The 288,358-nt window shown below is 41.6% G+C and overlaps 1 long non-coding RNA gene across 2 annotated transcripts; it reads right to left on the bottom strand.

The window, feature by feature from the left end:
• Positions 1-152,810: 152,810 nt before the first annotated feature.
• Positions 152,811-287,038, bottom strand: LOC113912273. Of its 2 annotated transcripts, none has more exons than XR_003516776.1 (8): positions 286,927-287,038; positions 214,442-214,560; positions 207,916-208,027; positions 207,529-207,644; positions 193,343-193,468; positions 162,414-162,675; positions 161,475-161,661; positions 152,811-153,146 (listed from the first exon to the last, which is right to left on the bottom strand). It is a non-coding gene; the product is annotated as an uncharacterized LOC113912273 (long non-coding RNA). The 2 variants fall into 2 exon arrangements; XR_003516777.1 differs by lacking the exon at positions 286,927-287,038 and adding an exon at positions 215,590-215,720.
• Positions 287,039-288,358: the final 1,320 nt, after the last annotated feature.

Raw genomic sequence — 288,358 nt, 5'->3', positions numbered from 1 at the left:
CTGAAGACCAGCAAGATGGGATGATCTTATAATTTATCATCCTTACCAGTACGCTTTTGAGGACGAAAGGAGACACTATCTAATGGCATTCCAGAGCAGTATGTTTAAATGAGAAATGTTCTAGGCAAACCCAACTGTGTGTGTGGTCTTCCCATCCAAGGAGCGAATGAATATAGGCAACCAACCAAGTGCTAACTCAACTCAAAAATCTGAGTTAGTTCTAGAGCTTCAGATGACTTCCTTCATATTGTTGAGATTTACATTGGCTCAAATACTCCCTGAGATAGATAGGTTGTGAAAACTTATTCAAGTTTTGGAGCAACCAAATATTGAGGGCCTTGAACAGAAGGACATGAAGGTGGCAGATAGCAGCTGGAGGGACAGCCCCTGGAGAATGCTAGTGGGCCTCCAGGCTCCATCCCACAGGGTGACAGCACTTTCCCCTGATCACCTCCAGGATTCAGTATTTATCTGTAAGTTCTTGAAATCAGATTCACTAGTGGATCCGAACGTGATCGGCCTCAAGCGCAAAGGATATAAAGTCATGATTCACTGAAGAAACATAAAGGGACAATAAACAATATAAGAAAAATTACCCCCCATTTGTAATCAGGAAAATACACATTAAAGCAACAAGGTGATACCACTTTTTGCTAAGAAGTCCACGACACAAAAAAATATTAGTAATAGCTAACACTGGAAAGAGGTGTGTAATGTCTTAAATCTATATACCCCTGTATTTTTTTTTTTTGAGATTTTATTTATTTATTTGACAGAGAGAGACATAGCGAGAACAGGAACACAGGCAGGGGGAGTGGGAGAGGGAGAAGCAGGCTTCCCGCGGAGCAGGGAGCCCGACGTGGGGCTCGATCCCAGGACCCTGGGATCATGACCTGAGCCGAAGGCAGACGCTTAACGACTGAGCCACCCAGGCGCCCCTATACCCCTGTATTTTTAAACTGATTCTACTCCTGCATTTTGTAATTTTAAGAAACGAAGTTAAAAAAATAAATACAACAAAACAAAAATTAAGACTAGAGGAAAGCAAAAGAGAAAATAAAGGAGGAGGTAGGGAAGAAGAGGGAGAAGGAGACCAGGGCAAGGGGTTAGAGTCTTTGGAAAATGTGAGCAGAGAGAAATTGCCAGTGACACAGTAGTCACAGAATCTTTATGAACATGAACATCTACAATCCAATTCTAAGTGTTTTCATGTCTCTGATATAAACCTCTCTTTCAGTAAAGTCTGATACTCACAAACGTTTCGTGCAGTTGTCTTGGAACCATGGGAGCAGAGGAATGGAGAAGCTCCAGACAGGAGACTCAGGAGGGTGAGATTCAAGAAGGGGCAAAAGCTCAGAGCCAGAGTGATCGTGAGAACCCAGGCTCCTAGGGATTTACAGGAATCTTGAGGAAAGCTTTGCAATTGCCACAGAACATAGGAGAGGAATCTGTGGCAATTTCAAATCTCAAAAACCCAAATGAACCCAACTGATATCTTAGGGACATAGTGATGAAAGAACTTCAGGAAGCCCTGCTTCACTCTGTTTCTGTCAGATGATTTTGTTCATTTCTGCTTTAATCTACTATGTATTGAAGTTCTTTTTAACTCTCAAAGGGTGATTTTATTTCCAAGTCCTTGGGCTACACTTCCCAATTGTCCCAATGTACCAATCACAGGCAGGAAATGCAAACATTTGCCATAATTAATAGCTCTTATTATCTGCTTCCTGTAAGCCCAAAATATGTGACACATTAACAAGGTCACTTAAGGCACATATCTCGCTGGTACCATCCATTATTATTTGGATCTTTAAATTTTGCAAATGGAAACAATAACTGATGTTGACGTAGCATCTCATAGAAGAGTTTGCCATGCACTTCAACATAGTAATCGGACGTATTTCTAAGTTGATATGTGACAAGATTATATTCCAAGTGCAACACAGAATACTAAGAGTATAAAGAGAACGCATTACTGTGCACCTGTGCGAAAGCAGGCAACAATCCACAGTTGGAGAAATAACATCCAACTCCATCAGGGTGTTACAGCACAGTAGATGCTCCAAGCGCCCAAGAATACAGCCTAGAGAGGGCCAACCTTATTTAGGCTGGGCTGGCTGATGTTCCTTGTGTTGGACATTCTCCACTAGCTTCAATCAGCCCCACTCCATTCTCCCGCCTTTACTGCACCCCTATAGGCTGACCCTACAAACCGTATCACCCAAGCTTACATAACCTCTGGTTCCTGGTCGGGTTCCTATGGGAAGCACACTCAGGATACTGGTGAGAAAGGGAAGGAGGGACAGAGACAGGTCTGGGTATTTCTTCTCAGGGGCTAAATCTCTTTTTCTTCATGGCTCACGTTCTCCTTGGGGCTCCAATGACACAGTATCTCCTCCTGTCCCTTCACACCTGGGGGTGGTAAGGGCTTCCAGCCATCTCTAAACTCTGATGTCTCGACCCTTAGTTGGTTCTCTCCACCTGTTCACATCAGTCGGTAGCGTCTACACTAAACCTATTCAATCAACCATCTGAGTAGAAATCCTGATAGACTCTGATGGATCCATGCTAAAACAAAGATCTATTTCTTACCTGCGCTCTCCGACCACCATGGGCTAGCAGGCAGCTCTGATCAGGGTCAAGGCCTGATGGACGCTCTGACTCATCCACATGAGGCCTCCACAACTGAGAGATGATCTAAAAGAAGGTCTAAAACACTCTGACCAGGAAGCGACACATATTGTTTCTTCTTATAGTCCATTGGCCACTGAAAGTCATGTTTCTGGCTCTACCTGACTGCAGTAGCTGGAAAATGTGGGGGAGTACCTGGGTATTTGGTGAACAGTAAATCTCCCCCACCCCAGGGCCAAAGGAAGGTGCGGGCATTCCCATTCTGGGGAGGGAGCAGGAGTGGTTTAAAGCAAATCTCTGGGGATTTGGAGAAATATGGTTCAGAAATCTGCAATATTGTAACAGTGTTCACGAGCACATGTTTCCATGTGCTCATAAGAGCTATAAGATAACTCCAGCTCTGATGTGTCAATATCTGGTAATGATAGCTTCTATGAAACCATTTTCCAGAGCTGTGGGTTCTGTGGATTTTGAATTTTTGAAGATGATACTAGAAACTTGCTTAATATTGCAGGGAGGCTTTCCATCTTGAAAATAAACATCCCTTACTTCATAATTTTGCTTGGGAATAGCCCTGATTATATTCTTCCAGTTATTATTCTCACCAACCTCTACAACTCTTTGGGGGGTGATAATCCTGGGTAGAGACAGGTATAGTAGGCCTGAGATGACTTTATGTAATGGAGAAACTATCCCCATAGACTCATATCCTCTCTCTACCCCAAAGGAACCACCTAAAGGGAAAGAATTGAGTTCACTCTGTTTTCCCCAAAACAAGAGATTTTAGTTCAGCGTAGCAATTACAATTATGGAATCTCAAATATTCACACAGTTGTTCAGTAAATATTTATTGAGCTCCTATTAGATGTCAAATGCCAGGCAAAGCTTCAGATCCTGAAAATACAGCAGGAAACAGGCAAGCACAGTCCTCCCTGACCTGCTCTCCTGGGAAAGACTCGGGCATTAAATAATGAACCACACAGTAACTTTTCTGTGTTACAGATGTGACCAAACCTACAAGAAGAATTGCAAAACTGGGATGAGAAAGTTAAGAAGGCCTACCCAAGACCAGAAGTTTAGAAAGACGTGGTGGAATAGGGTACTTGGTGACTTCTAGCCTGGAATGACCCTTGTCATTCAGAGAGGCTAGGAAGGGAAGGAAGAGGGAGGAGTTGGGGTGGTCTCATCTCTCCCGGGTTTCTAATGTAGAAAACACCCACCTTTGGGGTCTAAAGCCTTAGCCTCACCAGTTAGCTACTAGAGTTTCCCAAACTGGAAAAAAAAAAATCATTCTAGCAATTTCACGGCCAAAGTCTAACCAATAGACCTCCTGACCAGGACACCTGGGAGGGTGTCCTGCTTGAACTGAAGGGGTCCAGTCCCACTCGGGCAGGCCCAGCATGCTGGACTGGCCAGCAGGACAGCCCACGGGAAATTGATTTGCCTGAGAGGCCAGGTTCCCAGCGGCTGAAAAGCCCCTGATGAAAGAGGGGCTCAGACAGACAAGTTCTTCTTCTTCTTCTTCTTCTTTTTTTTTTTTTCGCTCTCTGACAGTAAATTTTCTATTATTGTAAGAGAGCGGTGAGTACTTAGTGGAAAGGAGAGTCAGAAATAAAAAGTGAAATTTTTATTTTCTACCAAAACCTCTCATCAGGGCCCCCGTAGACCCAAGGATGGCAAGGCATTGTACAAAAAGAGAGGGAGGCAGCCTGCCCTTCTGAAGCTGAGAGAGGACACAGCCCAGCCGGGCCATTGTGATGGCCTGCGGTGGCCGTGCCCAGCAGCCATGGCAGAGCCCCCGGCACTGGGGCCCCCTTCAGGGCAACTCACCTGCTGCTCGAGTCATTGACGAGGCAAGTCCTCACTCCTTGGCAGGCAGCAGAAGTCTCAGCAGCCGATATCAACGAAGGGGGCCAGAGCCGATGAGAAAAAAAAATTGATGGACACCACCTGGTAGCTGACAGTAGTTATTCATGAGCACATGAGCGAAACCCCCTGAGAACTCCCAGGAATAATTTGAAGGGACTTTGTGAAGCACTGGATAACCTGCAATAATAAGCAATAGTGAGGGGAGTGAATACCAGCAAAACACGGGTAATTAGTAGATCAGAAAGTGGATGACAATTTCTGTTGGTGACTTCGCAAAGCACCTCTGGGTCAGCACTGCAGAGTGGTAGGGTCTCCGTTTTCCAAATACCTCTTCCAAGGACAAACTGGCAAGCCAATGTGTTCCGATCAGTTTTTGGAGGGTGACAGGGGAATTTTCAACTATAGGAGGCAGAAAAAGCCAAATGACAGAGAAACCAGTCAAGAATCTAAAAAGAGTGGGGACGGGGGTGGGGGGGTCCGTAGAATCAACCATAAAAAAGGTCAGTTGCCAGAATTTACGCAAAGGAGGAAAGACAATGAACTTTAGGAGACCCATTTTTAACTGGCTCCTGGGTTTGGTAGGAAGATGGGAAACGGGGAAGAAAGGCTGAAAGACAAAGGAATTGGGAGGAGCTGGATGCTCTTCAAGCAGACAGACCTGCAGGCACTGGGACAAGCCAGACCAAGGTGTGAGGGGACCGGAAGCCAGCAAGATGCCAAGTTGGCTGAACACAGATCCCTGCAGAGACTTCAGAGGCAAACGGGGCCAGATTGCTACAGAGGAGCTTAAAGAAATAGCAGGATTATATGGAGATGAGAGAGAGAGAGAGACGGAGGGAGAAGGGAAAAGAGAGAGAGAGAGAGAGATTTTAAAGAAAACGTCCCAGAAAAGGAGCTTTCCCTGTTAAAGCTCAGCTGAGACCTTCCAAACATGGACTGACACTGAGACCACATGAGATGGGGATCGCAGGCCCATTCCCACCCATGCCCAACCCCGGTTTCAGCTCCTGCCTTGGGCAGAGCTTACTCACTGTCCTTCCAAGGGTCACAGTTCTTAACTGCAAGCAACAGAAATCGACTCTGGCCCAGTTAACGACAAAGTTGTGTTTTTCAGGCACTGGTTAGTTGACAGAAACACTAAAACACCTGAAGAACCAGATTTGGGGGATGAGGGCCAAAATCCTACCACGGAACGCTTCCGAGGGGAGCTCCGCTGCCTCCATCAGGCCCAGACACTGGGGCCAGTCCCCCCAAGACTCCAGGCTGCTGGCCACAAGCACCACTCCCCAACACCCTGGAACCAAAGAGAGGGTCTTCCAGGCCCCCCTAGCTTCCAGAATGGGCAGAGTCCACGTTCTAGACACAGGGGAAACCGGGAACGCTAGTGTTTGGCACTTTCCCCTTCAGCTGGCTGCTCTGCCTCCCAAGAAGATCCACAAGGTGGTGGCTCCCCAAACAGGGGACCATGGATCCTTCAGACACTGAGGGGCCGAATGAGGAGGGCCCACCCCCGTCAGCACTGCGCCTGATGACGAGCGGCGTCGCTATGACGGGGAAGATCGCATCCATCTTGTCATTCGTGCGCCCCGGCTCTGCACACCTACTCCCCACCTCTTCACCCCCTGGTACTCCTCGCTTCTGCTTCGCTTCCCCGCTGCACGGTTTAGAGGGAGGCCTAGGTAGCAGCTGAGCAGCGCTGCCCGCAGTCGCCAGGAGGATGCAGGAGAGGGGGAGGGAGGGCGGGAGGAAAGAAGCTGTCTCTCCTCTGTGCCCAGGAGGGCCTGTGGCTTCTGCCCTCCCTAGCTTGAAGGGGAGGAAACAGGCTCTGTGAACATTCCCCAAAGTACAACTGTCCATCTGTTACACTTGGATGTAATGGGGGTGTTCTTTTTTTTTTCTTTAATCATTTTGCTACATTTTACTGGTAGCTTCCATGCTGTTTAAGCAGGTAATCATCTATTCCTTAAAAACCCTGGCACGATTTATCAGAGAGCCTGCTTGGCTTTCTAATGAGTGATCATAATAGCTGTGCTTGCTGGTGTCTCCTTTTTTTTTTTTTTTTTCGTTTTCAGATTTATCAAGGTCTGATTTAATTGCCATAAACAAGGAAAAACAAGATCAAATTAACAGATGAAATCATAGGGTTTGGAGCTGATACATATTAATGAGTTCTTACTTTTGTGATCTGGCTAATAATGACCCCACACCTTGATAAAATTAGCCAAAAGGAAAACAAACATATCAGGGCACTGCAGTGCTTGGATGCTTCTAGGCTGGGAAGCCACCAGATACAGAGCGAAGCTTCCTCGGTGAACCAGAGGGAGTGGGAGCAGGGTCTGCAGGACAAACGGCCTCCGTCGCCCCACGCCCGAGCCCAGGCCCCATTTCAGCTGGATGGTACCTGCCTGTCCTGTGAGCGGCCCAGCACTGTCCATTCCCCAGGCCGCCCAAACGGCCCAGCAAACCCCCTTGGCAGTGCCCCAATCTGAGAAATCCGACACAATATAAGCCACTCCTCGGTGGAATTCTCCTCAGTCCTTTTAACGGGCTTGAAGTATTTTACATCCTTAGGAAAACCACCTTTGAATTAGTGGTTTTGTTCTCTGAATTGTGCTTTGTATTTGCTCTAATCAAATTCCCTCTCACCCAGATAAGCATTAAATGTGGATCACATCAGAGGCAAATACTTGCAACTCCCTGCCTGCTCTTCTCAGAGAGGAGAACTTGCCTTTGTTATGGAAATATTTCTCCGGAGTGAGCCGACTCGGGAAGCCGGCACCAGCCACAACACACCCTTTCTGCCCCTGTGTTTCTGCACCCTTTCCAGCCCCACAACTTAACGCGGAGTCTTATTTGGGATGAGAGTTCTGTTTTTATAGAAACACACACACCATCAGATTTTTCAACTGTCGCCTGGGTGGTGGTTTTGTGAAGCGGTTAAGGATGCCAGCTTGGAGTCTGAGAATTGGGTCCACCTCCCTGTCTTACCACCTACAGCTGGGAATCTCAGATAAGTCATTTAACTTTTCTAAGCCTCACTTTCTCCATCTGTACAATGGAGGTAATAAATATGTTTACCTTCAAGGGTTATTGACAACTGAATGAGGTCACATCTATAAAGTACATGGAACGGTTCTTAACACCTAATAGGTACTTAAAATTTTCTTAGTCTTACTGCACATGGTTTTTCTCCACTTTATCATTAAATCTCTAAATAAGCATTCTTAACATAAGCACTCTACGTTCTGGTGATGACATAGAGCAGTGGTTTGTAAATGGGGTCCTCAGACTAGCATCATTAGCATCTTATTAGAGAACTGGCTAGAAAAGCAAATTCCCAGGTCCTACTCCAGGGGTGAGACCCAGAAACTGACATTTTCATAACACTTCCAGGTCATTTGGGCACATACTCCCGTCTGTTTGGGCACGTACTCCATTAGTACGAGGAGAGTATGGTATAGGGAACTTCTCTTGGAGGAAATGTTACCCTATTAATTTCACCTGCCCAAAGCTCTTCTTTTTAACTTGTTGGCTATTTCTATTTCTATTTATTGGGTTGGCATTTACAAAAGTGACTGCAGTTGGCATATAGTGAGAGTGATAGCAAGCATGAAAACGAAATGAGCCATATTCTGCTTCCCTTACTCTGAGCTTTTCCAAAACGAAGTTTCAAAGACAGTTAGAACTGTGTGTTCCATTTCAGTACCAAAGAAAAGAATCACCGAATCACCACTCCAACAGAAGAGGGAAGTCTTTGGATAAATCAAAAAGACAGGAAGCTATCTTCTCTTGACTCTGTTGGGATTTGGGACAGACAAAAGAGAGAAGGCTAAGGAAAATGTTAATCTTTTAATCCTAAATGCTCCACAATACTAATGATAAACATGGGGGCAATTGCAAGGTTTTTAATGATAAAACTACATTCTAAGGTTATAGATCTTTTGTGGGGTTTATGTGCACAAAAGATAGGTATTTATAAATTTGCCAGTCGGGGCTCAAAATGCAAAAGTTCATGGTTTCTACACATACCAGTAATATTTTAGGTTCCATACAGAAAGATTGGCAAGTTATAATCATGAGAACTAGCATTTTTGCCCTAAGCCATGATTTTGATCTAAATATGCTCTAATGTTAAGTCTCCTGTTTTAGAGATTGTGTTATTATTACTGTTAAGATAATAAGTGAATATTTGTCTTAATAATTAGGCAAAATTAATGCTTTCTTCTATTCCCAGAAAGCGCTGTGGGACCCGAGGCAGCGGGTGCCGCTCTGGGGCTATCTGCAGATTTTACATCTTGAATTACTTGTACCCAACACTTGTAGCAAAAGATCCTTTCAAGGAAGTTTGGCAACAATTACATTCCCTCGCCAGGGCCTGACATCTGTCAATTCTATTACACCTTATGAGCTGTGACTGCTTTATGGAGGCGAATTGTGGCTAGCGGAATGCGTCACATTACCGCATGGTCCCATCTCTTGGATTTAGAAGCCTTGAAAGATTAGAATTTCTCTGGCTTGCAGAACAATGGGCATGAAAACTAGGTAAGAATGACATAAAAGTCATTCTTCCCTCCATTTATATGTTAGCTGAAAGCATTTTTTTTCCTGGTAGTTTCAGTCTGTAGCAGGGCTGTTGTTTGAAACTTAATTTCTCTCTACGTATTTTGGAATTTCTTTTAATTGCAATTTTTAGTGTTATAACTATATTAGCATAGTTAGGGTCCCCAAACAATATCCTGAATCATAAATTAGTTCATGGCTAGCCTTTTATTAACTGGGAAATCCTGTTGGTTTGGCTTCAGAGTTATTAAAATAACAATGACAACAAGAGTCAGTGATGGCATAGCCGTGGTTCCCTGGGTACCTAGGGTCTCTCCTGTCCCTGGGATGCAGGGAAATAAAAATTAGGCTCAAGAAGACATGTAAAGAGGTCATTTAGGCCCATTTAGGCCTCAACTAGGGACCCAGTTACTGAAGAGCAGTAGAAAGCAAAGCAAGTGTGAACAGTGATGGGTCATTAATGATAAACACAAGAATCCCAGGCAGGGCTATAAGACTGTGTCCTTCTACAGGGCTGATTTAAGAGACAGGAAAACATGTCAGTGGTCTCACAACCTTCCCTTTCTACCCTGAGATAGCTTTTCCCTTCCCCTTGTTAGACATAAGGGGCAGAAAATGCCACTGTTACGTATGAGGATGGTGGAGTCACGGAGACATGGATCCAAATTTTGGTTTGTTCGGTCATGTAGAGCTGTGTCACGCTGAGCAAGTTACTTAACTTCTCCAGGCTTCCATTTGTCATCAGTCCAGCTGAGAATCTGATGAGTGCCATCTTGGCACAGAGTAGAAACTCACTTAGCACTATGCTTCTTCTTTCACAGGACCCTGCCCTCAGTTAGGTTATGAATAAAGTCGGCAGGGCCGACAGAGATGCTGAGCAGAGATTTCCTGATTGCTTCTTTGTGTCTCCCCCTAATCTTGTTGAATGATTTTCTGGTTATTTTTTTTTTCTCTTCTTTTCTTTCCTGCATGATGATGGTTGTAGTAGGCAACATAAGGGCCCCCCAAAAATGTCCATGTCCTAATGCCCAGAAGCCATGACTGTGTTACCTTATGTGGTGAAAGAACTTTGCAGATGTGATTAAATGGAAGATTCTGAGATGGAGGGATTATCCTGGGTAATCTGGGTGGGCCCCATGAAATCACCAGGGTCCTTATAAAAGGGAAACCTGAGAGTCAAAGTCGGAGAAGGAGATGGGACGGCAGAAGCAGAGCAAGATCTGAAGATGCTATGCTGCTGACTTCGAAAATGCAGGAAGGGACCACCAGCCAAAGAATGCAGGGAGCCTCTGGAAGCAAGAAGAGGCAAGGGAATGGATTCTCCCCCAGAGCCTCCAAAGGGAAAGTGGCCCTGTCAACACCTCAGTTTTAGCCAAATGAAACCCATTTTGGACTTTGGCCTCTAGAACTGTAATTGTAAGGTAATCAACTTGGGTTCTTTTGAACCAGGAGTGTGCCCTAACTTGTTACAGCAGCAGTAGAAAACTAATACAATGTATACTGTTGTGTAATTCAACATTGCAGTAAAGAACTGCAAAGAAAAACAACTCTCTGCCCAGCATAACTGACAGACTAATTTGTCAATTCTAGCAGTTCTATAGACTGCTCTCCATTTTGGCCTTCAAAGGAGATGCAGTGAAAGTAAATTTTTATTTAAAAGTGAGCGTGATTCACTTGGGAGAAGTAATCATATATCAGAGGGGAGAAATAATTGCCTGGGATTTGTTTTAAGTATGGGGGAGGAGGTTTGGGTTGATCTTAAATCTTGGTTTTTATATCATTTTCAACGAGTAGACAGTGGTGTTCATAGAAGAACTTACTAGAACATAGTCAACCCCTATCTGTCATTTAGCCCTCACACCGTATGTTGGAATGGGTTGAAAGACTCCAACAGACCAAGCAAGCTGAGGAAAATCCTCTGGATTTCAGGCTACAACTCAATCCCCAAGGGTGGCATCACAATGCAACTGCCTAGTTGCCCTCTGTGACTGCTCAAGTCTCACTCTCAAGACCTTCTTGCCTCAGTGTGAACCCATCTTTACTCTTCTGCCTGGCTCAGAGTCACCTGACCTCCACATATTTTGATTATTTACTCATGTTTTTCTTTTTCAGTTTTTTTTTTTTTTTTTTTTGGTGGGGGTGCAGAGCTTTGCCAGACAGAATCTAGGACCCTCTCACTAGGTCTAAAATACCAAATCAAAAGATTGAAAATGGAGCCCTGGGTAACAGATTTAATCCCTAAATAACCAGCCAGATTCAGTTCTCACAAAAAAGGGGAAAAAAGTATTAGCCCACAAACCACGGGGTTAGGGATCAATTTTCTCCTTCAGAAACAACCACAAACTACCAATTTATGGCCCATAAACATAAATTGTATAGCTTACAACTGATCCCACCTACCAGGGTGCCCCGTATCTGGTGGGCCCTCAGTCAAAATGTGTCGGTCTTTTTGTAAAATCCTCTGTGAAGTCAGTGACTCACGACTTGGACAAAATAGGCTTAGGTCCACTAGCAAACCTCAAAGAGGGGGGTGATGTTACACTCCTTTCCTTAACAAATAAGTGGTAAGTGCCTATTATGTGTTGTGGGGAGATATTTTGGGGGAACAAGTAACATCTGGAGACTCTGCCTCTTCCTCATTCCTCAAATTCCAAAACAAGCAACCTTCCTCACAGTCAGTCCCTCAGTCCTGTTCTCGACAGCTCTTCCCAGTCATCCCCAGTGATGTTCCAAATCCAGGGAAACCTTACTTACTCCCAGAGAAGAGAGAGCAGAAAGGGCCCCCAGTCACTAAAGGGAGTGTGAGGAGGCTGGGCCCTTCCTCCTGCCCCCGGGGAGGCCATCTCCCCCAGCCTGCCTTCTGCAGCTCTTCGCTGCTCCCCCTCCACACCCAGCCCGCCACAGGATGCCAAGGACAGATCCAGTCGGTGGTCCGTGTGCATTCGCCCAGTCCTGGAAGAGGTTCTGGGCACGTGGAAGACAGCCTGGCCTCAGAAATGTCTTGCAGACTCTAGCTGTTAGGGCTTTCACGTCGAGAAACAAGCGGGGAAGGGAAATTAAAAAAATAGGTTGGGGTAGGTGGGGCCTGGGTGGGATTTGTTCAAGACCAGATTTAAAACATTCTGCTCTTTTTGAAACAACTTACTTTGTAATCATTGCCTTGGCATCTGGCCCTCTCTCATTTAACCTCATCTGCCTGACTTTAAATTCATGGAACAGATTTTCACTGCCTTGGACTCCAAGCAGTTGGCTGGTAGAATGTTCTTGGATGTTACCAAAAAAAGGCATTTGATACCATTAATCATATTGCCATATGTAATAAATTGGCCGCCTATGGTACATCGCCTAAAATTGTCACATGGTTCCAATCAGAGCTCTGCCAACTGAAAGGGGTTACTGGAAATTCTGACTCTCCCTTTCAAGCACGCCTGCTCCGTGTTCCATGGGCCCCTCCTGCTCGCGCCACACATTAATGACCTGCTGGCTCATCATGTGCACAAAGGCCAGTCCTTAGGAGGATGCGCATGTCCAGGGGTGCTGCTCTACGTGGGCAATAACCTGCGTGGTATCAAAGTCACATCATGACAGTCTGTCTTTAACAGCCAGATGACCTGAAGGTGAATCCGAGGCATCACTTAATTTGCGGTTTTGCATCTGCTTCTGCCCTGGTTCTTTGTAAACCTCCTTCCTGGGCCCTCCCCTAACTATACGCATGTATTGAATTTAGGGGAGCAGTGTCCCCCAGCAAGAATGCTGTTGTCCTCATCTCGGCGGCCCACGGGAGTGGTGCCTGCCACGGTGTGCAGTGGGGATGCTCTAAATCCACTTGCGAACAATTGATTTCAGTTTGCGGGAAGAGGAGGTGGACAGAGACAAAAGGTATTGAAAGTATCCTGCGGTATCCCAGCCTTAATGAGTTACATTTACGCATTAGGTTTTCCTTTCTTTGTTTTTGTCCCTCTTTTCTCTCTAACACAACAAGGCTGCTCTACAAAAGATAATAAGGAACTAAACATTTCCCCCAAATCAGATTGTTGTTCTCTTTGGTTTCGAAACTTTGAAAGGCCTTTATGAAATGCTTTGGAATTCAACCCCAATTTTGTTTTTGAAATGGAAAATATTGTATGCATGTTTTCGATAAAATCTGTGTGAGTACAGATGATGCCCCTTTCTAGGTGTTTGCCTGTGTGCGAGCATATGTGCACACGTGCCCCTTCTTTGTCCACATCTGTGTGTGCTGATTCCAGCTGGGGCCAGGTACTGAAATCCTGAAATACAGTTTTTGTCTCATTTCCAGCAGCTCTAAAACAGGAAGTACAGGAAATCTTAGTCACCACCACCCCCACCCCCCAACTCCTGAAAAAAGTTCTGTTCTCATGAAACTTGCAGCCTGATCTTTGCAGACCCCAGAGGTTCAGGCAGTTTGGGTAGGGTTCATATAAACATCCCTGTCACCATCTGAAACCCATAAATAAGGCCATTGCGGGGGGCGGGCGGGGGGCGAACCAAGTTTCCTCCTTTTTCGCACCACATCTACATCTTTTATCTTCAGTAAGACATTGTTCAGCAGAGTAGGAGAGCATTTGGGGAGAGGCTGAGCAAAAAGTTAATAGATGGCCTTAAGAATAAGAGCTCCAAGTGAAACACAGAGCTGGTCGTGTGCTCTGATTCACAGAAACCCAACCCAGGTTCCAAAGGGCCGGTGAGAAAGGGAAGATCTGCCATCCCCGCTGCTTTGACAAGTGCCAGCAAGATCAAGACCAAGGCTCTGTTGATCTTGGTCTTTTCCCATATAGGTGGTACAGTGCACATGTAGCAAGTTTGACCTCTGCTTCAGCGGAAAACAAACAATAAAAGGGAGATAAATAGCAGGTTCTGAAGAGTTAGTGATTACTTACATACCCCCTGAATGGGCAATGCTCTGGGGACACATGAAAATGCAGTAATATACCCAACTGTGCAAAGATCCACCTCCTCACCCCCACCCGCCGTTGGCTATAGTGAAAAGTTCAAATCTAAATATTCATCACTTATATATTCGGGGCCTTTGTTACAAAATTCTGGTTTGAAGATGCAAAATGACTGGCTTTCTTTATTAATTGGTTGTGTTTTGGACTGACAAGCAGATTCTTTTGCAGAGCCCTAGATGCACTTACACGGAATTAATCAGATTTGGCACTTAATGGTGTCACACTTCACAAGAACTCATAGCTCTTGCAGACGCCCTTCCCTTCTCCTCGTGTAATCAATATTTATTGAGCATGTGGTGAAACCAGGGGTGGGGGATAGAGAAGAAATCTTCTCTGCCCTGGAAAATCGTTTAGTTCACACACACACACACACACACACACACACACACACACACACGTAGGGCTGCATACTGTAATCACATGTGTTTTTTGTGTTTTTACTTGTCACAAAATTCATTTGAATTTATGTTTTGTTTTTAAGTTTACAGTATTGCAGGGGCTTTCCCTGACTTACTTTGTGAGCACCTCTCTCGTTGGAGCTGTTGGTATCCATGGCCAGTGAGTCTTTACTGATGGGAACATTCAGATTGAATACTTGATGTCCCTCATGGACATTGGTGTAATATGTGGCAGGCTCTTACCTTTTTCCTCCAACTGTTTGGTGAGGGGGCTTCCGGGAAGCCAAAGACAATGACACAGCCTTTTTGCCGATTCAAGTGTAGGTTAAGCAAGCAAGTTAAGTGGGTCTTGTTAAGTGGCCTATAGCTGAAGCTGGGTGTGCCAACAATTTATTACGGGGTTGGAGCAAAAACTGAAAGCTAAGGAAAGCTTTAGCAAACCTTAATGCCAAAGGACCATATCATGATACAAGAAGAAACCTTACTCCAAGACAAATTTCAGGAGGACCTAGAAGGAGCACCCTAATAAAGCAAGGTTGGGAAATGTTTTCTATAAGAAGCAAGACAGCAAATATTTTAGGCTTTGCAGCCACATATGGTCTCTGTCATATAACGGTGTGTGCGTGTATGTTTTACAGTCCCTTAAAAATAGACAAGCCATCCTTAGCTTGAGAGCCCTCCAAAAATAGGACACACACTGGATAGGGCTGGTAAGCTGAATTTGTCCAGCAGGGAGTGGTTTGCCAACCCTGTAAACTCCCATTTCACAAACATTTCTTGTGCACTTATTATGTGTTAGGCACTGTGCCAAGAGTAGAACTATCTAGATAAATGGTTTGGCCCTGTTGTCAAGAAGGCCTTAATTTAATACGCTGTAATAATTCAGCAAGGAGTGGAGTAAGTTGTAACTAAAATTTTATGAGATACCAACTGGTACCTCCATATAATTGGCTTCTCATCTTAATCATGGCCTAATCATCTTGGTAACCCCATCACCTAGCACATAGAAGGAGCTCAAAAAACGTGTTAAAAGGACACCAAATTTTTACCTAAGACATCATTCTGTTTTAAAGCTTGCTATATAAAGTTTTTAACCACAATGCTTGGCAATATTATTTTAAAAAGTTTTGTTTTGTTTTGTTTTGTCTTTCATTGAAGAGTTTACTGAAGCATTTTCTCTTCTAAGTTGTATCTTCCTTTACTTACCCTTTACTTATCCCACATCTTATGTCACTAGAATCAACATGTATTTACATATGCAACATACCTACACAGATAGAGGTAAGATTCAGAGCTTTCCAAAATTGCAAATTTAATATTTTTTACCAGTTCCAAACTTTTAATTCACTATTTAGAAGCCTACAGGAAATAAATTCAGGGTGCCTGGGTGGCTCAGATGGTTAAGCGTCTGCCTTCGGCTCAGGTCATGATCCCAGGGTCCTGGGATCGAGTCCCGCATCGGGCTCCCTGCTCCTTCGGAGCCTGCTTCTCCCTCTGCTTCTCTCTCTCTCTGTCTCCCTCTCTCTCTCTCCCTCTGTCTCTCATGAATAAATAAGTAAAATCTTTAAAAAAAAGAAATAAATTCATTATGTAATTTTTTATTCAACTACAAGACTGCAAGAATAGACTGTTTCCTTACAAAATACACTCATCATTCACAGATGGAGATGTGAACTTGTTATGCCAAGATGAGACAGATGTGGTTCTATTCACCTGGGGACAGATGCTTCATTTATTCCTTCTCTGACATTCTTCTTTTCTTTATATAGATTCATGTTTCTGACCTATATCATTTTCCTTCTGCTAAAGAACTTTTTAACATTTCTTGCAGGGCAGACCTACTGGTGATAAATTCCTTCAGTTTTTATTTGTCTGAGAAGGTCTTTATTTCTCCTTCAGATTGAAGGACAATTTTGCTGGATGCAGAGTTCTAGGTTGGTAGTCTGTTTCTTTTAACACCTTAAATATTTTATTCCACACTCTTCTTGCATGCTAGTGATGAGAAGTCCGTTGTATTTGCTATCCTTCTTCCTCTATACGTAAGATGCTTTTTCCCCCTCACTTCTTTCAAGATTTTCTGTCTTTGATTTTCTGAAATTGGAATGATACGCCTAGGTGTAGATTTTTTTAAAATACTGTTTGTTGTTCTTTGAACCACCTGGATCTGTGGTTTGGTGTCTATCATTAATTTGGAAAGTTCTCAGCCATCATCACCGTATATTTTTTTTCTACTCTGTTCCCCAATTCTTCTCCTGGGTATTTTATACCTTTGAAACTTGTCTCACAGCGTAGATGGTCCGTTTGGGGTTCCCCACGCCCCTTTTTCCATTTGCATTTCATTATCTTCCTCCTCACTGATTCTTCCCTAGGCTGTGTTGAGTCTCCTGATGAACCCATTGAAGGCATTCTTTATTTCCCTTACATTATTTCTGATTTCTAGCATTTCTTTTTGATTCTGTCTCAGCATGTCCATCTCTTTAGTTATATTACCCATCCTTCTTGTATATTATTTACTTTTTCCATTGGTGCCCTTAACATATTAACCATAGCTATTTAAATTCCCTGCCTGATAATTTCAACATCTGTGTCATATCTAAATCTGGTTCTGAAGACTGCTCTGTCTCTTCAGGCTGTATTTTTCACTTGCTTTTTTGGCATGCCTTGTAAGTTTTTGTTGAAAGCAGAACATGTCATATTAGGTAGTAGGAACTGAGGTTGATAAGCCTTCAGTGTGAGGATCTATCTTAATCTGGCTGGGAATTAGACTGTGTTTAGTGTTTCAGTAGCCATAAGTTCCAGAGATTCAAATTCTTCTGGTGTCCTTGTTTCAGTCTTTCTTCCAGACTTTGGGTTTCCCTAAGTACTCCTTCTCATAGAGTCTGTGTCTTACAGCCTTTTCAGCTACAGGCCACTGTTGTACTGGAGTCCTGTTGTATGGTGTCAAGGAGTGGGAAGAGGGAACATTCTATAATCTTACAACCAAACCTAAGTGCTTGCATTTGGCTCTCAGGGCTGTGACCTTCACTAGTGACTTTCCAGCTTTTTTTCACCTGATCTTTTCTCCTTCCCCTGGATGCGGCATCCCCAATCTATTTCCTTGAAACTCTGACATCTCTTGACTCTATTCCTCACTCTCACCCCTTAGGTGAAACAGGAAGTCTATAGAGTCCTGGAGTGGGAGGAATGCCCTTCCTTGACTGGGGTTAAGTGCTGGTAAAGTCTTTCCTATGGGCCTTTGTCATGGAGAAATCTCTTGGTATATGTCACAATGATTATTCTTCCTCTTCCCATGCCAAAGCCATGAGGGAATCAGATCTTCACCACGAAAACCTGGTGAGGTCCTTAGAGGAAAAGTTTACAAAAGTGTGCAGTCCCCCAAGACTGAAGTCCCTAGGAATTTCTCAGTCTCAGGCTAGTCTATACTCAGCCTCCTCCAATTCGTCAAAATTACTCTGTCAGTGTTCTTGACAGTTCATGGCTCCAGGAACTTAAGGAGCAAGTCAACAGATCTCAGCTGTATCTCCCTGGAGCTGTGTGTCTCTCCAGCTTTCAGGGTAGAGGTTTTCTTGCAACCTCAGCTCTCTTTTGAGCACAAGAAATATCATTGGTTTTCAGTGTGGTCCAGCTTTTTTCTTGTTGTCAGGATGGGAGGATGGGAGTGGCAACTTCCAGGCTCTTTACATGTCAGATCTTAAACCGGAAATAACAAAATGTTTTAATGAAGAGGTGTATGAGCAAATAAATAAAAGTAAAAAATAAGTTTCTCAAATCAGACTCAAGGTTTGACTTTTCTATGACAACTACAGACCAGGACTGAAGTACCAGTGCCAGCAAATTGCAGGAAATTACCTAAGAAGCAAGCAACTATAGAATCAAAATGGCATTGAGAAGTAACAAACTTTTTATACATTTTGTATACCTATGTTTACATAGAAGAGGATTCAGTGGGATGATTACACTGATGTGTGATTTCAAATCCTACATCTACTTAGTTATAAGTTTTATATACCCAGAAAGCACATCATCCTCATCACCAAGAAATTATGAAGTACCTACTATGTTCCAGAATTACTGGATATTCATAAAGGATGTGATTGGTGAGCTCAAGGACTAGAACACCAGCTAGAGATGAAGAAGGTATGAATAAAGAGATTAAATAACAAAACTTTGTATAAAAATAATGAATTTTCATATATTGCTAGAGGATGTACATTGATTCAATGACATGTATAATATTTTAAATACTTATATGGATAATTTATTGAAGTATGACTTTATAATTAAAAATTAATTAAAAATAAATAACTCAAAGCAGTATGTGTTAAGTGCCAAATGAGTGGTAAAGAAATTGTAGCACAAGATCGAAGAAGCTGTGTATACACAGTAGTTGGCTGGGTACTAGTCATCACCCCACAATTGCAAGCACCCAAACATATTTTTGTAACATTAACTGGCACTACTTAATCTCAGTTTCAGCTGAGCTCCTCCCCACCAAATGTATGTCATACTATAAATTGACCAAGCAAGACTTAGAAATTATAAAAACATTGTGTGATCCTTGGCTGAGTGCTATCTTCAGTTAAGAAAAGAAATTAAAGAGACCAAGAAAAAAAATTGAGTGATTTAAAGAACCCCAAACTTCTTTGTCTTTCCACCAAAAGGAAGGTGTAGAACGTATCTGATTTTTACCTCAATCCTAGGAAAAAGAGTTTTAATAGGACCCCCAGCAGCTTAATATGTCCATGCAAAGAGTTCAAGGACCCATTGGGATGATGTCTAACTGATGCTTGGAAAACCTAAAGTCTGGAGACTCACAGGCTAGGGTTCTGCTAACATGAGATCATCACAGACTGCCTGCAAAGTTGTACTGACATCAATCAGGGGTCAACCATGGGATTCCTAGGGCTTAAGGAAAGAATCATAAGCAACTTAGAAAAGATGTGTTCCCCACATCGGAAAACTGGGGATAATTCTTAAGAACACCCTATGAATGTGCTCTGAGAGAAAGGGCCAACTTGAAACATTACCAATTCCAGGTATTGCCTCTGCCACCTTGTAACAAGGTCAAGTCCCACCACAGAGCCTTTACACTTGTTCCTTCCACCTGGGATGCCTCTCCACCAGGTGTCTGTTAGCTAACGTCCTCATCTCTTTTGGGTCTTCAATCAAATGGCATCCTATCAGTGAGGCCTTATCTGGCTACACTGCCTAAAAGTACCAATACATTATGTCCCTTTTCCTTGTTTTATTTTTCCCCTTAGCACTTACTAAACGTTACACTTATATATTTTTTTATTGCTTTTCTCATCCACTAGATTGTAAGCTCCACAAATATAAAAATTTTTGTCTATTTTGTTCACTACTGTATCCCCAGGACCTAGAATATCACCTAACACATAGTAAGCATTCAGTAAATATTTACTTAATGAATAAATTAATAAATAAATGAATAGAGAAGTAAACACATTGACAAGGTCTATGAAAGACAAAAGTAAATGAGTTTCTGATTATTCTCATGAGACTTCTTTATTCAACATGTTGATTATGCTAGTTTCTGATTAACCTTGTGGTGCTTAAAATGGTATATTGCACATGGATCAAAAAGTGCAGATGATCAGAAATGTCAGGAAGACTTCTGGTGGGAGCTGGAATTTAAACTAGGTCTTAAAGAACTGATAGGAACTGAGAGACACCAAAAAGGTCTTTGAACAAGAGTAAAGAACCAAGAATGTCCATGAGGTACTCACTGAACTATAAATAGATTCATTTGCCTAAAGCAAAGGATTGTGTGGAGGAAATAAGCCTTTGGAAGGATGCAGAGGGCATATAGTCACTAATGACAGTAGGCCCTAATGCTATCCTAAACCTATGTGTGGAACCAGCCTTTGCCCACAGCTGTGAGTTGGCTTCCAGTCAACAGAACAAGTCAAAGATAAATGAGTCAAAGCTGAGGGTCAGACTTTAAGGACCAGAGACATTGAGACCTCTTGTAGGAGCCCAGCCAGTGTGGGGTTGTCTGGTGGTGACCAACAAAGGCATCTATGAGGTCCATCATGAGACTGGGTGGGAGTTGGGATAAACGCACTCTATGGTCCCTGCATCTCCATATCATAAAATATGATTCTCAGTCAGAATCTTTCAGGGCTTGGAGAAGGGTGTTGCCCTGGGGACCCTGCTGTATTCCAGCGGCCTTTGAGACTCCCAGCCTCTGACTGGCCAAGGCCAGGGAAGCCAGTCATTGCATTGTTCCTAGGAAGAAAAAGGTAAGAGACCTTACTTTCTTTTCTCCCTTGGGCAGGCTTGCTTCTATGCTCCACATGTTTGCATCTGCTCCTTTTGCTTAGATGTGAATTTCATTGTTGACAATAAGTTCTTCTACACTCTGACTCAAGACAGTTTTCTCAGCTCTAAACTTTTCTGTAGTCTTTGACCAAGATCATCATTACATTCTGCCCATATTAGGGTAGGGCCACTTAGCTTGACATTGTATTTTCTTCTCAATCCTTCCCTGACTCATGCATAAATGGACTTTTTGTCTTCATCTTTAATTGATTGCTGCTTATAGTTAAGCTTACCATCATTTCTGATGAGTCCAAGCCCATGTGAGAATTTTCACTCATTGTCTTGTTTTCTAGTCCTTTTGGCCAAAATCTAAATTGACCAGACCCCCTTTATTTTCTTTTCAACAATTTCCCTTTATAGGCTTTGTCACAATTTATAGATGTTCATTATAATATGTATGTATTTATCTTTATGTTTTTATTTAATAGCTGTGTGCCCCCCTGACTCGTCTATAAGTAACATGAGGTCAGAAGAATGTCTGTTTTGTTCACCACTATGTGCTGAGCCCCTAGAACAGTGTCTAGACCCTCAAATATTCAATAAAAAATGTGTTGTTGAATATATTCCTTAAAGGATGAATGCCCCTTTTACTTGCTTTATCTTAAAATAAACGACCTGTTTATTTTATGGCCCTCTTCTTACCTCTGCCAGCCTATTCCTTCCTGGTCCATGATAAAGCTTATTTACACACCCGCTTTTTTTTTTTTTTAGGTTTTTTTATCAATCTTTTTTTTAATTAATTTATTTTTTTTTTGATGTGGTGTTCCATGATTCATTGTTTGCATATAACACCCAGTGCTCCATTCAGTACGTGCCCTCTTTAATACCCATCACCAGGCTAACCCATCCCCCACCCCCCTCCCCTCTAGAACCCTCAGTTTGTTTCTCAGAGTCCATGGTCTCTCATGGTTTGTCTCCCCCTCCTATTCCCCCCCTTCATTTTTCCCTTCCTACTATCTTTTTTTTTTTTAACATATAATGTATTATTTGTTTCAGAGGTACAGGTCTGTGATTCATCAGTCTTACACACTTCACAGCACTCACCATAGCACATACCCTCCCCAATGTCTATCACCCAGCCACCCCATCCCTCCCACCCCCCAACACTCCAGCAACCCTCAGTTTGTTTCCTGAGATTAAGAATTCCTCATATCAGTGAGATCATATGATACATGTCTTTCTCTGATTGACTTATTTCACTTAGCATAATACCCTCTAGTTCCATCCATGTCTTTGCAAATGGCAAGATTTTGGTGTTTTTTTTTTGATGGCTGCATAATATTCCATTGTATATATACACCACATCTTCTTTATCCATTCGTCTGTTGATGGACATCTTGGCTCTTTCCATAGTTTGGCTATTGTGGACATTGCTGCTATAAACATTGGGGTGCACGTATCCCTTCAGATCACTACATTTGTATCTTTGGGGTAAATTACCCAGTAATGCAATCACTGGGTCGTACGGTAGCTCTATTTTCAACTTTTTGAGGAACCTCCATACTGTTTTCCAGAGTGGCTGCACCAGCTTGCTTTCCCACCAACAGTACACACCCACTTTTTATAAAATCTGGCTACAACACAAAAGGTAAAGAATTACAGCACAAATCATAAAGAAATGCTTTTTTAACAGAAACGAGAAAATTAAAAGGAGAATCATTTTTAACCACCATAGCTCCTTCCCTTCTTCCCAAATATAGCCCATCAAGAGAAGAGCCCAGAACATTCCTCGAATAGTGTTCTGAAGCTCACTGAGCTTGGACTGGGATAGCTGGAAAGATGAGGGAAGCCTCCCAAATCCAGGTCCTCTTAGAAAAAATGTACAGCCCTTGATCTTCAGACCACCAAAAAAAAGGGCTCTCCTCCTCTCTGCCTGGAGTTTTTATGTATTTAAATAATTGTCTTAGGGGTCTGAGGAATTCATAACTCACCTTGAATCACATGTCCTAGCCCATGGTTTGTGTGGAAATTCATTTCTCTTGTGGACACATGAATTACTTCAAGGACCCTGAAGTTGGTGATCTGTCTATAATCTCTTTAAATCCTTTTCCTGCTTTATCAGAAATGGGTAAAAACTGGAGGTCACCTTCTTCCTGATTGAACAGTTCTGAGTTCCTGCAACTAGCAATATTTCTCAGCTGCCTGGGCACTAACATCACATAAACTTGTGCCAAACTAAGACCAGGTCTCCCGGGGTTAAGAGGCAAACTACTTCTCACGCCTTCAGAACGTCTGATTCTGACTGGTGTAGGGACTATGTTCACTCTTCTTAGTTTAAGAGCAACATGCATACCTATGGCACTTAGGTGCCATTGGATTCCTTCTCGTTTCTTCGTTACATGTTTGCCGAAACCTTTATAAATTACTGACTCAAGTTCTCGGGAAGCTTTCTTCCTCACACTGGTGGATGGCAATGAGGATTCTGATAGCCATGCCTCCCAACCAGAGTTTCTGATGTAACTGGTGCATAGTCAAGTCCAGGCATCAGAAAAGTCTCCAGGTGATTCTATTCCTCCAGGTGATTCTCACAGGGGTGAGAACTGTTGATCCAGGGAGGGGCATCTCAAAATTTTACACATATGAGATCCACCTGGAAATCTTATGAAACTGCAGCCCCAGGAGGGGTCTTGGGTAAGGCTTGAGACTCTGCATTTCTAACAAGCTTCCAAGTGATGCCAGGATTTTCCTAATCCGCAGACCACGCTGCAAGTAACACGATTCTTTGAATAAGACATAACTATTTAAATATGCAGTTTTATTACTCTGTGAAGTAAAATGAAACACAAGTAAAAATGCAGGTCCTCAGTTATAGTACCAACTTCTCAAGGGCTCAGCAGCCACATGTGGCTAATGGCTCCTGGCTTGAACAGGGCAGAGTAAAAAAAATTCCGTCACGGTAAGGTCTACTGGGCAGTACCACTCTGAACCCTTCGTTTTCCTGTATTACAGTTTGCAAGAAATGACCCTGGCCAAGCCTACAGCACCCGAGTTCCTGCAGCACCCGGGGGCTTTAACAGCATGTGGGTTTTGTATGCATTTCTGCTTTAGACTTTTAAAGGCAAACTTCCTCCCAGAAGAGAGTGGGAGGCCCTACAGAAACCTTTGATTTCAAGACCAGCTCTTGGCCTCAGTAGCTGATCTGTGGTATGACTGGTTTTGTGGTTGCGGCTGTTTCCAGTAAGGCAAACTTCAGCAAAGGTTTGAGTGAGTTAATTTACCCTCTCCGCTTATTTTTAAACTGCTTTTTAGGAATTTTTTTTGTTGTTTGTTTGTTTTTTTGGCCAGTCTCTCGTGCCAACCTATTTTCCCGACATGGCCTGAAAACCAGCTTGGTCATGGTACTTGTTCAGTGTCTGTGCGCTCAGGTCCAGCCACCTGCCCACCCGGTCTTCAGTCCATTCAGCTTCAGCAGGACAGAGGGCCGGCGGTCCAGGGCTGTCAGAGGCAATGGCAGTTACGGAAGACACAGCCATGGGAAGATGCATCCATGGCGCTTCCCCCTCGCCGAGTTTATAATTGAATAGAGGACCTATGATGAGACAAGTAAAACTCAGAATCTCATTAAGTTGCTAGCAGTGGCTAGCGAGTGGTAACACATTGAAACATTAAAACAGATTAGTTTCTCATATTAGCCAGCTATCACTGAGCAAAAGGCAGTGGCCAATAAAATGGTACACGGGAGAGGTAGAATTAATGGAGGCAGGGGAGGCCACGGTAAGGTCAGGGGCGGGCTGAGATGGGAAAGGGCTGCACACTGAGTAGGGTGCAGCCCCGCTGGGGAAAGGACCTTGGGAAGGCAGGCGGCGTGGGGCGGGGGGTGGGGGGGGGGGGGGGGGGTGGGGGGGTGGGGGGGGTGGGGGGGGTGGGGGGATGGGGCAGGGACAGACGCAGGGAGGAGGGAGGCATGAAAGAAACAATGAGGCAAAAGGGAAGGTCAATGAAAATGATTGACGAACCTCAATTGTTTCACAATTCTTTTTTTTTTAAGATTCTTTTTTAAAGAGAGAGTGATTTATTTATTTATTTTATATATAGTATTTATATTTAAATATATTAAATATATTTAATAAAATAAATAGTAAAAATATTTATTTTAAAGAGAAAGAGAGAACACATGGGGGGGTGGCACAAGGGGCAGAGGTAGAGGGAGTCTCAAAGAGACTCCACCCTGACGGCGGAGCCCGATCTCACCCCTGAGATCACGGCCTGAGCCAAAAACAACGGCTGGACCCTTCACTGACCGAGCCCCCCAGGCGCCCTAATTGTTTCACAATTCTATAGGAAGCCATAGCCTTATGTTTACTGCACCTTCATGGGGCCATCATGCCCTAGGTTGGAGAGGATGTAAGTATGAGGAAGGGGCTAAGGCTGCAGATGGGGCGGCAGAAGGAACGGGCTTTGTCCTGCCACCTCCTGAGCCCACTGTGAGAGCAAGATCGGCCTGAACAAGGAAGGTAAAAGAGAACTTAAATCTCCACAGCACAGGGCCGACAGGACTGGACTGGAAGGACTGGAGAGTCCATTCTATTTCCAGTGTGACCTGGCAATCTTAGGGTGCTCTTGGTGCCGGGGCACCACCCCTGTGCCTGCTTCATACTGAGCAGCTCCGTTTTTGTTTGTTTACATGTCAGCTCCCATAGACCACTGATCAAGACATTGTATTTATTAGAATACTCTCAGCCTTGGCCTCAGAGCCCCTCTTCACCCTTAAACCTTTACATTCATCCTAGAAATTAAAATGTGTGAGAGAGGAGAAGGTGGAGGGAGGAAGGTATGGGGGTGGAGAGAGAGAGCCCGCACACTACGGCCCACCTGGGGCAGAAGAGGAAGAGACTGAAGGTCTCCACTAAACCAAGCCACAGAGAGTCCTTTCCCAGAACTCATACTTGTTAATGAGACGGGGTCATGAAGATCACCCACCCTGCTTTGTACAGGAAGCTTATAAAGAAAGTTGATGGATCAAAACTTGTACGTCCACATTAGCTATCATTCTGGAAAACTGTACACATACTTGAATGACATTGACTTTGTTCAGCCACTTTGGTTCCTTAAAATTCCTTCTTTAGTGCCTCATTAGCTTCCAAGCATACTTGTCCTAAACCTCTGTGAAACTTTGGTTTTCTGAGCAATCAGCGCTTTGTGGCACACCCCTCTGGAGTGAATGCCCTGTTGTGGGAAAGAGGTGAGGCATGTTGATTTCAAAGGCAGGTGGGAGCCAATGCATAAGGCTTCAGCTCATGTATCCAGGGTCATCACCTTCAGGAAAGACTAACCCTCCTGACATATGCCCTTGGCCAAAAGGTCAACACAGAAAACTCTTCACTCTGAAAACAGAGCCCTCCGGCTGAGAGAAATAACCCAACCATGATTTAGAGAAAAGCCTATTTCTCTTTTCAAATTTTCCAACTTGACATGTTGCTGTAGTGCACTTCACATCTGATTACATTAGTCACATCACATTATACCGTATCAGATGTGACATGATGCAAAGGGACTGTGAACTGTGTATAAAGATGTACCAGCAGCCAATAACTTCAACCCATTCCTGATGTGGGAGCTGAGCTGCCTACCTTCCTGGTAGCCCTTTGTTAATTCAGATAAAGCATCTATTCTTTTGTCAAGGGGGATGGGGCGTAAGTTCTTACCTGAGTCATCTGTTAGAATAGAAATGATTCTAGATTTCTTGCTTAAATCAGGGCCGCTCTTCCTATCCTAGGACCAAATCTAGAATTTTGTCTCTTCCAAAACTCCCCAAATGATGCCTTCCATGCATCCTACACATTACAATTTGCAAGGGATTTTCAAAGTCACAATCAGCTTATTGACATTCTGTATTCTTAGAAGCCAAAACTTAGCAGACTTTTCCACATTTGGCTAGGTGATTCAGAATGTTCAACAGTGTCTTTCTCTGACCAGAATCTCAAGGGTGGAGGATGGGGCAGGACATAGCCTGCTCTCTGAGTCTCCCTCTTTGTGGCACAGAAAAATCAGCTGGCCTTTGCCCTGTATGGCCTGTGTCTTCCTGATGGGCTGCTTGCATCTGGCGTTTGAATTGACTCAATTTTATTTTAATCGAAATATTGATTTAAAGGAAACTACTGGAGACATATTACAACACTGGTAAACTAACTTTCAGGAGGAAAATTAAATATTATCCTGGTTTCCCCAGAGGGAAGAGCAAAGAAAATGACACATAAGTCTGGCCAGCCACAGTATGGTAAGAACTAATGTCATCCAAAAGTTGAACTTGACTCTTCCCACAGGTTGTCTTTCTTTCATCATTTTCAAGTAAGAGACAGAAAACTCTCTGTCTCAGAAAGGACGGTTTTGGCTGCAAGTATCAGAATCTGTCATAAATTGCCTTTTTAAAAAAATAAGGAAATGTATCAAAAGAAGAAGTTCCAGAAGTGGAAGAGCTCCAGAATCGATTGCTTCGGTTGGTGAATCTTGTCATGAAGAACCCAGTATTCTGGCTCTGGCTTCAGCCCCAGGCCAAGGAAAGGTTGTTGCTGGAGTTCCAGACTTGATATCCTGATACAATGACTTCCAGAGGAACAATACAGGCTCTGTCTCCCTTTCTTAGAAGAGGGGAAAGTCTTCCGAGAACCACTATCCTTACCCTAAAAGACATCCCCTCTAATGCATAGGCCAGGACCATGCCACATATGTTTGTTTCTAAATCAGTTTTTGGCAAGAGGAATGGGATCACTATAACCAGACAAGGAAAGGAGCCACAACCATCATGATGTTGCAACTGCTGTGGAAGCAAACCCTGAGAAACACCACTGAGACACCAGAAATGGGCAATAGCGGTGGATTGAGGCCAACTGGGGAAATGCTGTGGATGAAATTCAGCCTGGGTTTATACTCTTACTTGTGGTGGGAGGGTCAAGAACCAGGGGTCCACCATGTAATGATCACACGCCACCAACTATGATGGGCTCCCCCCACCACCCTGCCCTGGCCTGCCTCCACGTCTGGAAGAGAGCCAGCGTTCAACTTCCCAGAACAGCATACTCTCTCCCACAGGGCAGGTCATCACACATTTTTATTGTACAATATAGATGTATTCTGTCTTTTACACATCAGGCATGTGTATATATATTTGAAAACAGCTGCTGTGACCCTCCTAGGATGATTCTTCTCCAAGCAAAATATCTCCAGTTTCTAAAAACATCCCTGCTATGCCTAAGGTAGAACTTCCTTACCACTAACTACAACTCAGGCCTATACTGGCTAACTGCCCTGAATTGCTAGTCTTTGGCACTTTGGGGTGCATTAATTTCATCAAATTAAATTTTTTCCCAAAGTTTCTGAGAGAGAACCAGGAGACAATGAAGAGAAAAAAAATACAACTAGAGCAGGCTGACATTTTTAAGAGCCTGCAGAGAAGAACGAAGCATTGAAGGCATATCTTGCTGATGACACCAACCTCCCTCAGATGCATGATATTTTGGTGTTGTGTGCCAGCTCAAGGGAGGGCAAGGCAGCCTAGGGTAGGTAGCTGGGGTGAGCTGAAACAGGTAGTTTCTGGGAAAATGGACTTTGCCAGCAAACACCGGGAAAAAGTTCTGGGTAGCAGATAAAATGGAATCATTCATTCACCAAAGAATTATTGAATGCCTACTATGGTCCAGGTACTCCACTAGATGTTGGATATGTAGTTTACAAAGTGCCCAACAATCAACATCTGTTTGTCTAAGGCTATTAGTCAGCATGAAGTGGGGGGAGGGAAAGGTGGACACCTCAAAGGAGCAAGGGTGTCCTCGCATCCCTTTGAAGGATGACATGAAGAATAGAAACAGGCAATATCCAGTCCTACAGGACTTAAGTTATGGGGAAGGCTATACATCTCTTGACCTTGGGTAGAGGATGGCGATGGAAGACATCAGTTTTAAAAGAACAAAGTAGATTGAGAGCCATAAGCAGCAAGACAAGGACCCAGCTGCCTTGATTAGGACACAAAGGGGACACTGGATCTTCCACACATGAGAGAAGTGCCTTTATGCAAACTGGAGTTCAAAGTCCCAGCTGAGTGGCTGTAGCACAACTGACATAGTGCTGATCCCCAAAGTCAGACCACAAAACCCTCCCAGGCTGAGATCAAAATTGGGCCTGGAGCCTAGGGCCTGGAGCAGAACTGAACCTATATGCAAGGGTCACATATTTCCAGAGGTCAGTATATCCTCGTCACAGGCCACCACCCTCCCTCTCAACTACTCCTCTTCCTTGACATGTCAATCTTCATTTCTTCAATTTGGGAGCTGTTGTGGCCCATTAGATCAAGCAGAATGGAGCAATCTGCTTCCTCAGGGCTGCTTCTAAGTAATACCACACTATGCTTAAACAAGACATTTTGCTTCTCAGCATTACAGGAACTACTAACCAAGAAGAGATAGAATTACTGTAACTTAAAATTTAAGATGCACCCATAATGCATAAATTGACTTCAAACCACTCAAATCCAAGCAGAACTGTGATAGTTGTATAATTTAGCTGGATCTATCTCTAAAAGGTATAAGGCAATATTCACCCCAAGTATAAGATGTTTGATAACAAAATACTTTCTTCCTTCATTACTATATTTTTCTCCCTTGTAAGCACGTCAATAGTTGCAGACTTCAGGCAATTGGTGATTTTCCAGCCCCACAACATTCTAGAGTGCTACATAAATGCTTAATACTCATCAATTTTAATTAACAGCCTTGGCGGATTTGATTATTAGATTCTTGGAATTTCCCATTCAAATACCAGCTCTTCATTTTTAAGATAGACGGATATGGTTTCTCTTCTAACCAGAGCAAATTGCTCCATGGTATACAAATAAATTCTCTGCTTCCCAGAACTGATGGCAAATTCACAAAGCTCCATAAAACTCATGCATGACTTGCTGCTGCAGCTGCATAATTAAAAGAAAACTAATATATTGACTAGTTCTCCTCAGAATAGCATTCATAAGTCACTGCTGCTTGAGAAAAGCTTGCTGCTAAAAGGATTATGGCCAATATCAGTTTTATGATTAAAGAGAAAGCATGGCTGAGGTTTGCCTTGTCCAATCCTCTTCCAGATATCCAAAATGCTCCACTGGCTGATTTTTTATGTAAGGCTTGAACCATCATGACAACCATAAGGAAATAGTTATCCAATGTACAGATTTACCACCAGAGTTATTGCTTTATCCTCGTTACCCAGGCCCTCTGCCTCCCAAACCCAATCCATAGAAGGCTTATTTTTAGCAGTGACTAAAGGACTCCATGCTCTAATTTATGCACACATATAAAATCAATAATTACTTAGTCGACCTTTTCATTCGTCTAAATTTGGCCTGGCGTAATGGAAGCTGCCCACACAGTTCCCATTGAGAATGATAAATGGGAGACAGTAGTGCATCTCTATCTTCTCTCTAAGGGTCAGATGAAATCAGAGGCAGCTCAAACCTCAGCCAGTCCTTGAACGGAGCCACACAAACTTCTCTTTGAGGCAGGTTTCATTCTGATGAGCATCATGCTACCTTCCAAAGAGGAACCCCAACTTCAGCTGTGATCCACTCTGGCCAGATGCAGGACTCATGCCTTAAGTATGTTTGCCTGCCTCATTAATGAGAGCAGTTCTTGCAATGAGTGCAGCGGATAAAGAGTACAGTTCCCAGAAGGGGGCACAAAGCAAAAGGATGGTCCAACGAAAAGTTAGCTACAAGCCCCCCTGTGCAAGGTGTGGAATAAAATGTCCATAAGCCCAGAGAGACTTCTAGAAACACTTCTCCATGCCTAACTCCTTCCACCCCACCCCCTTGCAGTTTTGGAGGTCTTTCTACTATTGTCCAACACTTCTATAAGGCTGATTTCCTACTAAATCAACAGTAGTTGTACCCTTGCTTTGTTTCTAAAGACTGGATTTCTGGCTTAGAGAGTGGCCCTTCTCTTTTTCCTGAACTTGCTCAGAACAAGAAAGTAACTTTCTTCATATTAGCATGACTTTGGGCAGAGACATCAAAGATTTTTCTTTACCTTAGGATTACTCTCACCAGCAAGCCTAGATTCTAGATTGAATTTCCCTGTTATCAGAGCAGAGTGGACACCTCCGTACCTGTGTCTGGAGCTCTATACCATTGTTTCACTGGGTGACATACTTGGGCATGGAAGCCACACAGCTTGACCAGACATGACAAAGAGCCCTCCCACCACGAACTGTGCCCCACTGAGCCTAGAACTTGCACTGGAACTTTCAGTCTGTTCTCTGTGTCTACAAGTTGATGACCTCTTCTAGATCCAGTGAAGTAATTAAGTTCTATCGAGGTCCTGATTAATTGGTATGGTGCCTAATAATTATGATAATAACAATATTGCTCTTTTAACTACCCTTTATTGAACATTTATTATGCACTTATTACTTCCTAGGTGCTTTAAGGTCTTCATATGTATTGATTCCTTGAATCTTTATCACAACCCCAATGAGGGAACAATTAGTGTTTCTATTTTGCTGATGCAACTACTGAGATACAGAGAGGACAGGTGACCTTGCCTACGGTCACAGAGATAGTGAGCGGTAGAACTGGGCTTTAAACCGAAGCAGTCTTATTCCAGGGTCCAAGTTCATCTACGGAGCTCTCATTCTTTTAGAATTCTGCATGCATTATCTGATTTAAGCTTCCTAACAGACTCTGCTCTCCCATCCCTGTTTTCGATCTGATACGCTATAGAGCCTCTTTATGTTTTCTGCCTGGTAATACGGGATTTGTTCAGAAGGTTGGAACAAAGGCTCAGCCAGGAGGGTCTACTAAGTACCAGACATTCTCTGTCACCACTCCCTGTGTTTATCAACCACTTTTTAGGGAAGTTCAGTATTCCTCGGCACGGATGCCTGGCATGGAAAAAGCACAGAGCACATCCAGCAAATGCCGACACAAGGGAGTGGTGGAGAAAAGATCACACAGCCTAGAAGCCAGGAGGGGAGGGAAAAGAAGGCAGAGAAGAGGCTTTGGAACACAAAAGCCCCAGACTCTCAGGGGCTTGGTGGCCAGCTGCTCACATCTTTGCATAAAACATGGGCACAGGGCTGTCAGGGGACACAGTAAGTATGGCTCCCAGGGGCAGCCAGCAAATTGGAGAATGTGCCTTGGTGAAGAGAGGAGTTCAGGAAAAAGGGTAAAAAGAGGCTTTCCTCTTGCTTGTGCCTAAGAAATGCATATTGTGCAGAGCTGAGGGGAAAATCAGAACAATTCAAGTGCTAAGGCACTGCCTGTGTCGCTTTAAATTCTCTTGGCAACATCTAACATCCTCACCAACGCAGAGGGGAATCTAGCCACCTGTCAACCCCAAGACGCACTACCGACTGTTCAGGGAGATATTCTAGACAGGAAGGAGCCTGCTACAATAATTACAGCACATCGTGATGGCCTGAAACAGTACCACACTCAGTGCATTATGTAAGGCCCTTTGTCAGGCCCTCTGAAAGCCATCAGCTAACTGGGCATGCTTTATTGGCCAAAGAAACTGATGTTTGGCTTTGGGTGATTTGTGGAATCTGAATTCTCATTATTCTAAAAGTATTACAGTCCACAATTGAAAACCTCCAAGGAAGGCATGCCAGGTGCCAGAAATGACAGAGAAATCTAGGGACACTAAGATTGTTTAATTACACACACAGGATTTTTAATGGATTCATGCCACTTGAGGACTGTGCAAGTATTTTAAATTTTTAAATAAAAAATAAAACCTTAAATACTTTTATTCAGTGAGAAAAGAAAGCTTAAGAACTTGACAATTATTTACAGTATAATTAAAATAGAACCAATGAGTAAAAAAAAGTCTGCAAGTTTATGAAATGAACATTCCAGATCAGATGACTGACTGGAGAAAATGGAACATAGGTCCTATTCCTCAGGAAAACAAGGCTAAAAGCAAGAGGTCCTGTTATGGCCTTCTTCATTCTTATGCAGAGAGAGGACAAGATATTCCAACCAGTGTGACTGGGGAGTTCAAGAAGTTGATTTATGGGGGTACATTAAAATAATTAAATATGTATAGCCTAGTTAAGTGATGAGTGGCAGGGGATATGAGGTGTCGACTAAATTTTGAAGGTGTGAACATGAAGAATATAGGAATTGTTTACTCCAATTCAGGAGGACAAGTTATTGGAAGTAAGGAAATCCGAGGATTGAAAACAGTCTGGAAATGGAGAAATCCTTCATGATGGGGAGGCCTGGCTAATTCATGATTAATCTCCCAGAGGGAAGTGGTAGAGATCTATCGGTTGAGACTCTTTAAATGAGGCTTGTCAGAATGCTCTCAAGTCATATCAGGGCCCTGATGTGACTGGAGGACATGTGCATCAGTGGGTCCAAACCCTCAAGGCACACCAGAATGAAGGTGGATGCTTTCTAGCAACACCTTGGAGATTGTGAATCAGTAAGTTTTGGAAGAGTGCTGGAATCTATTTTAAAAGATCCTTAGGATTTCAGCAAAGCATGAGTAGCCTACCCATTATAATCAACTATAAAACTAGACAATTCAGACATTTTACAACATACAGAGAATGGGGAAAACAAAAAGGTGAGCTCCACATTCACTTCAGCTTTCTGCCTTGGGGCACTTTTTAAATTAGCAGGAGGAAAATGCAGCCCAATCACAGGTCTTATTGGGAGGAGTGTCATGACAAGTGAGATAATCCATGTAAAGCAGTCAACACTGTGACTAATAAACACTAAGATTTCATCTTCTGGTTGTTTTTAGAATCCATCTCCAAATTAATGATTTTCCCTAAAAGAATATTGACATCTTGCAGACGTCAGAAAAAAACTATTATTAAAGAGGCAGAAATAATATTTGAAGTTTTATAACAATAGAACTATAATTCATTTTGTTTTAATTGTTATATCGTTACTTATTTAGGGTATCTTTTATTTCTAAGTTCAGCTGGAATCTGAGGTGGCAGAAACAGCTGGAATTTGTGGGGTGGACAGCAGAGAGAAGGCAACTGCACAAAGAAGGACCCCTTTCAGATAGACATTCCCTTACGTCTTTGGTCAAACATTAATGTGCACACTGACGGCACTGGATTCTGTGACACCTAGGAGAGAACAGCTACTGGTGAGTTGTGGACGGAATGGACATTTTGAAGGTGCACAGGACTGGGAGATGTTGAAGTTCTGGCCAGTCAGAGTAGAAAGAACTCTCCCCATGCATTCAGTTAAGACTCCAAAAGGCCATACTTAAGTAGCAGGATTACTCTAGACATCTCTAACAGGGCCTGAGGCCAAGCCTCAACAGGATCACACTGCCTGGGAGTACAAAACTAAGCTTTCCTTATAGAAAAGCAAAAAATACATATATTTTTTCAATAATATCATATTCACAATGTCTAACACAATAAAAAATCATTAGACATCAAAAGCATAGGAAAGTGTGACCCATACGCAAAAGAAGAACAACCAATATAAACAGACCCAGAAATAATACAGATATTTATTGGAATCAACAGAGGATTACTTTAACACAGCTATTAGGAATATATATAATAATCTAATGAAAAAGATGGACATATGAGTAAATAGGGATTCTCAGGAGATAAATGGGAACTATTTTAAAAGAACAAAGTGGAAATTCCAGAATTAACACAGTATCTGAAATTTAAAACTTCAGTGGGTGAGCCTGAGAATGCATGAGACACTGAAGAAGAGATGCTCAGCATACTTAAGACGGGCAAATAGAAACTATCCAAACTGAAATACTAGAAGAAAATGACAGGAAAATAATAAACAGAATCTCAGTGACCTAATAAACAATGTCAAATAGGTTAACATATGTGTAGAGTGCCAGAATGAAAGGAGAGAGAGAGATTGGGACATACGGAGGAAACACTGGGCCAGAAAAAAATATATTTCAAGAAATACTAACCAAATATATTCCAAATTTGTTGGAACCCACAGATGCAAACAGTCTTAATAGATTCCAAACAGGATAAATATGAAGAAAACCCTATGTAGGCATAATATAGTAATATTATTGAACACCAAATATAATGAGAAAATCTTAAAAGTAGTCCAGAGAATGAAAGACACATTACATTCGGGGTAACAATGATAAGAATGAAAGGTGATTTCTCCTTAGAAATAACGCAAGGCAGAAAGCAAAGGAGTGACATCTTTAAAACACTAAGAGGAAAATAGCTATTAATCTAGAGTCCTATATCCAGCTAAAAGCAGCCTTCAAAGACATTTTTTGATAAACATAAGCTGACAGAATTCATCAAGAAAAGACCTGCACTACAAAAAAATGGTAGAGAAATTCTTCAGACTGAAGGGAAATGATACCAGAGCTCAGTCTTCTATGAAAAAGTGAAAAGTGCTAGCAACAATAAATACCTGGGTAAACAAAGGATTTCTTTCTGATTTTTATTTCTCTAGTAGACAGTTCATTTTTTTAAAGGCAAAAATATTAACAATGTATTTTAGAATTTATAACACACATAAGAGAAAATATACACTAATAGGGGCAAAAGGAAGTATACCATTGTAAAGTTCTTATATGTGAAATGGTAAAATAGGAATTCAAGGTAGGCTCTGATAAGTTAGGGAACATATTATAATTCAGAACAACCACTTAAAAAATAAACAAAAAGGGCACCTGTGTGGCTCAGTTGGTTAAGCGTCTGCCTTTGCTAAGGTCATGATCGCAGGGTCCTGAGATCAAGTCCTGCATTGGGCTCCCTGCTTGTCCCTCTCCCTCTGCCCATCTCCCTGCTCATGCTCCCTCTCTCTCTCTCTCTCTCTCAAAAAAATAAATAAAATCTTAAAAAAAATAAACAAAAAGATAAAGCGAATAAGCCAATAGTGGAGATAAAAGGAAATTTGAGAAAATTATTAATCCCAAAGAATGCAGAAAAGTAGAGAAAAAATAGCAAAGAACTAATGGGACAAATAGAAAACAAATAGCAAGATGGTAAATTTAAACCTAACCACATTAATAATCACATTATATCAAAATGGACTAAACAATGCTATCAGAAGGCAAAGATTATCAGACTGGGTGAAAAAAAAGACCCAACCACATAAAAAGAGATGAATTTTTTAAATACAAAGACACATTGGTTAAAGGTAGAAGAAAATAGGAAACATATAGTATGCAAACACTAATCATAAGAAAGCTGGAATGGCCATACAGTTATCAAAGTATACTTCAAGACAAAATAGAGATAAAGAAGGACATTTCATAATAATAACAAGATCAATTCATCACACACACACAAAAACATGTGTGCACGTAATAACAGCTCCAAAATACTTGACACAAAATCTGTCAGAAAGAAGAAGAAATAAACAAATCCACAATTATTGCTGGAGATTTTAGCATTCAGTCATTGATCCAAAAAAAGGAGACAAGAAATCAGTAAAGCTAGAGATATGAATAACACTATAAAACCTTCTCGCTTGAATCTAATGATGCCCATTCCTGGACTTACATTCAATAACCACTGATTTACTCCATCTCTTTAACTTTTAGCAGAATCATAGCAAATCCATTCCAATCAGACAATTCACTAGTTTGTTTTTTTAATTGGGAGGATAAATCCAGAACCTCTTCAAAGTATTACATATGGTATCTAACCAGGAAATTCTTTCTTTTTATAATCTAAAGACACAAGATTCTGTTTAAATCCATTCTCTTCCCTGTGGTTTTATAGTAGACTTTTTGAAATGAAGAGAGGATCACATAACTCAAATGCTCCATTTTACAGAAGATATGCCACTGATTCTTTGTGGCCCAGTTTCATTGCTACATCCCCATTTAAAGATAAGAAAGCAGTGTCTCAGAAAGGATAAGTAACCTGACCAGGATCAAGTTGCTAAGTGGGTAGAGTGTGGACTCTGACCTACACAGTCAAATTCTTTTTTTTAATTTTATTTTTTATTTTTTTATTTTTTATTGTTATGTTAATCACCATACATTACATCATTAGTTTTTGATGTAGTGTTCCATGATTCATTGTTTGTGCATAACACCCAGTGCTCCACGCAGAATGTGCCCTCTTTAATACCCATCACGAGGCTAACCCATCCCCCCACCTTCCTCCCCTCTAGAACCCTCAGTTTGTTTTTCAGAGTCCATCATCTCTCATGGTTCGTCTCCCCCTCCGACTTACTCCCCTTCATTCTTCCCCTCCTGCTATCTTCTTCTTTTTCTTTTTTCTTAACATATGTTGCATTATTTGTTTCAGAAGTACAGATTTGTGATTCAACAGTCTTGCACAATTCACAGCGCTCACCATAGCACATACCCTCCCCAATGTCTATCACCCAGCCACCTCATCCCTCCCACCCCCCAACACTCCAGCAACCCTCAGTTTGTTTCCTGAGATTAAGAATTCCTCATATCAGTGAGGTCATATGATACATGTCTTCCTCTGATTGACTTATTTCACTCAGCATAACACCCTCCAGTTCCATCCACGTCGTTGCAAATGGCAAGATCTCATTCCTTTTGATGGCTGCATAATATTCCATTCTACACAGTCAAATTCTAAAGTCCATTTTCCTCATGACAGACTTGGTAAATGCTTACTGAATTAGGGTAGCAACTTAAGAAAATCAAGATACCATAAGTTCCGATGATGTGACTGTTTCAACATAGATTATTATGGATGGAGCCAACAGTAAAACCCGATCATTTGAACCCTAACATCTTCCACTCCACCACATTGTTTGAGAGGAGGGAAATTAAAATGAATTTTATTTATAAAATTATTTTATTTTTATTTATAAAATTTATATTTATTTATAAAATGAAATTCATTTTTAAAATGAAACAAATTAAAATTTGTTTTTAAATATTGTTGATTTTAATCTCATCCCTAGTTTTTCAGCCTAATCTCTTACACCTAAAGTTGTGATTGCTTTGAATCAGATAAATGCACTCTGAAGCACAAGAAAATGTGTGGCATCCCAATTTTCCATTTTAACCTCATTGTACCTAAAATCTAGCCAGTGATTGAAATGACCAAGGGAAGTGTCCTTGCTAAACAATAACACTCACTACAGCTTTTCAATGGCAATCAAATACATTTTATGGTTGAATAGTCTGAATTGTTTTTTAATACAGCAGGTTTTTTTGTTCTCCAATGGCTGCCTTCACCTTGTCAAATCTCCATTTCCAGTCACTAATATCCTAGGAAAACCCATAGCTTTGTAGGCATTTTTAGTTATTAAATATTCATCCCGTTGTGTTTCAACATCGTAATCTCTTCTCTGCTTTAATATTTAACTTTTCCGGGGTGCCTGGGCAGCTCAGTCAGTTAAGCCTCTGCTTTCAGCTCAGGTCATGATCCCAGGGTCTTGGGATCAAGCCCTACATCCGGCTCCCTGCTCAGCAGGGAGTCTGCTTCTCCCTCTCACTCTGCCTGTCATTCCCCCTATTTGTGCTCTCTCTCTATTAAATAAATAAATAAAATCTTTAAAAAAAATTTAACTTTTCCATTTATTTAGGGGCAGCTAGCTAGGCTTTGGCCCAAGGAGAGAGATAAATGATTTTCTCAATTCTCTTCTCCGACGTTAGAGTTGGAGTCGGGCAAAGTCTTCTCTGGGACAACTCAAAATCCTCTTCCTTCTGGGTATCTAGCCCTTTCAGTGTGCTAAAGTAGGGACAAGATTTAAAAAGATGGCAGGTATTACCTCATACAGTTAGCTAACTTCTGGAGTGGTCTTCCTCTGGCTTGGTCTAGTTTCATCTTCTGTGCAATGCTCCCTGATGTGTAGATGGTGTCCATGGTTCTCTTGGAACAGCCCACAATGTACTGAGGACCCCTTCAGAAAGGGATCAGTCACTTCTTTTTTTGGCTTCTGCCACTGCTCAGTGCCCTAAAACCATGTCTGGGCAAGCAGGAGGGACTAAGTCTCGTTAGTTGCCTGAATACTGTATGATTCATGTTTCCTTTTTGATCCCACTGGTTCTTCACTTGTGGTCTTTAAACCAATGAGGATTTTCTATGTCCTTTAAAGTCTTCAGGGAATTTGCACTTGGAGGACACCCCCATCTCCTTAGTACAGTCTCTTTGTGCAATTTACTCCAGCAAGTTTCTTATTTTAGAAGATTAAAGAGATAGCAAAATGAGCATTGGTCATAAGGGTCATGGGTGCCTAGACACTTCAGGAGAAATAGCAGACTCTCTCAAGAAGTTTCTCATCATGCTTGACTCTCCTTCCCTGGGAAGCACCAGGTCAGATTTGGCCAGTATCCAGCCAGTTACTGGCACATCCAATCCTTGCAAGTGATTCTCTTGGCACTTCCCTTATGTGGCTTGGAGGTAGAGAAAGTAAGCATGCCATCCTCCTCCTACCCCTGGGAAGGGAAGAGAAAACCTTTTTGCCACAAATACTGCCCCCCCAGTTGACCACCTCCACATCCCCTCACTCATCTACCCAGTGATTTTCTCATACAGATCTGTGGGGTGGGGTGATTGTGAAGGTAGCAGAGTATGCATAGCCACCTTTTATGAAGGACACAATTGTTAGATCCTGAGACAAGCTGAATTTCATGCTTTCCAAAATTGATATGTTGAAGTCCTAACCTCCAGTACCTTAGCATGTGACTGTATTTGGAGAAAAGTGTTTTGAAGAGGTAATTAAGGTTAAGTAAGATCATCATGGTGGGCTCTAATCCAATGCTACTTGTTTCTTCATTAGAAGTGGGTATTAGAACACAGATATGTACAAAGGGGAGACACAGCGAGAAGGTACCCATCTACAAGCCAAGTAGAAAGACCTCAAAAGAAACCAACCTCACCAAAACCTTGAGTCTCAGACTTCTAGCCTCCAGACTGCGAAAACATATTTCTGTTGTTTAAGCCACACAATCTGTGGTATTTTCTTATGGCAGCCCTAGCAAACAAATACAGAACCCTTGAGAAGATGGAGATAATTAATGCTGATTTATCCTCAGGCTTAGAGTTCTGGGGCCACAAGGAAAGTCCCACTAAATAATCAAGCATAAGAAATAAAAGTTAGCACACATCAATGTTGGGGAAATACAGGAAGGAAGAGGCAGCCAATAGTACAAAAAGGATGGACCAAAAGAAGACTGGGCTGAGTTTTAGAAGAATATATCAGCGAGACAATGGAAACATGATGGTAAACAAACCACACTCACATAATGAAGCCAATGCACGAGGTGAGACCACGGGTGAAGACCCTGGCTGTGTCAGAATAGGAAAGTCCAGTTAATTCCAGGGCTGGTAAATAGGGACAGCTCTAGGAAGTCAAATGTGTTAAACCACACAGAGCATCAGAATCACAGAAAGCAGGTCAGGCAGAGAACAGTGAACACACAAAAGTCACCTAATGAAACAAGAATTCTGGGACTATCAAAGCAACGACATTTTCTTGGTCATGATCTGGTCCTAGTCAAAATAGGATCTATGATTAAAGACCGAAGAGGCAGTCCACCATGTGGCAGGACTGGAGGGACCCCCTCCTGAATCTGAAGTTGGTCTGATGAAAAAAGATCTTCCCTATAAATCTGTCTTGAACTGAAACATAGACTCCAGAGAGTTATATGTGAAAAAGAGAATGTTAACTGAATTTAAGAAATTATGTAAGTTAATAGTGATTACATTAGAGTTAGTTGAGCACGGCCCCTGAAGTCAGACACACCGAAATTTCAATTCTGGCTCTACTTTTTACTTGCTGTGTGCCTTAGGCAAGTCACTTAGTCTATAGGAACCTCAGTCTTTTCATCTGTAAAATGGAGATAACTCACATGCATAACTGTGACTCCAGTGCAATAACATGTATGCCTTTTTTTTTAAAGATTTTTATTTATTTATTTAACAGAGATAGAGAGAGAGCATATGTAGGCAGAGTGGCAGACAGAGGGAGAGGGAGAAGCAGGCTCTCCACCGAGCAGGGAGCCTGACGTGGGGCTCGATCCCTGGACCCTGGGATCATGACCTGAGCTGAAGGCAGATGCTTAACCAACTGAGCCACCCAGGCGCCCCACATGTATGCCTTCCTAAACGGGGACTGATCACTACATATTATTATTCAATCAATATTAGTTCCCTGTTCCCCTTCCATTATCAAGGTGGCAGAAATCAGGACTTTTAAGGTCTGGGACAATGGATAACTAGATTTCGAGGCAAAAGGAAGGAAAGAACCCAGAGAAATGGAGAACTGGCAGGAGAAAGTGATTGGGGGTCCCGGAGAGAGATACCAAAACAGATACTGCCAGTGTAGTCTGTTTCATGATCTCGTTTAGGAAAAGCCCACTTTGAGGAAGAGTGTCTCTTCTCCAGTCATTGGACAAACACTGCCATCAGGTTTGGGGACCCTAAATAATGATCCAAGGACAGACCTGAGAAGACAAAACTGTTTCTGCTGGTCAAGCTGGCTGGACAGGCATCCCCTCCTGCTCAGGATGCCATGGGCAGACCACTCCCAAATCTGCACCTTGCACTGAAGTGTATGACCCTCCCAGATAAAGAAAAGCGTGTTCTCCAGGCAGTCATAGAGAATGGCTGCCCTTGTCAGCTAGAAAACCCTTCAAGTCCATTTGTCTTGACCTTGACCAAAGTTTCCCTGTTGTGGATTGGGATATTGTGGTACAGTGTTTGATAGAAAGAATTTACTCTACAGAGAAAAATTCTAAGAGAGCCACCCAGAGGACACTGATTATAAAGTACTCATGTGACAGAGCCAGCAATCCGCGCATCCAGATGTCAAAAGTTGGTTAATTAAGATTAAGACATATTTTGCTTTAGCAAGTCCAGTCAGTCCAATTGCGGTATGGTTCTTTTCCTATTGTTCATTTCTCCAGAAATTTCTTTGTCTCTTAGAGCAGTCACAGTGGCAGAAATAGCCAGAATTTCACAAGAGCGTGTCTCAAGCAACAGTGAAGAATAGCTCGTTTATTTGAAAAAAGGCAGGGGAAATTTTTAGGAAGGATTTCAGTGGTCTAGCCTTCAAGCTATCAATTTTAAACAGAAAGCACATGCCACAACTTCCAATGGTGAAAAAGGAAAGCTAACTGTTTCAACTGACTATAGACACAATGGCGAAGAATGTGAGCTCAGGGCTGAGTCTCATTCACACTTCACCAGCTCCCTTGGGTAATACGCTCCATCTTGACTCAGAAGGAAAAGTTTCCCCACCGACTCAGTCCTAAATGCTCCTGCTGACATTTCTATTTCTCTATTTGCTTGACGATGGTACTAAGACCCAAAAAACACGGCTTGTACAATTTGCAAATTTAGACGATTTTTCGGCAGCCATAAACTTCACGCTGAAGAGGCTATTCAAAAGGCTGTGGTAAAGGAGGCAGTAAATGTTTTATCTCTTGCCATAAAACTCTAATGCGTTGGAGGGAAAATAAAGAAACCCCAGGTATAAACACTGCTGTTGTAAGTTCAGTACACAACCTGTGTGATCCATCTACAACCACGTTGAAGCTGTTGAATACGGTAATGATCAAATTCTAAACAGAACTCATGAGAGGAACCAAAATGATCTGAAAGAGTTTTTTAATGGGATTTATTAGCAAGACCATCCTTGGGAATTATAGTGACATACATAGAAGAGTTTTGCAAAGGCAAATTACACTATGTTGGGCATTATTCTACCTCAATTTAAAGGTAAAAGACAAAAAACCAAAGGTCATCAGCCCAAGAGTATATTAATTTATATCTAATGTAGGGTTTTTTCCACATATGAAGAAGTCCAAAGGGGAAAAAATTATAGCTCCCACAAGAAACTTTTCGGCAATAATCTTACATAATTTACAACATAAAAGGACATCTCTGTGTCCAGGAATTGTGGCTCATCAGCATTGTAAAAATGGATCCGTGCAACTCATTTGATGCAAAAGTCATATTAAAATCTTCAGGCAGCTGGCTGCCCCGCACAGACCATCCCTCCCATTGCCTGTCACACTCACAACAGGGGATATTTATGGACGCTCTAGTGGAAAGACAAATATGTGACCTTTGGGGAAAAGAGGGCAAACTAAAAGCACAAGCCCAATTCTTCAGAACCCAAAGAAGCATCGCTCAGTTGCCCGATGAGGCCCTTGCCAGCTGGATTCTCTATCTAGCCTAGCACAGGCTCAGGGAAGCCCTGAATGATTTCATTATCTCCTGTCTTCCAAAGGGAGAAGGAGCCTGCTTTCCTATTTCATGATAATTGGATGAAGAAATGTGGGTGGGAGCACAGTTCATTTCAGAGTTTGATGAATTATTTACCAATTAAGGAGACGAGCAGAGGAAGGGGAGGGTTACATAACTTTGATATGAATGTTCCTTTTATTATATTATTTATACACATGAAATTGTTGCTTTTATTAACTAAGAGGTTAATCACTTGAATGGGATGCTTTGCATCCTTTACAATCCCGTACACAGGCAAATTGGCTAATTTTATGTTAGGAAAATAACCTGGCAATTTTTCTAGTACTTATCTGTGTGGTGCAGTTTAATAACATTTTATAGTATGAAAAATGAGTAAACCAGCTGGGCTGCTGGTGTTGCAAAACCACTCTGTCTTAGTGGTAAGGGAAAGCAAAGAGTTCTTGTGATTCTGCTAGAGAATGGACCCCAAGGAAATTACCTTTGCTGCTTATCAGGTGGCAACGGGAAAGTGTATGTTACATGGAACCAAAGCACAAACTCCAGGCTCAGAAGGTGTGATCAGAGACTCAGCCCTTGCTGCTCACTATCCATGTACTTTGGGCAAGTCACATGCTTTCTGAGTCTTGTCTTCATTGGTGAAATAAGGATAATCCATTCATTCATCTGAATACATTTTGAGAGCATTACACAGAGCACTGGGATTGTAGTGATGAACAAGACTGACAAGATTCTTGTCTTCTTGAAGCTTTCATTCTAGTGGGAAGAATAATACACATGTAAAAAAACAAACTAAACATTTGAAAGTTGTGATAAGTGCTGTTAAAGAAACATATAGGGATGATATTGTAATAGTGATGTAATGGGACGGATGGCAGCCGCACTCGCAGTGAACAGAGCATGATGTATAAACTTGTCAAATCACTAAGTTGTACACCTGAAACTAATGTAACACTGTGTGTCAACTAGACTCAAATAAAAAAAAAAAAGAAATATATAGGGATAATTGGAAGATAACAAAGATACCTATTCTTGATAGGAGATTCCGAGAACTCTTTAAAGAGTTAAACGAAGACCTAAGCAATAAGGAGGAATCCACAATTTATAGAGCTAACAGAACATTTGTTTGGCAAACATTTACAAGTTCAGTTTGCACATGATTTTGAGGCATCTTTTGAGACATCCAGGTGGATATGCCAGGTAGGGTAATTCGATATGTATGTGCAAGCTCAGGAAAGAACCATGGGCTGGGAATATAAATTTGGGAGTCTTCAGATTAGCAATGGTATTTGAAAGCTGATAATAATATCTTCCTTACACAACCTACAGGTTTTTTTTATTATCTTGCAAGCTGTCTGTCTCACTCAGTTAGACTAAGTTATGCTACAGTAACAAAAACTTGAACATATCAGTGGCTAAAAACAAGAAAGGTCGATTTTTTGCTTATGCTACCTGCCCGTAACATGTAGTCTGGGGCTTGACTCTGTATCTTTGTTATCGTCAGTAGGACCCAGGCTGGCAGAGCGGCCAGATCTAGAGAATTGTTGGTCATGGTAGCAGAGGGAATATTGAACCCTGAAGGGCCTCAGGGTTCAGTGACATTAATGTTCCAGTGAAGGAGTAACAGAGTTACTTGCGCTTTCAACTCTTGGGCCAAAACTAGTCACATGAACCAATCAGTCACAAAGAAGCCAGGAAATGCAGTCATACCCTGTACCTGGAATCGGGAGAGGGCAACATTTGCTAAATAGCACCAATAACCACCACACTAAGGAAATTCCATCCCCTTTGGGATAGAAGGTGTCAATGGGAGCCGATGGTTTTCAGCTCTTCTAACTTCTGGGTCCCACTTTGTGTTTTCTGAAGCACTTTGCTCATGTGCTATAAAATAATAAATAAGGAGATAACATATGGAAAGTAAATGATAAGTCTTAGGAAAAAAATTTTTTTTAATTATTTTTAAAGGTAAGTTCAAAACTCTACACTGAATGTGATGGGGGAGCTGTTGATACATAACACAAATCATTAAGTATTTAGTAACCATTGGTTATCAGGGCCTTCGCTTGACATCCTCATTTTGGAGACAGCTATACTTGTTTGTATTGACTGAGGTAGTATGCACTAACCAAAGCTGAAACCTTCAGATTTAGTGAAGGCAAAATCCATCCATGAGCAGAAAGCAGCTATCGAGCTGATTACAGTAGACAAGCCCAAAGTTTGACTAATTTCATGGAGAATTGACCCCAAGAAGAAACTCACTATAGTTTATATGAGTCAACTCAATCAGGATCAGAGAAATCTGGTAAATTCCCATTGGCTGGTAGATTAAGTCCAAAGGCAAGCAATTAGACCACAGATAATTCCTAGGTCAGATTACCCTGAACCCCTCCCGGGTAGCAAGGTAAATATTTAAGGAGACCTACTTACTTTCTCAGGTCATTTGGATATTCCTGACACCTTCTCCTCTCCAAATCCCTTTACCTTGCCAGGTAAGGCTCTGAAAAGGCTGGTACTGTCAGAGTCTATTCTGTTCTGAGTCAGATGCTATGCAAAGCTAAAGCTCAAAAGCCACAGTCCTTGCTCTGAGAACTCTACAAGTTTAACATTGCAGACCACATTTTCTTTTTGATTACATGTATTTAACTAGTTTGCTTCTTGATCTTTCATAAATAATCTAAGTTATAACTTGAGGATGCAGGTAGCATAGAGGCAGGTAAGTTGTAGGTCCTAGAAAGCAGGTGGGTAATGCTGTTCCAGGAGGCGAAGTGCATTAGAGAAGTAAGGACTGTTGCCTGCTCAGCACGTAGACCCTGACTCTGGCGAATACTAGCCTGTAGCCCAAGGACAGAGGCCATATGTCATGGTGGGAGTGAGTGAAAGCAAGAGGCTCTGACTCACAAGGATGGAAGTGGTGTGAGAAAGGGAGGGTTGGAGAGGTGGGATGGGGCTGAGAGTAGAAGACTTTGATTGCTACCACAAAGCCTTGAGACTCACTTCTTTGAGCAAAGGGAAGTCATCAAAGATATTTCTGGCTGAAGGGTGACTTGATAGGAGTGGGTTTCTTTTTAAGAATGCAGGAAGAGGATCGGGTTGGGTGGTAGAAGAGAATGAGATCCTCCTTGGACTGAAAGAAAGACCAACCATGGGAAGGACATCAGTTTGAGGCTACTGAGATGATCCACATAATCATCCTTTCAAACTGATTTCTAGCTACAGTCCCCCAAATCACCAGCAACAGATGACCTTCATCCGCACACCATATCCCTCATTTCCTCCAGAGATAAAGTTTCTTTTTCTGAGCCCTAAGAAATTGAAATTGTCATAATGAGTCACTTCCTCCACACTTTGCTCCTCTGTTATAGACCCCTCTTTCTAGAACCAAAAGACTAGGAAACCAAGCTTAGACTTTTGTTATTGTTACCTGATTCTGCTCAACTCTGCCCCCCAAAAAGCAGCTATTTCTTGGACATATGCATCGAGCCCCCATAAAATACCAGGCACTGTGCACAGAGCATACAAAGAAAATCCCTGAGTCATTACCTATAGATGCTCAGAGATAATTGTAAGAACAACAAGCAAACTGTGCCACCAAAGATAATAAGCAGGACTATGCAATGTGGGCTTCCTGGTCCCTTCCTCTGGCTAATGCACAGAACTCCATGAAATAAGGTGGCCACACCAGGAGAAAAGCAGGGCACACTGAGTCCAGGAGAAAGAAAAGAGGAAAAACTTCAAAATATTCCTGAGCTAGAGTAATTGGTCTTTAAGAAAAAAAGAAGCTGCTAAGTGCGAAAGGTTAGACAAGGAGAAGCAAATTCTAACATGACACAGAAAGGTACTGGGTGGGGGAAAGAGATGAAGATTGACGTGTGATATCAAGAGGAGGCTTTCTAGGCTACAAGAAGCAAAGCAAAGGCACATTTCATAAAACTTTGCCTTCTGCCAAGTAGTCCACCTGTCTTATCTCAATCCTCTGAAGGATACCACGAAACAGATCCTATTATTATCCCCCTTTTGCAGTTGAAGAAACTGACACTCGTCCAAGGACACACAACTAATAACAAGTTGGTTAGGAATTTCAACACAGTTGAGTCCTGAAGCCTCTGGGCATCAACACTATACCTAATACTGTATTGTATCCACAGTATTTAGTCTCTAAAGTCTGAGGATTAGATGCAGTGATTCATCTCTCCTTCAGAGTAACTACCTCTAAATCACGTTTCCGTGTACTTCCCGAATATCTACAACATGGATATTCTGTAAGTACTTTATTTTGAAATGTCTAAAGAAATTTCACTCTCTTCTACCACCCAATCCACTCCTCTTCCTGCTTCCTTTAGCTCATAAAAGTAACATTTTTCTCTCAGTTACTCAATTATTCTTGAATGGGGTGTTATCTCTCCAATATACAGCCAGACACTAAATCTTTTTTGCCCTCCTTTTGATATATTTCACATGACTCTGAAGTCATTTCCTAGCTGGCCTTTCTGTCCCCATTCTCTCCCTGCTGCCATCCACTATCCAGCTGTCTCGTCCTGCCAATGGGGCTAGTTTTCTTCAACACCAATGCTGGGAATCATCAGTGATAAGTCAGGTAAGCCCACAGACTCCAGAATCAGACGGCCAGAGTTCAAATCCACTTTTTTCACTTAACCAGCTGTATGACTTGGGCAGTAACTGAAATTCTCTTAGTCTCCGTTTTTAAATCTATTAAATTAGGATAATAATAGCACCTATCTCATAAGGTCATTGGGAAAATTAAAGGAGACACCTCAGCTTTGGTCACAGAGTAAGGACTCTGTGAAATGTTATCAAGATCATTTAAGTTAATGATGGTGTCTCTTCCCCGATCAAAATCCTCTGTTGACTCCATGTTGCTTGCAAAATGAAGTCTGGGGATCTTCTTGGTGTGGTATTACAGTCCCACCAGAAAATTGTCTTATCCTGCCTTTCTGGACTCCTTTCCTTTCACGCAAGCTCTCTCCTTCAGCTTGCTCTAAGCATGGAGTCCTCTCACAACTCACCAGCACTCCTGCATTCTACCATTCCCCCTTCTACACCTTTGCTCAAGGTGTTCCTTGTGCCTGAACAGCCCGCACTCATAGCACCTTATCAAAACCCATCCCCACTTCTCTTAACATCAATTTCTTTGTGAGGTGTTCACACATCTCCTTTTTCCAGATACCCCCAGTGATCTCTCCTAGTGCTTCATCTTACCTGAGCTTATATGTCCAGATTTCAGGTCACCTTACTAATGGCCCTTTCTCCCCTGTGATTTTGTCACAGGTTTTATACTATACTGTCTTTAGGGAAAGCACCCATTCAGCTCCTGTCCATCCTCCACTCTTGTCTGGGAACATCCTACTCTATGGCCAGGATTACACCCACAACTACAGTTTCTTCCATGAACAGGAACACTGAAAGTGACTCTTGAAATCCCTCCTCATGCCAACCATATCAGATACCTGATCAACACTGACCCGTGCTTTAGAGGATGGCACAGCCAGTGTGAGCAAAAGATGGCAATGACCTACACCAGACCTAATCAAAACTAGGGTACATTGTAGAGGTTGATTCCCCCCATTCACACAGCCAGTTCTTAAGAAAAGAGATTAATATATAGAAGTCGTTCTCAAACCTGTCTGTACATCACACTCCCTCTGAAACCTACAGGAGGGAGTCCTTGCTTGCCTCTTCCAGCTTCTGATGGTTTGTTGTTAATCTTTGGTGTTCTTTGGCTTGCAAGTACATGGCTTCAAGCTCATGGCATTCTCTTTATGCGTCTCTGTCTTCCCCAGCCCAACTTCTTCCATCTTCTTTTTTTTTTTTAAGATTTTTTTTATTTATTTATTTGTTTTAAGAGAGAGAGCATGCACATGTGAGGGGAAGGGGGACAGAGGAGAAGAGAGGGAGGGAGAGGAGGGAAAGAACTCTAAGGAGACTCTGCACTGAGCACCGAGCCCAACAGGGCTTAATCTCATGACCTCAGCCAAAAGCAAGAGTCTGAAACTTAACTGACTGAGTAACCCATGCACCCCTAGACCATCTTCTTAGAAGGACACCAGTCATACTGGATTAAGAGCACACCTTATTCCAGTATGACCTCACTTTAACTTAAGTGATTACATACCGAAATGACCCTATTTCCAAATAAGACCACATTCTAAGGTGGCAGGGCGTAGGGCCTCAATATATCTGTTTTGGAAGACACAATTCAACTCATCAAGAGAAATAGAAGAATTTTTAAATACTGTCAGTAATAGCCCATCCCCAGAGTCCATAATCTAATTGGTCTGGGATGTGGTCTGGGATATAGCCTGGGATTCTGAACTTTTAAAAAGTCTTTAAGCAATTCTAAAGGGCAACCTAGTTTAAAATCCAAGTGTCATGGGTTAAGATCAAGGGGCTTTGGAGTCAGGCTATCTGGGGTTCATCTATGCCTATACCACTTATAGCTGAGTGGCTTTCAGAAATTTGCATAACCTCTCTGTGCTTCAGTTTCTCCAACTTAAAGTGGGGATAATAATAGAACCTGCCCCATAGGGAGATTATAAGGATTAAATAAGGTTATCAAGGAAAGCATTTAGAACTCTGCCCCAAACCTTATTATCCTCATTATTATTATAGTTCTAATAGATTTGCATCCTAAGTTTTAAAGCCTTAATTGTAATGTTCAATGAAGAGTATATAGTCTCTATTTTAGAGATGAAACAAAGGGAGCGGCATAGATATTCAATCATTTACTCAAAAGCCAGTGGAAAAATCTAGAAAGAAATTTACATCTCCTGTGTACAGATCACAGCCCAGCACTTCAGGAAACCAGTGGCTTTTAATCTTGGTCTCAGGGGCCAGCGTGATGGGGGTGAGGGGCTGTGAGGGAATGGAGCAGTATACCTCATTTTTATCTGCTTCACATGTTAATTCCCCACAGGATTTCGCCTGAAAACAATAGGGAGTGAGGGCTTCCGTGGTTTAAAAAAATTTGGAAAGCCCTGTGTCAAATTATGTTACCATAAACCTCCTAACCAGCAGAAATTAACCCTAGCCTCTGCTTCCTCACTTTTCGTCCTGGAGCAGAAAAACCCAAGAGAGTTTTCAGGTGGTCGAAGACACTACAAGAAGGGAGAAGAGGGAGTGTCTCCATGGCCGGTAAGAAGAGATATGCAAAGTGGCTTCACTGTAGCATTTCATAATGTCTGCTCTCTGCTGGTTACTAAAATTTGTGTGAGGGAGGCAGAGAATTAAGACCTCCCAAGGCCCCAATCAGAGTCTTTTCCACTGAGAGTTGCAGGGTGAAATGGACGGAGCACTCTCTTACCCTTATGCTTCTAATCACCGGGAAGCTCAGGAAATTGGAAAGGCCCCAGAAACAACATGACATATCAAATGCCAGAGCCTGGGCGATCCATCACCATCTTCATCACTGTGGTCATTACCATTCACTTCCACTCCGTGGACAGCCAGTAAATCAGCCTGTGGAGCTCTTTGGGATCACTGAGTGAAAGGCACTGAATAAATGTCAGCTGGGATCATTAGAGATACCTTTCACTTTAGACAGACAAATGTTAGTGAGTCCATGTTCAAAGAAGCACCAATCGGGACCCTGGATATTTCCAGGGGCCCCAAGATGTTAATAATGATTCACAGAGTCAGAAAATTAAGATAAAAAAGGAGAGGGCTTTCTCATCTCACAATACTAAAAATACTCCACAAGCATAAAAACTCATTTTCTACACTTGGCTTGTGCAGGGACATATTTCTGGCCCCGTGTGCTTTTTCCAAGATCTGAAGACAGGCAGAGAACCAAATAATTTCTGATACTCCAAATCCATCAGGGCAAACCTTTGGAACCCCCACCAAAGACACAAGTACCAAGCCAAAGATGTTTATAGGAAGGGTATGTTCCATTCTGCCCACCCTGAGCCCTCTTGTATCTTTTCCCTGAATTTTCTCTTCACAGGAGATGGCTCTCTACAGTGTGCCCACTCTTTAAAAACAGGCTGGATCTCCTGCAACAGCTCTGGAAACTCAGATTGGGTCTAGAGATGATGGCTGCTCTCATGAAAGATTTTTCCTACACTTCCCAGCCTTGGGACATCATGTTTTCCACACCCAAATCAATCCATCTGTCTTGCTCAGAAAGTGAAAGCTTCATCTCCTGGCATATTCCCTTGTGTGTTTTGCATCTCTGGTGGTTTTCCATTGAATTGAGTACCAGGCCCAGACTCCCACGCACACGGAGGAGGGCAATCAGCCTTTTTAGTAGGTTTTCTATTGTTCATTGTTCCCCAAGTACTGAAAGCATTCTCAGTACTGTATTGGATGGATCCTCAAGGTCCCTTGAGGCAGAAAGTCCAAAATAAAGAGACAGAAGTAAGTGACTCATACAGAAAACTGCTCTGCTGGGAAGAAGAGCCAAGTTGTTCATGGCCTGTACATGAGCCAGGTGGGTGGGAGTATGTTTATATTAGAACTTCCAAAGACCAACTTCCAATGAGGCCCTCTAGGGACAGAGGCTCTAGTCAACTCAGTCTTTGGGGAAAAGACTTCTTCCTGCAAAATAGGAGGCAAGGCCACAGGAGGATTCTGGAATTTCCCGTTTAACAACTACATGGATTATATTTGTCACTGGAACACAAACACCTTTTTTTCAGAGCTATATTTATTTAATGCTTAGAAATGGGGTGAAATTAATAAGCCCAGATTGGAGAAGTCCAGAATTCCAGGAAAAAAATATGAGCATATTGGGTTCATTTCTGCTCTTCGGGGTTCCTCTTCAGCAGGGATTGGGCTTTCAGCTTTCAGATCCTTTCTGCCTTCTAAGCTGCATTCTGAGATTTCCCATACAGCTGCCATGTAGAGCTGATTGGAACCCAAGCATCAGCGATACAGGTGTTTATCTACTGAAATTAGGCTGGGAAAACCTAGTGAATTACTGAAAAGTGTAGGTAATTTCATGACATTCCTATTTGCTCTTGACATGAGCATACTGCACAGTCTCTGAGTGAGAGAGAAGATTGGGTCCCTCTTATTTTTCTTCACCATCACTCACATTATCTATTTGCTATTAATAATCCAGAACATGTTGGAGTATGGGCAGGAAAGAAAGGATAAAAAAGCCATTCCCTTACTTGAACCAGTACTGCCCTAAGATGGTGTCTCAGTCATTTTAGGCTGCTATAACATTATTGTAGACTGAGTGGTTTAAAAAACAGAAATTTATTTCTCATAGTTCTGGAGGCTAGGAAGTCTAAGATCAAGGTACCAGCAAATCTGGTGTCTGACAAGAACTTTCTACCTGGTCTGCAAATAGCCATCTTCACATGGAAGAGAGCAGAGAACAGGGGCAAGCTCTCATGTCTCCTCTTATGAGGGTACTAATCCCATCCATGAGGGCTCCATCCTCATGTCCAATTATCTGCCAAAGCCCCCACCTCCAAATACCATCACTGTAGGGATTAAGATCCCAACTTACAAATTTGGGGAGGACATACACAATCAGTCCACAGCAGATGGCTTCTTGCTCTTTGGGCCAAGCAGGTGTTTGAGCCAATTCTTGGTCTCTCAGGAGCATTTCTGTAGATTTACCTGAACTCCCTTGCTGGGATTCATCTAGCTGCAACTTCTATGATTCTAGGTTTTTTTTCTTCTATTGTCCACTCCTATTCTCACCACCATCCCTGGTTTTCTTGCAGTCTACTCTATACACACTCTTTGATGTGGAAGTCTCATTGTACCTTCCAAGTGTACTTCAGCCATGAAAGACCAAAATGTCAGATAGAAGGAAAATACATAGAGATGAGACTACACTAGTTGCTACTTGTGCCCCTCCAGGCATTTGCCAATTTTCTTTGTGGAACATAGGTGCTGAACAAAGAGCATCAGCTAAGAGTTTATAACAGTCTCATTGACAGGGGAGTTGAAAATTGTTGTACAGGGCTCCCAAGGCTGCTAGAACTTGAGAAGTCATGATCTGAGAGAAAATCAAACTGCAGAAATGTAATGTGGATATTATATGTGCAATTTTTCCTTGAGGCATTTTTCAACTCCTAAGTTGCACATGTGTGAGGCAAACTGCCAAGAAAACTGAGCAGAAAATAGCTGCTAAGATGCTAAAAATCTAAGCAGACATTTCAGTAGTCTCCTGGTCCTTGGAAGGCAAAAATTGAAGTTCATAGCCTGTCAAGAAAGAGAATCTCTAATAATCATACCAGACTTATCCTTGAGATCCTTGAAGAGGTAGGCTCTAGAAATAAAGACAATGCTGAAATAGAACAGATCTCATCAGCCCTCACATTGAGTCTGGACCCAAGTCCAGGGGAGCAAGATGATCTCCCTGTGGTCTATTTGCCTGTCAAAAGAAAATTAAGTCCTCTCTAAAGGAAGATGTTATCTACAGTATCTACAATTTTTCATACATAATTCTTGGCATTAGGTCAGATTTACAAAGTAAGCCACAATATAGGATCATATGACCAAAAATCAAAAGAAAAAAAAAGAAACAGTCTTTAGAAACAAGTTCAAAAGTAAATATTTGAATTATTAGACTTGGAGTTTTAAATAACTATAAATAACATAATCAAAATAAGAAAAAAGAGGGAAATTTTCATCAAAGTACTGGAATCTATTTTTTTTAAAAACCAATTAGAAAATATAGAGTCCAGTATTACAACACTGAAATTAAAAACTTCAATAAATGGGAGTAGTAACAGATCAGACATAGCAGCAGAGAGGGTAAGTGAACTAGAAGACAGATCAGAAGAAAATATTAGAATTTATATTTTTTCTGAGAAACAAAGAGAATTAAAAACACAGGAAGAAAGCTTACAAGACAAATGGGGTATGATGAAAAGAACTTGGAATCTGAAAAGGAAAAGAGAGAGATAATGGAACAGAAGAGATACACTTTTTTTTGTTTTGCTTTCCAAAACAAACAAAAAATAGTAACACATTGAAGAAACACTACAAATTTCAATCAGGATAAGTACAGATAAAACTATATCCATGAAACTGCTTAAAACCAAAGATTAAAAAAAAAAAAAGAGTACCTGATAAACAGAAAATACATACATGATTTTTAGGGTAGCATCAATAGAATTCTGATGGACTTTTTAACACAAACTATGACGCAAAAAGACAATAGCATAATGGTTTTAAAGTGCTAAAAGAAAATTACTGCCAATCTAGAATTGCATACACAAGAAAAAATAGCTTTCAAAAAATTAAGGTTACATAGTGGCATTTTCAAACAAACACAGTGACACTGTAACCATCAGCAGCAAACTTTTAAAAAAATAAACATAAATTTTAAAACTAAGGCAGAAAGAGAATGATCCCAGATGGAAACATGTTACTGCAGGAAGGAGCAAAGAGAACCAGAAAAGCTAAGTATTCAGTAATTACAAATGAATATTGTCTCTTGTAACAATAGTAATAATGTCTTTTATAATTTAAAATATCTGTAGAGTCAAAATACATAATAACAATACCACAAAAGTAAGTAATGGATAAATGGAATTAAGGTATTATAAGACTTTGTCCATAAAATTAAACTTACTGACTTAAGTTAGACAGTCATCAGTCTAGAATGAATATTGGAATCATAAATAAATAAATAAATAAATAAATAAATAAATAAATAAATAAATGGAAAAGATCGTATAACTTCATGTGAATGGTAGAAATGAAGTAATTTTAACAGTTTATATGATTGAAGCAATAAAAGGCCATAAATGGGAAAAAAAAAAACAGGCTAGAAAAAAATGGAAAGCAAATAATAAGGTGATATGTTTAAATCCAGGTATGTCTATAAGTACACTGACTAGAAAGAGAACACTCTAATTAAAAACAGATATGATTGCACGAGATAAAGCAAATAAGATGTCATTGTGCATGCATGTAAGAGACAGATGCATACCTTACAAGTTGAAAGTAAAAGGTTGGAGAATATATACCATGTACTATCTAGCCAAAACATGTCTGCTGTAGCTATAATAATATCAGACAAAATAAAATCCAAGGCAGCAAGTATTACTATAGTTAAAGAGATTCCATGACAATAAAAGTGTCGATCTAAAGAATATGTAATAATTCTAAAACGGTATGCAGCAATTTATATGGCCTCAAAATATTTAAAGTGAAAGCTGACTGAAGTGGAGATACAGATAAATACATATACTTGTAGGTTTATAACTTTTCTAGCAATTAATAGAATAAGGAGACCAAGAAAATTATTAAATATATTATAGGTGATTAGAATAACATAATTAATAAACTTAACCTATTTGCCATAACAAACCACAGCATCCAGCAACTTCAGAATACACATCCTTTTTAAGTACACTTGGGATAGCAACCACAATAGGCCATATGCATGGCCATAAAGCAAATTTCCAACAAGTTTCAAAGTAATTTAAGTTATACAGAATATATTCTCTGACCTCAATGAATTTAAACTAAAAATCTACAAATGCTTGCAAAGTAAGCAAAACAGTTCTAAATAATCCATGGACAAATTTTATATATATGCATATAAAACTGTTATATCTGTATATAATTTTATGTGTGTATATATAAAACTGTATACATTATAAAATTATAAAATTTATATATATATAAAATACACACATATATCACAATAAAAATTAGAAAATGTTTTTAATTCAATGATAAAAACACAACATATGAAACTTGCCTGATGAAAGAAAAGGAGTGCTCACATGAAATGTGTAGTCTTAAATGCATAAGCTAGAAAGGGAAAAAAATGCTTAAAATATACAATGCAAGCATCTATATCAAGAAGTTAGTAAAAGAACTGCAAATCAAGCCAAAAGAAAGCAGAAGGTACATGGGAGAAAAGATAAAGATGAATGCAGAAAAAATTGAAATAGAAAACAAACATACATTAGAGAAAATCATTGAGGCAACAAAATACATCTTTAAAAATATTAATAAAATTAATAAATGCTTAGCAAGACTAATCCAGAAAAAAGAAAATAAAAATCACATTACCAATGTTAAAAACAATAAATGGGCTCTCATTATAGATCCTATATACATTTAAGAAAATAGTAAGAGATTACTATAAACAAAGTTGACTCTAAATTTGAAAATTTAGGTGAAATGGACAAATTCCATGAAAAACACAACATATCAAAACTGACATAAGAATTAGAAAATCTAAATAGTCCTATATTTGCCTACAAAATTGAATCTAATTGTATCAGCTATCTCTCAGCTCCAAATCCACCCTTAATTACTTTGTGATGTTAGAATATTTCTCCTCTGCAGGCTGGCACAATGTTAAACTTTGCCAGTAGAGGGTGCCAGATGTTTGGAGAGGGGAACACACTTTCCTCCTGATTCCAGTGTGCTCATCCCCATTTGTTCCTATGTGCACATGGCCAGCAAACTGCTGACACCTAGAGGCATTCATCCACCAGCCTGCTAGCCCTCACCCATAGTTCCCTGCCGATAAGCCTTCAGTCGGCCAGCATCCCAATAGGAGGTTCCCTCCTCAAGTTTCCTATGTGCCAGCCTAGGCCAGCTAGCACTCCAGCTAGAAGCTTTCAGTCTGCCTTTCCTCACCCATGATTCTGTGCTGTAGCCTCAGCCTATTAGCTGTGGATCCACTCTCCCGCGGGGAAACCCAGAAAATTTCTCCATTATCAGTAGGCTATGATCATGCCTCCTTCCACAATATTTGAGTCCCAAACTGAGAGGGAACACCCCACTTCCAAGTTTGTTTCTGCCTTGGGTACTCTGCTTCAGCCCTAGAGTAACTTTAGAGAGTTCTCTTTTATTCCCTTGTAATAGCTAAAACACTGTAAATAGTTAATAATTCTTATATAAAACTTTTATTCAAATTTCTGTGTGGTATCTGTCTCATCTTTGGACACTGACTGACACACAGTCCAAAAAAAAAAAAAAAAAACTTCCCACAAAATAAAGTCAGGGCCAGATGGTTTCACCAGTGATTTCTTCCAAAAATTGAAAGAATAACATTGACCTTACACAAACTCTTACAGAGAATAAAAATAGTGGTAATCCTTCCCAAGTCATTATATGAGGCCATTATAATATTATCACCATTTAACAAGCACTATACAAGAAAGAAAAATTAAAGGCAATGTCTCTCATAAACATAGACACAAAACACCTAAATATAAACTTGGAAAATATAATCTACCAATATTTAAGAAGGATAATGCATCATGATCAAATTGGATTTATTCCTAAAATTCAAGATTGGCTTACCATTTTAAAAGCAGTCAGCAGAGTTTATATTATAAGAATAAAGGATAAAAAGGTTTCATGTTCATTTTGATAAATTCAGAAGTTTAACACCAATTCAAGATATTAAGAAATACTATCAGAATTTTTAAATGAATCTAGCAAGGTTGTTGTAAATATTTCTATAAGTTAGTAACAGAACTGCATTATTAAAATACCACTTAAATTAACAAAATATCAAATATTGTGACAAATCTGGCAAAAGATGTACAAAGCTATGTACATTATAAAATATTACTAATAGAGATTCAAGAAGAATAAATAAATGGAGGAATGTACATGTTCATGAATTGGAAGACAACATTGTAAAAATATGGATTTTCCCCCAAATTTATGTTTAATTATATTTGATATTTGATTTATAGTTTCAATGCAATTACAATAAAAATTCCAGCAATTTTTATGGAAATTAAATTTATATAGAATGCAAAAGATTAAGAGTAGTAAAGACGATTTTGAAGAACAATGTTGAAGAACTTAACAGGTATCAAGTTTTATTAGAAAGCTACACTGATTAAAACAGAATAGTATTGGTACCAAAATTGACAAAGAGATGAAAGGGACAGAACAGAAAGTCCAGAAACAGATCTGCATTTACACAGTCAGATGATTAATGAAAAAGGCCCCCTGCAATTCAGTGGGGAAAGAATTGTCTTTTCAGTAAATGGTACTGGGGTAATTGAATATCCATATGGGAATAAAATGAACCTTGATCCATGCCTCAAACCAAACACAAAAATTAATTCCAGATGGATGATAGACCTAAACTGCAAAAGGAAAAGCAACAAAACTTCTAGAAAATAACAAAGGAGAATAACTTCCCAATCTGGGGGTGAACAAATGTTCCTTAATCTGGACACACAGAAGAACACTAACCATACAAGAAATAATTGCTGCATTGGACTGCATAAACATGAAAACCTTTGCTTATTAAAAGACACTATCAATAGAGTGCAAACAGGAGTATTCACTTATAATACATATATCTGCCAAAGGATTCATACAAATTGACAAAGAGAAAGACCCTCACAATTTTTTAAATGGGCAAAGGACTTGAACAGGTACTTCACAAAAGAGGGTATCCAAATTGTTGGCAGTGAACATATAAAAAGTACTCAACTTCACTAGCTATCAGGAACCACAAATTAAAAATCACAATGAGACACCATAACACAGCCACCAGAATGACAAAAAAAAAAAGAGAGAAAGAGAGAGAACAGAACAGAAACAAAGAAACTGACAGTACCGTGAATTGGCAAGGATGTAGAGGAAGTGAAACTCCCATTCACTACTGCTAGCAGTGCAAATTGGTACACCCAATTTGGAAACACAGCACTATCTACTAAGGATGAGAATAAGCATATTCTGGGACACCTGGGTGGCTCAGTTGGTTAGGCATCTGCCTTCGGCTCAGGTCATGATCCCGTCCTGGGATCAAGTCCCACACCGGGCTCCCTGCTCAGTGGGGAGCCTGCTTCTCCCTCTGCCTGCCACTCCCCCTGCTTGTGCTCTCTCTCTCTCTATCAAATAAATAAAAACTTAAAAAAAAAGAATAAGCATATTCTATGACCTGGCAATTCCACTATTAAGTAACCCAACAGAAAGGTATACATATATTCACCAAGATGTGTAAAAATATGTTCTAGCAACACTATTTCTAATAGTCCCAAACTGGAAACGACCCAAATTCTTTTTTTTTAATTTAATTTTATATATTAGTCATCATACATTACATCATTAGTTTTCGATGTAGTGTTCCATGATTCATTGTTTGCGCATAACATTCAATATGTGCTCTCCTTAATACGCGTCACCGGGCTGACCCATCCACCCACCCCCTCTTCCCTCTAGAACCCTCAGTTTGTTTCTCAGAGTCCATAGTCTCTCATGGTTCGGCTCCCCCTCTGATTTCCCCCCCTTCATTTTTCCCTTCCTACTATCTTCTTCTTCTTCTTCTTCTTCTTTTAATTTCTTTATTGTTATGTTAATCACCATACATTACATCATTAGTTCTTGATGTAGTATTCCATGATTCATTGTTTGTGCATAACACCCAGTGCTCCACACAGAACGTGCCCTCTTTAATACCCATCACCAGGCTAACCCATCGCCCCACTCCCCTCCCCTTTAGAACCCTCAGTTTCTTTTTCAGAATCCATCCTCTCTCATGGTTGGTCTCCCCCTCCAATTTCCCCCCCTTCATGCTTCCCCTCCTGCTATCTTCTTCTTTTTTTCTTTTTTAACATATATTGAATTATTTGTTTCAGAGGTACAGAACTGTGATTCAACAGTCTTGCACAATTCACAGCATTCGCCATAGCACATACCCTCCCCAATGTCTATCACCCAGCCACCCCATCCCTCCCACCCTCCACCACTCCAGCAACCCTCGGTTTGTTTCCTGAGATTAAGAATTCCTCATATCAGTGAGGTCATATGATACATGTCTTTCTCTGATTGACTTATTTCACTCAGCATAACACCCTCCAGTTCCATCCAGGTCGTTGCAAATGGCAAGATCTCATTCCTTTTGATGGCTGCATAATATTCCATTGTGTATATATACCACTTCTTCTTTATCCATTCATCTGTCGATGGACACCTTGGCTCTTTCCACAGTTTGGCTATTGTGGACATTGCTGCTGTAAACATTGGGGTGCACATACCCCTTCGGATCCCTACATTTGTATCTTTGTGGTAAATACCCAGTAGTGCAATTGCTGGATCATATGGTAGCTCTATTTTCAACTGTTTGAGGAACCTCCATACCGTTTTCCAGAGTGGTTGCACCAACTTGCATTCCCACCAACAGTGTAGGAGGGTTCCCCTTCCTCCACATTCCCGCCAACATCTGTCGTTTCCTGACTTGTTAATTTTAGCCATTCTGACGGGTGTGAGGTGGTATCTTGTCGAGGTTTTGATTTGGATTTCCCTGATGCCGAGCGATGTTGAGCACTTTTTCATGTGTCTGTTGGCCATTTGGATGTCTTCTTTGGAAAAATGTCTGTTCATGTCTTCTGCCCATTTCTTGATTGGATTATTTGTTCTTTGGGTGTTGAGTTTGGTAAGTTCTTTATAGATTTTGGATACTAGCCCTTTATCTGATATGTCATTTGCAAATATCTTCTCCCATTCTGTCGGTTGTCTTTTGGTTTTGTGGACTGTTTCTTTTGCTGTGCAAAAGCTTTTTATCTTGATGAAATCCAATAGTTCATTTTTACCCTTGCTTCCCTTACCTTTGGTGATGTTTCTAGGAAGAAAATGCTGCGGCTGAGGTTGAAGAGGTGGCTGCCTGTGTTCTCCTTTAGGATTTTGATGGACTCCTGTCTCACATTTAGGTCTTTCAACCATCTGGAGTCTATTTTTGTGTGTGGTGTAAGGAAAAGGCCCAGTTTCATTCTTCTGCATGTGGCTGTCCAATTTTCCAACACCATTTGTTGAAGAGACCGTCTTTTTTCCATTGGACATTCCTTCCTGCTTTGTCGAAGATGAGTTGACCATAGAGTTGAGGGTCCATTTCTGGGCTCTCTATTCTGTTCCATTGGTCTATGTGAATGTTTTTGTGCCAGTACCATACTGTCTTGATGATGACAGCTTTGTAATAGAGCTAGAGGTCCGGAATTGTGATGCCGCCAGCTTTGCTTTCCTTTTTCAACATTCCTCTGGCTATTCGGGGTCTCTTCTGGTTCCATACAAATTTTAGGATTATTTGTTCCATTTCTTTGAAAAAAGTGGATGGTATTTTGATGGGGATTGCATTGAATGTGTAGATTGCTCTAGGTAGCTTTGACATCTTCACAATGTTTGTTCTTCCAATCCATGAGCATGGAAAGTTTTTCCATTTCTTTGTGTCTTCCTCAATTTCCTTCATGAGTATTTTATAGGTTTCTGAGTACAGATCCTTTGCCTCTTTGGTTAGATTTATTGCTAGGTATCTTATGGTTTTGGGTGCAATTGTAAATGGGATCGACTCCTTAATTTGTCTCTCTTCTGTCTTGTTGTTGGTGTATAGGAATGCCACTGATTTCTGTGCATTGATTTTATATCCTGCCACTTGACTGAATTCCTGTATGAGTTCTAGCAGTTTTGGGGTGGAGTCTTTTGGGTTTTCCACATACAGTATCTTATCATCTGCAAAGAGTGAGAGTTTGACTTCCTCTTTGCCGATTTGGATGTCTTTGATTTCTTTTTGTTGTCTGATTGCTGTGGCTAGGACTTCTAATATTATGTTGAATAGCCGTGGTGAGAGTGGACATCCCTGCCGCGTTCCTGACCTTAGGGAAAAAGCTCTCAGCTTTTCCCCATTGAGAATGATATTCGCTGTAGGTTTTTCATAGATGGCTTTTATGATATTGAGGTATGTACCCTCTATCCCTATACTCTGAAGAGTTTTGATCAGGAAAGGATGCTGTACTTTGTCAAATGCTTTTTCTGCATCTGTTGAGAGGATCATATGATTCTTGTTCTTTCTTTTGTTAATGTGTTGTATCACGTTGATTGATTTGCAGATGTTGAACCAGCCTTGCAGCCCAGGGATAAATCCCACTTGGCCATGGTGAATAATCCTTTTAATGTACTGTTGGATCCTACTGGCTAGTATTTTGGTGAGAATTTTTGCATCCGTGTTCATCAAGGATATTGGTCTGTAATTCTCCTTTTTGATGGGGTCTTTGGTTTTGGGATCAAGGTAATGCTGGCCTCATAAAATGAGTTTGGAAGTTTTCCTTCCATTTTTATTTTTTGGAACAGTTTCAGGAGAATAGGTATTAATTCTTCTTTAAATGTTTGGTAGAATTCCCCTGGGAAGCCATCTGGCCCTGGGCTTTTGTTTGTTGGGAGATTTTTGATGACTGCTTCAATTTCCTTAGTGGTTACAGGTCTGTTTAGGTTTTTTATTTCTTCCTGGTTCAATTTTGGTAGTTGATACATCTCTAGGAATGCATCCATTTCTTCCAGGTTATCTATTTTGCTGGCATAGAGTTGCTCATAATATGTTCTTATAATTGTTTGTATGTCTTTGGTGTTGGTTGTGATCTCTCCTCTTTCATTCATGATTTTGTTGATTTGGGTCATTTCTCTTTTCTGGCCAGGGGTTTATCCATCTTGTTAATTCTTTCAAAGAATCAGCTCCTAGTTTCGTTGATCTGTTCTACTGTTAATTTGGTTTCTATTTCATTGATTTCTGCTCTGATCTTTATTATTTCTCTTCTCCTGCTGGGGTTAGGCTTTATTTGCTGTTCTTTCTCCAGCTCCTTTCGGTGTAGGGTTAGGTTGTGTATTTGAGACCTTTCTTGTTTCTTGAGAAAGGCTTGTATTGCTATATACTTTCCTCTCAGGACTGCCTTTGCTGTATCCCAAAGATTTTGAACAGTTGTGTTTTCATTTTCATTGATTTCCATGAATTTTTTTAATTCTTCTTTAATTTCCTGGTTGACCCATTCATTCTTTAGGAGGATGCTCTTTAGCTTCTATGTATTTGAGTTCTTTCCAACTTTCCTCTTGTGATTGAGTTCTAGTTTCAAAGCACTGTGGTCTGAAAATATGCAGGGAATAATCCCAATCTTTTGGTACCAGTTGAGACCTGATTTGTGACCTAGGATGTGATCTATTCTGGAGAATGTTCCATGGGCACTAGAGAAGAATGTGTATTCCATTGATTTGGGATGGAATGTTCTGAATATATCTGTGAAGTCCATTTGGTCCAGTGTATCATTTAAAGTCTTTATTTCCGGGCGCCTGGGTGGCTCAGTTGGTTAAGTGACTGCCTTCGGCTCAGGTCATGATCCTGGAGTCCCGGGATCGAGTCCCACATCGGGCTCCCTGCTCAGCGGGGAGTCTGCTTCTCCCTCTGACCCTCTTCCCTCTCGTGCTCTCTATCTCTCATTCTCTCTCTCAAATAAATAAATAAAATCTTTAAAAAAATAAAAAATAAAAATAAAAAAATAAAGTTTTTATTTCCTTGTTGATCTTTTGCTTAGATGATCTGTCCATTTCAGTGAGAGGGTGTGTTAAAGTCCCCCACTATCATTGTATTGTTGTCAATGTGTTTCTTTGCTTTTGTTATTAATTGCCTTATATAATTGGCTGCTCCCACATTAGGGGCATACAATTGTTAGATCTTCTTGGTGCACAGACCCTTTAAGTAGGATATAGTGTCCTTCCTCATCTCTTATTACAGTGTTTGTTTTAAAATCTAATTTGTCTGATATAAGGATTGCCACCCCAGCTTTCTTTTGGTGTCCATTAGCATGGTAAATGGTTTTCCACCCCTCACTTTCAATCTGGGGGTGTCTTTGGGTCTAAAATGAGTCTCTTGCAGACAGCATATTGTTGGGTCTTATTTTTTAATCCATTCTGATACCCCGTGTCTTTTGATTGGGGCATTTAGTCCATTTACACTCAGGGTAACTATTGAAAGATATGAATTTAGTGACATTGTATTGCCTGTAAGGTGACTGTTACTGTATATTGTCTGTGTTCCTTTCTGGTCTATGCTGCTTTTAGGCTCTCTCTTTGCTTAGAGGACCCTTTCAAGATTTCTTGTAGGGCTGGTTTTGTGTTTGCAAATTCCTTTAGTTTTTGTTTGTCCTGGAAGCTTTTTATCTCTCCTTCAATTTTCAATGACAGCCTAGCTGGATATAGTATTCTTGGCTGCATATTTTTCTCGTTTAATGCTCTGAAGATATGCTGCCAGTCCTTTCTGGCCTGCCAGGTCTCTGTGGATAGGTCTGTTGCCAATCTCATATTTCTACCATTGTAGGTTGCATATCTCTTCTCCCGAGCTGCTTTCAAGATTTTCCCTTTGTCTCTGAGACTCATAAGTTTTACTCTCAGATGTCGGCGTGTTGACCTACTTTTATTGATTTTGAGACGGGTTCTCTGTGCCTCCTGGATTTTGATGCCTGTTTCCTTCCCCACATTAGGGAAGTTCTCTGCTATAATTTGCTCCAGTATACCTTCTGCCCCCCTCTCTCTTTCTTCTTCTTCTGGGATCCCAATTATTCTAATGTTGTTTCATCCTATCGTATCATTTATCTCTCAAATTCTGCCCTCGTGATCCAGTAGTTGTTTCTCTCTCTTTTTCTCAGCTTCTTTATTTTCCATCATTTGGTCTTCTATATCGCTGATTCTCTCTTCTGCTTCATTTATCCTAGCAGTTAGTGCCCCCATTTTTGATTGCACTTCATTAATAGCCTTTTTGATTTCGATCTGGTTAGATTTTAGTTGTTTTATTTCTCCAGGAAGAGTTTCTCTAATAACCTCCATGCTTTTTTCAAGCCCAGCTAGTATCTTTAAAATCATGATTCTGAACTCTAGGTCCGATATCGTACTAATGTCCGTATTGAGTGGGTCCCTGGCAGATGGTACTACCTCTTGTTCTTTTTGCTGAGGTGATTTTTTTCGTCTTGTCGTTTTGTCCAGAGGAGAATAGATGAATGAGAGAACAAAATGCTAACAGGTTAACAACGTCCCCAGCAAATATACTCTAAACAAATCAGAAAAGATCTGAAACCAGGGGAAAAGAAAGGGAAAGAAAGAAAAAAGAGAAAAAAAAAAGATAAAGATAAAAACAAACTAAATAGAACAAAACAAAACAAAAAACAGAATATGATCAAATATGATTAGGCTAGTGCATAGATCAGTGCCACACACTAGATTTTGGGTGTATTTTGGTCTGTTAGAAGAAAGTGCCTCCTAAAATTTTAATGAAAGAAAGACTTATATATGTACTAAATAAGGGGTGATACAATGAAAGGATGGAAGATGACTGTAAAGATGAAAATTATAAAAGATTTTATAAAAGGAATTAATAAGATAAGAAGTTTGAAAAAAGAAAGAAGATTTTAAAAAAAAAAAGAAAGAAAAAGGGAGAGAATGTGATCAGGCAGGAGACTAGAAAAAAGCCATACACTAGTGATTTAGGGTAATTTTGATCTGTTAGAAGAAACTGTATCTCAAAATTTTAAAGAGAGTAAAACTTATATATATATATATATATGCCAAAATTAAGGGTATCTACTATGAAGGGATAGAATATGACTCTAAAAATGAAAAATAAAAAAAATTTTTTTTTCAAAAAGGGATTGATAAGATGTTGGTTGAAAAAGGGAAAAAGAAAAATTCAAAAAAAAAAACGGTTAAAAAATTAACTTTGAAAAACTAATGAATCATGGTAAAAAAGCCATGAATTCTACGTGCAGTATTCCCCTAGCGCTGGAGTTCTCCTGTTCTCCTTGATCGGTAAACTTGGTCTTGGCTTGCTGGCTGTTCGTGCTGATAATCTGGGGGAGGGGTCTGTTGCCGTGGTTCCCAAATGTCTTTGCCGGAGGCAGAATTGCCCCGCCCTTGCCGTCCAAGCTAAGCAAGCTGCTCGGGTTTGCTCTCGGGAGCTTTTGTTCCCTGCAAGCTTTCCATATGGCTGTGGGGGACAAGAGTGAAAATGGCGGCCTCCAATCTCCGCCCCAGAGGAGCCGAGAACTTGGGGCCCCGCTCCTCAGTGTGCCCCCAGAGAAAAGGTGTCAGTCACTTCTATGTCCCTGGTCTCCGGCCGCACTCCATGCTCACCCGGCCTGTGACCGAGCATTTCTATCTCTGGCACCCGACTCAGTGTGGAGTCTCCAAACCCAGCAGATCCCTGTGGTGTGCTCCCATGCCGCTCCTCCTTCCAGGAAGTGGTCGCTTTTCTGTTTAGAGAGTTGTTGCTATTCTTCTCTTCGATCTCCTGTTGAGTTCGTAGGTGTTCAGAATGGTTTGATCCCTATTCAGCTGAATTCCTGAGACCAGATGAAATCCAGGTCTCCTACTCCTCCGCCATCTTGCCTACCCAAATCCTTTATTAGAACAGAATAGATATATAAATCAGGGTATGTTATTAAAATTTAATAATATTCACCAATGCAAAAAACAAACTACTGCCACAAGCAATAGCTAATATGAACCTCACATACATACAAGACACATGAGATTCTCTTATATTTTCAGAGTTGGCCAGAGATTCCAGGTGAAATATCCAGGTCTGGAAAAGAAAACTTAGTATCTTAATTTGAGATTTGCATCACCTATGGATTGTTGGTTTAGGAATTATGTGGAAACACATTTTAACAACTTGTGACATATTTATCAACATTACCAAAAATTCAACTTGAAAAAAAAATATTCAGTAATGTTGCCTAACCTCTATCAATTAAAAAAAAAAAAAAAAACAGCAGATGTGTATTCCCTCTGCAGATTTTTCATTTTATTTTATTTTGTTTTTTGTTTCTTTTCTTTCTGTTCATTAGATAGGTACTGTGTAGATCTTTTTTTTTTTTAAATGCACACCACATTGCAATGTAGGAAGCTGGAACATGAAGGCTAGCTAGCCCATAGACAATTCACCACAGAGTAGAATTCACCAAGGTCCAGGATCTGGTTGTCAGAAATGTTTAATGCCTAGAGAATGGATAAATGGCTCAGGGGCACATTCACATTAATAAAGCTTGTAGAGTCCAGATAGAAGGATGGAGAAATAGGTAGATCAGATAAGATATTCATATATAATATAAAAGCACCTTAACCAAACTCACAGAGAGATTTATTTATCACATAAGAAAAACATAACATAATGTCAATTTATAAATCAGATGTTTATTGTGAGCTTCCTGTACCTTCTTGTTTTGTAACCAAAATAGATGGGAAACCAAGTTGGCAGAATGCAAATGGAAACAAGTGGAAAGAGAATAGGAGGTATTGGGTGATTTTTGTTCATCTTTCTCAGACGAGGTTCTTTGCAGCACCATCATCCCAAATAGGTATACACTGAGCAAGGAAATCCCATTTGGGGGGGGGGGGTCTGCTTCACCAAAACATCCTCACCTCTGTATCAGGCCACAGGCAACACTTGCCTCTATGATGCTCTTTTTAACTTTGTCCATGACTGTCCCAATACTCCTTCAGTAAGCAGAATAATGGCTCCCTAAAGATGCCCACATTCTAATCCCCGGAACAATTGAATAAATTATGTTACATGGCAAGGGGGAATTAGGTTGCAGATGGAATTAAGTTGCTAATCAGCTGACCTTAAAATAAGGAAATAAATTATTCTACATCATTTGAGTGGTCCAATGTAATCACCATGGTCCTTAAATGGGGCTACAGATTCAGAATCAGAGTGATGGCATCTTGAGAAAGAATAACTGGCCGTTGCTCGATTTGAAGATGGAAGGGAGCCAGTATCCAAGAAACGGGGGTGGCCTCTGAAAACTGAAAAAGGCAAGAAAACAGACTTTCCCCTAAACCCTCCTAACAGAATGCAACCTTGCCAATATCTTGATTTTAAGCTCGTGAGACCCATTTCAGATTTAAGATCTCCGTAATTATACGACAGAACATTTGCCTTGTTCTACACCACTACATGGTGGTAATTTGTTGCGGCAGCAATAGGAACTAATACCCCACACACCCTCTCTGACCCTTGCAACTTTTCCTTAAATATGTTCTATGAAAATCTCATAACAGTTTATCTTGGCTAGCCTAGAATTCTTGCCCTCTCTACAAACTGACTTTGTATCACTCTTCCCAGAGCCACTGTGTATTGAATTTTTCTGGTTTCACTCACAAAGGATTTGCATATTCCTTTATTGCTAAGTTTGGAAGCAGTACCTTACTGCAGGACCTCTGTACCAACGAGAGATATATTCTCTAGAGTCTATCAAAAGTGATTAACTCTCAGAAGAGAAATTTTTAGGAAAAGAATTCTTGATGAAAAAAGGACTCTGATCATCAAATTACATTAGTTAAAATTTTGCTGCAGACACAGACTCATGGATGAAGAATGTGACATCCGAACTACTCACTCAGAAAAAGACTGAAGTTCCTCTAATAGCGAATGTGACTTTTCAGGGTGATGATCCCAGTAAACACTGTTTGGGGAGCAGGAAAGCAGAACAGAGAAGAAAATGAAGCCCATATAGGTCACCAGTGTGGGTAGCTAGGGCTCAATCCCACTGAGAATCCCTGGGAGCCACTATAGTACAAAAACCTCAGAGTTATCCCATACAAAGGGTGAGGGAGCTGGGATATTTATACCACTGGTCATTGATTGACAGCTGCTCCTGGAAGGTGTTCATTCCTCAGCATTTCCAGCTTACAGAGCAAGAGGCAAAGTAGGCTTTGGAAAGCAGAGCAAGCCCTCAGGCAAAGAAATGCTGGTGCTGGCAGAGGAAAGGCAAGCAAAGCTGGGACAAGTGAAGTGATAAGGGGGTGCGGTAATGAGCGGGGCCCTTATAGCAGCCGCTGCAGTCCCCACACTTAGAGGCACTGTTCAGACCGAGTAAAAATGACTTATGGCCATCAAATAGATAAGGTTTCTAATAATGTTTGCTGGGATAATTTCATCAAAGCCTAACCTTTTAGAATTGATATATGGAAACCACCAAACATGGTATAAAATCTCTAAGCATGCACATTGCTTCTTTTAACTGATGGTTGCCAGAGGGAAGGGGCAGGCAGGATGGGCAAAATGGGTGAAAGGGAATGGGAGGGCTAGGCTTCTAGTTGTGGAATGAATACACCATGGGAATAAAAGTTACAGCACAGCAGAACATATAGAGAGGTTGAATCACTATGTGGTACACCTGAAACTAATGTAGCATTGTGTGTCAACTGTATTCAAAACTTTTTTCTTCTTTTTATTATGTTCGGTTAGCCAACATATAGTACATCATCAACGATTCGTTAGTTGTGCATAACACCCAGTGCTCATCACCACACGTGCCCTCCTTAATACCCATCACTTGGCTACCCCATTCCCCCCACCCCCCTCCCTTCTGTAACCCTCAGTTTGTTTCCTGGAGTCAAGAGTCTCTCATGGTTTGTCTCCCTCTCTTATTTCTTCCCATTCAGTTTTCCCTCCCTTCCCCTGTGGTCCTCCACTCTATTCCTTATGTTCCACATCTGAGTGAAACCACATGATAATTGTGTTTCTCTGTTTGACTTATTTCATTTAGCATAATCCCCTCCAGTTCCAACCATGTCGATGTAAACGGTGGGTATTCATTCTTTCTGATGGCTGAGTAATATCCCATTGTATATATGAACCAACCTTTTTTTTTAAGATTTTTATTTATTTATTGAGAGAGAGAGAGAGAGAATGGTAGAGAGCATGAAAGGGAGGAAGGTCAGAGGGAGAAGCAGACTCCCTGCTGAGCAGGGAGCCCAATGCAGGACTCGATCCCGGGACTCCAGGATCATGACCTGAGCCGAAGGCAGTCGCTTAACCAACTGAGCCACCCAGGCACCCCGAGCCACACCTTCTTTATCCATTCATCTGTTAAAGGACATCTCAACTCCTTCCACAGTTTGGCTATTGTGGACATTACTGCTACGAACACTGGGGTACATGTGCCCCTTCTTTTCACTACATCTGTACCTTGGGGGTAAATACCTAGTAGTGCAATTGCAGGGTCATAGGGTAACTCTATTTTTAACGTCTTGAGGACCCTCCATACTGTTTTCCAGAGTGACTGTACCAGCTTGCATTCCCACCAGTAATGTAAGAGGGTTCCCCTTCCTCCACATTCTCGCCAACATTTATTGTTTCCTGTCCGTTAATTGATTGTTTTTGTGTCCACTATTTGCTCCTTGTCCATTTACCCATTTGTGAATTCAGCAAACATTGGCCTGAGGATCTCCAATGAACTCTGAGCTATTCTACATGCTGGAGGAACAAAACCAAATAGTATGTGGCCTGTGTCCACAGGCCAGTCAGCAATTATAGAACAGATGCTAAAAGCTCTGATAGACATCTCTACAGATGCTGGGGCCACACAGACAAAAAGGAAGAAATCAGACTGGGGGAGAGTTGGAGAAGACTTCCAGGAAGAGGAACTTCTGTTTTTTTAAGATTTATTTATTTATTTGAGAGAGAGAGAGAGAGAGTGGGGGAGGAAGGAGCCGAGAGAGAGGGAGAGAGAATCCTAAGCAGACTCCACACTGAGCATGGAGCGTGATGCAGGCCAATCCCACAACCCTGAGATCATGACCCAAGTCAAACCCAAGAGATGGACGTTGAACTGACTGAGCCACTCAGGTGCCCCAGGAAGAGGAGCTTCTTGAGCTGAGTTTTGAAAGATAACTAGGAGTTAGCAAAATTCATATGGGGATAAAACATTGCAGGTAAATAGAAAAGCATGTGCAAAAACCCAGGGGCATCAGAATGTTAACTAGTCATGTGTACCTTCAGCAAAAGTAACATTTATGACAAAGGAGAAAAGGCGGCCAGACCTAAAAGAGAAAACATTTGTTGTAAGTCTTGTCTATTCTAGATACTAGATGCAAAGATGACTTAGTTATAGCCATGGCCCTGAAGGAATCCACTGCCCATAAGGAGATATGTGCAGTAAAGAAATAAGGCAGAATAAGAAGCTGTAATAGTGAAAGGTACAAAGTGCCATTTGAGCCTGACTTCAACATGATTCCTCAGGCTTTGACTGATCCTTGCTCTCTTACGTCATAGTAACTATGATTTATTATCTCTTTTGGGGGGTTAGGATTTCTCAGGACATGTAAGTTGAGATCAATATAGGAAGAGTGTGCCTTACCTTCTTCTTTACTTAGTTTTTACTCAGCCCAGCTAACAGCACTTAAACAGAAGAAAGCACCATTGTCCCAGTAGGGGCCATTGCCAAGTGAATACAATGAGAATTTCAAGATTACTAAATCTACACCAAAAATCTTTCATATTTGTCTAAAAAGCATGTAATTATAAAGAAAATACATACCTTGGGAATGAGTAATTGGATCATAAAATCCATCAAGTGTCATTTTATTCATTTTGCCCAAATGTCTCTTTGAAACGATTCTAAGCAGTGTGACATCAACATCTATTGAATGCCAACATTATGCAGGGATGCATAAGTTAGCCTCCAAGAGAATTAATGGCACATAAATATATCTCCATTAAATATGTTTCAAATTTACTTGTTCTACGTTCACTAAATGTATAGGCTTTTTAAAGCTCCAGCTTTGGCCATGTCTCTTTTAAAACCACAAGATGTTTCTTCTCTTTGGAAAATGCCACAGAGCCCCACACCAGGTCTGTCATGTACTGTGATGATAGCAGGCAGCTCAGATTACCACAGCTACCACACCCAGACCCAAGCTCAGAGAGACCGGCTGGTTCTAGGCTGCCGTGAATTAGAGGCCTCGTTGTAAGTTCTCCGAGTATTTCTCTGGCAATTCTTTCATGCTGTGCTCTCTGTGGGTTGGTTCATCTGGAGTCAATGAAGGAAGAGCTATTTCAGGACCAGAGTCTACAGTTCTCCACAGCCTTTCAGATACCTGGGTGTCCAGGCCCCATGGTGGGTGGTTTTCCTCCTCAACCTGGAGAAGGCTGGGTTTAATCCCTGTCACCACACTACATCCCATGGTCAGCCTTTCTTCCCTTTTGTTGTTGGGGAAACATATTTTTCCACTTTTACTTGCTAAAATGATAATCATCATTTTTTAAATAGAGGTTTCCAAGAAGTTGGATTTTTTTTTAAATAATTAAGCAACTATAGGAAGAGAAAGAAAGAAAACTGTCCTTGATTAAGCACTTAATTCTTTCAGTCTTCACACAACACCCTGGTGAGGCAGGCATTGTTACTGGGTCTGAAGCAGAGAACAGTACTGAAAACCATTGATACTGGAGTGGATTGCACGGATTCAAATCCTGGTTTCAGTCCTTACTAGCTGTGTGACACTGGGCAAATAAGGTAACATATCCATCACCCCTTTCCTCATTTATGAAATGGGAAAAAAAAAAGTCTCCATTTCCCAAGAGTGTTGTAAGGATTAAATAAATAGAATGTTAAAAGCACTTATAATATTATGTGGCATATAGTACAGACTCAAACAATGTTCTCTCCGAAGTGGTGGGCAAATGGAGAATAATGAATGTTACTGATCATTTAGAGGATGAGCAGAAAGAGGTAGGGTTGAACAATTACCCAAATGGTGCCTTGGTTTTTGAAGGGAGGGAAGAAGAAGGAATGTTAACCACTACAGACAGTAAAGCCCAAGCCTGCAGCCCCAGTCAAAAGGCAATGTGGCTAGACTGCTGAGGAAGGAGTCCCAAAAGCTAAAATGAATGGTGTCAACGATGAGTATATAGAGCTTTAGGTAAACTGAAAACATTAGAAATCTGTTGGTTGATCTGGGAACAAGTAGCCACTAAAGAGTAAAAGTGGATGCCAAGTCTTGTTTATTGACCCTACATGACCCCCATCTCTCCCTCTCTACCCTGACCACAGTTGCTTTAAAGGAAATAGATGATGAACGGTGGGACCTAAGGCCATATGCACCCATCTGAGTATACCAAGGAACTTTGGGAAGGAGAAGAAACCTAACTGTATGACACTGTTGGATACAGGTACTCATGTCACTCTCATACCCAGTCCCACGAGAGAAGGGAGGACCCAAATTCAATGGATGGGATTTAAAGAAGGTTCACAGTAAGCAAGAGAAGCTAAAGTGACCTTGAGTCTCTGTGACTGATGATTTTGCCTATTGGCAAAGGAAGGTAGCTTCCACTCAGAGGTGCCCCTTGGGATTACGGACTTGTCACCTCCCTTATATGAATACATCCTTTTGGGAAAACAGCTATGAGCTTGCTGCATGGCTCTTCTCAACACTGAGTACCCGACTTGTGGAGGCTTTGTGACTCTCTGATATTCTTCTTTTGGTGTAGGTCAACTAGAACTCAACTAACAAGGTGCAAATAATCCAACATATCCCACTAACAAAAAAGAACGGAGGCTGCCTGGGCCCAAGAAGTATCTTGGCTTTATATGAGAAAATGGTAACTATGCCTTGGGGAAATTTTATCCTTCATTTCACCACCTGAAGAAAAGCCATTGGCTTATGGGGGCCCTTGGTTCACAGAGGCTGTCTTGATAGGGTCCACTGGGCTTGCTGGGGCTTTTCAAACCTCCCTGCCACCTATACAGAGCTAGGATAAGGTTGCTCTGCTCAGTGGGCAGAACTCAAAGTCTTTCTCATATTTCTGGCCAATAGTCCCTTTAATGAACCACATTATATTTTTTCTGTCTCTTGGGCTATTGCCAATGGCTTAACTATTTGGTCTGCCATTTGGAAAACTACAGCCTGGCAGATTAAAGACACTCCTCTTAGGGGCCATGAAATGTGGAAATATATCATAGCTGCTAATCAAACCATCTGGGTCACTCCTGTAGATGCCCACAGCAAGAGCCTGTGCTCTGATGAGACTGACTGGAATCAGGCTTTTGACTGGGTCAGTGATGTCCAGATTGCCACTGTTGTTGCCTGAATCCGTCATCTTTCACAAATTGAAAGGGCCAACACATTGAATATAACAACATGTCCACCATCATGGACCGGGCACAAAGGAAAGGACTCTTTGTTTCTGATGCATAAGCTACCTCTGCACACCAAACCTGTGACTCCTGCCAAAAGTTGAATCATTTATCTCCCAGTAAGGAAGGCCACACTGTAGCCCTTAAAGCTAATGTGTCATGTTTTTGGCTTTCTCGACCAATTTCAGTCTGATAATGATGAACCTTTTATCATAAAAGCTACCCAATTATAGGCTAATGGTCAAGATATTCAATAGACCTTCCATGTTTCCTATCATCCACAAGCATGTGGAACTGCTGAGACTTGGAAAGGCCTTCATCACCTCCTCCTAGTCCATATACTTTCATAAGGCAATTTGGTCACTGAATGTGGCTGTCCCCAGAAAAGAATCATTTTCTCTTGGCTACTTCCTAGGTAATAATTAGGATGAAAATGTGGGGAGGGAGGACAATATATAAACCTATTTGGAAAATTCTGGATTCTACCTGAACATTCTTAGGCATGAAGCTCTTTTCTTTCTTCTAGCAGAAACCCCAGACAGTCCAGCTGGTCCACCCTCTGGGTGGTAACACAGCCAAAAGGGAGCCTAGGGACTCAAACTTATTCTACTTTAGCCACCAAGATTCTCCTGTTGGACTGACATAGTCCACAGAGCATAAGGATGATGACCACTTGGTTGAGCGCTATTCACTGAGTCTCCCTAGAGTGGCCCATACACGCCACGAAGGGGGACAGGACAAGTCTCTAAGTTTTGTTAAAATGTCTTTGTGCCTCTCATACTTGACCCTCTGAATGAAACATCTAGGTGTGAACAGGGGATGATCAAGAAAAAGGTGACATTAAAGCTCCTAGAATGGGACACACAACTTCTGTGGCCATGGAAGGACTATAACTATGTTGGCTCTTGAGGAAAGAATATCTCAGAATCCAGGAGAGATGGGGAGCAATTATGGACACTAATGATATTTGTCCTTCACAAACTTCTCTGGACCCCTCTTAATGAAGGAAAACACCTTGGTGCCACCTTTCCAAATTTATGCAAGCACCTTAAATTTGACATCTAAGTCTGCTATCCTCCACCAATGGCTCTAACAAGTCTAGCAAAATAGGTGGCCCCAGTACCTATACCCCCAGACAAACACCTGTCAACACTTCTGGGTGTTTTCTTCACCACTATTTACAATCAGCAGCTGTCAGTCTTTCCATGGGGCATTTGAATACTCTCCTCTGACAGCATGGATAACCAGAACAGGCCGGGCTAACTGTGCTCAGGCCGGAAACAAAGGGTAGACACATTTAAACTGAACTGTGAACTTTAAGGTGAACCAGTCAGTTGGGAGACCAAGTTGGAAGTATTGTCAGCCTGTGCCCTCCAACTGGTACAGGTCTTACCTGAGAGGGACAGGAGGCATCAAATATAAATAATGCTTTCTAGGCAGGGGGACCATAGACACTCCTGGGACTGTACTTCTAGTGTGGAAGCCAGGTACTGCTTTGCACTTCTGAGGTAGTCATAGGAGACTTCAAGTCTGATGTTTAAGGAAATATCCCAGCGTATCACATAGCCCTCAGATGACTGTGGAGCTCTCTCCAAAATGAAGCTACCCTTGGTTATTTGGGAGAACTTCCAGGCTGCCTTGTTATTTAAGCACACCCTATGGACAGCTTTCTCTATGATAGGATTCATCAAATTAGAAAAGGGGGAAAACTCTCCATGGGTCTGTATTGTTTCTGCATCTCTTGTGAGTAACATTCTAAATACCTTCCTCCCAGACTATTTTCCAGAGTGTTTGTGAAGCAAACAGCCTTGGAAGATAGACAGGGTCTCCCCCCAGAACAAAAGGCAGGTCCAAAATGTGTCTCTGACTTTAGCTGAAGAGATTAGTGATGCTACTTTGGATCTCGAAGGCCTTAAAGTCAACCTCAACTTACTGGCTAGGATTGTTACTGATAAGAGAGTTGCCCTTGACCTTCTCCTTGTGGGCCAGGGCAGAGTCTGTCAATTACCAATATAGCCTCCCTGCCTGGATTAATTCCTCAGGCCAAGAGGAAAGTTCAATTCAGAAACTTAAGGAGAGAGTCGCCTGACTTTCCAAGTCAAATGCTGTAGGTTTATGGGATTTGCTTAGCAGGTTGGATGCAAGACACTAGGGCCCTGGTGAGGTCAATACTTCAGGCTGCACTCATCCTGCTGCTTGAAACTGTCCTGTTGATAGTGGACTTAATACTGCATGGGACAAATTGATTGGAGTTGGCCCTAGCCTCTGTCAGTTTAATCAGAACAGCCAAAGCATTGCCAAACTTATAGAAAGTTCACCAGAAGTTAAGATGTGTAAAAATGAAGGATGGATATTGTTAGAGAAAATTCTCCATTGATCTCTAATGTCTCTGCACCTCTTGTGAGCAATGCACTAAATACCTTCCTCCCAGACTACTTTCCAGGGTGTTTGTGAAGCAAACAGCCTTGGAAGATAGAGACAGTGTCTCCCCACAGAACAAAAGGTAGATTTGCTTACAGTCTTAAAAGATAAGGATAGTATCTTCCTCTGGAGGAAGGAACAAGTATGTTTACTGTCCATTATAAAACATTCAAGTTCCCTGTGCTCAGGAATCCTCTCCTGAAACACATCCCTCTGGGCCCATCCCCCTCAACCCTATGGGACATGGGGAGAAGGGGAACAGTTGCTTCTGCACCTTGCCATTCTGTAAGTAATAAAGTCCATTGTCTGTGACTCAGAAGTCTCATGGCTTCTGCCAGAATCCATCAAACTGTGACAAGCTAACTTGTTAGCTTGCAAGTAGGTAAAATCTCAGACTCCTCTCATTCTTGACAGTCATGAAATGTGATTTTGGCTAAACATTCTCCTTTAAAAAAAAAAGAAAAGAAAAAGAAAGATTAAAAAATTGGGGAATTCTGTGAAAATCTAAACATTTCTATGATATATCTACAAAGTCATTTTTAATTTGTCTGCACTTTTCACTTTTCTTATTCATTCATTCATTTTCCGAATGTTTGTTGAATACCGCTTTCAAAGATGATCTAATAAAATACAAAATAGACCAGATTCCTACTAGCCAGAGGCTTGCAGTCTAGTGGGGAAGACAGACATTGGTCACATAGTATAGGGATCATGGAATGTATTGTGTGATAAGTGTTAGAAAAGAAAAGGGAAAGGTGCTAAGAGAAAGAATGTCAAAGGGAAGCTTCATATACATTGAAAGGACCAGAGAAGAAATCACTGAGCAAAGGACAGTGAGCTGAGATGTGAAAGACATGTAGCCTCAAAGTAAGGCAAGTGACAGGGTGGGAAAATCCAACCGCCTGCATGAAGACCCTGAGGAGAGAGGATCTTGACACATCCCAGTGTGGTGAAAGGCAGTGTGGGCTGGAAAGAGAGGTGCAAGAACCTAGGGATTTCGGCAGAAGCCAGATCAGGCATCACTTTGTAATCAATCATTTTAAAGCTTGTGACTTTATCCTAAGAATGGTGGGAGCCATTAAAATGAAAGTCTCATAAGGACAGAGAGTACTGTCTATGTCTGTCTCATTCACCATGATATTCCTAGCACCTGGCTTGGTGCCTGGCACATAGTAGGTGGTCAATAAATATTTGTTCAGTTAATTGAAGGGAAAGACACGGTTTGTATTTTTGAAAAATCACTTTGGCTTCTATGAAGAGAATAGATTGAAGAAGACAAAGTCAAAGCAGAAACACAAGGTAGAAGGCCATTGCCCATCCCAGTGACAAGTTCAGTAGCTTGGACTAGGGTGGTGGCAGAAGAGAAGAAATATATGCTCCCCTGCTGCCTCTCTCTCTCTCTCTCTCTCTCTCACACACACACACACACACACACACACACTTTTTAGAAAAAAATCATTTAGTAGTCTTAAGGATGTATTCAACTTGAAAGATCATGAAAGGCCATCAAGTCCAATGTGAAACAAAGATAATATGTTAAGTGATGGTTGGACTCTTTGGGGGTAATAGCTACGTGTGTGTGGTTACTGATCCAGGCAAAGAGACTGAAAGAGGAAACTTGCTCATGAAGACAGAGAGAGTAATGGTAACTGAAAACATGCACAATAAGACTCCCAGGCTCAGCAAAATAAACCCCAGAGCATTCCTTCCCCCAAGACCTCATCAAACTCTCTCCCCAGCCTGACTTCCCCTTGCTCCCTGTAGGACACAGTGAGTTATTGCCTCATGTGCCATTTTGGGGAGTCTTTTCCCTCCTATGAGGAAGACAGGCATTCCATGTGTGTGTGCTCAGTGTGTGTGTGTGTGTGTGTGTGTGCATACACATATGTGCATGTGCGTGTACTCCAGCCCGCCTCACATCCTGGTAAGGAAGCACTCCTTCCATGGGCTTGGAAGGCAGAATGTTAAGTGAGTGTGGGGGCAGGGCTGGAAGAGAGGGGCACTCCAGGTGAGAGAATAAGACAGTGCCCTTCCAGGTCACGCAGTGTCCGTGCGCGTGGTGTCACATGCCGCGGTGTTGAGCATGGCAATTCCTAAAGCAGAAGTTGCGGAAGAACTGGCCAAGGTTATTCTGGTGCCATGGTGGTCTCCGTCTCCCAGCCCAGATGGCCAGGAATGCTACGAGGCAGAGAACTCAGCTCCCGGTGGAGCGCTGAGCACTTGGCACTGCTTAAATCATGACCACTCACGCCCACTTGGACAGGTTGGCCTCCCCGTCTGAAGGGCAGCGGGTAGGCGAGGGCCCTGGAGAGGGAGTTCTCACGGCTGTGCTAGTTCTTTCTTAGCCCTGCTAGGAATGCCCACAGCCCAGGAGGGGGCTGAACAGGCATGAACACCTGCAAACAGCAAATGGGGCAAGGATTTCAAGATCTGATGCTGATGGAAATCAGCCACCAAGTGGGCATTCATTTTAAATCATCTGTATAAAAGGAAGAAAAAGAAACTGTCTCTAGTTGTATTTAAATAACAGTCAAAAAAGAGAACGAAGCTAACATATGATTCTTCTTATATGTCATGGGATACACAGCATGTTGTACATGGCTAGTTCATTTCGAGGCTTTGGATGAAAAATAACTATTCTAGCTGCCATTCCCAGTCTCAGCTCATCCACAGTGAGTTACCACCTGTGCCCCTCCATTTGCCTTTGAGTGAAAATGGTTTTGCCGTGTTTAAGATATTGGACCAATATTCTGACTATGGTTCTCACTGTTTTTAAGGGCCAGATGCTCTGCTTGGCTTCTTCTCCTCCAGTCTTAAATACCTCCAACACCCGGGGAGCCTTAGCCTTAGAGTATTATAATCTCCATTTCTATTTATTAATGGAGTTAAAGACTCCACAGATGGCACGCCCCATAGAAACATGATAGAAAAACTTGCCCAGTGTCAACTAAATTCCAAACCTCACCTTCCCCCCAAAATATGAACTTCACATGAATCATTCCTGATTCCTTCTATTCTTCCCCACCACACTGCCATTTGGTTTAAAATTCTATAGATGCTGGGTGAGAAACAGACATAAATATTAATTTCAGGAACACCCCCATGGATAGTAGTTTAAAACATTATTTTTTCCATGACTTATTTTTTTCTTTATTATGTTATGTTAATCACCATACACTACATCATTAGTTTTTGATGTAGTGTTCCATGATTCACTGTTTATGTATAACACCCAGTGCTCCCCATGACTTACTTGATCTTTTTTTTTTTTTTCACTTTGGCCATTATGCATTTTTTCTTTTTAAACTAAGTGTTGCTCTTGAAAGATATCTTCCCTGTTCTTCAACCTCCAAAGAATTTCCTCTCCCATTAAGCTGTGCCTCCAGTGCCTCAAGGAGCCGAGCAAGGTAGAAAGGAATACCCAGATGGCTCCGTAGATGTTTATTATAGGGCCCTCCATTGTATTCAAATTAATGGCACCACATTAGCATGGGCTGCCCTTTGGTGCTCATTTGTTCCTGCACTCCAGGGGTTAAAGGAGCCGCCTGCTCTCCAGATGTTCAGTAACTCTTATAAATGAAAGATTAGCGATTTTTTGCTGCCACTGCTACTTCCTCTATTCCCTTTTAAAGCTGATATTTTCTTTAGGAACTTGCTTAGTGTCTGAGTCAGAAGAATCTCCTCCCTGAGGTATATCAATCAATAGCATGCTCAAGAAGAAGGGCAGAAAGTAGAGGAGGTAGACACGGTCTGTATTAATTTGTTGACTGCGACACCCTTCCCATGACTGATGTATGCATCCTGTGGTTGTGCTCCACCCTTTGAAACATGATCAAATGCATGTGACATTTTTCTCAACTCAAAATGCAAACAAAAACAAAAACAAAAAACTGTCTCTCTCTCATTCTCTCACTCGCTCTCTCACTCTCGTGCTCTCTCTCTCTCTCCCTCTCCCCGTCCCTCCCTCCCTCTGTTTCTGTGAGAACATCTTTTGTTAGTGCTATGACAGGAATATCATCTTCATTTTCAAATCTGGCCTATCTTCCCTCTGTGTGAGAGGCTTAAGCGTCTGAAATATGAGTGTATCTAACTCAAAGCTACCCCCAGCAAGGTCTTCCCAGGAGAGAAATGAGGAAAGTACCCAACATGGATTCCAATAAATGAATGCCAGTTTAACATCTACCATGCTTGCCTTTTGTATCCAGAGACACTCCCAGGTTCCTGCTGTTGCAAGAGCTGTTCAAGCATTGAGTAAGTAGCGTTCCAATGAGACGAAAACTTCTGCCCGGCTGGTGTTTAACAAGCTGTTTTCTTGCTGCAACTCAGTCAGGACTTCTCCAACCTTAGCAGAATTACCACATTTCACATCTTCTCTTAACACGTTCCCAATGCTTCTTTCACCAAGTGGGAAAAAAAGAAATGGCCTAAATTGAAGAGAAAGAGAAAGCTTGGTGGAAACCCTCAGTCTTGCTGCCACCTTTCCGACAACGGAGAAGAAAGTAACAGATAGGCTGAGGGGGAGCCATGGGCCCTCAGGCATGGTATCTGTGATGGGATCAGAGCCGAGAAGATTTCACATGCCCCTCGGCCAAGGTGGAAGTTATGGAAGACAGCTAGAGATGGCAGTCATACCTCACGTCTTAATGTAAACACAGCTCCGTCTCCAGGATGGGAGCCTTAGTCACACATGCATGACAGAATGTTCTTGAAAGGAGACTAGAGATAAACTTGTTTATAATACACAGGTAAGCTCAACATCTTCAAGGGTGCCGCCTCGGAATGAATCTCTAGGGCCACTATAGGAAGGAAAATCTTTTTCCTTCTGTCCTCCTACTTTCAACAGCTGGGACCTGAGAACCAAACTGATAAAAGACAGATTCACAAGAGGGAAAAAATGGTTTAATTAGGTAAGACTCAAAGAGGCAGCCAGATGACTGAGATTTATATACCATCCTAGGCTAAACACAGGACAAGGGGGATGGGACCTCTGGTCTGGGCAGGCGGGTCATAGGCAGAGGAGGGGAGGAGATGGGTGGTAAATAAAGGCTGTCGCTTATGAAGATGTGAGCCTCTGGGTGGTGAGAGTTGTCTCCAAGGAAGAGCTCTCTGAGATACCTTTATGAGTGGAAATTTCCTTTATACATGTAAGTTTCCTTCACAAACAGGGAAATTTATACTTTATTTTTTGGTTGTTAGGGGAAGTGAAGAGCTTTTCTTGAATATGCTGTTTTTTAAGTGCCTTTAGCTCCAAATAATCCTCAGGCCATAGTGGCATAAGGTGGGGTGGCATATTCGGGTACCCTTGACCCGCATTGTCACTCACAGGATCATGATGTTGCCCACAGAGACCCTACTGAGGGGGAAGGCGTGTGCTTTCCTCTAAAGCACACTACTACCAGCCAGCAAGAGGCAGAGTTGCCGAGCAGAAATAGCTGGAAAGAAGACCAGGGCAGGGAGAGAAAGTGCTGCAGGGGCAGGAGTCCAGGAGAAAGGACACCAAAACATGGGACAGAAAGGAGGAAACACACAGAGCAAAGTGGGGAGTCTCTGCTTCTCCTTCACCTGAGAGAGTCCTATAGGTAAGGTTCATTACCAAGGACTCTCTCACCAGCCTCTCTGGCATGACTAGGGCTTGGCGCCTGTGCCTGGCTGGTGGGCATTCCGTGGATCGACCCAGTGAAGTGGGTCGTGGAGGTTAAGTGGATGGAGAAGATTTAAAGGAAGCCAAGAGGATGTGATGTGATAGAAGCCAGAGAAGGAAAAGGCAGCAGTCAAGGACAGATAGGAAGGTCAAAAATAAAGTGCCCCCTACAAAGATCTCAGAAGATTGCCTTCAAGAGTTCAACTGAAAAACTCAAAGAAACAGAATCACATCAAGTGAGCACGAGTGATTAACTATATGAATATAGCTCCAGAAAGAGTGTATAAAGCAAAAAGCTGTTGTTGGGCAAGAGAAATCTCAAAAGAGGTAACTCAGCTGAGAAAAGAATACAAGCATTTGTAAGAGAACAAATCAGAATTCCAAGAATCTTCAGAGACCCAAACCTGAATTTGCCTGCTCCAGGAAGGAAGATGAGTGAATGAGTCTTCACCCGTGAGATGTGAGAAGTCTGGCACCCCCCAGGCCCCCTAGCACCCATCACCCCCATAACCTGCCTGCACTGGCACAAGAATCCTGGGGCTCCCAGAGGTTGTCGTGGAGAGGATTTGAGCTTGCTACATGACTGCAAAAGTGTGGTGGCCCCTAGTCTATAGCCAAGGTCTCTCCTTGCTCTCCAGGCAGACAAATGCATGCTGATGTCCTGCTTCTCTCCTCGGTTTTTATTAGTGGAGAAAGTATAAAACGATGGTCAGGACTCAATAGTCTCCAATTCGAATGCTTTCCCTTACTTCCAGGGCATGCTAGAGTATGACAGAGCAGCCGGCAAGGCCTAGTGTTCACCTCTCCATTTGACCGCCAAGCAGTTACCATTGCTAGCCCCTGACAGCGGCATCTCCTTTCCAGCACTTCTAACCCCCTACAACCACCCCACCACCACCCCCTGGCGGTAGTGAGAATTAACCTGACCCTTACCACTTGCTTCATGAGTAACCTAGTATAAATAATCGGATAATGAGAATTTGTATTTTATTTTTGCCTTGGTCCCAGAATTCTTATTAACTATTCTTCCTAGCAGGAAGGAGATGCAGTCGCTGGTTCACTTGCAAGTTTTATAACCAAGCCTGTTTGAGTGTAGGTGTGCCAGTGGATTGATTTCCTTCCCTTCCCCTGTGCAAAAAAATAAAAATAAAATAAAAATAAATAACAGATGGGGAAGGAAAGAGAAACGTGATAAAATATCCAATCAGCCTGTAGAAGCACATTGTCTAAGGAGGCTTTGCTCTGCCAGTGGTCCAGATCCCCAGCAGATACTCCAGAAAAGAAGAAATTCATTTAGTTCAAGCTACCAACACCTGCATATATGGCTTTCTTTACCTCACTCCAAGGAAGCCAGTTCTGTTCCGGGAAGGACCGTAGCTAAGAAACCAAGTGAAGCACCATATTTGTTCCCTCCACAAAATTACTGAGATTCTGCCCACAGAAGGACATCAGAAGTGTCAGGCACAGAACTGCCCTCAATGGGACATGGAGATTCTACAGACACAATTCACATCATCAATAATACTGGTGACAGATTTTATAGAGACAATGTATACCAATTCTAATACTCAGTACATTCCAGACAAATGGATTCTTACATGTGATGATGAAGATGAAACAGAGTTTATAAAAACAGAATAAGAAGGGGTAGAGGAGATCCCCTCCCATGTGACAGCATGTAATTTGAGCTTCTTCTCTACCTGCCCCATGATCCCTCAGGCTCCAGGGGTGGGTTCTTTGGGCATAAAACAATTAGCACCTGACATTTGCTAGGCGTAGCAATTCAGCAATTACTTCAGGACAGGTATAGAACTTAAGTTTATCCAATCAGATGCCTGGGATTTAGTTCCATGGTTTTGACATACACACCCCCAAAAATAAAAGAGAGAGAGAGAGAAGAAAACCCTCACTTGAGTGTACACCCATGGACACTCTCGTCTCCTTCTCTATAGACAGAGAGGTATGTGGCCACTCCAATGGCATTGGGAGCCATTTCATGACCATGAGTGGAGCTGGTCTTAAAATGAAGCAGATAATTTGGTGGGTGGAGCAGAAAGAAGGAAAGACATGGGTCCTGGTTTGGAGGACCCTTGGAGACACCCTGAAGGCACCCAGGGTGCACCTTGTTTCTTCTGTTGTTACAGGTTGTGCAAATTCAATGAATGTTTAAGCCACTAGAACTTGGGGTTTCTGTCCCTTGGGACAAAAACATCCCTACTGATCCTCAGGAGATAAGTTAGAACCCTGGATTTCAGCCTAATATGAGAGGGAAACACTTTGATACCTTCTAACGTTAGCTCCATGTTGGGGGAGGAAGAGAGGCAACAAGAGGGAATGGCAAAGTCCTAGGAGCCGTCCAGCCACCAGCGCCTCTCTGCAGCTTGCTTTCTTCCCATGAAACTGGGGAAACAGGAGTGTCATAATGAGGAGGGGGAGGAGAGCATGGGAGGGAGGACATGGGGAAAGGCGCCAACTGGATTGTGCTAGCATCATCTGTAGGCTGCCCCGGAGCTTTCCATGTGGGCATCGACTGATTACATGAAGCACTTTCTGGAACTGCATTCACACTTCTGGGCCACATACTCGAAAGTGTAAATATTAGTGTATAAAACTGGGTTTAATGTGTTTTCACAAATACATGTGAAGTGTAATTGGCTCTGTTATTTGCATAATCAGAAACTCCAAGCATTCGCTTCCCAAAAGAGACCCCTGAGCTGAGTGTGTCACATGAGCAAACTGGCCCATCTTCATATCTTCCCTGCCCGAGTGTGGAGAAACACGGAGGGGCAGTCAGCTTCGTCAGCACTGCTGGCCCAGGCTTCACACGATCAGGATAAATAAACCTCCGTCCAAGCAAGTAAAAACGTGGCTTGCTTCATTTCTCTGTCTTTTCGTCGCTACAGTCAAATCTTCAAGCCAAGATGCCTTTCTAACACCCTCTAAAGGGTTCAACTTTGTTTTTCCCCTGCGAGTACAAGGGCAGTGATTTCATACTCTGTCTCCAACAGACACTGGGACATTATTTCCCCTTTATTATTATCGACACCTAAGTGAACCTATCTTCAAACAAATTGCTTTTCTTTTACAGGCAGGAAGTCGGAAACCCATCTGTCACTTAGCACAAGACGAAACTAGAGTGAAACAGGGTGGCTGCCCAGAGGCATAAAGAAATTTGCGAGAAAATTGGAAAGCGGAAAAGGTTTTGAGACCAAGTCAGTAAATGCCGTCTGTGTAGGCCAAGAGTTGCCCCCAAAACTGGGAGACGCTGAGAAAGACAGAGAGAGAAAGAGGAGGAGGAGGGGAGAAACGCAAGAAATAGAAATGGAGAGATGGAAAAAAGCATCACTCTGTCCACACAACAGGCTGATAGGCTAGGACAGAGATTCGAATAGCTGCAAGCCATCCCTTTCATGTTCTCAGTGGAGTCACCTCTGGACTAACACACGAGATGTTTGCCCTGGGGGAGGAAACTTTGCCTTGCCCTTTTTTCTGCGCTAGACAGAAAGTCAGTGAAACGTTATTGACACAAGAATTAAGTTATCATGATTTTGGAGAACTTTAAAATGGCCTAGGAGAATACTCAGTGCTGAAAGTCTTACTTTTTATCATCTTCTCGTTTCCTTGCTTTATTGGCATTTTCTTGGCTTCCCTAAACCTTGTCCTTCTCTGTGTTTCTTCTCTCCCTTCCTGAGCGTGGTGATCACCTCCAGCAGCCTACATCTCACTCTACGCGCCAATGCACAGGCTGGATGACGGGCAGTGAAACGTACACCACCACCCACCACAACCACACACCACACACCACACCCCCCAAACCCCACCCCCACCCCCCACCCACCACCACACCCCCAACACACCACACCCACACACCACACACACACCACCAAATACATACACACACACACAACACCACCACACCAAACACACACACACACCACAAACACCACCACACACCACCACCAATACACACACACACACACCACACACACACACCACCACACACCACCACACATACACACACACAACCACCACACACACACACACACACCACCACACACCACATATACACACACACACACCTCACACCACCACACACACACACCACCACCACCACATACACACACACACACACAAACACACACACCACCACCACCACATATACATACACACACACCACACACCACCACCACCACATACACACACACACCACACACACACACACACACACATACACACACACACCACACACACACCACACACAAACACACACACACCACCACCACCACCACATATACATACACACACACCACCACCACACACACACACACACACACACACACACACACACAGCCCACCACCACCACATATACACACACCACATACACACACACATACCGCACACACACACCACATACACACACACCACCACACACACACCACCACATATATACACACCACACACATAGACACACACACCACATACACACACACCACACACATACCATCATATACATACATCATCACATACACACACACATCCTACATGCACACACATATCACATGCATACACACACCATCACATACACACAAATACCACATATGTACACAAACCATCACATATACACACATACATACACACCACCATACATAACACACATATACCACCACATATATAAGCACACCACCACATACACACACACCACACACAAACACACACACACCACCACACACCACATACACCTACACACACACCACACACACAATCACATAAATACACACACACCACACACACACACCACCATATACATGTATCATCACATACACACACATACACCGCATATACACACACCACCACACACATATCACATACACACACACCACACACACACCACCATACATACACACACCATATACACATACCAGCACATATACACACACCACCACACACATATCACATACACACACACCACACACACACACCACACACACACACCACCACATACACACCACTCTGTACCCACCATACACAAAAACCACACACACACACACACACACACACCACACACATACAACATACCCACTCACCCAACTTCCCTTCATATACACACACACCAACACGCTTCTCACTTTTTCCTGCCCTCAACCCAACCTGCTGCAGTAGACAAGGACAGGGATCTTCTGTCAAGCTTGGAGAAGGGGCCCAGGGAGCCCTCCTACCAAGTTGCCTTCAACCCAGGGCCTGTGCCTGTGGACGAAGCAAAACCGGGGCAGCTCCGCTGTGTGGGGCTGGGTCCCAGGCCACACGCACAGACGCTCCCCCTGCCTTGTGCATGTATTCTTCCCCATGCCCCAGGCTGGGGGTGCTTATTATTAACCCCTTCCTGAGGTTGGGAGAAACATGACCCCAAACAGTCAAGGAATTTGCCCAAGGTCACAGAGCTAGTGAGTGGTGAGCTGGGATTGGAACCCAGGCCCGTGTAACTCTAGAGCATAACTTCCTTTCTTAACTTCCACACTTCCTTTGCTTTATTCCCTGAGCAGGGGCCCTGGGGACACCTAGAAAACAGCCCAAGTCAAGAGGTGTCTCAGGGGAGCAGCATCTTTCTGATGGAAACCACAAAATGGTGGCATCCCCATGGAGAATGAATTCCTTCAGCTCACACGCACCACCAGAGCCCTGAGGTGTCACACTCGCTGTTTGATCACACCCAAAGCCAGGTGCCAGAGGGGGCCCACCTGCATTTAACACTATGGGAGGTTAACACATGCAAGACTTGGAACCACACAACTCCCGGGCCCCTCTGAGCACAGCCACACACTTGGCCATGTAGCCTGATTTTGTAAGAATGTGACAATAATTTAAGATCAGAGTTTTCTTCCCCAACCCTCTTCTCTCTTAAGCAAGGTCAAAATAAAGTTGTTGCTTCCAAGACTTCAAAAAAAAAAAAAAATGAAGCTAAATGTCAAGGAATTTAGGCATTTTTAAGTAACAGATTATTCTGCATTAATCCTCTGGGATGTCTTATAAAGAAGCGAAGTGCTTCTCTCTCCCGTCACTATTTTCTCACACTGTTCTCATGGTTATTCTTATGGTTCACTCAACACTCAAATGGTAACATTTAAATTGATCAAGCATAAAAACAGACGTAATTTCTGTCCCAAGAATGTCCCCCACCTAAATCAGAGACAGCTGCGAGATGGAGATGCCAGAGAGCCCGCGGTGGGAATCCTGCCCTTGCCTCTTTTGTGTATGGTCTGAAGAAGGAGCCAACGAAGGCTCACCTTTCAGTGCAGACAAAATGGTCTTCTGTATCTATAAAGGAGCCACTTGGATCAACCAGACTGGCCACAGGATGTCACTGTTACTCCATACACACAATAGCGAGCGAGCCTTTCTGTCAGGGGTTGGATGTGGATGGGACCTGAGCTCTCCTTGGCCTCACCTCTTCTGGAATTGTAATCCCTTCAGGTGGCACTCCACCAGTCAACAGCACGCTCCCTATCAAAGCCGCCGGGAGCCTGTCCCACCGTCTCCGTCTTCCTCTTGTTCTGTATCAAAGGAGGAACGGAAGAGAAAGGGAAGTGAAAGAAGAAAAGGACCAGCAGGGTCTCGCACATCACAGGTCCTTCAAGAGGTGGACTTTGAACATTTGTGACCTTGGATAAAACCAATGTCCTTGTCATATATTTGGTAGTGTTTTATAAGGGTAAGGACGTCTTTGGCTTACTTTTATTTTCTCAGATTTCTGGAAAGGATATGGAATATTTAAGCAATTTTTAAAACCGTCCTAACTTTTTGGAGGGATGCTTTGTATTATCCTGAAATGAGACCAACACTCATGAGATACCTTCCCTTTACCCCCGCCAACCTGCCCCTACTCGCCTCCCACTCCTCAAATGTCTCTTAGATTCCTGAGCAAGCCACAGTCCACAGAACACGGCTGGCATAACAAAACCCTTATCGGGAACACACCAGTAGCTAGTGTTGGAGCTGGAGAAGCACCCATTCCCTGACGCCCTCAGAGGGAGAGTTTGTGCTATTCATGTCTTCTCCAGGTCCAGTTCCCCTGACATCTGCTCTTACCCTCCGAATACATTCTGCTCAGCGGCTGGCCAGTAAAGGTTAGAAATAAAATCTTAGACTAACATAGCCAGTGGGAAGGAATATTTTGGACAGTCAGGGAGATATTTAATAATGCAACATAAAAAGTAATCACAGAAGAAAGGTATTTGAAGTCATAAAGAGAGGGAAGGACGTTCGCCTTTAAAAAGTGATTGCTTCATGATGGAATAACCTGGAAGCAGCTTTGAATAGATGAAAGTCAGGGCAGTCAAAAACCTCTCTGCCACGTGTCAAACCACGTTAGCTGTACCATTGCAGCAGAAAGGATTAAAGCAAGTAAAGCTGGCAGTTTCTGGCAGAGAAAACATTTAAGAAAAGAAACTTGATATATTACTCCTGCATTTACAAGGATCTGTGCAGTAGCTAGGAGCTAGAACTAATAAAGATAGGAGAGGGAGACTTTGTGAATTTCCACACTGCATTAAGTATATCGATCTCAGTGTGAGAGATCCATGACTCTGACTTGAAGTGGTTTGGACGTTGTGAGGGGTGGACTGGCATGAGATACAGGAGAAAATCAGTAGGCTGAAGGGAACCAAGCCAATGCACAAGAAGAACTAGACTGAGACAACTGCCTTAGCTACATGTGCCTTAGGATTTTAACAACTCCCTAATGGTGATGGTTTAGAATTAAAGCCAGAATAAACTCTGCCTAATAATTTCAGTTTGTTGCTCATTCACACGGTAAATATTTTTTGAGTCCCTGTTTTGCATTTACTGCAAAGACAATGATGAAAAAGACAGCATATTCCCTGCTCTCAAGAAGTCAATGAGGGAGACGGGTGAACACGCAGCCAAAAAGACAGTGTCCTGGGGACTGTGTGTAACAAAGAATCTGGCTGGCCTTCATCCCCGGTTCCTGGGAGGTAACCCTTGGGATTTCCCAGTGATTGGAATGTCTTTGTCATTCCTGTTGAGCCCCTCCAAGTACACTTGATAGCTAAAGCAGACAGATGACTCAGGATGAGGATCACCCATGCCAGAAAGACCGACTACAACAAGGATTAGAGGCTTGGGGCTTGAGCCACTTCATCTGAGCCTGACCTCTGGGGATGGGTGAGGGCTGGAGACTGAATCTGACGACACGCCAGTGATCGATCAGGCATGCCTACGTAATGAAGTGTCAATGAAAACTGACACTGAAGCTTGGGTGGGCTTCCTTGGTTGGCAATACTCGGTGTATTGTCACACGTGAATGTGCCAGGAAGATAACACATCTCTGAGGGCGACAGAACCCTCCCAGACTTCCTCTATGCATCTCTTCTTCTGGCTGCTTAAGTATAGTGTTCTCAGTGAGTTCGGCAAGTCTTTCCAGTGAATTATTAAACCCGAGGGAGTCTTTGGGGACGCCCAGCCCAAATTTGTATCCGGTTGGTCTAAAGTGAGGGTGCCTCTGGGGATCCCCAAATTTGCAGCCAGAGTCAGCAATCTTGGGCAGACTTGGCATTTCTGGAGACCTGTACTCAAGCTGCGAAGGCTAGCCTAACTCTGGGTAGGCTGTAGTGCAGGAAAAACAGGGTGTGATAGGCACACAAAAGAGGATCACTTGATCCAGACGGGGTGGGGGGGGGAGATACCAGGGCACACTCCCCAGAGAAGTTACCCCTGGCACTTGAAGGCCAGATAAGCCTTTGAGCTCAAGGTAAATCTTTAGCAAATTAGAGTCAGTTCCATGGAGGATGTCTAGTTCTCAGCAAAACATTGTCCTTTGTTTGTTTGTTTGTTTGTTTGTTTGTTTTAAGTCCCAGGTTACAGAAATACTCTGGTTTTGCTTAGGAAGTGTCCCTGAGCTCGATGTCCCCAGCCAACAACTGAAACACAATTCCAGGCTTTCAGGGAGCACAGAGCCAACAAATGGCCAACCACACTTCAAAGTGGTGCCATCACAGAGCAGGGTGTTGCTAAGATGGGCTGTTGGTTATGTGCATAGATGCAGGTGAAGACTGGGGCCTGTCCCACCCTACTGTGCACAATTCCTTTGATGAAACAAATATCTTATTAACCTCTCTTTGCAGAGAGAAATTACTAGGCACTGAGAGTTCATAAGATTTATCTAAAGTAAACAGTAAATTAGTTCTCAGTAGAGGAGTTGAGGCCATCAAAATATTATTTAGCAATGATTGTCCTCAATTACCTTTTTCTGAAGGCTCTTATTTAGGATGCACTTAGTGAGTAAATGCATATAATTTCTCCCTTCCATCCCTGCCCACCAAAATATACTCTTCTACAGAAATTGGTAAAACAAACAAACAAACAAACAAAACAAATCCCAAGTGAAAATGACTCAGGAGGCCTACATCGTTGACCCCAAATGGCCTGCTTCAGCACTGACTTCCCAACCTGTATTGAAATGATCTATTTATGTGTGAATTTCTCATGTTCGTCCTGCTCTGCACAAGAACATGGACCATACTTGTTCCTTCAGCCCTCAGCACAGTGACACAGCAGTGACTCAATAAGTGAGGGTAAATAATAACTCGAAACAGAAAAATAAATCTCTAATAATAAAATTCCTGGCATCAGAACATAGCCCTGTTTTGAGTCAATGCCTATCACCCAAGTGCTCCACGCCCTGTGTTTTAAACGGCTGGTTGTCTGTTCAAGGTCTCCGACGCTCACACGAGGGCCGCCTGCTCCATCTCCCTCCGCTCCTCATCCCATTCATTTATTCAACAAATATGTTGAATAAAGAGCACTCTGCTCTAATTGCTGGGGATACAGCTGGGAACAAAATCAATGAAATCCCTGCCCTAATGGAGCTTACATTCTCACGGAGGAGACAGTATAAGCAAGCAGCATATGGAGAATATTAAACCGTGGGAGCGCTAAGGATAGGAGGCAGAGACGATGGTGAGGCTGGTGTTGGTGGGGAAGGAGGCCATTTTAGAAGAAGAACCAGAGGGGCTCTCACAATTGAGCAAAGACCTGTGGTAAGAGGTGGGTGGTGAGCCACCTGGAGACATGGTAAGCGCACACGTTCTGAGGTGAGGAGCTGCCTCACGTGTTCAAGGAAAAGCAAAGTCGCCGATGTGACAGGAACCGAACAAGAAGGCCATGAGAGCAGAGAGGACAGGGGCACCGCCGAGAGGCCATGGAAGGTCTTGAGCGGAGTGCCATGGACTGACATACGTTAATAAGATCGTGCGGGCCTCTGGGCTGAGAACAGACTGAAAGGGGCAAGAAGAAGGCAGGAAGACCCATGAGGGGCAAGAGATGAGGGCAGCTGGGACCAGGGCAGTAGCAGTGCAAGTAGGGGAAATGGTATAAACCTGGTTAGGATCTGAAGGTAGAGAAGACAGGATTGGCTGACAGATCTGACAAGGGATACAAACGAGAGGCGAGTCAAAGATGACTCCCACGTTTGGCCCCAGCAACTGAAAAGATGCCACTTACCGAGATGGGGAAGGCCAAGAAAAGGGCTGAAAGCAGCACAGATGGAGGAGGAGAATATCAGGAGCTCGGTCTGGGAGACGCTGAGCTCGGGACACCTGCTGGACATCCACGTGCTTCCTCCTGCTGATGAGGAGGTCGTGAGATTTCTATATAGATCATTGACATATATACCATCAAATAGATAGCTAGATAGACAGACAGACAGACCTGAGTCTGCAGCTTGGAGGAGAGGTTCTGGCTGGAGATACCAATTTTGGAATTATCAGCATGTAGAAGGGATGAGTTCACCAAGGAAAGGAGATAAAAAACAAAGGAGACTCATATTTATCAAGGGGTTAGCGTTGGCATTAACAGCAGCATGCATCATCAATCCTGGTCTCTTCCGGTTCTTCTCTAACCTGTAAATCCACAGCAAAGCCCATCATGACTCTTCCATGGCAGAAAAGGGTGAACTCGGAATGAAGGGAGGGGTGTCTCGGCATAGATGGTGTCCGGCATGTTCGGGGTATCAGGGCCAGGAGGTGTAAGCAATTATTTCAAGGGAAATGACAACCTAAACTGGTGCTAAAATGTCTTACAACTTAGGTGAGGTTCTGGGTCAAGAGCAAGGCTGCAGGGATAACACTGGGAAAGGTCAGATTCCATCCCTTTCCCCATGTCCTTTCCTTGTCTTTTCAGGGCGGAGGCAATGGTCCTGCCACCCTCTTACACTTTCCTCTAGGTGACCGACAGTTACGCCACAGTCCACACGGGCCATTCTTCTCAATAAAGCCGCAGTGATAAATACATAACTAAACGTGATTCAAAGTGAGTAACAGTAGAACAAATTCACGAAACAAAGAAGAAAATAATTTCTCAATGCATGAGCCCCAAATTGGGGCTCAAAAGCAAAAATCTAACATACCAGCAGTCCCCTGCCCATGGGGTATAACAACAAATAAAAAGGGCTGAAGCTGGGGTACCTGGGTGGCTCAGTTGTTAAGCGTCTGCCTTCAGACCAGGTCATGATCCTGTGGTCCTGGGATCGAGCCCCACATCGGGCTCCCTGTTCCGTGGGAAGCCTGCTTCTTCCTCTCCCACTCCCCCTGCTTGTGTTCCCTCTCTCGCTGTGTCTCCCTCTGTCAGATAAATAAATAAAATCTTAAAAAAAAAAAATAAATAAAAGGCTGAAGCCTTGCTCCTAAGTGTGGCAGGGGCAGAGGGGGTAGTCAGGTAAATGCTGCCATGAATGCTGTGAAATGCTTTCAGAATGCTCTGGAAAACAACACAGTCTTTCCCAACAAGGGGAGAGGGAAACAGTGGCTCATTCCAAGTGGATGCAAGGCTTCTTCCCTGCACAAAGATGGGCATCACCTTCTTATAGTACCTGCATGTCGTGGTGTCTTGACCTTAAAATCACAGAAGCCAGGATGGAGAAGCCAAAGCCAAGAGCAGCTGCTCACTCCAAGTTGCAAAGCTGGAAGACGTTAAGCCCAAAATAAAGTCTGTAATTTCTGATCACCAGTCCAGAACATTCTCTACCCCATAGCAAATTGGTTCTGAACTTAACAAACAAAAACAAAAAAACAACCCTATTTGGGTTTGAATCATCTGAAGTTGAACCTCAAATAATCCCAATCCCATCTGCTCTGTATTTAAATAGCAATGAAATACTTTCCTAAAGGTTAGGAGTTTTAGGTGCTCCAACAGAGAGCCCATCAAAGTTCTGAACCAAGAAAGAAGGGAAATGAAAACATCACCTACATCACTGACAGAGTTGAGAGTAGTGGTTGTGGTTTATATCTGTGGGTGAGTGGGCTTTCCTCCCGCTGAACCCCAACACTGAACAGACTTGCTCACCCAGTCAATGGGCAGCACAGGGACAGGCTCAGCCCTGGGAAATGTACAGAATGAGAAACAGACCAGAATTCATGCTCCCTACAGGCAGCCTGTCTCCTGGGGGAGAAAAAAGTGGGTTTGGGGCTAGACAAGCCCTATTCTGCCTCCAAACCACTCCCGGTCAGATTAAAGCACTCCCCTTCTCTTCTGGGAGGAGAAAGAGCGAGTGGTCAGGAGTGTCCTTGCTACTGAAGCCCCCTCCCCATGGTAGAAACATCCAAAGACTGAAAGCAGTGAGGGAGGGAGTAGCCACTCCACTCCCCTGATTGTGCTTCCCTGAAAGCCACCGTCTCCTAACGCATAAAATACACATGGTCGTGTCCCAAATGACAAATTATGTGTGAAGCACCTGTCATGGTGCCTGGAACGTAGTGGGTGCTCCAAAATGATCGTTAACGATGATAGAGCGGAGGGAGGAGAACAAAAGAGAGATGAAGGGAAAGGCAGAGAGGAGAGGGGAAGGAGGGGCAGACCGATGAGGTCGGGCACACCCCAGCCAGAAAGCCTGCAAGCGTAAGAACGGAGCGTGTGTGGCATGTGTGCCAAAGCAGGCGGCGTGGTTGGGACCCACCTGGGACCGTGAAGATGTGATGCTATAGGGAACAATGTGCGTCTGTAATGTGCTCAAGCCGGAGTCACTAACTTAGTGCTGTGCTGAATGAAGTGGAAGAAATGCTATTAAATCTGTGACTCCATGAGGTAATAATATTCCCAGCGAGCCCACGCCTACAGAAATACACCCAGCAAGCAGGCTTTCCAGGAGCCCCCTCTAAGTTCTAACAAGCTGCCTATCTCCTGCTGCCAGGATGCAGAGAAAAAATGAAAACCAGTTACCAACTACATTATAAACTTAGTGACCTGCTTCACCTCCCTTGGTTTAGTGACGAGCTTGGCTGCCTTTTGGGCACAAAGAAAGAAACATAAGGCAAGGATTAAGTTTCTTGGCTTTTGAAAGCATCAAGAATCAAAAATGCTTTCAGCTGGCATTTCTCTCTGTTAGTCAGCTTTGATGGATTTATTTTCTTTGCCCTACTTCATAGAAGTTACTGGGGCCAATAACCGCTCAGTGATCGCCAGGAAGTGTTTTAGACGGACACTAGGTGGCGCTGTCACCCCAGCTGTTTCAGTTCTCTTCAGAAGTGCGAAGACGGTTCATTAAAGTCCTCCTTAGAGCTTTCTAACTTGCAATGAGAGTGAGGAATTCAATGGTCAGAAAGGCACTCACTTACTTTCTCCAATCTGTGGGTCTTGGAGCCCCGAGAGAGTGGTAGAATCCTTTATACACTTCACACTCTCACAATTTTATTTCTCTCTGTTGCAAGTGAAGCAATTAGAAAGTAGCACTATTCAGATATTCATAGTCAGCAATCGGCATTCTTACTCATTTTGGACTCATGCATTCTGATTCATTTTACAGGTCTTTTCTTACTGTGAATTACAGATGGCTCCCCATTTTTTTTTTTAATTCTATAACCCTATTCTCGATTTGAGGACGTTCCTAGTTCTGCTAAAAGACCAGGACCTCTTACATGGACTGGAGTCTAAAATCCTGACCGGGAGGATTGCAGAGCCTGAAATAGGTCTGAAATAGGCTGAGTATCATTTCCCTCTGGGATCTATGGAGACAGAAGCAATGAAAGGGGTGGGGGAGTGCAGTTCTTGCCATGAAGAGAAGGCAGTGCCTCAGCAAAGTCATTTTTGCTAAAGTCACACAGAATCACAAATACCGTTGCACCTAGTCCTCCTGATGCCTGATGCAATGCTTTCTTTTTCTTTACCATACTCCACTGTCTCCCTAAGTCCAAATATCTACATATGCCTGGATTGATAATACATGTTACATGATGTCTGAAAATTATTGCTGGGGTAGCTATAACTCTACAAAGAAACCCAGTGGCTTCTAAGCAGCATGTGTAGATTTAAGAGAAAAGCAATATTCTAACTTCTGGCAACACATCAAGTATCAAGAATATCACTTACCAGAGCTGATTTTACAAGGATGCCCCTTGGGGGCCATCAAGCTGCCTCATTCCAAACATCTGCCATGGACCCTCTCAGGGCCAGGGAGCTGGGTGGCAGAGTCTCAGACTTTTCTCTTGGATCTTTTCTCTGAAGTGCTCCCAATCCTCTCTCTCTCTATCTCCTCTCTCTCTCTCTCTCTCTCTCTCTCTCTCTCGAGCCTTATCTCCTGGATTAGAGTTATCAGAGCATGAGCTCATAATACCAGCTTCTGAACACAAAATATTTAAGCTATGAGCGGAAGAAGAAATCTATTCTTAAAATCTGTGTTTTCCTTGATATTTACAGACCTTATGAACTTGGCTTGTAAACCTGAACGTGTGGTAGTCAGTTTTATACTGGTTTGTATTTTCTCTGCTCTCTTGTCTTGGTTACAGAAGGATTAACCTGCTTCTCAAAGGAAGAGCCCACTCTGGTTTCTGATACTACTCTCCCCAGTTTCATGTAGAAACGGGAAGGCTGCCCAGTCTTCTCTATAATAATAAGCTACCTGATCCCACCAGTTTGGGGTTTTCTGCCTTATGAGAAGTAGACTGCTCAGTCCCAATCACAGGTAAAATGTCTAATATTTCCAGGGGAGGAGGGCCTTCTTTTTGTTTTCATTAACAAGGTATGAAAGTCTTTATTAATACCACTAGATACCAATTTTAAACCAATTAAAATTGAACTTTGAGGGTTGCTAGAAGGGAAGAGAGTGAGGAAATAAGTTATCTCATTTTCCAGGTTAATGAAATAAAATTAATACAATTCATTCACTTGTTCACTTATTTATACAATATGTATGGGACACACATTTTATTACATGTGGAAAATATTATGCTTATTATACATCAGGAACCTCTAGTCCTGGATGAAGACAATAGTGAACCAGACCCACTCAGTCCATAAATACTCTGTGAATCAGTGAGTGAATGAACAAATGAATGACATTTATATCACTTCAATTCAATTGTCATTTATGTCATGTATATATCTTGGCTATAAAATTCTTCCCTACCCTGGGTTCAAATGCCTTCTACTTGACCCAAGTTCTTGTATGATAAATGCATGCAGCTTAATCTTCCAGTGGTTACCAGTATGTCCCCCTGGTAGCAGTCTGGCCTTTGAAACCGCGGTCCCAGAAGTCATGAAATCAAATGTCTACAAGAATAGGGAGGTCATATGGAAAGGGAATTGGGCGGGGCTAGGCCAGGAGCTTCTGTGCCTTCTGAAGGGTCTGGGGCTCATTGTTGCCTTGAGGGAACAAAGCTGGGTTGTGAGATTTTCCAATTAGGAAATCTGTATTGCTACCTAAAAATCTCTGATTTTTAAATGGTGACAAGGGATACTGTTAAAGCACTGTTTAGGCCGAATAAAATATGTCTGTGGGCTGATCCAGGCTGTCAATCTGAGACCTCTAATGGGTAGTCTGAGATTAAATGAACATTCTAAAGAGAGTATAAGCCCCAAATAGTTCAGAAATACCTGGCTCAAGATGGCTTTCTTCAGAGCTAGAATTTTAAATCCCTCAGTGGAAACACTTGATAATTAAACACAGCACCATCCTTTGACACATTCTCTGAGCATCACCCAACCTTCTAACAACCTTGTGCAAAAGTCTGATCTAGAAAGGGGTGGATGCCATGATATGGAACATAAACTGTAGTCTCTCTGCTTCCTTTTTAAAATATTATTTAGATGAAAAACAAGTTGTTTTGAAACTCTGAAAAAGGCTTCTTCAGATGTAGATGAGAAAGGGATTTTTATTATCTTAGTAGAATCTAATACAATGACTCAAGTAAATCAATACATTTATTATCAAAACAAAGGAAAAAATTAACATGTTTAATGTTTAACTAATTAGGTTAGTACTCTCCAATTTCTCTCTCTTATAAAAGCAAGGAAAAACTTGGCCAGTGCTTTAGATCATTTTTTCATTCAACAAACATTTATGGACCTCCCAAAATAAACTGACACCTGAGATGTAGAGTTTATTACTCTCCAAAGGCTCTTCAGCACAGAGCCTGCCTTTCAATAAACCATGCTCCACACATATTTATTGAATGCTAATCTCCAACAAATCTGTTATAAAAATAGTTTTGATCTTCTAATAATAGCTACATGAAGAGACCAAGTGATTCCTTTTCATAGGAAACAAGCATAAAACTGGACAAAATTGTCCTAAAAAATTATATCAGCATATAGAAACCTACAAAGGCAGAAAATAAACTTAGAAACATTTACCTGAAACACAAACTAATGGAGTTTTGGGCAGGAATGGTGGGTGTCTGTGACCTCTTGCCTAGGACTGCTCCTCTACTCCTCTCCCCCAGCTCAGTTGGCAAGAATTATAGCCACACCCACCTAGGCTAGCTGCAATAAAAAAGCAACTTTGCTGCCAAAGAAGGCTGACTTACCTTGGAGCAGTAGTGCAAGAGGGGGAGAGGCACCTAGCTAAAAATGCAGGTTTAATTTGGGATAGACTATAACAACCTGCAGCTTTTCTGGACCAACATTGTGTTTCCCAGTTTAAGGTGAGTAGCCAACAAGCCAAAAATTTAATGGGGAGATGTTGGAATTCAGAGCATCAAAAAGAACTATGATAAGTTCTCCTCCTCACATCCCTGGTTGGCTGCAAAACTACACATGTCGCAGGGGGGCGGTGGTTCTAGGATCTGTGAGAACGTCAAAACCAACAGAGGCTTGAGAACTGGCTGCGACTTTCAATGTGCTCCGCAATCACACACAACTCAGTTGGCACAGGTGGAAGCTTAATGGATTCAAAATGTTGGAACAAAACTTGAGTCCTGATCGTTGTTTGATCACTGAACTATATAGATGGAGGAATGACCTCCCCTCATGAGCCAGGTTAAAACATAAAAATAAGAAAAACTAATAGGCAGAGACATCAGCAGTTACACACTATGAGAAAAACAAATTCTACTGTGTAAGTTCTGGCAAGTAGTTAATTAATTAATCTATAGAACAACACTCTGGAACATAAAGCTGAATCTAGAGTTACTACAATAGCTGAAGGAAAATGTCCAACATTCAACTAAGAATTATTAGATATGTAAAGAAACAAGGAAGTGTGACCTATAGTCCAGGGGTGGGGGTGGGGGGAAACCAGTCCTTAGAAACTGACCCTGAGTGAATCTAGATGTTGGAATTAGCAGATAGGACTTCACATCATCATTATAAATATGTTCAAAGAATCAAAGTCAACTATGCTGAAATCGTTAAAGAAAAATATGCTAACAGTCAACTGATAAGGAGTCTCTACAAGGAAACACAAATTATATAAAAGAACCAAATGAAAATTCTAGAAGATTTTAACCAAAACGAAAAATTTACTAGATAGGATCAACAGCAGATTTGAGATGGCAAAAGAAGAGAAAACTTAAAGATGCAATAGAAATTATTGAAACTGGGGGTGCCTGGGTGGCTTAGTCATTAGGCATCTGCCTTCAGCTCAGGACATGATCCCGGGTCCTGGGATCGACCACATCCCTGAGCCTTTCTCCTTCTCCCACTCCCCCTGCATGTGTTCCTGCTCTCATGTCTCTCTCTCTGTCAAATAAATAAATAAAATATTAAAAAAAAGATTATTGAAACTGAAAAACAAAGAAGGAAAAAATTAACAGATCCTAAGACGTGTCAGGTAATGTCATAAACTCCAACATGAGTGTAATTAGGAGACTCAATAGAGGAGGACAGAGAGGGAAAGGGACAAAAATATTTGAAGAAACTGTAATCTCCTAAAACCTGACCAAAAAAACTTGAACTTACCAGATCCAAGAAGTTCAAGGCATCAAATAAAATAGGCATAAGTAAGACCACACATAGATACATTACTGTCAGATTGTGAAAGCCAAAATAAAGAGAAAATCTTGAAAGTGGCAAAAGAACATGATTCACCAGGTACAAAGCAATAATAATACAGTAAATGGCTAACTTTGCATCAGAAACAATGGAAGCCAGAAGGCAGTGGAATTACAAGTTCAAAGTGCTGAAAGAAAAATGTGACAGGGCACCGTATATTCAAGAAAATTATTCATCAAAAATATGGTGAAATAAAGACACTTTCAGATAAACAAAATCTGAGACAAATCTTTGTTAGCAGACCTGTGCTACATTAAATTCTAAGGTTTCAGGCCTTCAGGCTAAAAGGAAATGACATTAGATGGTAACTGGGATCCATGGGTATCAATGAAGAGCATTGGAAACAGTATTAGGAAAATATAAAAAATTGAAGATTGTGTATATTTTTATTCTCTTTTCTTCTTGTAATCTCCGTATAAAACATAAGGTTGTTAAAGGCAATAGTTACAATACTGTAATTATACCCCTACTGTAATATGATTATACCTATATTATAATATAGGTTTATAACATATATGACAGCAGCACTAAGAAGGGACAGGGATAGGAAGCTGTACTAGTACAAAGTTGCTGTATTTTATTCAAATTAAATCAGTATTAACACGAGGTTGCGATAAAGTAAAGATTCCTAGAAAGACACAAATTACTAAAATTTAGGACTCAAGAAAATAATCTCAACAGCTGTAGAAAAATTTTTTGATAAGACACAGCACATGTTGATAAAAATTCTCACACAATTAGAAACAAAAGGGAACTTCCTCAACTTGATAAAGAGCAACTACAAAAAACTTACAACTAATATCATACTTGATGGTAAAAAACTGAATGCTATGCCCCTAAGACCAGGAGCAAGGCAAGGATGTCTGCTTGTACCATTTCTATTCAACACTGTGGAATGAGGCAAGAGAAATAAATAAAAGGCATATAATTGCAAAAGAAGAGGTAAAACTGTCTCTATCCGCAGACATGATCTGGTATGTAGAAAATCCTAAGGATCTTCAAAAAACTACCAGAATTAATAATCAAGTGTAGTGACGTCATGGGTTATAAGATCAATGTACAAAAATCAATACAGGGCATTTTTATATACTAGCACCAATGAATTAAAAAATAAATTAAGAAAACAATCTCATTCACAAACACATCAACAATAATAAAATACTCAGGAATGAATTGAACAAAGGAAATGCAAAACTTAAAGGAGTCCCAACTAAATGGAGAGATACATCACATTCATGTATTGAAAAACTCATTTGTTAAGGTAGCCTTATCCCCAAACTCATCTTTAGAGTCAACACAATTTCCTTCAACATCCCAGCAAGTGTTATTGTACAAACTGACAAACTGATATAAATTTATATGGAAATAACATAGGATCTAAGATATCCAAAACAATTTTGAGAAACAAATGAAGAACAAACATGTTAGGATTTACATGATTTCAAAACTTACTGCAGAGCTACCGTAACCAAGAAAATGTGGCTGTGGGTGTAAGGATAGACATATAGATAAACAGAGGAGAACAAAGAGTTCCAAAATAGACCAAAACATATATGGCAATTGATTTTCAACATAAGGGCCAAAGAAATTCAGGAGAAAAAGACTAGTCTTTTCTAAAAATTATACTGGATATTCATGTATTTTATTGACATTGAATCAATGTCAATTGGATATTTATATATTTTAGAAACTCAACCTGACCCTTATCTCTCAGCATACACAAAATTAACTCAAAATGGATGTTAGCCCTCCCCCCAAATGTAAGACCAAGCTAAAACTATAAAATTCCTAGGAGAAATCATTGTATGACTTAGGTGAAGCACATATTTTTAAGATAGGACAACAAAAACACCATTTTGAAAAGGAAAAATTGATCATTGCACTTCACCAAATATAAACATTTCTTAAAGACACCATTAGAAAATTAAAGGAGCCACAGACTGGGAGAGTATTTGTAAAGCATGTGTATCTTATAAACTTTTTTTTTAAGATTTATGTCTTTATTTTAGAGAGAGAGAGTATCTCAAGCAAACTCCCCGTTGAGCAATGAGCCCGAGGTGGGACTTGGTGCGGGGTTCAATCCCACTACCTTGAGATCATGACCTGAGCCGAAATCAAGAGTCAGATGCTTAACCAACCAAGCTACCCAGGCGCCCCTCTCATAAACAACTTCTATTCAGAAGATATATACCACCCTTCCAACTCAATAATAAGATAAAAAATTTAAATCACAAAAGATTTGAAAAGATTCTTCTCCCTCCAAAGATATACAAATGGCAAATATGCACATAAAAATACTCACAATCATTAGTCATTAATAAAATGCAAATTAAAAACACACTGAGAAACCTGTACAAAATCACTGAAAAGGCTAACATCAGACAGACCGACAGTACTAAGGGTTGACAGAGAAGTGGAGAAACTGGAAACTGCATACATTTTGGTGAGAATATAAAATGGGACAGTCTCTTTGAAAAGGAGTTTAGCAGTTTATTAAAAAGTTAAAGATGAACTTACTGTATGACTCAATAATCTGACCCCAAGGCATCTATCAAAAAGAAATCAAAACAGATATTTGGGAGCGAGATGGCGGAGGAGTAGGAGACCTGGATTTCGTCTGGTCTCAGGAATTCAGCTGAATAAGGATCAAACCATTCTGAACACCTACGAACTCAACAGGAGATCGAAGAAGAGAGTAGCAACAACTCTCTGAACAGAGAAGCGACCACTTACTGGAAGGTAGGACATGCGGAGAAGTGAATCCGAGATGATATTCCAGAGGATAGACGGCGGGGGAGGGGCCTCCGTGGCCCGCTTCTGGCAAGTCACAGAGCCGGGGAGCACAAAATCGGAACTTTTAGAAGTCGGCTCCGCTGAGGGACGGCGCTCCAGTGGCGAAACGAGGGGTGGAACCCTCCTGGGATAGTGTTGTCTCAGGACCCTCGGGGTCACAGAAAAACCGGGGGTGCCTGAGTGCGGCAGAGCTCCCAAGTATCAGAGCAGGGAAGCCGGCTGCAGAGACAGAGCCGAGGCGCGGACTCTCAGCTCTGGGTTGCCATAAACCATGATCCACGGCACAGTAGGGCCACTGCTCCTCCAGCAGGGACCCAACAAACGGCAGATCCAGGGAGACTCCCCTTTCTCCCCCTGGAGGAGCGGCGCGGGACCGCACTGCAGGTGTCTGCTGGGTTTGGAGACTCCACATGGGGTGGGGTGCCAGAGATAGAAACACTCGGTCACAGGCCGGGTGAGCACGGAGTGCGGCCAGAGACCAGGGAGACGGGAGTGACTGCTTTTCTCTGGGGGCGCACTGAAGAGCGGGGCCCCAAGTTCTCAGCTCCTCCGGGTGGAGATTGGGAGGCCACCATTTTCACCCTGGTCCTCCAAAGCTGTCCTGAGAGCTTATAGGGAACAAAAGCTCCTGAGAGCAAACCCGAGCAGCCTGCTTAGCCCGGACCGACAAGGGCGGGGCAATTCCGCCTCCAGCAAAGACATTTGGGAACCACGGCAACAGGCCCCTCCCCCAGAAGATCAGCACGGACAGCCAGCAAGCCAAGACCAAGTTTACCGATCAAGGAGAACGGGAGAACTCCAGGGCTAGGGGAATACCGCACATAGAATTCATGGCTTTTTTTTACCATGATTCATTAGTTTTTCAAAGTTAATTTTTTTAACTGTTTTTTTTTATTTTTTCTTTTTCCCTTTTTCAACCAACAACTTATCAATCCCTTTTTTTAAAAAAACATTTTTTATTTTCATTTTTAGAGTCATATTTTATCCCTTCACAGTAGTTACCCTTATTTTTGGCGTATATAAGTTGTTTTCTCTTTAAAATTTTGAGATACAATTTCTTCTAACAGATCAAAATATACCCTAAATCACTACTGTATGGCTTTGTTCTAGTCTCCTGCCTGATCACATCCTCTCCCTTTTTTTTCCCTCTTTTCTTTTTTTTTAAATCTTCTTTCTTTTTTCAAACAACTTCTTATCTAATCAATTCCTTTTATAAAATCTTTTATAATTTTCATCTTTACAGTCATCTTCCATCCTTTCATTGTATCAACCCTTATTTTGTACATATATAAGTCTTTCTTCCTTTAAAATTTTAGGAGTCACTTTTTTCTAACAGACCAAATTACGCCCAAAATCTAGTGTGTGGCACTGATCTATGCACTAGCCTGATTATATTTGATCATATTTTGTTTTTTTTGTATTGTTCTGTTTTTGTTTTTATCTTTTTCTTTTGTTTTTTGTTTTTTTCTCTTTCTTTTTTCTTTCTTTCCCTTTCTTTTCCCCTGGTTTCAGGTCTTTTTTGATCTGTATAGAGTATATTTGTGGGGACGTTGTTAACCTGTTAGCATTTTGTTCTCTCATTCATCTATTCTCCTCTGGACAAAATGACAAGACGAAAAAATTCACCTCAGCAAAAAGAACAAGAGGTAGTACCATCAGCCAGGGACCTACTCAATACGGACATTAATATGATGTCAGACCTAGAGTTCAGAATCATGACTTTAAAGATACTAGCTGGGCTTGAAAAAAGCGTGGAAGTTATTAAAGAAACCCTTTCTGGAGAAATAAAACAACTAAAATCCAACCAAATCAAAATCAAAAAGGCTATTAATGAAGTGCAATCAAAAATTGGGGCACTAACTGCTAGGATAAATGAGGCAGAAGAGAGAATCGGCGATATAGAAGACCAAATGATGGAAAATAAAGAGGCTGAGTAAAAGAGAGAGAAACAACTACTGGATCACGAGGGCAGAATTCGAGAGATAAGCAATATGATAAGACAAAACAACATTAGAATAATTGGGATCCCAGAAGAAGAAGAAAGAGACAGGGGGGCAGAAGGTATATTGGAGCAAATAATAGCAGAGAACTTCCCTAATGTGAAGAAGGAAACAGGCATCAAAATCCAGGAGGCACAGAGAACCCCTCTCAAAATCAATAAAAGTAGGTCAACACCCCGACATCTAATACTAAAACTTACGAGTCTCAGAGACAAAGAGAAAATCCTGAAAGCAGCTCGGGAAAGAGATATGTAACCTACAATGGTAGAAATATGAGATTGGCAACAGACCTATCCACAGAGACCTGGCAGGCCAGAAAGGACTGGCATGGTATCTTCAGAGCACTAAACGAGAAAAATATGCAGCCAAGAATACTATATCCAGCTAGGCTGTCATTGAAAATAGAAGGAGAGATAAAAAGCTTCCAGGACAAACAAAAACTAAAGGAATTTGCAAACACAAAACCAGCCCTACAAGAAATCTTGAAAGGGTCCTCTAAGCAAAGAGAGAGCCTAAAAGCAGCATAGATCAAAAGGAACACAGACAATATACAGTAACAGTCACCTTACAGGCAATAGAATGGCACTAAATTCATACCTTTCAATAGTTCCCCTGAATGTAAATGGGCTAAATGCCCCAATCAAAACACACAGGCTATCAAATTGGATTAAAAAACAAGACCCAACAATATGCTGTCTGCAAGAGACTCATTTTAGACCCAAACACACCCCCAGATTGAAAGTGAGGGGGTGGAAAACCATTTACCATGCTAATGGACACCAAAAGAAAGCTGGGTGGCAATCCTTATATCAGACAAATTAGATTTTAAAACAAACACTGCAATAAGAGATGAAGAAGGACACTATATACTATTTAAAGGGTCTATCCAACAAGAAGATCTAACAATTGTAAATATCTATGCCCTTAACATGGGAGCAGCCAATTATATAAGGCAATTAATAACAAAAGCAAAGAAACACATTGACAACAATACAATAAAAGTGGGGACTTTAACACCCCCCTGACTGAAATGGACAGGTCATCTAAGCAAAAGATCAACAAGGAAATAAAGACTTTAAATGACACACTGGACCAGACTTCACAGACATATTCAGAACATTCCATCCCAAAGCAACGGAATACACATTCTTCTCTAGTGCCCATGGAACATTCTCCAGATCTGATCACATCCTAGGTCACAAATCAGGTCTCAACTGATACCAAAAGATTGGGATCATTCCCTGCATATTTTCAGACCACAGTGCTTTGAAACTAGAACTCAATCACAAGAGGAAAGTCGGAAAGAACTCAAATACATGGAGGCTAAAGAGCATCCTACTAAAGAATGAATGGGTCAACCAGGAAATTAAAGAAGAATTAAAAAAATTCATGGAACCAATGAAAATGAAAACACAGCTGTTCAAAATCTTTGGGATGCAGCAAAGGCAGTCCTGAGAGGAAAGTATATAGCAATACAAGCCTTTCTCAAGAAACAAGAAAGGTCTCAAGTACACAACCTAACCCTACACCGAAAGGAGCTGGAGAAAGAACAGCAAATAAAGCCTAACCCCAGCAGGAGAAGAGAAATAATAAAAATCAGAGCAGAAATCAATGAAATGGAAACCAAAAGAACAGTAGAACAGATCAACGAAACTAGGAGCTGGTTCTTTGAAAGAATTAACAAGATTGATAAACCCCTGGCCAGACTTATCAAAAAGAAAAGAGATATGACCCAAATCAACAAATTCATGAATGAAAGAGGAGAGATCACAACCAACACCAAAGAAATACAAACAATTATAAGAACATATTATGAGCAACTCTATGTCAGCAAATTAGATAACCTAGAAGAAATGGGTGCATTCCTAGAGATGTATCAACTACCAAAATTGAACCAGGAAGAAATAGAAACCCTGAACTGACCTATAACCACTAAGGAAATTGAAGCAGTCATCAAAAACCTCCCAACAAACAAGAGCCCAGGGCCAGATGGCTTCCCAGGGGAAATCTACCAAACATTTAAAGAAGAATTAATACCTATTCTCCTGAAACTGTTCCAAAAAATAGAAATGGAAGGAAAACTTCCAAACTCATTTTATGAGGTCACCATTACCTTGATCCCCAAACCAGACAAGACCCCATCAAAAAGGAGAATTACAGACCAATATCCTTGATGAACATGGATGCAAAAATTCTCACCAAGATACTAGCCAATAGGATCCAACAGTACATTAAAAGGATTATTCACCATGGCCAAGTGGGATTTATCCCTGGGCTGCAAGGCTGGTTCAACATCCGCAAATCAATCAACGTGATACAATACATTAACAAAAGAAAGAACAAGAATCATATGATCCTCTCAACAGATGCAGAAAAAGCATTTGACAAAGTACAGCATCCTTTCTTGATCAAAACTCTTCAGAGTATAGGGATAGAGGATACATACCTCAATATCATAAAAGCCATCTATGAAAAACCTACAGCGAATATCATTCTCAATGGGGAAAAGCTGAGAGCTTTTTCCCTAAGGTCAGGAACGCGGCAGGGATGTCCACTCTCACCACGGCTATTCAACATAGTATTAGAAGTCCTAGCCACAGCAATCAGACAACAAAAAGAAATATCAAAGACATCCAAATCGGCAAAGAGGAAGTCAAACTCTCACTCTTTGCAGATGATATGATACTGTATGTGGAAAACCCAAAAGACTGCACCCCAAAACTGCTAGAACTCATACAGGAATTCAGTCAAGTGGCAGGATATAAAATCAATGCACAGAAATCAGTGGCATTCCTATACACCAACAACAAGACAGAAGAGAGACAAATCAAAGAGTCGATCTCATTTACAATTGCACCCAAAACTGTAAGATACCTAGGAATAAATTTAACCAAAGAGGCAAAGGATCTGTACTCAGAAAACTATAAAATAGTCAATGAAAGAAATTGAAGAAGACACAAAGAAATGGAAAAACGTTCCATGCTCATGCATTGGAAGAACAAACATTGTGAAGATGTCAATGCTACCTAGAGCAATCTACACATTCAAAGCAATCCCCATCAAAATACCATCCACTTTTTTCAAAGAAATGGAACAAATAATCCTAAAATTTGTATGGAACCAGAAGAGACCCCGAATAGCCAGAGGAATATCGAAAAAGAAAAGCAAAGCTGGCGGCATCACAATTCCGGACTTCCAGCTCTTTTACAAAGCTGTCGTCATCAAGACAGTATGGTACTGGCACAAAAACCGACGCATAGACCAATGAGACAGAATCGAGAGCCCAGAAATGGCCCCTCAAATCTATGGTCAGCTCATCTTCGACGAAGCAGGAAAGAATGTCCAATGGAAAAAAGACGGTCTCTTCAACAAATGGTGTTGGGAAAATTGGACAGCCACATGCAGAAGAATGAAATTGGACCATTTCCTTACACCACACATAAAAATAGACTCCAGATGGTTGAAAGACCTAAACGTGAGACAGGAGTCCATCAAAATCTTAAAGAAGAACACAGGCAGCAACCTCTTCGACCTCAGATGCAGCAACTTCTTCCTAGATACATCGCCAAAGGCAAGGGAAGCCAGGGCAAAAATGAACTATTGGGATTTCATCAAGATAAAAAGCTTTTGCACAGCAAAAGAAACACTCCACAAAACCAAAAGACAACCGACAGAATGGGAGAAGATATTTTCAAATGACATATCACATAAGGGCTAGTATCCAAAATCTATAAAGAACTTATCAAACTCAACACCCAAAGAACAAATAATCCAATCAAGGAATGGGCAGAAGACATGAACAGACATTTTTCCAAAGAAGACATCTAAATGGCCAACAGACACATGAAAAAGTGCTCAACATCGCTCGGCATCAGGGAAATCCAAATCAAAACCTCAATGAGATACCACCTCACACCCGTCAGAATGGCTAAAATTAACAAGTCAGGGAACGACAGATGTTGGCGGGGATGAGGAGAAAGGGGAACCTTCCTACACTGTTGGTGGGAATGCAAGCTAGTGCAAGCCCTCTGGAAAACAGTATGGAGGTTCCTCAAACAGTTGAAAATAGAGCTACCATACGATCCAGCAGTTGCACTACTGGGTATTCACCACAAAGATGCAAATGTAGGGATCTGAAGGGGTACGTGTACCCCAATGTTTATAGCAGCAATGTCCACAATAGCCAAACTGTGGAAAGAGCCAAGATGTCCATCGACAGATGAATGGATAAAGAAGATGGGGTATATATACACAATGGAATATTATGCAGCCATCAAAAGGAATGAGATCTTGCCATTTGCAACGATCTGGATGGAACTGGAGGGTGTTATGCTGAGTGAAATAAGTCAATCAGAGAAAGACATGTATCATATGACCTCACTGATATGAGGAATTCTTAATCTCAGGAAACAAACTTGAGGGTTGCTGGAATGGTGGGGCATGGGAGGGATGGGGTGGCTGGGTGATAGACATTGGGGAGGGTATGTGCTATGGTGAGCGCTGTGAATTGTGCAAGACTGTTGAATCACAGATCTGTACTTCTGAAACAAATAATGCAACATATGTTAAGAAAAAAGAAAAAGAACAAGAACAAGATAGCAGGAGGGGAAGAAGGAAGGGGAATAAGTCAGAGGGGGAGACAAACCATGAGAGACGATGGACCCTGAAAAACAAACTGAGGGTTCTAGAGGGGAGGGGGGTCGGGGGATGGGTTAGCCTGGTGATGGGTATTAAAGAGGGCACATTCTGCGTGGAGCACTGGGTGTTAGGCACAAACAATGAATCATGGAACACTACATCAAAAACTAATGATGTAATGTATGGTGATTAACTTAACAATAAAAAAAATTTTTTAAAAGTACCTTAGAAAAAAAAAACAGCATATTTACCCACAGTATCAACTGCAAAATGTGTGGTCAACATTGGGATTTTACCTATCTATAAAATAGAAAATACTCTCATGAGTGTGGTTTTAATTTGCATTTCTATTACTATAAATGAGGTTGGGTCTTTTTTAATATATTAGTAAGGCAATTTACATTTCTTTTTCTGTGAATACTGCTCTTATTTCTTACCTGTTTCCATCAAGTTTTCAGGCTTTTTCTCTCAATTTTTAGAAGCTCTTTACATAGTAAGGATTTTATCCTTGGTCTCTAAAAAAACTAACAAATAAAATTTGCTTATGGTACTTTTAGCTATCCAAAAGTCTGCTTGTAAGTGAAATTTATCAATCTTTCTATTGTTGTATCTGGATTTTGCATCATCAATAGGAAAAACTTACCCCACTCTCAACTCAAATTTATCCATGTTTTCTTGTATTAGTTGAATATTTTGTTTTTTTGGATTTAAATATCTGAGTGATTTGGAATTAATTTTCTGTAGATTATGAAAATGTGTTCAAATATATATTTTTCCGATAGTAAACCAGTTATCCTTTTAAAGTTTATTTGAAAGACCATTTTTTCTTACAAATTAAAAAAAAACTAAATTCACTGCATTTTTCACATTTATATATAGAACTTGTTTTGCCTATTATTTGCTCTGTTTATTCTGCTCTCTATTAGCACACCAATATTTTATTCCTTTTCATTATTGAGGTTTTAAATGTGTTTGAACATTTGCTAAGAATAGTACTCTCTTTGCCATTCTTTTTAAATATTTTCCTAGTTATTTTTGATATATTGTTTTTCAAACTGTTTGCCTGACTCAAAATAAACAGACAAATAAATAAAAATAAAAGTAACAGTAACAGTAAAAAAAAAAAAAGAAATCAAAACATGCCCACCCGAAGGTTATTCATACTAATGTTATTCATAGGTGAATTTCATAGTATGTACATCATTCCTCAGTACAGGCTTTTAAAACACATGTTTGATTCTTGCCTCATACAATTTATAATCTATGCAATATTCTTTCTAGATTATCCCATTTCTCAATCATAAGAATATAGAAATTATTCAGGTAAGTGAGTCTCATACAGAATCCCTGATATCCTTTATCTTCTATTAAAAAAAAGAAATCTTCACTATACTCTCTCCATACTAGTTTCCAGTACTACTTTAATAAATGTATGTTGGCTGAATGGAAAAAAAAATAAGTGAAATGATAAATAATGATAATTTTTAAATAAACCTACAGAAATCTTTCTCACTCTTGAAAATATATAGGATTCTGTAGAGCAGTGGTTCTCAACCACAGGCCATTTTGTCCCTCAGGAGATGGTTGGGAATGTCCTGAGACATTTTTGGTGTTCATGACTTGGGGAGAGTGCTACTAGCAACAGTGGGCAGAGGACAGGGGTGTCACTAAACATCCTACAATGCACAGAACAGTTCCTACCCTCTCCCCCACCAACAAAGAGTGATCTGGCCCAAAACATCCACAGTGTCAAGATTTAAAAAACCCTCCTCTAGACTAATGTAATGTTTCTTTCCTATAGTGCTTGCTCCTTAATCTACATATCATATTTCAGTTGTTGGCTTTCTGTTCTCTCCTATAGACTGGGACTCTCCAAAGAGTGATTCATGTCTACTGTGTGTTTCTTTCTTTTGTGTGCTTGGCATAATGCCTAAAACAGGTAGGTGCTCTCTAAGTGTTGGTAGAAGAATGGGTAAAGGAATGAAAAAATGAGTGATTAAATATAATTACTATTTTTAGGATAATTATGCCATTTCCACCACTGAACGCCTACCACGGTTTTATGTTATAATGCTAGCACCAAACACTAATTTTTTTAAAGTAAACATTCTTCTATACCTTTTCCAAGAGATGAAAAGAAATCTTCCAAAAAGCTTATGTCACATCTCTAAAGAGATGTGAAAAAATGGGCTAATTTCTGAATTCACATTCTACAGCCAAAAATATCAATCTTTGGTTTTTACACAGGAAAAACATCCTTTGTAAATCTCCCTTCCCAACTGTGTACTAGCAAGTTAATATTATTGTCATCAATAATAGTCATTCTCATTAACCAGTGTGTGCTGTTCTCATCTTTAGAGCTCTTTGCAGAATCTATTAGTTACCATTAGGATTAAAGTTAAAACATTTAAATATAGGCATTTCATCTTAAAGTTTCCATTTCCCATTCTCATATTATAATAAAAGAAATGAAACTAGCTAATATTGTTACAATTCCTCTTCAACACTCTGCCTCCCACCCCACCACAATCCTGGATAAGTCAGAGGATTCTAAAGAGGATGTAGATGTAGTTATAATTACAGTCGTAGACATAGATAGCTAGATAGAAAGCTAGGTAGGCAGATAGGTAAGTGGGTAAATAAATTATATAGATGATTAGATAGATAGACAGACAGACAGGCAGGCAGAGAGGTTGGTATAGAGATAGAAGATACACTTATGTACAAATATACAATTATACAGAAGTATGTGTACTTTGTCTGTCTCTATCCTTTTCTCATCTTGTTTCCCTGCATAGTACACACATTAGTGGCTATCTAATGTTTATGACATAGTGTCACCTCTTGACACTGGTATTTAAGACCTTCTTCAGTTTGGCCAGTATTTGGTTCCAATGGAATATATCTGTTTCAGAAATTCTCTGCTTAAGACATGTTGATCTACTCGTGTCCCTCAGAGAGGAGAGCTTCCAAGAGGATTTGCCTCCATACCCCATGTCCTCAAGCCACCTCGGGAACAAGAAACTGTGATGGAAAAAACTGGAATGGGGATTGCCTCTCTCTTTGAAATAATTTTCTAAAGGAAGTAGGCACTTAATATGTGCTCTCATAGAGGAAAACAGAGAAAAGAAAGGAGGGAAATTCTTTTCCTTCAGTAATTTTCTTCCACCTCTTCAATGGGATCTTATGATACCTTTTCTACTTTGCTTCTGGTATTGCTGATTTGTCTGTTCATTCATATATAGTGTTAAAGACACACAAAAGAATATAAAGAATGCTAAAACAAACATCATTATCCTGGATTTCTTTATATTTTTACTACATTTATACTTATCCTTGAACAATTTTAAGTATTGATTTGCATGTTTTATAACCTCCATAAATTATATCATAATGCATAGCACATCCTGCAATTTACTTTTTAAAAGTAAAAGTAGCACTATGCTTATAAAATGCATTCAATATACCATATATGCCATGTAGCTATAGTTTATTTATTTTCACTCTTGTATAGTACTCCTTTATAAGAACTTACCACTTGAGGTTATTTCCAATTTTTGCAATTACAAATAATGCTACTATAAAAATACTTACACATGTCTTCTTGGATATGCAAGTGTTATTCTAAGAAATATGTCAAGGTGTGGATTTTTTTAATTATAAGGTATACATATCTTCAGCATTCTTTTGATATTTCCAAATTGTTCTCTAAAATAGCTGTACATCCCTACTACCAAGTATAGAGATTTCCAGATGTTCTTATTCAACACTTGATATTGTCAAACTTATTCCCATACGATAAGGTGAAATCATGAATCATTTTGCTTGTCTCTGTTCTACTCTGTGTTTAATAAAGATATAAGTCACATACAATGATTTTGCATTTAAATTTTTCATAATTAGGAGCTATTCTGGATCACAAGTTGATCTCTTCTTTTTACATAGACTTAACATCTATGGTTAGGCATTAGCAGAAATGTAGACAGTCTACATTTTGGGACATGGCTACAAAGCTATCTGTACATGCCTTGTAGAATCTCCATCATTATTTTTGCTTTTTCTGAGGATAATCAAGCTGGTGATGATAAGGTGATACAGTCACGACTAAATCTGCCCAACTAGAACATGCTGAAGTGCAGCTCTTTTAATCATTGATTGATAGGCGATCATCTCTGCTCCACTATCTGCATGTTACAGCCAAACCATTCAGTCCATGTCAGCGAATTCTAGTGGGAAAAAAACACAGGGTAGAGGGGCAAGAGTTCCACAATGTAACCCCTTATTTTTTTCTAGCCCCTTAACTATTAAGCCCTTAACTATAACCCCTTAACTATTTTCTAGCCAGAATCCAAGATGACTCCATACTTAAGCATACCTCACATTGCACTTCCATTCCCCCTTTCCTCTTTAATACCCACCATAAACAATCAAAAAGACCTTACATCTGGGTTATTAAAAGTAGTCAACTGGCAGGAAGGAATTTTTCTAGTTAAGTCTTTAGTTGCCAACCCAACGATGATGACCATGATGGCAATGGAGAATGTTTATGTAAGAACCAAAGAATACAAGACATAATTCAGAACACATGTGCGGTTGTGTGTATTTGTTTGTGTGTGTCTGAGAGAATGGTGTTGCCCTTTGTGTTTGGAAACTACAGTGCCCCTCCTTCCACAGGTATCTTTTTTGGATAAAGCTAACGTTCAGATAGGTGTCAGTCATCCTTCCTGCCGTGTATTCATAGGAAGGGGACCCTGTACTTTGTGACTATAAACTGAAGCACAATAGTCGCATTCAACAGTCTTAGCTACTGGAAAAACCTGGTGCAAAGGTCGCTGGAGATGTGACTCATCAATGCTTACATGCAGGCTTCTTCTCTAAACCTCCATCTCCTTTGGTTTTAAAGTCATGCCATGACTTTAAAGTTGTTGTCAGTAACCACAAAATAATTCCCAAAGGCTATCATATAATAGAAACCCAATGCCTATCCATTAGACTCTAAACTCCTTGAAGTCAGTAAGCCTGTCTTCATCCCTGCTTCATCACATAGCTCCTAGCCAAGTGTGTTACACATAGCAAAGCAGTCAATAAATATTTGAAAAGGTTGTATGCTGCTTATAGGGCCTGTTGCTATTTACAGGCTTGGTGTAGGTCTGGATTCCTGTCTCTCCCTGAGGCATGCAGGGCTTTTTGCTATAAATGAGCTGCCTCTCCCTGCTTGCTGTGAGCCAGGTTTTTGTCCATCTGCTGCCATTGTTTCCCCACGTTTCACAGCTATGTTGTATTGCATGTGGTTATTCTTTAGTGGGTCATTATGGCATCTGTCTGCCCACCTTGTGAATGCCCTGTCTCAGTTCACCAGACAGCAGCTGCCAGAACATCCTGCTCCCCTCCATCATCTGCACAGATCCAGCCCCATCAAGCCTGCCCTGCAGAAATCATAGTTTCATTGCTCAGGGGTTGGCTGCACTCCAGGACCTGGTTACTGGGATCCTTGCTTGCCACTTAATACTCCTATAGGTAATTTTTTAAACCAGCTGTATTACCCACAAGAAATTTCACTTTCATGGATGTATACAAGGATACATGCAACCGTCACTACATAGATCTTTATAAGCTCTAATTTATTTTCAGGAAGTGAACCTGGAAGCCACATTAATAATGATAGAGGAAAGCTCCCGTTTTAGAAAGACTGGACTTCTGGAACCCCTAATCCCCTTCCAGAACTAATCCGAAAAGAAGAGCAAAAACACAGTCACAAAGGTCATGCACTTCATTCGACCACCCTAAATAGAAGCTTCCTGATGGTTCATAGCCATGAAGATGAAGCTTGGTTACATGCAGTATACAGCTTACGACAGGATGAACCAAAAGTTTGTATATTAAGTTGATCGTTTGGCACTCAGCTTCTGTTCCCTTTGGTAATTTTACTTGTCATCAATTGAAGGCAGTAAAACTCAGGGTTGTCTCGATACTGATACAGCACATCCACAGACTGAAAGGATCCATACCTTTTCTAGGACATAAAGCTCATGGCCTTTGTCACAACTATTTTCCTAACCTTTCTTGCTTACTTTTATATACACTGCATGATAAAAAGATTAAACTTCAGAGCCAATGACAAAAGCATATTTAACATACAATGGGCCCAAATTGTATTATTAGTCTTATAGAAACTCATCAACAGGAATGACACACTGGCTCAGTGAAATTCATTCTAAGACAATATCAAGGAGGCAAGAATAGCACTTCTCATTCCTCATCTTCCCTCCCTCCCTCCCCACCCCCACCCCCCACAACCCTCCCCACCCCATCATTGCAAAGTTTCTCTCGGAGTAAGACAAAACAAGCAAGAGGGCCGGGCAGCCTCTGTGGTGGAAAGAGTAGCAGGTCCTGACAGAGGTAGAAACAGGATCTCCTCACCTCCTAAGAGCCACTTGGGCCAGATATTATGCCAAGCCATTTTGTATATGGCATCTGTCAAAGAGTAACAAAGCTGGACACTAGTTAATGTGGTAAGGACAGATTTTAATCATTAATATACTATCACAATAGGGAAAAGAGTCCAGGGTGAACCAAATTCAACTCAACTGAACTGATTTAGACAGAGATGATCAGGTATTTTAAAGTAAGAATGAGGAAATGGGGAGGGGGTGAGTGGGGGCTCAGTAGAGTTGGGGAAGTGAAAATTACAAAAGTGGAAGAGGGGTTTGGTCTGAACCCATGTGGGTTTATTAACTGGTCCTCATCAAAATTAAGCTCCTACCTTCCTATGGAGGCTGGGACATAGGGGCCCTATTTTCAGATGTTAGCTGGAACACACAAAAATTCTCTGGGCAGCGTTGAGTTTTTCTCAGGCAGGCACTTTTAGAATGTCATCTTAGGGATATGGCATTGAGCTGTTAGAAACTACGTTAGTGTTTGTTCAAGTTTTTATAAGCCAAGGTGGAGGCCTACTTGGGAGGAGTGCTCCGAGGAGCCTGGCTAGAGGTTGGGCAAGGAGAAAATCTTTGTCATATCTCAATAATCACCCAGTATCCCATAAAAGCAATTTTATTGTTTCTGTTTGGCAGATGAAAAACCTGAGACCCAGATAATAAGGGGCCCAAGATCAAGGGAGTCTTAGGTGGCAGAGGTGGGATTGGAGAGTAGATCTGTTCAGTCTCTGCCAGGTGGTAACGTGTGTTGGCTCCTTGGAGCACTGCCTTCCGGAAGCCAGAAGCATGGCTCATGCACATCACCTGCATCTAAATTATAGTTCAATGAAAATGATGCAGAATCATTTCAAGGCAAAGCAAACAATGCAGAGTGACCAACTCCTTTCCTTATAAAGTTTAAATAGTTAAACAAATCCTCGCTAATGTGAAGAAGTAGGGAAGGACCAAGCTGAGTCCGAACTGGAGTTTGAAGCTTTCTATGACCTATTTAAATAAGGTGATGGAATAAATTAGCTTTAAAATCAAACACAGGAAGAAAAAGGGCTTTCTCATGTGCCATTTTTAAACATTTCCAAAAAATATGCTTTTCAATTCTACATTTAGTTTCTCTACAAATATTATGACAACTGGCATTACGCTTTGGAGCTGAGACACTACCCCCCTTTCCTTACTACTTTCCAAAATTTACATGCATTTTCTACTTCTGGGGCCGCCACTCTTGAGTCATTTCTGCCAAGCCAGTCCTTTTCATTCCTCTACATAATGTGCTATTCCTCAGTTTGAACACAGTCATTTCAGTCCAAGAGAAAAAAAAAGGTGCTATATAAATAAATCTTTATTACTGTCACAGCATTGTTAAAGAATTTCCTAGTTTGAGCTGCTCTTCGTTTGAAATCACCACCTTACCAGGGCAGAGAGGATCCTGCTAGGCATTTTAAATTAGGGAAGACAGTTTTATTGTCAAGGCAGGTCAATCAAATTATAATTGGCTCTAATTTGCACTCCCACCAGCTGTTAAATTCTTCACCTGCAGCACTCAAAATGGTGTGAAATTCTTGTCGGCTTTGTGAAAGCTTCAAAGAGAATCACTCTCCATCTGATCCCTAAAACCAAAAGTCCTTGTTACTCTTCATCAGAAGCAAGAAAAATGAGCCATTGGCTCTGACTATGGGAAGCAGGACCTGGTCCAAAGTGGGCTGAGCCTGACAAGGATGGACAAATGCATCTTCCATGTACAGTTATCCTTGACAAGCCAATATTTCTATCACAGACCAATGGCAGGGGGTGGGGGAGGAGGGAGGCCTTTCCTTTGTTTTAGCCATAACACTGTGAAGTTGTATATTCTATTTCCTTGCAAATTAAACTTGCAACTCTCGGGGAAATCACAGCTTCAGCACTTAGAATGGGACAGCAGATGAGGATAGAATTCTGGGATAGGGCATGTCCATGCTGGTTCTGTAGTGAGGACCCACCATACTTTCAGACATCCAGCATTGCAGATTGTCTGGTACTGCCTCAAGATAGTCTGGGACTCTGGATAACTAAAACACCTATGGGGAACTTCTTTCTACCAGTGCCCACAAACACACATGCACATAGGACACATATGTATGCATGCACACATACTCCCGAACAGACACAGCTCCAGGAAAGAATGGAAAGCAACAACCAGTTGGCACATTATGATGAAGTACCATCTTGCTATGACTTTGAGGGCGCCTGCTTCCTACTCCTTTACAATTTTGCTGAAGGCAGTTTTGAGTAATGATGGCAGCAAGAGTTTGGTATGGCCAGATTTGGAAACAACATCAAAACCAAATAATCAACATAACCTTAATTTTGGATGAATTTTGAGGAGTGTTGGTTTGGCTGCAGCTAAGGAAACTTTTTAATTTAAATGACTGAATGGAAGTTTTCCTAATCTTGCTAATGTGCCATTTGGACAGTACTCAACCATCTCGAAATGAGGGTATTTAGGGATGATTGGTGAGGAGAAAATATTACGAAGAAAATAAGGTTCTTTGAAGAAATATTTTTGGATTTCGATGGGTTTAAGAAAATACAAGATAAGCTTTTTAAGAATAAAATGAAATATTGCACTAGAAATGAGAGAAAGAGAACAGGTTCTAGGTAAACTTTCTCAGGAAATGAGTCAGGAACACAAATAATCATTACAACCATATTTAATAGAGCCAAAAACTAAAAACAATCTAACTTTCCAATAATAAAGAATAAGTTAACTCATCTAAAGCACTTCTGAAAAACAGGGTTCATGCAGCATTTAAATGGTCTTTATGGAGAATTTTATATTACATGAGAAAATGCCTAGAACAGTGTTAAATGAAAAATAGGATAAATACTATTCATAGTATAGTGTCACTTCTGTAACTATGTATGTATTATATATACAAATTACAAACTCAGAAAAATATTGTGTAAGAGTGGTTAGTCCCAAGTGGTGAGTTTACAAGCAATATTAATTTGTTTTTCTTTGTGTTTTTCTCTACTTTTCAAATTTTACAACTGAATTTTTGAAATTTTTATGAACAAAGAAAATAAAATCAATAAATACTTGCAAGCAGTACGAATTTGGGGTGCAATTCTCAGGTGCAAGAACTGTCACCTATTTTTATTTCTCTAGATCAGATCAAATCTCTGAGGCCCAGGGAAGTGGCCCAGGGAAGGCAAGATGCTTAAGAGTGGTCATTATTGGGGCTCTCTTGCCCGTCAGTGCCATCGGGAGCTCAAATGGATATAGAGAATTGAGGACGGAACCAGACCTTCAGTGTTTAGTTTCCCATCTTTCCCTTCCTATTTTGAGCATCCAGATATGGCCATGCAGCTGGTGCTGGCACTTGGGTGGGGGTCCTCGATCCCCTCCATGACTACTCCACACAGGACCTCCTCACTTAATGGCTATGGTCCTTCCTGCCCTAAGGGAGGGCATGGCTTATGAGCAGAGCACAATTCTCCAAAACTCATGGACCCCACAACCAAAAAAACACACCTCTTAATCTCCAGGAAGCTGCCCCCAGCCTAGTGAGCACACTTCATCCACCCAAATGCTCACCATAACTTTCCCCTAATTACAGGCCTTCCAAACAAGTTATGCATCAGTCAATATGGACCCCAAAAGCAATACCAAGGAGTGGGATCTAGATATAGATGTAGACACAGATATAGACTTAGACATAGACATAGATAGATATAGATATATCTCATAGACCTTTCCAGATATTACCTTATTTTATCCTCCCAACAAGCCAATGAGATAGCACCATAATTATCCCCATTTTCCAGATAAGAAAACCTGAGGCTTAGAGAGATTAAGGAACTCCCCAAGATCACACAACTTTAATATATAACTTATCTTGGTGGCCCTTACAGAAAGCCTTTAACAACTCCCTAAGTCTAGGACCGAAAAATATGGAAGAAAAATTGACTTCCTTCTTGGGATGGAGGCAGGAGACATGCTAACAATTCCATCAAGCCTCCTCCAGGACTAAAAGTGAGGTATAAATTATTATCTCAACACATTAGGCTGCCATCCATGCTTAAGACCAAGAACAAGGAGAGGATGAAAGAAAAGAATGCAAAGCCATACCCTGTTGGTTGATAGTATCTGCTTTACTCGGTGAAAATAAACAGAGACTGAGCATCCATCAGCCAGGAAGAAAAAACTGGCAGAGACTATGGGGAGAATTTTTGGGAAATTTGGAGAAGATTCTGCTTCTCTGGGGACTTGGGGCCTAAGAAGTTCATCCAGGCCCTATATTATCTTTCTGCCCAGATGGGATCTGCATCCGTTTGCTTGGGTGCCATAATAAAGTACTACAGAATGGGTGGCGTTAACATCAGAAATATATCTCCCAACATGTCAGCAGGGTTGGTTTCTTCTGAGGGCTTCTCTCTTTAGCTTATAGATGGCCATCTCCTCCCTGTATCTGCTGGTCTTTCCTCTGGGTGTGTCGGCATCCTCATCTGCTCTTCTTAACAAAGACACCACTCCTGCCAAATTAGGTCCCACCCTCATGACCTCACTTGCCTCTTTAAAGACCCTACCTCTAAGTATAGCCATATTCCATGGTACAGGGGGGTAGGACTTCAACAAATGAATTTTGGAGGGACCCAATTTAGCCCATAACAGTATTTAATGTTAAAGTCTAGTTTCCCTTTTGATATAGTCTGATGCATTGATATGCCACTTAGAATGGGCTACTTCTCTCTGCCTTCACAAGTAGGCACCTGGATATTTCTGTTTCATGTAGGGAAAGTCAACTCTATTCACTAAACACTTTCTGTTTGTTCAGAACTGCACTGTGGTGTGAGGGCTACATGGAAAGTGGAACACTTGAGTCCTGGACCAAGCACGTTGTACCCTGAGACAAGAGATCAGATAAACATAGCACACACATAGAAATCCGTGCTCATAGCAGTTCATGTAGGTTTGCTTAGAAAGGTAACACAGAGTACCAGGGATGTAATAACCATAGATCATCATCTACTGTGGCCTTATTATGGCTGTGTAGTCTTAGGCAAGTCGCTGGGTCTCACTGTGCCTCTGTTTTCTCATCCATAAAATGACATTAATAGGTACTACAAAGGATTTTTGTGAGAATTAAATAAAATAATACATATAAGGCAACTGGAACAGTACCTGGCACATTGTAAACACTCGGGAAATGTTACCATTTGTATGGTTGTTGCTGTGCCGTCTGGGTCACCCAAGGTGGTTGATGGAAGCCAGAGGAGCCGTATCTCACACCTGTGCTCCATTTCAAGGACCCAGGAGTTTCCAACTCCAGGTCAATTCTATCAACAGAGAGAGAAAACCAGTCTCAGAGCATTTCTTCAAGACAAATAAGTTTGCCGGGAAGAAACTACCACTTAAGACAGTGTTGATGATGGACCGAAAGGAGATATAACTCAGGAAGGTAGGAATATAGGCAGAAGTAAATGCTGACTTTGGAAAACTGGGTTTGAGGCCAGGAGTGATTTGACAAATGCAAGCCAGGGAAGCTCTGTTTCCTCTGCCCAAGACCCTGGTCTGTGTCCCTTGCATCCTTACTCTTCTAGGTATCAGGGAAATCACAGGGACTTGGAAGCCATAACCTGGGATCAAATCTTGCTCCAACTTCTTCTGTGCTTTTCGGCACATTAATGAGCTTTTCTGAATGTCAGTTTCTTCTCTGCACAATGGAGAAATCATGTCAATAATACAGACAGTGCCTATTAAGTGTCTGGTGCAGAGCACGTCCTGACACTCAGTTCCCTTTCCCCTTCTCCTTTCAGTACAACTAGCAGAGATTATTATGAAGTATTTCTGTCCCCTACACACATATCCTGAGTACCATGTACTTCTCCATGCATTTCTTTACTGGTAGCACAAGTATCAGATCCAGTGGAATAAATTAAAACTCTATAACTCCAAAAGGAAGTTTTCAAGAAGTTCCTTTTTTTGAATCATTGTTATTTCCAACACTGCCAAACATCGAAGACATCATGAAGAGTCCATCAGCATCTCTCTGTCAGTGTGATAAACAGTCAGAGGAAGCTTGCCTCTGAAGTAATGGACGACAGCTGATTGATACACTAATAAAAAAGACCAAAGCAACAAAATTTTAAAAGGGAAATATATCAATACAACTCAGTGTGTGTCTTACAGATGTCTTTGAGAAAGAAGAGAATAAAAGAGGTAGAAAAATTAACTACATACTTAATGATGTTTAATCACTTGCAAAATATTTTCACATAGAATCTTCCATTGATTCTTAAAACAACCCAGTGAGATATTTAAATTACTTCAGGAGAATTATTACTAGATCAAGCATTGTTAAAACAAAATGCACATGCGTGCGCCCCTTTAAAAGGGTGGTTCTCAAGTGAGATCTGTGGCTCTTGGGGACCAAGTGACATACCTTCGCTTTCCCTGATTTCTCTGTAAAATTTTTTTTTGTTAATTTGTGATTTTCATTTTGATGATTATCTAAGAAAACATTAAGCTGTGTAAATTCTGGATCGTGCAAATAAACAGGTTATAATCGAGTACATTTGGGACATTCCAGTAGCTTGTTGGCATTGAGGAATTCTTCTTGAAACTCGGGAGCTAATGTGAAAAGAATTGAGGCGCCTCTGATAAGTATATGTGTTCATGCCACATAAAGACCAACAGACATGCAAATAGCATTTGTTCAGGAGTGTGGTGAGGGAAAGGAGTCATTCATACAGCGCTCGGGAGCGAACGCTTGCCAGATGCAAATACCTAAGCTGTAGCACTCAGCACCACGGTTATTTGCAAAGGGGAATTCCTTCCGGAAAAAAACATCACCGGCCCCATTCATCTAAAGATGATATTTTGAATTTCATTTTTGGAAGGATTTTTTTGCAGGGCATAGAGTTTGACATTTTCTATGTGTTTCATGTTTCCTTAAGAGTTCTAAGCCCCCCAAATACACACATTTTAATTTTGCATATTTGTAAATTATTTTATTGTACACTTTTTTCATATTGATTATATTATTATTTTATATTTGTAGTTATTTTAGCGAACTACCACATAGGTAAAAATTGGGGGTCGACAAACTGGAAACACTGCTTTTTGAGATAGAAATGTTTCTCAAACTTGTCTGTAAAATTTCTTTGAATTAGTTCCATCGTTTGTGTTGACCTGGAAGAATTAACTAAAAGAACATAGTGAGTTCTTCTTAAATGAGAAATCTTTTTGCACGTGAACCATCATCGGGTGATTTCATCCTCTTCCTATATACAGACTGTCATAGAGCCAGGTTTTCCCGAAGCACTGTATGTGACATAGTGCAATCGATCAGTGAAAGAAGAGTCGAGAGAGAGAGAGAGAGAGAGAGAGAACCAAACCTGCAGGAACGTGTCCATGACGCACGACTAAAGCTGACTATGCGTTCAGCCTGAAGTTAAGTAACCACAACTGAAATTTTGTGAAACTGAAATTGGATAACTGAAATCCAATATCAAGGCGTGCAAAAAGGGCAAAACAGAAAAATGTTCCCCGGGGGACTGGCTCTGAATCTGGCATTCCTCATATTTCCTCCATGACTCTGAATAATGTTACTATTGCCCTGCCCTGGTCTGCTTAAGTTTTTTTTTTTTTTTTGCTTGGGGAGAGGGGCACAGTTGTGGTCATGTTTGTTTTGTTTTGCTTTTTGCCAGTTACAAAATGGGGGCCAAGAATATTGCTTTGTAAAGTGCTTTGTGAATCACAGACGCCCGGTATTCTCAAGCATGAAAATCTTCAAAATGTGCAATTTAAGGGTCTTCGTGTAGCCCACCTTGCCATCTTCTCTCTTTGTAGTTCATCTCCAATCACTTTACTGTGCTTATTTGAAACAGATGGAATAGAATAAATAATACTCTAGTTATTTGATTTCCTATTAAGAGGACTGATATTGATGTCTTCTCCTTTTGCCCCAAAAGGAGAATGGAAGGGCATTCTAACATCAGTCAAACAGAACAAATTTGCAAAGAAAAAACTTGGTAGGAAACAAGAAGTGAATTCGAGTGACTTTCATAAGCCAAGAACTTCGAAAGGTTTTATTTTGGTTTAATAAAAATTGTGCACACTATTACAATTGCTCTGTGGACTGAGTCCTCTTTGCTTTTTGTTTAGAAACAAATAAAAATAGCTGAATTATTAATGTGAAATAAATTGGTTACTATGCATTTAGAGTTACTTTTTAATTCACACATACATCTGTATTAACATCTTAATGGTGCTTTACTACAGATTATGCCATACTTGTAATGGCAGCCAAGGAACCATTTAAAAGATAATGTTTCTAGCAGAGACATATTTGAAGACGTGGATGGTGTTGAGTATAGGGAAAAAATGGTCTGAATAAAGTAAAAAAATCTGTCTGTGAAGTTAGGGGGTCCAGTCCACAAGACCACTCTCACTTCGGACACCACTGCAAGGTATAGGGGTTCCCTAGACTGCTGTTAGGGTCCATAATTCACTAGAGGAACTCACTGAAAGCTGTAATAATCATGGCTATGGTTTATTACAGTGAAAGAATAAAGGATACAGGCTGAAATCAGCCAAGAGCAGAGTCCCAGAAGGTTCCAAACATGGAGTTTCAGTTGTCCTCTCACATGCAGTCATGGACAATTTTAACTTTCTCAACAATAATATGTGACAATATGCATGGAATATTGCTAGCCAGGAAAGCTCCCCCAAGCTTGGTGTCCAGATTTTTTATTGTGGAGACATGGTTAACTGTACACATGCCTGACTTTGGTCTCCAACCCCTCTGGAGCCCTTCCATAGGTAGAGCAGATATCATGAGGCCCAGAGCCTTCATCATAAATCACATTGTTAGTTGTCTCTTGTGGCCCAAAGCCCCCACGTAAATAGACACTTCTTCTAGAAAGCACCTCCAGCAAAGGTCAGACCTCACTTTGAGTAAGTTTCAATTCCTTATTACACAAGCCACCCCCTGGCCTCTGGACAAGGATCTCTTATACAGAAATGATTGTATTCATCCAAGCATCTACCTTTAGTATAGCATTTATATGATGGAGACAGCAATAGTATATGTATGAATATGCCTAACGTTTGTGGGACAAGGATAGATTTAAGGAAGTTAATGCATCCTATACAGTCATTTCAATCACTTAAACCTTTTGGAGGAGGAGCAAGATGGCGGAGGTGTAGGAGACTTAAATTTCGTCTGGTCCCAGGAATTCAGCTAGATAGGTATCAAACCATTCTGAACACCTACGAACTCCACAGGAGATTGAAGAAGAGAATAGCAGCAACTCTCTGAACAGAAAATCGACCACTTTCTGGAAGAGTCATATTCTATCCCTTCATTGTAGTTAACCTTATTTTTGGTATATATATATATATATATATATATATATATATATATATATATAATAAGTTGTTCTCTCTTTAAAGTTTTGGGATACATGGGTGCCTGGATGGCTCAGTCGTTAAGCGTCTGCTTTTGGCTCAGGTCATTATCCCAGGGTCCTGGGATCAAGTCCCACATCGGGCTCCCTGCTCAGTGGGAAGCCTCCTTCTCCCTCTCCCACTCCCCTGCTTGTGTTCCTGCTCTCGCTATCTCTCTGTCAAATAAATAAATAAATAAAATCTTAAAAAAATAAAATTTTGAGATAGAGGTTCTTCTAACAGACCAAAATATACCCTAAATCTCTAGTGTATGGTTTGTTCTAGTCTCCTGCCTGATCACATTCTCTCCCTTTTTTTCTTTGTTTGTTTGTTTGTTTGTTTTTAATTTCTCTTCTTTCTTTTGTCAACCAACTTCTTATCTTATCAATTCCTTTTATAAAATCTTTTATAATTTTAATCTTTACAGTCATATTCCATCCTTTCATCATATTTACCATTATTTTTGTACATATATGTTTTTCATTCTTTAAAATTTTGGGAGGCAGTTTCTTCTAACAGACAAAAATATGACCAAAATCTAGTGTGTGGCACTGAACTGTTCACCAGCCTGATCATATTTGATCATATTCTTTTTTTTTCTTCCTCTTTCTTTCCCTTTCTTTTCCCCTGGTTTCAGGTCTCTTCTGATTTGCTTAGTTTATATTTTTCTGGGGTTGTTGTTACCCTGTTAGCATTATGTTCTCTCATTGATCTATTCTCCTCTGGACAAAATGACAAGACAGAAAACCTCCCCTCAAAAAAAAAAAAAAAAGAACAAGAGGCAGTAACGACTGCCAGGGACCTAATCAATATGGACATTAGTAAGATGTCGTAACTAGAGTTCAGAATGACGATTATAAAGATACTGATTGAGCTTGAAAAAGGCATGGAAGACACTAGAGAAACCCTTTCTGGAGAAATAAAAAAGCTAAAATCTAACCAAGTTGAAATCAAAAAGGCTATTAATGAGGTGCAATCAAAACTGGAGGCTCTAACTGCTAGGATAAATGAGGCAGAAGAGAGAATTAGTGATATAGAAGACCAAATGATGAAGAATAAAGAAGCTCAGCAAAAGAGAGAGAAAAAAACTACTGGATCACGAGGGCAGAATTCGAGAGATAAGTGATACCATAAGACAAAACAATATTAGAATAATTGGGATCCCAGAAGAAGAAGAAAGAGAGAGATGGGCAGAAGGTATATTGGAGCAAATTATAGCAGAGAACTTCCTCAATTTGGGGAAGGAAACAGGCATCAAAATCCAGGAGGCACAGACAACCTCCCTCAAAATCAATAAAAATAGGTCAACACCCAACATCTAATAATAAAATTTACGTGTCTCAGAGACAAAGAAAAAATCCTGAAAAGAGCTCGGGACAAGAGGTTTATAACCTACAATCATAGAAACATTAGAGTGGCAACAGACCTATCCACAGAGACCTGGCAGGCCAGAAAGGACTGGCAGGATATATTCAGAGCACTAAATGAGAAAAATATGCAGCCAAGAATACTCTATCCAGCTAAGCTGTCATTGAAAATGGAGAGATAAAAACTTCCAGGACAAACAAAAACTAAAAGAATTTGCAAACACTAAACCAGCCCCACAAGAAATATTGAAAGGGGTCCTCTAAGCAAGGAGAGATCCTAAAAGAAACATAGACCAGAAAGGAACAGAGACAATATACAATAACAGTCCTTACAGGCAATACAATGGCACTAAATTCATATCTTTCAATACTTACCCTGAATGTAAATGGGCTCAATGCCCCAATCAAAAGACACAGGGTATCAGATTGGATAAAAAAAACAAGACCCATCGATATGCTACCTGCAAGAGACTCATTTTAGACCCAAAGACACCTCCAGATTGAAAGTGAGTGGTGGAAAACCATTTACCATGCTAATGGACATCAAAAGAAAGCTAGGGTGGCAATCTTTATATCAGACAAATTAGACTTTAAACCAAAGACTGTAATAGGAGATGAGGAAGGGCACTATATCATACTTAAAGGGTCTACCCAACAAGAAGATCTGACAATTGTAAATATATATGCCCCTAACATGGGAACAGCCAATTATACAAGCCAATTAATAAGAAAATCAAAGAAACACATCGACAACAATACAATAATAGTAGGGAACTTTAACACACCCTCTCACTGAAATGGACAGATCATCTAAGCAAAAGATCAACAAGGAAATAAAGACTCTAAATGACACACTGGACCAAATGGACATCACAGATATATTCAGAACATTCCATCCCAAAGCAACAGAATACACATTCTTCTCTAGTGCCCATGGAACATTCTCCAGAACTGATCACATCCTAGGTCACAAATCAGGTCTCAACTGCTACCAAAAGATTGGGATCATTCCCTGCATATTTTCAGACAACAATGCTTTGAAACTAGAACTCAATCACAAAAGGAAAGTCAGAAAGAACTCAAATACATGGAGGCTAAAGAGCAACCTACTAAAGAATGAATGGGTCAACCAGGAAATTAAAGAAGAATTAAAAAAATTCATGGAAACCAATGAAAATGAAAACACAACTATTCAAAATCGTTGGGATGCAGCAAAGGCAGTCCTAAGAGGAAAGTATACAGCAATACTAGCTTTTCTCAAGAAACAAGAAAGGTCTCAAATACACAACCTAACCCTACACCGAAAGGAGCTGGAGAAAGAACAGCAAATAAAGCCTAAACCCCGCAGGAGAAGAGAAATAATAAAGATCAGATCAGAAATCAATGAAATAGAAACCAAAAGAACAGTAGAACAGAGCAAAGAAACTAGGAGGTGGTTCTTTGAAAGAATTAACAAGATTGATAAACCCCTGGCCAGACTGATCAAAAAGAAAAGAGAAAGGACCCAAATACATAAAATCATGAATGAAAGAGGAGAGATCACAACCAACACCAAAGAAATACAAACAATTATAAGAACATATTATGAGCAACTCTATGCCAGCAAATTAGATAATCTGGAAGAAATGGATGCATTCCTAGAGATGTATAAACTACCAAAACTGAACCAGGAAGAAATAGAAAACCTGAACAGACCCAGAACCACTAAGGAAATTGAAGCAGTCATCAAAAATCTCCCAACAAATAAGAGCCCAGGGCCAGATGGCTTCCCAGGGGAAATCTACCAAACATTTAAAGAATTAATACCTATTCTCCTGAAACTGTTCCAAAAAATAGAAATGGAAGGAAAACTTCCAAACTCATTTTATGAGGCCAGCATTACCTTGATCCCAAAACCAGACAAAGACCCCATCAAAAAGGAGAATTACAGACCAATATCCCTGATGAACATGAATGCCAAAATTCTCACCAAAATACTAGCCAATAGGATCCAACAGTACATTGAAAGGATTATTCACCATGACCAAGTGGGATTTATTCCTGGGCTGCAAGGTTGGTTCAACATCCACAATCAATCAATGTGATAAAATACATTAATAAAAGAAAGAACAAGAACCATATGATCCTCTCAATAGGTGCAAAAAAAGCATTTGACAAAGTACAGCATCCTTTCTTGATCAAAACTCTTCAGAGTATAGGGATAGAGGGTACATACCTCAATATCATAAAAGCCATCTATGAAAAACCTACAGCGAATATCATTCTCAATGGGGAAAAGCTGAGAGCTTTCCCCCTAAGGTCAGAAACACGGCAGGGATGTCCACTATCACCACTGCTATTCCACATAGTACTAGAAGTCCTAGCCACACCAATCAGACAACAAAAAGAAATCAAACGCATCCAAAACGGCAGAGAAGAAGTCAAACTCTCACTCTTTGCAGATGATATGATACTTTATGTGAAAAATCTAAAAGACTCCACCCCAAAACAGCTAGAACTCATACAGGAATTCAGTAAGTGGCAGGATATAAAATCAATGCACAGAAATCAGTTGCATTTATACACACCAACAACAAGAGAGAAGAAAGAGAAATTAAGGAGTCGATTCCACTTACAACTGCACCCAAAACCATAAGATACCTAGGAATAAATCTAACCAAAGAGGCAAAGAATCTGTACTCAGAAAACTATAAAATAGTGAATGAAAGAAATTGAAGAAGACACAAAGAAATGGAAAAACGTTCCATGTTCATGGATTGGAAGAACAAACATTGTGAAGATGTCAGTGCTACCTAGAGCAATCTACACACTCAATGCAATCCCCATCAAAATACCATCCACCTTTTTCAAAGAAATGGAACAAATAATCCTAAAATTTGTATGGAACCAGAAAAGACCCTGTATAGCCAGAGGAATGTTGAAAAAGAAAAGCAAAGCTGGCGGCATCACAATTCCGGACTTCCAGCTCTATTACAAAGCTGTCATCATCAAGACAGTATGGTACTGGCACAAAAACGGACACATAGATCAATGGGACAGAATAGAGAGCCCAGAAGTGGACCCTCAACTCTATGGTCAACTCATCTTCGACAAAGCAGGAAAGAATGTCCAATGGAAAAAAGACAGTCTCTTTAACAAATGGTGCTGGGAAAATTGGACAGCCACATGCAGAAGAATGAAACTGGACCATTTCCTTACACCACACACAAAAATAGACTCCAAATGGTTGAAAGACCTAAACGTGAGACAGGAGTCCATCAAAATCCTAGAGAACACAGGCAGCAACCTCTTCGACCTCAGCCGCAGCAACTTCTTCCTAGAAACATCACCAAAGGTAAGGGAAGCAAGGGTAAAAATGAACTATTGGGATTTCATCAAGATAAAAAGCTTTTGCATAGCAAAAGAAACAGTCCACAAAACCAAAAGACAACCGACAGAATGGGAGAAGATATTTGCAAAGGACATATCAGATAAAGGGCTAGTATCCAAAATCTATAAAGAACTTATCAAACTCAACACCCAAAGAATAATCCAATCAAGAAATGGGCAGAAGACATGAACAGACATTTTTCCAAAGAAGACATCCAAATGGCCAACAGACACATGAAAAAGTGCTCAACATCGCTCGGCATCAGGGAAATCCAAATCAAAACCTCAATGAGATACCACCTCACACCAGTCAGAATGGCTAAAATCAACAGGTCAGGAAACGACAGATGTTGGCGAGGATGCGGAGAAAGGGGAACCCTCCTACACTGTTGGTGGGAATGCAAGTTGGTGCAGCCACTTTGGAAAACGGTATGGAGGTTCCTCAAACAGTTGAAAATAGAGCTACTGTACGACCCAGCAATCGCACTATTGGGTATTTACCCCAAAGATACAAATGAAGGGATCCAATGTGCACCCCAATGTTTATAGCAGCAATGTCCACAATAGCCAAACTATGGAAAGAGCCAAGATGTCCATCAACAGATGAATGGATAAAGAAGATGTGATATATATATATATATATATATATATATATATATACACACACACACATACACCATGGAATATTATGCAGCCATCAAAAAAACCAAAATCTCGCCATTTGCAACAACGTAGATGGAACTAGAGGGTATTATACTAAGTGAAATAAGTCAATCAGAGAAGGACATGTATCATATGATCTCACTGATATGAGGAATTCTTAATCTCAGGAAACAAACCGAGGGTTGCTGGAGTGGTAGGGGGTCGGAGGGATGGGGTAGCTGGGTGATGGACATTGGGGAATGTATGTGCTACAGTGAGTGCTGTGAATTGTATAAGACTGATGAATCACAGACTTGTACCTCTGAAACAAATAATACATTATATGTTAAAAAAAGAAAAGAAGATAGTAGGAAGGGAAAAATGACGAGGGGAAAATCGGAGGGGGAGATGAACCATGAGAGACTATGGACTCTGAGAAACAAACCGAGGGTTCTAGAGGGGAGGGGGTGGGGGCATGGGTTAGCCTGGTGATGGGTATTAAAGAGGGCACGTATTGAATGGAGCACTGGGTGTTATATGCAAACAATGAATCATGGAACACTACATCAAAAACTAATGATGTAATGTTTGGTAATTAACATAACATGATAAAATAAAATTTAAAGAAAAACAATCACTTAAACCTTTTGTGCTAATTTGATTATTTCATCTATTGCTATTTGTACCTTATGATAAACTTGTGCAGAACTATTTAGCATAGCAATTATCCGGTGATTGGTCGATCAGTTCTTCTACAGACCAGTCATTTTCTATTGGTATTATATCCTGAGGAGGCTTAACTGAATGTCCCAGTGTTTTGATTATTAATATGAGTATAATCATAAGATTTATTTACATAGGAGGTCAAATCTGACCAACAATGCCAGTGTTACACTATATCACAACATGGTCATGGTACAATTCTGTTTCATTGCAGAACAAAATCAGTAAGAATTACAGAAGTATTTGGTATGCCATCTAACACAACAAACCGTTGCTGATATACCAAATATTACTATGGACAGGCACTATTATAATTGGCCATGCCTGGTTATTTCCAGGGTCAAAGTCAGTTGGGGACAAAGCCATTCAACATGTCTCAATTCATAGGCTTATACTAAAACTGTTATCCATTATGTGCTCTTATATAGCAAGCCCTACCTCCCTTCTATAGGTAAGACGCAGGTGGTGTTTCATCCATCATGCATGTTGTTGCCATTGTGTACTAATGGCCTGAGTGCGGTTAGAATACATGTTTTATACCCAAAAATGTTTGCCCTCCATTCTAGAGTTAGATGAATGGTAGTGTATGCCCTAAGGCCTCCCATAGCCTTCCTCATCTCAAGGTGGCGCTGTTCCCAAGGGAAATCAGACCTGCCATGTAGTGCCTCCTGCTCTAATCCTATCAGGACCCATGGGTTGGTTTTTTTTGTTTTGTTTTGTTTTTGTATTGTGTTTATTTTTTTTTAAAGATTTTATTTATTTATTTGAGAGAGAGAGCACAAGTGGGGGGGGTACAGAGGGAGAAGGAGAATCAGAGTCCCTGCTGAGCAGGGAGCCCTCTGCAGGGCTCAATCCCAGGACCCCGAAATCATGACCTGAGCCAAAGGCAGACGTTTAACCAAACTGAGCCACTCAGGCGCCCCTTTCCTATTGTGTTTAATAACTTCCCACCCACAAAAACAAGGATGATATGTATTTGTGTATAGCATGCTATGGCATATCAGGCATGCCACAGCTGTATTTTGTCCAACATACCCAAGAAGCTTTCTAACCATTCAGTCATTCACGTTTATAGTTACACAGTGGTTAGTCAGCTGAAAGTTGTATACCACATGGTCCAATGACCCAGTAGGGAGCAGTTCCCCAAAACTCCTTCCCAAATGATATATTTTGTGGTAGATATAACCTGAGAAATAAGAGTCTGATATTGGCACATTAATAAAATTCTACTCATTCATTAACCTTCAGTCTAGTTCATCATATTATATAACCAAAAGTTCTCCCAGAGTAATGCCACTCAGGTTTGCAAGCTTCTATCCAACTTGTGAGGTTGCAAAAGCAGAGGTGGCCTTGGCAAACATAGCTTTACCCCTCTGGGCATCTGGTAAAATTGAGCTAAGAGGTATTATTATTCTTCTGCTCTGAGCCTCTCTCAAGTCTCCAGAATTATACTGGGTTTCTCTCATTGAATCACATATTTATTCACTCTTTTACCCTCAGCTACTATTTCTCCTTCTCTTCATTTGTCATTTGTTTTTACCCAAACTTTCCACCTCTTTTATCCAGTCCACCGAGTTATCTGTCCTTTTTGGGAAAAACCTACTCTGTGCTTGGATTCTATATAGCCATCTGTGATTGTTCAATAGTCAGCTGGGTCCTGTGTTAACCCAAACATGCTTTTTTACTCCACAGCATCCAAAACCAAAGACAACGCCCCTAAGCTAGTCACCCACAACTTATTTTAGGCTCTTCAGCAAACTGATGATACCAATGCATAAAATGAGACAGTTTCTTCACACTCTGCCATCTGGTTTCTCTGGTTCCTTGGTTTTGCCCTTCCCCTTCTCCCACTTGGACTACCTTCTTGGTGACCAGCGATCCTAGCAGTGCTATCTGCTGTCCCAGCATAACTGTCCCTTTGGTAGCAGCCCTGTGCCTACCATAGCTGAGACTGGCTGAAACCTGATCTTGGCTCATAGTCAGAATCTGCCCCAACACTCTCTACCTTCATTTTAGCTATTATGGTTAATGATAGCCAAGGGATTATATATTTAGCTTACTTCTTATCATTTTACATTTCCCTGTGTATCCAGTGAGCTAACTCCTTGAGATTTGGATTCATCTCTAAATTCCACTAGTAACCTTTACCTCTAGTAACTGACCCCAGCACAATTGCAGTTCCATACCATGGGTGACCAGGTAGCCATTCTGGAATCAGAGTCATCAACCCCAGGCCCCTCATCCTTCTCTTTCCAAGCCACATGTTTCCATGAGTCAGGATCATCTGAGGAATCCCACTTCTGATGCCAATTGCATGGGGTATAACAACTAATAAAAAGGGCTGAAGCTGGGGCGCCTGGGTGGCTCAGTCATTAAGCGTCTGCCTTCGGCTCGGGTCATGATCTCAGCGTTCTGGGATCGAGCCCCGCGTCGGGCTCCCTGCTCGGCGGGAAGCCTGCTTCTCCCTCTCCCACTCCCCCTGCTTGTGTTCCTGCTCTCGCTGTGTCTCTCTCTCTCTCTGTCAAATAAATTAATAAAATCTTAAAAAAAAAAAAAGAATTCTTGCTTTCCTAGAATTAATCTTGAGTTTATTTGACAGGATAATGACATCACTGACATTATGGCACCGGGACAAGTCTATGGAGAGAAATTTCCTGACAAGAACTTTGCTTAAGCCTTAGCACATTTTCCATGGTAAATGCTTGGACCCAACACAAATAGCTCCCAGTTTTTGTCTCCACTGCTAAGACTGACTGATTGGGTGGTAAGCATGTGGTCTTTGTCAGAATGAAAGACAGAACAATGTTGTGAACGCTTTGGGCATAGCAATGGCAAGATAAGCAAGGAGTTCACCATTGCTAACTGTGGAGAGCTCTCATAAATTTGATGTGTTTTGTCTTAATTAACAAATCATTCCTTCTGTCCCAGACAGGGCAGCCCCATCCTCAATCTCACCTTATACTCTACTCTCCTGGTATTCTCATTTGCTACAATTATTTAGTCCCTTTTTCCCTTACCCACCCCCTCCAGGTCTAGCTGGACAATGGAGCTAAATTTATGACTAAACCTAAACCCAAATTACAAACCATCTTAAAAGGGTTTTTCTGGAGAGCCTGGTGGCTCAGTTGTTAAGCGTCTGCCTTCGGCTCAGGTCATGATCCCAGGGTCCTGGGATCGAGCCCCGAATCGGGCTCCCTGCTCAGCAGGAAGCCTGTTTCTCCCTCTCCCACTCCCCCTGCTTGTGTTCCCTCTCTCGTTGTGTCTCTCTCTGTCAAATAAAATCTAAAAAAAGGAGGGGGGTTTCCTGTGCTCTGGATTTTCCAACCATTTCATAGAGATATTCACTTCAACCTTTCTTGGTGATTCCTACAAAGGCCACATTAAATGTATTAAAACTAATAAATAAAAATATATCTTGGGAATCTCTAAAATAGTTTTATGACCTTCCAACCATATTCGACATTTACAAAAACAGGTATTTCCTGACTCAGAGAAGTTTCCAAAATCAGATGGGGAAATGTACAAATGATCTGTTTCTCATATCTCATATTTATATAAGATATGACATTTGTTAAAATAAACTTGATTTAAAAATCTTTATCTCATTTGCCTCTACAAAAGACACTCCTTGGTCGTCTCCCCAGCACCCACTTTCTCCGCTTTTTTGTAGCCCTGATTTCCATGTGGGTTCCAGGGAATTTCACTCCCCCATTGGCTCCACGAGGAGAGCCTTTGGCCTGGGTTAAGCCAATCCGTTTATTTCATCTGTACAATCAGAACGAATCTTAGGACTTTTGCCGTCAATATTGGGAAAACAGTTTTGTGCTGTCCACAACCAAGGATGTATGAACCAAAGCCCCAGGAACAACAGGCAGTCATCTTGGTACCATGAGGAGAGCCAAGCTCAAGGTGAAGGGGACATTACAGCACACAGGGAAAAGCAAAAGGAAACTAGTACCACCACCATGTCCTTATGCAATAGGCCGCCTATGTTATTACTCCCCTTTAGAGATACAAAAACTGGGGTCAGGGAATTTCCAAGCTACCCAAAGCTCACACATGTTTAAAAGAGGCAGAAGCAGCAGGAGCATCCTGGTTCCAAGCTCCACTGTAATTTCTCTCCTCTGATGTGTTATGGGGACCTATCACCAGTCTCCAAGCACTCTGCAGCCTTCTAGGGCTACCTGTTCAGCAACCTTGCATTAGTCTTTATTTTAAGAGACCATGGATTTTAAAGACATCCTTCCTCCCTGTGTTTGTAATCATGGAAAAACTCCTTAATCTGGGTAATTTATTTAACGAGTAGCTCCAAATATTGGTTCGCAACTACCAGTAGTTTAATACAAAAATTACAGGCTAGTTTAATTGCACTTAACCAAGTAAGGCCTGTGAACAATTTTCTCTCATTATATCTCACTGAGGCATACCCCCTTGGCACAGTTCTCTTTTTATTAATAAAAGCAAGGAATGGGCATTGAAAAATCTTCATGCTCCTTGATGTTTTTAAAATCCATCTGATAAGGAAATATTACTATATAAAACAGAATTATTTCAGAGAAAAGCTTTCCCATGAAAATTTTCCAACTGGTAGGCTAAAATGAGAGAAGACATTTAAAGACACACCTGGTAAATTGCTATGGATCCTGAATATGGATCCTGAATTTATGTGCACAATAGTCCTCAACAAATGCTTGTTGCATACATAACTTTCATTTTTAGATTACTTTACAGTTTGCAAGGGGTCTTACCTATTTTGCTCCTTTTAATCCCATTGACTTATGCCTTTGCAAAAATCCTGGTAGACAGGCGTTATTATTTCCATTCTAAATAAGCCTCAGGAAGATTAAAAACACTTTATTTATTGTACTTATTTGTGATAGGAGTGGGATTCAAATCCTGGTCCTAGGACCACAATCCTAGGTCCTTCTACTACCTTGTGCTGAATCCTTCTTCTAGAAAGACATTCCAATGGGCTTCATACTCAAATTGTTGTTTATAAATGGAACCTCTAGACCATCCTTGAGTGCACACATACCCACAGCCATTTCATGAAAGCCACTCTAGATGCAAGCCTTGGTTTACTACTTGGAGTAATTTGCATTACACTGAATAAGTGATTGTAGACCAGGTAATCTTCCACCGTTTCCATCTTTCTCAAAGTCTATATTGTAAGATTGTTTCTTGTAGGCTAGGGAGACATTCCCACCCTTATGGGTCCCAGTGAGATGCAAACATGGGCGTTTCTTCCAGCTTTGGTTGGTGTCTGTTGCTAGGCTTCAGCTTCTAGTCTGATGAGGCCAAGGTAGTGTGGACAGAGGCCCCGGCACCCCCGAACCTGACACTTCTTGCCTCTGTGCTCAGTCAAAGCCACAAGCTACCCAGAGAATGGCCCAGATGCAGGGCATCAGATGTGGTGATGGAAGATAGAACGTAGGTAAAACTTGTCTACTGGTCAGTTACACACCAATGCACTTCCTGGAGAATATAACCCCAGTGTCTTTGACAACTTTCTGCTAATGTTATGGTAAATGGATTTATGGGACAAGAAGCTGGACAAGAAAATTATGACTATTACTCCCCCTATCCTATCTGGAAACAGATGTATTTTTAATTTGCTTTTCCCCTGAGTCCCACATCATTTGCAAATATGTGTGCAAAGTGGTATCCTTTCTCCCCCACACTCATCATACTGTGGAAACTAAACATGATCTTAGGAATGGTAAAGACATGATTGAGAAAATGCAGGAGAAGTTGATTCCCATCTCATAGCCAAAGGCTTTAGCCATAGCCAAGGACTTCAGTGCTATAAAATAATGTGCCTGGGATGCTCAGCTCTAGCACAGAGGGGCCTCAAGACAGTGTTTGATGGAGATAGTAGAATAGCTCTCTGCCCACTGCCCATCAAGAAGAGGAAGAGAAAGTGCTTGCTATTTCAGGAAGGGCAGAATAAATAAAATTGACAATCCTGTAATTAATTCATTAAAAAATTAGAAGGTATTAAGACGGGTGAAATCAAGAGTGAGACAGAGATCTAACCAATACAGAAGAAATCATTGACAATAGAATACTATGAAGTCTTATTGAAAAAGCTGATTTTTTCCAGAAAATACAAACTCAAAATTCCCTTGGGAAAAAGCAGAAAACCAAACAGACAAATAACCAGGGAAGAAACAAGGGGGAAAGGAGGGATGTTGTCAACAAATTATCTCCAAGAAGCCTATCAGTCCCATAACGTGTTCCCACCAGCTGTGCACACACAGTCAAGAAATGGATCATTCCTAAGTTTAGACAAAATATTCCATGGCATTAAAAAAAAAAAAAGCTTTCCCAATCATTTCACAGAGCTAGACTAATTCTCATATGGAAACCCCAAAATAAATAATACAAAAGGGAAAACTGACACACTTAGCTCGTGAAGAAGTGACAGGTAAAGATGTTGACCTCCATGCCTCCACAACAGCCACGGCTCTCTTCCCTCCTGCACTGTTTGCCCCCCAAGACCGAGGACAGCGGCACTCATTCCTTGCTTTACCCACCTCCCTGCCCAGGGGTCACTCAACAGCTCAGCGACGGAACCCAGATGCTCAGTCTCAGTTTCTGGTTCTTAGCACCTCTCACACAAAACAGCACAAAGTAGCAACCCATTTGTCAATATTCACACCGCAAAAATCTAAATAAGTGCAGCTTACTGAGACCTCAGAGAATTCTCTCAAGAAAAACTCAGGAAAAAGGGGACACTTGCCAAGAAGCAATACTTAATTTGTGATTGGGAGAAAATGTAATTATCCCTGGCACATAGCGTGGATTGAGAGAAACTGACGCTTCCCCCCCATCCCCCCACCTCAACAAAGACCTTTCTGGGCGTTTTGGGAATTATCCCCACTTTGATCTCTGGGATCAGCAAAAACATCTCCCCAGAGTTACATTTTCTTGTTTTCTATGCTACATGCTACACTTTCTAAGAGCTAGGCAGTATTTTGGGGTTCTTTTTTTAAAGATTTATTTATTAAAGATTTAAAGATTTATTTATTTATTTATTTGAGAGAGAGAGAGCATGCACACGCACTCAAGCGCACACATGAGAGGGGGGAGGAGCGGAGGGAGAGAGAGAGAAGGAGTTGGCTAATTAAAGGAAATTTATTCTAAGACAGTTCCAACTCTCATCTTTATTCATTTCAGTAAAGACTATTCCATGAATCTGATACTGAAGATATTCATAAATCTATTATTAAATAAAACTTTATTTTATACATTATAAGCATTTTTACATAAATAAGGTCACAAAGAAGAAAAAAAGTTACTATCAGAATCACCATAGATGTACTAACATTTTTGCTAAAACCCTACCAGTTTGGAATTTTTACAATTGCTGTTGGAAAAACCTGATAAATCAGTGACTTAAAAGTGGCCAAAACATATTCTGAATCAGTCTGAAGTATTTGTTCAGCAGAATCGTAGGTGGTGGTTTTGAGAGAGGTTACTTTGGGAATAACGGATACGAATTGTCATTTAATCTTTGCTTTCTGGCTATATTAAGAGCTAAAGGCCCAATCTGAACTACTAAGGCTTGTGAGCTGCAGAACACATAGTTGATTAACCTAGATAGTATGAGAAAAGGCTAGAGTTTCCAGGTCAATTTTAATTTTCTCAAAAGAACCAACACGATTTTTCCCAGTAACAGGGAGATCTATATGTCTCAATAAATTTTTGTGGAGTGAATTAGTGAGGGAATGCATAAGTAAAGGTATCACTAGCCCTTTTCTTCAACGTGCTCTCAAGAAACCTACAGACACACTGGGAAGCCATTTAAATACACAGGACAGTGGCAGCATGAATAGGAAAGAGGGAACAGATTTCAAAAAATATTTTGGGGAATCAAATCAAGATGTGGTGATCCAGTTAAATGTGACAAGGGAGTAGGAGGAAAGAAGTTCACAGGTTCCAAACTTGGCTGAGTGGGTCAATGGTGCTGATGCCAAGTGGGTTAAGAATAATAGTGAAGCTTCCAGTGCCAAATAGAAAGAATAGCTCAGTGGGAAAGTCTAATACTTGCAGACATCAGGGAAGATGTGCAGCAGGCCATTGGCATATTCAGTTCTGATGGTTGGAGGAGAAGTCAGAGTTTGAACATGCAGGTTTGAAAACCTTCACCTTATGTTGTAGTGGTGCCATGAAAATGTGTGTACTTACCTACAGAGTATGGAGGGAGAGAACAGGGCAGGGATAGACCCCAGGGAAACACCAGCGCTTTCCTGGTAGGAGAAGGAAGGAAGGCTCCTTGGAGACAGGGAATGAATAATCAGAAATATACAAGAAATGTGCAAAGTGATGTACTGCAGGATCCAAAAGATCAGTCTTCAAAGGGGGCGGGGGGGGGGGGCAATGAGCCCAGGATACCTATTAAATCCACCTGTGAAATGAGACTAAGAAGCACCTTGCATTGTAATATGGACTAAGAAAACTCATGGTCCAAGCAGTTAGAAAGATCTGGATACACATCTTTTGATCTGCCAATTAATTAGCTCTATGACCTGAGGAGAGTCTTTAACTTTTCTGTGCCTCAGAACTCTCAACTGAGAACAGATAATAGTAATTAAGCCCATTCTAACCATCTCATAGGATTATTGGAGTTCAATGAGAAAGTGAACACCTGAATGTCAGCCCACTGTGAAGTAAAAAGCACATATTGATATAAAGTTATTTCTTAATTTTGGTAGGCAGAGTAATGATTGTTAATAAATGCTTGAAAGTAACAGTATATGAGAAGAACATAAATAAATCTGCTTTGATGCAGTTTTTTGGTAAAGAGTTTCTTGGATCACTGAAGTGTTATTTTTCTCAAGAACTAGTAATTCCTGCCCCATTATGGGGCAAGGGATGCCACTCTAGCAGCAACAGTGCTGGGCTGGGATTCAGGGTCCTCATCCCGGGCCTTGCCCACCATCTGTGCCTTTCTCCATTATCAATGTGCCACATTCAATTGCGATTACTTGATGCAGGTCTGCCTCCCTTCTAGACTGTGAGATCCTCGAAGACAGACCATGCCTTGTCCATCGCCCTTCTGTTTTTATGACTAGTACCCAGCACAATGCTTGGAACATAGAAGGGGCTCCATAAGTATTCACTGAAAGAAAGAATAAGTGGACAATGACCTCAGACCATCATTCAATTTTAACCTCATTATAAGAGAACAAAATTAGATTATAATTTTTCTCTAAATCCTTTTTCTTTGTTTTGTTTTCTCTAAATCCTTAGAGCATTACTATTTTCTTTAGACACACTAAGCAATACCAAGAAATGCTTGACATGTTATCTGGAATAGATAAATAATTATAAGCTCATATAAAGATGAAGGGTTACAAGTATTTGTAATCATTCAGTCTTAATGAGATCAAACTCTTCAAAGATGCCATTCAATAATGTAATTTCAAGCATCCCTCACCATGGAGTACTTGCCTCATGAACAACCAAAACTGATAACAGGTGGAACAGCATGAAGCTCCAGTCTAGAAAAGACACTTGCCCTTACATCTCCTGCTATTTTGCTGATTGTCTTTGAACTTGCCAGCTTGGGTCAACCTTCACCTCACTCCACTACCAAGTGAAAGATACTTGTTGGGTTTTGCCCCAGAAAAAAAAAAATGTTAAGAACCTTAAAAACAGCAGTGATTAAAGATGCATTTGGCAGCTCAGGATGGTACATCTTTGACCTGGAGCAGCTGCAGCCTACACCTGACAATAGAGTTGCTGGAGGTGTCGCTGAAAGTCTCAGTAAAGCAATTATATACATTGTTTTGTTCAATTGGTTGAGCAGCAGAAACTATAATTAGTCATAGGGGCTTGCAAAATATAATTGTGTTCCTTGATTTCTGTGAGCTTATACTCATTGCTTACCTACACAGAAGTTTGTCTTTGAGGTGTTTTTCCCCAGTATTATCAATATCCTTGGAAACCTGACAGTAAGTGGCCCAAATTCGAGTCAAATGTCATGTAACATCAGGGAGTAGTAGGTATGACTTCCAAATAAGCAGTCATGTCTGGTTTAGTGGCCAAAATCTGATGTTCCTCCCTTTATTTTTTGTAAATCCCCTCCTCATGAGTTAGACATAAGACATACCCCCAGACGTCAACCAAGAAACATCCCTTCTCTGAGAAGCATCTAGACTGCTAGAAAGTTCACATTTCTGCTCATCCATCTCCACAAAGACTGTGATGAATTCAACCAGGGTTCTGGTAGTCATGGCCACTCTCCATCAATCTCTGGCACCAAACTAACTGAGAGTCTTGCTGGTGTCTCGGAAGTGTTTTCATCCTTCAGTCCAGAGTAGTTCTCTGCATTTCATGGCTTGGATTGATCTTGTCAATAATCAACATGTGATGTTTGTCATCCCTGTTCCAGCGATATGATTCAAGTGCTGATAGTGTCATTTTCAACTCTCCAGTCCTGAGGGTCCTGGAGAGAAAAATAGCCCCAAACACAATTTCAGTGATTCACTTAAAGTGCTGTGTTTTCCCAAAACAATCCAGTGTCACAAACAAAGAAAAAAACAGGACAACTAGACAATGCGTGAACTTTTCAGTGCCAGGGAAATAATCATACAAAGAAACACAGTTCCATGGAGCTGCCTTAAACTGAAAAGAAAATTACAAGATCAGCATGGTTTCTGTTGCTGCTTGTAATGAACTGGGCAGACTTGCCTGGAAAGTCTTCCAACTTAACACCTAGAAATGCTTCTCATGTGAAATATTCTCAATGTAAGATTCATCATCAGAGGACACTAACTCTTCAAAAATGTTGCTACTAAATCATAAATGGGGCTTCAAAAAAACATCTTCTTAGGTGCTTAATCAATGAAACTTCCTAATTCAGAGGACATCATGGAGGTAAAAGCTTTGTCTCCTAGTGAGGCAATCAGATCCTTGGGCTGGCTATGACTTGTAATTCATTTTATTATCCAATAGGTTTCAGGTTGCACTGTATCAGAACACAGAACAATATAAAAGGTTGGCAGAGGTGGAGCAAGATGGCGGAGGAGTAGGAGACCTGGATTTCGTCTGGTCTCAGGAATTCAGCTGAATAGAGATCAAACCATTCTGAACACCTACGAACTCAACAGGAGATTGAAGATAAGAATAGTAACAACTCTCTGAACAGAAAACTGACCACTTTCTGGAAGGTAGGACGTGCGGAGAAGTGAATCCCAGGCGATATTCGGGAGGATAGATGGCGGGGGAGGGGGCCTCCGTCGGCCGCTTCTGGCAAGTGCTAGAGCCGCGGAGCACAAAATCGGAACTTTTAGAAGCTGGCTCCGCTGAGATACGTCGCTCCAGTGGCTAAATGGGGGGTGGAACCCTCACGGGACAGTGTGGTCTCAGGACCCTCGGGGTCACAGAAAGACCGGGGGTGCCTGAGTGCGGCAGAGCTCCCAGGTATCGGAGTGGGGAAGCCGGCTGCAGAGACGGAGCCGAGGCGCGGGCTCTCAGCTCGGGGTTTCCATAAACTGTGATCCGCGGCCCAGTCGGGCCACTGCTCCTCCAGCAGGGACCCAACAAGCGGCAGAGCTGGGGAGACTCCCCTTCCTCCCCCGGGAGGAGCGGCGCGGGAGCGCTCCGCAGGGATCTGCTGGGTTTGGGGACACCACACGGGGTCGGGTGCCAGAGATAGCAACGCTCAGTCACAGGCCGGGTGAGCACGGAGTGTGGCCGGAGACTGGGGAGATGGAAGTGACTGCTTTTCTCTGGGGGCGCACTGAGGAGAGGGGCCCCGAGTTCTCAGCTCCTCCAGGTGGAGATTGGGAGGCCACCATTTTCACCCTGGTCCTCCAAAGCTGTACCGAGAGCTTGCAGGGAACGAAAGCTCCTGAGAGGAAACCCGACAAGCTTGCTTAGCCCGGACTCACAAGGGCGGGGCAATTCCGCCTCCAGCAAAGACATTTGGGAACCACGGCAACAGGCCCCGCCCCCAGAAGATCAGCACGAACACCCAGCAAGCCAAGACCAAGTTTACCGATCAAGGAGAATGGGAGAACTCCAGCGCTAGGGGAATACTGCACATAGAATTCATGGCTTTTTTACCATAATTCATTAGTTTTTCAAAGTTAATTTTTTTAACTGTTTTTTTTTTGAATTTTTCTTTTTCCCTTTTTCAAACAACATCTTATCAATCCCTTTTTTAAAAAAACATTTTTTATTTTTCATTTTTAGAGTCATAATTTTATCCCTTCATAGTAGTTACCCTTATTTTTGGCATATATATATATATAAGTTGATCTCTCTTTAAAATTTTGAGATACAATTTCTTCTAACAGATCAAAATATACCCTAAATCACTAGTGTATGGCTTCATTCTATTCTGCCTGATCACACATTCTTTCCCTTTTTTTTTCTTTTCTTTCTTTTTTCTTTTTCATTTTAATCTTCTTTCTTTTTAAAAACAACTACTTATCAATTCCTTTTATAAAATCTTTTATAATTTTCATCTTTACAGTCATCTGCCATCCCTTCATTGTATCAACCCTTATTTTGTACATATACAAGTCTTTCTTCCTTTAAAATTTTAGCAGGCACTTTCTTCTAACAGACCAAAATATGCCCAAAAGCTAGTGTGTGGCACTGATCTATGCACTAGCCTGATCATATTTGATCATATTCTGTTTTTTTTTCTTCTGTTTTTGTTTGTTTTTATCTTTTTCTTTTTCCTTTTTTTTTTTTTTTTCTCTTCTTCTTTCCCTTTCTTGTCCCCTGGTTTCAGGACTTTTCTGATTTGTATAGAGTATATTTGCTGGAGACGTTGTTAACCTGTTAGCATTCTGTTCTTTCAATCATCTCTTCTCCTCTGGACAAAATGACAAGACGAAAAAAATCACCTCAGCAAAAAGAACAAGAGGTAGTACCGTCAGCCAGGGACCTACTCAATACTGACATTAGTACGATGTCGGACCTAGAGTTCAGAATCATGACTTTAAAGATACTAGCTGGGCTTGAAAAAAGTGTGGAAGTTATTAGAGAAACTTTTCTGGAGAAATAAAAAAGCTAAAATCTAACCAAGTCGAAATCAAAAAGGCTATTGATGAGGTGCAATCAAAAATGGGGGCACTAACTGCTAGGATAAATGAGGCAGAAGAGAGAATCAGCGATATAGAAGACCAAATGATGGAAAATAAAGAGGCTGAGAAAAAGAGAGAGAAAAAACTACAGGATCACGAGGGCAGAATACGAGAGATAAGCGACACGATAAGACAAAACAACATTAGAATAATAGGGTTCCCAGAAGAAGAAGAAGGGAGACAGGGGGGCAGAAGGTATATTGGAGCAAATTATAGCAGAGAACTTCCCTAATGTGGGGAAGGAAACAGGCATCAAAATCCAAGAGGCACAAAGAACCCCTCTCAAAATCAATAAAAGTAGGTCAACACCCCGACATCTAATACTAAAACTTACGAGTCTCAGAGACAAAGAGAAAATCCTGAAAGCAGCTCGGGAGAAGAGATATGTAACCTACAATGGTAGAAACATTAGATTGGCAACAGACCTATCCACAGAGACCTGGCAGGCCAGAAAGGACTGGCAGGATATCTTCAGATCACTAAACAAGAAAAATATGCAGCCAAGAATACTATATCCAACTAGGCTATCATTGAAAATAGAAGGAGAGATAAAAAGCTTCCAGGACAAACAAAAACTAAAGGAATTTGCAAACACAAAACCAGCCCTACAAGAAATATTGAAAGAGGTCCTCTAAGCAAAAAGAGAGCCTAAAAGCAGCATAGATCAGAAAGGAACACAGACAATATACAGTAACAGTCACCTTACAAGCAATACAATGGCACTAAATTCATACCTTTCAATCGTTCCCCTGAATGTAAATGGGCTCAATGCCCCAATCAGAAGACACAGGCTATCAGATTGGATTAAAAAACAAGACCCATCAATATGCTGTCTGCAAGAGACTCATTTTAGAACCAACACACCCCCAGATTGAAAGTGAGGGGACGGAAAACCATTTACCATGCTAATGGACACCAAAAGAAAGCTGGGGTGGCAATCCTTATATCAGACAAATTAGATTTTAAAACAAACACTGTAATAAGAGATGAAGAAGGACACTATATCATACGTAAAGGGTCTATCCAACAAGAAGGTCTAACAATTGTAAATATATATGCCCCTAATGTGGGAGCAGCCAATTACATAAGGCAATTAATAACAAAAGCAAAGAAACACATTGACAACAATACAATAATAGTGGGGGACTTTAACAACCCCTAACTGAAATGGACAGATCATCTAAGCAAAAGATCAACAAGGAAATAAAGACTTTAAATGACACACTGGACCAAATGGACTTTACAGACATATTCAGAACATTCCATCCCAAAGCAACGGAATACACATTCTTCTCTAGTGCCCATGGAACATTCTCCAGATCTGATCACATCCTAGGTCACAAATCAGGTCTCAACTGGTACCAAAAGATTGGGATCATTCCCTGCATATTTTCAGACAACAATGCTTTGAAACTAGAACTCAATCACAAAAGGAAAGTCAGAAAGAACTCAAATACATGGAGGCTAAAGAGCATCCTACTAAAGAATGAATGGGTCAACCAGGAAATTAAAGAAGAATTAAAAAAATTCATGGAAACCAATGAAAATGAAAACACAACTGTTCAAAATCTTTGGGATGCAGCAAAGGCAGTCCTGAGAGGAAAGTATATAGCAATACAAGCCTTTCTCAAGAAACAAGAAAGGTCTCAAGTACACGACCTAACCCTACACCGAAAGGAGCTGGAGAAAGAACAGCAAATAAAGCCTAAACCCCGCAGGAGAAGAGAATAATAAAGATCAAGAGAAGTCAATGAAATAGAAACCAAAAGAACAGTAGAACAGATCAACGAAACTAGGAGCTGGTTCTTTGAAAGAATTAACAAGATTGATAAACCCCTGGCCAGACTCATCAAAAAGAAAAGAGAAATGACCCAAATCAACAAATTCATGAATGAAAGAGGAGAGATCACAACCAACACCAAAGACATACAAACAATTATAAGAACATATTATGAGCAACTTTATGCCAGCAAATTAGATAACCTGGAAGAAATGGGTGCATTCCTAGAGATGCATCAACTACCAAAACTGAACCAGGAAGAAATAGAAAACCTAACAGACCTATAACCACTAAGGAAATTGAAGCAGTCATCAAAAATCTCCCAACAAACAAAAGCCCAGGGCCAGATGGCTTCCCAGGGGAATTCTATCAGACATTTCAAGAAGAATTAATACCTATTCTCCTGAAACTGTTCCAAAAAATAGAAATGGAAGGAAAACTTCCATACTCATTTTATGAGGCCACGATTACCTTGATCCCAAAACCAGACAAAGACCCCATCAAAAAGGAGAATTACAGACCAATATCCTTGATGAACATGGATGCAAAAATTCTCACCAAGATACTAGCCCAATAGGATCCGACAGTACATTAAAAGGATTATCCACATGACCAAGTGGGATTTATCCCTGGGCTGCAAGGCTGGTTCAACATCCGCAAATCAATCAACGTGATACAATACATTAACAAAAGAAAGAACAAGAATCATATGATCCTCTCAACAGATGCAGAAAAAGCATTTGACAAAGTACAGCATCCTTTCTTGATCAAAACTCTTCAGAGTATAGGGATAGAGGGTACATACCTCAATATCATAAAAGCCATCTATGAAAAACCTACAGCGAATATCATTCTCAATGGGGAAAAGCTGAGAGCTTTTCCCCTAAGGTCAGGAACGTGGCAGTCATGTCCACTCTCACCACGGCTATTCAACATAGTATTAGAAGTCCTAGCCACAGCAATCAGACAACAAAAAGAAATCAAAGGCATCGAAATCGGCAAAGAGGAAGTCAAACTCTCACTCTTTGCAGATGATATGATACTGTATGTGGAAAACCCAAAAGACTGCACCCCAAAACTGCTAGAACTCATACAGGAATTCAGTATAGTAGCAGGATATAAAATCAATGCACAGAAATCAGTGGCATTCCTATACACCAACAACAAGACAGAAGAGAGACAAATCAAGGAGTCGATCCCATTTACAATTGCACCCAAAACCATAAGATACCTAGGAATAAATCTAACCAAAGAAGCAAAGGATCTGTACTCAGAAAACTATAAAATAGTGAATGAAAGAAATTGAAGAAGACTCAAAGAAATGGAAAAACGTTCCATGCTCATGGATTGGAAGAACAAACATTGTGAAGATGTCAGTGCTACCTAGAGCAATCTACACATTCAATGCAATCCCCATCAAAATACCATCCACCTTTTTCAAAGAAATGGAACAAATAATCCTAAAATTTGTATGGAACCAGAAGAGACCCCAAATAGCCAGAGGAATATTGAAAAAGAAAAGCAAAGCTGGCGGCATCACAATTCCGGACTTCCAGCTCTTTTACACAGCTGTCATCATCAAGACAGTATGGTACTGGCACAAAAACAGACACATAGATCAATGGAACAGAATAGAGAGCCCAGAAATGGACCCTCAACTCTATGGTCAACTCATCTTTGACAAAGCAGGAAAGAATGTCCAATGGAAAAAAGACAGTCTCTTCAACAAATGGTGTTGGGAAAATTGGACAGCCACGTGCGGAAGAATGAAACTGGACCATTTCCTTACACCACACACAAAAATAGACTCCAAATGGTTGAAAGACCTAAACGTGAGACAGGAGTCCATCAGAATCCTAAAGAAGAACACAGGCAGCAACCTCTTCCACCTCAGCCACAGCAACTTCTTCCTAGAAACATCGCCAAAGGCAAGGGAAGCCAGGGCAAAAATGAACTATTGGTATTTCATCAAGATAAAAAGCTTTTGCACAGCAAAAGAAACAGTCCACAAAACCAAAAGACAACCGACAGAATGGGAGGAGATATTTGCAAATGACATATCAGATAAAGGGCTAGTATCCAAAATCTATAAAGAACTTATCAAACTCAACACCCAAAGAATAAATAATCCAATCAAGAAATGGGCAGAAGACACGAACAGACATTTTTCCAAAGAAGACATCCAAATGGCCAACAGACACATGAAAAAGTGCTCAACATCGCTCGGCATCAGGGAAATCCAAATCAAAACCTCAACGAGATACCACCTCACACCCGTCAGAATGGCTAAAATTAACAAGTCAGGAAACGACAGATGTTGGCGGGAATGTGGAGGAAGGGGAACCCTCCTACACTGTTGGTGGGAATGCAAGTTGGTGCAACCACTCTGGAAAACGGTATGGAGGTTCCTCAAACAGTTGAAAATAGAGCTACCCTACGATCCAGCAATTGCACTACTGGGTATTTACCACAAAGACACAAATGTAGGGATCCGAAGGGGTACGTGCACCCCAACGTTTATAGCAGCAATGTCCACAATAGCCAAACTGTGGAAAGAGCCAAGATGTCCATCGACAGATGAATGGATAAAGAAGATGGGGTATATATACACAATGGAATATTATGCAGCCATCAAAAGGAATGAGATCTTGCCATTTGCAACGACCTGGATGGAACTGGAGGGTGTTATGCTGAGTGAAATAAGTCAATCAGAGAAAGACATGTATCATATGACCTCACTGATATGAGGAATTCTTAATCTCAGGAAACAAACCGAGAGTTGCTGGAGTGGTGGGAGGGTGGGAGGGATTGGATGGCTGGGTGATAGACATTGGGGAGGGTATGTGCTATGGTGAGCACTGTGAATTGTACAAGACTGATGAATCACGGATCTGTACTTCTGAAACAAATAATGCAATATATGTTAAGAAAAAAATAAAGAAGAAGAAGATAGCAGGAGGGGAAGAAGGAAGGGGAGTAAGTCGGAGGGGGAGACGAACCATGAGAGGCCATGGACTCTGAAAAACAAACTGAGGGTTCTAGAGGGCGAGGTGGGGGGATGGGTTAGCCTGGTGATGGGTATTAAAGAGGGCACGTTCTGCGTGGAGCACTGGGTGTTATGCACAAACAATGAATCGTGGAACACTACATCAAGAACTAATGATGTAATGTATGGTGATTAACATAACAATAAAAAATTATTAAAAAAAAAAAGTTGGCAGAGCCCAAGTTCCAGGTGGGGAGGAACCAGTGGGAAAGCCAAACTTGTTCTGCATACTTTTCCCAGATGGAGAAGTGAAGGGTAGTATTACTAAGGCGAAAATAGTGGAGAGCGTTTCTAGTGTCCCTAAGGAGAGGTGATCACTGCTGGGAGAGGGGGAAGGCCAGGGAGAAGGTCCCTCTGGCTTGCAGATCCAGGGCCCCTGCTCGGGTCCCCTCCAGCTACCTCTTCCTTCTCCCTGACCCCACACACACTTGAGTACTTGCTGCAGGGTAGAGTTTATGCACATTGTCTCCTCTGACAGACTGCATTTCCCAAGCTAAAAATCAATTCCCATTGGTATTAAAATGGGAGAGAATATTTGAAATTGATATTAACTTGGAAAATCTGGGAATAAGTTCCCTCTATAAATTATAGTCACTTTCTGTGAACTGTTTCTCATTTGTGACCAATATGCCTATAACTTAGTATATAACTGATTTACCTTTCTTAAATTTTATCTTATTACAATAATAAACTCTATTCATATATATTCAGACATCATCATTTTTTCTCCCTTACCAAGACTGTCAACGTTAAAGTAAATTAAAGAAAACATTGCCTGATAAATACATTATAAAGTACATACCTACATTACAAAGTATAGCCTAAGTCTGTCCAGAAAACCCTACTTACTTATTTAGGATCATTAGTCATAAAATTCACACATGATTCCAACTTTATGGCAGATAGTATATACTCATAGCTTGTCTTGAGATGACATTTAGATGAATATTCTTAAATAGGATGTGATAATTCAAAATACATCATTAGAAACAATTTACAGTTCTCTTGTCAATTATAATGATTGGTTTGCTTAAGCAGACTTCTCAATATATCTCACTCCATGCTTTGTAAAGTAAGAATTTCAATCTCTGACTTGCACACAAAGAATATTTCACTCACAATGCCCAAAGTTTGATCAATACTTTAGCCCAAAAGTTCTCATAAACTCTTAGTTTTTTGTAATCACTAATTTATTCCATGACAGAAAGATCCAAGGATTAGAGCATGGCATGTCAGGACCAATTGGGAGCTTAAAGACTATGTCATCCACTCTCCTCATTTTATTTAATTGCATTATTGGAACTGTTTTCTGATTGTGTTGATTATTCAAAGCCAACACTCTTATTATGCACTGTTCCAAATAGTGGTTGTATCAGTGGAGATGCCTTCAGTTGCAAGTTAACAGGAAATCCAGTGAAAAGTGGCTTAAAATCACAAGAAAAATGTGTTACCTTATGTAGCAGAGTCTGAAGGTGGTCAGTTCCCAGGAGCTGGGTGCTCTGCATGTTTCCACTCTGCTGTGCTCAGCAGGTTAACAAAGCCCTCCTTTATATTTGCAAGTTGGCTGTAGCAATTCCAGATGGTACACGCAGACATGAAATCCAGCAAAGAAGAAGGTGTTCCTCTCATGCTTCTCTTTATGTATTTCAAGGGAGACATTTCCCAGAGGCTTCTTGTACACTACCCACAATTGTCTTGTAGTAATAAACATTTGCCTCTGGGGCTGGAGAGGGGTCTTTGGCGCTCCTGTAAACCCAATTGCTAAACAAATGCAGTGCTCTACTAAGAAGGAAGAAATGGGGTGGTCCATTTGGGATAAGTAATCAATAGGTTTTGCCACAGGGTCTTCCAAAAAATAGCTCATCTTGTCCTACTCACCTTAATCTTAGTATGAATTTGCCCATTTATACCTATTCAACCCCCTTAACATTTTTACCTCTACAACTTGCTCATGCTTCTAGATTTCTAGGAAGACTACCAAAATTTTCAACATGCTTCCATTTTCTATCCTGAGCAATTTTTGTCCCAGGGATTGTGAAGAATAACGAGATACAAAATCATATATTATTTGTAGGCCTTTCTAGAGATTGCACCTCTACACTCACACAATTCTGGAAGAAAATCTACCTCATTTTGACCCTTCAGCAAGGAAACACATATATGCACTTACAAACAAAATTCAACTAAGTAAATTTTAAAGATCTTAGTGACTTTACTCAACAATTCATGAATCAGGTAGCATCCAATCTAGCAGATAAAAAGAGCTCCAAGGTGCTATACAAAATGGAAGACTTTTATAGACAGGAGAGAACAGCAACAGGAAGTTATACTACCCAAAAAAAAAAAGAAAAAGAAAAGAGAGAGAGAGATTGGTTATTGCAGGGTTATTTTTCTTTGGGGGATATCTGGAGTGTATCAGGCAGATTCCCTCACTAATGCTGATCAGTCAATTCCTGATTGACAGGTTTGAGATTCCATTTCTGGAGGAACAGAAATGGTAATTAAGTTAAGTCTTGGTTTGGTGGCATGGGTCTTAGCATAAGTGACTCCATTTGGGGCCAACAGTCTTGTTTTTAACAGCACCCACACACTACCCATCCAGGAACAATGGAGCAGCCAGTTGGCCTGAACTTTTCCGGCCACAGCTGTTTTTTTCAGAATAAGCATACTCATAAATTTAGGAAGATGACTTTCTTGCTCTTCACATTGTTTCTGTGCTCACAGATGCCCACCAAATCCAACTACTAGGATTTTACCCAGACTAGTGTCCCTGATTCAGGTGTATCTCCCTCCTCTATACCTGACTTGTGTCACTGGGGCCCTTGGGTCAACAATTCTTCTCCTGGGTAAGATGTGAATCTGTTCTAGGATTTTTCTTTAGTCTTGATCATGGCTAGAAATGCAGGATTTGGCTAGTGCGATCATTATTGATAGCCACGCAGTCATCAAAGGAAAAAACCCGATAGCAGGGAGTGTTGTCATAATCTATCATTTATAAACCCTGTCACCATGTTAATTGCCCTTAGAAATCCATTACTGTCCCCACCAGCAACATTCATTGGTGAGACAGAGGTCAGAGCTCTCTCCAGCTGCTGGGAGAGTGAAACATGCTGAGGCCACAGGGTCAAGAGGTACTCCCAGGTGCAAGGGCTTGAACTTCATTAGCCCTTTCCCTGTGGCTGGTTACACATGTGTGTGTGCCAGGATTGCATAAGCCTCAGGAAATTTCCATCTAAACCTAAACTGAGAGCCCCACAAAAAGAATTGTGAAGACCAGCATAATAAGATTACACAGAGAGCCCCATTCTGGAGGGGACATTTCAAATGGTCTACCTGTGCTCAGTTTCTTTCATGTGGACCCTGTACATAGGAGCCCCATAAAGTGTATGGAATGATGGCTCTGCTTACAGGCATCTGCCTTTTCAAAGCTTCTTTTCTATTTTCCTATTAATCTCAGCCACAGCTACACTAGAGGGCACTTGAACACCACATTCATTGCAAACCAAGTTATTGGCACAGGTACTGGTGGTACTTTTGGGGGGGTGCAGGGGTGGGAAGCACAAGGCGGGTGTTGGGATGGGTATATTTATTTTAACATGTCTTCGATAAACCCATTAGTATTTGAGGAAGTTTCCGAGTCAGACTTTGGGGACCAAAACCTTAATTATACAATATAATTGTTGTTAATGGAACGTGTACATTTCAACACAGCAAGACTGGTGGTATTTAATGCCAGCATGACATATTTCCCAAATCGTTCTCTTTATTTGTATAAATAGGAAAGAAGCAAAAATTGCTTCAGCTCTCGGCATAATGAAGAGGGAGGGAATGTGCAGCCTGTACTATGGTGGCCAGATGCTCTTTTATCTCTTTTCAAATCAACATGCAGAGCTGGTGGTCCTCAAATAGAAAGCATTTTTCCTAAGAGATGGCAGCACTGTACGTTTAGAATGATAACATTCTATAAATAAATAAAAAAGATTATTAAGAACGCTCTGTAAATCTCCTAGTCAAACACCCCTTCAAGCAACCATCATCAGTAATTCAGTTTGGTCCCTTAATCCCACTGTATACAAATACACAGCATAAATACAGTATTTAACAAGCACCAGAGAAAAAGCAGCACTCTTACAATAAAGACTCATTTAGGAAGAACGAACATCCCTTGCCCCGAGTCTTGTTGGCCTCCCCCAGATTTCACTTCTTCATTTAATTCTCCTGCCTGAACAAGACATCCACCTCACATGAATGCATCTCAGGCATAACCATCAATTTAATAAAACCTAAACATATTAACTTGGTTCCCACATTCTTTTTGCTCCACTTCAGTGAATTCACAGGGTGTCCACTAGGAACCACATCACAAGTGCAAACACCCCATGGGCTTCCTTAAGCCATGACACTCCAATGGGGTTTCAACCAGCTCCGAGGTGGAGAAGAGAACAGATCTGACATGGGATCCATGAGAAGCTCATGGAATCTGAGGTCTAGAGCTGGTGGCTTGCTTTCCCCGTGACTGCCTACCTCTCTCTGCTTGTTCTTTGTCTTTGTGTGGTTTCTCTGGGTCTCTTGCTGTGTCTCCCTGAATCTCCATCTCGGCCTCTCTCTTCCCTATCCCCCTCAATTTTCTTCTTCTTTGTTGTTCTCTGTTTGTATCTAGGATCTTGGTCAACATGAGCACTAGGGTAACAGAGAGGGTAACACACTCTGCTGGTGAATACAGCCTAAACATGACGTCTTTCTGATGACTCATGACAGCATGCAACCACCTGGCTGGAGGCTGCAACCAGGCCAATGCCAAGCTCTTTCCTCAGCCCAGTTACTGCCCAAATACAAGCACTTCTAGTATCTAGCTAAATGAATACAGTGCTTTTTTCCTTTCTCCTTCATCCTGAATTATAGAAATCATATTGCCCAGGTGCCACCAGAAGGCTCTGCCAATTAAAGATCTTCTCAGTGAGGGGCCATTTCTCAAGCTGCCCATGGCAGTATTCCAAAAGCCCAAGTTGTGCTTCTCTCTGTGCTGACTGGTGTATGAGACAGGAGGATGGGCCCCTGAATCCACTTCCATCAGTAACACCCACCACCAGGAAACACCCTCAATCTACTCTTCCCTTCTTCTTTAAGACCTTCTGGTTTAGTCCCCACCATGCTGGGACTTTCCAGGTACTCCCATCGCTCCTCTGCCAGGCCTAGAGATGTCTCATTTTCCACTTGAGGACCAGCCCTGAGGGCAACTCCAGGGAGAGTCTGAGGTTCCAAGTTCCTACCCTGAAGCCAAAGCCAAGGCCAACTCAACACCTTAGATCTTCAGCTCACAGGTGACAGAGCCAAAGCGGTTTCATGCATGATACATTTAGGAATTGTGATCTAATGCCTGACTTTTCAGCTACTGGTTAGCAAAAGTTAACTTTTAGAAGTGTCTGATTCTTAGTTTTTCTATGCACTTTATTATATTCAGATTTTAAATCAAATAGGGTAGAAGGTCTAGGAACTGTGTTAGTTTGCTAGAGCTACCCTAACATAATACCACTGACTGGGTGGCTTAAACAACAGATATTTATTTTCTCACGGTTAAGGAGGCCAGAAGCCCAAGGTCAAGGTGTCAGCAGGTTTCATTCCCCTGAGGCATCTCTCCTTGGCTTGCAGATGGCTGCCTTCTCACTGAGTGCATGCATCCCTTGTGTCTTTGTGTATCTAAATTCCCTCTTCTTCTAAGGACACGAGTCAGATTGGATCAGGGCCCACCCATATGACCTATTTAATCTTAATTACCTGTTTTCTAGGTATATATAGTCTATACTGTATTTGGAGATGGGATATATACTAGATGCATACATCTATGCATAGATACTAGATGCATACATACTAGAACATTCTAGTACATTCTACGGTACTAGAAGTTATGGCTTCGATATATGAAACTGGAGGGGCACGTAATTCTGCCCGTCCAAGGAACCTTCATACGTTTCAAGTAGCATCCAAAGGCTTACCAAGCTTTGCCTAGAAAGAAATAGATGTGCATCTAAGCCCTGTTTTTAATTCTCTGTTGATGCATTATATTTTTTGTAACATAACAATGACATTTAATGAATATTATGGAGATAAAAAAAGAAATTGCGGGCACAAATCAATTCATAATAAGTCTCTTCAGAATTTTTGGAAATTCAGCCACTCAAAGCAAAGTTTCCTCCCCTGGTTGAAAACAAAACAAACAAAAGAAAAGAGAGTGGGTTTTATCTCTGAGGTGTTTTGGGTGGGGTAGATTTTTATTATGATTGTTTTGTCCTTATACCATTTTCTGTATGGCTCTTTCTTGATTGCTAAATCTTGACTGTCTTTTGTTGTTTATATTCATTGCATTCTTTTTTTTTTAAAGATTTTTTATTTATTTATTTGACAGAGAGATAGAGAGAGAGCACAGATAGGCAGGCGGCAGGCAGAGGGAGAAGCAGGCTCTCCACCAAGCAGAGAGCCCGATGTGGGCTCAATTCCAGGGCCCTGGGATCATGACCCGAGCTGAAGGCAGATACTTAACCGACTGAGCCACTCAGGCCCCCTATATTCGTTGCATTCTTATAACAAGCAACGCTCCTGTCCAGGCCATGTGGTATGTAGAAATAAGTACCAGTGTTCTGCTGCACTGGTAGCACCCTCGAGCTGAGGGAGGCAGGTAAGAAGAAAAAGCGTATGTAATGCTTTCCTGTTTGACAAGCTTTCCATGAAACATAACCCCAGGTTTGTTTCTTTGTTTATTTCTCCCCTTAATAAATGTGATGGGCAGTTTGAAGTATGAACATTATGAGTAAATAGGAAAATTACTGCTCCAGACCTTAATTAATTACACAAAAGCCGTTCTAGAAGTCCGTCTCCCATGCTCGGACGTCTGATGTTCCAGCAGCTGCTCACAGGGGGACGATTCCCTGAGGTGTCTCTGGCCCTGGCTACATTCAAGCCAGGCACAGTGAAGGATTTCAGAGGCCAGCAGACCCAACCACCAGGCAGGCCGCCACCTGGCAGGGCTGCTCCCCGCGAGGGCCCTCTGAGACACAAAGAAGTTTTTGTTTCCTACAAACCAGACATGAACTACAATCTCTGGTGCCCCCTGTGCCTCCAATCTGCTATGTGTGATCTAAAATTCAGATAAACAGAAGGGAATTTTGGTCAAACATGGTAAGTAGAGTACACACATTTATCTCTTCTCCCATCCCAAACCTGGACAGAATGCCAGTGGAAGAATTAAAAAGATGTAAACCCACAGGTCACTGAGAACTGGACAGGGAACAGCAGTGAATGAGAACTGTCAACACACTTCGGGGGGGGATACAAAGTAATAGAGAAATGGCAAGTAGCTCAGCACCCACCAAACCCAGAGAGGTTGGGCACATGGACTCTTCAGGTTCCTCCATAGTTGGGTGTGAGGCATGGGCCCGGAAAAGAGGTGCTGACTGAAAGTCTGCATATGCAGTGCCTATGTCTCTTCCCCCACCAAGCACCAGCCCTGCTCACTGGCCCCCACCAACCCATCCCTGCTCCATCGCTTTCAGGAAGGCAAGAATGTATTCTTTAGAGAACTTGAACCAGAGAATCTCCAGACTCGGGTAACAACAGGCATAGTAGCTGGGGAGCCAAGCGCTAGGCTGAAGACAAGGCACTTGGGTGAAAGTCTATTTTCCAAGCACCCTTCCTGCCTCTGCTCATGGAACATGAGAGGCATAAAGGAAAATTCTCCAAAGAAACTCACTCGTCCTGGAGAAAATCTCCACAGAGACTCCATCTGAACTGTTCTTCATCAACTAAGCCAGCTCACCTCCTAACAACACTTACCAAGGGACGAGCCACCCCCCTGCGCACAGAGTTTCCTATTGGCTTCTTACTGCAACAGTTCTTAACCAGGAATGAACATTCAAAGATCACCAGACATTTGAAGAAGCTCTCAAAAATGCAAAAAGAGAACTAAACAAATAAACATTTTTAAGGGGCTAAGAAGACAGGGGGGGCAGTAGAGGGAACAAAAGAAAAAGATCCTATAATCATTATCTTCAGAAAGTTTTGAGAAAATATTGCCTCTGCAAAACAAGATAGGATGTAACAAAAAAAGAATAATCAGGGTGCAAAAGAAGAATTTGGGGAATTAAAGATATAATAACCAAAATAGAAAATAGAAAATAGGACACTTGGAAGATAAGGTTGAGTAACTCTCCTCAAAAAGTTAAAAAAATAAATAAATAAAATGGACTAGGGGGAGAAAGGAAAATTAGAGGACCAATCTACTGTGTCCAACATCTGGAATTCCAGAAAGAGAAAATTGAAAAAATAAAAGTGTGGAAATGATCAAACAATTGTTTTAATTTCTCAGAACTGGAAAACATGTTTCTTTTTTTAATATTTTATTTATTTATTTGACAGAGAGAGACACAGCGAGAGAGGGAACACAAGCAGGGGGAGTGGGAGAGGGAGAAGCAGGCTTCCCGCGGAGCAGGGAGCCCGATGCGGGGCTCGATCCCGGGACCCTGGGACCATGACCTGAGCCGAAGGCAGACGCTTTACCGACTGAGCCACCCAGACACCCCTGGAAGACAAGATTCAAGACAGTGTCCAACATAGTGTATTGAGAAACAAAAACAAAACTCCACAAAGACAAACACCATGAAATTTCAGAATACAAGATATAAGATCTTAAATTTGCAGAGAGAAAGCCTATCACAAAGGACAGGAAATAAAAATGTCATTGTGCCTCTAACAAGCTACACTGAGGCCAAATCACAATACAGCAATGCCTCTGATATTTTGAAGTAGAAACAATTCTGGGTCTATGGCTACAGCAGGCCAAGCTCTTAATAAAGCATGAGTGTAGAATAAAAACATTTTCAGAAAAACAAAGACTAAAAAAACACACCTCCCACACACCCTTTCTCAAGATGTCAGTGCTTAACTGGTGTTAACTGGAATTAGTGCTTCACCAAAATTCTTTCTTAGTTATAAGGAAAAACAATTTGGAATACAAAAAAGGAGAGAGGAGAAAATCAATCGCAGGAAAACAGAGAAAAGAAATCCCAAGGCAAGGGTGCAATGAGCCTGAAAAGCAACCAGTGCAGAGTACAGGGGATTGAAAAACTTTAGGAGAAGAGTCTCCAAGATGGGGTAGGGGCAAGTGGGGGGATTCTAGATTATTTGATAAACACAACTTGTGGAAAACTGCATGAGAAGCATTTTACACAACTGTCAGAGAACTTGAAAAAAAATTAGTCATAGGTTCATAGAATACTAAACAAATGGAGGGAAAAGACAATTATTAATTTCTGGGGGAAAAGATATACAATAAACTAAAAGCAAACACAGTAAGCCCCTCTACTCCACTCCCCATCCATCAGTCCTGTTGAATGTTCTAGGTTGGAAAATTGATGCATGTTTATAGAATATGCTTTTTCTGTGGAATTTCAAAATTAGAACTGAGAATACTTGTTTGAGCTTTGGATAAATAACCCCTTTATCCACGGTTTCACTTTGCACAGTTTTTGTTCCCCATGGCCAACCACAGTCTAGAGCAGATGATCCTCTCTCTGACTGGTGGTCAGAAGGTCAGTAGTAGCCTAACACTATGTCACAATATCTACGTCATTCCCCTCACCTCACCTCTTCATGTGGGCATTTTATCAGCTCACAGCATCACGAGAAGAAGGGTGAGTACAGTACAATAAGATATTGTGAGAGAGAGAGAGAGAAACCACATTCACATAACTTTTATTACAGTATATTGTTATAATTATCCTATTTTATTATTAGTTATTGTTGTTCATCTCTTCCTGTGCCTAATTTATAAATTAAGCTTTATCATAGGTGTGTACGTACAGGAAAAAACATAGTATCCATAGGGTAGGGTACTATCTGCCGTTTCAGGCATCCACTGGGGGTTTTGGAGTGTATCCCCCGTAGGTAAGGGGGGGGTACTGTGTAGTACTTATTTGCTCAGTAGTAAAGAATATTTACATAACCACAATAAGGTAAGCCCTGGACAGAAACCAAACAAACGTGGCATAAACATGTTGAGAGGAGGGGGGGGGGGGTGAGTAATTAGAGAAAAGCTCCACTACCATCATATGAAGTAATAGGTAATGTCTAAAAGAGGTAAATCCAGAATTAACAATATTAGCAAATTGTTTAAAAATATGAGTGTACATAAGAGAAGACCTAAAAGACGTAGCAGCGGTTGCCAATGGATACAGAGAGAAGAGGGCCTGGGGAGAATTCGAGATTTGAGACAGGTGCTGCTGGGTTAGATTCTATGACTTCTGGTTGCATTGATTTTTTAAAATTATGCTCATATAGAATACTTTAACAAATACAAAAATTAGGGTGCCTGGGTGGCTCAGTTGGTTAAGCGACTGCCTTCGGCTCAGGTCATGATCCTGGAGTCCTGGGATCGAGTCCCGCATCGGGCTCCCTGCTCGGCAGGGAGTCTGCTTCTCCCTCTGACCCTCCCCCCTCTCATGTGCTCTCTCTCTCATTCTGTCTCAAATAAATAAATAAAATCTTTAAAAAAAAATACAAAAAATAATACTAAGTAGATGAATATACAGGAATAAGTAGATAGAAGAGAGAGGAGAGGAGAATAAATAGGGAAGTCAGACTGTTTGAATAAATAACTGGGAAGACTTCTGTTGAAGCTAGAAACCATGAGAGGAGATCCAGGCAGAGCCAGCACAGGTGCCCTTTTGCCAGAAATGGAAGAGCAGCATTGGACAATCAGGTAGGAAGGAACTGCTTTTTAGATTATGTAGGAAAAAATCTGGCTTGGACTGAAAGAAAAATAACATTGGAACTAAGGAAAATGTACCGACTTCTGGAGAGTCTGCAACCAAAAGAACCTGAGGGGCACCTAGGTGGCTCAGTCAGTTGAGCGTCCAGCTCTTGATTACAGCTCAGGTCATGATCTCATGCTCCTGAGCCCCAAGTTGGGCTCCCTGCTCGGCAGGGAGTCTGCTCCTCCCTCTCCCTCTGCCCCTCCCCCTGCTCGTGCGCCCTCTCTCAAAATAAATAAAGAAATCTTTATAAAAAACTGTACCTCTTGATGGCTGCATGATATTCCATTGTATATATACACCACATCTCCTTTATCCATTCATCTGTCGATGGACATCTTGGCTCTTTCCACAGTTTGGCTATTGTGGACATTGCTGCTATAAACACTGGGGTGCACGTAACCCTTTGGATCCCTACATTTCTATCTTATGCTGAGTGAAATAAGTCAATCAGAGAAAGACATGTATCATATCACCTCACTGATATGAGGAATTCTTAATCTCAGGAAACAAACTGAGGGCTGCTGGAGTGGGGGTGGGGTGGGAGGGATGGGCTGGGTGATGGACATTGGGGAGGGTACGTGCTATGGTGAGCGCTGTGAATTGTGCAAGACTGTTGAATCACAGATCTGTACTTCTGAAACAAATAATGCAATATATGTTAAGAAGAAAAAAAGAAGAAGAAGAAGATAGCAGGAGGGGAAGAATGAAGGGGGGGAATTCGGAGGGGGAGACAAACCATGAAAGACCTTGGACTCTGAAAAACAAACTGAGGGTTCTAGAGGGGAAGGGGGTGGGGGGATGGGTTAGCCTGGTGATGGATATTAAAGAGGGCATGTTCTGCGTGGAGCACTGGGTGTTATGCACAAACAATGAATCATGGAACACTACATCAAAAACTAATGATGTAATGTATGGTGATTAACATAACAATAAAAAAATTTTAAGAAAAAAAAACTGTACCTCAACTGTTTTCAATTATATTTGGTCCTTGTAATCACCTACCCGAGCATAACTGTATCCGATAACTCTTCAGACTGTCAACAGTGACAATATGATATTGTTGCCATAGTCCTGAAAAGATTTGCCTCCTAGAGAGACCATAGACTGCAAGCCCCCAAGAAGGAATTCTTAAGTCTGCACGTAGTAGCAGAAGTGCCTGCAAAGCAGATACCCAGGCTTGGTATTGCACCTCACGGCCATCCCCTAATCAATGTGAGAGATCTCAGGCAGATCACTTAGCCTGCTGGACATCAAGACCTTTCTTGAGATGAGAAACTGGGCTAAATACACTGTATGGCCTACCCCAGCTTTGAAAACTTAGCTGTGTCTAAATTAGACTCTGCTGGAGTCACTGCACCTGCCTCGTGGACAGGAATCTGACATGGTCACCCAGTTTGGTTCCCCCATTTTACAACATTTCAGGTTCTACTCAGAAGGCTGCCTCCTCATGCTGCAGAGTCCACTACTAAATTTTCAACATGTACCTTGAAACAGACCCAGTTGATCTTCCTCTTTTCATGTCTTTTCTTCTGATCTTAATAAATCCATAGTGAAGAGCTAGTTATGAAGTTCTACTGGTCAGTTCTGGAATACGTATTTCTGTGGTGAAGGTTGTCACATGGCATCCTTTGAAGCATCCCTCCTTGTTGTTCTGTTTGAGTTGGCCAGTAGCTAAAGAGATTTTTATCAACCCAGGATCAGTATGTAAGACAATACTCCATGCAGTTGCTAAATGTTCTAAGTTATGAAAAACAAACCACATACACATAGACATTCTAAGTTGCTGTTCAACTCTGGCTCCAATTCTTTTGTGCCCCATAGTCTTGTCTGAGCTCACACAAGCCCACTTATTAAAATCAGTGTCCCAGCTGACAAGCAGTGTGGCCATTCCACCTTCCTGGTCTAGGATAACCAAGACTTTCTGCAATCTGATCCCAGGTTTACTTTGCAGCATTTTCTGCCTTATGCTCTACACAAGATGGCTGCTCTCCAAACATAACATCATGTCTCATCTTCACCCTTTTCTCCAAATTCCAAACTTCTGGAATGCTTCTCCTTTCCTCTATATTTGGAGTTTTTTGCATCTTTCCAAATACAATTCAGATCCCTCCTCTCTCTCCCTGTACACTTTCCCCAAACCCGCATGGCTGAGATGTTGACTCTGCCCACGAGTTTCAGGAAACTTGTACCGTTTAGTGTTCCACCTTGGGTATAAACCTCTATAGCTCTTTTTTGCATGATCTCGAACATTTCTTAATCTTTCCTCTATCTCTGCTAATCTTCTCACCAGGTTATAAATGCCTTAAAGGTAGGACAAACATCTTAGATTTCTCTGTCCCTCCTACAGCAGTTGGTGCACCTCAATAAACCCTCCTTTATCTTTTTATTACTGAATAAGAAGCGTTTCAATAAGAGATGCCCACCGTGGGTCCCAAGGGATGTGAACAACACCCCAACTTTTCTTCCACTCTAAGATCGTTTTTGTTCAACATAACCGGTCACCCGCCTTTGATGACCTCCGCTGCCAGAAGCCTGGAGCTGTGGGGTTAGCCTCATCCCGTGAGGCGCAGGCACAGTAGTGCGCGGTCCAAGACAGGTGGATCATGGAGGTGAAGTGTGTGGGATCCGCAGTTGAACCGCACCGTCAAACTTGGTGATTTCGCCTCCTTGAGTTTCCATTCCCTACTGTGCAAGATTGGATAACATTAGTACCCACCTCAATAACCGTAAACATTGTAAACTGTGAACATTGCCTGGCTCATAGTAAGCACTCAGTAAATACTAGTTAATATTATTACTTTTTTTAAAAAAAGCCTGGGTCTAACTCTGCGTTTATTTCATTCTCTCCTCTAGTTTTTTCTCCCCAAACACCTCTTTGGTGGCGCTTATCCACTTCTGTGGCTCCCTTTGTTTTCTGCGGCTCTCCCCTGATGGCAGCGTACTGCGCAGACTCTGAATGACGACCAGGATGGATGCAAACCTCAGGTGGGCTGAAAAGACAAACTGCTTGGCCTCCTACATTTTCAAGCCCCATATGAAAGGTTTGCCCCTTTGGCATAAGAAACATATTTCTAATAATAAATGTGAGGTTTCTACAAGAAGATAACTATAAAATGGTGGTGGTTAAGTCAGATGAAGCATTTTTATGGATGTGAGTGACTTCAAAGACTAGAAGATACTTTCCACAGTTTTTTAGAAATTCTAAGTCTTAAACCATTATTTGTTTCTCAGGGTGCTTGTTAACATTGAATCTAACCCAGAAGTCCCCAGGTTTCAGCAAATGTGTCTCGCATCGGCTTCCCCTCACTCCATGGTGTGGGGTGGACAGGCTGTTTCTGCAAGAAACCTGTCCCTTGACCATTGTATGTGTTGAGATTTATACAATGAGTAACCTTTTTCTCCTGGGGTTGAGATTTATATATTGAACGATTTTCCCCCTGGGGCCTGTGAGCTGCCCTGCACACTTTGTACTCAATCAGGGAAGCAGGGAGGCTGCTGAGGGCTCTGATCAGTCCATCTGCGGGGTGGAGCCCTGTCACCAGGAGCCATTCTCACTCGACTGTCACAGTAACTGTCAGTGTAAGAGGAGAGCAATGACAGGAGAAAATAGCCAGGTACTCAAAAATCCCAGTATTCATCCAGGAGCCTTATGAACTATTTGCTACAAGAATGATCATCCAGTTATTTGTTCAGCTGCCTGGGGAAAAAAAACTTATAACAGGGAGATTGGGGGAGGAGGAGAGAGACAGAGAGAGACAGAGAGAGAGAGAGGATTGGAAGAACTCGAGGAGAAAGAAAACAGTAGGAGCCCTCCGAAGCCTCATACATCAGTGACAAGCCACGCTGCCGCCGTTGTGGGCAAGGGCTTTGACGACTTCATTCTCGAGCCACACAGCAGACCCAGAGCCCAGGGTCTGGGCGCACAGCAGCGGCACTCTGCCTCTACCTGCCGTAACCCAGATCTGTCCTTAAGGCGCCTGTGAGGCCACATTTTCGTGAACTGCCTGGGCAATTGATAAGTCGTCAGTTGGGAAGCCCAGCCATTCACAGGTTCAGACCTGAAGCCTGGTCCTTAAAATGAATGGAAAGCATCTGGCTGTTTTGCTGTCGGTAGGTAATGATGCAGCCGCGTCACACACCCAGATGTGATTCTACATTTCTGCAGCTGTTCTGGTGGGAGTTTCAACACCCAAAACATCTGCTGCTGGGGCTCTGTGGTACAATTCTCACTCCATCTCTCTGGGTTCTTATTCTTTTCCTAGAAAATGTACTTTCTTTCTACTCGGTATGTTCCCATTTTCCGAAGGTGTTATTCCCAACAAGGGGATACCCGCCAAATTCTGTGTAATGTGGAAGAGAAATCCACAGCATCTTCAAAGTTCACAGCCAAACTGAGGGGGTGTGACGCTAATGCATTTTACGAGGTCTGATGAGATAGAACATTACAGCCAGGCAAAGAATTTCATACTTTATGGCACATGTAGAAGGAATGGCTATAATGAAGTCACTTTTGTATGTTAAACACAATTGGCAGGGGAACACCTTGGAAGTCCAAAATGTTTATCTCCGGGATATTTGTCAGCATCATCAAACTGCACACATGAAGCACACTCGCTACTGCCTATTTAGTAGGAAAAAAGACCCTTTTAAAGCATGAGCCCTCCAACATTTTAGGCGATATTACAAACTGACATAACAGTTTTGAAGAGCAACAGGAAATACCGAGTCCTAAAGTATTCGTGCACTTTGACCGGGTAATTTCTGGGAATTTATCCTAAAGAAATGATCGTATATGTGGCAAAGTCTTATAAAGAAGTTTATCATGGGATTTACTAGAGTGAAAAATGAGTTTGATCTATTGCCCCCAAATATGGGAATAGTTAAATGAATATGGCATCTCCATTTCTATAGGAGACATGGAAAAATCAACTGGAGGGACTAAAAAGTTCCAGCTGCTCAGGTAACAATTAAAAAGATATTTACTGAAGTAATAATACTGAAATGCTTCTGACATGCATTAAGTGGAAAAGCAAAGTACGAAGTTGTTTGTATGTTTTGCTTAAAATCACATCAAAACTTGGCATTTGAAAATGACCCAAAGTAATTGCTCCAAAACAATAATAGCTATTGTGTTTAAGTGGGAGAATTATGGGCAATTTTCTTCTTCTCTCTATTTTCAGAATTATTTATGAAGGGCTTATATTACTTGAGTCAATAAAAAGACCCAGAAAAATGCATCCTTCCACTATGACCAAGAAATGAAACCTGCCAAGGCAAATGAGTCTGAAGAAAAACAACACCGAAGGAGGCTGAGGCATGTCTTGAAAAGGAATGTGGACTAGCCGACTTCACATGGAGGCCAGTTTCTCTGTTGCAATCTCAGCTTTTGGCCAATTCGCTCCAGAGTTTTAAGGAATCCAAAGTGAAACTAACCCAAGATTCTGACTCTCACCTGACAAGAGTTGGCAATGCAGTGACCAGGAGAAAGCCAATCCTGCATCATATGAAAGTTTGCAAATGGGCCCAAATAGAGAGACTTATTTTCCTTCATTTCAGTGACTGAAAATATGTGGAACAAGACTCCTCTCTTTAGTTCCACCAGGTAACTTCTCCAAGCCCGTGAAACTTGGAAAGAGCGAATATAGCACTTCTGTCTCTCTCCACCCACGGCTTTGCCAACCTCATATCAAGCCTGAAGGAGAAAACAGATTCAACTAACACTACTTGGGGCCTACTCCTCTTTTTTTTTAAATACTCCACTCAAATTTTAAATAGTACATTGATTTTTTTAATACCCCAAAATAAATTGCTATTTGTTAGCCTTTAGGGGGACAGCTTTAATTTAGGAGCGAAGAGGGATGATTGAGTGATAATAAACTGATTAGTCTCAGGATTTCTCAAGGAAATGCTGACCCAGCATCATGACCCTCACACACGCCATTATAATTCTTTGATTTCCTGTCATGGCAGACAGTTCAAAAATGGAAAGTAAATAGGAGACATGGAAAATCAATGTGAGGTGCTGAATTGTTCCAGCTGCCGAGGTCTGTTAATTACATCATATTTTTGTGGAGACATTCGGCTCAGACTTGCCAAGTGCCCACATCTGGAGGCCTTCATCTGCCATCCTGTTGGGGCAGCTCTTCTCCCCCGGCATCTTGGTTAACTGCAAAAGGACAAGCTACCCCAGGAAAGCTTGCTTGTACAGACCAACTCTCTGAGGCAAAATCCGGACGATAATCGTGTCTTCCGTTACCATAGAGATAAGAGGTGCTGGAAGCTGAAGAGGGGCCACTGGAGTAGCAGGAAGCGGGTTAGTCAGTATGCACAGTGTGAACCTGAGGAAAATGAAAGTCTGTTCTACTTGGATAGACAGGCCTTGGTGGGCTAAGTGGGAGAGAGCCGAGAAGAGATGAGAGACCACAGGGAGCAGGCAGAGAGAAACAAGGCTAGGGAGAGAAGGGCAGGGCTTAAAGCTGTGTGAAGAGCCAAGCCACTGGAGAGCCACAGTGGATTTCCAAGACAAAGTCCTTTGAGCACCACCTCTCTTGCCAGGGCAATAAAAGCAAGCTCACAGCATGAGCACAAACTTCATGGATTGTTTCAATAAAGGTCCTTCCACGGTTCCTTATAATTTGGACCTTTCCAAAGTCCCTTCTGGTTTCCCTTCCTCCTCTTCATCCTATATCCTTTCTTTTTTTTTTTTTTTCTTTTCTTGCATCCTTCCAGAAGGTTCTGAGCCCCTCCCCTCTTTTTTTCATCTGTATGCATGGTAAGACTGGCTTCTTCATCCAGACATCTCTAATTCATCACAAGCCAGTCTCCTTCCCTCTCTTTGTTTTTCTCTCTATGCTTTCCCTCATTTACTTCTTGCTATTTTTCCTAATTATAGCTTCATACACAAATAGCTGGATGAAAGAAAAATCCAGTGCTTGTCAAAGATGTTGTAAGACGTTTCCTAACGTCCAGTCCCTGCTGTCCGCCCCCAACCCCCGCCTTGGTGACAGGGTCTGTCACAAGCAAAGTCTTGGCCCAGGCCTCTGCTCCTTAGAAAGTCTCCAAGGGTTCTGCACATATTTGATCCATATCACATTATTTAAATATGTATTTCAAATGTGTGACACCTATCTAATACTCTCTCTTTCCATCCCCCTCAAAAAGTTGCACACTTTAATGTAACCTAAATGCGCATTACATTTCAATGCACATGCATGTATGTACGTAGATGTACTACATGTAAATGTGTCTTGCATTACATCTTTATGGAAATTCAATGTAAGTTTAAAAACTTACAGACTTGAACACATTGTGGAATTGTGCCAACCAAGTAAATTATGCAGGTTTGAAAGAGAGATGCTCCTGTTGTTTCTAGCAACTGTGTCACAGAGTCGAACATTGTAGTATTTGGTACTATAAAATACCAAAAAACTCGTATTTTTATCAGTTCAGGCCCTGGCATGACTGTGTAAATTGTGTAAGTCTGCCCTCAGAGCACGAGTGAAGGGCCCGGTTAAATGCCAAGCAAGGGCCCCTGCATCAGCTTGGGGCATCCTCTTCTGGCAAGGCCAGTGCCATAGCAGAGCCAACTTGTCCCATGTCAGAGATGTTCTAGCTCTTGATTGAATGTCCTGGTTGTTTTTTAAGTGGCTTTTCTATGAGAGGAATTTGAGTACACACTAAGCATCATCAGGGATCCAACTTGAAAATATAAATTTCCTGCTACTCCACGTGTAATAATCCAGATCAGTTTGATTAAGCACTCCTAAAATTGCAAAGCCAGCTGTCAACAAGCTCATGATTTGCAAGTATTTATCTGATTCCAGAAGCTGATCTAACACTGGAACTGTTGTCTCTAATTCCCCAATTTCTAATGCTTGTGTTCATTCAAATACTTTCATTTTTGTAATTTACTGAAATTCGAAACAAAACAAATGTGTATTAATAAATCATCATTCAGTTGGCTTTCTGTATTCAGGCTTCCACTTCCATTTCATCTGAAAAGAAATGCTTTGCTACCAAAAAAAAAAAAAAAAAAAGTGAGAACCCCTGGCTTCACCCACTGCCTCCTCATACCCTCCTCCTCCTGGCACCCCCAGCAATCCTTGCTTGTCCAGGTTATTCTGTTCCCCAGTCTCTTCCTTTCAGACTTGATCCTATGACTCTGACTATCCTGCTCTAACCTGACAAATAGACTCACACTGAGGTGGTCTTATCTATGGTTGTAAGGGGTTACTCCTATGTGGGAGGAGAGGGAGGGGAAGGAGATTTGCATTTTACCCTGAACTGCTCAAGTCCTAGGGAACCACGTAAGGAAGCAGATCATCCACAGTGAAATTCTCGGCACTTTTGAGAAGAGTCTGTCAGAAGCAACTCATCATTCTCCTACCTTTCAGTATCTCTCGGACTACCCTCTGAGGATGGCTTGCCTAAGAAAGCCCTTGTGAAGTGCTTAGGGGGAAGGCAGACTCCAGGACCTAACCCCAACTACCTGGAAGTTAGGACCCGAAGCTGCCTTTTTAGCAACCTCCTCAAATAATTCTGCACTTTGAAGTTCAAGGGTGACCACCGTTAATCGTTAGCACACTGGTGCAGGAGGCAAGGGTTGAGTGGGGATGCTGCCTGCCCTCCCTTTGCCTGAATTGAAAGATGCAGACTGAGAGACAGCCCAGGGAGGCATCCAAGCAAAGAGAAATATGCAAGCAAGACGACAAATGCAGAGAAAGGGAGAGAGAGAGAGAGAGAGAGAGAGAGAGAGAGAGAGAAAGTATAAAACCCAGGGAGCAATTTCAAACAGGACAAGAAAAATAATCCCAATTTTCTTTTCTCCAGCTCCAAGTTCATCGGTCAGCAGCGGCACGGCAAAAGTGGACTGGGGACAGTCTACGCGATGGAGGGAGCCCAGCTCCTGGCACATCCTGGAGGAAATGGTAGCAGGGATGTATAGCACCGTGTGGGGCGGTAAATATAGACGCAGCCCAGGGGGCAACTCCATCTGCCCGTGCAGAAAGGGTTCAACCCTTCTCCTGGGCTGGCCCAGAATTCCCAAAAGGCCCAGGGTGGCAAGCACTTGAGCAGAACAAGCCTACTCCCGGCCCTGGCACCAACTCAGGCTGTCATCCGTACCTCCGTTCTTCCTTCATAAAAATCCACCATGCACTCCAAAAGAGTAACTAGGACACTTCGTTCTTATTCCACACGCATCTCATTTGTCTTCAGTAGGTTCTTCCATAATCTCATCATTATTGCTATGGCCCTCAGAGGACAGCTGACTTGCATTAATCAGCCAAGCCCCTCATCGCTCACCAGATTCTTTACACTTTTACCATGCCCTGGGGCACCCTAACTTACTTGAAAAATTAATAAACCTCCCCTTCTTATCTTACCTTATTAATGTGTGTCTTTGTAACCCATTATCCCCGCATATCATCAGAGATCACTGGAGGGCGCCGTGGTCACCGGCTTGCTCCCCTAATTCTTTCCTAACACCAGAACGCCCCCAGCCCTTGAATGGCCAGGAAGAAAATGGGCTTCATGTTCCAGCAGGGTATTTTTTACCAGCTCGATGGCACAGTGGACGGAAAGCGGAAGAATTCTTCGGCTGCAGCTCAAGGCCATTAAAGTCCATTAAGTTGTTCTCTCCTCCCCGTGCCCCCTCCCCCTTCTTTTGTGCACCCTAGTAAATCTGACTCATTAGCTTTAGATGTTTTGAAATACTGGTACATTAATCACTTGTGTTTGCACACTGTTTATGTGGGTTGTTGGTCATGGTCTGTAGTTATACTGGCTGTCTCCCTTGCTTACTTAAAGGTACAATCCAATTGAAAATAAAGATTTTTGCAGGTTTGCTCATTACACACAGTGTCGGCAGCTGGTGAGTGTCTTTTGCAATTCATCAGAGGCCTCCCAGACCACCTGCTCTCGGCATCCTGCAAACAGCTGGCTCTGAGTAAGTACCATAAGCTATTACCTTATACAACAAATAAATAAATAAATGGATGGATGAGCAGACAAATAAATAGATACATTCAATTGTCAGCCTTGAAGCATGGCTTCTTGGAGGGAAAAGTCCACACTGAAAAGGGAAAATACCTCTAGCCCACACCTTCTTGGGGCCATTTAAATGAAAAAAAAAGGGGGAGGGTGGCAATACCCCCAAAACTTCAAATGGGAATATTTTGTCATTTGAGTACCAAGGCAGTCAAGAAAAGGACTCTACAATAGGCTGGCTGTGTGGTTTGGTTTGGTACAAAGAATGAGAGGTGGGGGGGATTTCATTGAATTCACTGTTGGGTTTTTCTTTTCCTGTCCTGAAAAGGTCATAGGGAAGCTTTGCGGAGCCTGAGCTAAGGCGCCAAGTGTCCTGGGATTAAGAAATCAATCCCCATTTCCAAGATTGTCACCACTTTAGATTTTTGTGAACTTGACCTCAGTTTTTGACCCTGAGAATGACCTCGGTGTCCATGGCCTGCTCCTGTCCTGACCCGGCAGCCCAAGGAAAGCCTAAGGGCAGTCAGAGCAGGAGCCCCATGGCCGGGCACCTGCAAGGAGGCAGGGCAGGAAGTCCCTGGCTGCATGTCACAGAGCTTGGCAACACAGAACTAGAACCTGGCTGGGGGTCTGGGGGATGGGCATTCAGCAGGGTGTCATTTTGAGAGACTTCCAAGGTTTATCACAGAGAGCCTGAGACTCCCCTCAAGTCTACTTGGAAATTTTTTATAATTTGGGCTGGGCCTTGCAAACATCACCCAGTACAGTTATGATCCCCCAAATCATTTACTCTGGTTTCCAGGGGTCAAAATGTAGCTGTGTTCTTTGCCTTGTCCTTGCAAAACTGGAGACAGATACTGACAGGCACCTCTCTGGCTCACCGCTTACGAGCTTTACCAATCAAAGGCCTGAATGAAGCTGTTAGAAACCATTATTTTTATCTTATGGTGGGTTGAATTCCAATAATTGAACCTTATAAGATTAACTTTATTTGATCTATTAGCAGCCTTATTTTTTGTTACTTTTTTTTTTTCTGGCAAGAGTATTTACGGGTTGAATTAACGTGAAGAAATATTTTCCATTTTACCAAATTGGAACATGAAGATACATCTATATTCCTAAGTTTTTCTTCCTTGAATCCCCCAAGAACTATTAAGAAAGTAGCTGCTCCGGGTGGTAGAAAACCAAGATTATCAGCATCAGCCAGGGGGCTTATCAGAAATCCAGACTCCATGGAACAGAATAGGGAGTTTAACATTTAAGATCCCCAAGTGACTTGTTTGCACCTGAAAGTTGACAAGCACTGTTCTCGTATGCCCTTGATTCTTTCAGGTCAGGAGGATCTGATAGAGACTGCTCCAAGCCATATCAATACCAGGGTGATCATAAGAATTTGAATAAGAAAATGCAAACCAAACAACTTCCTTGCCTACTACAGGAACTAAAATGTCCCGTTCTTTGGCGAGGCAGTACGATGCCATAGAAAAGAGCAAACTCTGAGTCAGAAAAATCTGTGTTTACTCTCCGACTCTGCCTCTTAGTAGAACCCTGACTTTAGGCCAGTCACTATTCTAAGGCTCCATTTCCTCACTGAGACTGAAGGTAACAGCCACTCCACTGCTCCCCTGCAGGCAATTTCCAAAGTAAAGGAGATCCTCTATGAGCAATCACACGGTAAGCTCCAAAAGTCTTACTATACAGGTAAAATTAAATCATGGTCATCACAGCACTAAGTAGGAGGAATGTTGGAGATGGGACAGCTGGATCGACCAAGGGGATGAGAATGAGGACCCTACCCTACTGGCGGGTCGGTGGGGAGAGAATGACCCAGGCAGGCTCCAGGACAGCAATTGCTAACATTTTCCCTGGGGGAAGCAGGTGCATGGGCTATGGCAGCATCTCTGGTCCTTGAGGAGTATGTTAAATACAAGGCATCGAGTAGTCGTGGCTGAGGGCCTTTGATTTACTGAAGAAAGATTATGACAAGCTCAGGAGGACAATTCAACAATTCAAGCAAGCTTGGGGAAGCCTGTGGGCCTTCTAGGCAACATTTAAGAAAATGCTGACCTCTTACAGCCAGTGCACAGGCAGACAGAATGATCAGAACTTAATCACAAGAGGGACAGAGTTTCAGAGAAAGTTAAGATCTCCTCCTGGAAGGTTTCCTCTCCTGAGATCAGGGCCCTCGTAGGGAAAGTGTCAGACTCTGGGATATCAAATGCGGATCTCTGAGTAATGCAGTTGAGAATTTTCAGCTCTCAGAACCTCATCACCCCCTGGGTCTACAGACAAGGCCACACTCCTTCATTAGAAATGGCACCCCCACTTGCTAGAAGATCCCTCAGAGGTTTCAAATGAAACAGATGTCTCTACTAGTGTGTCAGGGTTCCCCCAAGGCCACCCCCAAGCTTGAAGATTTGCGAGGAGGACTCAAAGACTCAGCATGTCATTGTACTCAGTTACTGTTTGCAAAATGATGCAAAGCACAATCAACAAGGGAAAAGGCACATGAGGTAAATTCCTGAGGAAACCAGGTGCATGCTTGGAAGGGTCCTCTCCCAGAGGGGTCACACAGGATACCCTTGATTTTCCTAGCAAAATGTTGTGACAACATGTGTGAAATGTTACCAACCCAGGAAGCTCATCAGAGACTCAATACCCGGAGTTCTTCTGGGAAGCTGGTCATATAAGCAGCCTCTGCCTGGCACGTACCCAAGTTCCAGATTCCCAAAAGGAAAGCAGGTGTTCAGCATAAACCATGTGTACAAATAATCTACACACAGTGAGCCACTCTTATCTGTTCTAGGAATGGCGGGAAGCCTTCCAGAAGCCAAGACCCCAGATGTCAACCAAGGGCCAACCTTGTAAGCAAGGCTTTCTAAGGCTAGCAGGCGTACTTTGTGAGCCTGGAGCATGACTTTGGAACCACTTCTCCCTTCTCCAATCGTGCAGTATCCCTGTCAATAGAGGGCCCGGGAGTGACACTGCCATAGCCACCGGAAGGGACTTCTCCTTCTGGTTCCTTTGTGCCATTTTTCTTTGGCCCGGCTGTGAGCGGATAGGCATGCCAGAAGCCGTGTGGTACTCACTCCCCAGCCCTCATGATGACCTCCAGCCTCCCCCCTGCACGTGTCGGCAATCTCCTCCCCCACCCAGAGGGCTGTTCCTACAGACCAGCTCCAGCCGTGACACCTCATATGTGTCTTCACCACAGCTGGCTGTGGCAGCCATGCCCTCTCCACAGATGTCCGGGTCCCAGCCTCGTGGGAAGAGAACAGAGGACATGTTTCTTCTAAGTTCTCAGTCTTTCCTCATTCATGCTTCCTCGGCCCGGCAAGTATAGCTGCTTTCCACATGTGCTATTTCTATATTCCTCAGAGTCCGCTTTTATTCCTTTTTGTAGTTAAATATCTTTTACGAATTAATAATTCCTTGGATTAAATTTTCTCTGTTTAAATTACTTGTGTGGTTTCCTTCTCCTGACTGGACCCTGATTGATGCTGTACCTTAAAAGACAATGCTTGTCCCCACTGCCCCTCCTGAGAACTAGACCGACAATGAGGTTAGATCTCAGTACCCCCTAACTGGGACGTGCCAGGCCAGCTAAGGGAGAGTAGGCACGCTACGTCAAAGGAGCTGCAAGACCCGGCCAATATGTGCCGGCAGCAGTGGGAAAGATAAGCGTGGGAATGGACACTGGAAGGTGGGGGAACGGAACATAAAGTTAAATTAAACCTTGTCAGCATGGACCACTCTCCCCTGATATACAAGTCTAGGCAAATGCCCCTGCTAGGATACTAGGATGGCCTTCACAAGCTTAGAAAATGTGATGACCCATGTGAACGGCCCAGCGAATTCAAAATACCAAAACTGATATGTCAAATGGTCCGGAAAGACATCTCAAGGCTCAGAGAAGTGGGTATGCTACAGGGGATATACTAGGTTAGCCTGGAAACTCCTCGCTGGCCAACAACGTGCCATAGGAGCCCCCAGAGGACACCCTTTGACCAAAGAGGGAAGGAATGTGCTCATGAGAGGGCCGACAGCATTGTTCAGAAGCTCAGTGGTGGCTGTCCTCCGTAGCCAAGGCTGAGAGTAGGAAACACAATTACAGAACTGAACTCACTGAAAACAATGGGAATCTTGAAATGATAGAGGACTAGTGGTAGCACCTCACCATCCAAAGCAATTATCACCATAAAATCAAGGTCAGAGTAGCAGCCAGGGAAGCACAGAGAGCTAGGGATATGGTAAATAGAACATGGTGTTGCTATGAGCAGCCAGCAAGGGTATGACACAAATTATCCAACTAAAAGAAATCAAGAATGAGTGATCAAGAGTCTGCAGGCAGGGGTGCCTGGGTGGCTCAGTCAGTTAAGCGTCTGCCTTCAGCTCAGGTCATGGTCCCAGGGTCCTGGGATCGAGCCCCACATCGGACTCCCTGCTCAGCAGGGAGCTTGCTTCTCCCTCTACCCCTTCCCCCTCTCTTCCTTTCACTCTCTCACTCTCAAATAAGTAAATAAAATCTTAAAAAAAAAAATTAAAAGTCTGCAGGCAGCTGCCCGAATAAAAGCTCACGATTGCTTACCAGGCTTCTATACCTGAGCCAGTTTTCGTTTCTAGAACAACTGAAAGAGAAGTCAGGTCCCATGACAAAAGACACTAGAACACCACAGCAAGTATATCCAGTAGTAATTCTCCCAGTTGTTCCCCAAAGTGACCTCTAGCCCTTTACTCACATAACCACCCAGAGGGGAAATAGGATCTTACAAGGATTGTTGGATCCAGAGTCTGGGTTGACTTTGATTCCCAGGGATTCAAAGCACCCTTGTACCTTCTGTTATAATTAAGGAATATGGGATCCAGTTATGAGTCAGGTGCAGCTCACTGTGGGTCCACTGGGTCCATAAACCCACGCAATGATCGTTTCCCTGCACCCAAATATATAACTAGAAGGAGCATACATGGGAAATAGCAGAACTCTTATATCAGACTCTTAATCTGTGGGTTAAGACCTATTGCAGTGGGGAGGGCCAAGTGGAAACCTCTGAAATGTCCCCCGCTGCCCCCCACAACAGCAAATATGAAAATATACCATAGCCCAAGGGGAATGGCAAAAATTAGTGCCACCATTGTAATTTTAAAGAACTCAGGAATGATGATCTCCATGATATCCCCATTAACCCCCCCCCTCCTCCAGCCACTAGAAAAACTGTATTAATCATGGCGGATGACAGTGGACTACCACCAGTGGTGTGCTGGTCAGTGTTCAGCAATTGGCTCGCCAGGGTTTGGGGGAGGCTTGTAGCCTTTGCCAAGTTCCGTGGTATAATGCTTAACAACCAGCTCAGAAGACTCCTGCAAATGTAACAGTGTTCACAGGGCAGTACGGGGCTGCTTCAGCACACAGATTACCGCAGACTTTACTCAGGACAAGTCTCATTCGCAGCCACTGTGCCTCATGTGGTATCCTTAACGTGATCTTCGGTATATCCATAGCTATTAAACAGACTTAACTTTTTTTTCCATCTCTATGGGAAAGAAAGATCAGAAGCAGTTATATTCCCATGGGACAGATGATCATATATAGTTATCGTCTTCCCTTAGGGCCTTGTTAACTCTCTGTTGACACCTCAGCGGCTCTGTCATAATAGGTCCAAAGGGATTAGGATGTTCCGGAGACTTCACAGAACATCACGTGGGTCCACAGTATCAATGATGTCAGGTTAATCAACTGGTTTTGTAGAAAGTGGAAAGTGTTTTGGAGTGTCTTGGTAAGAGACATGAGCTCCAAGAGTGAAGATAAGCTCTAAGGAGATTCAGGAAGCCACTATCTCATTGAAGAGTTTTTAGGGGGCAGGCAGACTGGGGAACGTTGGAGAATAGCCCTTCCACACTAAAAGACAGATTATTGTACCTTAGACCTTCTTAAATTATTATTATGCAGGTGCAATCAGCAGTGCTACGTGGTCAGATGATCCAACTGAGTACATGAGGCAGGAAAGAAAACACCATACACTAAGTTTGTGACATGATATCCTGCTTTGTCCAAGGTTGCCTTCCCCTCTGCTGGGATCAGCCCATAGTCAAAGACTAGCAGATGGAGGGATATAAAGTCTTAGCCCTTGCTTCAACCTGGGACAGTTCCAAAGAGTTCTGTCCCACCCAAATTCCCCGGAGAGCTCCCTGGAGAATCAGCTGAGGCCTCAGAGGCAAATGGCCCACAGGACCAGCCTCTCCCTCTGCCTGCTTCTGCCATTCTCACTTCTTTGCAGATGTGCTTCTCAAAAACCTCGGAAGGGTACACAACTCTCCATTTCAGAGTCTGTTTCTAGGGAACCCAATCTAAAAAAAAGCTTCCAGGGGAATTCTGAATCCCACTCTCTATCTGGAGATGTTCTGCTTTTTAATATTTATTTCTTGTTATATTGTCGTTACTGTTCAATGCATCCTGGTAAGATTTCCTCTGAAGGAAAAAAAAATGGCAAAAGTAGAATCAGTCAATGACTCACATTTGAAGGGACACCTTGGATTGACTGCCTTGTAACAAACCATTGCCTGCTAAAGCTTGATCTGGAGTTTGGGGCTTTGCTACAAAGTCCAAGAGGGAAAATATGTTGTCTTTCCACATGCTCCTGGCAGAGCCTTCCAGCAGAATTTCAAGAAGTGTTCTGAGATCATATTCACAGAAAAAGGAACATAATCAATTAACCCTAATTAATCCATTTAATTAATTAATTAATTACTTTAGTTCATTAAACTTAATGATGTCAACCTTGAGTCAGAGGTAAGGAGTAGTGGCAGCATATTTCTGTTCTAGAAATTGTGTTAGGCTAAGTAGTGGGAACTGACGTGAGCAGAGGAAAACACCAAGGTAGAACCCAGAACTGCCACAGAATCAGATGCTCCAGAAAAAGCTTGGGCTACTTTCCTAGAGCAGAACTCCTGAACTGGAAGCAGGCAGGACAGGTCTTCCCATGAAAGAGCTGCAAGTATCGAACCCATGTGGCCGTCAGAACGGAGGCAGCATGGACCCCCTTGACCTGGAGGGCACTGAACAGGTGGTTCTAGAATCCAGACATAACCAGGGGTACCAAATGTACACTTCATTCTGAGGCCGTGCTGACTTAAGACTCCCCAGAAGCAGGAACGCTCACAGGATGGGCCACAGGAATCACCTTGAGACAAAAATTGGTCCTACTTATGACCCAAAGGAGTCAACTAAAAAATTGAAAGGTTTTAGGACTACTTGAGAACCCAAAACGGTGACTATTCCAAAATAAGTAATTGTATAAAAGTAACATTCCCAAATATACTACAAAATATTATAGGAAAACAGATCTCACACTATATACCTATACGTGTGTGCATGTGTGGGTGTGTAGCTATTTCGTTTGGGATATAACTTAGCAAATATATATACATGCACACAGAATCTCTATGGCACAGAGCCTGTGTCAGTCCTGACTCGCTGCCCTCAAGCCTTTACTTCCCCTGCTCTGGTCTTTGCTATAAAGTTGACAGCTTTGGGCTACATCATCCGGGTCCCCGTGTCAGGGTGCTTTGGCAGGATTTGGCCAATGGGAGACACTGCCGGGAGATTAAAAGGATAGGAGAAGAAAGAACTTGGGATCATTCACCCCCTCCTTCTGGGCCTCAGGAGACAGCTCAGTAGTGATGGTGCTTCTCCATTGCTCTAGCTCCCACTGAACACAGCCTCAAGCAGCTAGCTTCTGCAGGTGACCCTAGCCGCAGGCTCCAGGAATGCTGCGTCCCACCTCTGCCCCTCCAGCCTTTGGGGAGGCCGGCGGCGGTGGTGGGGGGTACTCCCTCTGTTGGCCAACCTCCAGGTTGCCTCCCTATCCTGTTTGCCTTCTGAGCTCTTTCACCATCCATGTAACTAACTCCCAGCGTTCAAGCTCCTGGGTTTAAACACTCAAATGATTTTTGTGACCCCCCCCTTAGACACCAACTATTCAGAAAACTTTAAAATGTACTGAGGGTAAAAAGAAGATTTAATTATTAGAAAGATCGTTCTCTGGCCGCAGCTTCTCACGTCCCAATTTCATCTATGCCCTCCTCAAACAGCTCAGTGGCTAAACAGAATATGTAAACACTGACCATCCGGGCTCCAGATCAGGGTGGACAGGGAGGATTCAAACAATTACTAAGTAAAGACTACAGTGAAACTTTACTGAAACTGTTTAGAATAAATACCCATTCAGGAGAGCAATGTCCCATTCAGAAGAACCAACATGGTACCTGAGCAATAATTCTCCCAACAGCAATGAAAAAGAGGGACTGGAAACTAGTATGTGATGAATAAAGAACAGTTTAGATGATTATTTAATCTGGGAAATCAAAGTTTTTAGACAGCAACTACTTTGCGTTCTCAAGATGATCAAAGAAATGGAATGAAAGATGATGGAACAAGATAAACTCAGATGGAAAGGCAATTAGAAGGGTTAAGTGAATATATCTGAGACCAATAATAGCGTAGAATTCTAAGATGCTATTAGAAGCAGAATTAAATCTATGGAATGATGGTGCTAGCATAGAGCATAGGTTTGAAAATGATCTTTGAAAATCACCCAGAATGGATGGGAAGAGAATTAAAAAGATTAAAGCACTTGGATGGAATATGGTTTATGTGGCAGACCAATAATGGAGAACTAATATATAAATAACTTCTATACCTGGAGGAAATAACAACATCAAAAAAAGCAACACTATTAAAATTCACAATAGAAGAAAATCTTTGTGAAATAAAAGATTTGTATGGGGAGCTCAGAAAGCTCGCTCTATTCCAGCTAAAATAATAATAATAAGCTCACAGCAAACTAAATCTGGCAAGTTGTTGAATTTCAAATATGAAGAAAGCATCCAATAAGCGTTCAGACTGAAGCAATAAGTTATTGGCATAGGAAAGAAATTAGATAACTCTCAAACTTCCCTTGAGAAACATGAATGGCAATAAGTAGTGGAGTGTAGAATATGCAAGGGGAAGACATGGACCTGCCATGTGCCAAGTTATATATATAATATATGCATAATTTGTATATATAATATCTATGTATAATATGTATATATGAATGTATAATGTGTATACATGTATATTATATGCATATGATATATGTATATTTACAGATATACAAATATATACATATATTATGTACATCTGTGTATATACATATACAAATACAATATACATATATTATATACACTTATATACTTATGTATACATACATAATATACATAGTCTACTTATAAAAGTATATATGTATACAAAAGTAAATAATCCATGTTAGTTAAAAGGAAGAAAGAGCTTTAAAGGAAGATGTAATAAATTAAGAAATATAAGTTTAAGTTTAAATACATTATTTACGAAAAGAAAAAACAACTTAGAATATATACACCTTTGCAGTTACTCAGAAGAACAAAAATCAAGGAAGCTAAGAAAGTGGGAAAGCTAAAATTAAATAGATGTTTAATTAGTCACCTTTTTCAAAAATTTACTTTTAATGAGTTTCTAAGTTACAGAAAAGTTGAAAAAATAGCATAGGGAATTCCTACATACCCTTCTCTCAGACATCCACTGAAGCTTCACAATTGTTCCAATAATGCTCTTTATAGCAAAGAATCAAACCCAGGACCACACATTCTACCCAGTCATGTTTAGTCTCTGGTCCTTTTAATCTGGAACAATTCCTATGTGTTCTTAACTTTCATGAACCTGACATTTTTCACAGATTATAGGCCAATCATTTGGTAGAATGTCTCTCAATTTGGATTTGTCCCATGTTTCCTGGTTAGAGCCAGATTTTGCATATTGCCTGGAATTGTACAGGTAACGTGTTCTTTTTATTGCACTCTGCTGAGGGGCACACAATATCCGTTTGTGCTCTTACTGGTGGTGTTAGCTTTGATGACTTCATTAAGGTGGTATCTGCCTGGTATCTCCTGCAAAGATAGTTTTTCCCTCTTGTAACTGATAAGTATTCTTATGGGAGATACTTTGGAGTTACGTAAAATTCTCTTCCTCGGTACACTATCACACACTGATGTTAGCATCCATTGATAGTTCTGGTGCGCATTATTATGATAAAACTGCCATATAGTGATTTCTCTATTACCATCATCCTTTCTACCATAGAGAAGAACTTTCTCTTCTCCAAACTTATTTGTTCGTCTATTTATTTAGTCAGTGTGAACTTAAGAATTTCTATTTAATTCAATGGTTTAGAATCAGTTGCTATTTTATTGATTTTGATGCTTAAACATCTTCACGTGGGCCAGTGGGAGTTATGGCAAGCTGGCTTCTGGGTTCCCCAATATTCATTGAGCACTCCCTACACTCTTGCACAATAAAGTGTTCTGTCCTTTCCCATCTTGTCCTTCTCCTGCCCCAGACCTGGGATAAGCCAGTTCTCCCAGAAGCCCTGGTAAAGGATCCAGGGTTCCTGGGAGCATTTGGAAACCAACATCTGAACACTAAGTATGCTCATGGCCACTACGGTGTCATTGTCCCCAAGCCCTTTGAGTTGACAGAGCTAGAAAATACATGCTTGACTATATCACAAACACATGCATACCATATTTACATCTATATTCATTTCTATATTTATCTCTCTATATTAAAAACCATGAGTTCACATTGCTTCCTCTACATTACAATCCAACACTACAGGGTTTATTCTAGCTACAGTCGCCAGATAAAATACAGGATGCCTAGTTCAATTTGAATTTCAGATAAACAAATAGAATTTCAGAATAAAAATGTCCCAAAAGGGACCCTGTATTTTTATTTGCTAAATCTGGCAACCCTAATTCTAGCTGTCTCCATATCCATATATATATATACGTGTATATATATATATATATATATACACACATATATATATATATGCTCTCCTTTTCCAATAGTAAGATATCTGACTCTCGGTATCCTGAATAGACTGTTCGATCCCCCTCCAGCTGGCTAATCTCTTAGCCCCACACAGCCCCTGTCCACACCTTGCACACAGGCCCTGATCCCTGCTTGGAAGGTCTACTTCATTCTAGTCTCCTAAAGGTTTTTTGATGATGAAAGGAAGGAAGGAAGAAAATAGTTTTCAGGAATGGATGGGGAAAGGGAAAAGCAGTGTAGTAATGAACAACCCAAAATCTCAATGGGTTATCACAATAAGCATGTATTTCTTGCCTGCAGGTTCCGAGGTTGGCAGTGCTCCTGGGCACAACTGGATTCTGTTGGGCTCCCTGTGTCTTTTCACTCTCTGTCCCAAGATGAAGAGGCAGCCACTCTCTGGGGCTTCTTATACAAGGGCACAGAGCTCAAGGGACAGGCCAAACTCAAGGTGCTTCTTAAAAATCCCTGCTCAAAACTGGCTGCCGTCACTTCCATCCACACCACATCGGTGAGAGCAAGTCCACGGTAAAGCCCAAAGTCAAAGAGGCAGGAAGGAGAGTACAGGACACTCTGCCCACTAGGAAGCATGGCTAAGTACAGGGGTGGATGAATGACTAAGAACAAGTACTACCATCCACCACCAATGCAAATTAAGTCAGAATAAACCCAACCAACAGAACAAGCATAAAGGCTAAAACCATCAGTGGGAAAAAAAAAAAAATACCTCTCATACTGAATCAAAACACTAAACTCAACTGCATTCTGAACCTGAGAGATAGATCTGAAATAAAATAACTCACCATGGTTGAAAGGAAACTAATTCTTTTATTGAAAAGGTGAATTAGCATGTTATAATTATCTGAAAATTTGCTCCCAAAACCTTGGGCAAAACTCTCTAATACAATAATGGCAATGACTATAGTTAACATTGCTCTATGGTACATTTGAAAGTGGCTAAGAGAATAGATTCTAAAAGTTATTAAAAGAAAAAAATTTTTGTAACTATCTGAGGTGATGGATGTTTATTAAACATAGCATGGTGAGGAGCAACTTGTGGGGGGTCGGAGCAAGATGGCGGAAGAGTAGGAGACCTGGATTTCGTCTGGTCTCAGGAATTCAGCTGAATAGGGATCAAACCATTCTGAACACCTATGAACTCAACAGGAGATCGAAGAGAAGAATAGTAACAACTCTCTGAACAGAAAAGCGACCACCTTCTGGAAGGTAAGACGTGCGGAGGTGAATCCGAGGCGATATTCGGGAGGATATACGGCGGGGGAGGGGGCCTCCATCGGCCGCTTCTGGCAAGTGACAGAGCCGCGGAGCACAAAATCGGAACTTTTAGAAGTCGGCTCCGCTGAGGGACGTCGCTCCAGTGGCTAAATGGAGGGTGGAACCCTCGTGGGACAGTGTGGTCTCAGGACCTCGGGGTCACAGAAAGACCGGGGGTGCCTGAGTGCGGCAGAGCTCCCAGGTATCGGAGCGGGGAAGCCGGCTGCAGAGACGGAGCCGAGGCGCGGGCTGTCAGCTCGGGGTTGCCATAAACTGTGATCTGCGGCCCAGTCGGGCCACTGCTCCTGCAGCAGGGACCCAACAAGCGGAAGAGCTGGGGAGACTCCCCTTCCTCCCCCGGGAGGAGTGGCGCGGGAGTGCACCGCAGGGATCTGCTGGGTTTGGGGACTCCACACGGGGTCGGGTGCCAGAGATAGAAATGCTCGATCACAGGCCGGGTGAGCACGGAGTGCGGCCGGAGACCAGGGAGACGGGAGTGACTGCTTTTCTCTGGGGGGACACTGAGGAGCGGGGCCCCAAGTTCTTGCCTCCTCTGGGGCGGAGATTGGGAGGCCGCCATTTTCATGGTCGTCCTCCAAAGCTGTCCTGAGAGCTTATAGGGAACAAAAGCTCCTGAGAGCAAACCCGAGTAGCTTGCTTAGCCCGGACCGACAAGGGCGGGGCAATTCCGCCTCCGGCAAAGACATTTGGGAACCACGGCAACAGTCCCCTCCCCCAGAAGATCAGCACGGACAGCCAGCAAGCCAAGACCAAGTTTACCGATCAAGGAGAACGGGAGAACTCCAGCGCTAAGGGAATACTGCACATAGAATTCATGGCTTTTTTACCATAATTCATTAGTTTTCAAAGTTAATTTTTTTAACTTTTTTTTCTGAATTTTTCTTTTTCCCTTTTTCAACCAACATCTTATCAATCCCTTTTTTAAAAAAACATTTTTTATTTTTCATTTTTAGAGTCATATTTTATCCCTTTATAGTAGTTACCCTTATTCTTGGCATAAATATATGTTGTTCTCTCTTTAAAATTTTTAGATACAGTTTCTCCTAACAGATCAAAATATACCCTAAATCACTAGTGTATGGCTTTGTTCTAGTCTCCTGCCTAATCACATTCTCTCCCTTTTTTTCTCTTTTCTTTTTTTTTTAAATCTTCTTCTTTCTTTTTTCAAACAACTTCTTATCTTATCAATTCCTTTTATAACGTCTTTTATAATTTTCATCTTTACAAGCATCTTCCATCCCTTCATTGTATCAACCCTTATTTTGTACATATATGTCTTTCTTCCTTTAAAATTTTAGGAGGCACTTTCTTCTAACAGACAGAAATACGCCCAAAATCTAGTGTGTGGCACTGATCTATGCACTAGCCTGATCATATTTGATCATATTCTGTTTTTTTTTTTTGTTTTGTTCTGTTTTTGTTTGTTTTTCTCTTTTTCTTTTTCTTTTTTTCTCTTTCTTTTTTCTTTCTTTCCTTTTCTTTTCCCCTGGTTTCAGGTCTTTTCTGATTTGTATAGAGTATATTTGCTGGGGATGTTGTTAACCTATTAGCATTTTGTTCTCTCATTCATCTATTCTCCTCTGGACAAAATGACAAGATGAAAAAAATCACCTCAGCAAAAAGAACAAGAGGTAGTAACGTCTGCCAGGGACCTACTCAATACAGACATTAGTACGATGTCGGACCTAGAGTTCAGAATCATGACTTTAAAGATACTAGCTGGGTTTGAAAAAAGCATGGAAGTTATTAGAGAAACCCTTTCTGGAGAAATAAAAGAACTAAAATCTAACCAAGTTGAAATCAAAAAGGCTATTAATGAGGTTCAATAAAAAATGGGTGCACTAAGTGCTAGGATAAATGAGGCAGAAGAGAGAATCAGCGATATAGAAGACCAAATCAATGAGATACCACCTCACACCAGTCAGAATGGCTAAAATTAACAAGTCAGGAAACGACAGATGTTGGCGGGGATGCAGAGAAAGGGGAACCCTCCTACACTGTTGGTGGGAATGCAAGCTGGTGCAACCACTCTGGAAAACAGTATGGAGGTTCCTCAAACAGTTGAAAATAGAGCTACCATACGATCCAGCAATTGCACTACTGGGTATTCACCACAAAGATACAAATGTAGGGATCCGAAGGGGTATGTGCACCCCAATGTTTATAGCAGCAATGTCCACAATAGCCAAACTGTGGAAAGAACCAAGAAGTCCATCGACAGATGAATGGATAAAGAAGAAGTGGTATATATACACAATGGAATATTATGCAGCCATCAAAAGGAATGAGATCTTGCCATTTGCAACGACGTGGATGGAACTGGAGGGTGTTATGCTGAGTGAAATAAGTCAATCAGAGAAAGACATGTATCATATGACCTCACTGATATGAGGAATTCTTAATCTCAGGAAACAAACCGAGGGTTGCTGGAGTGGTGGAGGGTGGGAGGGATGGGGTGGCTGGGTGATAGACATTGGGAAGGGTATGTGCTATGGTGAGCGCTGTGAATTGTGCAAGACTGTTGAATCACAGATCTGTACTTCTGAAACAAATAATGCAATATATGTTAAGAAAAAAAAAAGAAGAAGATAGCAGGAGGGGAAGAATGAAGTGAAGTAAGTCGGAGGGGAAGATGAACCATGAGAGATGATGGACTCTGAAAAACAAACTGAGGGTTCTAGAGGGGAGGGGCATGGGGGATGGGTTAGCCTCGTGATGGGTATTAAAGAGGGCACATTCTGCGTGGAGCACTGGGTGTTATTCACAAACAATGAATCATGGAACACTACATCAAAAACTAATGATGTAATGTATGGTGATTAACATAACAATAAAAAATTTAAAAAATAAAAAATAAAAAAAAACATAGCATGGTGATCATGTCACAATATTTACATGTGTTAAGTCATTCTGCTGTACACCTTAAACTCCTACAGTGTCATGTGTCAGTTGTATCTCAATAAACCTGGAAAAACAGGAATCCTCCAGCAAATCAAGCAATTACTTAATCTGTAGGTCAAAAGGGTCTCCTTCTCCAACAAACCAAGTTCCAAAACTCAAAGCCCTCTTTTTGAAAAAGCATAAACACACACTTAACAATGACAGAAATTACAGATGCGAAGGAGAGCAAGAGGTAGATACTATATAGAGATTGTGTCTTCTTGTCAACATTTACAAAATAGGAGATGTACCAAAACAGAACCATATTATATTACAGAGAAACCCTTAATAAATTCCAACCGGTTAGATCATGTTCACTGACCACAGCAAAGTGAGGCCAGATATAAATAGATGAATATCATAGAAAGAAACAATAAATGAGGCCGACTCCTCAGAGACTTGGCCATTCTCAATTGCACTGGTTAAGGGAAAAAATCAAAACTGCAATTGTAGAATATTTTGGAGAATAACAACAATGGGAACACCCCAAATATATGCTACAGCTGACATTTCTTATTAAGGGGAAAAAGATGTTGGAACAATTAGCTAGCCTTCTGGGGGGAAAAAAGTAAATTTGGATCCTCACTGCATAATTCCTCATGCCAGATGAATTCCAGATGGGTTAAAAACTAAAATACAAAGAGGGAATTTGTACTCAGCCGCCATAGATTTATTTTCTCGTTTAGAGGTGGCCAAGGCCTTTCTTACCTTAAGCCAAAGGCAGAAACTAAAAAGATAATATTGGTATATTAGACTTCATTAAAATGTAAAGTTCTGAAGAGAATAAAATGGCCAAAAGAAATTAAATTCTGGAGGAGATATTGCTAAAATTTTTAAACAAAATAGTTAATGTCCTTAAAAATGTTAAAATGATCATATAAATCCATATGAAATATTGAAACCCAACCAGAAAAAAGTGCAAACTGCATGAACAAACCCTTCAGAAATGAACATTTCAAATGTCTAGAAAGTCTATAAAGGATGTTCAGCCTTCCTGGGAAAATGTGTGTACATAAGTACGTGTGTCTGTGCACAGGAAAATGTCTGAAAAGACATGTTAGCAAGGACTATCCCCGGGCAGTAGGATCTCTTCTCCCTCTTTCCAAATAGCCTTGATTGTTTTAAATTAGCATATGTTAATTGTACATGTTTTATGATGAAATTACTCAGCATCCTAAAAGTATACAAATAAAAACTGATGGTTTCTCTTTTTTTTTTAATAAAAATTCTTAAAATCTGTTTTTAATTACATGGTACAAGAATGCTACTGACAAGTGCCACAGACTGAATCTTCATGTTCCCCCAAAATTCATATGTTGAAACCCCATCCCCAATATGATGGTATGGGAAGGGGGGATTTGGAAGGTGATTAGGTCATGAGGATAGAGCCCACGGGACGGGATTAGTGCCCTGTTGAAAGGGAGCCCAGAGTGCTCCCTTGCCCATTCTGTCAGGGGAGGACACAGTAGGAAAACAGTGGGCTAAGGATCACCAAGCAGACCCTTACCTTGATCCTGAACTTCCCAGCCTCCAGACCCATTGGAAATAAATATTTGCTGTTTAGGCCACCCAGTCTATGGTATCTTGTTATGGCAGCCTGAACACTCCACAATACATGGAACAATGTTCACTTTGTATTAGAAGATAAGGAAATAGGCTACAAAATCATGATTTAAATTTTGTCTTATAAAGGAGATATACTACATAACAGCGATTTTCTCCAAGGATGGACGTGTGGGTCATGTGTGTTCTTCTTGTTTTCCAGTTATCTACAATAAACTATTTAGAAAAAAGTCAACAGTTTTTAAATAAGAAAACTTTATCTGCTGTAGATAGGGATTCCAGACTCTAAGGTCCTTATCATCATTGCAAAGTTTGGGCTTCCGGGTTTTCCTTGTCAGGAATGAAGCAAGGTTTTCAGAGATGTGGGGTATTAAGGGATCCAGTGTCAATTCTTAGGTAGAAATTTCTGCCTAGTCATTCCTGAGACTGCAGTTGGGAGTGAGCTGTTCATCCAGTGGCTAAGCCTTGAGCAGCAATTCAGGCTCAACAAATATTTATGGGGCACCTACCAGGACCAGGCATGAGGGGAGATAAAGCTGAATCAGACAGAAGCCCTCTTTCCATGGAGCCTGCAGATTCACAGAGAAGACCCTGAGCCTGTGGTGTGAAGTGTACGATAACAGGGATGCAGCCTCAGGAAGGAGAGGGTAGTGGGGGAAGGTCACCAAACATCCCAGCTCGCCCGGGACCTGGGGTGGGTTTCTGGAAGATGGGAATTTCAGTGCTTAAAAGAAAAAAAAGGGAAATCCTGGCCACACCAGGACAAGTTGGTCACTCTAGACAGAGGTCAGAGACAGCTTCAAAGCAGAGGTTCAGCCTAAGTAGAGTTCTGAGAAATAATTAGGCATATTTATAGAAGGGAGAGGACATACCCTCCAAGCTCCTCCCCTCCAGGGTCTTTGGCAAGAAGACAAAGGACTGGAGTGAAGAACAGAACTGGAGATGCAGCAGGTCATTTTCTGCTTTGGGGGTTACCAAATCCCTTCCAGAGCTGAGGAGTTAAGAGACTGTAGCCTGACGGAGGCCCCTAATCCTGCTAACGCCTCCCCACAAGGTGAAGATGGACCAGGTCCCATCGTGAGGGGGCCGACCTTTGGCCCTCATGCAGAGCGCAAGTGGCCAGGTTGCCATGCTGCACATTCCCGGGGGCACCATGCACGGAGAGCACAGCAGTCCCTGTTAGGAGGATGCCTGTCAGGCCCTGGAGGATAGTGAGGGCTGACTGCCCGGTCAGCCTGGGGGAATTTTCTGGAAGAGTCCCGTATGACACTACCATTCGATTCCCAGTTACCCATTCATCTTTGCCCAAAGAGGAGTCCTCTATTTGCAGGAAGAATCACAACAAAGCAAGTTCTTCCACTGTATGACCGCAGAGGAGACAAGGACAGAATGACAAGGCAACAAGAGAGCTGTGGGAGCATCACAGGGGGTCACTGGTTCAGGCTGCTGTCTGAGCAGACAACAAGCCACAGAAATGGGCTTCACAGGAGACCCAGGAGAGTAACCAGGTAGCCAGCTCTACAAAAAGGTGGGGGGTGCAGGGGAGAGAGAGAGCCAGTCACAGATCCCGGGGCTTCTGCTGGGCTCTCAGGACTCCGGGGAATCCCCCTGTTCACCGAACCATCACAAGCCCCACCATATGTGCTGTGAACTTTCATCCCGGACAACTTGAAGAGACCACGTGGTCTCGGACCATCACAGGCTGACCTTGGGGTTACCGAAAGAGGAATCTGAGTTCCCATTTTTTCTATTTCTGAAGAACAAGCAAAATTCAGTGATGATAAAAGCTCTCCTTCCCAAGTCATTTCTCCCCACAGCATACCTACCCTACCCCACACTTACCAGAATTAGGATGGGCACTGACATGCCCTTACCTATCTCTGGGACCCGTCCCCCTGAGAACAGGAAGGAGAACATGTCCCCTCGCCTCTGCGTGGGAAAGGTTTATTCCCTGTGACTGCAGGGAAGCAGCAGGTCAGAGTCGTGGCCCTACGGCTCCTCACTGGCCCTTCACACTTGGGCATCTGCCCCTGCATCTCCAAGGAGGAAGCAAGAAACTGGCCGGGACCTTTGCCCTCCTTCCCTGGTCCTCTTCCTTTGCTGGGATGTATTTCAAAAACTATAATATACTCTTCCTCAAGTCAAGCAAAGATTTGCTTAGACATTGTTGAAGACAACAGAAGCCCAGAACAGCTCGTACTGAGGCATACTTGGGGGCTTCTCTAAAATAAACAGGTGGCTCCCACTTGGTCTCCACTGGCTTCCTAAATCTCCACTGTCAGCAAGCCACTGAATGTGCTCTACCACCTCCCCACCTCCATGAAATACACTCTGGCCCGGGGCTTTGCAAGATGGGTTCTGTGGAATCCTAGTCCCCTGAAATGCCCCCCACCAAGAAGGGGTTCTGGGGCCACATAAATTTGGGCAAGCACAGCATGCAGCGCCCGCCTTCCAGAGGCTCTGGGATATCTCCTGTGGTCCTGAGATCTGGGGGCATTCCCTGTCTCCCATGGGAAGTAGGCAGCAAGAGTAAACTGTGACTGCTCTTTGGTATTTTCACATAAAGACAGCAAGGACCTCGGTATCCTTCCTGAAAATATAGTGGATCAGCCAGGGTCCATCAAGAAATAAAACCCAACTCAGATGGTTCAAGAGGTTTTAAAAACTGGCAGGGACTATTTGCGGAGCTGTAGGCGGAGGGAAGGGAAGGCTCAGCAGAGGGAAGGGGAGGAGTGTGTCCCTGGAGGTTAGTGGGGGCTGGAGCCCTGGGGCGGGGCTGCCCATGGGAGGTGGATTTCCGGAGGGACAGAAACACAACACAAAGAGCAGAGCAAGGAGCAGGCGACAAAATGCCCCAAATGGGAAGGGAAGCAAGAGGAGAAGGGGGTACAAGAGGAGGTATCTGTAGGGGTGAGCCTCCTGGGGCACAGAGCAAGATGGGGGCGGGGGTGGGGTGTGCTGGAACATGAAGCTTATAGATCAACAACAAGGGATCAAAACATGAGAAGTTTGTGTTTTCCCTGTGAAAATCCCTCATTGTTTAGAAGTTAGGTTTGCATTTTGAAATGTTTTACTAAGAATAAAGGAGAAGGGACCTGCCTCTAAGTGTCCTAAATGTGGTAAGAAGGTAGAGTTTTGCCGTTTGGGCCGCCATTTCCGTCCTGAGGAAAGCAGTAAGGATTAAGAGCACATTTCCCTTTTTAGAATAACTGCCCTTTTGAGCTGGCAGGGATTTGGCTTGAGGAAGGAGGCGCTTCCTCTGTCATCCTCCCCCAAGGACACAGTGACCTGAGCCACTCCTAGGCCCTGAACTCCTTGGAAACCTGAAGGCTTTCACCTGCAGGCAGAGAATAAGAAATACCTGGGTGGGATTTAGCATGATGTGGTGTGGGGAAATAAAAAGATAATCAAATCTCTTTTTATCAGTCTCTCTCTCTCTCTCTCTCTCTCTCTCTCTCTCTCTCTCTCTCTCGATGTCCTAAAATTTACATCTCATGGCAATAAAAAAGAATCAAAGGAGGGCCGACCCAGAAAGGAGAGCTCTTCCTAATTCTGGCAGATCATAAAACATCCCTTCTTGGAGATCTGTAATGTACATTGATAAAATCTCTTAAGTAGTCCTTCAGAAAGAAACCCATTTAACTCCGCTTAATCCAGGATTTCCGACACTCATGAGAAAATCGAACCTTCCCTTTTTTTTTTTTTTTAATCCAAGTACCTTTGGAAAGTACTGTGGTGTCCCGTAAGCCATGTTTCTAGGATCTATATGTTCAAGCATGGAGGCTAAGAAGGCTAAGCTTAACCATGTAGTCATTATCTCATACAGCAAAAGAGTAGAGTCAAAAACGCAGGAGGAAAAAGCCATCAGAGGTACAGCAAAGAGCGTGCCTTTCCAATCAAATGTAATAAAAGGGATGAGATTTGTCTTACAGCCTACTAAGAAGAAAGTCTGTAGTAACCTCCATTCATGGCGCCTTAGCATGAGTGGCTAAGAAGTAGCTTGCCTGATCCTAACAAGAAAGACCTCCAAAAGAAAAGAAATCTCAGGCATATCTAGGAGAAAGGGAGAGAAATGGCATTTCAGGCAGAAGCTGTGGTGCCCACTACTTCTCTCACGTGGCCCTAAGTAAGTGGCGTGTGAAGTACAGTAGGGCTATTCACCCACAAGAGCAAACGTGAACAGGGCTGCAGCTGGTGATGAGGAAGGACACCAGCTCACCTGAGGAAGTCGATGACCAGCGGAGCCTCCCAGTCCAGGATTAGCATTTTCAGTCTGATTCTAGGAGCAACTGGGAGCCATATAGATTTTGGAGACTCTTAGAAATGAAAATAATGTACAGCGCAATGCACAGGAGAGCTTGCAAGAGAAGAGATTTCAGAGAGCCAAGTAGAAGGTTGTACTCGTCCTTGTTGAAGAAGCCATGGACACCAAGACTGGGACATCAAGTTACACAGGTAGGGATGGATCTGAGAGGTAACAAAGTCCGAAACTTTATGTTTTCCAGGTAAAATTGTTACAAGAGGCTAAGGAGGCAGGGGAGTGGAAAATGAACAAAGTTTATGAGCCCTGTATGGAATTTGAGCTTTCAGACTATAAGCTACCCCAGCTCAAATTTCTTGGCAATTCTTCATCTCCATTGTAGTGATTCTGCTTCCCCGTACTCTGGGCAAGTCAGCTACCGTGCACTCTCCAACACCTTCTGTGCCATCAGCTCAGCTGCCAGAAGCAAAGGCAGCTGGGTGAGGAAAAGACAGCCAGAAATAATAGAGACCCAATGAAAATGGAAGGCTAGGATGCATTTTTTTGGTACTAAACTAAAATTAAAAGGAGGCCTGAAGATAATCTAATAAAATCCAAACTACAGATCAGTTGTATCCTATGATCTTGGGCCCAGAATCTCTCCAGGACCTCAGGACTGAGCTTAACCCAAATGCCTCCACCAAAGAGACAGAAAGCTCAGCTATCATTCTAAATGATCCTGAAATACATCGATGTCCAAATAGATGACGTCTAAATCATCATCTGCACATGCCTGAAGAACATCTTATTCCATGCCCATGTGTCTTATCTCACAAGCACATTCTGATAACACCTAAACCCAATATTACCATAAAAGCTAAGAAGCATTAAGTCAAGTTCAGCCTCAAAGCTCACGACTGAGAAGTACCTCTCCAGGTGCATCGTCTTTGTACCAACACATCATCACTATTTTCCCAACCCTCTTTCATCTACCACTTTGTTGGCGTGTGTGTAGCCGTCCTCCTAATAACCCAAACTCAAAAATTTGTGGTCATCTTTGACCTCCCTCCTTCTTCATTCAAGTTTTAGCTCTGTCTTCACATGTCACTGACAATGGTTCTCTCCTTTCCATTTTCACAAAACACATCCCATACAGTTTGCCCTCCAGCATCTCCACCATGTTCTATTGTTTCAGTGCCCCCAAATGACTTGTTTAAAGATTTTATTTATTTCTTTTGACAGAGAGAGAGAGAGAGAGACACAGCGAGAGAGGGAACACAAGCAGAGGGAGTGGGAGAGGGAGAAGCAGGCTTCCTGCTGAGCAGGGAGCCTGATGCAGGGCTCAATCCCAAGATCCTGGGATCATGACCTGAGCTGAAGGCAAGACGCTTAATGACTGAGCCACCCAGGTGCCCCCCCAAATGATTTTTACAATCCACTTCTTCTCCCCCAAGTCCACCATGCAGCCAGAGTAACTTCATAAGCAGAGTTAGGTCAAACTGCCTGGCTCCAGAATGTCCAAAGTCCCCTTTGTATGAGATATATTTGCATGGCACTGGGGGCTTCCATTTTACATGCCATCTGTCTCTCAACATATCATTGACGAGTACCCCCCTTTACTTACTTTGACTACACTCTTAACCCCCCAAATGCCTCCATTGTTTCCTATTTCCCTTGGTGTATTTACATGCCACGTAGCATTTTTAAAGATTTAAGAACTTGTAAGTAGAAAAGTATTATCTTCACCACCACTGATATCAAAGCCCTTCTCAAATGTCATATATTCTCTGATGCTTTTATTAAATCCCTTTTACTAAAAAGAATTTATCTCTTGACCTCTCATGGAAAGTTTCCAAGACAATCTGCGTTGTATTAGAGTTACTTATACTCAAATCTTCACTCCCCTATTCGAACATAAGCCCCCTGAAGGCAAAAGCAGTGCCTTAATCATCATCACACCCCTCCTATCTCCTAGCAGAGTGCCCTGCTCCATAAATGTTTACTGAGTGATTGGATAAATAAATAGACTTAGTTAGAACCCACACCCTCTCCGCAAACTGGAAATAGATGGAGAATATGGACTATCAATGGGAGGCACTGCTCCAGCTGCTGCCACAACACTGTTAATTACACAATACTTTTATGGAGCAATTCGGTGGTAATTCTTGCAGCTATTCCTCCTTAATAAGATCCATTGTGCACCATAAAATAGTAACTGGGATGCAGTTTGTATTCCACATACATCACATTTCTCTTTAGCAGGTTCTTCCATATCCATAATCTTATCATTATTACTATTACCCTCGGAAGACAGTTGACTTGCATTAATCAGGCTTGCTGCCATTCCCTTGCCAGATTTTCTGCAGTTTTATTGTGCTTTTGGACATTTTAATTAACTTGAAAAATTAATTTTAAAATCTTACCTTATTAATGCTCTGCCCCCCTGGAAATCCCTTCTTCTTGTTTATTATCACTGACCACTTGAAGATGAGGTCATTAGTGATTAAAGCTCCAGAGAACTTTCACACCGTCTTGCCGCAGACTCCATGCTATTTTTAAGTGGGATGAGAATAATAATACAAAAATTGAAGGTGGGGGGAGACTTCTGTTGCTTTGGGAGTTAAAAGACTTATTTCAATCATGCCATAACATTTATTCCTCAACTACCTGCTCTCTACTGAAGCTCGACAATGTTAGTTTATTAATGCCATCTACAGAGCTAAGGGTCTTTTTTTTTTTTTCTTTTACCCACGGGACAAGCTGAAATGAATAAGACACCAGGTTCTGTAACTCAAGAACACTGACACATAGCCAAATACTGGGACACATCAGATAAAACTAACTTCTTGATCCTTATTGCTTTTTCTGGACCTTAGGAAATATAAAGGGAGAGTCACCAAACGTGAGTTCTTCTTTCTCTGAACAAAAAAATGGCAACATCTCACAGCCAACTGCAAAAAGTTGGTGGTGGCTTCCTGGTCCATATTAATGGGGGTGTGAGGCTATATCAGGATCTTCCACAAGGAGTGTCCTTATCAGTAAGAGCTGCCTCCTGTATGCATAGGCTGAATGAGTGACGGACAGCCACATAGCTGCCTTTCCTATTATAAACATTCAGTACTCTTTTGATATAATTTACAATAGTGCTTTTCAACTTTTGATTATGAGGATCTAGTCTTAATTTCACAAATAGGATGGATTTTCATATAATCCCACAATGTCTGTTGGTACAGAAAATATCTGACAAAAAGCTAGTATGAATTCAGTAACTACTTTTTACATGAGTCTCTATTTTATTGATACTAACTACCTGCATACATTTAGAACATGTGGTCCATGCATGTACAGGATGTATTATTTATTGAATTTACAGACATCCCTTGGTGTGCACTGATGTATTTGCGCACTCTTTGTGTGAACTCTGTACCAGCCCACCCCGCTCCTCCTCCTTCGGCCAGAGCTGAGGGGCTCACAAACTGGAAACCCCTCATTTTAGTCACACAACTCAAGAAATGAATATGCAAGCCGAAACACTGACAGGGATGTTTACCTTGGAACAGTTTCTTTTTTTTTTTTTCTTTAGTAGCTTAAAACAAAAATCATTTTATTAGATCGAACATTTTCAAGAGAGGGCTTATTTTGCCCTGATTCCATTTAAAATGCCTGAAGTTTTCTATAACAACAGAAACGTGGAGAACTACTTTTTCCTGCCACCTCCAGTCTGAGCTTCATTAACTAGCTACCTAAGGTATCTGTTGACAGGAAGGAACAGGCACCCAACAAAGCTGGTTTATTACAAGAGTAATATGATGGGACACATTTGCGAAGAGCTCAGCCTACTTCCCTTCCTATCATTTACTAGCTGGTGTTCTGAAGTAACTCACCTCCCATGTAAAGTGGAGATAGTGCAAGTGCTTAGATCGTAAGGCTACTGAGACAATTAACTATATGTCTAGAGATTAGCCCAGTGTTAGGAACATGGTAAGTACTTAATAAAGATCAACCAGTATCAGCAGCAGCAATAGTAATGGGGGTGGTGGTGGACACATAGCTGGGCCCCATGAAAACGATATGAGTCAGAATCTCCAAGTCTCTCGCCAGGGGCTGCAGAATTTCTTGCTGATATGGTTGGTTCCCTTTGCTGCAGACCGTCTTCCCTTCGCCTCTTCTGTAATTCTGCCTGAACATGTCGAAAAGGAAATCCTACCACTAGAAGATCCGTGGGTTGGTTGATTTTGCTCCCTATTGATTGATTTTGCTCCCTATTGCCTCATACAATGCCAGGCACATATTAAGTCCTCTGTCAACCAATATCGGCAGCATGTATGGGCTCTCAAGGCACCCACTCTGAACACCACTCTACATGGTCTTATTAGTGCCAGTAACTCAGCACCATCTGAATGACTCAGTGTCTGTTTTCAACAATATATTCCAGGGAAAAGAATGTGATTGGCCTAACCATGGGTCAAGTACTAACTATAATCAAGACAGCAGGGGCCAGACAGGCAAGATCACATATGGCTGCCCATTCTAGAATAAATTCTCTAAGGAGGAATGGAAATGAATAGAGTGTTATGAGCATCTTTTGTTTATATAGTATAAAAATTCAGAAGAGAGATGATTTAGGGCTGGCAAGATGGATTAACCATGGCTTCATGGACTAAGTGGTATTTCAGGTGGGTTTTGAAGGATAGATAAAGTTTTGATAGGATTGTTTTCATATGTATAATGTTTACTAAATTTGGCTTAATATTTTACAGTGAGCAAAAGCACACTCTACCATTCTGACACAATTTTTGTTTAATTTCTATTATGTACAAAGCAGTATAGTAAATACTGTTAGATATGCAAAGACACATGAGCAGGTCCTGCCTTCAGGATCTTTCCATTGGTTGAGGGGAGACCTAGATGTATGAAGACAGGAGCTCTAGGAGTTAAAAAGGTGAAGAGAGCCTTTTAGGTTAGAACAAGAGTAGAGCTGGCTTCCTGGAGAAGGTGTGACTTGTGCTAACCACTGGCTAAGCACGATTAGGCAGAGAGAATGAAGGAGGAGTCCTCTTTCTTCGTGGTTTACAAAACAAACCCCCATTCCCAACCCCCTTGTCCCTTCCCACCTCCATCATAGAGCCTGGGACACATGCTCACTTTCCCAGCCTCACAGGACTTCCGGCCAATGAGACACAAGTGGAAGATGATGGTTGTACCTTTATTAAGATGATGCTCTGCTTAATCAAGGTACAACCATCACTGGAGCCCTTCTGATTTGAACAAGGATGTGATGCCTAAGACTGCAATAATGTTTCTCCAGCAGTGAGGCTCTTTGGAAGAGAGAAGTGAGCTCCCTCAAACGGACCCAGGCAAGCAAATTTGAGGAAACTCCTCCGTTAGGTCTTTCTTTTGCAAACTGGTCAAAAATATTTTATGGTCCTATGCTGCAGACTAAATGTCCTCCCAAAATTCTTAAGCTAAATCCTAACAGCCAATGTGATAGTATTTGGATGTGGGGCCTTTGGGAGGTAATTAAGCCATGAGGGTGGTGTCCTCATGAACGGGATTAGTGCCCTTATAAAAGAGACCCCAGAGAGCTTCCTCACCCCCTCCTGCCATGTGAAGTTACAGTGACAAGACAGCCATCTATGAACCAGGAAGCAGACCTGCACCTGAGGCTAGATCTGCCAGTGCCTTGACCTTGGACTTCCCAGTCTCCAGAACTGTAAGAAATAAATTTCTGTTGTTTATAAGCCATGCAGTCCATGGCATTTTTTTATAGCAGCCTGAATAGACTAAGCCATCCTAAATGTTTAATTGTTTCCATTCCAAATTTAGATCCAGGCTTTTCTCTGCTTTCCTAAATGAATGAATACAATCTATCAACTGCCACTTGGTATTTCTTTCATGATTTACTAGAAATAGATGATGTCCTCTCAAAGACTCTCCCTCACCACAGCAACATACCTTTTCTAACTAGGCCTGGTCTTAAGCATTCTTTGATAAGCCCTCTGCTCGTGACGCATTACCTTTTTTTCCAAGTATGATTTTTAAGGAAGAAATGAAAAGGCAGAAATACCTTATTAACTTTGAAGAGGGGAGAAAAGAATGACTAAATCTGGCTCAAAATATGGAAAATTGGCCATGCGTTCAGTGTTGGGTGACCTACCCATCACCATGATACACCGACTTCATCTTTCTCTCCAGACTCAATGAGCTGAGGAAGGTGAGAATTTTAATAGAAACTGAAAATAATCTCCACAGTGAGAAGCCCTGTGCTTTTTCAGGATCCTGACTGTCTCCATCATCAAATGTTAAGAGTGTAAGAGCTGCTATCATTGCATGGGATGAAAAAAAGGCAGAGCAGGGGAGAGCTTAGAAAATGAATGAAATTCATCAAGAAATTTTTTCAAAGACAAAGTCAAATCGGCAACTACTTTTGAGTACATAATCAGGACTGGGCCCTAGGGTCTGAGAGCCCCCATCATCCAGAGCAGACAGGAAGAGAGGAAAACCCAACACCTGGCTGTACACCCTCACCCTAGACTTTCACAGGTGACTGGCTGCCAAGGCCAATGGCAAGACCCAGGGGGGCCAGTGTGGAAGGCTTGTTTCAGGCCATGAGCTGGCCCTATCCACATGAGTATGCCAGTGGAACGTAACGGCTCTGGAGTCAGAGACCAGCTCTTCCACATTCCAGCTGTGTTACTCTGAGTCATGTTACTTAATTTCTGTGAGGTAATGGCACTTACCCATCTGTAACATGGGGCTGTTTGGATAAATTGCTGTCATGCATCTAAAATAATTAATGTGGCTTGTGACACATTATAAGAACTCAACAAATGTTGTCTCTTATTATGTTGCTATGGTTGTTGTTGTTATGACCAGTGGGTCCAGAGGTGTCTCTCATATCCAGATGGCACTTTGTAGATACTGAGGGAATGAATGAATGAACAAACAAGTGAGCAAACTAACGTAGGAATAAACAATAGGAGAATTGTCACAGGCAGTACACAGCTAACCGTGGGTTCAGTGAGTTCTGGGGTAAATAATTTTCTTTAAGCCTCATTTCTCTTTTTAAAAAAAAAGTGTGTTCATTTTTAAATCAATATTACACTATGCAGATTTTTCTAATATACTTCTGGAACAAAACTCCCTTTAATATCCAAAATATTACAAGCATAATGTTTGACAAATATAGGGTTACTTAGAAATGGGAAGCAGCCTTTATTAATCCTCAGTGTAGTAGAATTTGTTTAAAATTCTGTTATGATTTGTTGAGGGCTGAGAACTCAGCTTGTCACATTCACCCAGGGAGTGTGGCTCTTAAGGAATAAATTAGAAATTGGATATACATCTTCAAAGGGACTGTGTGTCTTTTTTAAATGTCTGTTGAGATCTACTCACCTAGAAGAGGAAAAAGAAGATCTGCAGAGCTTGACCATTGCATAGCAGGTCAAGAGTAGGAGCGGCTACTTTGAAGAGAGGCTATTTAGAACAGTCTGGTAAGCTCAAAGTGAGTAATTAACATCAGCAGCACTCTAAGCAGAAGTGAAGGTCAAGCTGGTGGTCAGACGGTCTGACCAAACCTCACCCATGCCTACTACCTATGGTTAAACTCCTCAGTATGGCCTCAGGGGCTTCTATCCTTGGACCAAATCTCCCCTTCCAGCCTTACTGCCCGTTCCCTCTTTCTGGGCATTCTGCGCCCTACTCACACAGGGATCCTTGCCATTTATTGAACATGCCACACATTTCGTCTTGGAAGATGGCTCTTGGCAGAAGTGGAGTCCAAGGCTATGGCTAGCTGGGCAGAATGTCTGGGCATTCTGCGCCCTACTCTCAAAAGTTGAGTCAAAATGACCAACAGCTGACAAAAATGACCTGGGACAACCGACAGGAGAAGTATAGATAGTTCAGTCTTGGCCCATCAAAGCAAAAATTAAGTTAGCAGCAAGAAAATAATTGCTCTTAGGTACTTTTCTAAACACATTACCCATGTACTATGCAGGTTATACATAGGAAATGAGATATATGTGCTGTTATCTAAGTTAAAAGTATCTTAAGTTTCAAAGAGGCACACTTGCAGTTTCAGCCTGGCATCATTTCTTGGAACCTAGATCTGCTTATTGGGCAAATTCTGTTTCCCAACTGAACCCACAGTAGGGGGTCAGCTTTAACTTTTTACTTGGACCAATTCAGAGTGTCTTTTCCAGTTGTCTAGCTAACCATAGCCTTGGACTTCACTTCTGCCAAGAGCCATCTTCCAAGACGAAATGCATGGCATGTTCAATAAATGGCAAGGATCCCTGTGTGAGTAGGGCACAGAATGCCCAGAAATAGGGAATGGGTGGTAAGGCTGAAAGGGGAGATTTGGTCCAAGGATAGAAGCCCGTGAGGCCATACTGAGGAGTTTTACCATAGGTGGTAGGCATGGGTGAAGTTTGGTCTTTGTAGTACCAGATGAGACTCCTTTCTAGAATTAGCTTTACAAATCTATTGTTTGTATACAAGACATTATTTAAAGGTTTCTTTAAAGATTTTATTTATTTATTTGACAGAGAGATAGAGAGCACAAATAGGCAGAGAGGTAGGTAGAAGGAGAGGGAGAAGCAGGCTCTCTGCTGAGCAGGCAGCCTGATGAGAGACTTGATCCCAGGACCCTGGGATCATGACCTGAGCCGAAGGCAGCCACTTAACCGACTGAGCCACCCAGACGCCCCTTAAAGTTTTTTTTTTTATTGCAATACCTAATGTCAGAAATAGTCAAATCTCATTTTTACCTTTTTTTAATTAGAGGGGGGAGGAGCAGAAGGAGAGGGAGAGAGAATCTTAAGCAGACTCCATGCCCAGTGCAGAGCCCAACCCAGAGCTCAATCCCACGATCCTGAGATCATGACCTGAGTGGAAATCAAGAGTCAGACACTCAAGCAACTGAGAGCCACCCAGGGTGCCCCTTACCTTTTATTACTATATATTCTATAATAACTTCTTTATCCACATGTTTGCCTCCTAAGAAGAGCATGTTTTTAATTTATACCATATTTGCTCACATACTTGATTCTTGATTTTGTTGCCTCCCCCATGTTGAAAAGAAAATATATTTTTCTGTAAAATTCTACATTGCTCCTCTCTCACCCAGACAGATTCTCCTCTCTCATGAGTGCAGTCTTATGGCTGTTCAGGTCCCTGAACCCCCAAGACCATCCATCCCAGTGTTCACCACTATCTGAAATATTTTGGAGCTTCATGGTTAGTATTATGAGAGAAAGAATCTGACTGAGTCAGTGTGAATCAGGTATTTACCCCTCATCTCATCAGGTTGGGGAAACCAGGTCACCTGGCCTACATATGGCCACAAGACCCCCTCTTCCAGCCACAACCGAAGGATTTGTGTGAAGAACTGAGCACAGGCTGGTCATGAACTGCAAGTATGCCTACCACCTATCTCTTTTTCAAACATGAGTGATGAGTGCTGCAAGGCAGCATTTACTTGTGGGGGCAGTTTTGTGGATGCCAAAGAACTTATAAAGAAAAAGAAACCCATTAACGCAATTTGATTCTGACTAAATTGCTGCTGATTGTGGTTTAATTCTGGATGGGTTGTTATTCTTCAGTTAACCAAAGATAAGAGACATAATAATTCAAGGGTAATTGGCAAGATGGACCATAATTCAAATTATTATCTGACTAAAGTCTCTAGACCTGAATTAAAGTGATAATATCGGGGGGGGGGGGAGTGTGTTTTGAAAAGAAATCGAGTTTACCATATGTAATCAAGACATTAGTGGGGTTTCCATAGCTCTTAAGAGATAGATGAGATGTCCTTATTCCCATTTCACACTTGAAAGAAGTCCAGCGTCTGCCCCAGAGTTCCTGTGGCTTACTATTCACCTCTGCTCCAAGCCCCTGTTTCCATAGGTTAATTCAGTTTATGGATCAACCTACCACCGACATCTTCTGTCCATACCTGTTCCCTTCACGCGGTATTAGTCTCGGCTATGGGCTCTGCCCCTTTCTCTCCTTGCACCAGATTGAAAAATCTCATGCAAGGAATAGTGGACTTTAATGAAGATGTCAGGAGACAGAGGATGGCATCCCTGCTCTGTGCCCCCTCCTTTGGCTGCCCCAGGTGGTAGTTAATCCAGAGAGAGTGGGCTCTGCCTCAGATCAGCAGCACCACCCAGAGAAGAGGAAGCTGGAAATAGAGACAAGAAAGCCTGGGAAATGAACCGATCTGTAGAGGCAGAATGTCAGATGGTGGAGTCCCCAGAGTTCTCACCATCATAAATCTAGAAATCATGAGAACAGCAGCAGAGCAATGGGAAATCTAGACTAGGGTCAGATATAGCTGAAGCTCTTTTAGCCATCCTCCCCCCTGTCCTCCACCCCCTGCCCATGGATGACTTTTCTCTGCAAAGCATTCTCACTGATGCCCATGGAATTCTGAAGCCCAGACACCAAGAGGCTACCCTCCAGTAGCCGAATGCCTGGCAAGAGTCCCTGTGTTTGTTCCTAAGCCCGCTTATACCATGTACGTGTGCATTGCTTGACTGTAAATAAGAAAAGAATTTGAACTGGTGTTTCTAAAAAGAAAAAAAAAAAAAAAAAAGAACTGGTGTTTCTGTGAAAACTAAGCTGAAGTCTTTGGGAAGACTTAAGACAACTTGCCAGCACATGAGCATAAGAAAAGACACTTGCAAAAGACTTGGAGAAAATTATAAAAATCCAAAATGATTCTGAACTCAAATTTCTTCGAAAGTCTCAAGTTTTCTTTCCACTAAGAAGGGGAAAATGTGGAATGTATAAGTGGTGCACTCTAGGTGTGATTTATACACATAGACTCCAAAAATCAGAGCCATAAAGAAGAGGGCTTAGCCCTATTGCAAGGATGGGGATTTACTACTGTGTATGCTTTACATTTTTCAAAGCCTTATTTTAACTGTATTTTTTAAATTAATTCAACACCTTGACTATGTCAAAGAAGAGGGCTTATCCTGGGCTTGGAAGGTATGGGAAACAGAGATTAGTGCAGTTGAGTGTCCCAGGCTTGCTCTGAAAGTCTAAATCCTGAGTCTAGCTGGCAGCAAAGGAGACGTGGGGCTGCAACAGGAGTGATGGGGGAGGGGCAGATGGAGATGCACATGGGGGAGCCCCACAGGCCTGGTTGAGCCACCAGGGACCGGGAGGGTGACCTTTGCTCACATCCTCACTGGACAAGAACGGAGATGATTGGGACATCGTGGTTGCTGATCTATGTCTTGGCTTAGCTAGGAATGCCTTAGCAGCTGGAATGATTCTCAGAGTAGCAGTGAAGGAATAATGGAACCAGTTGGAGAACGTGAAAGAGCAGGAAGAGGATGATCCATCCCGGGCTGCAGAGCTCAGGTATTGGGACACATCTGCGATCCCTCCCCTTGCCGCCTCTTAAGTGTTCTTGGGACTCAGAAATCCCTTGGTGCTCAGAATGGCTCTAGGAGTCAGGGTGCACTCAGGTGGGATCAGGGTGCTGGACCCAGATTCCAACCTCGATGGGCTCAAGGTCTTGGGGAGGGTAACGGTGTGCAGCAGCTTTGTGAGCTTAGAGCAGTTAGCACTATGCAAGGTCTAGGTTTAGCTACAGACACCCATTTCCAGCCTGGGAGCCTAAGAATCATTTAGAAAGTTTTGTTTTTGTTTTTGTTTTTGAGAAAACTGTGTCTCTATTTCCAAATATAACAGGGTATCACCAAATGAAACTGTCCCTCTCCCTCATACACACAACCCCATGCACATCATGGTTTTGTTTTGTTTTGTTTTGTTTTTAACTCATGAGGAGAAAACTGAAAAGAAATGATAATTGAGTTTGGTTTGGCCCCCCCATGGCATCATTTCTCACTGAATAATCCAGGTTTGGGGAAAACTGATGTCAGATTATCATGTTCATACCATAGGGCCAGACAATATCTTTGTGGTTAGGTGTGTGACACTACCTGAATGGAATGAACAATTGTGGGGGGCAATCATTTTAAGAAAAGGTCAACCTGAGACCAAAAAATATGTAGAAACCAGGAGGTCAACCTCATGCAGGGAAAAAGGAAAACACTTACTCTCTGAGTCTGGAAATCCATTAGGATTAATAATCATGCGTGGAGGGGTAGAAACATGTTGGGAGATGAGGACAAGCTATCTCTAGTCATGTGGAAATAGAGAGCCTACGAGGGGTCTGCGTGTGGGTAGCTGCTATAAATGATTCTCTCTATTGTGCCTCCCTTTACTATTAGTCAGGATGACTCTGGGTTTCTCATAATAGAAACGCAATTCAAACTAGCTTCAGCAAAAACATAATTTATGGGCTCATAGGATTTCAGGAATTGCTGAATACCCAAATTGAAAAGGCAGAGATGGAGGTGGAGCTCAGGAACATCTGAACCCAGGGACCCACATGCCTCCAAGACTCCTGTCCCTCATCACCACTTTTATCGACACGACTTTATTCTCTCTCACCAGTTATCTCTTCTTGCAGTGGTAAACATGGCCGCCACGGGCTCTTGAATTTTCACATCTTGAAACTACTGCTCTCAAAGAGACTGCCTGCACCTCTCCCTTTGTCCCAAGGGAGGATTCTTATTGGTCTACTGTGGATCAGGTGTCTTTCACTGGACCAATCAATTGAGGCCAAGGGTGGTGGGCACTGTTCCCATCACCAGCCCTTACAGTCACTCTCACTTTTTTGTGGTTCACGTAGCACTCGTGATGAACTGAACTTACTGATATCCACTACCTGTCTTCCTGACTGGCATGTAAGTTTTTTAAGAATAGACACATTTCTGATTTGTTGACCACCGTATCCTAGCACCAAAACAATACTTCAGCACATGAGAGCTATTCAACAAAGATTTCTGAATTAACACATCATAAACCCAGTAAAAAAATCAAGCCATATGTGAAATTCATGAGCCATTAAAAGCATATTTTGGAGAAAATTGCTATGCCAAGGAAAAATAGAAATGGATATAAAACTCCGTTTCCAATAGAACCCTAATTTATAAATAAGCATAACTTTAAAATGCTATATCTCAAATGGGAGAGGTAAAGTGAGCAGGAACTCATCAGACTATAGAGTTTGCCAACAGACCCTCATTGCATGCAAAGGAGATGAAAAAGGAAACCAAAGGCAGAGGGAGGCTGTGTCCCACTGTCCCCTGGGTTCCTGGTAGGGACCCTGGTAGGGTTGCCAGATAAAGTACAGGATTCCCAGTTATGTTTTGTTTTCAAAGAAACAACAAATAATTTTTAGTAGAAGTATGTCCCAAATACTACCTACTAAATAATACTAAAAAATTATGCATTGTTTATCTGAAATTCTCATTTACCTGGGTGTCTAGTATTTGTATTTGTAAACCCAGCGACCCTAGTCCTTGGGCAGCCCAGTGCCCACCCAGGGGGCCAAAGAAGTACTGTAACAGAAGTGTGGCATGGAGAAGAAGGTCAGGAGAGAGGGCCTGGCGTCTTCCTGGGCTTCAAGTTGACACAGAAGGAATGCTGCAGGTGTTCCGGCATGCTCCAAAGGGAGGATGCAAATGATGGCCAGCATCCACCATGAGGAGCTGCAAGGTGGCCCAGAGTGGAGGCTGAGTAGTGGGATGGAGCAGGCCAGCTGCTGGACGACCTGCGGCCAAGTCTCAGGGGATCTGTGCGCATGGCAGAGCTGAGGTGGGTCTGATCCAGCAGAAGGACCCCGACCCTGACCAAGCCAAAAGGAGTTCCCCTGAGTCACACCAGCTCGTACCTCTTAGCTAACTCTAACAGCATGCCGGCAGAGACAACAGACATCTTTGCAGAGGCCAAAGGAGCTTCTGAGGAAGGCACAAAGACCAGCCCATGGATTTTCCCCAGTCTCCCACAAAGCGACACCGATAGACAGTTCAAAGATTGGTATGCATGCATCCCAAAAACAGTGATTCAGGCTGAGTTTACCATCTTTCTGCCATGAGTGAAAATGTAGACATCAGAGAAAAATGAAAACCAATAAAGAAAATGAAGAACATTACCCCTTTTCTTCATTCTATCTATACATACAAATATGGGAGGGGAGAGAATTTTTCTTCAGGAGGGACCTGATCTTTCAAGATAACACTTTTCTCGGCCTTTCTTTGGTTGTGGAAAGTAAGGTACCCTGAACATAGTGTGAAAAGATAGGATTAAGAGAAGAATTAAAATGTTCCCTGTAACAAAGTAATCAGAATTTTAGAACTTTCTCCTAAGGAGCTAAAGCATTGAGAGACCTGGCTGAGAAGTAGACCATAGCAAAGAAGAAGGTCCTGGGAAAATGATGAGAAGTTAAGGCCTAAGGAAGAAGTAGCCTGTGAGAAATAGTCCCCTGTTCAAGATGCCTGAGGGATATTTAAACACAGTGGTGTCTAATCTTCAGTTGTAACTAATTCTCTGTTCTGGGCAGGGTTATAATCTAACTCCCCTCCTTGAACTGAAAGCCAGGAAAATCCATTAAACACAAAAGCCTATGGTAGGGTCACTAGAGACTTTAAGGATTGACAGTGAAGAGATGAGTTGCCTTGCAGATTCTGCAGTGCACAACCTGCACACCCATGCGCAGTGACCCTAACTGATCCAGGAGTGGAAATGAAGAAATCTTCCTTCTCCCCGAAGTACATGAGAACAAGATGATCCTCAAGAGGGAGGGCAAGGAAGGCTAAATTGCATTATTACCTGGATTAGAGAAGGAATAAAATATATCAAACTGAGAATAGTGATTATCTCTAGGTGCTACAAGGGGTGACTATTATTTCCTGCTTAGTGCTATGCTGTGCAATGACTCTGCTAGGAGGGAAAAATGATTAAGAATCAAAGAAATAATCACACAACAGGCAAACAGTGATGATGGAATGGCTGGCCATGTCCAGCCTCTCATCCCTGGACACCAGCTGGGGTCTGAGTCACCTGATGCTCTACCTGCCTTGGTTGTGCCTAGCTCAGGAATTGGGAGGTCTGAGCCCACACCTGGAAGGTGCCAGTGCCCTAGGAAGAAAGAGAATGCCTGCAGGGCAGTGGTGGGTGGGAGGTAGGACTGGGGCTGGGGAGACAGACTCTGCAGCAGGACTGGGGCAGGATATCTTGTGTTGAGAAGCTGTGCTGAGATGTGCACTTCACCATCCCAGACGCTCACCACATTGCCTCTCAATCTTGAGCAAAATGTCAACAAATGAGGGGGTGTTTTCATATTTTTATCCCAGTGTCTCTCTGGAACGTAGTTTCATTACTCTTTATAAAAATTTTACATTTCAAAATTAGCAGGTTTTTTAATCATGCCATTTTTCTCTCTAGAAGACCTTAGAGGGTACACAGTATCGCTTCCTCTCTTTACAGATTGCACACTTGAGCCTCAGAGAAGAGAAAGGATGAAACCAGGATTACACAGTGCATTAGTCAGGATTCTCCAGAGAGACAGAACCAACAGGATGTGTATAGAGAGAGAAAGAGATGGATTTTAAGGAATTGGCTCGTGTGATTACGGAGGCTGGAAAGTTCGATGTCAGCAGGGTGGGCTGGCAAACTGTTGCTCCAGAGGAGAGCTGATGCTGCAGTTCAAACCTGAAGGCCATCTGCTGGCAGAATTCTCTCTTGCTTTTGGGAGGTTAGTCTTTGGTGCCATTTAGGCCTTCAACTGATTGGATGAGGCCCACCCACATTATGGTGGGCAATCTGTCTTACTCAAAATCTACTGATTTAAATGTTAATCTCAGCCAAAAACAACCTTACTGAAACATTCAGAATAATCTTCGACCACATATCCAGGCACCATAACCCATCCAAGGTGATGCCTAAAATCAACCATCACAAATAGAGAGTTACAAGTAGAAATGGAATTAAAATCCAAACCTCCCGATTTTCAGAATGCTCACTCACTCCATCATGTGACCTCAATAAGACTTAGACTTTTGGGAAAAACAAAACTAAATGCTGGGGTCTTAAAATTTTCAATGCTAGAAGCTAGGGGTGGTGAAATATTATACTTAACAAATGTATTCATTTATATGCTTTAAGTGATTTTCCCTAACAATAAGGCTACTTGGACACATTTCAAAGCAAGAAAGAAACAAAACATAATTTAGAGAAAGCGAATCCAAGACCCCCAGCTCTATAAATCCCACACAGCATCCCAACCCCACCATAAAATAATATTAATAAAATATTTTTGCAGCCCTTTGAGAGCCATAGATATTAGATCCGGAATATCATGAAATATCAGACAGCGAGAGGTACGAGCACCACACGTAAGCTCAGAACAAGTTCCTCAGGTGGCCATTTCTCATCATTAATCCTGAACGGGCGATGTGATTCCTTATTGGAGGAGGAGCACATTAGTGTTCACATTTTCCACTTCCCTTGAATTTCAATTTTAGCGCTTTGAATTGTACCTCCCACAGTCTTCTTTTTCTTCATTAAAGGGAAGAGAGAGGATGTAAGCTTTGAACTTAACACCTCATTGAGAAGGCTGTGTTATAGGAGACTTCCCACCTTCACTGCTCTAATTTACTGGAAGAATGTTTTATTAGCTAAAGAGGTAAAACTACCCCTCTTTAAGATTTCCACCATACTTCTACTACAATAACATCGTTACCATAGCAAACTGTGGATTTCAGTTCAGTATCATCTTTTTTCAGGACTTAGGTAATGAATCCACGTGAACACTCCAAATGCCTCGGGAAATATTTGGAGACCACTGAGAATTCGAATCTAGACAGAAGAATTAACAAGTACTTCAGCTCACAAATGTTATCAAGCAGGAAGCAGTTGCTGAGAGGGACAGACCCGTAACTGAGCAATGAATTATAACGCTGCCATTATACCCTTATAAGAGCCAACATACGAGACCTCGGGATAAAGGGGCAATCCATTCCGCCTTCAGGACTGCGGACTTGGGCAGGCAGTGTCTCAGTCAGCTCAGAGTTCCATAACAAAGTACCAGAGAAGAGGGGCCTTCAACAGCACAAAGGTATTTTCTCACGGTTTTGGAGGCTGGAAGTCCAGGTGCCAGCAGGATTGGTTTCTGATGAGACCTCTCTCCCTGGCTTCAGCCAGCTGTTGACATCTCCCTGTGTCCTTGTGTGGCCTTTTCTCTGTGCACAAGCAGAGAGAGGGAGAGGGGGAGAGAAGGGTCAGTCTGGTTGTCCTAATCGATTAAGGCCCCACTCTTATGACCTCATTTAACCTAAATGGCCTCCTTAAAGGCTCCGTCTCTATTACAGTCGCATTAAATACAGTCACATTAAATACAGTCACATTGGGGGTTAGGGCTTCAACGTACAACTTTTGAGGGGACACAGTTCAGTCCATAATTCAGGCAATATTAACCAACCTAAAAGGTCTTTTTCTACTGTTTCAACTTTACGTGGAGGATTTTTTCTTTCCCTCCTCTCACATTTTCTCCTCCTCCTCCTTCTCGTCTCCCTTCGTTTTCCTGTTAGATGCAGATTAGATAAGCCTCGTGGTAAAGCAGAAAATGTTTTTCTTCTGTTATTTTTTAATGCAGTGAGGATTCAGGAGGCTTTCTTTAATGCAAAGGAAATGATTCACAGTTATCTCAAAAGAACCCAAAACATATTTTTCTAAACGGTCTCAAGGATTTATGCTTGCTCTGACCAGATCCAATTCAACATGGCAATCAAAACACAAGCTGGAACACATACCAGACCTGACTTCAGGAGAGTTCCTTCTCACATGTATTTAACCTATGCAAATTCAACTGTATGCACTTGAAGGATGGGTGGAGGGGAGTGGAGGGGGCGGACATACTCTCTACAATGTGATTCCTAATACTAGTCATTCGGTATACCTGGCATTCGACCAAAGAAAAAGCGAAACATTCTGACTAGCAAGGGAAATTTTACCATAGGTAGATTTGTTACAGCAGAAGATGCCCTAAGACATCGATGCTATATTAGATGGGCAACTTAAAATATTTTCAAGGATACTTTTGACTCTCTCTGATTTTCCTGAATGATCCGTCCTCCAAAACTAACTCCAAAATAAGACTCAATTTTCAAATGTATCATGACAAGGTTTAAAGAAGAAAGTGAAAGCTCAATTGACCAGGACCAAAAAGCTGAAGACGATTTGCCTGAGTGGAAGGAAGAAGGGAAGGCATTTTCAGGCGGAGAGAACTGTGTAAGCCAAGGCAGGGAGGCAGGAATGTGGCCAGAAGGTACTGGTATGGGCTTCTCAAAAGAATGTGCTCAGGAATCACCTGGGAACTCGTTAACATGCAGATTCTCCTGAGAGTCTGTATGCTAATGAGCTCCCAGGTGGCACTGCGGTAGCTGTTGGGGAGGGGGAACCTCACTTTGATGATGAGGCACTTAGAAGATGATAAAAAAGATAAACTGGAAGGGTGTTTGTCGAGAAGGTGGCAAGACAAAAGGCAGGGTCATTTGTTGAGGTCGGGTTAAATAAGGCCTTGAAAACTAGAGCAAGCTGTCGGACTTGTTATAAGCTATTTATTACTCTCCAAATGCTTAGGCAGAGGAGTAACACTAAGTATTAGCAGGAAAGCGTTACCAATGCTGTCTGACAGAACTATGCAGGTACCAAGCTGGGAAAGAACTATTTGAGTTAATTAATACAGAAGACCAGAAGAATTTGCATCTCAAGGAGAAAAATTCCACTAAAGAGGGCAAAAATTTAGAGTGCTAGGAACAGTAAATGCAGCCCACTTAATGAGATGTCACTGCAACTTTAATGTTCAAAGGCCCTAAAATAGGTTGTAATCTATTTTTAATAAATGTCTCTGAACAAACAATTATAATAAGTATGGAAGTTGGAAAAAAGATGCATTTATGTATTAGAAATATTGAATTGCTTTTCCAGAAAGCACTTCCAAGAAACACCATAATGGGCAAATATTTATACACCGGTTGGTTTAAAGCCTTAAAAGTCCTTCCTAAGGAAAGGACAACATTTACAAAATTAACCATGAAGGCAGAGAAAATTCATGTCAAATATGGATTTTTTCAACCTATATTCTATGTCAAGAACAACGTGGGTAGGAAAAAAAAATGCAAGACTGCAATCAGATGGTTGTCATGATTTTGCCACCAATTGCTTGGCAGAGCTGCTTTTTTAAAAAGGTGATTGGTACCTCAAGGTGCATTGTTTGGGCCCAACTCTAGATAAAGATAAACATTCAGGCTTCCGGGGACTGGAATCACAAGAGTGACTAGCAAAGTTCATAGGCACCGAAAGACCCTGGTGCCAATTAAAAACCATACATCCCATCACAGCAAGAAGAGAAGCTATTGAATAATTGAATAATCTCAAGCCATTCCAAAGGAGAATAAACAGATGATGGCCGGATCCCGTGGAGACTGGATGGGGCTGTGTGCATGGGAGTGCTCTATATTCTCTTCATACTTTGATTAATTATCCAGCTGTGCAACTGTCATTATCAAGGATATCTGTGAATCGTGTGGCTCCGACAGTAACCAAATCTGGCTGTTCCTTTCATTTTTTTTTTCACATGGGTAAGCGCCTTGCTGTTTAGAAGAGAGTTACCTAGTATGTCACTTGAAACAAGCAAATGCTCCATTCACCGCAGAAAACAATGGGTCAGTCTTTCGATTGTTTTCCGTGGCACTGCCGATTGGCTTGTACAGAGGTATACCTGGGAGATGAGAGAAGTATACCCTCCTATACATTGGTCTTCCACTGGAAGAGGCTGGAAAACACCAGGCTTAAGATGAGAATGAACGTTGTTTTTAAATCTTATTTGCTTATTTGTTTAATGATTTGTCCTAGAAAACTCCACCCCATCCCATCATTCTAAAGAAGACGTGAACCTGTGGTTCAGGATTAATAGGCCAGTTCTCTAAAGATGACTATAATTTTCCAAAAATCCAAACCAAAGAAAACCATTTGAAATTGTAGAATTTCCACCTCTTTCAACCTACCCCAGGAGGAAAGAAAGACATGGGGGTGGAGAGGGAAGGAGGCTCTTAAAATAATGTATCTCTCATGTCAATAGTGGCTAATTCCACCCTCTCTCGGTAGCTATGGCCAAGGTGACCATGAAATCTTGAGAGAGTCAGTTCATTTTTGTGCCCAAGTCTATCCACTGATTCAACCTGGATAACAATGCAAGTCTTCCCTACTTCCAGGGAGGCAGCACAATAGCAGGAAGGAAACAGAATATTCGCCAATATTCCCTCTGTTCCCTCTCTCATTTCCCAGCCCTCTCGCAGTTAACCAGGACCGTGTGACTAGTTGTGGCCAATGAAAAGTGAGCAGAGTGCTGTGTGGCACATCCAGACAAATGTAAAAAAACCCTCATGAAACATTCTCTTTTCTCCTGCTCATGTTTCAAAGGATGCAGCCATAGATACTGGCCCTTCAGCCTGGGTCCCTGAGTCAACGTGTGGCAACAAGACCCCTTGCCATTTTACCTTGTAAAATACATCATGAGCAAGAACTAAACTTTTCATCAGTTGACAAACCCTTCTCATCTCTCCCAGGGGAAATTTTATTCATCCTTTGAAGGCAATCTCAAATGCCAAGTCTTCCATGGAACCTCTCCAGATAAGAATTCCCATAGCACTTTGAATCTCTGGGTTTTTTTAATATTAACTTATTTTGCCTAATACTACTGAAAGTTTGTAAAGCATAGCTCAGGCTTTGTGGTCAAATGCACCAGGATTCAAATCTCAGCACCAGTATACATAGCTCTTTAGCCTTAGGCAAACTACTGAACTTCTCTAAACCTCAGTTTCCCTGCCTTCAAATGGGGTTAACAAGGAGTGTCCTGAGAGTTTAAATGAGATACAGGTAAAGAACTTGGCACAGGGTCTGATATAAGACATGCATGAACTTTCAGTTTATTATTTTTGTGAATTGGTCCTACAACCTTACAAGATTGTAAGAGCCTTATGTACGGAGGTGCTTTGCTCATCGATCTTCTATCTTCTGCAATACCTGGAACAGACTCTCACTCAAAGCAGGTATGCACTAAATGTTTGAGGAATGGATGAACTTTAAAAAAGAATAAAATAAATCATTGAAATGAGAAAAGAAATGATACAAATTCTCTAAGAAGCAAAATGGAAGAAAAATGAGAGACAAAGTTTAAAAATATCAAGACAATGGAAAATTTTTAAATAAACCCTGTTGATTTGGGAAATGTAGATAGATGTCATCTGTGTTTATAGGTGACCATTTTTAGAAATGACCTCAGGTACAGAAAGCAGAGGTAATTATACTCCTCCATTTCTAGCATTTTCTTCTGGTTTTTATAATGTTTCGAGGAAGTATTTACACTTTAAAACTCTTTGAGGACATATAAGACATTAGACATAAGGGTGCTCTGAATTCTTCTGAGGAAGTCGCTAGGTATGAGATTTGATATTGCTGAGTAAAGTAAAACCAATTATAATAAATAAAAATAAAACAGGGGCCTTGGGGAAGAGCCAGAACACTGTCACGCTTAGAAATGTCTTTTAAGTGTATAAAAGTGTGTCTCTCATTGCAACAGTTTTCCACCTTCCCGAAACGAAACTTCGTAGACTGGTTCTCACCTCACAAAAGATGGACTTCCATTCATCTAAATTTTTTAAGCAACAGCGACATCATGTGGCCACTCTGGTAGCTCACTAATTTTCTCTCCCAACCCTGAATTTCCCCAGGGAGGTATCAATACGCGTGCTGCCTTCCCTTAAGAATAAATTCATTCAAAACACACTCAGTGAGTTGAGTGTAGATTCCCATGCTTAGGAAAGGCACAATGATATGCATCTCTACACAGTCTTATCTAGAGGATCATCCCATTGCTAAACTCTAAACCAGACGCAGCCTACTCAGAGACTAAACTAGTCACACAGCCATCAAATCAAGTTTTTGTGACAGAACATCTTTCGAACATTCCTGGGATGGATGCATTCTCTAAGCCAGGTTCAAAAACAATGGCACATAGTGTGTGGGTGGTCTTTTCCCACTATTGTGAGAAGCCTCCCAGACCAAGCTGAAACCCTTAGCTTGGCACACTTGAGGCCCCTGTAATGCCTTTGCAGAATGATTACTAAGGTCAAGTTCTTCCTCCACTCAGTGAATGCCCTATGAGGGCAGAGCAGATGCTTCCTGCTCATTCTTGTTTCTGCACCGTCTGCCTCCCACTGGCAGGTGTTCATCAATTGCTTCAACAGATATTTATCCAGTTCTCACTGGGTAGCGGGCACTGTTGCAGGTGCTATAGGTTTTGCAGTGAACACACAAAGTCCTTTCTCTCCTGAAGCTTCCAGTCTGTTTGGAGAAGTCAGACAATATGCAAGTAAGGTGGGAGAAAGTGCCGTGGGGGCAGGGAGCCCAGTCCACGGGGGTGGTGCTCTGTGCTGGGTGCTCAGGGGAGGCTTGACTAATAAGGTGACCGCTGAGCAGAGACCTGAAGACAGCGAGGGGACGAGTTGTGTGGCTAGTAGGAGAACAGTTCTAGAAAATTGAATTTGAACTTGCAGGGGAGGGAAGGAAGGAGGGAGGGGTTGAAGGGAGGAAAGAAGAACTCATGCGGGCCACTGGGCAAGGCGTGACACCCGGGCTCTTGCCCTGACCTTTCGTAACTGGCTGGGCAAACTCGGGCTTTCCTTCTCTTTGAACCTCAGTTTCTGCACTATAAACTGAAGAATTTAGATTAGAAATCATGAAAATCACATCAGTTTTAAGATTCTCTATCCTGAAAAGTCAGAGATTGCAACCTCTCAGACATTTCGTGTACGTGAGCCTGCGTGTGTTTCATTTCCCAAAGCAATTCCAGACACTTGTGTTCTTTCAAGAATGATCTCACCACACACACACACACACACACACACACACACACACACACACTGTTTGCTCACTATTTAGAAGAAATTTATCTGAAGTCTATGAGTCTAAAGACTGGTTGGTCTCACACTAAGGTGTATACCTCTTGTATAGATTTGTCATTACGTGCCCAAACCCAGGAATTGCTCAAGGATCATGCACCGCAATTTGACCTTAATAACATTCTGACGGGGTTAAAGTGAGCAGTTAGCTACAAGATATCAACACCTGTTACGTACATGACATTTTACCGAAAAATGAACCCCCGATTTGGCAATCCCCTAATTGGATGGTCTGAGCTGTATTAATGTCTGAGGCTCTCTGTAATGCAATGACAGCTATATACTATATGATACATACACACCAGGCAAGAGATACAAGAACGGAGGAGGGGGGGGGCCGCCTGAGTGGCTCAGTCGTTAAGCGTCTGCCTTTGGCTCAGGTCATGATCCCAGGGTCGTGGGATCAAGCCCCGCATCGGGCTCCCTGCTCAGCGGGAAGCCTGGTTCTCCCTCTCCCAGTCCCCCTGCCTGCGATCCTGCTTTCACTGTGTCTATCTCTGTCAAATAAATAAATAAAAATCTTAAAAAAAAAAAAAAAAAGAACAGAGAGAGGATAAGAGCAGATTAAATGGGCTCCGGGTTTCAAATGGTGCCTTGGTAATATGCTTCTCCAACTTTCATCAACATACTCACATGTGGAGCCAGGCTAGAGTCTGTGTTGGATCAGCATCAAAGGGCTCATCATCAAGATTTCAGGAATCAGAAAGGTCCATCTGCCCAAACATGTCTTCTTCACTGGACCATCATTTTGCCTTAAATGACATTATTAGAAGTTTATTCTTTGGGCTGTTATTATTTCTAGAAAATTCCTGTTACAATGCAATGATGTGCCTACAGGGAGATACCCATTCCACTTTGGTGGAACTGTCCCCAGTGTCACACATGGCTTAGGAAGAATGAGCAAGGTCAGGGGAGAGGCATGAGGAGGAAGGCTCAGACATGGTGCTGATACGGGCAGGGAGGGAAAAGATCATGAAGCAGTGCAAGACGGGGATCAAAGTAGAGTCAGTCCCATGTGGCGAGTTTCTATCTGTGCCAGGCTCCGCAGCCAGGATCTCTACCTCTCCCGTGTGGCAGACCGTGTTGATACCATTTCTGCAGAGGAGGACTCGGAGGCTTGCCTGGAATCTCACAGGTGGTTACAGAACTGGGGCGCTGTCTCAGGTTCAAGACTCCCCATGGCGCCAGAGGCACTGGACATCTCAACGAAAAGGAAATATCGATAGGGGAAAGGAGAGTGAAGGGGGGAATAGGAAAATGAAAAACTGCTAGGAAAATGACCAACCTGTCATCTGCCATGAATTAGCCCTGCTCCCAGCACGAAGCTGGGAGCAGGGTTTGATCCCCTTAGGTTAAAGATTTATTCTTTTATTCATTAGCCACTCCAGGGACAGCAGGCACCTGTGAGGCAGCTGTGCATTATGTCACACAGACTTGTCATGGCCCATTCTGGAACAGTGCTGTCAAGTCCTGTCCACCCCTAAAAGAGAGGCTGAATGCTGTTATGAAAGAAGACTGGGTTCAAAGATTAGCCTCATCACTTCTGGGCTGTGAAGGCTTGGACATGACACTTAACTTCTCAGAGCCTCAGTTTTCTCGTCTGTAAAATGGGAAGAATAGTGACCTGGGGGGGGGGGTTCTGAAGATGTGCTGACATACAACACACATATCAGTACATGTGATCCCATCCTTTTTCCCCTCAAAGGAGAACCAGTACACTAGGAAAAACTGAGCTCATTATAGCCAACCCACTTCCACTCCTCTTGCCCCATAAGCTGTACCTGATTCCACCCCCAGCTTCCAGGGGACAGATCTGTAGCGGGCCATCTCATTCCCCTGTCACTTCTCAGAGTAGCATGTGTTCATACAGTTCCCTGACCAGGCTCAGGGGAAGGGGAGCTCCTCCCCACCTGCAGCATATTTGTGCCACCCTCAGAGACAGCACCAGGATGCATCGGGGCACACGATAGGTTAAGGTCCTTTGTGAGGTTATACTACACTGAGGAACACGGGAGCGGGGGGAGGTTGAAGAGCCAAGAATCTAAGAGGACAAAACTTCCCTCATTGGTTAGAGCCCAGAAGTGAGATAGCTGACCTTGTACTAGGACACTTACAATCTGCCCACCAGAACAAGGTCATAATTTCTCATGCTCACGAGAAGTTCAAGGATCCTTGACTGGGGAAGGAAACAAGCTGTAAGATAGCTCTCTGCTCCCGGCCCTATGTCCCATCATCATCCCACTCCAATTGGGTCTGCTTATGACTGCCTAGTACATAGTAAGCACATAATCAAATTTGATTAATGAATTACAAATAAATTAAACATTGGGCGGATGGAGGGATGAATGGCTAGATGGATGGATCTTAATCTACATAGTTCTGGTCCTACCGACTTTGAAACAGAGATTTTTCTTTAATTGGGCCACATGCATCATGCAGCTAACAAAGATTTGCTATTTGCAGTGCTATGCCTTTGTTCACTGGTGTTTGGTACACCAGGGGGAGGACATATCCCAACATCCAAGCTAATTATTCTCGTACCCTAATATCCTCTGAGCCTCAGAGCTTGACTGGATAACACAGCCATGTCAAAAGAGAATATTCCAAAGAGAAATACGATACCACTAACCGTTACTACAGAACCCTTGAAAGAAGAAAGCATTCATTCTTGAACTTAGAGATGGATGCATGGGTGTCAGTTGCTTTATTGCTCTTTAAGTTGTCCCTATATGATTTATAGGTTCTTTTGTATCTGTATCTCCAAAACACATTAATAAAAAAAATAATAAATGAAAGAAAGGTAAGGAGAGGGTTAACAACTGGCTCGAGCCTCCGCAGAAAAGAATAAATCTTTAACCTAAGGCCTCATGCCTTCACTGTGGTGGGCAGCTCCCGTTGATGGCAGAAGCACAGTGTGGTGCCCAGACGAACAAGTAGACAATGAAAGAAAGAGATCCTGTGATCTTTACATCCTTGGATAGTCTTGAATTCCACACAGCTGTTTCTGGACAAAAGGACATTCTGGAACTGGAGTCTTCTCCCTCAGGATTGATCTTCGTGTCCTTTATTACCTAAGAGTGGCGGGTCTTTGGCACCAATGATGAAAGCCGATTCACAAGCCGCAGTGGACAGAAAGGCTTTTTGTGATTTCCAAGTGTGCAAGGAGGCAGGCAAGGGCAGGCGCCCCGGCACTCCTGAGACCCCACTCAGATCTCGAGGGCACTATGGAGTTCAGCTCCTCCCCGCTGACCTCAGAAGCCCTGACAAGCCACTTCAAGGAGATTACCTCGTTTCTATTTTGCAGCTTTTCTGGGTTTCCACGAGGTGGTTGTCTGGACATAACACATACTGGCAGTTCATCTTAATAGAAAGCAGGACGGAAACAACCCGACCAAATCCCCACCCGGAGGAATTCACGGTGGCTGCTTTCAGAGGGCCTGGGGCTCCCTTCAGCCAGACATCCCCAGGAGAGGACACGGGGGGGGGGGGGGCAGGGCCCCCTGAAGAAACATCTTTTCTTTTGGCATCTCTACCCATGCTTTTGTGGAACTGCAATATTCCAACCGGAAAAAAAAAATTTAAGGAATGAGAAGTGCTCATTTTAGAATTATTTTTAAATCTGATTTGATTGTTGTTATTTTTATATATTTGAAATAAACTGAATACTCGGGGCAGTGACTCACAGGGGACGTGTCCTCAATTACCTCTCCTCCCCTCCCAAGGTGAGCCACAGTCACACCCACACAAAGTGGGAGGAGACAATCCACTGTCCCAAACTAATCTCCTTCGCCCTTTTCCCCTCTTACTTGATTTCTGAATGGGTGCATTCATTTGTTAGAGCTACTATAACAAAGTATCAAAAGGGGGGCAGCTACAAAACAGAAATTCATTGTGTCACAGTTCTGGAGGCTGGAAGTCTGAAATCTAGGGGTCGGCAGGGCCGCCTCCCCACCCCCGGGCCGGGGGTGGGAGTGAAGCAAGGCTCTGCTCCATGCCCCTCTCCTTGGCGTGTAGAGGGTCATCTCCCAGGGCGTTTACAACCTCTTCCTGCTGTGTGAGTCTGTGTCCTATTTTCTTATAAGGACACCAGTCATATCGAATTAAGGCCCAACCTAATGACCTCATTTTCACTTCATCCCTTTAAAGAACCTATCTCCAAATAAGGTCACATTCTGAAATTCTGGGGGTTAGGACTTCAACATGTGAATTGAGGTGGACACACAATTTGACCGATAGCAGGGGGCTTTGTCAAAATCCCCTTCCCAAGGGACTGACAGACGCGTTTGGGACCAAAGGCACTCCTTCAAGGGGGGGTGTAGGTGTAGTAAATACAGAGAGGTGTGTACTCCAAGCAGTCACATGCTCAGGATGATGGGCCCTACAAAGCACCAAGGAAAGGTGTGGGTTTGGTTGAAACCCCAAGAGAAATGGGAAAGGCTTTTCCCAAAACAAAACAAGATATTATTTTATCGTGCCTATCAAGCCTCGGAGATTATTTGTTTGTGTGAAGGAGCAAGTCCATGTTTGTACTGCACGTCCCTGAGCATCCTATTTTTATTTTTTTCAACTGTCTTTGTGTTCTATATTTTCCATATCGATCCATAGTGAGTTGTACATTTAATCCACACCATGACTGTTTAGCAGTGTAAACAGCATAGTCTATATTCTTGAGCTATCCAGGGACTAACTGGTTATGATCTCTTATCACATCCTCACCAGGTGGCAAGGGAATAAGGTGTGAGGAATTCCATCACTTCCAGTCCTCCCTAAGCTCATCCTCTCTTCTTTAAGTGGAGTAATAAATGTCCAGCTAATAAAGAACCATAGAGAAGCAAGTGATAGCAAACTCTATGGCTTCAACTCTGTTGAGCATCCCAACCAGTGCTAGAGTTCAACAGCTCAAGGACACAGTGCAGGCCTGCCCCATGGGAGACTTCCATGCAGCATAATGGACAAGGGGCTGTCTACATTTCCAAGATAGCATCCAAACCAGAACGTCACTTGCCTTTATCTTGGTAGTACCAAGATAAAGCAAGGTGGGCTTGTCTCCATTTCTGAGGATTCTCCTCGTTTTTAGTTCCTTGCTCCCTAAGAAAAGCTAATTATTCAAAGTGAATGCCACGTCATCTGGAAAGGAGTTGAAGGAACTAGCCTGGAGAAGACTAAGGAGGAAATTCAAAGAACTGTCAGAGCTGAGAGATGGCTAATTAGTACTGGTGGAAGTTATAAAAGTCAATACAAGATCACGGTTACAAACATGAGCTATCTATACAATCTGCCCTACCAAGCAGTGAGTTTCCAGTCACTGAAGTGTGGAAAGAAACATCATTACACACAAGTACAGTGCCATTCCTAAGAGCACAGGCTATTTAAATTTGAATCCTGCTCACCTCTTTCTAACCATGAGACCTTAGATAAATTGCTTTACCTCTCTGACCCACAGTCTCTAGCCCATGGTAAATCCTCAAGTATGAAAATATACCCCATGCTGCCCCTTCCCTTAATCCTTTCCACAGAGTCACAAGTACTAGAAACTCTAATTTCTATTCCTCTCCTTGAACAAACTGAGAGAATCCAACATCTCACCATGAGTGTTTGGCTTTGCTCATTAGGACAGAATCCACCCTAAAATTCCTCTGGGTCACTGAGGCATAAACAGAGGGCACAGGCTTACTGCCTCTGTTCTCTCCTTCCTACCTGAAGGGAACCAAGACTTGAGCACCAGTTATCACATAAAACATTCAACTCCATCTTGCCGGTAGTTTTAACCACGTTTAAATATTTCATAGAGAACATTTTTCTTTGAAACACTCTCTTGTCTCGTTTTTTACCGGTGAGTGACCTGAATTAATGTGGAGAGGCCAAAATAAAGAGCAGAAGAAATTAATACGAGGCAAGCTCTAGTACTAGAGCAGTTGAACACTATTCCAGATTCTGTTTGTTTGCTTGTCCATATATATTAAATGTCCAAGCATTAAAGCCTTTCAGCACTTCAGAGCTATCACTGACTGCATCAGTGTTTATGTGTTTAAGGAAGCAGGATATATATACACACATTATTCAGTGTACCTCCTGGGGTAGATCAGATGGCTGTTCAAAGATATTTACTCCCTGCCTTCCTCCTCCAAGATAGGAGGATACTTCCCCACTCCTCTTGTCTGGGATTCAGTCATGTGACTTGCTTTATCCAATGAAATGTGGGCAGATACAGCAGCGTGCCATAGGACAGCGTATTCTCTCTTGTCCTTCTGCCACTCCCCTGAGAAGAGCATCCCATCAGACCTCTGTGGCCCCTCTGCCTGGGCCCAGAATGAATCCTCAGGAAGCAAATCTGAGCCCAAATGGCAGCCAAGAGCCAAACCCAGCTGGGCCATAACCAGAAGTGGAGCCACCCAATGCAGCACAGCCCTGCTCGACAGACAGGCAGACACCTGAGCAAAAAAAATATGCTTCCTCCCTCCTTGACAAATATCACATTCTTCTCATTAGTACTTTTACCATATGAGGGAGATTTAACTACATAATCAAGAGTCCCTAGCTGTCATTACTCCTGATAAGTATAATCTGTATACATATGCAGAGTGTGTGTGTGTGTGTATAATAGGATCTGTTTCTACCAATGTAGATCGGTGTACTTCTGACACCAAATGTGTGAGTTTTCCATACCAAGGAATTCTCTAATTCTCTGTAGACACCAACTGGGTGTCTTACGATGTAGTTTAATTTCATGTGCTTGACGATGAGGGCAGCCATGGGGCAGGGAAGTGGCCGTGGGGCAGGGATAGTGGCCATGGGGCAGGGATGGCACACCAGAGCCAAGAGCTCTGTGCTGATAGCCCGCAGGAAAATGGGCACCTCGCTTCCTGCAGCCACAGGACCTGAATTCTGCCAACACCAAGCATGAGCTTGAAGGTGGATTCTTCCCTAGAGCCTTCAGATGAGCACTCCACCTGGCAAACACCTTGACTGCAGCCTTGGGAGACCCTGAGCCGTGCACTCGGCCACATCCCGCTGCACTTCTGACCTACAGAACTGTGAGTCCATAAACGGGTGTTGTTTTAAGCTACCAAGTTTGCAGTAATTTGTTAAGCAGCAATAGAAAATGACTCTATGTTGCTGTTGTCACAACTTTTCTGCATATTCACACTGCTATTTTATTATTTTCTGCCTTTTCAGACCGGTCAGTCAGTGAGTAACATTCAGATAAGGTTCTTGTATTCTGTGGCTGGGGAAACAGAGTCGTGGGGTGTTCTTTTTTTCCTGTCCCTTTCCTTCACAACAGCTATACACAGGATATGATATCATAAAATATGAGGCAGGCTTTTTTTGTCCCATTTTGTTTTTCCAGCACACCTCCTTATTACAACAAAAGTGAAATACCATCACGAAATAGCACATTTTGAAGTCCCTGACTGCCATTTTCTCAAAGTATTGCTCTGTTTCCAAACATCACATGGCTCCTCATTCCACCTCTCTTGCTCTGGATTTAAAGTCAAGCATTTTCACCCTGAGAAAGCACCGCCCCTCCTCCCCCCACCATAAGGACACATCTCCACAGTGTGGGTGCAAGGTCCCTGCTCTGCACAGCTGTGTGGTCTGCTTTCCATCCCCTTTATGGCCCTTGAGACACCACTCTGTCCCCTGGGGGCCTCTCACCAGCCTCTTGAACCCTCATGTTCTCTAGCAGCAACAACAGAGAGGCAGTGGTTCACTTTTCTTCTTAGTGGGAGAGATCCATAGGCCTGGTGGCATAAGGGTCATCACATCAAAGCATTTGCTTAGGTCGGGGACCCGAAGTCCTGAGACCCAGGGATTAAGCAACTGCTCAAGATCATCCCAGGGACTCAACCCCTGAGTCCTATAGTGAGCTCTGCCTGGACATTCAGTTCCTGTTAATGATGATGACAGATCTGATATTTAACTCCCCCAAACTGTGGATCCCAGTGTGAAGGAACTGCAAAATCCATGTATTGAGGTTGACACACAAGTTATCCATCAATAGGGCCATTAAGGTCACTGAAAAAAAAAATGGAATTTTAGAAATTAGTTGATTCAACAGCTCCTTTGGATCATGGCTCAGTCTTGGGCTCTCACACACATACACATTACTTTTTTATTTTTATTTTTTAAAGATTTTATTTATCCATTTGAGAGAGAGAATGAGCAGGGGGAGAGGCAGAGGGAGAGGGAGAAGCAGGCTCCCCACTAAGCCAGGTGCCCGATGTGGGGCTGGATCCCAGGATCCTGGGATCATGACCTGAGCCGAAGGCAGATGTTTAACCATCTGAGCCACCCAGGTGCCCCACATACACATCACTCTTTTAGGAAATGTAAGAATGGGCCAGATTAAATCTTTCACTGTAATCACCATTATCCTTAACCCGTGAAGGTGGCTGTTTTCTTTCTGTGGCTCTTCTTCCAGGCTACTCTCCTTCACCTGATGGTTTCTTCATCCTATTGTTAAAAAGATTTATATCTATATCTAACTAATATTGTAATACAATAATAAATGTATATTTGGTCTTCACCCTGGTTCCTGGCACAAAACTTCTAAAACTCATAATTTCATGAGTGGCAGGGATTCTAGGAGCATCTTTTGTTATGCATAAGCCCCATTTAGCCATGCCTGGGTTAATGCTAATGAGGTTGACTCTTGGTGGTCCCCTAGATAGCTTCAGAATGGGGGCTGGTGACCAGACACCAAACATGTGATTAGAGGGTTGGAACATTCAGCCCCACCCCTTGACCTCTAAGGAGAAGAGGGGGGGCTGGAGATTGAGTTAATTGCCAATAACCCATGATTTAGTCAACCATGCTTATGTAACGGATCCTCTCTGGAAACCCTAAATGATGGGGTTCAGAGTTTCTGGGTTGGTGAATGCATCCATGTGCTGGGAGGATGGTGTACCCCAAACTCCAAGGGACAGAAGTTTCTGCTCTTGGGACCCTTCTGGACCTTGCCCCGTGTACCTCTTCCTCCTGGCTGTTCATTTGTATTTATAATGTCCTTTTATAATAAACCAGTAACAAGTAAAGTGTTTCTCTGAGTTCTGTGAGCAGTTATAGCAAACTATTGAACCTGAGGAGTGGGTTGTGGAAACCTTGATCTGTAGCCAAGTTGGACAGAAGTGGGGTTACCTGGGGAGCCACTACTTTAGATTGGTGTCTGAAACGGGAAGCCGTCTTGAGGGACTGGGCCCTTAACCTGTGGGGTCTGTGCTAGCTCTGGGTACTTAGTGTCAGAATTAAACTACATCGTAAGACACCCAGTTGGTGTCTGCAGAGAATTAGAGAATTCCTTGGTATGGAAAACTCACACATTTGGTGTCAGAAGTATCGGATAATCTCCTTCTCAAGGTCAACTGATTTGGAACCTTAATTACATCTGCAAAATCCATTTTATCATATAATGTAACATCATCATGGGAGTGATAGCTCATCTTATTCACAGATTTCACACCCACTCAAGGAGATGAGATGATACAGGGTGAGGGTCACTGGAGTTCATCTTAGAATTCTGCTCCTCAGGGCACCTGGGTGGCTCAGTCATTAAGCATCTGACTCTTAGTTTCAGCTCAGGTCATGATCTCAAGGTGGTGGGACCGAGCCCCACATCAGACTCCTCGCTCAGCATAGAGTCTGCTTGAGATTCTCTCCCTCTGCCCCTCCCCTTGTTCGTGCCATCTCTCTCTCTCAAATAAATAAATAAAATCTTTTTTAAAAAATGAATTCTGCTTCTCAAACAGATGCTTCTTCTTTCCCCAAAGTTCCAGAGCCCTCCATCTGCCCTTAGCTTCCTAGAGCCCTGGAGACTCTGATTCCATTTGGGTCCCTTCAAACTTAGCAACCTGTCCAATTCCAGTAGGTCTTTCCGAGGTCAGCTACCTGGTAAACCAACAACACCAACATGTTACAGCGTTCAGGTATCCTCTCCCTTCGACCATCACCTCTGACTTCTAATAAAAACTAACATACAGGGGAGCTGAAAGACAGACTGGACCCCAGACTGGCTCTATGACACCTATTTTGGCAAACCGACACCCCTCCATTGTGGGTGGGCCTACCCCGCCTCTATCAGACCACCGTCAGGAAATTAAGTCTACGAGGACTCAAGTTTCATTCATGTCATCTACCATCTACCCAGCCTGGGCAACCCAAGGAGCAAAGGCTTTCTGTACAATATTGTCCTCCTCTGCTTCATTCACATTCACACAGAGCAGAGAATGTTCTGGCCACTCCTCAGGCTTTTGGTTTGACTGCTCAAAAACTAGGATAGGTGTTGTACTAGCAGATGGTTTAATCTGCAAGTCAGCCTAAGGAACTTGTTTTGGGGGATAGAAGTTTCAGGCAGCATTCCACAAACGGTCGTTGAGCACCTGCTTCTTGCTAAAATCTGTGCAGCAGGCTTGAAAGGGCAGCACTTGGCATTCGTGATCCACCCACAGGCCAGCTACGTCCCCAAATAAGCCAACTCCCTAAATAAGGTGACCTCCCAGTTTCTCACAAAAAGATCTAAAAGAGAAGGCTTGGGCAAACTTAAATGTATAGATTTTCAGGGTGGTAGTTGACATAGAAAATGTGTATTCCTAATGTATCATTTATAAATTTACGTTCCCACACAGCTTCAAGATCACACTATATGAAATATTTTATTTTGGGAAGCTGACTTGTTTCCATTCCCACATACTATCTTGGGCAGCTTGGGCAGCTGTTAACAAAGTACTATTGACTGGGTGGCTTAAACAGAAGCATATATTTCTCACTGTTCTAGAGGTTGGGAAGTCCAAGATCAAGGCGCCAGCAGAATAGATGTCTGGAAAGAGCCCAATTCCTGGTTTGCAGATGCCCACCTTCTTGCTGTGTCCTCACATGACAGAGAGCAGAGAGAGGGGCAAGCTCTCATCTCTCTCTTTGCAGGGCACTCACTAATCCCCTCCTAAGGCTCCATCACCATGACCTGATCACCTCCCAAAGGCCCCACCTCCTAATTCCAGCACATTGGGGGTTAGGACTTCAACATATGAATTTGGGAAGAACACAGGCATTTATTCTAGAACACATACCATGAAATAATTTTATCAGGCTCTTCACATGCTTCTACATCAATGTAATCTCTACCCTAACGCTCTTTGTGTCGTCTAACCTGGCTGAGTACCTCTGATTTCATGTTTCATGCTGACTCAGGACATTTTAAGTCACAAGGACCCTTTAGTATAAAAATAAGCATTGCATTTGGTGGAACTTCTCGTTTATATTGTTGGTATACATTGGTGATCTCCATGACATAACCATTGACTGCACGGCTTTTTAAGTGGTCTTCTTTTATTTCTATTTATTTATTGGGGGGAGAGGGGCAGAGGGAGCGGGGAGAGAGAGAATCTCAAGCAGACTCTCTGCTGACCATAAAGCCCGACATGGGGCTTAATCCCACAACCTGATCATGACCTGAGCCAAAATTGAGAGTCGGACGCTTAACCGACTGAGCCACCCAGGTGGCCCTTAAGTGGTTTTATAAAGGCTTTTTATAATATCATCCAAAACTTGCAATTGTGAAGTCACTTCATTCAGGTCTCTGTTCAAAGATCTCTTCTCAGAGGGAACTTCCTTGACCACCCTTTCTAAACAACACCCTCTGCCATCAGCTACCCACTTCACCTGCGGTATTTTTCTCCATAGAACTCATCTTCTGTGACCTTGTGTTGCCCCCAGGGCAGAAATCTTGTCTCTTTTGTTACCACCTACCCCCACTTTCTTACAACAGTGTCTGGTCCATAGAGGGGCCAATACTTCCTGGTAGTTCCAGGAATGATCACTCAATTATGCTAAATTACATTAAATTATTTGATATATATTCAATTTTGTTATTTATATGAAAAACTTCATATAGCTATGTAAAACTATCATTGATTAAGGTCATTTTTAGGCTAATGTGTGTTCTCTAAATAATATTTATATTTTCATGGAAAAAATTACATTTGAAGCAGTCACTGAGAGAGCACCCTGTACTATAAGAGAAGAGTAAGGGGTCACCTTTTGGAAGGGGCATCTCTTCTTGTATGAGGCCCATAGGCAGGTCCAGAGCAGTCATTTCCAACCCTGGAAAATCCCTTCCCCCGCCCATCCTCTGTTTCATCCAAGTTCTGCTCCCTCAGCTTTCGGGACAACAGCTCTGTAAACAAGCTTTTCGTGATTGTTTTATACATCTGTTCCCTAAACACAAATGCTCTCTGCTGGCCTTTGTCCAGTCCGTCTTGTGCTGTTTTTTTATTTATTTTGTGTACAGATCCACCTTCGTAACCTCCTCACAGACTTCCATCCTCCTCAAGTCAGGTTCCTGGTTTCCATGCTGCTCCCAGGCATTGTCCCTACCCCCTGCCCACCTGGGAACATGTTCCTTGACTTGTTTTCAGCATTCCCATCATTGACCCCATCCTTCCCCCACGTCTGGGTGACATTATTATTTTGGCGCGTTGCCGGATTCTACCAGCCGGCATGAATTCAGATGCCTTGATAAAGTATGCACAGCAGTCCACAGACATGAAAAGATGATGTCTCTCATCCACACTGAGTGACAAATGCTGTCACATGACGCCGGGATCACATCTCAAGAACCAGTAAGAAGGGACTGTCGCCATCAATACAGACATTTGGAAGAAGAAGAAGAAAAAAAACAAAAGCCCAGACTTTGGAAAGAGTCTGTGGAACGTGCAAAGTTACTCTACGGACTCCTGTGAAGAAAGTGTGAGCACAGTGACAGCCAAGGTAATCCATTGTGTGTTGTATATTCTCTTAAGTGGTAGGGAGGTGGGAAGAAGCAGCCCTCGGAGGTCCCCACAAGGCAGCATGGCGTCCCGAACCCTATGGAAGTTGAGAGTAGGGGGCAAAGGGAGGATTAAGCAACACATAGCCTCAAAAAGCCATAGCCCTAATTATCCACTTCCCACAGTTCTGTGGTTTCTCACAGACACTCCATAAAGTTAATCCAACGGACTCTTGCATATAGAATACAAATTCCTCCCTGGACCCTCAAAAACAATCGCTGAGAGGGTTAGGAGGAGTAGATGTCCCTCTCTCCTGCACTTTGGAGGGGGGTACATATCCCTGCCTATGGAGAAGAATCCAGCGGTGCCAAGAAAGAGCAGGGCATCAAAACACACAGCCCTGCTTCCCCTGAGAAGCTTTTGTTTCCCGATTTGCAAATGCATGAAAAACATCCTGAAGCACCCTTTGTGCGGTTTCCCCTCTGCTCCCTTTCTGTTCTGTAATACAAGAAGACAGCTGTGGTTATAGGGCGTGAAAATAGTCTTGGTCAGTTTTTTCTCCATCTCAAGTTTTTGTGTGATGAATTGCCTGAGCGATTTGTGTGCACGACTTTTTTCTTGAAAAACTTGAGAAAAATCCCCATTTGCACACTTCTACCACACCCAAAAGAGCATCTGTGTGTATTCAGCAACCACAGCTATTTTAATAAAGATATTGCCATTTTTAGGCATTTTTACCATTACATACAGATATTAATCTCTTCATCTTCACATCTCTTTTTTTCTTTTTGTAAGATTTTTAAGGAAGAAATCTGTTCAGAGATCGTTTCCCTGATTCAGGCACACGAGTGACTTGGTGATGAAGCCAGTGCCACAGTTTATATGTGGAGTTAGAAATATGTTACAGGCGATGATTTACAGTCTCATGACAACATAATTTATACAAGGAGAGATGCTAATTTCCACGCATCCTGATTTATTTCATTAATAATTCTTACAGGCAGGATATTCTGTTATTACTGAACTTATTTTAGATCAGTAAGTTTTCAAATTGGCTTATGACCAATTCATAAAAATACTGGAAGTAATCAGATATGTAATAAATTGTTCCACAGAGCCAGATATAACTACTATGTAACAGTATATTGAGATGATATTGGTTTTAATCAGCTACCCAAAAAAGGGAAAATTTATACCATTCTCTGTTTCATTTAGATTATAAAAATCACTAGGGAAATCAAGGAATCCGATAGCTGATAGGAGTTCTTAATAGCAATTGCAGTAAAACACATTTCACTGCTTGAAATTTGTGAGCCTCAATTAATCATGGGCTCAAATAGTTTTTAAAAGTGTTTTATAATCCAAATATTACTATCTCAGTAAGACACTCCAGTGTGTTTATTAATCCATATCTACTTGCATACCCTCCTTGACCTTCAGTCACATGCCTTACAGCTCAGCAGGCTTCAAGCAAGATGCCAAAACTCCTGCTCTGTCTAATTGCGTGGTTTTCAGTGACTCTACACTATTTCTTCCCGGAGAAGCTTTACAAAAAATAATCCCTTGCCAGTTTAGTCTCCCTTGCTAATGACAATAGGCTATACATTCATTACCTTCTTGGTCTATTAGAGCCTTTTCTCTTAACCTTCCTCTTAAAAAAAAAAAAAAATTACCTTCCCACTCCCGGCTCCTTTTCTGTTTTCTAAAATAAGACAACCTCTTTATTAAACCCCTCAAGAGAGACAGGAGTCTGGACTCCAGAGAAGAAGCAAAATTCTCTCCTGTGAGCTATTTTGCTGACAAACCCCCACTTTCCCCATATCCCTACAACCTCCCTCTAAGAGGCCAGGTCTCCACCGACCCTGTCGATCACGTACACCGCCTCGCACGCAGAACGTGCGCGGTTCTTAGTAGGTGAGCGAATATGTCACCTAAACCCCTTATTCTGCCGTTTGGGACCATTTTGTCTTGTTTATCTCTAATAGAAGGGGAGAGAAATTCTCCAGCGATTCGATAAATACAAACTGGGATGTGGTATGACACACTGATTAAAACACATCAGTCGAGACATTCCAAATTCCTCCCCCTAGCAGGCGAGACGCTCCAGCCTCACCTCCCACCACTTCTGGCCCCTCTGGCCCCTCTGGCCTTTCCTTCCATCCGACTTCAGCTTATCTAATCAACTGTTTCCAAAATACATCAAACACATTTCCTGCCCTGACTTCTTGGCCTACACTGCTCTCTCAACCCGCAACACCTCCTCGGAAACCTCCGCCCATCAGGGCACCCGCCCGCTCCTACGCTGCCGCAGCGGAAGGGCACCGGCACACACTTTCGAGCCAGAAGAACGAAGTGGCAGGAGACAAATTACGTAAATTTCCTGCACACTTGTATCCACAGCAGAATAATGCAGATAACCTGGATACTAAACATTCCTACCATGTGTGTAGAAAAGGAAAGAACCAGAACCATTTGGTGAAACATTAATGACCATCATGCCTAATAAATCAGAAACTCCTGAAGCAGAAAAGGTATCTTAAGTATCTGTTACTCTTGACAGTTCCAGAGGGTTTTGTACACCGTAGTCACAGAAAAATGAAAAATGAATGAATGAGTGAATGAGAAAATGCAGAGGGGAAAAGAGAAAAGAGGCAGAAGCAGCATTGGAAAATACAGAGAGGCAAAATAGGAAAGCATTCAGGATTTGGGGTCCCTAATTTTATTTCTGTAGGTATCTAGGAGGCAGATTTTCTCTGTTGGGGAAACAGCAGTGCTGTTCAGCTACAATATTCTTAAAGATGTGATATGGAGCCGGACGGTGGGGCCAAGGTTAACCTTGGATGCAGCAGGGAAACGCCTCTGGGTGCAAGCCAGGGAGCAAGACGGGGGCGGGGGGCGGATTTTGTCTTTCCAACTGTGGAGGGAGTTAACATTCCCAACCCCAGGGTCATTCACAGAAACAAAATTAGTTGGTTCCTTGCTAAGTGTGTCCTGGACTCCAACAAGAAGACATCTTCTCTTCCTCCCTGCCCCCCCATTTCCCAAGACATCTTCCTCCAACCAAGGACTATCTGGCCTCAAATTCTTGCATTAACTTTCATTTGCTAAACTTTTGAGTAAAACACTGTCCTCCCCTAGCATACTTTTTCAACATGCAAAGATAAAGCGTTGTGTCTTTGACACTTCCATGAAAATAAGTTAAGAAATCTATGACCTCAGCACCAGAAGAATCTGAGAGTAGTAAGAGAACAAGGGTGCCAGGATCTAGAGAAAAGGAGGAGGAAGAAAATACTGCAAGGTGGAAAAGCGTAAGACAGTCCCCTTCTCCGTTCTCATCAGCCCTCATCCCTGAGCTGCTACTCGTAAGGAGGTGACACCCACAACTTACATTTGCCCTCTGTTCTCTCAGAAGTGCCTGGCTCCTCATGGCCCCTCTACTTGGATGTCCCCCAGGCACTTCCAATTCAACAAGTTCAGAGGTGACCCGGCCATGCCCCTTCCTGACACAGCCTATCCCACCTCTACATAGACCAGTCCTGTTCTCCATTAAAGACCAGCATGCATGCCATCTTTTCGATAAGACTCTTCATTTGGAAATAATCTCTGTCTTTTGAGATACCCTTGCCTTTCATTTGTGCCTTGGCAATACGTGTCACTCTCTACCTTGTACTCTTGTGATGAAGTTTCTTTCTCCCCATTGTGACTGTAAGATCTTTTTTTACATGCATAAATTCTCTGATGAAGTTTATGCAGTGTTTTCTACACGGGAAATGTTAGTTGCATTAATCAATGAATCAATCAGTCGAATGGAGAGAGAGAAATATTGGACAAGAACAGCCTATCTCACAGTCCTGATTAAGATTTATAAACAAAATGCCTCAGACCTATTTTTGAAAACTTTTGTCTATATAAGAACCCACAGAATTTTGCTGCATGCAGGGAAAGATCAAACAATTGACCTGAAGGATATTTTTAAAAATCATATAGTCCAGAAGTTTTGTAAAGCTTTTAAAGTCACAAGAGATTTATATATAAAAATTGAATTGCACAAACTTAATCAAGAGATAAAGTTTTAAATAAAATCACACATAATACACACACAACAAATAATAAGGAATTGATATCAGCTTAAAGTCAATAATGATTATTAACGGGAATTGAATTTTTAGATTCATTTATTGTTTATTTAATGAACACTTCTACAATATTCAGTGCATGCAAGGCACTGTTCTAAACACATTATAAATATTAAATTATTTTTGTCACAACAGTGCTAAGAGGTAAATATTGTTTTGTGTGTGTGGGTTTTTTTCTTTGTTTTTATTTTTTTATTTTTTTAATTTTATTTTATTATGTTATGTTAGTCACCATACATTATATCATTAGTATTTGATGTAGTGTTCCATGATTCATTGTTTGCATATAACACCCAGTGTTCCATTCAATACGTGCCCTCCTTAATACCCATCACCAGGCTAACCCATCCCCCCACCCCCCTCCCCTCTAGAACCCTCAGTTTGTTTCTCTAGAGTCCATAGTCTCTCATGGTTCGTCTCCCCCTCCGATTTCTCCCCCTTCATTTTTCCCTTCCTACTATCTTCTTTTTTTTTTAACATATAATGTATTATTTGTTTCAGAGGTACAGATCTGTGATTCAACAGTCTTACACAATTCACAGCACTCACCATAGCACATACCCTCCCCAATGTCCATCACCCAGCCACCCCATCCCTCTCACACCCCCACCACTCCAGCAATTCTCAGTTTGTTTCCTGAGTTTAAGAATTCTAAGAGGTAAATATCATAAACACCATTTTACAGATAAGAAAATTGAGGCACAGAGAGTTTATGTGACTTCCCCCAGGCCATGTGAATAGTGACTCATAGGCTTGAGATTCAAACTCAGACAATCTGGCTCCAGAGTCCATGCTCAAACTCAACAAAAAAGCTGTCATGTTTACTATCATGAATGTCATTACTAGAAAAATAATAAAATGATACTGTAAATGTTCTTTCCTTTTTCCTCTGGATGATAAACAAAGAGTTGAGTTAAAAATTTATGACTACAGATGACAACATTTATACTCAGTTTCTCTACTGTAATACTCAATCATTCTTGATTAAAGTTTTATAAGCCAGAAGAGTAGAAAGGAATTAGGTTAAGCAATTATTTCATTATCATCCTTATAATTTAGAAGAACATTCACAAATTCATAAGCCTGTTTAAAGTAACTCATGGATCCTTGTCAAGTTTTTCTGGAAATCAAGAGTTCCACAAAACACTGGAAAATGTTACTGGTCAATTCGGCTGTTTCAAGGCCGGCAATCTCTACACTATCATGGAAAGCTGTGTGAGCAACTGTAGGGCCGGAACGATGTCTTGTTTGTCTCTCTATCTCAATATATCTAGAATAGTGCATGGCATCGTATGTGTTCCTTGTGTTTCTCGAATTGCATTTAACAACTTGTTTTCTATGTATTCTGTCTCAGGCTCTACAAAAATCCCAATTTAGCACTAGTCAGTGTCTGAAAAAGAATCCCTAAGAATGGGAAAGAACGCAGAATCCAATGCCAGTGAAATCTCCTAGCCAGGGAAGTTTACTGCCAAGTATAGGGGATTCTCCTTCCCTGTGGGAAGCCACGCAGCAAGCTTACCTTAGCCAACCGCACTATCACGAGCCTCTCATTGCTGACCTGCAAAAGGCAAATGGTCATACACCTGCCAAGAGGAGAACAAATCTCTGGGACAAGGATAGAGACCGTAACATATCAGCAGTTACAGGAACTATCTTAGAGGGCTATCTCTCAGATACCACATTGGCGGTGAGGGGCAGGCAAAGAGGAGTGGGCCGGGTACGTGTGTTAGCAGGCATAAATTCTGCAAAGCAAAGCCCATCTCACCAGTGTGTGTGTATGTGTGTGTGTGTGTGTGTGTGTGTGTGTGTGTGTGAAAGAGAGAGAGAGAGAGAGAGAGAGAGAGAGATACAGGCAGAAAGATAGAGACAGGTGGGAGAAGGGAAGGGAGGGGAGAAGAGAAAGAGTACAACCCTCCCAAATGACAACCATCTGAGGTCCTGGGACACCCATACCTCGACTCCATTCAAAAGTGTTCTCTGTTATAAGTTGTTGGGGGTGACGCTCTACAATGAGTTATTCATAGACACTTGACACGATGAAAGGGGTCTCCACACTCATCCAATGCCTCCTTTTTTACAGATTATGCTACACGAGGAAATTATGATCTACCCAAAATCAAAATTAGAGCAGCGGCAAGACAAGAACACGCAGCCCAGGGAAGACAGGAAGACAAGGGCCATGTGGTCTGATCCAAGTGGAGCCCCCTTTCTCTGGCACACTTCATCTTTTGTTTAAAAGCAAACACTCTGGACAGAAGGAAGACCTTAAGCTTTATCCATCATTCATGTGCGATGTTTCTTAAGCCTCAGTCATTCCCCTACCGCCTTTCCAGTTTTTGCTCCATCTGTATACAAAGACATACATTTGTCCTATTTATTACCTAGTAGTTTTTTTCTAAATTCATGTTTAAACTTTTGATCTTCAGCAGAGATTGCCAACTATCCCCTCTTTTCCGTTCTGCCCTTTGCCTTAAGGCAACAAGCACCTCTCTACCACTGAGTTCTGGCTTGCAGAAGGTAGAGCCATGTGACAACAGAATGTGAGCAGAAGTGATATATGCAACTTCCACTTAGGTAGAAGAATAAAGTTCCTTGCCGTGAAGTCCTTTTTCCCCTTCTAACAGGCTAGAAACGGCAAGGTCATGCAGCATCTTGGATCCCTCAGAGGAGAACAATGCCGTAGAGGATGGCAATGTCAAGAATCCAGGACCCTAAACAGGTTTGTGGACCCAAGTTCAAGACAGCTACATTGGCGATAACTTCTCTTGTATTTAAAATACTGTATTTTGGGGATCCCTTTGTGTGATATTGAAACTTACAATGAGGAATATCTATTTGGTGTTCATTTCTGTTCTTGGCACAGAAATCCTAAAACCTCGACGACAAAGGTGTCTTGTGTTATGCTAATGAGCCACCTTTTGCAAAGCCCCTGAGTGGGTGGAGGGGCCGCTTGTTGCCAGGAGAACCAATCAGGTAATTAGAGGATGGAACCTGTCAGAGGTGGGGGTGGGTCGCATGGGGGCAGGGCCTGGAGATTGAGCTCATCACTGGTGGCCAATGACCTAATCAGTCTTGCCTTTTGTAATGAAGCCTCCATAAAAACCCAAAGGGACAGGGTTCAGAGAGCTTTTGGGTTGGTAAGCACATGCAGATTCAAGAAGAATGGCGCATCCAGAGAGCATGGAATCTCCCCATCCCTTTCTCTGTATGTTGCCCTATACATCTCTTGCAGCTGGCAGATTCTGAGTCAGATCATTTTATAACAAACCAATAATGTCGTAGGTGAACACTTTCCCGAGTTCTGTGAGCTATTCTAGCAAATTAATTGAACCCATCGAGGGTGGCATGCGAACCTCAGTTCTATAGCCAGCTGATCGGAAGCACAGGTGACAACCTGGACTTGCAATTGGTGTCTGAGGGTGGTGGTGTGCGGTCTTGTAGGACCAAGCTCTTTATCTGTGAGATCTGACGGTATCTCCAGGTACATAGTGTGAGGAGTGAGTTAATTGTTTAATGGTGTTGAGAAAACACACACTGGACATTGGACTCTGTTCCAGCAGCTTAGCATTTACCCTACCTAAAACAACATCCTATGACATCCACGACAAATCAGGACTTTATTTAATCTTTTTGGTAACTACATTAAATTATATAACTATTTCAATAAAAAAATAGTTCAAATACTAGGTGAACATCATTCCTATACCACAGAAGCATGAACACCTCACTTGAGGAAAGACTGACATAAGGGAAGCAAACACGTTTTGATTAGAGTAAGTGGCAAGAGCATGGAGGCATTGAGAGAGGGAAAGGAAGACTAGAAACATGAAGGCTACGTTTCCCGGAAGTAACCTTTGCCTTCTTCATCATCTCTAGCCTTGGGCAGGCCTGGGTTCTACCACACCATCCAGGGAAGAGGGGAAGGCTAAGGACTGACAGGCCACCCAGGTCTTACCTCCATCTATGAGATGTAAGATCACTAGCATCCCCAGGAACCCCCCCAAGATGGGGCTTGAGAGCAGGCGCCATTTTAGGAAGCTGTCATTGCACAAGAGTTTGGCCAGCATCAGCTACTCCTCCTGCCCTGATTCCCCTTCCCCATACAAACCAACAGAAAAAAACACAGCATTCAAGAAACCAAGTGAGAAAGGCATTACCATCTGTATTTGCAAAGAAAGGCAACTCTTTTGTATGTTTTTCATGTTGCGCTTCCCCCCTCCCCTTGTTCCTACTCCCCAGGTAGCCTCTTTCTCCCAGGGCGCGAGCATGAGAGGATACAGGTTGGAAACACATGTGCCCAGCTCCCCTTGACCTACAGTGTGCCCACTGCCACTACTCTGCATGGCCTCTCCCCTAACTTCACTGTGTTTTTGAAACATAAAAATGCCGTTTTGCCCGAGGCCAACTTGGAAGCAGAAGAAAATGAGTTTTTAAACTAATTTTCGGAAAACAATATTCATCATGTTAGCTTCCCATCTGGAATTATTTTTTTAAAAAAACATACAATGGCAGGTTTTGCCTTCATCTCTATCGTTACATTTGACCCCTGCACTGAGGCAGAACAGAATGGAGTCAAATAACTCTGTATCCTTTTTCTTAGAAGGTGGTTGTACAGGCTTACCCCCCACCCCCGCCAAAACCCCACTAAGGAACACTTCAAGGCACTGTCAGAACACAGGCCCTGGATTTCCCTGCTCAGACCACATTCGCTCATTAGAGTAAACACATCAAAGTGAAATTGTTGAGTAATACTTCCACGTGTATGGGCAGGAAAATCTCGTAATTTTGCACCCAAGCTAAGCAAAGTGGACCAGAAAACAAATCACCGTGATTAGCAGAAAGCGTCCTAGATTTTAAAGTTGGGCAGACCTAGCTCTGCACCCTGAGAGCTGGTTCAGCCCGAGGAAGTTAATGCACATCTCTCAGCTCAAATTTCATACTCTGAACAACAGAAATGATTGCATCTTTCACATAAGGTCTGTGGGAAAATTAAATGGGATCACATATATAAACCTGAATGACACAATGCCTGGCAGGTACTCTATAAAGGCAAGTTATCTTCCGTCTTTCCCCTTTCCTCTAAAACAAGTTTGTATGTTAAATACCTTCCATTGGAAGTATCGGGGGCAATTTTGATTTTGTTCTTTATATTTTCTATATTTTCCCAAAACCCAACAGTGAACGTGTATTACTTTCCCAAAGAAGAAAAAAAGTTATTTACAGGGGCGCCTGGGTGGCTCAGTCGTTAAGCGTGTGCCTTCAGCTCAGGTCATGATCCCAGGGTCCTGGGATCGGGCCCCGCATCGGGCTCCCTGCTCTGCGGGAAGCCTGCTTCTCCCTCTCCCGCTCCCTCTGCTTGTGTTCCCTCTCTCGCTGTGTCTCTCTGTCAAATAAATAAATAAAATCTTTAAAAAAAAAGTTATTTACAAAGGTAGCAACACGTAATCTCTATAAAGAAACTTGTCTCCACAGCCTAAATTCATGTATTTTGTGTTTATGTTTTCCTCCCCAAACCAAATTTCAAATCCCTAACCTAGAGTAAGTTATTTTTTCAATTGACAATAAAGATAAAGACATTCATCATAACAATGATGAAAGCAAGCTCTTCTATTTGTTCTTACCCCATTATAGAAAATAAATATAAACAACAGATAAACTGTTACAATGAACTATAAATGCAGTATGTTTTTCACTAGAGGAGGGAATGATGGTTTGGGGTATAGAATAGAACAAGCAGTTTGGAATTATTGATTATTCAATTATATCTAAGTGTGTTAATGATATTTAAACATTTCACCATCTTAAAAAATTTTTTTTAATATTCTGACAAATAGTAGTAGTAAAGTCTATAAACTACAAACAGATTCAGAAGTACTCTTTCCTGGAAGTCCAACAACGTTAATACATATAAACTAACATCCAGCATGAAAAGCAGGATTTCAGTAGAGCACTGGGGGACAAAAAGTATTTACCGGCATCATTGCCTGTGGTCTTACTACATTATAATGGGAACAGGATGAATTTAGTCAGAGTCTGATTCTGTTCTGCTATCACCTACAGAACCTGTTTTCATAGATGCTGATTGTAAATAATCTATATACTATGTCATGAGTATTGGTATATTTCTGAGTTTTGTCATAATTAACTATAATTATTATCTCCCAGATATTACACTTCGTTGTCTTCTACTTTGAGAGAACTCCATTATATTTCAATTTAATTTCTTTTAGATATAGCTTAGGAAATTAAAATAAAAATGCACCAAAGCCAAACGGGATTTATACCAGTAATGCAAGGACAGTTCAATATAGGAAATAATTAATGTAATGAACAATTTCAATAGAACAAAAAGGAAAATGATACAATTATATCATGAATTCTGAAAATACATTTGATAACATTCAACATCCATCACTGGTAAAAACTTCTAATAATCATAGGACCGGAAGATCACTTCCTTAAAGTGATTTTTAACATATGCTGTGTGTTCAGTACTACCCTGGCCCTGAGCTCCATGCTTTAGGGTCCACCCCCACCCTTCCACTGCTGGACCACCCTCAGGGTACCCAGAACCAAGGAATTCCCTGTCCAAATGTCCCCAAGCCTGGGGACATCTGGGGTAGCCTAATCTCTTTCCTAGGTTCATCCTCCAATAGGCAGACCATCCCCACACACAGTGTACACACCCCAGGCCTGATGAAGACCAAAGAGTGGCTGTTTACAAGAGGGTGCAAACAGAGCTCAGAAGTTTGGCTGGGGTGACCCAACACATGAGTTGAACATTAGGCCTCTCCATCTGGGTCAAAGCTAGGAGGGAGAGCAAGCTGAATGTACTGACTTTCCCCAGACTGCTACATTTCAGCACAAACTCTGAAGAGTCCTGACATTCCATATTTGAATCTGGCTTCCAGATCTTTATAAAGGATGTTTTTCATGATAAGTAATTATTTTACTTAACAGGCTTTAGCTTGATTGCTAACCATAAAATATTTATAGATTTGTTACATGGGTGAGCTTCCATTTGGTCTCCTGTCCCAGTTCTCAGATAAATCAGGGCAGATCAGCATAGCATAGTGTAGTATAATAGAGGATGGCTTTATTTTGAGCCAAAAACCAAGATCGAGCCCCACATCAGGCTCCCCATGCAGGGAGCCTGCTTCTCATTCTCCCTTTGCCCCTCCCCCTCCCCCAGCTCATGCTCTCTCTCTTGCTTGCTCTCTCTCTCTCTCTCTCAAGTAAATAAATAAAATCTTAAAAAAAAAACAGGATCATGCACAATGAGGAAAAACAAAAAAACAATCATTTTAAAAGAAGAAGCAAAGTGAGAATGCCCATTATCACCACTCCTTAACATTGTTCTACAGGGATTAGCTAAAAATTTGATAAGAGAAGGAAATTACAGACCTAGACAATTGATAAGGAAAAGCAAAATATCACTATTTGTAGGTGATACTGGAAAACCTAAAGGAATCAAATAGAAAAAAAAGATTAGAAATATTTTTTAAAGTCGGTTTAAATTGACTTGTAACAAAATCAATATACAATTGGCTTCAGCCAATTAATGAATATAAGAAAAAATATTCGTAACTGCAGCAAAATGTAAAACATATAGACATGGGGGTAAATTTTAAATTTTCAACATCTCAAAATTTTGCTTTCAGGTAAATAAATAAACTTCCAAGAATGGTTATGACAATCCTGAAAAAGAATAATAATTAAGGAAACTGGCTCACTAGATACTAAATCTCTTATAAAGCCACAGTAATTAAAATAGCATGGTGTTTTCTCCATGAAGAGAAATGAAGGGCAATGAAACAAAAGAGGGTATCCGGAAATGGACCAAAATGGATAAAGAAATTTAATACATGATAAAGGAGTCATTTCAAATCAATGGAGAAATAAGAGTTTTCAAACAATGATTTTGGAATATCTTGTTGCAACAGCTATCTGGGAGTACGGGGGTAAATGTCGTGCCTCTTAGAGACTCCTAACTTTCAAGTAAATCCCAGAGAAATGAAATATGTTGATGTCTAAAATTAAGCCATAATAATAAAAAAAAAAAGAATACTGGAGAAAACATGGGGATTCTTGTATCAGCTTGAAGTAGAAAGGTCTTTCTTTTCTTTTAAGTAGGCTCCATGCCCAGCATGGAGCCCAATGCGGGGCTCGAACTCACGACCATGAGATCAAGACCTGAGCTGAGATCAAGAGTCAGACACTTAACAAACTGAGCCACCCAGGTGCCCCTAGGAAAGTCTTTCTAAGCAAGGCACAAAGGCTCCACGCATAAAAGAAAAGAATAAAAATTTACACTGCATAAAAAATAAAATTTAGCAAGGAAAAAAATAATAAAGTCACACATACACATATAATTTAACAAGGTTTTTTAAAAGAAAATGAAAACACAGTTGCAACACAAATGACAAGGGATTAATCTCTTTAATATATAAACTTACATAATGATGGGACACCTGGGTGGCTCAGTCAGTTGAGCATCTGGCTCTTGGTTTCAGCTCAGGTCTTAATCTCATGGGTCCTGGGATCAAGCCCGGTGTGGAGCTCCCTGCTCAGCAGGGAGCCCACTTGAAGATTCTCTCCCTCTGTCCCTCCCCCAATTCGTGCATGCATGCACGCTCTCTTTCTAAAATAAATAAATATATCTTTAATATATATATATATATATATCAACTTATATAATGAATAAATTAATAAGAAAATAGCAATTTAATAGAAAAAGTAAAAGGGGGAAAGAATATGCAAAGAACATTCACAGAAAAATATGAAAAGGTAACTCAATTATAAAAATAAATAAATACAACTATAATGAAATAAAAATCTTTAGCCTTCCATACTAGCATATCAAAATTCAGTAACAAACCAGTGATGTATGTGGAGTGTACATTGGCACTCTCTCTCCTTGAGTCCACAATTCCAGCTCTAGAAGTTCACCCTGAAGATATTCTTGGCACATGAGCGTGAAAACCTATGTTAAAAGTGTATTCGGTGTGCATTAGTAGTACTAGAAAAAGATGAAAACAGCCTCAATGCCCATCACCATAGAATGGTTAAATAAATATTGGTACCTTTATCCAACTGAATACAATGTGGTCATTTTTTAGAATGGGAAGTCAAAATATGTGAATATAGAACTGAATATCTTTAAGATATGTTGTAAGTGAAAAAAAGAGTAAAGAGCATTTGAGCAATATACATAGGATGCTTCAATGTGTGTGTGTGTGTGTGTGTGTGTGTGTGTGTAAGGGTTAGACAGTCATGTATATTTATAGAGAGAATATGTCTAGTTCCTAAGGAAATCACAGTTATCATCTTGGGGGAAGTGAGAGAGTAAGGTCAGGGATGGAGGAATGCTCTTTTCTTCCTGTTCTTGTATATATTGTTTTTCTTATTATATGCATATGTTCCCCTTTCAAAAAAATTAAAATATTGAAATACTTAAAAACATTTTCATGCCAAAAACAAAAGCGTCAAAAGAAAAAAATGGGCAAATCAGACCTCATCAAAATTAAAACCTTTTGTGCTACAAATGATCCCATCAAAAAAGCAAGAAGATAACCCACAAAATGGGAGAAAAAATTTTCAGATCATACAGCTTATAAGGGTCTTGTATCTATCATCAATCGTTCAGCAAATATTTATGGAAGCCCTTCATGAGCCAGGCAGTTTGAAGGACTAGGAAGGCAACAGTGAGCAACACAGAATGTTCCCGTTCTTCATGGATCTCGGATGTCAGTGATGACAATAGCTGTCTTTATAATACATTGTGCATTGTACACTTTACATGGATCATCTCTGTCATCCTCACGAGTATGGGTACTGCTTTACGGATACTCCTATTGAGTACCCTATGGGTACTCTTATTATTCCTATTTTACTGATGGAAACACTGAAGCTCAAGGAGATTTAGAGACTAGTCACAGAGTTGAAAAGCAGTGTAGTCAGACTTCGATCATGACACTCTGCCCCCAGAACTCTGCTTTGGACCCCTGTGGTGGTCTATCGGTTATCCAGAAAATAAATAAAGAGCAATAGCCAATTAACATTACAGTTAGTGACCAGCAGGTTTCTGAGAGACATGTTTAGAGGGAGGGATGTTTAGATGTCATTTAGATGAAGTGATCAGTCTCTATGAGGAGATGCTGTTTAAGCTGAAAACTGAAGGATGAGGAGCCACCATGAAAGCAGAAAGAGAAGGGTGAGCTGTTGCAGGTTGTAAGGCTGCAGCGCACAGGGAGGGGGCAGGGGCAGAGTGGGTAAGGGGCAGGGGTGGGGGATGGAGGCAGAGCAAGCATGTCCTGATGGGCCACAGAAATGAGTTTAGGTTTCATTCTAAATGTGATAGGATCCCACTGGATGGTTTTAAGCAAGGTGATGTATGGAGCAACGAATAGGAACCAATTCATAATGTGTACTGGAAGCAGAACCAAGGAAAGGAAGAATGGATGGCTCCTGAGACCCTGGCCTGGTGCTTTGTGTCAAGCCACGATGTCCCCATACATTGACCATGTCCTGTATTTTCTGTATTCTGACACTTTGACATCTGGGTCCTTGCTGACCCTGGACAGACCGCCCCTCCCAGGGATAGCCAGTTCCTAAAGGTAGTAGACAACCAATCCATGAGTGTGCTTTTCCAACACAAAACAACCGATCCACAGCCTACACTGTGGATTTATTGTAGTGGAACCAGGACTGGTTCCTTTATTGACTTCCTTTATTGACTCTCATACTCCAGGCCACGGTCCACCTGCCCTAATCACTCCAGGGCCAGCTACTAAACAACTAGGGACCGCGCCCGAGCCCCAGAGCTTGCTGAAATGATTCAAACTAGCCAGTCCTAGGCCAGCTCACCCTTCTTTGCCTGTGCCTCCCCATGGAAACCACAGCAAAGGCTTCTGCCCACAGGTCCTCCCTCTCTGTCTTCCTCTCGACTGCCCCTGGTGTTTCCCTGTGTGGCCCTCCAAGGCACAGTGTGGCCCCTCTCCTTGGAAACCGTGAGTAGCAAACTATCTCTTCAATGGTAGTTGTCTCTGGTCTATTAGCCTAAAATACCCCAGATTTTCTATCCAGACACTATATTTTAGAACACCCCACTCAATCAGAATCTCACTTGTTGGGAAATAGAAAGGGGAGGCACACACAGAGGAGTGAGCATGGCTGGCTGAGCATGAGAGCAGAGCTCTTGTTGCGCCCTTATGAGGAGCTCTGCTGGCTTGAGCCCCTGAAAGAACCACAAGATTCAGGACAAGTCCCCTCTTCTTCCCATCCCAGCCCCCAGCCCCATCATTTCCGCTGCTATCCCCCAGGCTGAGAAACACAGCTGGGCTCTGATTCCACTGTCCTACCACACGAGGTGGAAGGAAGTCCATCTGCTCCAGGCTGGCAATGATGCTCCCGATTATGTGCTCATAGCACTGTTCCCTCCCCACAAGCTGCGCTTGGACACTCAATGCTATTGATATCACAGATATTATTTTAACAATAGCTTCCAAGATAATTAAGCCAGTGAACATCTCTGCCTGGGGAACCATAGGGAGGGTCTGCGAGAGGGTGGGACAGGGGTGACTGAACATATCCACACTATTAAAAGAGGTGAGAATTAGCAGAGGCACTTAGAGGGATTTCCAAGAGTTGTTAAAGGTGATCAAAGCCTTTTCTTCCTCAATAAGACCTTAAATGTGTTGAGAGTTACCACAATTAAGCAATGGGTAGCAAATAAAATGCCCCGGCTCTTTGCAAAGTGAAGCAAGGAAATTGTGAAACTGGGTTTCAACAAGCGAGACTGTCAAACTGCTGTCAACAAAGTTCCCAGAGCACCAGATCTGGAGGAAGTGCAAGTATGGAGACAAACACACCCCACTGCACCCGCTTTCGATCCTGGAAGCTAGGAGTGGAGTGGTCCATGAGAGACCCTAATCAAGGCTTTCAGTGCACCAATGGGCACAATGGGGCCCAAGAGGTGACGTGACATGGCTGAGGTCACAGAGCAAGGGAGTGGCAGAATCATTACAAACACCCATACCGTGTCCTGTTTCCAGAAAGGTGGGCATTTTTGAGTGGGGCACTTTTTACCTCAGAGCTCCTTCCTCTCACCCCCCAACCCACATGCTCCCTTTCCCAGGCCCTCCCCCCACTCCCATGGCCCAGGCAGGCCAGGCTTCTACTTGGCCTTCATGATGTAGACAGGCAGCCCTCTCCCGGGAAGCTGAGGGGACGTGGCCAATTCCATCTCGGCTCTCAGTGTGGTCACCGTCTCCTCACTAGTCTCTATGGCGTCTGACGCAGGCTGCTCTGAGGGCTGACTCTGACTTTGTTACCTTTGAATTCATGCTCCTACTTCCCACTCTCTATAATGTGCCATCTGAATTGTCCAACAAACCAACCCTTGTTAATGAGTTAGTGAATTACAATGATCAATTTAATTCCTCAGCAAATTTTAAACAGAAAAAATACACATGCCTAAACCACCACAAGGTGCGTGGAACAGACCACTGTGGGAAAAATGCCAGGACTAGCAGGCTTTGCACCCCTTCGAATGGGCCTTTCCAGCCTGGAAATAGAGGAAGTCTCATTCCTTAATCTAGAGAAAATAATTACAGGTAGAATCCAGAGTGTGTATTTGTCCAATGGTTATCTGATCTAACAGAACTGAACTTATCTTTGATTAAAGTCGGGCTTTCTATGACATATGCTGAGGAACAAAATTCAACCGAATAAATTTTGAAGATCTTATTGGCTTTATTCAACGATTCATGAATTGGGCATCATCTAGTCTAGCAGATAGAAAGGTGCTCCAAGGAGCTATACAAAATGACAGACATTTACAGACAGAAGAAGCAGGAACAAGGAAGCTATACTAGACAAAAAACATGTTAGTTGTTTCAAAGTTACTTTCCTTTAGGGGATCACAGGTGTCTATCAGGCAGATTACCTCACTAGTTCTCATCAGGTAGTTCCTGATTGACTGGTTTAAGATTCCGTTTCTGGAAGAGCCAACACTGTAATTAAGTCTCAGTTTGGTGAGGTGGGGCTTAGCATAAGTGATGCCATTTGGGGCCTGTTGTCTTGTTTTTAACACATAACACAAAATATCCATCCCCCTCAGGTAATGTCAGTACAGTGGAAAATTTTAGGGGAAACTCTGTCAGATTTGACTACCGACCCAATGTTGGCATATCACAAAATTGCTTCTTGAACCCTGGATTATTCTCTGGGTGTCTTTTTCTAAATTAAAAAATATATATATATTTTTTAAACAATTTATCATGAGAAGGGTTATCATACTGATTCTGCCAAAAAATTAAACACCCAGTCTTTATTACACATTTTAAAGAAACTACATCTCTTCCTTCATCACAGCAACAAAGCATCTAGTTTTTGAATGCGCGGCCCTCCTGCATTTAATTCTTGGGCTCTGTTCTGTTAAGAAAACATTAGCACCATAACCACAAAGAACTGAAAACTTGAAAGGAGCTTTAGCACCCTGGACAATATCTGCCTTCATTTCAAATTAACTTCGTCTATTTGCTTGAAAGGAAAAGGGTAACACCAAGTCTCTGTAAACAGTGAATATTGAAAGCTCATTTTCCCCATTTTCCTTTTATTTCTAGAGGATTTAAAAGCAGGACCTATATCCCTCCTTAGGAGAGAACACCCAAAAGCTGGAGAATGACACTCTGTCCTCCTTCCTACAGAGGTCATTCTTCTCTCTGTTCTCTTCTTCACAAGAGGTATTTCTTATTGCCATCTCTGTTGTTCCCCTTGGAGACCAGAGAATGGACAGATTCCAATTGCAGGTGCTGCCTTATCTAAATGAAGATGTAGCTTATGTTCTTCCTGAAAGACAAGGACAAGTCCTGAAGCATCCACATGACCCATCCCTCCTGAGGGGAAGACGACAATTAACACTTTGCACAGATGTGGCAGAAACAAACCTGAGCTGGTTGATGCTGCCTGTGTGGGGACAGGTGAGTGCAAATAGTCATTCGCCATGCTAGGACCACCCACAGTCCTACATTTCACCTGTCCCACTGTAGAGATTGGCCACAGCACCACAGGACTGGGGTTAATTATACCTACAACCACTCAAAAAAAGGAAAGAGTAGCAAGCATATTAAGAGATTAAAATTCACCCTTCTCTTACCGGCAGATATACAGCAGAAGCTTCCATAAAATGCAGCATGGGGTTGTTTTAAAAGTTTGGATCAGAGACTTTGCAATGTCAAGTTTGATTCCTAGCTCTTCTGCTTCCTAGCTACATGATGTGGACAAGGTGCCTACCTTCCCCAAATTCCCATTTCCTCATCTGTAAAGGGAGCATACCTATTCCACTTAGTTCACAGGGTTGTTGAGGTGTTTGAATGGAACAAGGATGTTAAACACCTTCCCATGGGCCCCTGGGTGGCTCAGTCGTTAAGTGTCTGCCTTCAGCTCAGGTCATGATCTCAGGGTCCTGGGATCAAGCCCCACATCGGGCTCCCTGCTCCGCGGGAAGCCTGCTTCTCCCTCTCCCACTCTGCCTGCTTGTGTTCCCTCTCTCGCTGTGTCTATCTCTGTCAAATAAATAAAATCTTAAAAAAAAAAAAACCTTCCCCTAGTAGCACTCCACAAATGATCATCATTGCCATATAGCCACCTAATGCTACGTTCCTCTGGATTATGTCCAGTTGCTGCCAAATTCCTCTGCACCCCAGGCATGGATAGAGTGACTGACTACAAATGTGAGGCTCAGGAAATCTTGCCCAAAGGGAGTTGGTCAAGAAATCATTGAAGTTCTGAAGGGCTTTGCCCCATCTTCTTACTTGGTGAGGAGTCTTGGGCATGTGACACAATTTTTTAATTTCTTTGAAAAACCCCCGGTGAATCAAACAGAGGCCTAGAGAGTGTGACCCAGAGTCTGGTCCGGGCTGATTTCCACCCCGGAGACCAAGGCTAAAAGCACCAAACCCAACCTACATATACAAATCCATCTTTACATACCAGGCCTCAGCAAGATACAGATTGAAAGTAAATTTCTGGGGTCACTTCTTTGTACCCTCTTCTCTGGATTGCACCTGAATGAATATTGAATCCCTCTGATGGGCCTTACAGAGGTCCAGCAACCATGTGGAAAGCCCCAGAATCATGGGTCTGGAAGAAACCTCAAATATCAACTCCACCCTGTGACAGAATACCCTTCAATGAAGGCTTCCCATTTCCCTCGAGTCGAGGTCAAAATGCTCACCACACCATGTGCAACCCTCCACCTGGCCTACATTTTCCTTCACGTTAAATAATCCAGTCCTAACTCCTTTGTTGCTGCAGAACCTCCACAAATGCTGTTTGTCTGTCTGCGATGCCCCTCCACTCCATCTCACCCCCACCTCTTCCTGGCCAGCTCCTCCTTGTCCTTCAGTTTCGACCTAACCTTCCTTATCTTCCATCTCAACCTAAACACCTTTCTTCAAAGCCTTCCCTGACTCCTCAGACTTGGTCACATACTGGCATAGCACTATACATTTCCCACCTAAAATGTATCACCTTAAAATCATTCTTTTAATGTTAGTCTAACTTACTCTCCTATAAAATCCAAAAGGACATGAACTGTACCTGATTCATTCCCATAGTCTCCTATTTCTTAGCACAAATCTTGGCACAAACTGAACACCACATGAACAATTGTTGCATTAAGTTGAACCATCTGATCTACCTTCCTCATGTTACAGAGGAACATGAGGGGGACCCAGACAGGTGAAGAAACTCATCCAAAGCCATCATACATCTTAAGTTGCAGCCAAGAATTAGAACCCAGGTCCCCCAGCGACCAGTCCCAGGGTCCTTCCCCTGTCACCCCCCCCCCTTTCTGCACTACCTAACTCCCATTTGTCGCAACCTGGACATTTAAACAAGATTGGTTCCAGACATAGATCATGATTTAATTTGGATTGTCTGACATCCACCTTCTCCATTCTGTATGAGGGTGAACTGGGAAGACGGCTGTTTCTCAATCTCTTATGAGCATGCTGGGATTCTTATTTGGACATCACACAGCTGAGCACATAGCTAGCATGTAGGCGCACACACTACCCCCACTGCTTTGTTCAGTGCCTTTGAAAAGTTAATGCCACGTGACAATATCCTTTTGGTGTAACTGTTGAAATGGCCTTCTTTCCCCAGTGAGGAAACATCCCAAATGAGTGCAAGGTTCCCTCCAGTGGTGTCATTTTCAATGAAGCTTGCCCATGTCATTTGCAGTTAGGGGTTCATTGGTCAGAAGTGTTTTCTAGAGATGCGTACAATGGAAACCATTAGAGAGATACTCAGAGCCTCCAGCTAGCCCAAAAGTTTAATCCACTATATTAGCTGTAATGATGCTAGGCAGCTGCTAAGGGAGAGGAAAGCCGATAAAGCAACAGAGTGCCAACCTTGTACCAACACCCTCACATGAGGTTTTTAACAAGAGCCCCAGTGCCGGCTGTAATATAATTATAGCATTAATAATCTCTTCCAGATTACTAAAAACACCTTTCAAATCCTTTAGATAATGAAAGGATCTGAAAAGACTGCTCAGTAAGTCTGTATGCCTCCTCCGTAAGTTACTAAAGTAGAATTCGGTCATCACTTTTTATTTTTGCTTGGGGTGGGCCAAGGGAACTCAGCACTCTTGGGACAACTTGCAGGATCATCTCTCAGCTGGACAGTTTCATACATGAATCCCAGAGTGGTGACCTTTTTCTTTAGAAGGCACTGGGTAGTCTAGGAATTCTCATCTCCACAACCAAAGTCATCAAAAATAAATTAGGACTTAAAAAAAAAAGAGGCTCATTATCAAGGGCCCCAGCTTCACACTTGTTCATCTGATGAGTTATAGCGTGTCATCAGTGCAAGTAACTCTCTGTCAGAAATAGCCAATGCAATACCTACAGTACAAATTACAGTCTTTGATCCCAACTTGCCCGTTCGACCGGAAAACTAGGCTTGCTCTTTATATTTTATATCTCCAAATGTTTCCGAGTGAAGAGATGAGAAAGTGTATTGAATCCTTCAGTTCTCTCTTTATCCATCTCTAAATGGGATCTTAGGACTTTGTGTGCTTACCTAGCCTTTTATCCAGCCTGCAGTGTGACTCATCTGCAAGCACAAATTACCTCGCTAAAGTATTCTTAGGAGAAATAATTAGCCACATGCCCCTCCTCCGCACACTCTCCGGCATTCCTCCCGGGGCCCGGATGCCTGACATAAATCATTTAGTCCTGAGCCCTCGCATACACCTTTCCCACTGGATTCCATAATTGGCAAAGTAGTTGCCAACTGGGTTTAAAGTGATTTGAAATTGTTTTCCATCCAGTCTTGCTGATAGCAAAAGGTTTCCCCTTTACCTCAAGCATGAGTTACAGTAACATGATTGAGTGTAACCAGTTATTCAGTTCAAGCTGTGATTCTGATACAGGATAGACAATATGAATTCCCCAGAGCTCAGTGAGGCCATCTCAATGGTCCGTTTAAGTCCAATTCAATTAGGCTCACTATGGTTCTTAGACTTTCTTAGGTATGTGTGTAGCAGCCCTCAGGGTTGAATGTGAGACTGGTATTCATCTAGGACTTTTAAATTAGGTCTCAGGTGTCATCATTCTAAATGAATTATTACAGTGGTGTGTTCACACTGCTGTAGTTGAAGTTATGTTAGCATCTCCTCTCAACCATTTTAATCCACTGTGGAACAGAACTTGTCATGTAAGGTCTCTGCCAGAGAGTGACTTTTTCCTTGAAACCCAGTTTTTAAAATAATTGGTCTACCAAGAAAACACTGTGATATGCATTTTTTGATGGCGTGGAGGAAAGACCACCTTAATGTATTTGGGGTTTTTGTTTGTTTGTATGTTTGTTTTACTTTGCAAATGAGCACATAAAAAAAAAAAACAGCTATCTTAATACTGAATTTTCTCTCATCTAATACTTTGAGTCTTCGATGCATCCCTGTTTGGAGATGAGGTGGGGGAAAGTTAATATATTGGTAAGCTTTCTTTTATCAAAATTTCCTGTTGTCCGCCTCTATAAGCTCTCTTCAGAGCCTTAGCTAACATTTTCTCCTTTCTTTTAATTTCCCGGGTTTTATCTGAGCCTCAGTCATGACATCAGCAAGCATGTGGGAACATCTGTCAGTGTGTAGCTATTTCAGACACATTAAAAAGTACCTGCTCATTTCCCTATGCTAGAGTTGCTTAACAAACCATAGCTTTGAGCACAGTGACAGTGACATTCACACCATAGTAGAGGGATCAGCCAGAGTAGTGGGGAGAGCACCCTATGCATGTATCATCAATAACAAATCACATGCTGGGGAGAAAATAAAATAATTAGAGGACCTACTTCTCCTTACTCAGGCAATTGAGACACTGTGGCAGTGTTCCAACTTCCCAAAAACCAAGGGGTTGTGGTAATCAACCTCACTCTGAAAATGTATGCAAGAGAGAGTTTAAAACAACAGAGCCATGAAATTCGGAACAGAGTGACAATAGGTGAGCAGATTAAATGGGGCACTAACTGGGTAGTTTATAAATCAGAAACACAGAAAGTGAACATACGCAGGGTTTATTATTTGGTCCCAACGAAATAAAAGCTGAACTGGCAAATTGATATCTCTATATGCTATCTCTGTGATTATCCCTGTGGCTTTTGTCTATAACGCATAAAAAGGAGGTGACACTTTGCAGTCATATGGTAAATTTGAGTGATATGCCCAAACTGTTAAGTTCCAGTCCTCCAACTACTCAAAACACCTAAAATACGCAAGGAGAGTATAATGTTCTATCCATACACAAAGATGAGTTTATTTTTAGTCGTCACTATGAAGTCTTAAGCAAAACCATTACAGTCCTCATAGTTTACCTATTAAATACACGTATGCTAGAGCAGGTAGTGGAAGAAGTATTCCCCAGATGCCTGAAGTGACCAAAAAGTGGAGGAAAATGCTAACTGATTTTCGTGTTGAAAATTACCTGCTGCTGATTGCAGTGGATGCTCTGGCTTTCATTTCATAAACACATTGTTTAAGAAGTTGTATATATTAAGGATAATATTCAGCAAGCTGAGCTTCCTTGCCTACTTGGATTTGAGGTTTCTGCCACATCTTTGCACAGTCTCCTCACCATGGACATCAGGTCTCAGCTCAGATATCCCCAGAGATGCCTTTCCTGACCACTCTGGCCAATGCGCCCCCCTTCCTGCTGTCACACTTTGTCCCATTACCCTCTTTCATATTCTTTGTGAACTGATTACCTGGAACTACCTTGTTTATTTATTTGCTGATGGATACTGTCTCTTCCCCTATTGGAATTTGGGCAGGAAATTTGTCTTTTTACCTCTGTATCCTCAATGCCAAACTTACACAACAGTAAGGGAGGGAAGGAAGGGAGGAAGGACCTACACACACACACACACACACACACACACACACACACACACACTCACACTCAAAAGGTGATAAGAATTCAAGTCAAATTATCCTGACACATAAATTTATCTGCGTTTTACAGATGTGAAATATGGATCTAGTCCTCAAAGGAAGAAGGTACTATCACATATCATCAGGAAATGTGTAAATAATGTGATGTAAAATAATACCTAGGCTAGTCTAAGAATGAAAGGAACAATATGGACCACTCATGAGGCAGAACAGTGAATTCTTAGGTTATCGGCTTGGTTTCCTTAGTGTTGGAATCTGGCTGGGTTTCGATATGTAGCTAAAATTGAGTGCCCAGTAGACACCATGAACATACAGGAAGTCAGTCCTATGGGGGATTTCTAATTCCAGCATTATAGAAGACTAGATATCTCAGAATAGAATCCTGAAAATGCCAAATAAATTATGAAAGCATTATTTTAACTGTAGTAAAATACACAACACCATTAACCATTTTCAAGTGTACATTTCAGCGGAATTAAGTACATTCACATTGTTGTATAACCATCACCACCATCCAACTCCAGAATGTTTTCTTCATCCCAGACTAAAATTTTGTACCATTAATCTCTCCATCCCACTCTCCTCCCAGCCCCTATAGTATAGTATCCACTATTCTACTTTCTGTCTCTATGAATTTGACTACTAAAGGTACCTCACATAAGTAGAATCATACAATATTTGTCCTTTTGGTGACTACCTTATTTTAGTTAGTATAATGTCTTCAAGGTTCCTCCCTGTTGTAGCACATGTCAAAATCTCCTTCCTTTTCAAGGTTCAGTAATATTCCATTATATGTATGCACCACATTTTGTTCATCCATTCAATATTGGTAGAAATTTGGTTGTTCCACTTTTCGGCTATTGTGAATACGCCACTATAAACATGGCTGTACAAATACCTGCTTTTAATTCTTTTGAGTACATACCCAGAAACACTTAGATCATATGGTAATTACGTTTGTAATTTTCTGAGGAATTGCTGTAGAGGTTTCCTTAGCACTTGCCCCATTTTACATTCTCACCAACAGTGCGAAGGTCCAAATTTCTCCACAACCTCAACACTTATTATTTGCTGGTTGTTGCTTTTTAATAACAGCCATCTTAATGGACGTGAGGTGGTGTCTCATCATAGTTTTGATTTGCATTTCCTTGATGATTAGTAATGTTGTGCATCTTTTCATATGCTTTCTGGCCATTTGTATATCTTCTTCAGAGACTTTTCAGTTCTTTGTCAATTTTTAGTCAGGTTGTTTGTTTTCTTGTTGAATTGTACAAGTTCTTTATATGTTTTTAAGTATATTGTAGACATGCAAATATATACACACATATATATTTATAATATACATTATATTTTCTTTATAAACTATCAGATATATGATTTGTAAATATTACTCCCATTCTGTGAGTTGCCTTTTCACCTTGTTGATAGTGTCCTTTGATGCACAGAAGTTTTTAATTTTGATGTAACAAAAAACATTTGTAAAATGTATGGGTAAGAAGCAAAAGTCCTTAAAGCCAAAGACAATGAGAAATCTCAGACTCAATCAGAGAAAGACAATTATCATATGATTTCACTCATGTGGAATTTAAGAAAGAAAACAGAGTATCATAGGGGAAGGGAGGGAAAAATAAAATAAGACAAAATCGGAGAGAGAGACAAACCATAAGAGAATCTTAATCATAGGAAACAAACTGAGAGTTGCTGGAGTGGAGGAAGTAGGTGTGGGCTAACTGGGTGTTGGACATTAAGGAAGGCACGTGATATAATGAGCAGTGGGTGTTATATAAGACATGAATAACTGAATTCTACCTCTGAAACTAATAATACATTATATGTTAATTAATTGAATTTAAATTTTTAAAAAATTTTAAAAAAGAATGCATTGAATGTATAAGTAAATTTGAAAAAAACAGACATTCTTTACAATTACAGAGAGTATTTTATGCTACTTTGACAGAAAGATTTATTCAATCTTTATTTATTCATTCAAAAATGCATATGTGGATATTGTGGCAATTATTGCACAATATATGTAAGTCAAATCATTATGCTGCATAGTTTAAACTTATACAGTGCTATATATCAATTAAATATATAAATAAAACTGGAAAATTAATTAAGAAAAAAAGAAATCTCAGACTCAGAAGATAACCAAGTTTGAGACCACCATTTGCCTAGGGGATATATGCACATTCCTGGATGCTTAGCTCTTAAGTCTTACCCATCTATAGGTGGCAAGAAAGGAAAAAAGAAACACCTGGGGCCAAGTAAAGCAGGAGATGTATATTAAAGTTGAGACTCCCCTGGGGTGCCTGGGTGGCTCAGCTGGTTAAGCATCCAGCTCCTGGTTTCAGCTCATGTCATGATCTCAGGGTCCTGGGACTAGGCCCCCTGTTCAGCTCTGCACTCAGCGGGCAGTCTGTTTGAGGATTCTCTCCCTTGCCCTCTGCCCCTCCACCTACTCGTGCTCTCTCTTGCTCTCTGTCTCTCTAAAATGGATAAATAAATCTCTAAAAAAAAAAACGTTGTGGGGCGCCTAGGTGGCTCAGTCGGTTAAGCGACTGCCTTCGGCTCAGGTCATGATCGTGGAGTCCCGGGATCGAGTCCCGCATCGGGCTCCCTGCTCAGCAGGGAGTCTGCTTCTCCCTCTGACCTTCTTCCCTCTCATGCTCTCTCTCTACCATTCTCTCTCTCTCTCAATAAATAAATAAAAATCTTTGTAAAAAAAAAAAAAACGTTGAGACTCCCCAAAAGTGACACCCTCAGGGGGTGTATTTTTTAAAAAGGTTTCTGAGAGGGAGATGGCAGGGATACTTGCATGTCTCAGCCTTGCCTCTGGTTAGAGTATAAAAAAGAAGATTTTCCCCCAGTAATTAGTAACCATAAGCCCATTTTCAGGCATGTTTGGGGCCAGAATTCATTACTGCTGGAGCCCAAGAAAACTCAAGCCAAAATTTTGCTTTGAAGTGGTCTTGGTTGAGGAATCCACAAATCTACTCTGGCAAAACACAGTTTAGACCTTAAAGAACAAATAAAATTACAAAGAACATGAGTTCCCCATCACTGGAGAAATGAGAAAACCAACTACCATAAGCAGGAATCAGTAGAAATGACAAAAGCATAGATATTGGAACCACAAACCTGAATATTTTGAAATAGTAATATAGTGACTAGAAATTAATATGTTTACATGTTTAGAGAAATACTCGTAATGTTTTCAAAATTATGATGAGGATTGAGATAGTATCAGAGATCCCCAGTAGGCTCAGGAAAGAACTAAATAGAGCTTCTAAAACGTAAAATTGAAATGGAGGGTGGAAAAAGGTCAATAGATGCGTAGAACCAATGAAGAAAGCACATGGAAACTTGCAGTGCAAGATGAATAAATTTCTAAGAATGTGGCACAGAGAGAATCAACAACAAGGAAAATATGAGAGGGGTCAGAGAACATGGAGGATTGAATGAGATCTAAAATCCAATCAGAGTTTCAGAGAAAGAAATTAGAGAAAATGAGGGAGAAGCAAGTATCCAGAACTGGGAAATATCTACCACCTTTCAGATTCAAGAAGCCCAGTGAATCTCAAGAAAAATAAATACAAATAAAACTCACTAATCACCATTTCTATACACCAATAATGAAGCAGCAGAAAGAGAAATTAAGAAAACAATCCCATTTGCAGTTGCACCAAAAATAATAAGATACCTAGGAATAAACCTAACCAAAGAGGTGAAAGATCTGTACTCTGGAAACTATAAAACACTGATGAAAAAAAATTAAAGATGACACAAAGAATGCAAAGACATTCCATGCTTGGAAGAACAAATGTGGTTAAAATGTCCACATTACCCAAAGCAAGCTACAGATTCAATGCAATACCGATCAAAATACCACCAGCATTCTTCACAGAGCTGGAACAAACAATCTTAAATTTTGTGTGGAACCACAGAAGACTCCAAATAGCCAAAGCAACCTTGAAAAAGAAAAGCAAAGCTGGAGGAACCACAATTCTGGACTCAAAATAATATTACAAAGCTGTAGTCATCAAAATAGTATAGTACTGGCACAAAAATGGATGAATGGAACAGAATAGAAAAGCCAGAAATGGATCCACAACCATAGGGTCAATTAATCTTGACTAAGCAGGAAAGACTATCCAATGGGAAAAAGACAGTCTCTCCAATAAATGGTGTTGGGAAAACTGGACAGCCACATACAAAAGAATGAAACTGGGCCACTGTCTTACACCAAACACAAAAATAAATTAAAAGTGGATTAAGGGGGACACCTGGGTGGCTCAGTCAGTTAAGCATCTGTCTTCAGTTCAGGTCATGACCCCAAGGTCCTGGGATCAAGTCCTACATCAGGTTCCTTGCTCAGCGGGGAGCCTCTTCTCTCTCTGCCTGCTGCTCCCCCTGTTTATGCGCTCTCTTTCTTTCTCTCTCCCTCTCTCTCTCTGAGAAATAAACAAATTAAATAAATTAAATAAATTAAATCTTTAAAAAAATGGATTAAGGACCTAAATGTGAGATCTGATCATAAAATCCTAGCAGAGAGCACAGGCAGTAACTTCTCTGACAGCGGTGTAGCAACTTTTTTCTAGATAGGTCCCCCTGAGGCAAAGGCAATAAAAGCAAAAATAAACTTATTGGGACTACAACAAAATAAAAAGCTTCTGCACAGTGAAGGAAATAATCAACAAACTAATAGGCAAACTAATAGACAACAAACTAATAGGCAAACTAATAGAATGGGAAAAGATATTTGCAAATGACATCTCACATAAAAGGCTAGTATCCAAAATATATAAAGAACTTCGAAAACTCAAATCAATACCAAAAACAAAACAAAACAAAAAAATAATCAAATAATCCAATTTAAAAATGGGCAGAAGACAGGAACAGACATTTCTCCAAAGAAGATATCCAGATGGCCAACACACACAAGAAAAGATGCTCAACATCACTCAGTATCAGGAAAATGCAAATCAAAACTACAATGAGATATTGCATCACACTTTTCAGAATGGCTAAAATCAAAAACACAATAAATAAGTGTTGGTGAGGATGTGGATGAAAAGGAACCCTCTTGCCCTGCTGGTGGGAATGCAAACTGGCGCAGCCACTATGGAAAACCGTATGGAGGTTCCTCCAAAAGTTAAAAACAGAACAGACCTACAAGCCAGCAATTGCAGTGCTGGGTATTTACCCAAAGGATACAAGAAGACTAATTCAAAGAGATGCATGCACCCTGATGTTTATAGCAGCATTATTTACAATAGCCAAGATATGGAAGCAACCCAAGTGTCCATAGATTGATGAATGGATAAAGAAGTGGTGTGTGTGTGTGAATATTATATATATTAATGGAATATTATATATAATGGGATATTATATATATATAATGGAATATTATTCAGCCACAAAAAAGCATGAAATCTTGCCATTTGCAACAACATGGATGGAGCTGGAGAGTATAATACTAAGCAAAATCAGGCAGAGAAAGACAAATACCATATGATTTCACTCATATGTGAAATTTAAGAGCTAAAACAAAGAAAGAGAAAGAGAGAGAGAGACAAACCAAGAAACAGACTCTTGATTATAGAGAACAAACTGATGGTTACCAGAGGGGAGGGAGGTGGGGAGGTGAGTGAAATCGGTGATGGAGATTAAGAAGTGCACTTGTCATGATAAGCACCCAGTGATGTATGGAATTTTTGAATCGTTATATTGTACCCGGACCTAATATAACACCGTATTTTAATAGTTGTAATTAAAATAAAAACTTAAAAAAAATCACTAATCACATCATAGAGAAGGATACCAAAAACAAAGCAAAGATCTTAAAAGCAATCAGAGAGGAAAGAGTTTACCTACCATCAAAGTCCCAGCAGGCAACCTTGAAAGCCAGAAGACAATGGAGTATTTCAACAAATTGAAAGCAAATAACTCTCGATCCAGAATGTTAAAGACTATCAAGAATAAAAGCAAATAAATACATTTTCCAAAAGAAAAACATAACTAAGGCATTTCCTACCAACTGACTCTCACAAAATGCGATTCTACAGCATATATTTCAGGAAGAAAGAAACATATGCCAGAGTAGGGTCTGGAATGCAAAAAGCCAAGAAAGAACGGGGACAGGAAGAAAATCTTTAACTGCATAAAACAATAAAATGTCTAATTTGTGGCTTAAAAAGCAATCAAGATGGAGCCCAAAGTACCAAACAGTAACATTACTTAAGTCAGAAGAGGATAACCACACTTAGTCACCTTAGGTTTTGAGTGTCTGACCAAACAGCAAAGATAAATGTAGACTATATTAATTTATATATGCATATTAAAATTTCCACTGTAAACACTAAAAGAATGGAAACAGTATAGACAACTTCCAAGTTGGGGAGAGAAATGGAATGAGAAAGATAAAAAACAAAGCTAATCACAAGACTTAAAGAGAGGGGGGAATAAAACACAATTATTTGAATGAATGAAAGATTACATTCATAATAATGGTAAGAGTAGAAAGAAACATTGATTATATGTCCAAAATAATGCACAAAGAAATAAGCCGATATAATATGCAAGCTATACTTATAAATAAAATCGTATTGTATAAATCATAGCACCTACATGCATCTGATTGGACATACAGCTTAAAATATTCTGATCAGGGATTTAAAAATCATGCTGGAATTTTGTAAATAAAAAAAATCTATATAGAAAAGCTCACGACCTACATAAATCCAATATAGAGGTATAACAAGATGATGAATAAATAGAAAACGCTAGTTGCAGAATTGTACATATAATCCTTTTTTGTTAAAAAAATTTTTTTCCGGTGTGTATGTACATGATTGAACTCACACATAAACCCACACATCTATATAAAATGCATAGAAAAAATCCTGGTTGTATGGGCGGCTCTTTATAACTCTATGCATTTCGCACTGTTGGAAATTGTTTATACAATAAGTCTGCGTTCCTTTTATAACAAAAAATAATAAACATATAGAAAATGAAAAAAAAGGCATCTAAAGGGCTAGAGGGACTGTAAACAGATAAGAAAAACAAGAGGGAATAAGATGAAATTCATGGAAAAGAATCGGACCGAAAAAAAACAAATAAATAAAGCGAGAAATTGGGAAACAGGAATACCAGAAGGTTATATAAATGTTGCTCCTGTTTAACTTTTGCGATTTAAAAAAAAAATGGCTCTTTTATTCACTCGTTGGTTTTGTTTTTTTGTTTTTCGTTTTTAATGTGTGCTGGTATGTTGCCAAAGCTCTAGATTTCTCTGCAGCTAATTAAGACCCTTGTCTGGATTTGGACCCTGGAGATAAAGGTCAAAACTGCTGGTGGGGCTCTCAATGGCTTTAACTGTTGTTCTTTGCACTCCTAAAAGCTTAACTCCTCAATTGCCAACCAGAAAAAGGGTGTCCTCCTTTCCCCTGGCAAACACCGCCCCCCCATTTAAATCTTTGCCCATTTAACCTCTCATTAACTCATTGAACCCCTCCAACTGAATTTACATGTTTGTTTCTTGCAGCCTTGGTATTTTCTGGAGATAATGCTGCCTGGGAACATCATTTCATCTCTCCTATGGCTAGTTAACATCAGGACCCTGATTTTCAAACTGCCACAGCTTTTTCAGGATGAAAAGCCCTGGGAGGAAGGTGTTAATCAGAGCAATACGTAAAACAATTGGACTCCAGGTACCGGCTCAAATCCTGAGGTAAAAACAGCCTGAAAATATCCAGTGGCTCCCACGCATCAGAAAAAGTTATGAAAACTGAAGGAGGCAATAGGCAGGAAAGGCCTAAGCAGGAAATGAGGTAATGAGTCATACAAATCCTAGCATTTCCCAACCCAATGTTTGTGTTAAGGAGAGGGAAGAAAACAAAGGTGCCCCTCCGCCCTTCTTAACCCATAGCAGAATACGAAAACATTCTGCTAATGCAATTTTCAAGAGATTCAGTTGCACAATTAATTATTAAGTCCTCAAAAGAAAATATGAACTCATGGTATGGCTAATTAAAATTTTGGCCTAAAAATACTGGAACCAAAATCACTTTAGTCTTAGCTAATGAAAAATAACATGATCCACCAGTGAAGGCCCCCTCAAAGCCTGCCAGGGCAAGTTTACAATTCTCTTGGTCACAAAGCTATCTGGCCCTTTTGTTCCAATACAATAGCCCCAATATATCAGACTATCTCTATTTGCTTCAAACAACATGGAGAATGCACTCCTTTTCCACCAGGTGAATTTTCATCCTCATGAATGACTTTACACGTAAGCAAATAGGCAGGTACCATTAGGCGATGGTGTTTGCTGCTGACCCCTGAAATCTCCTAAGAATGTCTCCTGAGCCCAGTTTCCAAAACGCCCAAAACACCACTACCACTACTGAAGAGATACACAGCTTAAAACACAATTTAAAATTGAGAAATTTTTCTTTTCTTCAGGTCTCTTTCAAAATGTAAATATGGGGGCGCCTGGGTGGCTCAGTCCCTGACTCTTGATCTCAGGGTTGTTAAGTTCAAGCCCCACATTGGGCCCCATGCCGGGTGTGGAGCCTACTTAGAAATAAATAAATACATACACACATACATAAATACATACATAAATAATTAAAATGTAAACATGAGGGGTTCCCTGGCTGGCTCAGAGGAGCATGCAACACTTGATCTCAGGGTCATGAGTTCAAGCCCCATGTCAGGTGTAGAGATTACTTAAATAAACAAACAAACAAACTTTAAAATGCAAATATGACAGGATCTATAGCATACAAATCACTAATGTTATAATTTAAATGAATATACCTGGAATGCCAGTTACCTGAGACCCAGGGTGAGAATCTTCACCATCCTGGGATTCAGTAAAAGGTGAGGTGGCTGGGTTAGATCTAAATGTCTTCATCAGGAATTGGGATTTAGGTAACAGGAGGCTTGATCCTAGAGAGGACATTTGTCATAGCATGGACACACAGACCACCTCCACTTCTCTCAGCGTCCTCACCCCCTGCCCACCGAATCTACCACACCCCAGATCCTAGCTGAGTAATGCAAATATGGGGCAGGTAGCTTACTCCCAGCAAGAATATTCCACAACTTCTATGCTTCTAGAGTATGATGCCAAGGTTCCTGGCTGTCTATATTTATGGGCTTCTTTGGTTATCTAAGGAAAGCCATGAAGCCTGAGACTAGTTAATGTAACTTCAGCTGCTAAAAGAAACCTGTCCAAAATGTACAGTGGCTCAAACACAATGGAAGTTTGTTTTTCATTCATGTAAAGTCCCAAATAGATGCTCCTGCTCTTCAGGTGGCTCTCTTCTAAGGGGTGACTCAGGAACCCAAGCTGCTTCCCATTGTTTTGGCTCTGCCATCTTCAACATACAGCTTGCAAAGTCATTGCGCTCTTAGGCATTGAGCCGGCAGAAAGGAAAAGCGAGAGACAGGTTAAAGGGCAGGCCTAGAAGTTGCATACAGAACCTCCCAAAAGCCCTCCCATGAATCTTGGGGTTTAGGCACCTGAAGTTAAAAGTTCCCTGGATCTGGGGCACCTGGGTGGCTCAGTGGGTTAAGTGTCTGACTCTTGATCTCAGCTCAGGTCTTGATCTCAGGGTCTTGAGTTCAAGCCGTGTATTGGACTCCACACTGTACTAAAAAAAAAAAAAAAAAAAAAAAAAAAACTTCCCTGGACGAGATCCTTTCTTTCCTGCATAGCAATAGCTCAGGACCTGAGCATCTGTCACACAGGGAGCACTAAAGAGGGGCAGGAGATTCAGAAAAGGGAGATGGAAGGGGCAGACCATGCTCTACCTCAGGGCTTTATCTAGAGTCAGCTCTCCTTAAATCTGGTATGAGGTACATAGCGGATCCTCCTGTATTCCCAAGGAGTTTTCAGCCCACTTTAGGAGGTGCTCCTATCCAAAGGGACGAATGCTGTATATTCAAATTTGCCACAATAAATAATATATCAGAAAGCATTTAATAAATTGTGATGAGTCATTCAAATGGTTGTTAAAGTCCACAGTTTTACAGAGAATTTTCTTATGTATATCTTTAACTTTTTTTAAAGTGCTACACATTGGCAAATTCCCAAGGTTATGTCCAAATTAATGGTGTGAGTGTCTTCATACTCAAACTGTTATTCAAACAATGCAGGTCAAGTTTTAAGGAGATTTTCAAATCTGCTGCAATGATTCTGTGTTAAACGTGAATCCAGAATAAATAATGTTTAAGCATAATACAAAAATAACTATTGTGATATTCATTTTAGCTGAGGAATTTTTTTAAAAGAAGAAGGAAAAAGAAAACAAGAACAACTGAGCAAAAATTCTCCCTACTTTGCCCTGTAGAACTTCTCAAACTCTCTTAAATTCTGCAACCCTTTGCCCAAACCCAGAGAGAGAAAGAGAAAGGGAACAGAGTCCAAAGTACCTTCTTCACTATTTGGTGCCTCTAACATTGGTAGGACAGTTGTAGCCCTAGAAGGAAAATCGCGGGGAAGATGGCATGCCCACTCTGCCCTCTGGTCACCACATACCGTCTGCCATGATGGATGATATAGACCACCTGTTTCCACAAGACTGATACCTGCTTTCTCTTTGTTATCATAGGAGGTGGGAAAATAAGAATAGGTGCTTTTGAAAATTAGTCATTCCAGATGTTTTGATTTTTAATAGTGTGTGTGTTTTACTAATTTTATAAGAAAATTTTTTAAAACTCTAAACAATATAGGTCAAACTAGAAAACATTTCTCTTCCTGGGTAATAAGAACAGCTGAATATAGATTTCTTAAATTCTTACTTGGACATTTTAGCTTCTTTCTCAAGGCTCTTAGAGAAAATGTGTTACTTTTATGACATATACTTCCTTTCATAGGAAATGGAACCTAAACAACGTGATTATATGAGAGGGAAAAAATCTTTTTCCTTTACCCATCTTAGGCGCATCAGCTGGAACTCTGCAGATTAGACTGACCAGACAGTTTAACAAGAGGAAAACAATCCTAAGGTTATTAACATGTGCATCTCATATAGACACAGGAGTATTAAGAGATGAGTAACACAATGGGGTGATCAAAACTTGAACTTAATATAGTATCTTAGCGAAGAATAATAATTTTGTAGAGAACTGACAAGACAAAGGAAAATAACTTTGAGCTTCCAGGAGGAGCAAATCATGGGAAGGCAAATATGTAGGGAAACTAATAGCTGATAAGGGCCAGTTAGTAAGGTCTGTTATGTAGATTCCTCTGGTGCTATGTCCAGCCTGATAAAGATCTAGAGTTGTGTCTAGTGATTAACTTCTGTCCTTCCCGTAGAGAGGGGGAGGAAGGACACATTTATAAATTTATATCTTGCTTTTCAGCAAATAGGAAGAAGGCAGAGTGCTTTTCTTATATCTACTTCTTCTCAACTGCCTTCAGCTCAAAATAATCCATATGTAAAAGTGGTATATTTTGGGGTAGCATATTTTGGGATGTCATTCTCTGCTATACTTCACTTATTAGACATTATTACTAATGTTGATATGAATTTTTTCTTTTTAAAATTTTCTATCCATTCAAAAATAAATTTTAAAATTTCCAGTGCGGTGGACTTAGCTAATACTTGTAGGGTATCAGGTCAGCCTCATTAGGTATCTCAGTGTTATCAGACTATACCATAGACCATTTTCAATTAAGAAAAACAACTTAGGTGCTTTGATTTTTTTTTTAGTAATAAAGAGTTGCTTAATTTCCCACCTTTAACCTTGACACAAATATGGTCCTTAACAAGATATTTTATAGATAAAAGTTTAATAAAACTTTTAAAATTAATATAATTATATTAATATTTTAAAGTTTTGGTTTTTGTAAGATTCATAATAAAGAGAGAAATTTGAAGAAATATTTTACAATGGATAATTTAGCATAAAATTAATTCTCTCCCACTTTGTGAATTTTTACTCAATGACTTCTGTTTTTCCAAGCTACCATAGAGGTAGAAGCCATTTAACAAACAGGAGTGTTTTATCAGTCATTCCTGCACCAACATGTGATTTCTCTGTACTGCTGTGATAAATAGTTGCTATCATCCAGTGTGGCTAAATGGGTCAGCCATCAAGAAAGTGTTACTTTGTCATTTTTGGGTAGTCCAAATATTAGATAGGTAAGTATGTATTGTCCCTAAGCTCTGAGTTAGAGTGATTCAAACCTACATTCTATGAATTACAGATGCCCAAAGCCAACATCAGATATTCGGTGAAACTATTAAACTTACTTATATGTCATCCAGAGCTTCTCCTTAAATAGCTCAGTTTATGGTTCTCCCCCAGGTCTTACTTATGTCACCCTAGTCCTATGGTAATACTGTTCTAGTGCTGAAAGTCTGCCTTCATTTAAAAAAACAAACAAGCAATCTACCTATGCAAGATACTGGTATTAAGGTTGAGAGCTGAAGGAAGGAATCCTTACACTATATCAAGCCTTGGACACGCTCATTTTCATAAGTCCTTGATTTCCCCTCATGCAGGATTTTCCTTTGTCCTCTCAGGACATAGGATTAAAAAACACAACGCTATTTCCCTGTTTCCTCTACCCACCTCCCCCTTCCTTCTGTCATTCTAGGGTTCCTCCATCCCAGATTTGTTTTAAAAACCACCATTTTAATCTCTTTGCTATGTAGAGAAGTTCAACTCTCTCTCTATAGTGGCAATATCCAAATTCAGCTTTGGCCTTCCCTTCATATATCACACAAATCTAGTTGCTCATGGAAGGGTTTTTTACAACATGAAACCCTCTTCAAAAAGTCCTGTGAACTGACCAATAATTACTTTAAATGTAAATGGACTAAACTCTCCAATCAGATGACATAGAGTGGCTTCATGGTTTTTTTAAAAAAAAAAAGACCCAATTATGTATTGCCTATAAGAGATTCACTTCAGCTTCAAGAACACACATAGGCTAAAAGTAAAGGGATGGAAAAAGATATTCCATGCAAGTAGAAACCAAAAAGGAAGAGTAGGCCTATGCTTATATCCTACAAAATAGACTTTCAGTCAAAAGTCATTATAAGAGACCAAGAAGATCATTATATAAGAATAAGAGAATAAATTCATCAAGAGGAAATAACAATAGTAAATACATATGCACCAAACATTGGAGCACCTAAATAGTTAAGGTAAATATTAACAGCTCCTAAGAGAGAAATAGCAATACAATAATAGTAAGGGATTTCAATAGCCCACTTTCAACAATAGGTAGATCATTCCCAAACAGAAAATCAACAAAGAAATATTGAACCTGAACGACACTTTAGACCAAATGGATCTAACACACATATTGACAACATTCCATCCAACAGCAGCAGAATACACATTATTCCCCAGTGCACATGGAGCATTCTTCAGAGTGGATCATATGAAGGTTCCTCAATAAATTAAAGATAGAATTACCATTTGATCCAGCAATCCCACTTCTGGGTACATATCTACAAGAAATAAAATTACTGTCTTGAAGAGATGTCTACACTGCCATGGTTGTTGTAGCACTATTCACAGTAGCCAGAATACAGAAAGAATCTAAGAGTTTGTCAACAGATGAATGGAAAAAGAAATGTGGTATAAACAATGGAATGTTATCCGGCCTTTAAAAAGAAGGAAATCACTCAATTTGCAACAACATGGATGAAACTGAAGGACATTATGTTGAGTGAAATAAACCAGACACAGAAAGACAAATATCACAGGATCTCGCTTATATGTGGATTTTTTTTTAAAGTCAAATTTATAGCAACAGAGAGTAGAACAGTAGTTACCAGAGACTGAGGGATGGAAAAAAGGAGACATATTGATCAAAGGTTACAAATTTTCAGTTATCAGATGAATAAGTTCTGGAGACCTCATGCACAGCATGGTGACTATAGCTAATCATACTCTATTCTATACTTGAAATTTGCTAAGAGAGTAGATCTCAAGGGTTCTCAGCACACGCACCCAAACGGTGACTATGGGAGGTGTTGGATATGCTAATTAGTTGATCATGGTGATCATTTCACAATGTAAACATATATCAAAATATGACATTGTATATCTTAAATATAAACAATTTTTATTTGTCAAAATAAAGACATAAAAATAAAAGTCCTATGAGCTATACATAACAATATTACTTCTTCATTGCATAAACTTGTTGGAAGTTCTGATATTTTTTCCCACTATTATTTTTTGGATGGGGGCCCCCCATTAATGAATCTGAGTCACTGCAATGGTTTTTGGCCACCAACACATAGAAGCTTCCACAGTTGTTCTAAGAGGCACACACTTTAGGTCCTTGCCTCAATACAGATGGTGTCAACATCATGTTAAGCCAACAGGTTAACTGAAACAATATGATATTGGCCTTTGCTAAGTGAAAAAATGGGACTCCATTTACAATTTCATGTTTGATGTATTTTGTACATTGCAGGTACTCAATAATGCCGGTTAAACGAATAGTTGCAAAAATATGCTGCTGGTAAATAAAGTCTGAAGTCTTGGCTTCAATTAACATTTTAGATGGGAAAGATAAAAATGATAGCTCTACATTCAACATTTATCAAGAAGGATGTAGCCTGAGGGGTCATGTTACCAGTGTGCAATTTAAATAGCACCACCACAATAATTAGTTGAGTAAAAGGAAATGGATTCTGCATATTTTTTAAATCTATGCAGTATGTACACATATAAAGTTTAAACTGGTTTAAACATTGAGGTGATTTATGTAAAACCCAGCAAGTATGACAGGAAGTATATTCAGATGGGAAAGGTATTGTCAACTGGAGATATGAATGTGCTTGTGGTGTCTTTCTGGCAATCTTAATTTTATTGCTCTGAAAATGAACATTTATATGGTGAAGGAACATAAAAGTCTCATTTTTTTTTCAAAGCAACTTTCAGCTATATTGCTTACATTACAGCTCCACATCCTGCAACAGCACCACAGACTATGCAGGATGCCTCTTGACCAACAGTCCAAATTCCTGGATTTTGCAGTAGCAGAACCCAGCCAAGAAAAAAAATCAATTAGCTGCATCTATTAATTAAATTCACATCCATGGAAATTTGAGTCCCCACACTTGGTATTGTCTCAACCCTGGGCATTTATCCACTACTCATCCACTGTGTGTATTATAATTGTCTGTTGCTATGTCTTCGCCACTCTCTGGGTCTGCTCTTTGAACACAGAGACTGGATCCTCCTCCACGTTTCGCACCTGACAAATAAAAGGCTTTCAGGAATGCTTATTACATGAGCGAACGCCAATGATCTGATTACTTGCTCTTTGGGGCCTCTCTGAGATTTATAGTCACAATGTCAACCTCAAGTTTTCTCTGTCCTTTCTTGCGCGCTCTTACCTGACTTCGTACTAGCGGCTTGCCAGCTAGAGCCTGTGTCACATCCAGGCAGCGTGCCACACACCCCGAAATGCATTCTCATAGCATCCTTAGCACAAGCCTGGAGGGTTGATACTACGATTATCGTTGTCTTCATTCTCAAAAGAGAAAACTGAAGTTTAACCAAGTTACATAATTTGCCTGAGGTTACACAACTAGAAAGAGACCAGCCAAGAGTTAAGTCTGTATCTGTTGGATTCCAAAGCTTCCATGTGATTTTAGGCATTTCACTAAAATTCCGAACTGGAAATGAGCCAAAGAAGAAGCTAACTGCCCGTTAGTAATGGATAAAAAGCATCTTGTCTCTGAGGACCTGGGGGCTTGTAAAAATTCAGGGAGTTCTTCATCTCTTCAATCTTCTGTGCCCTCGGTGGAGGCCCTGAGCTTGAGGGTGTCTATCGGAGAGAAGTGGGAGGGGAGATGCTCCCGCCCGTAGTGGCTGTGGGTGAGGGGGTAGAAATGGGTGACGCTTTCTCCTGGCTTTAAAGGCAAAACCCCTATGTAGCGGTGGTCCAGCAGTTCTGTACCAGAAGCCAGTACAAAGGCAGTGTTCAATTATGGGTTTCACCTTTACATAGCTCTAGGGGGAGAAAAATATATTAATTAAATGTAACCACTGTTGAGTTCACCTGGCTCCTCCCACACTTACCAGGGACATCTCCATAAAGAGCACGGTTTCTGCGAGTAGCAGCCAGGGTGAGCATCTACTACCTGTATGATCCGAGGGAGGCCAAAAGGCCCCTGGCTTCCCTCCCATGCCCCACTTAGCCTACTGCAGGAGCTGATCTTCCCCACAGTGTGGAGGCTGGGCCAAGCCCCTTCTTCCAAACTTCTTCCACAGCCACCTTTGCAAACAAGCCTATAACATCATACAGCGTATGTGGTAGATGGAGCTGCCTGGTGAATCTGTGAGCCAGGTCTCTGGGGGGGTGTTCAAACAGAGGTGTGAGGCCATTCGCCCAGGTCCTAGAGGGGATCCTGCATTAGGCAGAATGTTGGAAGAGGTGGCCCCTCAGATGTGACTCTCCAGTTCCATGGGTACAGTGCCGGGTCTGAGTGTGGCACAGACTCTCGACGATCCAGGTGTTCAGACAAAAGGGAAATGGTGGCTTTCAAACGAGTTATTCTGAAGACGATTTAGAAGTGCCCAATCATCTCTGTCACCCAAATCAGATCACTAACAACAGTTACTCCTAGATAAGATGTTTATTTCTTTGTCAAGTTGCTTACTTATCATCCAACCTTGTCTCAAAGAAGTTCTGAAGTGACTGTAATACAAACTGGACAAAGCAAGAGTATTAAAAATGCAGAGACAGACCTACAAAACCTCCCAAATCCTAGAGCCTAGAGGCTGGCCGCAGTATTCACTGTATATGGAGCAATAGTGACATCCAGTGGTCAATTAAGTTATACCTGGATGAGGTTTGCAATTTGCCCCCAACCTAGAAATAATTAAAGCAGGAAAATTAGTTTGTGAGCAACTCAATTTGAGGCTCTCCAGAACTTCAAGAAAGGCCTGAATTTTGTGTCCCCAAATGCAGGAAAATACTTCCGTCTGTCTCCGGGCTTGCAGCTTTCATGTCCGCAGACAGGCTTTGCTCAAATGTAGAAAAAAAAAAAGAGCTCTCTACAGCTTCATCTATAAAATGGAGCAGGTAATAAACTACCTGCCAAATTGGAGCCAGCAATGAGTTGCCACGGGAAGCACAGTGTGTGAGGACAACCATAAATGCACACCGGAGGAAAAAAGGAGAGAAGGTATTCCATAAGTCAAACACAGAACAAAGACAGGCAAGCTGAAAGAATGAGGCCAGATTAATGGTCTCAGGCAGAGAACTGCATTGAGGGTCAGGCCTTTGGCTTATTTGCTGTCCTATCCCCAGCACTTAGCACAGTATCTGACATAGAGCAGTTGCTCCGATAGTCTTTTACTCCGTGAATAAATGAATGAATGAATGGAGGGTTTTCCAGGCATTGTGTCCTAAAGGACCTGCCAGTTAGGGATTAGGTGGGTCTGCTCAGCCCAGTTTTGATCTGTATGTTGCCCTCATGGTTGCGTCTGAAGACCAGCAGGAAAGATAAAGATGCGGAATGATCTTACTGGTCTGAGAGTAAAAAGCCAGAACAGTGAGCAGTGTTCATAAATCCCTTGTCTGTGTGGTTTATACTGAAAATCTACACGTTTAGTCATCTGATTCACTAACCGAGGCATTCAGCGGCTGCCCCACTGCTAAGTAGTGGCCCGGGAGAATAAAACAGGAACCTGTAGCAGGCAGCAGCCCCCAAGGTCAAGGATCAGACAGCTCCCGCTTTATTTCCTTGGGTCCTAATAGCCAGACTTATCAGAGGCCAATCTAAAGAGCCCTTTGGGCAGACGTACTCTAGATGGCTTTGCATACACTGTAGCTTAGATTGTTTATCTCATTGTATGTAAAATCCTTGTAACAAGAAACTAACATTCAATATAGATAATTTTCTTTAAAAACATTTTAGGGGCCAGGTACATAGAAAAATATCTTCATTGTTTAGAAGCACTTACTACTAAATCTGTTGATCACGTCGATACGGGGTTAGCAAACAAAGCAAAATATTTTAAATATTTTAAAATATAGTCCAAATTAATCTTATACTATTCTCCTCTGGATCCATCTGGGGGCGGGGTGGGGTTAAAAAGTCTTAAACTATATCAGATGGCACTTTTTCATAGCCTATAAAAAATGGCCAAAAGTGATGATTTCCAATTCATGTAATAATTCATCACCCTATAACCTTGCCAAAAAATGTAATAAAACATGATATTCTTGGTAACAGTAGTATGTCTGAGATTTTAATTATAATAAAATACAGAAAAATCCAAGGCGATTTCTTCCTAGAACTGTAATTACTACAAAAGAGCATCAAATCCTAGAACAACAAACACGCATTTGTATTAAGAAGACAATTCTTGGCCATTACCACAAAATTGTTAATTCGTGAAAAAGCACGTGTGTATAGATTGTTAGTGCAATTATTATACACTTCTCCCCACATGAAATACGGTAATATAAACATTACAACCAATAATAAATTAAAGAGTGTGCATGTGAATTCATTTAACGATTTTACTATGTCTTCCATGCAGATGGGCTGCAGTCTAGATTAAAGTAAAGACTTGTGAGATTCACGAATTGCTGAAATGAATGATTAGAAATACAACACAATCTTCCTGCTCAGCAAAGTGTCATTCGCCCTCTAACATAGTACATAATTCCACAACTTCCCAAAAGCATATTCGGCATCCTAGAACCTATTCAGCCCTCAGTGTGCACAAGTAAATCCTTTCAAGGTCCCAAAGCCCAAAGATTAGAGAAAAGAGAAAGGTACTATCGGAGACCAAAGAAGGGGGTCTTCTGGACCCGTAGTTATGGATGTCAGCTGGACTCCGCTACTGGATTTCATGTAATTCATTATGTAATAGATAAAAGATACTATACAGAAACATAACTTTTGAAATGAAAGTCCATTTAAATTAATTTTCTGAGTATTTTTGAGGATTTCAAGGCAACTTTTAAAAGAATTAGACACAGCGATAACTTTTAATAACTAGACATCATCCCTCAGCTAAAAATCTCTGCAGTGGCTTCCCATCACCTGTCCCATACATTCTAACTGCCTGAAACAGCACATAAGACCTTAGTGTTCTGACCACTCTATGCCTCCCTCCTGCTACCCACATCATTCGCCCTCCCTACCCAATGCCTTCCCCAGAGAATACTCAACATCTCAAACAGGGACAAAAATCACAGAAGGAACTCATTTATCAACAGCTCCCTACATTCATTAAGCAAGCATCTATTTCACACCTTCCATATGGTTGGCTCGCAGGATAAAAGGGTGAACAAAACATTGCTCCTGTCCAAAAAACTCATAATCTGGTAGATTGCTATCAAATATTGTGGAGTTCCTCTAAATCTTATGAAGGGAATAAGACTCACACCATCTCTCTAATCACCAAGAAGAAGGAGGCTTAGGCTTGAATGACAGGATAGGGTAAACCTGGTAGCCAAACTTCCAATTAGGGAAGCAGCTTCAAATTACCAATTACATCCAAACATGGGCCAACCTAGACCAGTTACCCTGAAAAGACGAGAAACGGAAAAGTGAACTGGCCTTCAAAGTGCAGAGTGGAGCTCAGGGAGCCTCCTGGGGCAGCCAGATCTTTCCAGATCACCAGATTTCTGACCATGCCACGAAAGAAAAAAGGCCCACCATCTGACCATGATGAGAAAGATGATCAGGCCCTGGGAGGGCCCTGGGAGGAGCAGAGGAGGTAGAGGTAAAACCTGGAGACCCAGAAGGCTGGGCAGAAGACAGGGGTTGATCTGAGCTCACATAGAGACTGCTCAGGCTACGAGGTGTGAAGAAAGACCAGCACTTCCGAAACCTGGAAGGGCTGAGGACATCTGCCCTTTGGCAGAGAGCAACCAGAAGAATGTGTAAATCAAGAGTAGAACGAGAGTAAGTTGGGCAAGTCCTTGATGGATCTAAGGAAGGGAAGACCAGACTGTGAAAGACTAGGTAGCTAGCTCTCACCGCTGACCAAGAGTTCTCATCAATGTAAGGAAGGAAGGTAATGGAGGCAAGATCTTCAGTGAATAGCCTCTCTGTCTCTCATTTCCCAAAGCTACATTAATTGGGCTCTTATTAAGCCACATGACCACGTATGCGGTATTACGATCTCCATTCTATAAATGAAGAGACTTGAGGCCCAGAGAAATTAAGTAACTTGCTCAATATCCATACAATGACTGTGTGTTAGAGCCACAATTCCAAAACCAGTACTTTTAATCACTATGCTATGGTGCCTCTCTGAGTCATTTATTTGTCCAGGTGTCATGAGAATGGGAGCCCTACTGGACAGCATTAAAGGCAAGTACAGTTACGCGTAGGGTATTAAGGAATGCTGGTCACCTCAGATATTTCCAGGTTGACATCACACCAACTTGCCTTTACGATTAAAACAAGCCAGCAGGCACCAGAGTCTCAAGGGGAAAAAAATAGCTAAAAAGCATCAACACTGTCCAATCAAAAAACGACCCCAATAGTCACATAAATGCATATCTGGTTTATGCCATGGGGCAGTTGTCGCTAAACATAAATAATTTCTCTTAAAGCCAAAGTGCAGGATCAAAATTAATGAAAAAGAAAAAAGTCATTCCACTTTAGAAGTGAGTTATACAAGGGGGTTACATGTGGAAGGGACTGATTTCCCCTATCACTAGAAGGTCTTGGTGGTTATTTTAATCTCTGCCATGCTACCTAGAGATTGTTCCTGCAGCCAGCAGTTTCTACAGAGGCAGGGCCGGAAGAAGAAATGTGCACACCTGAGCAGAGGCACCGAAGCTAGGGACCTGCCAACTGAAACTTGGTGTACTGAAGAAAAATATTTACAGCACCACTTTATGAAATGACCCGTTTTCAAGGCATCAGCTGCTTTATGCAATATCCCATCACACTAAAATGTTCCATTCTGAGTCTACATATAGAGGAAGTTGAAACATGTTCTTATGAATATCGACATGATTGGAACAGCTATTTGTAACTAAACCTGAAAACGTATTTTAAGGGGCGTAGCATTAAGGATGCTGCAAATTGAAATTTTGGATGTGCCTATTTCATATTGTGAACAGGACCTCTGTAAGCTTTGTTTTTTATTTCTTTTATGCCATTAGAAAGATATGTATGCTCCGCAATTTCAGGATAATGTTTTTGCTTTGCTGCTTAGTGATATAATGGAAAGAGCTCATAGCTGAAAATTTGTCTCTGCAGTACATCTAGAATACTAACATCCCAGTTATCATAGAACTTGCATTTATTTAGAAAGATGAGACAAGTCCCTCTGTTTTTCTTCGTTATTCATTCATTTAGTTCAGCAAATGCTATAAGTAAGGAAAAGGAATATAAATGTTTCACTAGACCAATTTCTCAACCTCAGCACTATTGACATTTTAGACCAGGTAATTCATGTGATGGGGGCTGCAGGTTCACATTGCAAGATGTTTAGCAGAATCCCTGGCCTCTACTCTCTAGATGCCAGTAACCCCCCCCCCCCCCCACATGCGACAACCAAAAATGTCTTCAGACAAATGTCTACTACAGGGCAAAGCCACCCCAGTTAGCGATGATGTTCCAGACTGTTCTTCAGGGTGCATTCTCCGAGCCCAGTGGGCAGGCATAATTGAGCTCTGATTTTCCTGACGTGTGGTCAACACCTGTATTTTCTTTAACCAAAGGCCATTCTGTCTCTGGGTGAGTTTTCCTTATCTAAGCAACTCAAATGCACTAAACTGGAGGTTCTGCTCTCACATGGCTAAGAAAAATGACCAGGGCCAGCTGTGCACAAGGAGAGTTTCCCCCTCTAATATTTAAGTCCACTTTTGTTTTTGTTTTTTAACTAACCTCTGCTTCCCTACCTTTAATACATCTAGTAATGCTGTCAAGGAAACAGCCACCAGCTAGCAGGTAACAGCTAGGCCAAGATAATGTGACCTTGGTTCCTGCCCGTTTTTCCTATGTGCACGCACAGTGGACCTTGCAGCCTCCTTAAATCATGGCTGGCTACATGATTATTGTATCCAAATAAGAAACACACAGATTCTAATCTCCTGATCTTACCTGGTTTAAAACCAAAGAGACACATTTCATGTGCTTCACCAGATCAAATAAAAAGGGAGTCTGGCAGTAGTGATAAACCCCAGAGATCAGCTAAATTATGTCCCAACTTGACATTTATATGAGCACACGCCTCTCAATCTCCGGAGGTGATTAGATTAAGTGTATTTTAGCATGCGCTTCAGGCACGCACATCCTTAGAGATTCAAGGACAGGGGTGGATTGTGACTAATGCTGTCACTGCTTTTATTCAAATGTTTTGTATTGCCAATATGCTGCCTAAAAAACATTGCTCAGGCTGGAGGACTGCATTTCCACCAAGCGCACACAAAGCTTCTTACATTTCAGGATTAAGGTTTTCATACCCACCCTAGCTCAGACCCTGAACAAATATTTCTGCCGTGGAGACATGTGATTATGGTTTCTTATCTGGGCATCGTCCCACATGCCATACTTTACCTCCAGAGACTGAAATCATTTTGCTCAGAGATTTTGATTTACTTCATTAACTCCAGAAACCTCACGAGAGGCCGTGAGACAGAGCACTGGAATGCAGGCTGACGGCAGTGAGTCTCCCGGGTGCAGGGGGAGAGCAGTGAAAGGAGCTTCCCTACCTCTGCTCTATGTTAAAAATAAAAACAGAAACTCTAATGCTCCATAAAATTCAGAATTATGGCTGAAATGCCAAGTCACCAACCACTAGCCAAAACCCACTTCTTTGTCCCAGTATGAGTTAAAATCACATTGATAGCATCCAGCGGACCCTGCATTTGTCATTCCTAAAAGGAGAATGAGCAGACTCGAGGGATTTCAGATTTCAGATCTGATCGTTTAAGGATAGATGCAGAGTACATCTTCAAATGCACTATTTACTGACCTGGAAAAAAGGAAAATATTATAGTCTTTTTTTTAATAAATTATTAAATCCCTTCAATTCAAAAGACATTTTAGTCTTAGTAAAAAAAAAAAGATTCTAAGTAGCAGTTTAATGTTATGAATTTTTAAATATTTTTTCTGTAACTGGTAGTAGTTTCTCTCGCTTCCCTGCCTTCTCCTTTACTCTCTATGTATTATTTAATCTATATGACCATTCATCCTCTACTTTTGCAGGCATGATTGCAAATATTCTACCCTCTTATCATTGTGTCAGACCCTACCTCAGAACGAATGGCCTAATTGTAGTGTCCAAAAATAGCTATAAGTGTCTAATAAGCACAAAACACAAAATACTCAGGAAAGAGTAGTCCCTCGTCATGGCCAAACTACCAACATCCTGTTACATAGAACTGTCCTGTCTGGGGCAATAGAAACTCCATAAGGCATTTTCTTTCTTTGCCTATATTCACCCTCCCTTCAGTCCACAAAGGATTTCAGGCAACTTGCAAAAGTACACACATAACAAAAGAAGAAAAATGGATGAAGGAATCAGGGCAAAGGTAAATGAGGACAGGAAGTTAGTAAACCCCAGAGATAAGACCAGAATACAGACGTGCACAGCATGGGACCCTGTCTGCTTGCAGGAGGTGAGCGCAGAGCATGACTACAAGCTTCCTAGTGACCATACCAATGACAGAAAGACGAAGAGTTGTGAGATTGAAAGCAAACTGTTCAAGAGCAACTCTGCTAGAGTCAAGTCCTGAGATTATCCCTCTGGGGACGCCTCCCAAGGAGGCTCTATCAGACCCAGCCTCCACGGCACCTGAATTCATCTTTTTCGTCTTCTTAACCCTTCTCAAGGCAATGCCTCAGCCCTTTCCAAGTAGGACATGGTTGGTTTTCCCATTGTTAAAAACAGTCGTTAGGGAGGGAAACTTGGACACACTGCCCAGTGACTCACAGCTCTGCAAATACTTTTCCTTCTTACTCGTTCTTTCTCACAGATTTTTTACATGCATTCTTGTCTCCTTTCTGCCGCTGGTTCTCTAACCCTCCCTTTCATACAGATGAAGACAGAACCACCCTATAGTCCCAGTTTTTGAAAGTTGTATGTGTATATAATCTCAGCACACCAGCCCCCAAAGTCAATAAGCCTTCATATTAATCAGAACCCACACTGCTGTAAAAACACATTTTGCTCTAAAATACACCCTACAAATTTCTGTGGAAAATCTGGATTGTGTGTGTTCATAACTTTCTGTAATTCATATGTGCCACCTAAGATAATTTGCCCTCGGGAAAACCTTTTTGGAGGTAGGGGTGGGTGGGGGACGGGGGAGAGAATATTATGGGAAGAAGCAAGCAGCTGAGAATGATAATGAATATTACATGTTCTCATAGAGAATGTCTTCAAAGGAGAGGAGGCTTGCCAGCATAACTGAGTAATGATCTTTGAACACAGCATTAAAGTCATAGCATGAAGGAAGGGAGATAAAATATTTAATGACATCTTAATATTCCCAGTCTTACAAAAAGCCAAGAACTGGTCACAGTTTATCAGTGGTCGTACATTGTAATACCCTCAGACAACAATTTTTTCCAATCAAAGTATTAGAGCTACCAAAATCATAGGGTGGTAGAAAAGGGAGGGAAATAAAGTGAGCTATAAACTGCTTGGAAATCTTGTCTTTTCCAGTTGACTTTTAATGTGAATGTGGAAACTGGGCTCGACAATGAATTGGCTCACTTGGTTAACAGCTTGGCCAGGGCCTCAACACGTATTGAGGATGTTTCTACAGAATAGCCATTGACAAATCCCATTGAAGACAAGTCGTTGAAAACCCCGCTTCCCTCCTGGGACACAAGTGTGGTCAGAAGTCATTTTAGCATCTAGTATGTCATTGCCCCTAAATCTTCCAGTTCTTCCTATATGGTTCCGTTCCAGGAGAATAATACATCAAGAACTTTGCACCAAGCAAACAGATGCCTCGTAAAGATGGGATGTGGAAGAGAAGAAGGCAGGGGAACCTGTTTTGTCACAAAGAGAGAAGCAGCAGGCATGAAAACACAAAGGTGGGGAAGCAGAGAGCACACTGTGGCAGGAAACTTACCAAGTCACCAATGTGCCCGGGTTCTCGGTACATCTTCCTCGCCTCCTCTACACTACCTCCAAGTAGCACTGTCCTTACTGTTTTCTTTCCATAGAAATGTAAGAGACAAAGCAGAAGCTACATAAAGCCAATGGCTCTTCTGCCTTTTGAAAAATCCCAAACTAATTAAAAAAAAAATTCGGTGGCGGGGGGCGCCTTGTTGGTGCAGTCAGTTAAGCATCTGACACTTGGTTTCTGCACAGGTTGTGATCTCAGAGTCATGAGATCGAGCCCCACATCAGTCTCCCTGCTCAGCATGGAGACTGCTTGAGTTTCTCTCTCCCTCTCCCTGTGCCCCTCCCCCTACTCCCTGAAATAAATAAAAAAAATTTTTTTTTTAATTTGTTAAGGGACAAAGTGTATTAGTCAGCTAGGGCTACTATAAAAAAAATACCACAGATGGGTGGTACTAAATAACAGAACTTTAATTTCTCACAGTGTTAGAGGCTTCAGCTTCCAACTTAAGGTGTATGCAGGCAGGGCTGGCTTCTTCTGAGGCCCCTCTTCTTGGCTTATAGGATGGCTGCCTTCTCCTCCCTCTGTCTTCACATGGTCTCCCTTCTGTGTCTGTGTCCTATTCTCTTCTTATAAGGACACCAGTCATAGTGGATTAGGGCCCATCCTGATGACCTTATTTTAACTTGCTTACCTCTTTAAAGGCCTTACCTCCAAACACAGTCACATTCTTAGGTACTGCAGGTAGGATTTCAAAACAGGAAAGGGGAGGGGGGACACTACTTAGCCCAAACACAGAGAAATATATTTGGGGGAATAGAGAGAGGGGTGTGTGAGTCTGGTGGGCATTAATGTGATAAAATGTAGAAGGAGTCTCTCTGTGGGATAACTAAGAAGGACAGACTTAAACCCAGAGGTCCCTCACCCTCCTCCATCATTCCTCTTCTGTAAGCACCATACTCAAGGAACAGAGCATCCTAAGCTAAAGATCAAGACACCACCAGTTTCTGTGAGGAACAGATTGGTGGCCAATGACTAGATGGTCTTCCCTGATGTCTAGGTTCCAAGTCCCAAGTCCCTTGCAAAATTCAGTACTGGGAGTCTGCAGAGAGCCTTGGTAATGACCAATATTGAATTTCCAGATGATGCTGTGGAATAGGGGCTCAGAGATGGATTTCTTTTGATTTAAAGGAAATACAGAATGTGATATTTCTTGTTGTTTATGGACTGAGTTCATACCTGCTGTAATTAGGTCAGGATGTATACTATAAAGCCTGAGAAAGAATTAAACAAAACAGAAACCAGGTCCATATATATATATACAGTAAGCCACCAAGACATCCAAAATAGTACCAGCAGCAGTGCAGAGCTCAAACTAAGAGGTCTTGGGGTACAAAGCAATTTATTTGGACTTAAGAGGCAAGAGTAAGTCAGGTCTCCTGACCTACTCCAACAACACAGTGAGCTCCATGAATGCTGATAGTAGTAGTTAATAGGTGCTAAGAACTAACACATGGTCAGCCTTCCCACCCCATCCAATCATGCCTGCTCTCCCATTTCCATTTGAAATCCTTCCTGATCTCCTATGTATAGATCTCCTCTCTATCTTAATATTTTAGCATTATTTGTGATTTTATGCATCTTTTGTTTACTCAATCCTTCTATTTTAATGATAAACTCCATGACAACCATGTTTTCTACCTCCTTTGTACTGCCTCACAATACTTAGGGAAATTTCACTCATTTAATCATGGGTTACAGTCATGACTGAGAAGTCTGTTTTTCCTTCCCTCCAGGAAAATTAAAAAGAATCCATATGTCCTTTGTGCTTGAGACAGAATAAGCAACCTGAATGAAATCTCCCAGTTTTTCAATGAACATAGGTTAAGGGTGTTTCCAGAAAATTTTTCTTGCAGGTAGCTAAGTTCTAGAAAGACCACTGAGAGGGGAAAAAAAAAAAAAAAAAAAAACAGGTCTGGCATTAAGAAAAACAAAAGAAACCAAAGGAAAGGCAAATTGCAGAGAAAAAAATATGAGAACATGATTAATTGAGTTTAGGGTAATATTAGCATTTGAAATTCCTACTCTATCCCATGTACTCTAGCCAAATATATGCCTTTTCCAAGAAAAAGCTCTTGAAGTTCTGAACCATTAGTAAATAAAACAAAAGAACAAAGCAAATAGAAGATCAAATTGCCCCCTCTATTCCAAATAAGTTTTAGAACATAGGTACACCTGCAGGCAAATGGACTTTCTAATATGGAGCCCCTGAATTCGACCCACCTTCCCCACTCTGGGAGGACTGGGTGCCCTTGGGTTCCTCTGATTGATGTCAGACCTTTGCCACTAAGCTTGCTGCAGGTCAAGAGCAATCAGAAGCACGAGCTCTCTGAGAACAGCTCACCAATCAGGGAGGTATTTCCTCTCCAAAGTGGAGAGTAGAGAGTGGCTACAGTGTTATGCTAATGGGTACGACTGCCCTTGGAAGAAAACATCAGAGTGAAAAAGGGTTCTTCCTTTAATGGATATGTTGAGCGCAAGGTTCCATAGATCTCAGTGGACCATCCCACTGGCAGATACAGAGAAAGAGATGTGGAATGTTCAGGAGAGAGGTCTGGGCTGGGACATGCATCTGGATGCCCATCAGTATGCAGTAGTGTTTGAAATCATGAACAGAGATGAGATTCCTCGGATAGAGAATGTAGAGTGTGAGGAAAGGGAAACTAGGAATAGAGTCCTTAGATATACGAGCAAAGGGTAGAGCAAAGAGAAGCCAGGAAAGAAATGAAGAAGGAAGAATCCAAGAATGATGTTGCAAAAGTCAAGGAAAGAGAGCCGGAAGAAGAGCGGACAATAACATCAGTCAGCACCGAGCTTTCATGTGACCCAGGATTGGGTATGAGGTTTGGCAGCAGAGTGGCCCTTGGGGCACCTCTGCCCTTCTTGCAGAGAAACCCTACTGCGGTGGATAGAGAAATGAAGAGCCACTGAGAAAGATCCTCTGCCCTCCAGGAGAGGAGAGCCCTGTAGTACCGGCTATCCATAATTAAAAAGGCAATTGCAAAAGTCTTTATCTTGGACCCACGAATGTGCTCCCAAAAGGTCCCAAAAACTCATGTGCCAAACCATGTGTGCTTTTTGTGTCTATGCATTTTTCTAGGGCAAGATTTATAGCTTTCATAAAATCCAATGGCCCAGTATTAGGAGCCAAGAAAACATAACTGAACAGAGATGGGTCAGGATTCTAAACCCTCCTAAGGGCAAGTGTGTAGTTCAAGTCCTCCATCTTGGGGTCTGAGCGGAGTAGAAAAAGAATGAAACCCAGAAGGCAACTCTTCTGGAAGTGTTTATACTCGATACGTGGGAGACACTTGAGGCATCGGTTGAGGAGATCTCGATAAAGAACAGGAGAAACAAAAGCAAGCCAGAGAAAGCTGGAAGGCTAGAACTGCCATCCATTCATTTCACAAATATTTGATAAGTGCTTGTTAGGTCCCAGGGGCACCACTAAGTCCTGAGGATATAGCCTGAGGGAATTTGTCTTTAGAAAATGAGAGACTGAAACTTGAGATTTCACGGGTGAAAACAGTTCTTTCACAACCTCTTGTTAGGTTTGCTCAATTATTTCATTCTCAAGTCATAATGTTCACATTTGGAGGGGAAAAAAAGAGAGAAAGCAAAACCATGCGTGGTGAATTAACCCACCAAGCTGCCAAGATCAATCTCCAATTCACTCATCTGAGTCTTGGGGGAAGAAGGGAAAAATCAAGATGACAATTAAAAAAAGAGAGAAAATCGGTATGTTAAAACTGTGAATTTCAACTTTGAGCTGACATTGTGGTGAGACTCTTTCCAGCTGCTTTGTCTGGCCATGTCAAGAAGTGACCATGATTTATTGTGCCACCTCCATAATTTCAATGCACTTGATCTCCCACCGGAAGCAGTGACAAGTAAGGTTAACTGCTGTGTGAAGAGACAGTATGAGTAATGCTTCGTGCACAGAGCTGGCACTGATCTACAGCACGAGGCGGGGGAAGCAGGCTTGTTAGCCATTGGTCAAATCCCTTCCAAACAGCAACCTCCCAAATGCCCTAACACCTTTTGGAATGGTCAGTACTTGTACGGAGAAACACCCTGAATTGCGTTAAAGTCTGTTTCCTTGTCCTTTTTCCCTCACAAATGTGTAAAGAGCCAACCTTGCTCACTCTTGCATTTTGTATTATTAGTAACAGCTAACGTTAAGTGACTATATACCATGCCTGTCTGCGTGCTTTGTATTCTTTATGACCTCCGTTCAACCTCATCTTGTCATCCCCTATTATCATGCCCATACATGGAGGAGAAGAATGAGGCAGGCTAAACAGAATGAGGTTATTACACAGCTCACTAAGGCGTGGGAAGCAAAGCCAGGATTTGAGCCCAGGTGGTCTTACTGCACAACCTCGCTAAGCTCCTCCTCCATGAGCTCCTTCTTATTCATTTAATTCAGTCAACTTATCCTAATTCATATCGTTTCTTTAACCAGCTTGTATACATTTCTGAAGGACTATTGCTTTGCCACTACTGAGTAAAGTAGCACGTGCATCACCACAGAAAACACTTTTTTTTTTAAGCTGCCATGGTTATACCTTGTCTTGATGAAGAAGGTCTAGATTGGAAGTTTTGGGGTCTGCAATCACTTTTTCATAAGTTTACACCTCCTCTCCCCCAAATAAATGAAAAAGAGAAAAGAAAAACCAACATTGATGGAACACTCGCTTCGTTCTAAACGTGGTGGCGAGTGCATCAAGCCTCACAGTGACCCCATGAGGTAAATACAACTATCCTCGTTTTGTAAATTGAAAAATGGAAGCTCAAGGGAGTTAAGGACACTTCTCCTGGTCTAACTGTGTGAGAGGTATAAGTGGGCTCAAGGGCCCCTAGGATTCCACCTAACCAGGACCAGACACCTGCTGTGGATGTCTTGTGTATGGAACTTGGTGCCTCTTATTTTATTATGCATACAGATGAGGGGAAATTGAAGGGAAAGAGAAAGGCAGGAAGAGAAGAGACTGAGGAGTGGGGTGAGAGTAGCCATCAGAGCTTAGATAGCCCTCAGACCCTGCAGAAATGGCTTCTCTACATCCCAAGTTTTCCCAAGGTCTGTCTAAACTATTGTCAAAGACTTCAGATTCCAGTCATCTGGACGGCAACCTTGAGATGTCACACTCAAAAATTCTTCTCTGGCAAGAAGCCAAACTCCCTCCATTTTTCTGGCAAATGCACAGTACCTGTGTGAAATATTCTGCTTTCCAAAATGCTTGAGCACAAGGTCAAAGATGTGCTGCTATTGGGATCTTGCCCCTCATGGCCACTCAGCTGGTGGAGATGGGGTTCCTGGAGGACGAGGTAGGGACCTAGCCTCCTCTTATCACACAAATATCTTCTTAATCTTATCTCCTCAACTCTTTCTCTTCACTGAAGAGTTCGGGAAAGTCAATTCATATCTCAATTCAAACTCTTCTTTTGCCTAGAGAAAAGAACAATATTGTTTTTGTCTAATGGAAGTACTGTGCTGTGACTGGATTTGTAACAGCCGCATGTCAAAATGCCAAAAAAGTGTGTCAAAAATAACATTTAAAAAAACTCAGGGGAGAAAAGTTGTAGTCCTAAGTGAGCATCTTTATTTCTCTGTGTTGAAAGGCATTAGTCTCCCCTCAAGGGTCTTAATAAACCTAAAAAAAAAAAAAAAAAAATACAACACTTAATGAACACAATTTAAGGGCCAATCCAACCCTTAATACTCCCATTACTGTCAAAGCATCTTTCACTCGTGTGTGTGCGTTCTCCTCTTCCAAGGCTTCCCATGCAATTTCTTCTTCAATGGATGCTTGTTTTCCCAACATCCTTAACCTCCAAAGTATATGCGTATTGCCATAAAGCTAATCAACTAAAAACAATTAATTTCAATTTATTTTCTTTGTCACTGTTGAGGAAAACACCACAAAGTACTGCAGATAACAGTCAAATTCATGCAGATAACAGTCAAATTCATGGCGATCCCTTGTTGCCACGGGTTTGTATATTTCATTTAACGGGCTTTTCAATAGCATTCAGAGTATCTATAAGCAGGATGCTGGCCTCCCATGATCTGGCTCAAAGAAGATAAGAATATTAAAATTTTAGAGGCTATTCAGATCATTCAAAGTATCATAGTGTCTTTTTTCATAACTCGAACAGGAAATACTCATTTCTATCAAGATCCAGGGTGAAGGTTTTATCTAATACCATGAAACTCCTTGTATGTCCTGCTTCAACTGCTTTATTGTTCATCTATGGTTTTGTGACTGCTCAGCTTTCCCGGTGCAGAGACAAATGCTAATCAATCAAAACTTAGGCAAAGTAATTGGAAAACATGTGGACCTGTGACATAGCACAGCCATAGTTATTCTGCAAGAATTGTTCTTTTTACTAGGAAGAAGAGTATCTCCCTTTAGTTCAAGAACAGTAGAGGGTGATGAAAACCTAGAACAGCTGGTGGCCATGTTTGCCTTGATGCGGAGAACCTCTTTCTAAACATAAAGTCAACAAAGGTAGCCAAGGGCCAACACAGGAAAATCAGTCTCAGTAATAATGTTGGAGCCCTTTGGATCCAACTATACCCAAAGTCAGATCTAGCCTCTTAGATTTCCAAGTTACATGAGCCAATACATTGCTTTTTGTGCTCATGTTAGTTGGATTTTGTTTCTTGCATATCTGAATAATATGCCTAATTCTTCCTATAGGTAAAGAAACTGTGTTTCTTTCATAAACCCAAGGCATCATGTTTCAATGTGGGTGGGTTTTAACATTTTCTGTTGTTATTGCTGTGTTGCAAAGAGGTCCCCTCATCCCTTTAGTGGTAAATTTTCATTACAAAAGACCCCTGATCACCTCCCCAAGACTTGTTTGTTAGGTGTTCTGATACATCTGTGGTGGGATTATAAACCAGTGCAGTCTTTCTACAAGGCCAGTTAGTGGGAGGGATCAAGATTCTTTGATATCCATACCACTGGGATTATTCTAAAACTACCAAGAAATCCATTAATGGATCAAAAGTGAAAACTCACACCAGTATCCACAACTGTTGAAAGGATATTTGAAAACTTCACTATCTGTTTTTTTTTTTTTTTAATTTTAACAAAATAGGAAACACAGATACTTCCTTGGCATGATACAATATGTCTCTCTCAACCCAAAAACCTCCATCATACTTAATGGAGAAAAACTATACATACTATCAGTAAAATGAGAAATAAAACAAAGACATCCTTGTAGCAACTACTATTTAACATTATTTTGGAGATATCAATCTTACCACAAGATAAGAAAAAGAAATGACACATAAAAAATGAGAAACGAGGAAGTAAAATTATCATTATTTGAAGTGGTCTAACAGTTTATCAAGAAAAGCCAACAGACTTATCGCAAAACTAGTATTAAAACCAAGAACGAGTCATAGTATGTCTAGCAACAAAATTATTATGTATATATAATAGCCATCATATATTTAGTACACAACTACCAGTTATATTGTAAAATGGAAGAAAAGACCCCATTTGCAAACAAACAAAAAAAAATAGATTTTAAAATACCTAGGAATAAATTTGGCAAGAAATGTGCAAAATCTACATAAATTGTTTTAACACTGCTAGAAGGCAAAAGGACAATCAACAAATAGAAAAGCAACCATTTTCCAAAATAGAGAATATCAAATTATAAAAATAAAATTTCTTCCCAAATTAATCAATGAATTTAAAACAGTTCTAATGAAAACACTATAGGATTAAGGGGAAAAGTAGGCAAAGTAATTCTGATGTTTCTATGGAAAATATAAATGGATAAGAGTGTCCCCCCAAAAAATAAGAAAGAAATCTGAAAAAGAATAATAAAGAAGGGACACAGCTATGCCAGGAATTGAAATATATTATAAATCTAGAAAATTTTTAAAGTACATTTCATGAAAAAAAGATCAAAGAACAGAATAGAAAAATGAAAAATAAGCCCAAATATATGTGGGAATTTAAATACATGGTAATGCTGGCATTTTAAAATAATGGGGAAATTTATATCATACAACAAATGGTATTGATTATGTATTTTTTTAAAAAATTATGTTGTATCCCTATCTTTACACAAAATAAATTTTAGATTTAGCAAAAATTTGTATAAAATACAAACTCATAAAAGTACCAAAAGAAAAGAGAATAGTATATTTAAAATCTCCAAGTATAGAAAGGTTTTCTGTATGTATGATAATACTCAAGATCTTTAAAATAAAAAAATTGATACAGACAACCATACACACAAAACATTTCTGGGGAAAAAAAAGCATTTCTGAATGGCAAAAACAAAAGCAAACACTGAAAGTATAATCTGGACAAAAAAGCTTGCAAATAATATCACAACCAAAGAGCCTAAATGTCATCAATATAAAAACAATGTTGACAAATTAATAAAGAAAAAATTAAAAACCCAAAAGAAAACAACTCCCCAAAATAGCCCACCCCCAAAAAAGGAAATAAGAAGTGTCTATTAAAAAATAATCAACCTCACCCAAAATAAAAGAAATTAAAACTACAATGAAATAACATTTTAAATTCTTAAATTGGCAAAGATCAAAACATTTCATGATACATAGGGAGAATAAGAAAACAGACTCTTTTTCTCTCACATTACTGGTAGAAACATAGACTGATATAACTTCAATGGCAATGATTTTGTAATATAGTAGTCCTCCCTTATCCATGGTTTTGCCTTCCAGTCTCGGTTACCCTCAGTCTGGAATCAGATGATGCTCCCCAGATGTATGGTCAGGCTGATAGCAGCCTAACATTACGTCACTGTGCCTACGTCATTCCCCTCACTTCATCTCATCACATAGGCATTTTATCAGCTCACATCATCACAAAAGAAGAGGGGTGAATATAGTACAATAAGATAGATACTGTGAGAGAGTATTGTTATAATTATTCTATTTACTATTAGTTGTTGTTAATCTCTTACTGTGCCTAATTTACAAATTAAACTTTATCATAGATTTGTATGTCTAGGAAAAAACAGTATGTATAGGTTTGGGTACTACCGTCAGCATCCACTGGGTGGCTTCAAATCTATTCCCCCAGATAAGGGGAGACTTCTGTACCTATCAAAATGTTAGATGTTCATAACTTTTTTTTTTAAGATTTTATTTATTTATCTGACAGAGAGAGACACAGTGAGAGAGGGAACACAAGCGGGGGGGGGGGTAGTGGGAGAGGGAGAAGCAGGCTTCCGGAGGATCAGGGTGCCTGATGAGGGGCGTGATCCCAGGATCACCACCTGAGCCGAAGGCAGACGCCTAACAACTGAGCCACTCAGGCATCACTAGATGTCCATACCTTTTAACCAACAGTTCCACTCCTAGTACCTTACACAGTGGGAAATAAAGTCTACACAGTGACAGTCAATACAGCATTGTATATAGTAGGAAAAGATTAGGATTCTTGTAAATGTCCATCAACAAGAGACCCTCAAATATTACACAGCTATTAAGAAGAAAAACACAGGGGCACCTGGATGGCTCAGTCAGTTAAGCCTCTGCCTTCGGCTCAGGACCTGATTCCAGGGTCCTGGGGTGGAGCCCTGCATGGGGCTGCCAGCTCAGGATGGGGCTCCCTGCTCAGCGGGGAGTCTGCTTCTCCCTCTCCCGCTGCCCCTCCCCCGGCTCATGCGCGTGTGCGCTCTCTCGCATGCTCTCAAATAGTCTTTTAAAAAAATTAATTAAATATTTTTTTAAAAAAAGAAAAAATTCATCTCTTTATACGACATGGAATGATCGCCAGGATATATGTGCTCATAATAAAAAGATTTCTCTGAAAGAAAAAGCAAGAAACTGAGGCTGGATTCTTGGTGGCTGGGAGACAGAGTGGAAAGGAGACTTGATTTCACTACATGACCTTTTGGGTCTTCTGAATTTGTATTTTATACATGTTTATATTACTTATTAAAAATAACTTAAATTATTAAACTATCTCAAATAATAACTAACATATCCATATTGTAATAAAGTCATTTCTTAAGACTCTATTTTAAGAAAATAATCTGAAATAGACCAAAGTATATGCCCAAAGATATTTGTCACAAGGGTTTGTTTGTTCATTGTTTTGTTTTGTTTTAATAATTAGGAAATGGTGGCAACCTAAATACATAACGTTAAGGAAACTGTTAGGGAGATAATGTTACATTAATACAAGGGAATAGTATGCAGCCTTTAAAAATGTTTATGAAGAGCTTTTAACAACATGGGAACGTGCTTATATGATTTAGTGAAAAAAGCAAACCAGAGAATTTTTATACACTGGGATCTCAAGTGAAGACACATAGAAAAAAATGTTAAAATATGAAGGATAATTATATCTGAGAAATGGGATTACAGTAAATATTTTTCCTTTGTATTTTTCAGGGTATCCAAATTTTCCAAGATGGGAATGTATTTTTACTATAGTAATCAGAAAAAAAATGTTGAGTAAAAATTAAAATCTGTGTGCCCTTATTCACAATCGGTGGCCTCCTTACTTACTAACGACGGACTCAGAAACCCTGCCCTCCAGGACTTCCTCTCACACTGCATGTAACATTGTTTTCTGCTTTCTAGTAAGATCCTACCAGAAGTGATTTCATTTTATGCCTGCACTTGGTGCCGAGAGATCAGTGCCCACCTTTTCATCAGCACACCCTCTGCATGAGACTGGGAGTCCAGCACAATGACAGTTTCTGAAGTCAGTCTGCTTGGATACACATCCCAATTCCATCATTTTCTACTTAATGTCTCTGTGCTTCCATGGGGATGCAAGTGAGCCACCATGTAATGTCACCATGGAGATTAAATGAGATAATTCACGTAGGGTGCATAGCTCAAAAGTGCCTGGCACACAGCCAATCCTTTATAAATATTAAATATTTTGCAAAAGAGAAATGTGCTTTTTGATTCAAAACTCTGACTTCAAAACATGAAGATAAACCCTCTTAATAACACCCAATTCTTTATCAGCTTAGCTGCTTTGTTGTTCCCCAACAGTTTGAGGTCCTGTCACATGGCTTGAGGTTTTCTTTCTCAACCTCTCTGCATTAATTCCACACTGACTCTGCTGCCTTTGAAACCCACACCAGCAGGAAGCTTCAGGGACTGTAGAAAGATTTTAGTGCTGATGCCCTAGGAGGGCTGGCTGTCCTAGGAAACAGGGAATGAGTTGGGGGAGGGGAAGGTCAGAGAAAGCCCATAACCAACAGGCCTCCAGAAGGTTTGTATTTACTCCTGGAAGGCCAGAGTCGTGGTCAGAATTCTTTATGCAGAACAAGAATTCTTTAAGATTTCTCACAGACCATGGATTGATTTCATACCTAAACTCAAAAAAAAAAAAAAAAAAAAAAGTCTGGAACTAAGATCTTGATTTCTGAACGCTGTTCTCCACCAAAAGAAGCCAAGGGCTATTTGAAAGAAAGTCCGTTTCCAGGACTGGGGCAGGGAAAGGAAAAGATGCTCCTGGAATATTATTTTTGTGCCAGAAAGTAAGGAAGAGTTCAAAAATGAAAAGGACATGTCAAAGCAATACAGAAGCCAACTTGAAGGTGCTGTCACTGAGCTTCAAAATAAATCATGATAGTAGTGGATGATATCACTTGAAATAAAATAAAATTCCAAAAGCACTTACTATTCAGTGGCAGCCAGGAGTATGGAATTCCTCAAAACCCCCAGCAGTGATGGGATCTCCACTTCAGGGTGGGAAAGGGTTGAGGACTGATCCCACAGACGATCAGTTTCTATACACAAACTCATCTCAGAGAAGCAGAACTAAAAAATTTTATCATGATTCACCCCCTCATGAAATACTATCATCAATCAATAACGAGCTGATAAGCTCACAGGAGATCAAGCCTGCACCAGGACACCCACCCTTATCCTCCTTTGTCTTTGCAAGAGGAGGGAAATGCTAAACGCAGCCCGAGAGCCTGGTGACTCAGAAGAGAAAAATATTTTGAACTCTGTTTCTTAGGCAGCATAAAATTTTGTGATATGTTGATCAAAGATAAAAAGCAGCAATACAGAGTGATGAGTTTTGTCCTGAGGGGCTGGCAGATACCTTTAGGCACCAGAAATGACATTGAGCTTCAGATAAACTAAAGGTATATCTAGCAACAGTACCCACATGTAAAATGAAAATGATCCCTCAACTTCTGTCCCTGATGTGCATTTTCTTGAACCTTCTTCCTGCGTTCATATATTACTCATCTCATCCATAACACATAAATAATAATAAAAGCAAGTGCTTATATACACTTACTATATACTAGACATTGTTTTAAAGCCTATGTTAAGATATTTTTTAATCACAACAATTCTTTGAGGTAGACAATGTTACTATCATCCCCATTTTATAGATGAGGAAACAAAGGCACAGAAAAGTTTTAATAACTCATCCCAGGTCACAAGGCTTAGAGAGCAAAGCTAGAATTTGAATGTAGGTCATCCAGGTCCAGGACTGAGATCTTAATCATGACAATCTATTGACAATCTATTGTCTCTGGACTTACAATGTGTACACACACACACACACACACACAAACACACACACACCTCTATAATCATCCAAAAGATCCCTCTTTCAAGACAATTTCAGCAGGTGGGGAGAGTAAATATATTGAATATATTGACAGGTCATCTCTCATTCTCTGTGGTCTGAGCAATACATGCCAAGTCTTTGAGATTCCTGAATACAGACTCAAAGAGTTTATGACAGAATACCCAACATCCCTGGGGCACCTGGGTGGCTCAGTTGGCTAAGCATCTGACTTTTGATTTCCACTCAGGTCATGATCTCAAGGTTGTGAGATCAAGTCTTGCCTTGGGCTCTGAGCTGGGCATGGAGTCTGCTTGAGATTCTCTCCCTCCCTCTCCCTCTGCCCCTGTTCTGTCTTGCCTTTGCTCACGTGCTCTTTCTCTCTCTCTCTCTCTCTCTCAAAGAAAAAAAAATCCAACATCCCTTCAAAACTGACTGGGATCTAAGTCTTTGGTTCAATGAATAAATTTCCTATTGTGGAATGTCGGGCAGCCCCAAGTATGCAGGAAAATCCAAAATGTGGGGA

This window comes from Zalophus californianus, chromosome 14 (assembly GCF_009762305.2).
Source record: "Zalophus californianus isolate mZalCal1 chromosome 14, mZalCal1.pri.v2, whole genome shotgun sequence".
Classification (NCBI taxonomy): domain Eukaryota; kingdom Metazoa; phylum Chordata; class Mammalia; order Carnivora; family Otariidae; genus Zalophus; species Zalophus californianus.
This window is presented reverse-complemented; position numbering and strand designations above follow the sequence as displayed.